Genomic DNA, 288358 nt, shown 5'->3' with positions numbered 1-288358 from the left:
TATTTTTGTTGTTTCACCCATTGCCAGAACTAATTCCTCAGCGCATTGATTTCCCTTTCCATAGCAGCGCACTTGCGACTTCCGGCAACAACTTTGTGTTCCCACTTCCGGATACTAAGGCGTGTGTGTGTGTGTTCTAATCATGGCAGACTCAGTAACAGACAACAAACACGACTATTTTTGGACAAATGAGGATTCACCATCTTATCTTTTTGAAGCTGAATACCGTATTTTTCGGACTATATGCGTGCACAATTTGTTTTGTTTTTAACCCCTTCTTAACCCTGAACGTACATTGAAAATACACGCAACCCTAACTCAAAATGCCGGACATTTGAGGCATTTAAGAAACTCCGCCCTGACAGCTCCGCAAAAGAGGACATGTCTGGTGAAAAGAGGACGTATGGTCAGTCTATCGTAGCCCGTTAGCTGTTAGCATGCCGTGTGTTGTACCTCGGTGTGCATTGTTGACACAACGTGCGTTACGCTACTTAATATGTCCGTGTGGAAACTCGTTCGGTACCCGGCTTTGGTATCTCTATGTCAGGATGGAGCATGGGGCAAGGCGTCAACTCTGTGAGCCACCACAACTCTCGTAGATTATATACCCAGCAGGCACAAGACATTGACACAATGTTAAGAACTTGTTAAATTAGGTTGTGACATTGAGCAACTCAAAAATAACTTTGAAGCAACATGCTTTTTGGCGACGCATGAAGGAAAATCTATTCCCACGCGGACCGAACTGGTAAAACCATGGTATAATAACTTAAAATAAAGACAACTTCAGATTATTTTCTTTGTCTTACATTGGCTGAAAATAGAACAAGCACCGTATTTTTCGGACTATAGTCGCAGTTTTTTTCATAGTTTGGCCGGGGGTGCGACTTATACTCAGGAGCGACTTATGTGTGAAATTATTAACACATTAGCGTAAAATATCAAATAATATTATTTAGCTCATTCACGTAAGAGACTAGACGTATAAGATTTCATGGGATTTAGCGATTAGGAGTGACAGATTGTTTGGTAAACGTATAGCATGTTCTATATGTTATAGTTATTTGAATGACTCTTACCATAATATGTTACGTAAATATTATGTCTCTAATGGCTATACTGATGTTAAATAGCAGACACTGTCAAGAAATGATCTTGGATTGCGCTACGAAGATTTTTTTCGAAGGAAGTACCGTATTTTTCGGAGTATAAGTCTCTCCGCAGTATAAGTCGTACCGGCCGAAAATGCATAATAAAGAAGGGAAAAAACATATATAAGTCGCACTGGAGTATAAGTCGCATTTTTGGGGGAAATGTATTTGATAAAACCCAACACCAAGAATAGACATTTGAAAGGCAATTTAAAATAAAAGAATAGTGAACCACAGGCTGAATAAGTGTATGTTATATGAGGCATAAATAACCAACTGAGAACGTGCCTGGTATGTTAACGTAACATATTATGGTAAGAGTCATTCAAATAACTATAACATATAGAACATGCTATACGTTTACCAAACAATCTGTCACTCCTAATCGCTAAATCCCATGAAATCTTATACGTCTAACGGTAGTCTCTTACGTGAATGAGCTAAATAATGTTTTTTGATATTTTACGGTAATGTGTTAATAATTTCACACATAAGTCGCTCCTGAGTATAAGTCGCACCCCCGGTCAAACTATGAAAAAAACTGCGACTTATAGTCCGAAAAATACGGTAGTAGTCAAACTATCATGCTGGTGGCTATTTATTGCTACCAGGCAAATTTCCGATAGCTAACATTAGCATTAGCATTTTGAGCATTGAAAGTCACTTACTAGTCCAGCAGGAACAGAGCCAAGGCAGCGTCGGTCTGAAATTCCTCGTCTTTGAGCTCACGCCAGCGGGTGAAAGCCGGGGCAATTTTGATCCTGACTGTCCTTTTATCCAGCTAAGCTCCGTTTTACTTTGTTGTCTCTTCAGACAAAACTTTTCCTTTCTTTGGTTGTTTTGGAGCTTCGGCCAAGATAGCAGTAATTGCAGGTAGGCGTTCTTCTTCTTTTTCTTTTAGTTTTCTGGCGGCACGTAGGCGTTCACATTGACCTTCGTCTTTTTAAAGAATAGGGAACGGGGGAGTGACATATGCCTTAAAGCAAGTCAGCACATTTGTCGTTTTTTGTGTGTCAGGGTTCTTGCCACCCTCCTCAATGTCAACAAGTGCCAGTAAAAGCGATACAGACCCATTCAGGCCATGACAGAGGTGTCATTCAAATAGTTGTAACTCCATGTATCGTCCCAAAAGTTATGGAAATATTTTATTACTAAAGTTACTTAGTGCTGCTTCAAAAAAATGAGGCAGGTTATAAGGTTTGTTTGGGTTCTTTTCTTGTGCATGTCCTCCCAGTTTTGGACCGGCTGCAACTTATAGTGAAACCGAACAATTTCATACTTGTTGTTCTGCAAACTAAAAGATGTGCAGCTTTCGCCACTAACACGAGACTGGTTTCTTTTTTTCTTTTATTGGCTTGGACGCTGTGTTGTTTTGTTCTAAGCTTGGACTTTGTGGTCATGCAGTGTTGAGAATGAGGGAAAAAGCATGGATATCCAAGTACTGAATGTCCTTGCATGTTTTCCAGCTGCAAAATAAGATGATTTATTACATCATTGCCACGCTGACAGTTTTGGAATGTACATCTTGAATACATTCCTGCAACAAGCTGCGAGCGCATTTGGGGCTCTTTGATTTAACACCTTCTGTGTTTCTGCATGAGAAAGAATTCCAATTCCTGGTATGAGGTACTTTCCAGGAATATCCCCTTTGGCAGGGTGTTACAAAGTAATATATGGAATGTGTGAAAGGGTGGGCTGGCTTGTAACACGTTTGGGTATTACCTAACAATGACAGCGCTTCACACTTACTGTCTGACTTTGACAGGATGTTGATGAGACAGGATGTGAGGCGGGGGCGGGGTACCGCTGTAGGAGACTTTTTGAGCACGTGAAATAGACTCCATGTGGACTTTGTGTGTCTTGGCAGATTGTGACCATCAGGACCGTGCTACTTTCATCAAAATCACTGATTGGTGAAGATGAATACAAATTAGAGTTATTAACGTTTCGTGTTTCGTGGCGAATTATCAGATCAATGTTTGCTGCCATGCCACGCCCACATCCTGTCATTTGCAAAACATTTTTTGCAATTTATCACCACCCATCAGTTTAGTATCTCTGATCACCTAAAAGGGTGTGGGGCAGTTTCCGCCGCTAAGGCTCCACTCAATACGAGCACTTCAGGGTGTCATCATCATCATTTCTACCAAATAGGATCAAAATCTCAATTTGTGGAGCTAAATTATTCATGTTTTGTGGCGAATCATCAGAGCAATGTTTGGGGCCATACCACGCCCAAATCTTATGGCGTAGGAAAAATATGCAATTTATCATCACCTTTATGTGTAAATTTAAACCACGACTCATTTGGCCAAAGTTCCTAGTAGAAGTTTGTAACAATTTGACCCCATTTTTTGCCAAAAAATGGCCAAAAACTATCAGAGCAAAGTTTGGCACCATACCACGGCCACATCTTTTGGCGTAGGAAAAATTTGTTCGCAATTTGTCGTCACCTTTATGCATACTTGCCAACCCTCCCGGATTTTCCGGGAGACTCCCGAAATTCAGCGCCTCTCCCGAAAACCTCCCGGGACAAATTTTCTCCCGAAAATTTCCCGAAATTCAGGCGGAGCTGGAGGCTACGCCCCCTCCAGCTCCATGCGGACCTGAGTGACGTGTTGACAGCCTGTTCACACGTCCGCTTTCCCACAATATAAACAGCTAATGATCGAGGGCGAGTTCTTGGTTTCTTATGTGGGTTTATTGTTAGGCAGTTTCATTAACGTCCTCCCAGCGCGGTAACAACACACAACAACAGCAGTCAAGTTTTCGTCTGCCGTAAAGCAGTTCGTCTGCCGTAAACAGCAATGTTGTGACACTTTTAAACAGGACAATACTGCCATCTACTGTACATGCATATGTGACCCACCCATAATGTGTCACATTTTTGTGTTGATTTATTTATTTTATTTTGTGGTTTGAATTCGTTTTTGGAGCTGTCATTACACATTTATCAGTATTCACGTTGGTCAGTAGGGGGCAGTAGGGCGTTTCTTCCCAATAGAATACTATCACCTGCAGACCGGAAGTGTCTTGTCATTCTGATGAGCGCGACCAGTCTGTGAACAATTGAAACGTCCTGTGTGCTTTTTCCTCCTGTATAACAGGTTAGTTTTGGTGAATCAACTCACTGAATAATATCCATGTGATCTTTATAAGTTTAAGTACACATTCTGATGGTGGAGCCTAACTCTAAAGTGTTTGTGAGTTGTAGTTTGTATTTGTGAATGAATCCAGTGCACAGCTGCAGTAATCAATACAAAAAGGCGACGTGAGTACGCAATGTTTATATAGGAACTTCTGATCCTAATTCAGACTCCCAAATTAGAGCTCCCGTTTTCTTATTGATTTTATAATGTATATTTGTATAATGTGTGTGTTCTGAAATAGTGACAGAGAATAGAACAAGGATGGACAATTCAACCCTTAACTCAACAATGAGTAGATGAGTGTTATGTGTGTGTATATGTGTAAATAAATGAACACTGAAATTCAAGTATTTCTTTTATTTATTTATATATATACACACATATATATATATATATATATATATATATTATATATATATATATATATATATATATATATATATATATATATATATATATATATATAGCTAGAATTCACTGAAAGTCAAGTATTTCTTATATATATATATATATATATATATATATATCTTAACCGCGTCCCCAACGACGCCCCCCCCCCCCCCCCCCACGCCCCCACCCCCACCTCCCGAAATCGGAGGTCTCATGGTTGGCAAGTATGCCTTTATGTGTAGTATCTGTAATTTTAATTGTGACTCATTTGGTCAAAGTCCCTAGAAGGAGTTTGTTCAAGTACGACCTAGGGCTGGGCGATATTGGCTTTTATTAATATCTCGATATTTTTAGGCCATATCGCGATATACGATATACATCTCGATATTTTGCCTTAGCCTTGAATGAACACTTGATGCATATGATAGGGCGCATTAAAGGAGTCATATTATTATTATTTTTCTAAATGTAAAACACTTCCTTGTGGTCTACATAACATGTAATGGTGGTTCTCTGGTCAAAATGTTGCATAGATGATGTTTATGGGGCCATGTCCTTCACTATGTAATAAGTTACTGCGGACGTTATCTCCTTGTGTTTGTGACTATGTTTTTCATATGGTGTTGATCTGTAAATGGAAGACGTCAGGCTCATTTGTCAGTGCAGGTTGTTTCGGCATTTTTTTGGGTGTGGCACCGGTCGCAGATGTTAACGTGCGGAGTTTCAAGCACTCTTCATTCTCTCGCGGGTGACTTTTTAAATGAAAGAACAAATTAGTAGTGCTGCTACCAATGTTCCCTCTAGTTGTTCATGTATGTGAGCCAACACAAAAACTCCCTGAGCATTCAGGGGAGCACATGTGAGCAACATCACAAGTGGCAATACCAGCAGCACACCTGTCTCAAACCAATCTTTTATAATAACACTCAAATGAGAGGAGTCATTTTCATGAGATTATTTAGTAATATTAGTGATTTGGCCCACTTGTAATGAAAATAAAAGAAATCTTGTTTTTCATAAGCTATGGATTAGTATTGTACAATATGTCTGGGTGGGGGTCCTGCTTTGGAAATCATTTGTACCCCTTTCAGAGATCACATTTAGTTGCCCTTAAACATCCTCATGTTGCACAATGAAATGTAAGCATAGGATGAAGTGTGCATTCCTGTAACTTTCTCTAGTAACAGCATTCCATGATTAATATCAATAAATTAACATTAATAATAAATGACAGTAGAATAAGCTAGGGATGTCCCGATCCGATATTTGGATTGGATCGGCCGCCGATATTTGCAAAAAAATGCGTATCGGCAAGGCATGGGAAAATGCCGATCCAGATCCAGTTTAAAAAAACCTCCAGTCTGTGTTTTCCAACGCACCGATTTAAATAATACATTCCACTTTTCTGCTGCTCCCTAATTTCCGTTTCGCATTTTCCAGCACACCTTCAACACATCCACAGGTCTGTGGATTCTCATGCAGTTGCTTTTAGCTGCGGACATTACACGACAGGCTCTTCTCACTCTTTCCTGTGTCTCCCTCTTACAGACAGCGAGCGCACCTTCTTACACACGTCACATAGTGTCACGTCATACGTCACATACGTATATGTCCTGTCCCAGCAGAGAGCGAGGTAGCAGCATGGCTAACGTTAGCTGTGATGCTAGCGCAGCCGCTAAGGTGCGCGCCTGCTCAAGCGTCCTCTGCGCACGGCAAATCTATGCCACGCACAAAATAAAATAAAAAAATAAGCGCATAACAATTTTCGACACACGGACACGACAGAGAGAACAGTTTTCGTCATCATTGTTCAAATATTGTAACGTCTGTCGAGACGCTTATCTCCATTCGGTGCCACACGCCCACACCATCAAAATGCAGAGGCAAACATTTCCACATCAACACCGTATGAAAAAAATAGTGATTTTTTTTAGTTGTGATTTCCCTCTCTGCATGAAAGTTTAAAAGTAGCATATATTAATGCAGTATGAAGAAGAATGTTTTAATGTAGACACATAGAATCATCATACTGCTGTGATTATATGCATCAAGTGTTCATTCAAGGCTAAGGCAAAATATCGAGATATATATCATGTATCGCAATATGGCCTTAAAATATCGCAATATTAAAAAAAGGCCATATCGCCCAGCCCTAGTTCAATGATGCCATTTTTGTTTGTCATGTATAATTTTGTCTATTTTGTGTTTATCCTTGAATAAACAGGTGAGTTTCTTGTTACCAACCATTGTGTATTATTCAAACTCCCCTAATTCAGCTGGCTAGTTGTTATCAAGAGTACTAAAACCCTTTTCAACATGATTCTGACAACTAAGTAGGCTAAATAACTTTAAACTTTAATACATGCTCGGATAGGCCAGTATCGGTTAGTATCGGTATTGGTCAGTATCGGTATCGGATCGGAAGTGCAAAAACAATATCGATATCGGATCGGAAGTGCAAAAACCTGGATCGGGACATCCCTAGAATAAGCACACGTATGACTGAAGAGTCAAAGTGTAACTTTGTGTGGTGTTTGACTTGTCCGACTTTTTGTGTGGCCATAAACGCACCAGTGGCTTAGTGCTATGCGTGTTGGTGACAGATGACAAGTTGCTTTTGGCCTGGCTTGTACGGCAGAAAATGACTAGTTTTTCCAGATAGAAGTTTTTTAGTCATGTTTTTGGTGTGGTTATGGACCAATATAAACAGTTTTGCTCAATAAAGTGATCGATATAATTCCTGTCCTCGAAGCATCTCTATAGACGTTACAATAATTGAACGGTGTTGACGAACACCGTTAGGGCCGCTTGTTGTCACTGTCACTCAGAGTTGCATTGCAAAATTACACAGAATAAATGTGTTTATTTTGTTTAGAATTCAGATGGGTTTGATTTGGTGCGCGGCATATATTTGCTGTGCGCAGAGGACGCTTGAGCAGTGCGCACCTTAGAGGGAACGTTGGCCACTACCTTTTGTAGCAACGCTACTGCTGCATACTTTGCATATTACTGCTGAATATCTATCCACTTGAAGCCGACTTCCTGTTTGTTTTCAGGTATGGATTCCTGAGACTTTTATGTGCGCCCCGGCATGGACTACAAAGGCGGACCCGTACAAATTTTCAGGACTTATGCAGATCCCAAATACAGATCAGCAGGTACCAGAAGGTAAGAAAAGTTTATTTTGCATAATATTGCGAAGAAACAAAACGCCAGATAATATGTCTTACCTTATACACACACCATAATAATACTCCTATGTTGAAGTAATAATAATAGTAATAATAACTGGGATTTATATAGCGCTTTTCTAAGTACCCAAAGTCGCTTTACATGTAGAACCCATCAATCATTCACACCTGGTGGTGGTAAGCTACTTTCATAGCCACAGCTGCCCTGGGGTAGACTGAAGGAAGCGTGGCTGCAATTTGCGCCAACAGCCCCTCCGACCACCACCTATCATTCATCATTCAATTCACCGGTGTGAGTGGCACCGGGGGCAAAGGGTGAAGTGTCCCGCCCAAGGACACAACGGCAGCGATTTTTGGATGGTAAGAGGCAGGGAGCGAACCTGCAACCCTCAGGTTTCTGGCACGGTTGCTCTACCCACTACGCCATGCCGCCCCCATCAAGCGATGCGGCTCCATAGCTTACCAAAGTCATACTAAAACATTTTGATAGTTTTTTGAGCGCCACTGGACTACAATATCACCGCTATGGAGGTCCTACAAAATGTACCTCAGTCGCTGCAGTACCTCATTTTGCCAGTGGAAATGCGTCAAATGGAGTCCCAAGCAAACCAAAGTACCGTGCAGTGGAAAAGGCGTACAAGTAAGCATCTCGAGGCAGTGCAATTACATAATTAACATTTTTAATGCCATTGTTTTTTCTGTCCATTACTTGTTTTTTAACCTTTTTAATATTTTTTTAGGGATTTGCAAAGACAAATTACTAACTTACACACTGTTAAAAGTTCAGATTGTGGTTGTTATTGTGGAAAAACAACAGTCAAAGCTTGACTGCAAAGCTCAGTTAATAATTTTTGTCACTCTGCTGTACAAAAGAGCACAGAAACTGCTCGTGTCAACCCGTTTAGACGTGCATGCATGCAGGCAGGACCAGGACGTGCAACACGATGCAGGATTTTCCAACACACTGCAAAAACTGAAATGTAAGTCAGATTAAATATCTCAAATAAGGGTGATATTTGATTATTTTCTGTCTGATAAGATAATTATTCTCGCCAAGCAGATTTTATGTTAGAGTGTTTTACTTGTTTTAAAGGGGAACATTATCACAATTTCAAAATGGTTAAAACCATTAAAAATCAGTTCCCAGTGGCTTATTATATTTTTCAAAGTTTTTTTCAAAATTTTACCCATCACACAATATCCCTAAAAAAAGCTTTAAAGTGCCTGATTTTAACCATCGTTATAAACACCCGTCCATTTTCCTGTGACGTCACATAGTGAAGCCAACACAAACAAACATGGCGGAAAGATCAGCAAGCTATAGCGACATTAGCTCAGATTCAGACTCGGATTTCAGCGGCTTAAGCGATTCAACAGATTACGCATGTATTGAAACGGATGGTTGTAGTGTGGAGGCAGGTAGCGAAAACGAAATTGAAGAAGAAACTGAAGCTATTGAGCCATATCGGTTTGAACCGTATGCAAGCAAAACCGACGAAAACGACACGACAGCCAGCGACACGGGAGAGAGCGAGGACGAATTCGGCGATCGCCTTCTAACCAACGATTGGTATGTGTTTGTTTGGCATTAAAGGAAACTCAATCAATCAATCAATCAATGTTTATTTATATAGCCCTAAATCACAAGTGTCTCAAAGGGCTGCACAAGCCACAACGACATCCTCGGTACAAAGCCCACATAAGGGCAAGGAAAAACTCACCCCAGTGGGACGTCGATGTGAATGACTATGAGAAACCTTGGAGAGGACCGCATATGTGGGTAACCCCCCCCCTCTAGGGGAGACCGAAAGCAATGGATGTCGAGTGGGTCTGACATAATATTGTGAGAGTCCAGTCCATAGTGGATCCAACATAATAGTAAGAGTTCAGTCCATAGTGGGGCCAGCAGGACACCATCCCGAGCGGAGACGGGTCAGCAGCGCAGAGATGTTCCCAGCCGATGCACAGGCGAGCAGTCCACCCTGGGTCCCGACTCTGGACAGCCAGCACTTCATCCATGGCCACCGGACCTGTGCCCCCCCCCCACTCCACAAGGAAAAGGGGAGCAGAGGAGAAAAGAAAAGAAACGGCAGATCAACTGGTCTAACAGGGGGGCTATTTAAAGGCTAGAGTATACAAATGAGTTTTAAGATGGGACTTAAATGCTTCTACTGAGGTAGCATCTCTAACTGTTACCGGGAGGGCATTCCATAGTACTGGAGCCCGAATAGAAAACGCTCTATAGCCCGCAGACTTTTTTGGGGCTCTGGGAATCACTAATAAGCCGGAGTTCTTTGAACGCAGATTTCTTGCCGGGACATATGGTACAATGCAATCGACAAGATAGGACGGAGCTAGACCGTGTAGTATTTTATACGTAAGTAGTAAAACCTTAAAGTCACATCTTAAGTGCACAGGAAGCCAGTGCAGGTGAGCCAGTATAGGCGTAATATGATCAAACTTTCTTGTTCTTGTCAAAAGTTTAGCAGCCGCATTTTGTACCAATTGTAGTCTTTTAATGCTAGACATAGGGAGACCCGAAAATAATACGTTACAGTAGTCGAGACGAGACGTAACGAACGCATGAATAATGATCTCAGCGTCGCTAGTGGATAAAATAGAACGAATTTTAGCGATATTACGGAGATGAAAGAAGGCCGTTTTAGTGACACTCTTAATGTGTGACTCAAAGGAGAGAGTTGGGTCGAAGATAATACCCAAATTCTTTACTGATTCGCCTTGTGTAATTGTTTGGTTGTCAAATGTTAAGGTGGTATTATTAAATAAATGTCGGTGTTTAGCAGGACCGATAATCAGCATTTCCGTTTTCTTGGCGTTGAGTTGCAAGAAGTTAGCGGAGTTCCATTGTTTAATTTCATTAAGACACGCCTCCAGCTGACTACAATCCGGCGTGTTGGTCAGCTTTAGGGGCATGTAGAGTTGGGTGTCATCAGCATAACAATGAAAGCTAACACCGTATTTGCGTATGATGTCGCCTAGCGGCAGCATGTAAATGCTAAAGAGTGCAGGGCCAAGAACCGAACCCTGAGGAACTCCGCACGTTACCTTAACATAGTCCGAGGTCACATTATTATGGGAGACGCATTGCATCCTGTCAGTAAGATAAGAGTTAAACTACGACAAAGCTAAGTCTGACATACCAATACGTGTTTTGATACGCTCTAATAAAATATTATGATCGACGGTATCGAAAGCAGCGCTAAGATCAAGAAGCAGCAACATAGATGACGCATCAGAATCCATCGTTAGCAGTAGATCATTAGTCATTTTTGCCAGGGCTGTCTCTGTAGAGTGATTTGCCCTGAAACCGGACTGAAAAGGTTCACAGAGATTGTTAGACACTAATTGTTCATTTAGCTGCTGTGCGACAATTTTTTCGAGGATTTTCGAAATAAAGGGAAGGTGGGATACCGGTCGGTAGTTTACCATGAGGTCAGGATCAAGGTTAGGTCTTTTGAGCAGAGGATGAATAACCGCTTTCTTGAATGCTAGGGGAACAGTGCCAGAGGAAAGTGATACGTTTATAATATTTAGCACTGATGGACCTAATAATACAAAAAGCTCCTTGATAAGTTTCCCAGGAAGTGGGTCAAGTAAACATGTTGTTTGTTTTATCCTACTTACACGCCGTAATAGTTCCTCTAATGTTATTTCATCAAAAAGAGAGAGACTATTTTGTATTGCAGTATCCGTCGTAGATACAGTTGTATCTGTGTTAATAGAACCCAGTTGTAGCTGGGATGCGTTGTCTTTAATCTCCTTTCTAATGAGTTCATTTTCTTATTAAAGAAATTCATAAAGTCATCTGCCGAGTGGGTGGAGCTATTGGGAGGAGTCCCTTGTTGGGTTAGCGATGCTACTGTACTAAACAAAAATTTAGGGTCGTTTTTGTTGAGGCGGATGAGATTTGAGTAATATTTAGCTTTAGCTAAGGTAAGCATGCGTTTATACGATATTAAACTATCACTCCATGCTTGATGGAAAACCTCAAGCTTGGTCGCGCGCCATTTGCGTTCCAACTTTCTACATGATAATTTATGAGCTCTGGTTTCGTCTGTAAACCATGGGGTGTGCCTTTTAGGGGCCCTTTTTTGTTTTAGCGGTGCTATACTATCAATGGTTTTGCGCAGGGCATTGTCAAAGTTGTTAGTTAGGTTATCAATAGAGCCGACATAATTTGGGAATGGTGCCATTACCGAAGGCAGTAGGTCAGCAAGAGTCATCGTTGTGGCAGCATTAATGTTGCGGCTGCTATAGTAGTTATTATTATTAGTTTGTTGACAATGAGTCAGAACTTTGAATTTTATAAGGTAATGATCGGACATTACTTTAGTATACGGGAGTACCATAACTTTGGAGGTGGTGACACCCCTGACCAGCACTAGATCTATCGTATTACCGTTGCGATGCGTAGGTTCATTTATTATTTGTGTAAGACCACAGCTATCAATTATAGTCTGGAGCGCCACGCACTGAGGGTCCGATGGGGTATTCATATGGATATTAAAGTCCCCCATTATGATTATATTGTCTGCGTGCGTCACTAGATCAGCAACGAACTCTGAGAATTCATTGATAAAGTCCGAGTAGGGCCCTGGGGGGCGGTAGATAACAGCCATATCGAGAGGCAGCGGTGCGACAGACCTCATAGTAAGCACCTCAAACGATTTGTATTTATTATTTAGGTTAGGGGTAAGGTTAAAGTTTTCATTGTATATTAGTGCGACCCCCCCACCCCTTTTAAGGGGACGGGCAATATGCGCATTCGTATAGTTAGGAGGAGATGCCTCATTTAGCGCAAAAAAATCGTCTGGTTTGAGCCAGGTTTCGCTAAGACCAATGACGTTAAGATTGTTGTCTCTAATGACCTCATTAACTAATAACGTTTTGGGAGACAATGACCTTATGTTTAAAAAGCCCATATTATAAGTATTGGGCTGTTTTGATGAGTTTTTGTTTAAATTATCCGTAGTAGCAATATTAATAATGTTGCGTTTATTATACGTAGTGCACTTTAAATAGTTTCGACCATATCTAGGAATTGATACAACGGGAATTTTCAGATTGTTTGCTTGATGCTGCGATCGACTGAACGCATCATGATTTGCCACCTCAGTAGAATGCATATCTACCCCGGACACATTCACAACAGAAAACACATTATGTGAGTTGTGTGTTATTCTAAGAAAATTGCTATGCGTACAGGAATTATCCAGCCTGGTGCTGGCTAGTTCTAGCTTAACTGACTCCTCACCCGGACTAGCAGGCTCTGTAATTGCCTGTGACTAAACTAACAACTATGAACTAGGTTTACAGCATATGAAATACATTTGGCAACAACATGCACTTTGAGAGTGCAGACAGCCCAATTTTCATCAATTAATATATTCTGTAGACATACCCTCATCCGCGCTCTTTTCCTGAAAGCTGATCTGTCCAGTTTTGGAGTTGATGTCAGCAGGCCAGGGAAGCTAGGGTCGATATTCTTCTCTTGATCATCTTCGGTGGCATAAGGGACGGTGTGAGCCAAGACATCCAGGGGGTTTAGCTCGCTCGTCTGCGGGAACAAACTGCCACCATTGCTTGCCGTGCTACCGAGCCCCTTTGTCCCTGAATTGCTCACACACTCCGGCAGATTCAATGGGGGTCTGGCGGCAGATTTCTTTGACTTTATCGTTGGAAATGCATCTGCTTTGAGTGTCGCAGGATATCCACACATTCTTGCCATCTCTGCCGTAGCATAGCTTTCGTCGGTAAAGTGTGCGGAACAAACGTCCAATTTCTTGCCACTTTCGCATCTTTGGGCCACTGGTGCAACTTGAAACCGTCCCTGTTCGTGTTGTTACACCCTCCGACAACACACCGACGAGGCATGATGTCTCCAAGGTACGGAAAACAGTCGAAAAAACGGAAAATAACAGAGCTGATTTGACTCGGTGTTTGAGAAAATGGCGGATTGCTTCCCGATGTGACGACACATTGTGACGTCATCGCTCCGAGAGCGAATTTTAGAAAGGCTTTTAATTCGCCAAAATTCACCCATTCAGAGTTCGGAAATTGGTAAAAAAAATATATGGTCTTTTTTCTGCAACATCAAGGTATATATTGACGCTTACATAGGTCTGGTGATAATGTTCCCCTTTAGGTATTTTAATTCATTTTAAAAAATCATGACTTTGACACAATTGTGTCTCATAATTAAAACAGATGACAGCCAAATGGACTTTGCTGTTTTATATTCAATGAAACAATAGAAAATACATACTCATATAGTAGTACAGTTGTTATTAGTGAGAATATACTTATTTTAAGGTATTTTTGGGTTCATTGAGGTTAGCTAATTTTACTTGTTTTGGAAAGTCTTGACAAGACACATTTTCTTGTTCTATTGGCAGATAATTTTGCTTAGTTCAATTAAAATGCCCCTAACTTTTTCTTGTTTTTGAACACTGACTTTTTGCAGTGCCGTCTGCATCTTGTCTTAAACACGGCGATTTCAAACCTAAATCAACTGTGCTCTCATACAAGCTGTCCTCTCGAGACCGTTTCCATGGTGATGTGCCAGTGAGGAACGAGCATCGATTGACAACATTGAGAGAAAGTAGGACATCACCACGAGGGAGAAACTATCACAAGTCATAACATGTATCTACTTACTCCCAACACCAGCACGTGAGTGAAGCAAAAACAAAAGCTTTGCCACTCCTGTTTTTTTTTTTTTTTTTCCGCAGACTCACCTAATCTTTTGTCTTGAGAAAGTCTCATATTAGGGTGTGACTTGTGTTTACACAGTTTGACCTTGGGCCAAAGTGGGTCAGGGTCTTGTTGGTCTTTGACTGACAGGCTTTAGTGCCAATAGCATGGCATTATCTTTCAACACGGCCGTATTTATCCACTTGCAAGGGGCCTTTTTTGGCCATGCTTGTGCAGTTTATGTTGGCACTATGTCACAGGCTCGTGCGCGCTCTCAGCTTTCACCGCACGTGATCCGCTGCTCTTGTATATTGTGAGCGATGCTGTCGGCTTCTGCGCCATTCTAAATGACACCGGTGTGACTTTGACACATTCTAATGGGCTTGAAATGTGCACAGTGGAACCGTCTGTCTTGCAGGAGGTTGTGTTTGCTTAAAGAACTCTGCAGAGCTACAGGAATGCATGTGTGGAATGTGTCAGTGGACTTGAAGAACGTGAACTGAATGTGTGAAACTCGTCAGGTGCTTTTTTAAGTCACCAGCAATACAGCACGTGTTGACAATTCAGTCCTTCTGGATTACGTGGCTTTTTCTGGGGATTAATGCGGCCTAAAAGACAGATTTATTGGCAGATTTTCCACAAAGTGGATGCAAAAGTTACTGTCTCGGGGCTTTTTATTTTCAATAACATTGCATTAGGTTGTGATTTTAAGAAATTGGTTATCAATATTTTTAGTGACTTAACCCCAAAAAACTCAGGATTTATACAAATCCAACAAAATATGCTTTTTTCGCATATTAAACTCAAGTGCAGAGCACTTTTTTTAGACTCGAAGAACAGAAAATCATACACCAGGTGTCTAGAAAGTGTTGAGAAATGTATAGGGCTTGAAAATGTGACGTCAAACGCATTACATTGTGAGTAGGACTGGGCGATTATTGGATCGGGTTCAATCACGCCCAGCAGGCACAAGACATTAGGGGTGTGGGAAAAAATCGATTCGAATTCGAATCGCGATTCTCACGTTGTGCGATTCAGAATCGATTCTCATTTTTACAAAATCTATTTATTTATTTATTTATTTTATTTTTATTTTAAACTAATCTATCCAACAAAACAATACACAGCAATACCATAACAATGCAATCCAATTCCAAACCCAAACCCGACCGAGCAACACTCAGAACTGCAATAAACAGAGCAATTGAGAGGAGACACAAACACGACACAGAACAAACCAAAAGTAGTGAAACAAAAATGAATATTATCAACAACAGTATCAATATTAGTTACAATTTCAACATAGCAGTGATTAAAAATCCCTCATTGACATTATCATTAGACATTTATAAAAACAAAAATAAATGAACAATAGTGTCACAGTGGCTTACACTTGCATCGCATCTCATAAGCTCGACAACACACTGTGTCCAACATTTTCACAAAGATAAAATAAGTCATATTTTTGGTTCATTTAATAGTTAAAACAAATTTACATTATTGCAGTCAGTTGATAAAACATTGTCCTTTACAATTATAAAAGGTTTTTACAAAAATCTACTACTCTGCTTGCATGTCAGCAGACTGGGGTAGATCCTGCTGAAATCCTATGTATTGAATGAATAGAGAATCCTTTTGAATCGGAAAAATATCGTTTTTGAATCGAGAATCGCCTTTAATCGAAAAGAATCGATAGTGACCCCAAGAATCAATGTTGAATCGAATCGTGGGACACCCGAAGATTCGCAGCCCTACAAGACATTGATAGAACATTGATTATAGCAGTATTTTTCAACTTTTTTTGAGCCAAGGCACATTTTTTTCATTGAAAAAATCCTGAGGCACACCACAAGCAGAAATCATAAAACAACGAAACTCAGTAGCCGATATTGACAGTAAAAAGTCGTTCTCGCAATTGTTGGATATGACTTTAAACCATAACCAAGCATGCAGCACTATAGCTCTTGTCTCAAAGTAGGTTTAGTGTCACCACCTGTCACATCACCATGTGAATTATATTGAGTTTTTTGGTGTTTTCCTGTGTGTAGTTTTTTAGTTCTTGTCTTGCACTGTTATTTTGGTGGCCCTTCCTGTTTTGTTGAGGTTTTCCTGTAGCAGTGTCATGTCTTCCTTTGAGCGCTATTCCACGCACCTGCTTTGTGTTAGCAAGCAAGGTTATTTACGTTGTTGCTATCCTTCTTTGTGTGGACATTGTTGATTGTCATGTACAAATGTACTTTAGGACGCCGTACGTTTTCGCAAGTCGTCCAGCATTCGGTTTCTGTTTACTTTGTAGCCAGTTCAGTTGTACTTTTGTTTTGCATAGCCATTGCCTTTTCCTTTCCCTTTCCCTTTTGTTCATTTTTGGTTTAAGCAATACATACCTTTTTACCTGCACGCTGCCTCCCCCTGTGCTCTGCATATTGGGATCACAACAAATCATCCTCGTCTCACCTGACACATTCCGACTTTTACAAACCAATTAACTACCATCTGCCACATGGAGTATTACGCGGTTACCCTGCCGAGTTCTACACCGAGGTGGGTAGAGTAGCCAGAAATTGTACTCAAGTAAGAGTACTATTACTTTACAGATTTATTACTCAAGTAAAAGTAAGGAGTAGTCACCCAAATATTTACTTGAGTAAAAGTAAAAAGCATGTTGTGAAAAAACTACTCAAGTACTGAGTAACTGATGAGTAACCTGTTCGTTTAATGATGACGGCAACAAATAATGCACAAAAACATAAAAATAGCAATGAGCAAATTCAGAGCCAGGAATATCTCTTAAGCAACTAAAACAATAATATATATTAAATAATAATACATTAACATAATAAAATTAAGGCAAATTGAGCCACAATAACTGAACAGCACCATAGGCTCAGTAGGCAGAGATTACAAAGGAAAATAACAAGTTCGCCTTTACGCAAACCATAAACTGACAGGTGTGGGCTGCACGTGTTACATCAACGTGGCTTCATAGTAAAAGGGTGCAGGTACTAGACTGGCCTGCCTGTAGTCCAGACCTGTCTCCCATTGATAATGTGTGGCGCATTATGAAGCCTAAAATACCACAGCGGAGACCCTCGGACTGTTGAACAACTTAAGCTGTACATCAAGCAAGAATGGGAAAGAATTCCACCTGAGAAGCTTAAAAAATGTGTCTCCTCAGTTCCCAAACGTTTACTAAGTGTTGTTAAAAGGAAAGGCCATGTAACACAGTGGTGAACATGCCCTTTCCCAACTACTTTGGCACGTGTTGCAGCCATGAAATTCTAAGTTAACTATTATTTGCAAAAAAAAAATTAAGTTTATGAGTTTGAACATCAAATATGTTGTCTTTGTAGTGCATTCAATTGAATATGGGTTGAAAATGATTTGCAAATCATTGTATTCCGTTTATATTTACATCTAACACAATTTCCCAACTCATATGGAAACAGGGTTTGTACAATCAGAATAAATAAGAATTTCGATTCAGATGGGAATTGTTTTTTATGTGCACCGTTTACAATCAGCACATCAGATAATAAGTCTAGTCTCATGCTGACTAAGTCTCTATGCACGTTTTATGATTCTGAATACTCCCTTATAATAATCCTGTATTTCTTCAGTATATATGGCTTCGAAACACGTTTTACGATGTGTAATATTCACTGTTCAAAACTTCCTTGTTTCTTATCTAGCAAATGACAACAATGTTTTTTAACACACGTGTGCAACTTTATCGTCAAAACATTTAATTTATTCCAAATATCAAGCCTCCACTCGCAGTCTTGTTAGTGACGGAGTGATTGATTTAAAAAGGATCGTGTTTGGTGGCAGCAAAAAACAAGTATTGAAGGCTTGAAAGCGACTGCAGGGTGTGATTAAAAGGTTTTACGATGTTAGCAGAGATATGCCCCCAGACAAGATGGCGCTTTGAATGTATTTTTACTCCTGGCAGTCAGCATCTCGTGATAAGAGGAATCAGACGAGTCTTGTTTCCGTCATAGACAAAAGGAACGAGAGAAGGAATGGTGTTAGGCGAGAGAAAACAAGCTTGTCCTTTGCCTGGCCATTTTTGGACATTAGACATACAGTAGCTGGCATGCTAAGCTGGCAGCTGACTTCCATGGAGGAGGAATATGGACCCGTCCCCTTCCTGTTGTGCGCTCTCACACTCGTCCATGTTTTGCTTGCCCACGTGTCAAGAGAACGAGGGGGAGGGCTTGTGCATCCAAAAGAGAGAAAAAAAGGGATGTCCACAACAAAGCTGCACTGCAAAAAGTCAGTGTTCAAAAACAAGAAAAAACAAAACAAAAATTAGGGGTATTTTATTTGAACGAAGCAAAATTATCTGCCAATAGAACAAGACAATTCGGCTTGTCAAGACTTTCCAAAACAAGTAAAATTAGCTAACCTCAATGAACCCAAAAATACCATAAAGGGGAACATAATCACAATTTCAGAAGGGTTAAAACCATTAAAAATCAGTTCCCAGTGGCTTATTTTATTTTTCGAAGTTTTTTTCAAAATGTTACCCATCACGCAACATCCCTAAAAAAAGCTTCAAATTGCCTGATTTTAACCATCGTTATATACACCCGTCCATTTTCCTGTGACGTCACACAGTGATGCCAACACAAACAAACATGGCGCATAGAAGAGCAAGCTATAGCGACATTAGCTCGGATTCAGACTCGGATTTCAGCGGCTTAAGCGATTCAACAGATTACGCATGTATTGAAACGGATGGTTGTAGTGTGGAGGCAGGTAGCGAAAACGAAATTGAAGAAGAAACTGAAGCTATTGAGCCATATCGGTTTGAACCGTATGCAAGCGAAACCGACGAAATCGACACGACAGCCAGCGACACGGGAGAAAGCGAAGACGAATTCGGCGATCGCCTTCTAACCAACGATTGGTATGTGTTTGTTTGGCATTAAAGGAAACTAACAACTATGAACTAGGTTTACAGCATATTAAATACATTTGGCAACAACATGCACTTTGAGAGTGCAGACAGCCCAATTTTCATCAATTAATATATTCTGTAAACATACCCTCATCCGCTATCTTTTCCTGAAAGCTGATCTGTCCAGTTTTGGAGTTGATGTCAGCAGGCCAGGGAAGCTAGGGTCGATATTCTTCTCTTGATCATCTTCGGTGGCATAAGGGACGGTGTGAGCCAAGACATCCAGGGGGTTTAGCTCGCTCGTCTGCGGGAACAAACTGCCGCCATTGCTTGCCGTGTTACCGAGGTCCTTTGTCCCTGAATTGCTCACACACTCCGGCAGATTCAATGGGGGTCTGGCGGCAGATTTCTTTGACTTTATCGTTGGAAATGCATCTGCTTTGAGTGTCGCAGGATATCCACACATTCTTGCCATCTCTGTCGTAGCATAGCTTTCGTCAGTAAAGTGTACGGAACAAACGTCCAATTTCTTGCCACTTTCGCATCTTTGGGCCACTGGTGCAACTTGAATCCGTCCCTGTTCGTGTTGTTACACCCTCCGACAACACACCGACGAGGCATGATGTCTCCAAGGTACGGAAAACAGTCGAAAAAACGAAAAATAACAGAGCTGATTTGACTCGGTGTTTGAGAAAATGGCGGATTGCTTCCCGATGTGACGTCACAACGTTTAATTCGCCAAAATTCACCCATTTAGAGTTCGGAAATCGGTTAAAAAACTATATATGGTCTTTTTTCTGCAACATCAAGGTATATATTGACGCTTACATAGGTCTGGTGATAATGTTCCCCTTTAAAATAAGTATATTCTCACTAATAACAAGTGCACTTTTCTTGGTAGAAAAAAAAAAGAGACCTTTTTGCTCAATATGTTGAAAAATATTCTTAAATTAAGTAAATGCTAGTGCCATTATCTTGACATAATGATATGCACACATCATGATTTTTTTTCATGCTTGAAGTAAGAAATGATTACTTTAAAAAAGTAGTTTTATACTTGTGAGTGTTGATGACACAGCTTTTTTGCAAGAGTTAATATTCTAGTTTCAAGCATGTTTACTCAATATAGGTCATCAAATCTCAGCAACAAGCTGGAATATCTTACTGAGGTCATTTAGGACCAAAACCCTTAAAACAAGTAAAACACTCAAATAAAATCTGCTTAGTGAGAAGAATTATCTTACCAGACAGAAAATAAGCAAATATCACCCTTATTTGAGGTATTTAATCTTACTTAGATTTCAGTTTTTGCAGTGTGTGAGAGTCTCCCACTCTTGAAATTCCATCCATCCTTTGCGTAACTTCACATGTCTTCACGTTGTGATGCTGCCCCGCAAGCGTTTAATGGAGGACAGAGGGACAGAAACTATAGCGTGAAGATGTTACTGAGATGAAAACCAGTTTGTTTTCACTTAAAGCCCCACTTAAGAACTTTCTGTTTTGGTTGATTTTGGCGGCGCCGGTGGACCAGCACTGCAAAAAATCTAAGTAAGATGAAATATCTCAAATAAGGGTGATATTTGCTTATTTTCTGTCTGATAAGATAATTCTTCTCACTAAGCAGATTTTATGTTAGTGTTTTACTTGTTTTAAGTGTTTTGGTCCTAAATGATCTCAGTAAGATATTATAGCTTGTTGCTGAGATTTGATGACCTATATTGAGTAAAACATGCTTGAAACTAGAATATCAACTGTTGCAAAGCTGTGTCATCAACACTCACAAGTATAAAACTACTTTTTCAAAGTAATAATTTCTTATTTCAAGCATGAAATAAAAAATCATGACTTTGACACAATTGTGTCTCATAATTAAAACAGATGACAGCCAAATGGACTTTGCTGTTTTATTTTCAATGAAACAATAGAAAATAGGTACTCATATAGTAGTACAGTTGGCACAGTACAGTAAACTGACAGTTAATATTTAAACATTTGACATTTGACATTTCAAACAATTTTGAACAGAAATGCACATTCAGATAAATTCAAAAAAAAAATTGCCCGCGGGCCGGGCTGTAAAAATAAAAAATAAAAAATAAAAAATAAAAAATAAAAATATATATATATATATATTTATATATATATATATATATATATATATATATATATATATATATATATATATATATATATCATCAATCAATCAATCAATGTTTATTTATATAGCCCTAAAACACAAGTGTCTCAAAGAGCTGCACAAGCCACAACGACATCCTCGGTACAAAGCCCACTTAAGGGCAAGGAAAAACTCACCCCAGTGGGACGTCGATGTGAATGACTATGAGAAACCTTGGAGAGGACCGCATATGTGGGTAACACCCCCCCCCCCCCCCCTCTAGGGGGGGTGGGGGGTACCCACATATATATATATATATATATATATATATATATATATATATATATACACACAGGTAAAAGCCAGTAAATTAGAATAATTTGAAAAACTTGATTTATTTCAGTAATTGCATTCAAAAGGTGTAACTTGTACATTATATTTATTCATTGCACACAGACTGATGCATTCAAATGTTTATTTCATTTAATTTTGATGATTTGAAGTGGCAACAAATGAAAATCCAAAATTCCGTGTGTCACAAAATTAGAATATTGTGTAAGGGTTAAATTTTGAAGACACCTGGTGCCACAAACTAATCAGCTGATTAACTCAAAACACCTGCAAAGGGCTTTAAATGGTCTCTCAGTCCAGTTCTGAAGCCTACACAAACATGGGGAAGACTTCAGATTTGACAGCTGTCCAAAAGGCAACCATCGACACATTGCACAAGGAGGGAAAGACACAAAAGGTTATTGCTGAAGAGGCTGGCTGTTCTCAGAGCTCTGTGTCCAAACACATTAATGGAGAGGCAAAGGGAAGGAAAAACTGTGGTCAGAAAAAGTGTACAAGCGATAGGGATCACCGCGCCCTGGTCAAGATTGTGAAAAAAAAAACATTCAAAAATGTGGGGGAGATTCAGAAGGAGTGGACAGCTGCTGGAGTCAGTGCTTCAAGATCCACCACCAAGAGACGCTTGAAAGACATGGGTTTCAACTGCCGCATACCTCGTGTCAAGCCACTGTTGACCAAGAAACAGCGCGCAAAGCGTCTCACCTGGGCTAAGGAAAAAAAGAGCTGGACTGCTGCTGAGTGGTCCAAAGTCATGTTTTCTGACGAAAGCAAATTTTGCATTCCCTTTGGAAATCGAGGTCCCAGAGTCTGGAGGAAGACAGGAGAGGCACAGGATCCACGTTGCCTGAAGTCTAGTGTAAAGTTTCCACCATCAGTGATGGTTTGGGGTGCCATGTCATCTGCTGGTGTCGGTCCACTCTGTTTCCTGAGATCCAGGGTCAACGCAGCCGTCTACCAGCAAGTTTTAGAGCACTTCATGCTTCCTGCTGCTGACCTGCTCTATGGAGATGGAGATTTCAAGTTCCAACAGGACTTGGCGCCTGCACACAGCGCAAAATCTACCCGTGCCTGGTTTACGGACCATGGTATTTCTGTTCTAAATTGGCCCGCCAACTCCCCTGACCTTAGCCCCATAGAAAATCTGTGGGGTATTGTGAAAAGGAAGATGCAGAATGCCAGACCCAAAAACGCAAAAGAGTTGAAGGCCACTATCAGAGCAACCTGGGCTCTCATAACACCTGAGCAGTGCCAGAAACTCATCGACTCCATGCCACGCCGCATTAACGCAGTAATTGAGGCAAAAGGAGCTCCAACCAAGTATTGAGTATTGTACATGCTCATATTTTTCATTTTCATACTTTTCAGTTGGCCAACATTTCTAAAAATCCCTTTTTTGTATTAGCCTTAAGTAATATTCTAATTTTGTGACACACGGAATTTTGGATTTTCATTTGTTGCCACTTCAAATCATCAAAATTAAATGAAATAAACATTTGAATGCATCAGTCTGTGTGCAATGAATAAATATAATGTACAAGTTACACCTTTTGAATGCAATTACTGAAATAAATCAAGTTTTTCAAAATATTCTAATTTACTGGCTTTTACCTGTATATATATATATATATATATATATATATGTATATATATATTCCTTGCGCACTAATTGACTGAAAGAGCACGCACTTTGCGCGATGATGTCATGTTATCGATGGGAAAATGCCTTTTTAGTTAATATGATTTGCCTGAGCGGCTAGTAGACCCCGAGAGTAACAAGCGGTTGCCTTGTTGCCTTTCCATTAAGAACAATAAACTAGTTTTTAGTATAAGTTTGCTGGTTTCAAGAAATGTAATGCCGAGCGCATATAATTATGTCAAGATAATGGCACTAGCATTTACTTAATTTAAGAATATTTTTCAACATACTGAGAAAAAAGGTGTCATATTTGTTTTTTCTATCAAGAAAAGTGCACTTGTTATTAGTGCGAATATACTTATTTTGAGGTATTTTGGGGTTAATTGAGGTTAGCTAATTTTACTTTTTTTGGAAAGTCTTGACAAGCCAAATTTTTTGGTAGATAATTTTGCTTAGTTCAAGTAAAATACCCCTCATTTTTGTATTTTTTCCCCTTGTTTTTGAACACTGACTTTTTGCAGTGAGAGCAGTAGTGTTTTGCCTGAAGGAAGGCCGAGTATAGCCGAGTTCAGCCTTCACTAACTGACATTCACGCTTTCCGGCGTACCGTGGCGAGCTGGCCGCTTAGGCTATGTCTACACTAAGCGTATGGTATGGTATTTATTCTATTTTTTTTTTTTTTTTTTTTGTCAAAGAAATACAATCATGTGTGCTTACAGACTGTATCCCTGCTGACTGTATTGATCTATATTGATATATAATGTTGGAACCAGAAATATTAATTGTCACAACGTGTTGGTGACGAACCCCAAGATGCAGAGAAGGCAGGATTGGTGCAGGAAAACATGATTTCCTGAAATTATTTCATGATGTCCATGAAATAAAGAAAACACAAACCAGGAACCAGGAGACAGGAAACAGGATGTCAGGAAATCAGGAACTAGAAGACAGCAAGCTACAAACAGCTACAGAATACAGCTTACCGCTATCGCATACAGCTACACTGACATCGACAAGTCTTAGCGACAATACTCCAGCACTGACTGGAGTGCAAAGCAGGTCTAAATAGCAGCTGGCTGATTGACAGCAGGTGTGGCCAGGGGCCAATCAGCCACAGCTGAGGGGACACAGCACTCAGAGACAAACAGGAAATAAACACAGAGGAAAAACTAAAACTTAACCAAACAGTCAGGGACAAGCCTGACAATTAATAACAGAAAGAAACAACCCTTTTGTGCGAATGAGTGTGAATGAGTAAATAAATGGGGGAGGGAGGTTTTTTGGGTTGGTGCACTTATTGTAAGTGTATCTTGTGTTTTTTATGTTGATTTAATAAAATAAAAATAAAATTATTATTATTTTTTTTTTTTAATTTATTTCTTGTGCGGCCCAGTAGCAATCGATCTACGGCCCGGTGGTTGGGGACCACTGGTCTAAATGACACGACACGACAACGGGTGGGGGACCGGTACTTTTTAGAGGCGGTATAGTACCGAATATGATTCATTAGTATTGCGGTACTATACTAATACCGGTATACCGTACAACCCTAATACCAAGATAATTGTGTCTTGCCTATAACGTCGTGTTCTATGGCTGTATGAGTGCTGCTGGCCTTTGAGAAATACGGTCAATTGAGAGGAAATAGACATTTACTACAAGTAACTGTGGCATTGTGAAGCACTTTGGACATGCTAGGTGTACTCACTTGTGTTTCCTTCTTGAACAATACTGGCTCTGTTGAGTTATTTTCAGAAGACTGTAATAAAGTTAAAGTACCAATGATTGTCACACACACACACACACACACACGAGGTGTGGCGAAATTTGTCCTCTGCATTTGACCCATCCCCTTGTTCACCCCCTGGGAGGTGATACAAGCTACACACTGACTACTCTTAAGTATCCATGTTTAATTTCTACAGCACCATTCCTTAAAACAGGTTTACTCACTTGCTCAAGTTTCAAGTTTCAAGTTTATTCACAATACCATATAACAATTACAATAGTAGTGAATATCATCATTTTAAGATGTTGGTACGTGAAAGGGTCCCCCAAATAAGCTAGAAGAAGCTTTTGACAGGGGGTCCAGAGGACAGTATATACATGGAATGATGAAACATGGTAGCAAGCACAACAACAACAAAAACAACGCTATATGATTAACACAAGATAATAGTACTAAAGCAAGCATACACATACATACATACATTCATTCAACCATGCAAAACCCAACAGTAGTCTACCCCACATGAGGCATTAAAGATAGGTGATTAATAGGTAAGTTTTCAGTTTCTTTTTGAAGTTGGAGATTGAATACAGCATCTTGAGGCTCTCATTAAGCCGGTTCCAAATCTTTGGTCCCCTGCATACAACACTTCGAGCGGTTCAAGCCAGTAAACGATGTTTACCTGATACCAGATCTAAGTTATGAGTGTTGTGGGCATGCTGGGGATGGTAGATAGGAACCAAGCTACAGAGCCTAAGATTCAGTCTGTAAATGACTTGATAGGTTAAACAAGCATTTTGATAAATATTGAACTCTGTCAGTCTTAAGAGATGACAATTATGGAATAGATGTCAAGTGGGGTCATTAAACTTGGACCATGACAGACAACTCAAAAATGTTCATTATGTCTTCTCAATCATATACTTTTTCAAATTTCCTTGTAATCAGACCATGTTTTCGGTATATTAAGATGGATTTTTTTAACTGACATGTTTCGACTTATATCTGCAGTCTTCTTCAGAAGGGTCACCTGACCACAAGAAGACTGCAGATGACAGTCGAAACATGTCTGGTAAAAAAAATAATATACCATAATAATGGTCTGATTACAAGAACATTTGAAAAAGGTTTACTCACTTTTGGGGGAGACTGGGGAGGTTGTTGGATTATTACATCACTGCCCTGAGTCACCACTGGATCGGAGGACCCGATAGGACAATCTATTGTCCACGGGCATGGACCCATGAAATGAGTGGGGACAATGTGCTGCACTAACCAAACACTGTCATGTCAGTGAGGCCAACTATGTCATCTCATGTAGTCCCATTGTCCAATAAGAGTGAATTATGCAGCGTCCTCTTCTTATAATGTACATCCGCAGTTAGTCCCTTCCCAGCAGGCACAAGGCATTAAAACTAAGTTGAGAACTCCTGACGTTGAGCAACTCAAACTTAACATTGGAACAAAATGCTCTTTGACGACGTTTAATCAATATTGGGTTCCGACGTTGATTTGACCATTGAAGTTTGGTCATTTGCCAACCAACAATGTGGATCCAAGGTTAGACATCAACGTTGTCTCAATTTACAAATACGACTATTTGGCTATGTTGTTTTGAAGTCAGTTTTAAAGGACATGTACTGTATTTTTCGGACTATAAAGAGCACTTAAAATCCATTTTCTCAAAAATCGACAGTGTGCCTTATGTACGGAATAATTCTGGTTGTGCTTACCGACCTCGAAGCAATTTTTATTTGGTACATGGTGTAATGATAAGTGTGACCAGTAGATGGTAGTCACACATAAGAGATACGTGTAGACTGCAACATGACGGCAGTAAACAACACCAAAACTTTAAATGTTCCATTGAAAATAAAGAACATTACATACGGCACTCAAGAATCTGTCAAAATGTTTTCGTATGACTTTGAAGCCGCACCGCTTGATGGATTGTTGGCCCATTACGACTACCGTAGTCAGATTGTCACAACTGGGACTGTGGCGTGGTTTGTTCTCCCGAGGTGCAAAAGATTTGGACCATATGTGGCGTGAAGGGGAGTACATGATTTATTTAAACACTATAACTACAAAAAAAAAGGATCAAACAAAAGGCGCACACAGGGGCGGAAGTACAAAACTTGACTATAAACACAAAACTTGCACTAAGGCAGAAACTATGAACAATTAAACAAAACTTGCAAACTATGGCATGAATAAAGAAAACTTACTTGGATGAGAAACCGGCATGAAAAAAGAGCAGCAAGGGTCTTAAGGGTGTGTGGAGAGTGTGCAGAAGCATAAATGCGGGATGTCACCAGCCAGACAAACTGAAAACAATGAACTTAAATACTACAGACATGATTAACGAAAACAGGTGCGTGACTCAAAACGTGAAACAGGTGCGTGACGTGACAGGTGAAAACTAATGGGTTGCTATGGTGACAAACAAGAGTGCACAATGAGTCCAAACGTGGAACAGGTGAAACTAATGGGTAATCATGGAAACAAGACAAGGGAGTGAAAAGCCAGAAACTAAAGAGTCCAATAACTAAACAAAACATGACCAAAACAAAACATGATTACACAGACATGACACAGATACAAGTATTACTATGGTGTGTGTATAAGGACCGCAAAATGGCACCCATTAGCTGGCGTTTTGTTTCACGATATTATACAAAACCAACTTTTCCTACCTTCTGGTAACTGCTGATGTGTATTTGTGATCTGCATAAGTCCTGAAAATGTGCGCACATCCGCCACTGTAGTCTGTGCTGATACCATAGTCAATAAGCTTCTTCTTTTTCACTATCTTCTTGTTATGGGACATTCATCCTCTGCTGTTGCCATTTCTAATATAAAGTAGTGTGAAGTTTTAACTTATATCTCGCTATGGAAGCGCTAAAAACTACCAGTGGGTTTACATAATTCACCCACGGAACTTTAGTTATTAGAGAGTTCCGGTCGGACGGTTTTCACGGGACACATTTCCGGCGTTGTTGTTGCACTAGTGAGCCACGGATGAGGGGACGGTGCTCCGTTATTGATTGAAGTAAAGTCTGAATGTCATTAAAACAGTTAAGTCCATCTTTTGACACTTCTTCCACTCCGATCCTTGTACGCTACACCGCTACAACAAAGATGACGGGGAGAAGACGCTGTCGAAGGTGAGCGACGTAAATAAGACAGCCCACAAAACGGCGCATCCTAAAGCGACTGTCAGAAAGCGACTTGAAAATTATCTGTAAAACATCATCCATGCAACATTTTGACCAAGGAGCCACCATTACATGCTATGTAGACCACAAGGAAGTGTTTTACATTTAGAAAAAAATCCTAATATGACCCCTTTGATGCGCCTTTTATATGAAAAAAGACCTGAAAAGACCCGCTCATCGGCAGTGCGCTTTATAAGCCGGTGCGCCCTATGGTCCAGAAAATATGGTATGTATAATCGACGTTGTGTCAATGTCTTGTGCCTGCTGGGTTAGTTTCTCCACAGTCCTAGCCACAACTCTTTGAGAGTCGTTTGGAGAAGGTCATTTTCTGTTCTGGCATGACTGTGCTGTCACGGTCCATACAAGGTTGACCCCATTAAATACCGACCGTCAAACCAAGAGAAAGAGAAGACTGTGTCCTGTTTAAAGACTGAACATTTAATCCCTTCTATGCCTACTAGGTCTTGGATTCTTTTTCGTCCATTTGTAATCCCAGTGCTGAACTGGAACATCAGAGATTAGCATGTGATTAAACTGTAACCTTGCACTGACCTGGTTTTACATATTGTATGGTACACACACATTAGGTCAACTGTCGCTCTAAAAATCACTACACCAAATTACTACCACTGCCTTTTTTGTCTCATACAATTGAGAGTCAGAATACAATTATATTAATCAGATGTTACATTTTCAGATATATTTAAGCAACTCTATTATGTAACAGTATAGGAAGGAAATGAGTTATCTACCTTTTAAAAGCATGTTATTAGCGCATTGACTCAAAGGTGTCCAATACTAACAGGAACAGGATGACATTAGCAGGTGATCCCCTTCGGAGAATGCAGCCTTTGCAGGGCTCTTCCATCAACCTTAGATAAACGGTACGGTCTCGCCCAGGTCGACACAACTGGCAGCCGTGCAGGCCAAAACTGGCGCATTAAAGGGGAACATTATCACAATTTCAGAAGGGTTAAAACCATTAAAAATCAGTTTTCCCAGTGGCTTATTTTATTTTTCAAAGTTTTTTTCAAAATTTTACCTATCACGCAATATCCCTAAAAAAGCTTCAAAGTGCCTGATTTTAACCATCGTTATATACACCCGTCCATTTTCCTGTGACGTCACATAGTGATGCCAACACAAACAAACATGGCGGAAAGAACAGCAAGGTATAGCGACATTAGCTCGGATTCAGACTCGGATTTCAGCGGCTTAAGCGATTCAACAGATTACGCATGTATTGAAACGGATGGTTGTAGTGTGGAGGCAGGTAGCGAAAACGAAATTGAAGAAGAAACTGAAGCTATTGAGCCATATCGGTTTGAACCGTATGCAAGCAAAACCGACGAAAACGACATGACAGCCAGCGACACGGGAGAAAGCGAGGACGAATTTGGCGATCGCCTTCTAACCAACGATTTGTATGTGTTTGTTTGGCATTAAAGGAAACTAACAACTATGAACTAGGTTTACAGCGTATGAAATACATTTGGCAACAACATGCACTTTTGAGAGTTTATATATTCTGTAGACATACCCTCATCCGCGCTCTTTTCCTGAAAGCTGATCTGTCCAGTCCAGTTGGAAATGCATCTGCTTTGAGTGTCGCAGGATATCCACACATTCTTGCCATCTCTGTCGTAGCATAGCTTTCGTCGGTAAAGTGTGCGGAACAAACGTCCAATTTCTTGCCACTTTCGCATCTTTGGGCCACTGGTGCAACTTGAATCCGTCCCTGTTCGTGTTGTTACACCCTCCGACAACACACCAACGAGGCATGATGTCTCCAAGGTACGGAAAACAGTCGAAAAAACGGAAAATAACAGAGCTGATTTGACCCGGTGTTTGAGAAAATGGCGGATTGCTTCCCGATGTGACGTCGCTCCGAGAGCGAATAATAGAAAGGCGTTTAATTCGCCAAAATTCACCCATTTAGAGTTCGGAAATCGGTTAAAAAAATATATGGTCTTTTTTCTGCAACATCAAGGTATATATTGACGCTTACATAGGTCTGGTGATAATGTTCCCCTTTAACAATATCAAACCGGCCTGAGTTCAGTTGAAAATTTGTGACAACTGACATTTTAGCAGCAAAATCCTAAAGTGTGTCATGTATATGATCTGTGACTCGCATTTTCTGCAATACTGCTTTAAAAGTAGCAGAGCATTCCTGTCACATCGTCGGCGATCACTCGAAACGAGTATCATTGTCCTCCTGTTGGTGGGATTGCCTTCAGGAGAACGCCTGTGCGAAGAATCTTTTAAAGTGGGGATACTTGTGCACAGACAGCCACCACACTGTCCTTGGCAAAGAGAAGGCCAGGGTCCAATGGCATGGAGACCAAGACAATTGGGGGCTTATCTTTGCTGCAGCCTTCTTCCGCCTTTGTGACCGTTGTGGAGCTTCTATGCAACCATCATCCGCCCACTCCGCCATTGAGGTCTTTTTCGACGAGGGAGACGCGCAGGAGGACCGCCTATAGTGCGCCTACCAGCACTTGCTTTTCTCTCAGGGTGTGCTCCCCTAGCCTTTTGTCTTCCCAGACTAACCCACAAGGCAACGGGGCCGTGGTTGGGTGATACCAGGGCGTGTACACAAAGTGGGCCTGCGCATCACGCCTCTGGGGACCACTGAAGCTCCGAGATCCCCTGCCATGTTTGCCTTTCTGTCACATAGTGGACCTGTGACTAGCATTTTTTTTACGGTTGGTCCTTAAAACAGTAGAAAACTCTTCACACAGAGGATCTTTGACTTGCGTTTTTGCAGTAAGCTCCTTAGAATGAGCAGAATGAGAATCAGAATAGTTTTTATTGCCATTTTTTGAGAACGGGTTCACAAACTAGGATTTTTACTTGTCATACGGACTAGGGGTTCTTAACCTTTTTGACCTATGGGTCCAACTTTTCCACTACTCTCAAATATTAAGACTAAATTAGTCATCTTACTCTTGATTATAATGGTATTCAATAATTATATCTAACCTACTTACAGTTTACGACATTGTAAAATGAACATGTGTTGATCACAAAGATTATTATTTATTTAACACAAACTTTAGGTCGAGATCAGGCTGATTAGAAAAGTAAGTTACTAATCAAATATACTGCATAAGCATGGCCCTAATTTCCATTGAGGAAACCGTGGTCATGTCCACGGTATTTTTTTAAGTGACAAAAAGAAGATATGACTGACGCAAAATGTACTTTGTGTAGGACATTATGTGCGCTGTACTGTACAGCACCATGCGATCATCTTCTCACAATATACGATCTTTGGTCATGCGCTGCTAGCTGCAACTCCAGCAACTTAACACAAAGACATCCACTTCTACTTTAAACATTATCCGATCCGAAATGTGTTGTCAACATAACATGAACATGAAATGATACTAACGTTGCTTTCAATGTTGGTTTCATCTGAATGAAATTGATGTGGAATGCTGTCGGGAAAATACCGTTGTCATGTCAACCAGGTTTTGTTCACAGAGATCAAGCCCGCCCACTCTAAACTTAGCTGCGCTTAGGTCATGGGTGTCAAACTCTGGCCCGCGGGCCAAATTTGGCCCGCCGTGTAATTTCACTTGACCCTTGAGGCGATATCAAATTAACACTAAAGCTGGCCCGCCGATCCTCCCGGGAGTCTTCCAAACGCCAGCCAGCCAGCGCTGGCCAAGTCACATAACATGTGCAGCTTCCGCTCGCACGCACGCACGCAATAGAATGCAACGCATACTTCATCAAGAGCAATACAGGTTTCACTGAGGGTAACCGAATAAAAAACTTTAACACTGTTAGAAATATACGCCACACTGTGAATCCACATCAAACTATAACCCTTTGCAGCACTAACTCTTCCGGGACGCTACAAGGTGTGTGTGTGTGTGGGAGGGGAGGTTTGGTGATAGCGGGGGTGTATTTTGTAGCGTCCCGGAAGAGTTATAGCTGCAAAGGATTCTGGGTATTTGTTCTGTTGTGTTTGTGTTGTGTTACGGTGCGGATGTTCTCCCGAAATGTGTTTGTCATCCTTGTTTGGTGTGGATTCACAGTGTGGCGTATATTTCTAACAGTGTTAAAGTTTTTTATACTGGCACCCTCAGTGTAACCTGTATGGCTGTTGATGAAGTATGCGTTGCATTCGCTCGTGTGTGTGTACAGAAGCCGCACATTTCTTGTGACTGGGTCTGAACGATGTTAGAATGGATGAAAAGCGGACGTGACGATAGCTCGTAGAGTACGTTAAAGGTTAATTTGTTCAACCTTGGCCCGCGGCTTTGTTCAGTTTTAAATTTTGGCCCACTCTGTATTTGAGTTTGACACCCCTGGCTTAGGTCTTCGTGATCCGTGTGTGGGGGGGGGCATTGTGCGTAAAGAAGCACAGCATATGTTAATTATTGAATGACAATGTCCTTCATATAAAATTATACCCCAAATGTACTATTGGCCACGTCATTCTGTCACTGACAATATGAGAACATGTGGCGCCTGTTATTAATACTCAGTTGCTAAACAGAAAGTCATGGGTTCGATCCCTGGTCCTAGTTGAAACTATGGAAAGGTTTTAACGACGTTAAAATTGTTTAATACGCAAAACTTCAGCATATTATTAAAAAAAAAAGTGGACCTGTTACAAAAACATGCTGATAGTCAAATATGTTAGATAATATAACACGTGGTAGTTCTACCTCAACTGAAAGCTTTTGTTATCCTGGAAATTCCTTGTGTTGCTCAAGGTAATATCATTTATATGGTGCTGGGATACACATGATTTCAGCCTTTTAAAGCTCCTCTTAAGCCACCCAGTTTTGACCTCGGTCAAATCCTACTTACGGCTCTGTGCATAAGAAGAGACTTAGAAATAATGGCTGTAAAATAAATGTACATGGAATTATTTTGCGCTAAAATAAGCTAAATTAATAATGAACGGAAGTTAAAGTGCAAATGAAAATAAAGCTTCACCATTTTAGTCATAATTTCTGCACTCAGGAAACGTCTCGCTTTAGCTCCAGACTTCTTCTATTTGTTTGAGATTGTCATTACTGCGGGCAGCACGGTGGGACAGGGGTTAGTGCATGTTCCTCACAATACGAAGGTCCTGAGTTCAATCCCGGGCTCGGGATCTTTCTGTGTGGAGTTTGCATGTTCTCCCCGTGACTGCGTGGGTTCCCTCCGGGTACTCCGGCTTCCTCCCACCTCCAAAGACATGCACCTGGGGATAGGTTGATTGGCAACACTAAATTGGCCCTAGTGTGTGAATGTGAGTGTGAATGTTGTCTGTCTATCTGTGTTGGCCCTGCGATGAGGTGGCGACTTGTCCAGGGTGTACCCCCGCCTTCCGCCCGAATGCAGCTGAGATAGGCTCCAGCACCCACCGCGACCCCGAAAGGGACAAGCGGTAGAAGATGGATGGATGTCATTACTGCCACAAGAGGTGGAAAGGTATATTACAACTGAGTACCGCCTAACCCTAACCCCAACCCTATCCCTAACCTTAACCCTAACCCCAACCCCAACCCCAGCCCTAACCCTGACCAACTCTTTCTTTATGCCTAACCCCAACCCTAATCCTAACCCCAACCCCAACCCTTACCCTTAACCGTAACCCTAACCCAACTTAATTTATAAATGGAACACAGCTATTAAACACATATTTTATGGCGGCCCTTTAGCCTAACAATGGGCCCCCACCCTATGGTTAAGAAACACTGATATAGAGGTTATTTGACTTGTGTTTTTCCAGAAAGCCCCTAAAAGGAGCAGAAACCCCCTGTCGATTAGAGGATCATTGGTTTGTGTTTTTGCAGTTGGCCCCTAAAACCAGCAGAGTACTGCTCCTGTGCAAATGATTATTTTTAGCATAGCTCATTTCAACAGAGATGTGAAGTGGATCATAACTGTTGTTTTCTAGAATCAGTATCAAGTTGTCATGAAGGTGTTGAAGGCCTATTAAGTTTATGCTCTTGAATGCATTCCATGTAATGTCTGAAGACACAGAACCGGTTATGTTTTCAATGCCACTTGTCCACCCCAAGTCAAGCCACACACCTGCCAGTGTTCAGTAAGTGATCATCCAACCACTTCCACACCCAAATGCCGAAATTCTCTTGCTTGAGAATGATACATGAGAAGTCCCCTTAAATGGGAAACATCTGTTGCCCCGACTTCGCACTGAGGGTGACGTTTACACTCACTGCTTACCAGCAAACAAGCAGAACACCTGACCAGCATGATGACCGGGGGTGAAAGGGTCAAACTACCTTGGTGAGCCACGACTTGGGTATGCTTCACGGGACTTTGAATGGGACATGCAATTCCTGTGACCGTTCGTTAAGAGTGTGTACATGCTCTGCTGGTGACTGCTATGTGTTTGACTAGTGGGCCACAGAGAGGGAGGGGGGCTTAGTCAGGGTGGTGTGTCAGATTTCCTGCTGGGTACTAATGGCATACTCACACAAGGCCATTCGTACCATTGGTTCGTTTATACCAGGCAGTGTCCAAACTTTTTGACTGGGGGGGCGCATTGGGCTAAAAAAATTTGGCCGAAAGCCTTCTGCATGCAATATTATATGTATATGTATTTGTATATGTGTATATATAAAGTACAGGCCAAAAGTTTGGACACACATTCTCATTTCAATGAGTTTTCTTAATTTTCATGACTATTTACATTGTAGATGGTCCTACTCAGTGGCCTAGTGGTTAGAGTGTCCACCCTGAGATCGGTAGGTTGTGAGTTCAAACCCCGGCCGAGTCATACCAAAGGCTATAAAAATGGGAACCCATTACCTCCCTGCTTGGCACTTAGCATCAAGGGTTGGAATTGGGGGTTAAATCAGCAAAAATTATTCCCGGGTGCGGCACCGCTGCTGCTCACTTCTCCCCTCACCTCCCAGGGGGTGATCAAGGGGATGGGTCAAATGCAGAGGACAAATTTCACCACACCTAGTGTGTGTGTGTGACAATCATTGGTACTTTAACTTTAACTTAACACTGAAGGCATCAAACCTATGACACCTGTGACGTGAAAACCATTTCAAGTGACTACCTCTTGAAGCTCATCGAGAGAATGCCAAGAGTGTGCAAAGCAGGCATCAGAGCAAAGGATGGCTATTTTGAAGAAACTAGAATATAAAACATTTTTTCAGTTATTTCACCTTTTTTTGTTAGGTACATAACTCCACATGTGTTCATTCATAGTTTTGATGCCTTCAGTGACAATCTACAATGTAAATAGTCATAAAAATAAAGAAAATCCATTGAATGAGAAGGTGTGTCCAAACTTTTGGCCTGTACTGTATATGTATGTATAGCCTACATATATATGTGTGTGCATGTTATCATTTTTTAATGGATGTATAATAATTAGAATTGAATAATTAGAGTATGTGAAAGTTCAACTCCTACCTTGTTTACCTTTGTGACAGTTTTGTAATCAATCAGGAATACATCAAGCAGCTAAAATGCGCCGAACATGGATAAATGTGGAGAGGATTTTTTTGCATTTTTCCCATCATGCCTTGCATTGGATTTAAATGACTGTAATTTTGATTTGTTTATGGTGGTTGGCTGTTTTTTTTAATAATATCCACAAAGTTCAGTGAGCAGGTTGTGTTTTATGTGTGACATGTTTGTTGACTTTTTGTGCTGGTTGATTTTTATTTTTTTTTTCTGCGCCATGACTAGGAAGGTTGTTTGGATTGGATTACATAAGTAAATTCTGTGCATGTCACACTTAGAAACCACATTTTAAGGTCACTGGCCTGAGTCACTCACGTTGTTCAGATGATGGTAACAATTAAGTACCTATGGGACCGCCAGATTTTAAATTTAATGTGTAAACACCCTGGCTGGCCAGGTTGTTTGTTGAACTTGGGGCGTCTCGCAGGCCATAGTTTGGATACCCCTGGTTTAGATGATAGATATTCTATCAATATGGCCGATCATAGAGCTTTTAATACTATCATTGCATCGTGATGATGCACGTTAATGACATTCTAGCTATGTCCTGCAAATTTGACAGGGACAAGCGGACGACCGCGTCCTTAATGCGATGTAGCGTCCTTGCTAGCGGCTCATGGCCGTGTACAGTGTGAAGGCTCTTCTAACTCAGCAATCTTCGCCTCCATAGTGGCAAATAAATTATGTTTCTATAGGTAGCATTGTAATTGGAGGACAAGTAATAGCTAACTATGCTACAATAACAATACACTCCGCCAAGCTAGAGCTCTTGAATGTAAATAGGGGAGGGCGGCGCGATACAAGTATCGACAATAACGATACCAAGAATAATATCAATATATAGTTGTGACAGACTCCCGCTGTTGTCCGGGTTCTCAGGACATTGCTTCGAGCATGGTTGACTTTATTTTATTTTTGCAAATAAAACCTCAGTCTCAGGTCGGGTGGCTTTCCAGCTCCTTCCTCTTCCACTGCTCGCTCTTCCGGTCGCTTTTCAGCCGGCCGCGTCTTCTGTGTCTCGCTCTCGGTCGCTTTCGCTCTGCATCCACTGGCTCTCCACCTCCTTCTGCCCCGTCGTTCTCAGCTGTCGCCCTTTTACACACTAAGAGGGGATTACTTAATTGTGCCCAGCCGGCCGATTCCCGCACCTGAGGTTCGCGGCGTCGAACCCGGCGCGCCCCGCCTCGCTGCTCGCTCCCCGTCCACGCCTCCTCTCCGCCATCTTGGAGCGGGCTCTGGTGTGCCCTGCCTCGCTGTCGGACTGCAGGCCACGCCTCCTTGCCGCCTTCTCGGAGTCGGCCCCGGCGGGGCACGCCTCGCTGTCCATCTGCCGGCCCTGCCCCTAAACAATAGTCTATAATCGTATCTATCAGAAGATTTAAATATTGTCATTTTTGCTTATGTTTAGTTATTTTGCGCCATTGACTTTATTTTGCTCAATATTTTTCATTTAATAAATGTGAATAAGGAAATCATTAAAATATTTAATTGATATTGTTACACCATGTTTTTTTCTGATTATAATTGGCTTCGAAAATGTAATCATTCAATGATCTTGAAAATTCAAGGGATCAACATCAGTATTGGTACTGATACTGCCCCTGTAACTACTTGGTATTGGATCCACACTTAAATTTGCCAAAATTGCCAAAAAGGAATGTAAAGTATCCAAACAACAGAAGAATAAGTGCTTCTTAGTTTTTAATATAATAAACCTGTATTATAAACACCAAATGTTGATGATCTATGAACTCGTATACATCAAGTGTTGTAAAAGTTTTGGATACCGTTGCTTTTACCGTTGCACCTACTCAGTAGATCGGTAGGTTGTGAGTTCAAACCCTGGCCGAGTCATACCAAAGACATTAAAAATGGGACCCATTACCTCACTGCACTCAGCATCAAAGGTTGGAATTGGGGGTTAAATCACCAAAAAGTATTCCTGGGCGTGGCCACCGCTGCTGCCCACTACTCCCCTCACCTCCCAGGGGGTGAGCAAGGGTGATGGGTCAAATGCAGAGAATAATTTCGCCACACCTAGTGTGTGAGACAATCATTGGAACTTTAACGTTTCTGTCAAGGTTGGAATGGTTGAAAGTAGGCAAAAATGGAAAATGACTCGGTCTGGGCACAGAAAAGGGAGTGCCGCATGGCCGAACGGAATGAATGTGCTCATCCAGACTGCGTAAACAATTATTTATCTGAAATCATCACAAACTCGAATAACAACCCTCGTGCGTTGTTTGCTTTGGTAACAAACCCTCCAGTTTCACAACTCATTTCTACATCAAAGTGCAATGAGTTTGCAATATTATTTCATGATAAAGTTCAAGGCATTAAAAATACAATAATTTACAGAAAACAAATAGCTACTCTGCAGCCAACTAGACAAATAAGTCAAAGAGATCATCCCCAGTCTGAGTCCATCAACATGCAGCTTTGATGAGTTACCCACTAGTTTTCTAAAGTCACCACAATTACTACAATTCACACATCTAGTTAACATCTCATTCAGAGTGGAACATTTCCAAAAGACTTAAAAACTGCTGTCATTAAGCTCTCTTAAAGAAGAGTACAGTACTTTCCGGACCATAGGGCACAATGGATTATAAGGCACATTGCCGATAAATGGTCTATTTTCGATCTTTTTTCTTATATAAGGCGCATTAAAGGAGTCTTTTTTTTTCTTTTCTAAATGGAAAACCCTTCCGTGTGGTCTACATAACATGTAATGGTGGTTCTTTGGTCAAAATGTTGCATAGATTATGTTTTACAGATCATCTTCAAGTCGCTTTCTGAACGCCATTTCAGGATGCGCTGTTTTGTGGACGGTCTTATTTACGTGGCTCACCTTCGACAGCGTCTTCTCCCCGTCATCTTTGTTGTAGCGGTGTAGCGTGCAAGGACGGGAGTGGAAGAAGTGTCAAAAGATGGAGCTAACTGTTTTAATGACATTCAGACTTTACTTCAATCAATAACGGAGCAGCATCTCCTCATCCAGAAACAACAACAAATGTGTCCCGTAAAAAATCGTCCGACCGGAACTCTCTAATACCTAAAGTTCCTTGGGTGAGTAATGTAAACTCACTATACCGGTATGTTTTAGCACGTTCATGTCGAGTTTACTGACAGATATAAGTAAGAACTTTACACTACTTTATATTAGAAATGGCAACAACGGAGAACAAGAAGATGAAAAAGAAGCTTATCGACTACGGTGTCGACACAGACTACAAAGGCGGACGCAGGCTATTTTTCAGGATTCATGCAGATCTCAAATCCAGATCAGCAGGTACCAGAAGGTAAGAAAAGTTGCTATTGCATTATATTGTGAAACAAAACGCCAGATAATATGTCTTACCTTATACACACACCATAATAATACTTGTATGTTTAATGCACCGACAATCCATCAAGCGGTGCGGCTTCATAGCTTACCAAAGTCGTACTAAAACATTTTTGATAGATTTTTGAGCGCCGTGTGTAATGTTCTATATTTTCAATGGAACATATAAAATGTTGGTGTTGTTTACTTGAGTCATACTGCCATCATAATGCAGTCTACACATATCTCTTATGTTTGACTGCCTTTTACTGGTCACACTTATCATTACGCCATGTACCAAATAAAATTGCTTCGAGGTCGGTAAGCAAAACCAGAATTATTCCGTACATTAGGCGCACCGGGTTATAAAGCGCACTGTCGAGTTTTGAGGGTGAAAAAATAATTTTAAGTGCGCCTTCTAGTCCGGAAAATACGCTAGTCGAGATGCCACAGCCCATATCAAACCTGCCATTCTTGGGCAAAGTCTTAAAAAAATTGTTATAGCAACAGCTGAGTGACTTTCTTCTGTGTAACAATGTGTTTGACACTTTCCAATCAGGCTTTAGACCCCAACAAAGCACTGGAACAGCTCGGATCAAGCTGATTAACGATATCCGCCTGAAGACAGACGCAGGAAAAAGTATTTTCATGGTCTTGTGCCAAAGTATATCTCTGACATGTTAAGAACCTTATGAACCATCTCGAGCTCTGAGAACCTCAGGGAGTGGTTTCCTGCTGGTGCCCAGAGTCAGGACCAAACATGATGAGGCTGCGTTTCAGTTTAATGCTGCTAAAATCTGGAAGTCTTTCAGAAGACTTAAGACAGGCCTCTATATTGGCAATGTTTAAACCCAGGCTGAAAACAATTGTATTCACTTCTGCATATGACAACTGAAAGTATTTTATTTACTCTTTGATTTTAATGTGAATTAAGATAATTGTATTTAATACATTTTAATTCATTCTTATTTTCGCCTTTTTGTAATTTTCTGTAAAGCACTTTGAATTGCCTTGTGTGTAAATTGTGCTCTGTAAATAAGCCTTAAGTTAGCAAGAACATACAACCGAAAATGACGAAATATGTTACGGCATACGTCAGCAGCTAAATTAGGTGTCTTTGTAACCCGTTTTGAAATGATTCTGTCAGAGTTTGTAGGACACGAACCCCAAGATGCAGAGAAGGTGGAAGGCATTGTGCGGGAAAACAAGATTTAATGTTCATAAAATAAAGGAAAAAACACAAACCAGGAACTAGGAACAGGAAACAGGATGCCAGGAAAACAGGAACTGAAGACGAGGAACAAAAAGACAGCAAGCTACAAAACATCTACAATAAATAGCTTACCGCTACCGCTTACAGCTACACTGGCATCGACAAGTAGGAAAGACAATAATCCAGCACTGACTGGGGGAGAAGGCAGGTTTAAATATCAGCTGGCTGATTGACACCAGGTGTGGCCAGGTGCCAATCAGCCACAGCTGAGGGGAAGCAGCACTCAGGGAGACAATCAGGAAATGAAGACAAAATAAAAGCGCTGACAGAAAACTAAGACAAACGCAGAGAAAAAACTAACACAGTCAAACTGTCAGGGACAAACCTGACAGATTCTATTATCATTTATATGTCGGATAGTATATGGTGATATAAATCGTCATTGCTGGAGGCTGCAATATATATCGCAATACAGATTTTAGGCCATATCGCTTATCCCTATTCAAAACAGTGTCTGATGTAACTGAACTAATAATATGGTCACTAAAAATTATAATTGTTAAAATTGTATTTTAGTATTCATTCATAACATACTAGGGTTGTACGGTATACCAGTATTGGTATAGTACTGCTATACTAATGAATCATATTCAGTACTATACCGTCTCTAAAACAAATGCCATGGGTGGATCTACATCTAAAATCCACTGTAATGATACCAAGTACAGGAGCGTATCTAGTCAATACTACTATGATTACATCGATGTTTTTTAGCATCACAAAATCTTTTTTATTTTTTTATTATGTTTATAAACTCAGGAAATATGTCCCTGGACACATGAGGACTTTGAATATGACCGATGTATGATCCTGTAACGACTTGGTATCGGATTAATACCTAAATTTGCGGTATCATCCAAAACTACGACGGTTTGGCTTGACCATTTATTTTTTCAGTTTTTCACTGTCTTGTCTATGAAGAAATGTCAAAAGTAAATGGTCAAGCTTACAACAACGTTCTCTTCATTGACTCCGGTTTGGCTTGGTGTTGAGTCGGCGTTTCTACGCGTCTCACGAGAGCACTAAAGTGAAAAAGTCATTGCTTCTTCGCTGCTTTGTGTAGGATGGCAACAGAGATTATTACATAAGACCGCAACATGTACGACTTGCTTTCAGATGTATACTGGAAGTCCACCAACAGGAAGTAATTTAGCGGAAGTGACATCATCCAACTGCTGTTTACCGATTATAGCATACAAGAAATAAAAACAACTTTAGCTCCAAATTAAAGCATTGCAATCACTATATATGTCTTTGCACAATGTAGAAACAATACAAAAGTATTATCAAGTAATTATGTAAAGAATATTAACAATTGACTTCAGGACAACACATATTGTCCCGTCTTGTAATGTCCAGTATTATGTATTTTACTATGTACCGTATTTTTCGGAGTATAAGTTGCTCCGGAGTATAAGTCGCACCGGCCGAAAATGCATAACAAAGAAGGGAAAAACAGATATAAGTCGCACTGGAGTATAAGTCGCATTTTGGGGGGAAATTTATTTGATAAAACCCAACACAAAGAATAGACATTTGAAAGGCAATTTAAAATAAATAAAAAATAGTGAACAACAGGCTGAATAAGTGTACGTTATATGAGGCATAAATAACCAACTGAGAAGGTGTCTGGTATGTTAACGTAACATATTATGGTAAGAGTCATTCAAATAACTATAACATATAGAACATGCTATACGTTTACCAAACAATCTGTCACTCCTAATCGCTAAATCCCATGAAATCTTATACGTCTCGTCTCTTACGTGAATGAGTTAAATAATATTATTTGATATTTTACGGTAATGTGTTAATCATTTCACACATAAGTCGCTCCTGAGTATAAGTCGCACCCCCGGCCAAACTATGAAAAAAACTGCGACTTATAGTCCGAAAAATACGGTACTGCTTTTATATTTCCTGTATTATTATATTATTACTTTGAACTGTTTTATATTTACATTTTTATCCTGTAAAGCGTCTTTGAGTACACTTAAAAGCGCTATACCAAATAAAATGTATTATTATTATTAATATATGTTTAATGTACCGTAAGATTTTTTGTTAAAATAGAGCCAATAGTGCCATTTTTTTGGTCCCCTTTATTTAGTACCGAAAAGTAGCAAAATACATTTTGGTACTGGTACCGGTACCAAAGTATTGGTACTGGGACAACACTATAACATACAGGTGCTGATAAATGTAGCATTCTGTCAGTGCCAAACCTGTAGAGCAGTGGTTCTCAACCTGGGTTCAATCGAACCCTAGGGGTTCGGTGAGTCGCCCTCAGGGGTTCGGCGGAGGTCAAGACACACCTGACTCATCGTGTAAATAAAAACTTGTCCCTATCGGCGTATTATGGATACGGCAACAGCAGAAGTCACACTGATTTGCAGGTGTGTAATTTGTTGTGAGTCCATGCACTGTGTTGGTTGTGTTCTTTGAACAAGGTGATGTTCATGCACAGTTCATTTTGTGCACCAGTAAAAAAAAAACATGTAACTTTGTCTTGAATTTTATTTTTCGCTAAAGAAGGATTCGGTGAATATGAAACTGGTGGGGTTCGGTACCTCCAACAAGGTTAAGAACCACTGCTGTAGAAGAATGTAAATGTCATTTTCCACTGTTGTTTTTAACATGATGTACTTGTTGACTTTTCAGCACCAGATGCAAACCTTATTTACAAGCTGGCGGTTGTCTCCGCGGCAACGACAGCAAAGAAGCTGCAACCTGAGCAAAGAAACAAACAAACAAAAAAAAGGCCTTCAGTGTTTTTGTGTCGAGTATTTTTCCTGTCCTCCCCTCCCCCTGTTTTCTCTCTCCCCCTTTTGTTTGTCTGATCTCCTTCAGCTGGCTCCTCCCAGCGACAAGCGCGCCTCTCTGATTGGCTGATTCCCCCGACGGGGGCGGCGCTTGTGGGTCGGACTGCTGTTTTTTTAGCAGGGACTTTAGCTAATGCGTCAGTTGAGCTCCAGCTCTCGGCGGGTGGACGTCCACGTCAGGCGGAAACGTTTTTAGCTGCCGTTAGTGTCGCGTACCGAGCGTTTTATGACACGAAATTCAAAGCCGAGGCTATATTGTTCAAAAGAGGAGTACTTTACAGTGTCCGCGGGCCGCTGACGCCAAGGGAATAAAGGATTTACTTGGCTCTATCCTTCCTGTTCAGCCTTTTGTTTTGCGGTAGCAGGCTAGCGAGCAGCGCCCCCTGCGGCCGCGTCGGGAGCAGCACCACCATAGGGAGCCAGGGCAGAGTCTCTCGCCTCCGTCCGCGCGACGTGGGTCCTCCACGCTTAGCTGTCCGATGCGGAGTGAGGATGAGTCCCGCTCTAGAAGCCCTCATGCAGGCGGACGGGACTCCCTATTCCGGCAAAGGGGTGATGCTGGAGCCTTTCGTGCACCAGGTGGGGGGCCACTCCTGCGTCCTGCGCTTCGGCGAGCAGACCATCTGCAAGCCCCTCATTCCCCGGGAGCACCAGTTCTACAAGAGCCTCCCCGCGGAAATGAGGAAGTTCACCCCTCAGTATAAAGGTAAGATTGTCGCCAACATGAGGCCAGCACGCTGGCGTCCATCTTTTAATGCTAGCATTACGTCACACTGTGTGCTGCACTTGCATGTGGATGGATGGTTGGATGCTTTGCTGTAGGGTTGTTGCAAGGTCCCGAGAACAAAATGTACACAAAAGCACTACCAGAGTACATGTATTTATAGATGGAAGGTACCCCGATCAGAGTCATGGAAAAAAACGGGCCTTGAAGTAGCGTTGAACGTGAAGGCCTCATACATGATAATGTATGCTATTCTACATAAGATGCGTTCATTGGCATGTAAACTGTAGGAAATATCAGTATTTAGTCATTGGTACAAACCAGAACAATGTAGCCACTAGGGGTGTGGGAAAAAATCGGTTCGAATTCAAATCGCGATTCTCACGTTGTACGATTCAGTCTCGATTCTCATTTTTCTAAAAATTTGTTTTATTTTTTATTGATCAAACAAACAAAAGCAATACCATAACAATGCAATTCCAAAACCAAACCCGACCCAGCAGCACTCAGAACTGCAATAAACAGAGCAATTGACACAAACACGACACAGAACAATCCAAAAGTAGTGAAACAAAAATGAATATTGTCAACAACAGTATCAATATTAGTTACAATTTCAACATAGCAGTGATTAAAATTCCCTCATTGACATTATCATTAGACATTTATAAAAAAAAAAAAAAGTGTCACAGTGGCTTACACTTGCATCCCATTTGACAACACACTGTGTCCAACATTTTCACAAAGATAAAATAAGTCATATTTTTGGTTCATTTAATAGTTAAAACAAATTTACATTATTGCAATCAGTTGATAAAACATTGTCCTTTACAAATATAAAAGCTTTTTACAAAAATCTACTACTCTGCTTGCATGTCAGCAGACTGGGGTAGATCCTGCTGAAATCCTATGTATTGAATGTATATAGAGAATCCTTTTGAATCGGAAAAATATTGATTTTGAATTGAGAATCGCGTCGAATCGATTTATAATCGAATCGTGACCCCAAGAATCGATATTTAATCGAATCGTGGGACACCCAAAGATTCACAGCCCTAGTAGCCACATCAGTTTGATAAAATAAAGAAGAAAATATATTTAATCTGTAATGCTAAAGACAATATGAGCTGATTTCCCCCTCCTACAGTTAATCTGAGGAATAAAATCTAAATGTACTCCTTAAAATGTTTTTGGAGGTAGAATAAAGACTTGGCTAATGTATTCCTGGATGGTAGACTTGGAAGACATGCCATTTTAAATAATCACTCCTGGTGTTTAGGAACACCAAGGGGTCAAACTTATTTTCATTGAGGGCCACATCGCAGTAATGGCTGCTTTCAGAGGGCCGCTTTTTAAAAATGAATTTACACTAAGCATGCGGGTAATAACCTGTGAATAATCACGATTAATCAAAATGCATATGCATTTGATTATTAGATTTTATTATGTATAACTTGCTTTAAAATCATAAATAAAGGTGACAAGCAGATATTTAACTATTTGTTTGTATCTCACAAAATAGTTTTGCAATGCAGTATATAATAATATAATTGGCATGATCAGATACTAAAGTTTAAAATCTACATTTTTTTTTCAGTTGAAATTGAAAGAATGAATGCATTTAGCAAAAAAAAAAAATTATTGAAACCCATTTTTCCCAGGCTTTCGTGGGCCACATAAAATGATATAGCGGGCCAGAACTTGCCCACGGGCCTTGAGTTTGACACCTGTGCTAAACACCATTAGATGCATCTCACCCGTGATGGTTTCCGAATCAAGCATATAGACCAGGGATGTCAAACAGGTTTTATCCGGCCCGCGGGGATGAGTTTGCCAAGTATAAAAATTACCCTGAAATTTTTTGAAAGAAAAAAACAGCTGTTCTAAATGTGTCCGCTAGATGTCACAGCTGCAATTATTTGTATCTTTGTAGATGATACTACATATGTAAAAAATAATAATAAACCACATGTTAGTGCACCAGTCCAGGAAAATAAGCAAACTACACAAATAACATCCTGTAATTTGATTTTGATATTTTTTTTATCTTGATTGAAAATTAACACAGATGAATTAACTGATGAACATTATCACATCATTTATTCAGAAAGTATAAATAACAACAAATAAAGGTAGAATACTTTTAACCACAACATGTAAGTGTGGGGAAAAAAACTTTATGACTCGTACATTGCAGAATGTGCTTGTTCTGTTTTTAAACAAAAAGAACAATCTGAAGTTGTCTTTATTTTTAAGTTATCGTGCCGTGGTTTTACCAGGCCGGCCCATTAGGGAGTAGATTTTTCTCCATGTGGCCTACGACCTAAAATGAGTTTAACACCCCCGCCTTAAAATGTTTTTGGAGGTAGAACAAAGACTTGACTAATATATTTCCGGATGGTAGACTCGGAAGCCGTGCCACCTTACATACGATAACTTAAAAATAAAGGCAACTTCAGATTGTTTTCTTCGGTTAAAAATCAAACAAGCACATTCTGAAATTGTACAAATGATAATGTTGTTAAGTTTTTTTTACACTTGCATGTTGCGGTTAATAGTAATCTACCTTTATTTGTTGATATTTATATTTTCTGAATAAATGATGTGATAATGTTCATCAGTAAACTCATTGGTGTTAACTTTCAATCTGTCAAGATAAAACAATTATATCAAAAATCAAATTACAGGATGTTATTTATGTAGTTTGATCATTTTCCTCGACTGATGTACTTGCATCATGTGGTTTATTTTGTAGCATCATCTACAAAGATACAAAGAATTGCTATTGCGACATCCAGTGAAAACAGCAGTATCTTTCATTCAAACATTTCCGGTTATTTTTTGTACTCAGCAAACTCATCCCGCGGGCCGGATAAAAGCTGTTTGCGGGCCTGATATAGACCATTGATTATCAAACCGTAGTAGTGGTATGCCAAATAATCAGCTTGATTAAAGTACAGTGTTTTATTTTCCTGTGTTCAAACACAGTTTGAGAATCACTGCTATAGACTTAGTTTTTTTAAGACCATAATGTCCCTGGGTCACCCAGGGCCACATAACTCCTCAAACAATAAATGGCAAGTAGTACATGCAGATCTGCACCGTGAGACGCCTCTGTGTGACGGAGATAAGACGTCTCTGGTATCTGACCCCTCAGACATGCAGTGTGGGACTAAAAAAAGACCCCAGTATGAGGAGTCAGACAACTTAGAGAGAGTAAATTCCTAGAACCGGCAGGTATTTGAAACCACAGCGTCTTGTCTTTTGAAGGAATTTGACACATTAGCTTGCAAGTAACACGCCGTGTGTACATTGCAGCCTAAAGAGGACTCCTCGAGGGTATTGAGTTTGGATAATGAGCGCCTCTCAGGATCTGAGTCACAAGTTCCCACACTGGGCGGTTGTAGCGGTGTGATGACGGTGCAGGTCTCCATCAGGCCACACTGGAGAGGGGGAGGTTTGAGGGATTCAGGATGCAGATGTCAGCACAGATGACGTCAACCTTTTTGAAGGCCCTTTAACGCTGCGGACATTCACGACCGCGGCTGCACAATACGAGGCGTCATCCAGATTTGCAACATGCCTGTAAATGTGATAGTGTCCTAACTTCCGCCATTTTGTTTCAGTAAAACCCTTACGTCCTTTTAATCAATGTTTATTCTGTGTGCGACACCCCCTCCTCTCACAGGCCCTTTTATGAGCAAACTGTCGTAAAGGGTATGCATCACAAAGCCGTCTACCAGGCTTGTGTTGGTCTAACTGAACTACGTCTATATATAATTTACGATTGCTCAAACATGCCACACCTTTAAGTAACTGCTTAGCAACAATGGAGACTTTTTTTTAATTACTTGTTAGTTAAAAGGGCTGTTTGCATCATTCACATAGATGCCTAGAGGGCGCCAACGTTCCAAAGTATTTTACTCAGTATATCACGCCCTCTTGCGGCTTCTCTTACATAATGACATAATTACATACGTAACACATTACCGTATTTTTCGGAGTATAAGTCGCACCAACCAAAAATGCATAATAAAGAAGGAAAAAAATATATATAAGTCGCATTTTTGGGGGAAATCTATTTGATAAAAGCCAACACCAAGAATAGACATTTGAAAGGCAATTTAAAATAAATAAAAAATAGTGAACAACAGGCTGAATAAGTGTACGTTATATGAGGCATAAATAACCAACTGGTATGTTAACGTAACATATTATGGTAAGTGTCATTCAAATAACTGTAACATATAGAACATGCTATATACGTTTACCAAACAATCTGTCACTCCTAATCGCTAAATCCCATGAAATCTTATACGTCTAGTCTCTTACGTCAATGAGCTAAATAATATTATTTGATATTTTACGCTAATGTGTTAATAATTTCACACATAAGTCGCTCCTGAGTATAAGTCGCACCCACGGCCAAATTATGAAAAAAAAAACTGCGACTTATAGTCCGAAAAATACGGTAATAGCGATTTGGATAGCTAGCGTTAGCTGTCATTGAAAGTATATTCTATCATAACAACAACATGACTACAAATTGTTGGTTGCTTCTATTGGACTGCTTTTGTATGTGTGGACACGCAACCTGCACGTACGTGTTGACGAGACCGGGTAAAGGACCGTTGTAAACGTCAGTTTTATTTGGGCCGTAAATGTATTTTATTACATAATCTTTGTAATTGTGAAAAATATAGACACTTTTAAAAAAAAATTTGTTCTATTGAACCAGTAATGGTAACATAATCTAGCCAATGGTGTTCTTGTTATATTTTTTTATTTTGAAAAATGTTACTGTGAGGAAGTTGCAAAACGCACCTTTAATGCGCTGCAATGTGTGCATGAGTTGTATTCATTTTTGTTATAGTCTGCTTTTTCCTACTAACCAATCCTGTGTTTGTATTGTCACATTTTTAGCGTTTGTTCAAATGGTTACGTTTGTATTCTGCCTTATTGTTCATCCCAGTTAGGTTGTGTGCAGTCTTGTTGTCACTTGCAGATTTGTTTGTATATAGCAGCAGTTTAAATATTCTTCATTTTTTAAATTATGACAATCCTGTCAGTTTGGGTTTGAAGAATCTGAGCAACGTCCACCGTTTTGCTTGCATCACATCTGGTTTCAGCAGTGCTCATTTGGTGTTGTCTTTTATTTATATATATATATATATATATATATATATATATATATTATTATGATAGTCGACTGATCAGATAATGAAGCGTGCACATATTGTATGGCTCGACTTCTAAGTGCAGCTTGTTATTTTAGGCATGTGCTTAAGAACTAAAAAGACGACCAATTCATTCATTTATATTTATTTATACTCCAACTATGCTGCTCATTCAGCTGTTACAGAAATTAAAATGACTAATAAAATGTCAATTTAAAAGAAAGAAAAGGCAAAGTGCTAAAAAAAACTTTTAACCTTGTTGCTCATTCAGCTGTTACAGAAATTAAAATGACTAATAAAATTTCCATTTAAAAGAAAGGCAAAGTGCTAAAAAAAACTTTTAACCTTGCTGCTCATTCAGCTGTTACAGAAATTAAAATGACTAATAAAATGTCCATTTAAAAGAAAGGAAAGGCAAAGTGCTAAAAAAAAAACTTTTAACCTTGTTGCTCATTCAGCTTTTACAGAAATTAAAATGACTAATAAAATGTCCATTTAAAAGAAAGGAAAGGCAAAGTGCTAAAAAAAAAAAACTTTTAACCTTGTTTATGTATTTAAAAAACAGTTAAAAAGCAGCAACGAAAACAAACAACAAAACACATAATCTTACTTCCTCCAAAAGAATAGCATTTTGTGATGTTTAAAAAGCTGCACACTGTTATATTGACTATTGATTACCTCTTGGCAGTTTTAGCACTCTAATAGACTCAATGTGTAGACTTCTATCTTTGATTAATTGTTATAATGTTGGCTATTTAATAGATTGTATGTGTAATCTTATGATACCTGCACACTGGTGCCTGTCAGTCTCTCTGTGTGTGTGGGCCAGGTTTGCGTTTGTTAAAGTGCCTTTTTTGGGCATAGCAAACTGACGCTGCTTTAAAACGTACTTGAATTGATGTACACAAAGTTTAGCAAGCTCTGTTTTGGCTAAAATGATTGCTATCACTCTTACCAAGGTTGAGACCGCATCCTCCCTCCAAATGTCCGACATCATGTCTCCGCTTGAAATGCTCGCTTATCACAGATATACTGCCATAAAAACCAGATCCGCTTTGCAAAATTAGCAAGGTATTCATGTTTTTAACAAGAATGAAAGGAAATATCCTCAAAGTTTACATGTTATCTCTGGCCTTGTTTTTGCGAGTGACCCACTTCCGCCCAGAAAAAACCTGAGTGATGACGTCACAACTATTGTCGACAAATATAATTGTCGTCGACAATGTCGACTATAATCATTGCATATTTGTGTGTATATGTATTTTGCTGTGGCAAGCCGCCACAATCAAATGCATGTAGGAGTAACTATGCACTGGATCGGGCATTTCTACTATTCGTCTAATGCAATAGTTGTCAAACTTTACACCAAGTACCATTGCACAAATACTTTACAAGAACCGTCAGCGATGTGTTTAAATTCATTTTAGCTACCATTTGCACAATAATTCCTATTTTTTTATGTAATTGTATTTAAAAGTGGTCCCAAGTATGACTAAATGGAGCCCATCACTGGTACTTGTACCACACAAAGGTGTTTGGTTGTACATTGTGGTCATCTAAGATCATTTCTTTTTGGTTGCTTTGAATTGGGCGTTAAAACTGCTCTTCCTTTTAACAGGCGTCGTGTCCGTCAGCTTCGAAGAAGACGAGGGAGGGAACCTGTGCCTTGTCGCTTACCCTCTCCACAGTGAATCGGGCGACCTGGAAAATAAGGACCCCTCCACCGACTGTGAGCCCAGGAGCAAGATGCTGAAGTGGAGCAACAAAAAGCAGTCCCCTCTGCACCTGGAGAACGACAATTACAGCAAAGATCGGGCTCGACAGATCCGCAAAGACGACAAAAAAATGAGGTAGCGTTTCCCCCGGGGGCATGCTGAAACCGATGCGAGGCGAGCGCGGACTGACCCTTTCTCTGTCGGCTTTGCAGTTACCGGGACGACGTGCAGGTGCAGCAGCAGGCGGAGGTTCTGTACTTAAGCCTGGAGAAGGGAAACATGGTGCAGCAGATCAAACACAACCCCTGGAGCCTCAAATGTCACCAGCAGCACTTGCAGAGGATGAAGGAGAACGCAAAGCACCGGAACCAATACAGTATCCTTTCATGCTACAGAACACTTGCTTTAGGGCGGGACTGTCCCAGCTGTGGTCCAGCAGCTCAATTATTGTAAAAATGATTACCGTATTTTTCGGAGTATAAGTCAGTTTTTTTTCATAGTTTGGCCGGGGGTGCGACTTATGTGTGAAATTATTAACACATTAGCGTAAAATATCAAATAATATTATTTATCTCATTCACGTAAGAGACTAGACGTATAAGATTTCATGGGATTTAGCGATTAGGAGTGACCGATTGTTTGGTAAACGTATAGCATGTTCTATATGTTATAGTTATTTGAATGACTCTTACCATAATATGTTACGTTAACATACCAGTTGGTTATTTATGCCTCATGTGTACGGCGTGTGTACGGGACGGCGTGGCGCAGTGGAAGAATGGCCGTGCGCGACCCGAGGGTCCCTGGTTCAATCCCCACCTAGTACCAACCTCATCATGTCCGTTGTGTACTGAGCAAGACACTTCACCCTTGCTCCTGATGGGTGCTGGTTAGCGCCTTGCATGGCAGCTCCCTCCATCAGTGTGTGAATGTGTGTGTGAATGGGTAAATGTGGAAGTAGTGTCAAAGCGCTTTGAGTACCTTGAAGGTAGAAAAGCGCTATACAAGTACAACCCATTTATTTATGTAACGTACACTTATTCAGCCTGTTGTTCACTATTCTTTATTTATTTTAAATTGCCTTTCAAATGTCTATTCTTGGTGTTGGCTTTTATCAAATACATTTCCCCAAAAAATGCGACTTATACTCCAGTGCGACTTATGTTTTTTTCCTTCTTTATTATGCATTTTCGGCCGGTGCGACTTATACTCCGAAAAATACGGTAATATATAATGCATAACAACATGCATGCACACAATGACTAATGCGACTCTGAATGACAACCGACAAAATTCATGACAGAAATCCAATATATTGACTCAAAATGATCCAAATGTCAACCTTATAGCAGCACATCTGCTACATTTGTGTACCGGTATACAGTAAGGGCGTGGCATTTAATTCATGCGGTCACTGATCTCGTAAAAATTCACAACAGCCACAATAAATAACAATAAATAAATTTGACCTGCTCAGTGGCCTTGTGGTTAGTGTCTGCCCTGAGACTGGAAGGTCACACCAAAGACTATAAAAATGGGACCCATTGCTTCCCTGCTTGGCACTCAGCATCAAGGGTTAGAATTGGGGGTTAAATCACCAAAAATAATGGGTGAAATGCGGAGGATAATTTCAACGTGTGTGCGTGTGCGTGTGCGTGTGCGTGTGCGTGTGCGTGTGAGAGACTCCAAATACGAATGGAAATAGTCCGCAAAGTTGTACAAATTGCAATCGACATCACATAGAATATAATGGACTTTATTGTCATTATATTTGCATATAATGAGATTAAGGACTCCAATTTAAGGTGCGGTAGTGGGAACAAATATGGGGTAAAAATAAATTACACAAGAGGTAAAGAAAAAAAATAAGAATTGAAATAAACAGACTACTATCCAATAAAAATAATAAGCAATCCTGTACAATATACAAATACAAAATACTGTACAGTATACAGAACAAGACTAGAGTACCAGAGTAATAAATAACAATCAGTGTCGGCTGTATTGCACTCGAAGGGTAATATTGCACAGTAGGGTATTAGGGTAGGATATTGTATATGGGTGAATTATTATTATAAGTTAGAGTTCAAGATGGTGACAGCTCTGGGAAAGAAGCTGTCTCTGAGCCTGTTTGTTCTGGCTCTGATGCACCTGTAGCGCCTGCCCGATGGTAGCAGGTCGAACAGGTGGAAGCCAGGGTGTGTGCTGTCCTTGGTGATGCTTTTTGCTCTGTTGAGGCAATGGAGTTGTGTAATTGTCATTCAATTGTCAACATGTCATTTAACTGGTGCTGTTGTCCCCATTGCAAGTAATTAATGACAGCCAAAAATAATGAGTACAAGTCTGACATGGTGCTTTAAAAGAAAACTGGTTTAATTTGATAAAACTCTACCCAAACATTTACTAAAGTAGCTGGACAGGACAGATTTTGGGGAGGAAAAAAATAATTTAGATTTTTTTTAAATCGATTTAAGAATCGTTACAAATAAGAATTCAAAAATCTATTTTTTTGTGACACCCCTAGTAGTTGATCATAGAACTGGCACACAATGTTATGAAAAAAGTATAGATTTTGAATCGAATCGTTACTCCCAAGAATCGACGCATGAAGAGCCCAAAGATTCCAAACTTGATCAATTTGTATTAGTTACACTCATTAAATGTTTACTCAAAGCGACATAACCTAAATCAAAGCTATTTTCCAACCAATGAACCCTAAATAGCAGTGAGAATTGTTTGTTCTGTTGTGCGTTCCTTGACCCACCTCCACAGAGTTCATCCTCCTGGAGAACCTAACATGGCGCTACACAGTACCGTGTGTCTTGGACTTGAAGATGGGGACCCGCCAGCACGGCGATGACGCGTCGGAGGAGAAGAAGGCCAATCAGATCCGCAAGTGTCAGCAAAGCACGTCGTCCTCCATCGGAGTGCGGATATGTGGCATGCAGGTAAAGTCCTCTGCCGTATGAAGTTCTACCAGGAGTGTCCAGACTTTAAACCAAGATCCTTTTCTTTATATTGGAGTTTTTCAACCACTGAGATTGTCATTTCACCTAATTGGGTTAAAAATATTTTTTGCAAACCAGTAATTGTAATCCGTAAATATGTCGTTGAGTGTCGGTGCTGTCTAGAGCTCGGCAGAGTAACCATGTAATACTCTTCCATATCAGTAGGTGGCAGCAGGTAGCTAATTGCTTTGTAGATGTCGGGAACATGGTTTGTCGTGATCACGGTTTGTCGTGATCACAAAATGCGGGAGGCAGCGTGCAGGTAAAAAGATGTCTAACACTTAAACCAAAAATAAACAAAAGGTGAGTGCCCCTATAGGCATTGAAGCTTAGGCATGGCTGTGCAAAACGAAACTAAAACTAAACCGGCTGCAAAGTAAACAAAAACAGAATGCTGGACGACAGCAAAGACTTACCGTATTTTTCGGACTATAAGTCGCAGTTTTTTCCAATAGTTTGGCCGGGGGTGCGACTTATACTCAGGAGCGACTTATGTGTGAAATTATTAACACATTAGCATAAAATATCAAATAATATTATTTATCTCATTCACGTAAGAGACTAGACGTATAAGATTTCATGGGATTTAGCGATTAGGAGTGACAGATTGTTTGGTAAACGTATAGCATGTTCTATATGTTATAGTTATTTGAATGACTCTAACCATAATATGTTACGTTAACATACCAGTTGGTTATTTATGTCTCATATAACGTACACTTATTCAGCCTGTTGTTCACTATTCTTTATTTTAAATTGCCTTTCAAATGTCTATTCTTGGTGTTGGCTTTTATCAATTAAATTTCCCCCAAAAATGCGACTTATACTCCAGTGCGACTTATATAAGTTTTTTTCCTTCTTTATTATGCATTTTCGGCCGGTGCGACTTATACTCCAAAATATACGGTACAGCGTGTGGAGCAGACGGCGTCCACAAAGTACACCCGTACATAACATGACAATCAACAATGCCCCCACAAAGAAGGATATCAATCAATCAATCAATGTTTATTTATGTAGCCCTAAATCACAAGTGTCTCAAAGGGCTGCACAAGCCACAACGACATCGTCGGTACAGAGGGGTACATAAGGGCAAGGAAAAACTCCCCCCAAGGATAGTGTTCGCACAACTCAAATAGTCTTGATTGCTAAAACAAAACAGGTGCGGGGAATAGCGTTCAAGGAAGACATGAAACCGCTACAGGAAAATACCAAAAAAAGAGAAAAAGCCACCAAAATAGAAGCACAAGAATTAAAACACTACACACAGGAAAACAGCAAACAAGTCCAAATAAGTCAGGGTGTGATGTGACAGGTGGTGACAGTACACCTACTTTGAGACCAGAGCTATATTGATGCATGCTTGGTTATGATTTAAACCAGGCCTGGGCAATTATTTTGACTCGGGGGGCCCAAATTTAGAGAAAAACATGTGTCTGGGGGCCGGTATATCTGATTTTTAGGAACACTAATATAAAACTTAACAATAATGCCTGATTGAATGCTAAAAACGTTATGACAGACCGCCTTAAAAACAGAATTGAATTTTACAAGTTTTTACTAAATGAGAATAAAGAATGTGGGATTTGCAATATTAACTATGACTGAATATTGACAACATGAATGTCACACCCCCTCTCGATCGAAATATTTTACAATCAAGCAAAACACAAATAAAATGCCACAAACACAGCAAAATATGAACGTGAATGGAGGTGTTTTTTTTTTGTTTTTTTTTAAACCATTCACGTTCATATTTTGCTGTGTTTGTTGCATTTTATAAAGCTTAGTGATATATCAGATTGGAGGTGTTTTTTTTGTTTGTTTTTTAAACCAATCTGATATATCACTAAGCTTTAGAACTTTGTTGTAAAAATCTCCTTCCGCGTCTGTCCCTGACACCCGCATTTCAGGCTGGCCGCTCTGGAAACACTCCCCGCCCACACTGCTTGGTGCATCGTCTGAGCTGCTGTGACTTAGATTACCATAGTAACTAATTAGATTACCATAGTAACTAATTATATTACCATAGTAACTAATTAGATTACCATAGTAACTAGTATATATAATGCAAAAGCGCAGATTACAACCACTGAAATACTTTGTTTAGTTCAAGATTAGAAAACATGACTGCACATCATAATGGCAGCTATAACATCTTAAAGATCAAAAAAGATTGGGAATGTCCGGTGGGCCAGATTAAAAAGCGTAACAGGCCGCATGTGGCCCCCGGGCCTTAATTTGCACAGGTCTGGTTTAAAGTCATATCCAATACTTGCGAGAACGACTTTTTACTGTCAATACCGGCTGCTGAGTTTCATTTTTGAATGTTTTCAGCTGGTGGTGTTCCTCAGGATTTTTTCAATGAAAAAAATGTGCCTTGGCTCAGAAAAGGATGAAAAACACTGCTTTTGTATAACGTTGATCTCTCCTCGCCACAGGTCTACCAGTCAGATTCCGGCCAGCTCATGTTCATGAATAAATACCACGGCCGCAAGTTGAACCTCACCGGCTTCAAGGAGGCCCTCTACCAGTTTTTCCACGACGGGCGTCGTCTGCGCCGCGAGCTGCTGTGCCCGGTGCTGCGACGTCTGCGGGAAATGCAAGCCGCCCTGGAGGCCTGCGAGTCCTACCGGTTCTACTCCAGCTCCCTGCTCATTATCTACGACGGAGATCTTCCCAGAACCCCCTCACGACCCAGACACCGCGGCGGAGAGGAGGGCGATGAGGACGAGCTGTCGGACGAAGAAGAGGAGGAGGAGGAGGAGGAAGGGGCCTTTGGATTCCCGCGCTCGTCCTCCGCCGGCTGCAGCTCTGGGGGGCCCGGAGGCAGCGGCAGCAGCCGCTCCGCCCACAGCACAGCGGAGGCCAGCAGCCCGGCAGTGGACGTGCGCATGATTGACTTTGCGCACACGACTTGCCGCCACTACGGCGAGGACAGCGTTGTGCACGAGGGCCAGGACAGCGGGTTCATCTTTGGACTGCAGAACCTGATCACCATCATCTCCCAGCTGGAGGATCACAGCACTGACTGAGGCAGCACCCGAGAGCCCGCACGGTCTCCGTTTCAAGCACGGGCAGAGGAGCTCCATGAGCCCACGCGCCCCCCGCTTCTGTGAGGCGTACCCCCGTCCCGCCCGCATGGAGGTCTGACCCCCGCTTGGAGGGCACCTCCATGACCTCAGGGTCCCGGGGAGGAGAATGCGCTCTCCCTTGCCTGCTAGAGGACAGGCCCTCGGTCGCGCCTTCACTTCTTTCTGAGACTCCTCCTTTTCTTTAGTGCACACGCGAGGAGGAGAGTCTCTGGACAGACACGTAGACCTCTGTAGCATCCGGGGACGCCAAACACAGGTTTCTTTATTGTACATTCTCTCTGAGAGAGAACGCGTGAGGTAGAGATCATTGAAATTCAACTGTCTGGACATGGTGCTTGACCTGTGGCGTTGTTTATTTGGTGTTTTTTGGGGGCGCCGCCTGTCCCCAAACGGTATAGCACATTAGTACCGGGGCGAGGGGCGCTGTAAGGGCTGACCTCGGCTGGCTTGGTCAGCAGCCTTGTAGCAATTTGTGTTTATATTGTAATGTGCTCTCTGTGTCCAAGGTGCCACTTGGAAGAACTCTTTAACGGAGAACAAACAACGTTGTTTAAAGACCCAAGAAGGGATTTGCCTTCCCCAAACAGTTCCTGTCTACTTTGTTGCCTGTAAACAAAACGGCAGACTTGCAAGAAGACTTTGTTTTATCACTAATGTGATTTTTGTTAGATGTTTTATTCATTCCTTGTAAAGGTGGATGTCGAAGAGAATTTACCGATTAAAATCATTTGCTACAAAGAGACTATTTATTTGAAAGGTTTGTTGTAAATGGAAACAAAAACAAAAAAATTCACATTCCATATAACCACTCTCAAATGTGCTCTTCTGATACTGAATTTATTTTGTTACCGCAAGAGCCGATAACCTCTCGTATACGTGTGCGCGCGCGTGTGTGTGTGTGTGTGTGTGTGTGTGTGTGGGCGGGCGGGGTCTTGCAAAATAAAGGCATTCATTTGTGGTAAGATGGTGTTTTGAAGTGTTGTTATTGTTACAGTGCAGGTGTGTGCAAAGTTTTTTTTAACGGCCTTTGGCAGGTTCCAAAAATACCATTTATAAAAATTACTTAAAGTAAACCGGTGAAATGTAATGAGAAAAAGTTGGCTCTAATAACACTAAGCTGCCAATGCCATGCAGGTGTCACTGCTCGGAAAAAAAAAAAATAAAATAGTGAACATACGAGACAACTTGTCTTTTAGTAGTACCGTATTTTCCGCACCATAAGGCGCCCTGGGTTATAAGCCGCGCCTTCAATGAACGGCATATTTCAAAACTTTGTCCACCTATAAGCCGCCCCGTGTTGTAAGCCGCATCTAACTGCGCTAAAGGAATGTCAAAAAAACAGTCAAATAGGTCAGTCAAACTTTAATAATATATTAAAACCAGCGTGATGTGGGCGCGCATGGAATCGTATATCAACATGGACGGAGCTGCGTAAAAAAAGCCACCCGGCCTCTTTGCGTAAACTTAAACTTACCTTAACCACTCGCTCATCTTTTCTTCATCCATCCCTTCGAGTTAGCTTTTATGATGACGCCGGCTGGAAAGGTCTCTTTTGGCAAGGTCTTCCTTTTGAATATCACCATGGGTGGAAGTTTCTGGCCATTAGCATGGCAAGCTAGAACCACAGTGAAGGATGACTTCTCATTCCCTGTGGTGCGAATATTCACTGTACGTGTATACAAAAATGTATGAAAAATGGATAAAGTTGAGGGGGAAAAAAATGTTTTTTGTTTTAATATGGTTTCTGTAGGAGGACAAACAAGACACAAACCTCCCTAATTGTTATAAATCACACTGTTTATATTAAACATGCTTCACTGATTCGAGTATTTGGTGAGCGCCGTTTTGTCCTACTAATTTTGGCGGTCCTTGAACTCACCATAGTTTACATGTATAACTTTCTCCGACTTTCTAGGACGTGTTTTATGCCACTTCTTTTTCTGTCTCATTTTGTCCACCAAACTTTCCACAGAGGTGAGTTTTGTTGATGTTATTGACTTGTGTGGAGTGCTAATCAGACATATTTGGTCACTGCATGACTGCAAGCTAATCGATGCTAACATGCTATTTAGGCTAGCTATATATGTACATATTGCATCATTATGCCTCATTTGTAGGTATATTTGAACTCATTTAGTTTCCTTTAAGTCCTTTTTAATTCAATTTATATCTCATGACACACTATCTGTATGTAATATGGCTTTTAATTTTTTGCGGCTCCAGACATTTGTTTTTGTATTTTTGGTCCAATATGGCTCTTTCAACATTTTGGGTTGCCGACCCCTGATCTAGAAACTTAAAGTGTTGAAAGTTAAAATAAAAAAGGTATGACATATTTTTCACACGAGGGGGGCCCTTTTTGATCACAAATCATTTTTTTGGATTTTTTTTTTTTTACTTTTTAAACTCACTACTCAAAAAGTAATTAATTAAAATCTATGTTATGAATGATTTACCAATTACTTCACATCAAATATTCCACTTTGAAATGTTTTTGGGAGAAAAGCAAAAACATTTTTTTTCTTTGACAAAGTCTTTGATTTTGGGTAAGCAATCCATTTATGTCAAAATAGCTTGTCTCCAAGTTCCACATGTATAGCGTCAAAATTGCTTTCATCTCCCTCTCCCGGCTTTAGTCTGCTCCAACGTCTCACTCTTCCTTCGTGCACACTTCTATAAGCAGCAGTTCGTCCTCAGTACATTCAGCTTCAAAAGTATAGGGTTATGAAGCCTCATTTGTCCAAAAATAGTCGTCTTCGGTGTCTGTTACCAAGTGTGCAATGGTTGGAACACACACCTTTTTTTTTTTTTACTGAAGTAGGAACACATTTGTTGTCAAAAACAAATAAATGCGCTGAGCAAAGAAGTTCTTGAAATGTTTAAAATGACCAAAAAACGGTAAATATTGTACATAGTACATATTGTTATGAAGGTGTGTTACTTTTTTGCCCCACTGTATGTAATGTATCTAGTCAGTCACCAATTGTGCAAGTTCTCCCACTTAAAAAGATGATAGAGGCCTGTAATTTTCATCATAGGTACACTTTAACTATGAGATACAGAATGAGGGGTTAGTAATCCAGGAAATCACATTGTAGGATTTTTTTAAATTAATTAATTGGTAAATTCTTCTGTAAAATAAGTATTTGGTCACCTACAAACAAGCAAGATTTCTGGCTTTCACAGATCTGTAACTTCTTCGTTAAGAGGCTCCTCTGTCCTCCACTCATTACTTGCATTAATGCCACCTGTTTGGCCTGGTTATCAGTATAAAAGACACTTTTTGACAACGTTTAAGCAATGTTGGCTTCTGATGTTTTGATCATTGAATTTTGGTAATTTCCCAACCAATATTCTACAACACAAATACAACGTTGAAACAACATGCTGTTTGACAACGTTTAATCAATGTTGGCTTCTGATGTTTTGATCATTGAATTTTGGTAATTTCCCAACCAATATTCTACAACACAAATACAACGTTGAAACATGCTGTTTGACAACGTTTAATCAATGTTGGCTTCTGATGTTTTGATCATTGAATTTTGGTAATTTCCCAACCAATATTCTACAACACAAACACAACGTTGAAACAACAACGTTTAATCAATGTTGGCTTCTGATGTTAATTTGACCATTGAATTTTGGTCATTTCCCAACCAATATTCTACAACACAAATACAACGTTGAAACAACATGCTTTTTGACGACGTTTAATCAATGTCAGGTTCTAATGTTGATTCGACCATTGAATTTTGGTCATTTCCCAACCAATATTCTACACCACAAATACAACGTTGAAACATGCTTTTTGACAATGTTTAATGAATGTTGGCTTCTGATGTTGATTCGACCATTGAATTTTGGTCACTTCCCAACCAATATTATACAACACAAATACAACGTTGAAACAACATGCTGTTTGACAACGTTTAATCAATGTTGAGTTCTGATGTTTTGATCATTGAATTTTGGTCATTTCCCAACCAATATTCTACACCACAAATAAAACGTTGAAACAACATGCTTTTTGACAATGTTTAATGAATGTTGGCTTCTGATGTTGATTCGACCATTGAATTTTGGTCACTTCCCAACCAATATTCTACAACACAAATACAACGTTGAAACAACATGCTGTTTGACAACGTTTAATCAATGTTGGGTTCTGACGTTTTGATCATAGAATTTTGGTAATTTCCCAACCAATATTCTACAACACAAATACAACGTTGAAACATGCTGTTTGACAACGTTTAATCAATGTTGGGTTCTGATGTTTTGATCATTGAATTTTGGTAATTTCCCAACCAATATTCTACAATACAAATACAATGTTGAAACATGCTGTTTGACAACGTTTAATCAATGTTGGCTTCTGATGTTTTGACCATGGAATTTTGGTAATTTCCCAACCAATATTCTACACCACAAATACAACGTTGAAACAACATGCTTTTTGACAATGTTTAATGAATGTTGGCTTCTGATGTTGATTCGACCATTGAATTTTGGTCACTTCCCAACCAATATTATACAACACAAATACAACGTTGAAACAACATGCTGTTTGACAACGTTTAATCAATGTTGGGTTCTGACGTTTTGATCATTGAATTTTGGTAATTTCCCAACCAATATTCTACAACACAAATACAACGTTGAAACATGCTGTTTGACAACGTTTAATCAATGTTGGGTTCTGATGTTTTGATCATTGAATTTTGGTAATTTCCCAACCAATATTCTACAATACAAATACAATGTTGAAACATGCTGTTTGACAACGTTTAATCAATGTTGGCTTCTGATGTTTTGACCATGGAATTTTGGTAATTTCCCAACCAATATTCTACAACACAAATACAACGTTGAAACAACATGCTTTTTGACGATGTTTAATCAATGTTGGCTTCTAATGTTAATTTGACCATTGAATTTTGGTCATTTCCCAACCAATATTCTACAACACAAACACAACGTTGAAACAACAACGTTTAATCAATGTTGGCTTCTGATGTTAATTTGACCATTGAATTTTGGTCATTTCCCAACCAATATTCTACACCACAAATACAACGTTGAAACAACATGCTTTTTGACAATGTTTAATGAATGTTGGCTTCTGATGTTGATTCGACCATTGAATTTTGGTCACTTCCCAACCAATATTCTACAACACAAATACAACGTTGAAACAACATGCTGTTTGACAACGTTTAATCAATGTTGGGTTCTGACGTTTTGATCATAGAATTTTGGTAATTTCCCAACCAATATTCTACAACACAAATACAACGTTGAAACATGCTGTTTGACAACGTTTAATCAATGTTGGGTTCTGATGTTTTGATCATTGAATTTTGGTAATTTCCCAACCAATATTCTACAATACAAATACAATGTTGAAACATGCTGTTTGACAACGTTTAATCAATGTTGGCTTCTGATGTTTTGACCATGGAATTTTGGTAATTTCCCAACCAATATTCTACACCACAAATACAACGTTGAAACAACATGCTTTTTGACAATGTTTAATGAATGTTGGCTTCTGATGTTGATTCGACCATTGAATTTTGGTCACTTCCCAACCAATATTATACAACACAAATACAACGTTGAAACAACATGCTGTTTGACAACGTTTAATCAATGTTGGGTTCTGACGTTTTGATCATTGAATTTTGGTAATTTCCCAACCAATATTCTACAACACAAATACAACGTTGAAACATGCTGTTTGACAACGTTTAATCAATGTTGGGTTCTGATGTTTTGATCATTGAATTTTGGTAATTTCCCAACCAATATTCTACAATACAAATACAATGTTGAAACATGCTGTTTGACAACGTTTAATCAATGTTGGCTTCTGATGTTTTGACCATGGAATTTTGGTAATTTCCCAACCAATATTCTACAACACAAATACAACGTTGAAACAACATGCTTTTTGACGATGTTTAATCAATGTTGGCTTCTAATGTTAATTTGACCATTGAATTTTGGTCATTTCCCAACCAATATTCTACAACACAAACACAACGTTGAAACAACAACGTTTAATCAATGTTGGCTTCTGATGTTAATTTGACCATTGAATTTTGGTCATTTCCCAACCAATATTCTACACCACAAATACAACGTTGAAACAACATGCTTTTTGACAATGTTTAATGAATGTTGGCTTCTGATGTTGATTCGACCATTGAATTTTGGTCACTTCCCAACCAATATTCTACAACACAAATACAACGTTGAAACAACATGCTGTTTGACAACGTTTAATCAATGTTGGGTTCTGACGTTTTGATCATAGAATTTTGGTAATTTCCCAACCAATATTCTACAACACAAATACAACGTTGAAACATGCTGTTTGACAACGTTTAATCAATGTTGGGTTCTGATGTTTTGATCATTGAATTTTGGTAATTTCCCAACCAATATTCTACAATACAAATACAATGTTGAAACATGCTGTTTGACAACGTTTAATCAATGTTGGCTTCTGATGTTTTGACCATGGAATTTTGGTAATTTCCCAACCAATATTCTACACCACAAATACAACGTTGAAACAACATGCTTTTTGACAATGTTTAATGAATGTTGGCTTCTGATGTTGATTCGACCATTGAATTTTGGTCACTTCCCAACCAATATTATACAACACAAATACAACGTTGAAACAACATGCTGTTTGACAACGTTTAATCAATGTTGGGTTCTGACGTTTTGATCATTGAATTTTGGTAATTTCCCAACCAATATTCTACAACACAAATACAACGTTGAAACATGCTGTTTGACAACGTTTAATCAATGTTGGGTTCTGATGTTTTGATCATTGAATTTTGGTAATTTCCCAACCAATATTCTACAATACAAATACAATGTTGAAACATGCTGTTTGACAACGTTTAATCAATGTTGGCTTCTGATGTTTTGACCATGGAATTTTGGTAATTTCCCAACCAATATTCTACAACACAAATACAACGTTGAAACAACATGCTTTTTGACGATGTTTAATCAATGTTGGCTTCTAATGTTAATTTGACCATTGAATTTTGGTCATTTCCCAACCAATATTCTACAACACAAACACAACGTTGAAACAACAACGTTTAATCAATGTTGGCTTCTGATGTTAATTTGACCATTGAATTTTGGTCATTTCCCAACCAATATTCTACACCACAAATACAACGTTGAAACAACATGCTTTTTGACAATGTTTAATGAATGTTGGCTTCTGATGTTGATTCGACCATTGAATTTTGGTCACTTCCCAACCAATATTCTACAACACAAATACAACGTTGAAACAACATGCTGTTTGACAACGTTTAATCAATGTTGGGTTCTGACGTTTTGATCATAGAATTTTGGTAATTTCCCAACCAATATTCTACAACACAAATACAACGTTGAAACATGCTGTTTGACAACGTTTAATCAATGTTGGGTTCTGATGTTTTGATCATTGAATTTTGGTAATTTCCCAACCAATATTCTACAATACAAATACAATGTTGAAACATGCTGTTTGACAACGTTTAATCAATGTTGGCTTCTGATGTTTTGACCATGGAATTTTGGTAATTTCCCAACCAATATTCTACACCACAAATACAACGTTGAAACAACATGCTTTTTGACAATGTTTAATGAATGTTGGCTTCTGATGTTGATTCGACCATTGAATTTTGGTCACTTCCCAACCAATATTATACAACACAAATACAACGTTGAAACAACATGCTGTTTGACAACGTTTAATCAATGTTGGGTTCTGACGTTTTGATCATTGAATTTTGGTAATTTCCCAACCAATATTCTACAACACAAATACAACGTTGAAACATGCTGTTTGACAACGTTTAATCAATGTTGGGTTCTGATGTTTTGATCATTGAATTTTGGTAATTTCCCAACCAATATTCTACAATACAAATACAATGTTGAAACATGCTGTTTGACAACGTTTAATCAATGTTGGCTTCTGATGTTTTGACCATGGAATTTTGGTAATTTCCCAACCAATATTCTACAACACAAATACAACGTTGAAACAACATGCTTTTTGACGATGTTTAATCAATGTTGGCTTCTAATGTTAATTTGACCATTGAATTTTGGTCATTTCCCAACCAATATTCTACAACACAAACACAACGTTGAAACAACAACGTTTAATCAATGTTGGCTTCTGATGTTAATTTGACCATTGAATTTTGGTCATTTCCCAACCAATATTCTACACCACAAATACAACGTTGAAACAACATGCTTTTTGACAATGTTTAATGAATGTTGGCTTCTGATGTTGATTCGACCATTGAATTTTGGTCACTTCCCAACCAATATTTTACAACACAAATACAACGTTGAAACAACATGCTGTTTGACAACGTTTAATCAATGTTGAGTTCTGATGTTTTGATCATTGAATTTTGGTCATTTCCCAACCAATATTCTACACCACAAATACAACGTTGAAACAACATGCTTTTTGACAATGTTTAATGAATGTTGGCTTCTGATGTTGATTCGACCATTGAATTTTGGTCACTTCCCAACCAATATTATACAACACAAATACAACGTTGAAACAACATGCTGTTTGACAACGTTTAATCAATGTTGGGTTCTGATGTTTTGATCATTGAATTTTGGTAATTTCCCAACCAATATTCTACAATACAAATACAACGTTGAAACATGCTGTTTGACAACGTTTAATCAATGTTGGCTTCTGATGTTTTGATCATTGAATTTTGGTAATTTCCCAACCAATATTCTACAACACAAATACAACGTTGAAACAACATGCTGTTTGACAACGTTTAATCAATGTTGGCTTCTGATGTTTTGATCATTGAATTTTGGTAATTTCCCAACCAATATTCTACAACACAAATACAACGTTGAAACATGCTGTTTGACAACGTTTAATCAATGTTGGCTTCTGATGTTTTGATCATTGAATTTTGGTAATTTCCCAACCAATATTCTACAACACAAACACAACGTTGAAACAACAACGTTTAATCAATGTTGGCTTCTGATGTTAATTTGACCATTGAATTTTGGTCATTTCCCAACCAATATTCTACAACACAAATACAACGTTGAAACAACATGCTTTTTGACGACGTTTAATCAATGTCAGGTTCTAATGTTGATTCGACCATTGAATTTTGGTCATTTCCCAACCAATATTCTACACCACAAATACAACGTTGAAACATGCTTTTTGACAATGTTTAATGAATGTTGGCTTCTGATGTTGATTCGACCATTGAATTTTGGTCACTTCCCAACCAATATTATACAACACAAATACAACGTTGAAACAACATGCTGTTTGACAACGTTTAATCAATGTTGAGTTCTAATGTTTTGATCATTGAATTTTGGTCATTTCCCAACCAATATTCTACACCACAAATACAACGTTGAAACAACATGCTTTTTGACAATGTTTAATGAATGTTGGCTTCTGATGTTGATTCGACCATTGAATTTTGGTCACTTCCCAACCAATATTCTACAACACAAATACAACGTTGAAACAACATGCTGTTTGACAACGTTTAATCAATGTTGGGTTCTGACGTTTTGATCATAGAATTTTGGTAATTTCCCAACCAATATTCTACAACACAAATACAACGTTGAAACATGCTGTTTGACAACGTTTAATCAATGTTGGGTTCTGATGTTTTGATCATTGAATTTTGGTAATTTCCCAACCAATATTCTACAATACAAATACAATGTTGAAACATGCTGTTTGACAACGTTTAATCAATGTTGGCTTCTGATGTTTTGACCATGGAATTTTGGTAATTTCCCAACCAATATTCTACACCACAAATACAACGTTGAAACAACATGCTTTTTGACAATGTTTAATGAATGTTGGCTTCTGATGTTTTGACCATGGAATTTTGGTAATTTCCCAACCAATATTCTACACCACAAATACAACGTTGAAACAACATGCTTTTTGACAATGTTTAATGAATGTTGGCTTCTGATGTTGATTCGACCATTGAATTTTGGTCACTTCCCAACCAATATTATACAACACAAATACAACGTTGAAACAACATGCTGTTTGACAACGTTTAATCAATGTTGGGTTCTGACGTTTTGATCATTGAATTTTGGTAATTTCCCAACCAATATTCTACAACACAAATACAACGTTGAAACAACATGCTGTTTGACAACGTTTAATCAATGTTGGGTTCTGATGTTTTGATCATTGAATTTTGGTAATTTCCCAACCAATATTCTACAATACAAATACAATGTTGAAACATGCTGTTTGACAACGTTTAATCAATGTTGGCTTCTGATGTTTTGACCATGGAATTTTGGTAATTTCCCAACCAATATTCTACACCACAAATACAACGTTGAAACAACATGCTTTTTGACAATGTTTAATGAATGTTGGCTTCTGATGTTGATTCGACCATTGAATTTTGGTCACTTCCCAACCAATATTATACAACACAAATACAACGTTGAAACAACATGCTGTTTGACAACGTTTAATCAATGTTGGGTTCTGACGTTTTGATCATTGAATTTTGGTAATTTCCCAACCAATATTCTACAACACAAATACAACGTTGAAACATGCTGTTTGACAACGTTTAATCAATGTTGGGTTCTGATGTTTTGATCATTGAATTTTGGTAATTTCCCAACCAATATTCTACAATACAAATACAATGTTGAAACATGCTGTTTGACAACGTTTAATCAATGTTGGCTTCTGATGTTTTGACCATGGAATTTTGGTAATTTCCCAACCAATATTCTACAACACAAATACAACGTTGAAACAACATGCTTTTTGACGATGTTTAATCAATGTTGGCTTCTAATGTTAATTTGACCATTGAATTTTGGTCATTTCCCAACCAATATTCTACAACACAAACACAACGTTGAAACAACAACGTTTAATCAATGTTGGCTTCTGATGTTAATTTGACCATTGAATTTTGGTCATTTCCCAACCAATATTCTACACCACAAATACAACGTTGAAACAACATGCTTTTTGACAATGTTTAATGAATGTTGGCTTCTGATGTTGATTCGACCATTGAATTTTGGTCACTTCCCAACCAATATTCTACAACACAAATACAACGTTGAAACAACATGCTGTTTGACAACGTTTAATCAATGTTGGGTTCTGACGTTTTGATCATAGAATTTTGGTAATTTCCCAACCAATATTCTACAACACAAATACAACGTTGAAACATGCTGTTTGACAACGTTTAATCAATGTTGGGTTCTGATGTTTTGATCATTGAATTTTGGTAATTTCCCAACCAATATTCTACAATACAAATACAATGTTGAAACATGCTGTTTGACAACGTTTAATCAATGTTGGCTTCTGATGTTTTGACCATGGAATTTTGGTAATTTCCCAACCAATATTCTACACCACAAATACAACGTTGAAACAACATGCTTTTTGACAATGTTTAATGAATGTTGGCTTCTGATGTTGATTCGACCATTGAATTTTGGTCACTTCCCAACCAATATTATACAACACAAATACAACGTTGAAACAACATGCTGTTTGACAACGTTTAATCAATGTTGGGTTCTGACGTTTTGATCATTGAATTTTGGTAATTTCCCAACCAATATTCTACAACACAAATACAACGTTGAAACATGCTGTTTGACAACGTTTAATCAATGTTGGGTTCTGATGTTTTGATCATTGAATTTTGGTAATTTCCCAACCAATATTCTACAATACAAATACAATGTTGAAACATGCTGTTTGACAACGTTTAATCAATGTTGGCTTCTGATGTTTTGACCATGGAATTTTGGTAATTTCCCAACCAATATTCTACAACACAAATACAACGTTGAAACAACATGCTTTTTGACGATGTTTAATCAATGTTGGCTTCTAATGTTAATTTGACCATTGAATTTTGGTCATTTCCCAACCAATATTCTACAACACAAACACAACGTTGAAACAACAACGTTTAATCAATGTTGGCTTCTGATGTTAATTTGACCATTGAATTTTGGTCATTTCCCAACCAATATTCTACACCACAAATACAACGTTGAAACAACATGCTTTTTGACAATGTTTAATGAATGTTGGCTTCTGATGTTGATTCGACCATTGAATTTTGGTCACTTCCCAACCAATATTTTACAACACAAATACAACGTTGAAACAACATGCTGTTTGACAACGTTTAATCAATGTTGAGTTCTGATGTTTTGATCATTGAATTTTGGTCATTTCCCAACCAATATTCTACACCACAAATACAACGTTGAAACAACATGCTTTTTGACAATGTTTAATGAATGTTGGCTTCTGATGTTGATTCGACCATTGAATTTTGGTCACTTCCCAACCAATATTATACAACACAAATACAACGTTGAAACAACATGCTGTTTGACAACGTTTAATCAATGTTGGGTTCTGATGTTTTGATCATTGAATTTTGGTAATTTCCCAACCAATATTCTACAATACAAATACAACGTTGAAACATGCTGTTTGACAACGTTTAATCAATGTTGGCTTCTGATGTTTTGATCATTGAATTTTGGTAATTTCCCAACCAATATTCTACAACACAAATACAACGTTGAAACAACATGCTGTTTGACAACGTTTAATCAATGTTGGCTTCTGATGTTTTGATCATTGAATTTTGGTAATTTCCCAACCAATATTCTACAACACAAATACAACGTTGAAACATGCTGTTTGACAACGTTTAATCAATGTTGGCTTCTGATGTTTTGATCATTGAATTTTGGTAATTTCCCAACCAATATTCTACAACACAAACACAACGTTGAAACAACAACGTTTAATCAATGTTGGCTTCTGATGTTAATTTGACCATTGAATTTTGGTCATTTCCCAACCAATATTCTACAACACAAATACAACGTTGAAACAACATGCTTTTTGACGACGTTTAATCAATGTCAGGTTCTAATGTTGATTCGACCATTGAATTTTGGTCATTTCCCAACCAATATTCTACACCACAAATACAACGTTGAAACATGCTTTTTGACAATGTTTAATGAATGTTGGCTTCTGATGTTGATTCGACCATTGAATTTTGGTCACTTCCCAACCAATATTATACAACACAAATACAACGTTGAAACAACATGCTGTTTGACAACGTTTAATCAATGTTGAGTTCTAATGTTTTGATCATTGAATTTTGGTCATTTCCCAACCAATATTCTACACCACAAATACAACGTTGAAACAACATGCTTTTTGACAATGTTTAATGAATGTTGGCTTCTGATGTTGATTCGACCATTGAATTTTGGTCACTTCCCAACCAATATTCTACAACACAAATACAACGTTGAAACAACATGCTGTTTGACAACGTTTAATCAATGTTGGGTTCTGACGTTTTGATCATAGAATTTTGGTAATTTCCCAACCAATATTCTACAACACAAATACAACGTTGAAACATGCTGTTTGACAACGTTTAATCAATGTTGGGTTCTGATGTTTTGATCATTGAATTTTGGTAATTTCCCAACCAATATTCTACAATACAAATACAATGTTGAAACATGCTGTTTGACAACGTTTAATCAATGTTGGCTTCTGATGTTTTGACCATGGAATTTTGGTAATTTCCCAACCAATATTCTACACCACAAATACAACGTTGAAACAACATGCTTTTTGACAATGTTTAATGAATGTTGGCTTCTGATGTTTTGACCATGGAATTTTGGTAATTTCCCAACCAATATTCTACACCACAAATACAACGTTGAAACAACATGCTTTTTGACAATGTTTAATGAATGTTGGCTTCTGATGTTGATTCGACCATTGAATTTTGGTCACTTCCCAACCAATATTATACAACACAAATACAACGTTGAAACAACATGCTGTTTGACAACGTTTAATCAATGTTGGGTTCTGACGTTTTGATCATTGAATTTTGGTAATTTCCCAACCAATATTCTACAACACAAATACAACGTTGAAACAACATGCTGTTTGACAACGTTTAATCAATGTTGGGTTCTGATGTTTTGATCATTGAATTTTGGTAATTTCCCAACCAATATTCTACAATACAAATACAATGTTGAAACATGCTGTTTGACAACGTTTAATCAATGTTGGCTTCTGATGTTTTGACCATGGAATTTTGGTAATTTCCCAACCAATATTCTACACCACAAATACAACGTTGAAACAACATGCTTTTTGACAATGTTTAATGAATGTTGGCTTCTGATGTTGATTCGACCATTGAATTTTGGTCATTTCCCAACCAATATTATACAACACAAATACAACGTTGAAACAACATGCTGTTTGACAACGTTTAATCAATGTTGGGTTCTGACGTTTTGATCATTGAATTTTGGTAATTTCCCAACCAATATTCTACAACACAAATACAACGTTGAAACATGCTGTTTGACAACGTTTAATCAATGTTGGGTTCTGATGTTTTGATCATTGAATTTTGGTAATTTCCCAACCAATATTCTACAATACAAATACAATGTTGAAACATGCTGTTTGACAACGTTTAATCAATGTTGGCTTCTGATGTTTTGACCATGGAATTTTGGTAATTTCCCAACCAATATTCTACAACACAAATACAACGTTGAAACAACATGCTTTTTGACGATGTTTAATCAATGTTGGCTTCTAATGTTAATTTGACCATTGAATTTTGGTCATTTCCCAACCAATATTCTACAACACAAACACAACGTTGAAACAACAACGTTTAATCAATGTTGGCTTCTGATGTTAATTTGACCATTGAATTTTGGTCATTTCCCAACCAATATTCTACACCGTGGACCCGTTCGAGTGGGAATGAGTGGAAGTTGAGCGGGTGCAGAATGTTGAGAATTGAGCTGCAAACTACGCACGCGGCAACAATAAGCTTGCATCCTGCAGCGACGTCGCTAAGAAGGTCTGAGATGATGTAACACAAAAGCAGCGGGATTGTGTCCAGCTCAAGCAGGAAGTGTTAGCGACCATAATCTTTAACACAAATGACAGTTCTTTGTTCAACTTGCCCTCCTGAGCTGCTTGTTTTGGAAAACTGCAATCATGTTTTGAGAACAGAAGTGGAATGCATTGTCACTTCTGTTCTCTGGCACACCTGTGTCACATTAGCCAGGTGCTCCTTGGAACATGATGTGCTTCTCTGCACGTACACCTGCTTTGTAATGTATGACACAACATGGAATATGAAGGTCATTCACAGCAAATGTGTGCTTTGTTTTGAAGATGTGATATTTGGTTTTACACTATATGAACAAAAATTTGAATAGGAATTTTACCTTTGCAACCTCATGCTATTGGCTAAGTTTTATATTCATAAATGTAAGTTTCTCAATACCCGACCTGTCTTTTGTGCCTTTAAAAAAGAATTAGAACTCTACATTAAAACACTCTCTTCCTCTGTAAACCAAAAAGCTGTAAAAACGATGATGCTGTGTTCCAAATTTAAGTTATTTACTGAAATTGAGTGAGCCTATGGCTTTGCACTTTGTTTATTTTATATATATATATTTTTGCATTCTATTTTAGTTACTTTGAATTTATAACCCCCTGGCGCTGCTTTGTACTCTTTTTGTACTGTTTTGTACTGTTTTTGTATTTATTTTGATTGCATACTTGCCAACCTTGAGACCTCCGATTTCGGCAGGTGGGGGGGGCGGGGCGTGGTCGGGGTCGGGGGGGCGTGGTTAAGAGGGGAGGAGTATATTGACAGCTAGAATTCACCAAGTCAAGTATTTCATATATATATATATATATATATATATATATATATATATATATATATATATATATATATATATATATATATATATATATATCTCTACATCCTGAAAATATGCAAACAAAACTGTGTTTGGATAATTGATACTTCAAACTTGCATAAATAAATATTAAGGATTATAACATAACTTGGCTTCTGAGAGCTTCAAAATGTAATGAATAAAATGCTAAAGTTGTTGATAAACAAGCAATTATTTTAATAATTAAATATGGTCATTTTAAATGAATTATTATGATAATTTAAAATTAATTATTTCAAATATGTTTATTTTAATGTAAAATTCTATGGCTGGATGTAATAAGGAGTCAGAAAAAATAAAAATAAAAATACAATTAATTTTGATGTTTTTAGCAAAATATAGTAAAAATGTATTTAGTTTTTTTTTGTTTTTTTTAATTAATAAATACCTACTTATTTTTAGGTAAGATAAACATAATAATACAATGTATCTCTAGTCTGGATGATTTAGTTCTTGTCACCCTGTTGTCCTCCCGTAGTGAAAAAAGGCTGTCCTCACTCAGGTCCGGCTGAAAATCGGGAGATTTTCGGGAGAATATTTGTCCCGGGAGGTTTTCGGGAGAGGCGCTGAATTTCGGGAGTCTCCCGGAAAATTCGGGAGGGTTGGCAAGTATGTTTGATTGTTTCTTGTCTGTTGAAATTTATAAATAATATATTAAAAAAAAAGGGTCATTCACAGTCACAGAAGGGAGCTAGAACGTTTACGGTGCGATCTATAGAAGTTTATTCACAAAAGAGTCTTTTTTTTTTGGCCGGTCAACACAACTCATTTTAAACAACAACTCCCAGAATGCATTGCGACGGTGCGCGCCAGTGACACCCAATGTACCGACTCGCCTATTTTGTCGGGATCGGGTTTAAAAGGGTAATTTAAGGACACCAAACAATAGTGAATTATGTCGGTTTTAAAAAACATATTTTTATTATTTTTTTATAAATAGACGATAGCTACGTTAGCTAATTTGCTTGAGCTAGCTCGAGGTAGCCCTGCTAGCTCGCACGCTAGCTTGTACACGCGGATCATTCTCACAGCAGGTTACAAGCTTCTCTCTTATAGGTACGCTTTTCTGCTAACTTTTTTAGTGAAGTTTAAATGTAAAGATTGATTTAGTGTTTCGCCATAAAATGTAAGCAGTATGATATTCCCTTGCAACATAGCTAATATGTTTGGACTGTATGTCTCAATGAAACCAAAACAAAAAAGGTAAGACAAATTAACTCCTTTTTAGACTTTTTCATAAATTAATTTTCTTACATGGAATTGTTTATTACGTAAAGCCTATAAATAGTGTCTAAGTCAAAATCCGAGGGCCATATCATTTGATGTGGCCAACTAAAACCACATATCAGGCTATGTCTACACTAAGCCGGATAACCCCTTAAACGGATAATTATTTAATAATTATTGTTTACATCCGGTTTCAGTAGCGCACTTTTTGGTGAGCAAAGTCTTTTTTCTGTAGTCAAGTTCTTGGTACATCACTTGTCAACAGTGTTGGGTTAGTTAATGAAAACCAGTAGCTAGTTACAGTTAGGGATGTCCGATAATGGCTTTTTGCCAATATCCGATATTCCGATATTGTCCAACTCTTAATTACCGATACCGATATCAACCAATACCGATATACACAGTCGTAGAATTAACACATTATTATGCCTAATTTAGACAACCAGGTATGGTGAAGATAAGGTCCTTTTTTTTTTAAATTAATAAAATAAGATACATAAATTAAAAACATTTTCTTGAATAATAAAGAAAGTAAAAAAATATAAAAACAGTTACATAGAAACTAGTAATTAATGAAAATGAGTAAATTTAACTGTTGAAGGTTAGTACTATTAGTGGACCAGCAGCACGCACAATCATGTGTGCTTACGGACTGTATCCCTTGCAGACTGTATTGATATATATTGATATATAATGTAGGAACCAGAATATTAATAACAGAAATAAACAACCCTTTTGTGTGAATGAGTGTGAATGGGGGAGGGAGGTTTTTTGGGTTGGTGTTAGGGGTATGGGAAAAAATCGATTCGAATTAGAATCACGATTCTCACGTTGTGCGATTCAGAATCGATTCTCATTTTTAAAAAATCGATTTTTTTTATTATTTATTTATTTTTAATTTTTTTAAATTAATCAATCCAACAAAACAATACACAGCAATACCATAACAAAGCAATCAAATTCCAAAACCAAACCCGACCCAGCAACACTTAGACCTGCAATAAACAGAGCAATTGAGAGGAGAGGAGAACAAACCAAAAGTAGTGAAACAAAAATGAATATTATCAACAGTATCAATATTAGTTACAATTTCAATATAGCAGGTGATTAACAATTCCTCATTGACATTATCATTATACATTTATAAAAAAAATAAAAAAAGAACAATAGTGTCACAGTGGCTTACACTTGCATCGCATCTCATAAGCTTGACAACACACTGTGTCCAATATTTTCACGAAGATAAAATAAGTCATATTTTTGGTTCATTTAATAGTTAAAACAGATTTACATTATTGCAATCAGTTGATAAAACATTGTCCTTTACAATTATACTTTTTTTTTTTACAAAAATCTACTACTCTGCTTGCATGTCAGCAGACTGGGGTAGATCCTGCTGAAATCCTATGTATTGAATGAATAGAGAATCCTTTTGAATCGGGAAAAAAATCGTTTTTGAATCGAGAATCGAGTTGAATTGGGAAAAAAAAAAACGATTTTGAATCGAATCGTGGGACACCCAAAGATTCACAGCCCTAGTTGGTGTACTAATTGTAAGTGTATCTTGTGTTTTTTATGTTGATTTAATAAAAACAAAAAATTAAAAAAAAACGATACCGAAAATTTCCGATATTACATTTTAAAGCATTTATCGGCCGATAATATCGGCAGGTCGATATTATCGGACATCTCTAGTTACAATTACTAGTTACTTTATTTCAAAAGTAACTCAGTTACTAACTCAGTTACTTACACCAAAAAGTAATGCGCTACTGTGAAAAGTAACTATTTAGTTTCTTATATATATTTTTATATATTTTTTTAAGGCCCCCTTTAATGCCCTTTTAGCCTTCATTTCAGTACTGTTATTGCACTGGAGAATAATACAATCTGTTGATCAACTTGACATGCATTTGCATCACTGAACTCTGCAAAGCAATGTGGTCTACATACAACACACCAAGACAAAGATATGTTTCAAAGGGCCAATTTGTTTCAGGCCAGAACAAATTGACATAACTATTTTAAATAGCTGCAACATAACATACATAAGTAACAAACAGCATAATAAAAACATAGCTGTAAACCAAAGAAGGCACACACTACATACACAAAGTCTAACCAGGCGTTTTTTTGTCTCAAGAAATTCTGAAATAAAATCATGTCTGAAGCCCAGAACACTCTACATATTCCCCCAGTTTTAGTTTAGAGATAAGGAAAGATTGGCCTGGCCCACTAGCATCCCTCTTTATGTATGTGAACTTTGTAGTCTATACATTTAGAGTGATGTGATAATCAAACATTCTAGACGTCTAGAATGAAAGAGTATATAAGAGAATTGACAGTGTGTGTAGTTTCAGTGCGCAGTGCCTCGTTAAAATCCAGCTGCTGTTGGAGGTGGAGGTGAAGTGTGTCTCTCTTTACTAGCTTTGTCGAAGCATGTTGCTTTTGTAGCTGTTTCAGCAGATTTGTTTTGCTAGGATAGGATCTTTGATCCAAGACACGACTTACATTTAACTAAAATGTTCTTTTCTTTGTGGTCGACAAAAGAAATGTAGTGAGAATATCTCCATGTTAAGAAACTCGACTTCTGGCTGCGCCATGATGTAAACACAGACACGCCCCCTCCCACACACACATACACACGTACACGGCGCGCGCCTCTTTTCCGGTCGCCTCTTCTGCAGCGCTCCAATAAAACACACTCAGATCTTCTCAGTTTCTAGCCGATACTACATAAAAAATAACGTAAAAATAATGCATCATGTAGTAACGGTAACTGAGTTCCTGAATATAAAAAATAACGCGTTAGATTACTATTTACCGCCGAAAGTAAAGTAACATTTTAGTCCCAACACTGCTTGTAAATAGTGTGTAAATGGACTATATTTATATCAATTCACACTGTAACGACCAGCTAATGTTAACGTTTCATGTTTGTGTGGTTTGGATTTGCTGTCAGTTTTTCCCTTGGTCACAAACACACCGTCTGTGCCTGAAAGGTGATTGGCGGATAATGAAGAAGTTTTGTTGTGTGTCCGGGGAAGGCGCGGACTCATGAGACGAAAGTGCTTGTACGGTAGGTGAAACCTGTTGGAATTGTGCCGTTGTTTGTTATCATCCATCCATCCATTTTGTACCGCTTGTCCCGTTCGGGATCGCGGAGGGGGCTGGAGCCTATCCCAGCTGCATTTGGGCGGTAGGCGGGGTACACCCTGGACAAGTCGCCACCTCATCGCAGTGTTTGTTATCATAAGATTGGTAATAAAAGTAAAAAAAATAGCGTCAGACTTTGTGATTTTTTCTGGGGGCAAAAATACATTTTATTACTTTAAAGGGGAACATTATCACCAGACCTATGTAAGCGTCAGTATATACCTTGATGTTGCAGAAAAAAAGACCATATATTTTTTTAACCGATTTCCGAACTCTAAATGGGTGAATTTTGGCGAATCAAACGCCTTTCTAATATTCGCTCTCGGAGCGATGACGTCACAACGTGGCGTCACATCGGGAAGCAATCCGCCATTTTCTCAAACACCGGGTCAAATCAGCTCTGTTATTTTCCGTTTTTTCGACTGTTTTCCGTACCTTGGAGACATCATGCCTCGTCGGTGTGTTGTCGGAGGGTGTAACAATACGAACAGGGACGGATTCAAGTTGCACCAGTGGCCCAAAGATGCGAAAGTGGCAAGAAATTGGACGTTTGTTCCGCACACTTTACCGACGAAAGCTATGCTACGACAGAGATGGCAAGAATGTGTGGATATCCTGCGACACTCAAAGCAGATGCATTTCCAACGATAAAGTCAAAGAAACCTGCCGCCAGACCCCCATTGAATCTGCCGGAGTGTGTGAGCAATTCAGGGACAAAGGACCTCGCTAGCACGGCAAGCAATGGCGGCAGTTTGTTCCCGCAGACGAGCGAGCTAAACCCCCTATCGACCCTAGCTTCCCTGGCCTGCTGACATCAACTCCAAAACTGGACAGATCAGCTTTCAGGAAAAGAGCGCGGATGAGGGTATGTCTACAGAATATATTAATTGATGAAAATTTGGCTGTCTGCACTCTCAAAGTGCATGTTGTTGCCAAATGTATGTCATATGCTGTAAACCTAGTTCATAGTTGTTAGTTTCCTTTAAAGCCAAACAAACACATACCAATCGTTGGTTAGAAGGCGATCGCCGAATTCGTCCTCGCTTTCTCCCGTGTCGCTGGCTGTCGTGTCGTTTTCGTCGGTTTCGCTTGCATACGGTTCAAACCGATATGGCTCAATAGCTTCAGTTTCTTCTTCAATTTCGTTTTCGCTACCTGCCTCCACACTACAACCATCCGTTTCAATACATGCGTAATCTGTTGAATCGCTTAAGCCGCTGAAACCCGAGTCTGAATCCGAGCTAAAGTCGCTATAGCTTGCTGTTCTTTCCGCCATGTTTGTTTGTGTTGGCTTCACTATGTGACGTCACAGATAAATGGACGGGTGTTTATAACGATGGTTAAAATCAGGCACTTTGAAGCTTTTTTTAGGGATATTGCGTGATGGGTAAAATTTGGAAAAAAACTTCGAAAATTATAATAAGCCACTAGGAACTAATTTTTAATGGTTTTAACAATTCTGAAATTGTGATAATGTTCCCCTTTAATTTGTTTTCAAGTAATAAAAAACAACAACATATTTTCAAGTTATAGTGTATATTGTGGTGGCGCACCACATTACATTACATTAAGGGGAAACCCTGCCTGGTATATACCAAAATGCCCACATTCAAATGTCTTTGAACTCGAAAGTTGCTGCGAACTACTGTGTGCCAGTATGTTTTTGCATTATCTTGACTTCTTTGTGTGTGTCGGAGGCAAAATGTGATGATTACCACAGAGCCAGAAATGGAAGGTCTCACCTGGCACAAGCTGCATCTTCACACGGACCGTGAGTACAAAGTTGTGTCCTTTTCATGTCATAAGAACCTAACTTTCTGTTACACTTTTCACAGTTAAGATGGTTGTCCGCACCCCTAGGTGCTGTCAAAGGGTGAGTTTTTACAAGGCATGTTAAACTGTTACTCATGTGCGGTTAAAAAAGGTTTTATGATGGACACAGTTGAACCCTTTCCCATTTGTTCTTCTTCGGGGTGAACGCGATTATTTTTACCAGCACAGTAGCTTGGTGTCACTGCCTTAAAAAAGATTGGTATTTTGAGATCAAGTCACAGCCAGTTCATGAATTCAGCATTGTAAATCTCCAAAAACGTGATTACGTACATAAAATACTTGTTTTGTTGCGTGATTTAAGAATGTTGCTTAATTCTACTAAAACCATGCCAGCTGACAGATTTCCTCGAGTGTGCGTAGGGCTGATGCCTGTGGATCTTGGCCGTTATGCAACAAGCTGGAGGAGCGAGTGAACTGGGGCTGACCTCAATAACGCACTGGAAGGTGTGAACTATGACGCAAGTGATTACACTATCTTTAATTTAACCCCTTGGAGTCCAGGATAGGATTTTCTGTGTTTACCTACTTTGCGTTGCACTGTTTCGTCAGCATTCTTGGTGCGGTCTATTCAGGTGTACTGGAGAAGAGGCTACGCCGGGTAGTGGACCCTCGGATTCAGGAGGAGCAGTGTGGTTTTTGTCCTGGTCGTGGAACTGTGGACCAGCTCTATCCTATTGGCAGGATCCTCTTGGGAGTTTGCCCATGACCGCTTCCCCTATGATCGTGCCAGAGCTTGGTCCGTATTGGCGGCAATAATTTGGGCACTTTTCCTATGAGGGTCTGACTCCGCCAGGGCTGCCCTTTGTCACCAAGTCTGTTCATAACTTTTATGGACAGAATTTCGAGGCACAGTCAGGGCGCTGAGGGGATCCGGTTTGGTTGTAGGATTAGGTCTGTGCTTTTTGCAGATGATGTGGTCCTGCTGGCTTCATCTGACCAGGATCTTCAGGTCTCACTGGATCGGTTTTGCAGCTGAGTGTGCACTTCCAAGTCAGAGTCCATGGTTCTCGCCTTGAAAAGGGTAGACTGCCATCACCGGGTTGGGGAGGAGACCCTGCCCCAAGTGTTGGAGTTCAAACACCTCGGATTCTTGTTCACGAGTGAGGGAAGAGTGGATCGTGAGATCGACAGGCGGATCAGTGCGGCGTCTGCAGTGATGCGTACCCTGTATCGGCCCGTCGTGGTGAAGAAGAAGCTGAGCCAGAAGGCGAAGCTCTGAATTTACCGGTCGATCTACGTTCTCATCCTCACCTTTGGTCATGAGCTGTGGGTCATGACCGAAAGGACAAGATCACGGGTACAAGCGGCCGAAATGAGTTTCCTCTGTCAGGTGGTGGGGCTCTCCCTTACAGATAGGGTGAGAAAATCTGTCATTCGGGAGGATCTCAGAGTAAAGCCGCCGCTCCTCCACATCGGATGGGGTAGTTCTGGCATCTGGTCAGGATGCCCCCCGAACGGAGGTGTTAAAGTCCGACCGGTAGGGAGCCACGGGGAAGACCCAGTACATGTTGGGGGGGACTATTTATCCCAGCTGGCCTGGGAATGCGTCGGGATTTCCCCGGGAGGAGCTGGACAAATTGGTGGGGGAAATGGGAAGTCTGGGTTTCTCTGCTCAGGCTGCTGCCCCTGTGACCCGATCTCGGATAAGCGGTAGAAGATGAAGCAAAGGAAAACTTGACACATTTGTAATCATCTTTAGAAGAATAGTGACAGATGATTTAAACTCATATTCTGGCCACTTTATATTGAAATTGCTGGCACTTTTTTGTAAGAAAAAAGAACTTTTGTTTTAAACAGAACCAAATTATTTATGGGGGGTTTATTAGTGGGGCTCAAATAACACAACTCGCATCCAAATCGCGATTCTTATTTAGTCCGATTCTAAGTCGATTCATAATTTTCTAAAATCTTATTTTAAAGTTTTTGTGTATTTTTCGCTTTTTAAAAAGACGTTTTTGTCATGACGCGGGTTTTTTCGCAGTTTACTGCGAGATTTGTTCTCCCGGGATGCAATCCGACTATACCGGACAAGGCTTGAAGGTAGGAACATTATTTAATCTTGACTTTCAAAGAGGGACAAACAAAAGGCGTAAAAGGCGAAGGCACAACTTAGCGAAGGAAACAAAAACTAACACTTAGCGTGAACTAACTGTGGCATGAATAAACAAAACTTACTTGGCAAGGCATGGAACGAGCAGTATGAACCAAGCAAACGCATGAATACAAGCATGAAACTATCATTGTCGCAAGGCAGACTAACTGACAAAGACAGGCGTAAATAATAATCTCATGATTAGCGATAGGTGTGATCTGAACAAATGAGGCAGGTGAAACTAATGAGTCGCCATGGTGACAAAACAAACAAGGAAGCTCAAACAGGAACTATGGAGTCCAAAACTAACAGAACATAACTAAACAAAACATGATCGGGACCACGGATCATGACAGTTTTTAGGCAATTTCAATGCTTACTAGCTGTGCGTATAAGTCATACGTCAACCTGTAAGCTGTTTTTGAAAAAGTTTCCATATAATTCCTATACCAAAAAATACATTGCTAAAATTGGTTTGACTAGAGAATCGTGTTGAATTGAGAATCGATTCTGAATCAAATCGTCACCTCAAGGATCGGCTGGATTCCCACCGCTAGGGTTTATCTCGGTACCGTATGTTCTAGATATGTTCATCCCATTGTTAAAAAATTTTTTTTAAATCTGATTTGATCCAAATCCATGCAATCGTTAGTTTTTAGTGCAGGTAAACAAACCAAGTGTGTGTAGGGTGGGAATGGCATGGGGGCCCTATAGGATATGGTGCAACGTCCCTGCGTACATGACAGGCGTCAGTGCAGTGTTTCAGATTAGATTGTGCAAATGAACGCCAGGTTTAATTGAAGTGTATCTTTGTTCTCTCTGCAGATGCCGCTTTTGCATATTTCGCTGCCACTCCCAAGTTGTCAAACCAGCAGGTGTGTTTTCTTTTTTCCCTAAAGCAAACACAGGCGGACATTTTCTGCGATTGAAAGCCTTTTAACAGCAAAACCCATTTTTTAAAGTTACTCAATTTTTACTCACAGTATGTGACAGCTGGCTTTCTATCTGAATTTCACAATATCATGCCAACGCCTTGGCAAGGATCAAAGTACACAAAATATCTACAGTATTACACGTGGCTCTGTGCGTAATTGCTGCGTTTCATTACCATGCGGCTTTTAAGGAGTATGTATGTATACAGTATTATGGTGTATTATCATTTAATATAGTCATATAGTATACAGATAAACGTTTTGGCCATCATCCCCTTAGGGCAAGGGTGTCAAACTCAAATACAGAGTGGGCCAAAATTTAAAACTGAACAAAGCCGCGGGCCAAGGTTGAACAAGTTAACCTTTTAATAAGGACCCAAACAAGTTTTGCATTGAATATTGAACAAGCAAGGCTTATATAACTTTATAGTGACATGCAAAATCGAGTTTCAAATAATAATTAAAGCTGCAAGCAGCGTTGGACGGGCCCGCGTATTTGGCAGGTGCTAGTCCTAAGTGTCCCAATACTTTTGTCTACTTTTAGTCTGAAGTGTCCCAAGACTTTTGTGTAGTGTACCTACCTTGTCTGCATTGTGTGGGCACGTTGGTGCTTCCTGCTTTTGAGCAGCCATATTAAAAAAACAGCAGTGCAGCAGCATCAGCGCAGCGGGTCTTTGAAGGGTCATAAAATCAAAACCGGAGCAGGTATTACGAATCCCATCTATACTTTTAATCACAAGGGTTGTATCTCTCAACTGTGTTAATTTGAAGGCAAAACGACAAACGCGCTCAGAGGAGATAGATTTTGAAGGAAGGTGACCGGTTTTTACAAAAATGTTGTTTTGAAGGGGGAATAGCAAACTTCCTGTTGATTTTTGGTGGGGGTTGTCAATTTATGAAATGTAGGTCTAAGTGAGACCTACATAGAGGTTTTTGTTTCATGTCTCTCCGACCTTCCCAGTGGGAGTTACAGGCAGTTTTGTCTTTTTTTTCTTCCAAGAAGCAGTTTTTTGTCGGTTTGATTAAAAAATTGCTGTAGAGCACAATTTTTGGATTTGGGGTTAGGTTTTTTCATTAGATCACAGTTTTAGCCAGTCCTGATGTGTGTGTTCAGTTTGGTGAGTTTTGAAGCATGTTAAGGGGGTCAAATAACAGCTCAAAGATGCAAAAGTGACTGTTTTTAGTACTTTTTTGTCTTGAAGGGGGAATTGCCAACTTCCTGTTGATTTTAGCCCAAGAATGTACCATTATGAAAGTTAGGTCTGAGTCAGACCTACATAGAGAATTTTGTTTCATGTTTTTCCGACCTTCGTAGTGGGAGTTACAGGCAGTCTAGTTTTTTTTTTTCCTAGGGGGCGCTAGAGCGCAATCTTGAGTTTTGAGGTTTGGTTTTTTGATAAAAAGTTTTGCCAAGAATTACTGATGTGTGTGTAAAATTTGGTGAGTTTTGAAGCATGTTAAGGGGGTCAAAGTAGTGCGCAAAGCTGCGGAAGAATAATAATAATAATAATAATAATAATTAAAGCTGCAAGCAGCGTTGTTCGGGCCCGCGGATTTGGCAGGTGCTAGTCCTAAGTGTCCCAATACTTTTGTCTACTTTTAGTCTGAAGTGTCCCAAGACTTTTGTCTAGTGTACCTGCCTTGTCTGCATTGTGTGGGCACGTTGGTGCTTCCTGCTTTTAAGCAGCCATCTTGAAAAAACAGCATTGCAGCAGCATCAGCGCAGCGGGTCTTTGAAGGGTCATAAAATCAAAACCGGAGCAGGTATTACGAATCCCATCTATACTTTTAATCACAAGGGTTGTATCTCTCACCTGTGTAAGTTTGAAGGCGAAACGACAAACGCTGTCAGAGGAGATAGATTTTGAAGGAAGGTGACCGGTTTTTCCAAAAAAATTGTTTTGAAGGGGGAATAGCAAACTTCCTGTTGATTTTTGCTGGGGGTTGTCAATTTATGAAATGTAGGTCTAAGTGAGACCTACATAGAGGTTTTTGTTTCATGTCTCTCCGACCTTCCCAGTGGGAGTAACAGGCAGTTTTGTAATTTTTATCTTCCGAGGAGCAGTTTTTTATCAGTTTGATTAAAAAATTGCTGTAGAGCACAATTTTTGGATTTGGGGTTAGGTTTTTTCATTAGATCACAGTTTTAGCCAGTCCTGATGTGTGTGTTCAGTTTGGTGAGTTTTGAAGCATGTTAAGGGGGTCAAATTACAGCGCAAAGATGCAAAAGTGACTGTTTTTAGTACTTTTTTGTATTGAAGGGGGAATTGCCAACTTCCTGTTGATTTTAGCCCGAAGACATACAATTATGAGAACTAGGTCTAAGTCAGACCTACATAGAGGTTTTTGTTTCATGTCTCTCCGACCTTCCTAGTGGGAGTTACAGGCAGTCTGTTTTTTTTTTTTCCTAGGGGGCGCTAGAGCGCAATTTTGATTTTTGGGGTTCGGTTTTTTTATCAAAAGACAATTTTCGCAGGTCCTGATGAGTGTGTCAAATTTGGTGAGTTTTGAAGCATGTTGAGTGGGTCAAATTAGTGTTCAAAGCGGCGGCGGAATAATAATAATAATTAAAGCTGCAAGCAGCGTTGGTCGGGCCCGCGTATTTGGCAGGTGCTAGTCCTAAGTGTCCCAATACTTTTGGCTACTTGTAGTCTGAAGTGTCCCAAGACTTTAGTCTAGTGTACCTACCTTGTCTGCATTGTGTGGGCACGTTGGTGCTTCCTGCTTTCAAGCAGCCATGTTAAAAAAACAGCATTGCAGCAGCATCAGCGCAGCGGGTCTTTGAAGGCTCATAAAATCAAAACCGGAGCAGTTATAAAAAAACTGTTCTGTTAATCTATGCACAAGGGTTTAATCTCTCTCCTGTGTTAGTTTGAAGCCGAAACGACAAACGCGCTCAGAGGAGATAGTTTTTGAAGGAAGGTGACGGGTTTTTACAAAATAATTGTTTTGAAGGGGGAATAGCAAACTTGCTGTTGATTTTATCTGGGGGTTGTCAATTTATGAAATGTAGGTCTAAGTGAGACCTACGGAGAGGTATTTGTTTCATGTCTCTCCGACCTTCCCAGTGGGAGTAACAGGCAGTTTAGTAACTTTTTTCTTCCGAGGAGCAGTTTTTTATCAGTTTTATTCAAAAATTGCTGTAGAGCACAATTTTTAGATTTTGGGTTAGGTTTTTTCATTAGATCACAGTTTTAGCCAGTCCGGATGTGTGTGTTCAGTTTGGTGAGTTTTGAAGCATGTTAAGGGGGTGAAATTACAGCGCAAAGATGCAAAAGTGACTGTTTTTAGTACTTTTTTGTATTGAAGGGGGAATTGCCAACTTCCTGTTGATTTTAGCCCGAAGACATACAATTATGAGAACTAGGTCTAAGTCAGACCTACATTGAGGTTTTTGTTTCATGTCTCTCCGACCTTCCTAGTGGGAGTTACAGGCAGTCTGTTTTTTTTTTTTCCTAGGGGGCGCTAGAGCGCAATTTTGATTTTTGGGGTTCGGTTTTTTTATCAAAAGACAATTTTCGCAGGTCCTGATGAGTGTGTCAAATTTGGTGAGTTTTGAAGCATGTTAAGTGGGTCAAATTAGTGCTCGAAGAGGCGGCGGAATAATAATAATAATAATAATAATAATAAAGAATAATAAAACGTTACAAATTCAATAGGTCCTTATGTCCCATTGCATAAGGACTCCCTGTGGGAGTCCTTTTGCAATGGGCCGTGCGGGCCCTAATTAAAGCTGCAAGCAGCGTTGTTCGGGCCCGCGTATTTGGCAGGTGCTAGTCCTAAGTGTCCCAATACTTTTGTCTACTTTTAGTCTGAAGTGTCCCAAGACTTTTGTCTACTTGTAGTCTGAAGTGTCCCAAGACTTTTGTGTAGTGTACCTACCTAGTCTGCATTGTGTGGGCACGTTGGTGCTTCCTGCTTTTGAGCAGCCATCTTAGAAAAACAGCACCGCAGGAGCATCAGTGCAGCGGGTCTTTGAAGGGTCATAAAATCAAAACCGGAGCAGGTATTAAAAATCCCATCTATACTTTTAATCACAAGGGGTTTATCTCTCACCTGTGTTATTTTGAAGGCGAAACGACAAACGCTCTCAGAGGAGATAGATTTTGAAGGAAGGTGACCGGTTTTTCCAAAAAAATTGTTTTGAAGGGGGAATAGCAAACTTCCTGTAGATTTTTGCTGGGGGTTGTCAATTTATGAAATGTAGGTCTAAGTGAGACCTACATAGAAGTTTTTGTTTCATGTCTCTCCGACCTTCCCAGTGGGAGTTACAGGCAGTTTAGTACTATTTTTCCTCCGAGGAGCAGTTATTTGTGCGTTTTATAAAAAAATTGCTGTAGAGCACAATTTTTGGATTTGGGGTTAGGTTTTTTCATGACATCACAGTTTTAGCCAGTCCTGATGTGTGTGTTAAGTTTGGTGAGTTTTGAAGCATGTTAAGGGGGCCAAATTACAGCTGAAAGAGGCAAAAGTGACTTTTTTTAGTACTTTTTTGTCTTGAAGGGGGAATTGCCAACTTCCTGTTGATTTTAGCCCGAAGATGTACAATTATAAAATGTAGGTGTAAGTCAGACCTACATAGAAGTATTTTTTTCATGTCTCTCCGACCTTCCTAGTGGGAGTTACAGGCAGTGTACTTTTTGTGTTGTTATAGGGGGCGCTAGAGCGCAATTTTAAAATTTGAGGTTCGTTTTCTTTAAAAAAGGCAATTTTCGCAGGTCCTGATGTTTGGGTCAAATTTGGTGAGTTTTGAAGCATGTTAAGTGGGTCAAATTAGTGTTCGAAGAGGCGGCGGAAGAATAAAGAAAGAATAATAATAATTAAAGCTGCAAGCAGCGTTGGTCGGGCCCGCGTCTTTGGCAGGTGCTAGTCCTAAGTGTCCCAATACTTTTGTCTACTTTTAGTCTGAAGTGTCCCAAGACTTTTGTCTAGTGTACCTACCTTGTCTGCATTGTGTGGGCACGTTGGTGCTTCCTGCTTTTAAGCAGCCATCTTAAAAAAACAGCACCGCAGGAGCATCAGCGCAGCGGGTCTTTGAAGGGTCATAAAATCAAAACCGGAGCAGGTATCACAAAACGCTTCTGTTATTCTATGCACAAGGGTTCAATGTCTCTCCTGTGTTATTTTGAAGCCGAAAGGACAAACGCCCTCAGAGGAGATAGTTTTTGAAGGAAGGTGACCGGTTTTTACAAAAAATTTGTTTTGAAGGGGGAATAGCAAACTTCCTGTGAATTTTTGCTGGGGGTTGTCAATTTATGAAATGTAGGTCTAAGTGAGACCTACATAGAAGTTTTTGTTTCATGTCTCTCCGACCTTCCCAGTGGGAGTTACAGGCAGTTTTGTAGTTATTTTCTTCCGAGGAGCATATTTTTGTCCGTTTTATAAAAAAATTGCTGTAGAGCACAATTTTTAGATTTGGGGTTAGGTTTTTTCATGACATCACAGTTTTAGCCAGTCCTGATGTGTGTGTTAAGTTTGGTGAGTTTTGAAGCATTTTAAGGGGGTCAAATTACAGGTCAAAGAGGCAAAAGTGACTGTTTTTAGTACTTTTTTGTCTTGAAGGGGGAATTGCCAACTTCCTGTAGATTTTAGCCCGACAATGTACAATTATGAAAGCTAGGTCTAAGTCAGACCTACATAGAGGTTTTTGTTTCATGTTATTCCGACCTTCCTAGTGGGAGTTACAGGCAGTGTACTTTTTTTGTTTTTATAGGGGGCGCTAGAGCGCAAATTTAAATTTTGAGGTTCCTTTTTAATAAAAAAGGAAATTTTCGCAGGTCCTGATGTGTGGGTCAAATTTGGTGAGTTTTGAAGCATGTAAAGTGGGTCAAATTAGTGCTCAAAGAGGCGGCGGAAGAATAAATATAAAGAACAAGACCAATTAAAGCTGCAAGCAGCGTTGTTCGGGCCCGCGTCTTTGGCAGGTGCTAGTCGTAAGTGTCCCAATACTTTTGTCTACTTTTAGTCTGAAGTGTCCCAAGACTTTAGTCTAGTGTACCTACCTTGTCTGCATTGTGTGGGCACGTTGGTGCTTCCTGCTTTTGAGCAGCCATCTTAGAAAAACAGCACCGCAGGAGCATCAGTGCAGCGGGTCTTTGAAGGGTCATAAAATCAAAACCGGAGCAGGTATCACAAAACGCTTCTGTTAATCTATGCACAAGGGTTTAATCTCTCTCCTGTGTTAGTTTGAAGCCGAAAGGACAAACGCGCTCAGAGGAGATAGTTTTTGAAGGAAGGTGACCGGTTTAGAGCAAAAAATTGTTTTGAAGGGGGAATAGCAAACATCCTGTTGATTTTTGCTGGGGGTAGTGAATTTATGAAATGTAGGTCTAAGTGAGACCTACGGAGAGGTTTTTGTTTCATGTCTCTCCGACCTTCCCAGTGGGAGTTACAGGCAGTTTTGTAATTTTTTTCTTCCGAGGAGCAGTTTTTTATCAGTTTTATTCAAAAATTGCTGTAGAGCGCAATTTTTGGATTTGGGGTTCGGTTTCTTTATTAGATGGCAATTTTTGCCAGTCCTGATGTGTGCGTTCAGTTCGGTGAGTTTTGAAGCATGTTAAGGGGGTCAAAATAGAGCTCAAAGAGGCAAAAGTGACTGTTTTTAGTACTTTTTTGTCTTGAAGGGGGAATTGCCAACTTCCTGTAGATTTTAGCCCGAAGACATACAATTATGAGAACTAGGTCTAAGTCAGACCTACATAGAGGTTTTTGTTTCATATTTTTCCGACCTTCCTAGTGGGAGTTACAGGCAGTCTGTTTTTTTTTTTTCCTAGGGGGCGCTAGAGCGCAATTTTGAGTTTAATGTTTCGGTTTTATTAAAAACATGCAATTTTCGCAGGTCCTGATGTGTGGGTAAAATATGGTGAGTTTTGAAGCATGTTAAGTGGGTCAAATTACAGTTTGTTGTGGCGGCGGAAGAATAAAGAATAATAATAATAAAACGGACGAAAAACAATAGGTCCTTATGTCCCATTGCATAAGGACTCCCTGTGGGAGTCCTTTTGCAATGGGCCACTGCGGGCCCTAATTAAAGCTGCAAGCAGCGTTGTTCGGGCCCGCGTATTTGGCAGGTGCTAGTCCTAAGTGTCCCAATACTTTTGTCTACTTGTAGTCTGAAGTGTCCCAATACTTTTGTCTACTTGTAGTCTGAAGTGTCCCAAGACTTTTGTCTAGTGTACCTACCTTGTCTGCATTGTGTGGGCACGTTGGTGCTTCCTGCTTTTGAGCAGCCATCTTAGAAAAACAGCACCGCAGGAGCATCAGTGCAGCGGGTCTTTGAAGGGTCATAAAATCAAAACCGGAGCAGGTATCACAAAACGCTTCTGTTAATCTATGCACAAGGGTTTAATCTCTCTCCTGTGTTAGTTTGAAGCCGAAAGGACAAACGCGCTCAGAGGAGATAGTTTTTGAAGGAAGGTGACCGGTTTTGACCAAAAAATTGTTTTGAAGGGGGAATAGCAAACATCCTGTAGATTTTTGCTGGGGGTTGTCAATTTATGAAATGTAGGTCTAAGTGAGACCTACGGAGAGGTTTTTGTTTCATGTCTGTCGGACCTTCCCAGTGGGAGTTACAGGCAGTTTTGTCTTTTTTTTCTTCCGAGGAGCAGTTTTTTGTCCGTTTTATAAAAAAATTGCTGTAGAGCACAATTTTTAGATTTGGGGTTAGGTTTTTTCATTAGATCACAGTTTTAGCCAGTCCTGATGTGTGTGTTCAGTTCGGTGAGTTTTGAAGCATGTTAAGGGGGTCAAATTACAGCTCAAAGATGCAAAAGTGACTGTTTTTAGTACTTTTTTGTCTTGAAGGGGGAATTGCCAACTTCCTGTTGATTTTAGCCCGAAGACATACAATTATGAGAACTAGGTCTAAGGCAGACCTACATAGAGGTTTTTGTTTCATGTCTCTCCGACCTTCCTAGTGGGAGTTACAGGCAGTCTGTTTTTTTTTTTTCCTAGGGGGCGCTAGAGCGCAATCTTGAGTTTTGAGGTTTGGTTTTTTGATAAAAAGTTTTGCCGCAAATTACTGATGTGTGTGTAAAATTTGGTGAGTTTTGAAGCATGTTAAGGGGGTCAAAGTAGTGCGCAAAGCTGCGGAAGAATAATAATAATTAAAGCTGCAAGCAGCATTGGTCGGGCCCGCGTTTTTGGCAGGTGCTAGTCCTAACTGTCCCAATACTTTTGTCCAGTGATAGTCATAAGTGTCCCAATACTTTTGTCTACTTTTGTCTACTTTTAGTCTGAAGTGTCCCAAGACTTTTGTCTAGTGTACCTACCTTGTCTGCATTGTGTGGGCACGTTGGTGCTTCCTGCTTTTAAGCAGCCATCTTAAAAATACAGCAGCGCAGCAGCATCAGCGCAGCGGGTCTTTGAAGGGTCATAAAATCAAAACCGGAGCAGTTAGAAAAAAAAGCGCTTCTGTCATTGTAATCACAAGGGTTCAATCTCTCTCCTGTGTTAGTTTGAAGGCGAAACGACAAACGCGCTCAGAGGAGATCGTTTTTGAAGGAAGGTGACCGGTTTTTACAAAAAATTTGTTTTGAAGGGGGAATAGCAAACTTCCTGTTGATTTTTGCTGGGGGTTGTCAATTTATGAAATGTAGGTCTAAGTGAGACCTAAATAGAGGTTTTTGTTTCATGTCTCTCCGGCCTTCCCAGTGGGAGTTACAGGCAGTTTTGTCATTTTTTTCTTCCGAGGAGCAGTTTTTTCTCCGTTTTATTCAAAAATTGCTGTAGAGCGCAATTTTTAAATTTGGGGTTAGGTTTTTTTTATTAGATCGCAATTGTTGCCAGTCCTGATTTGTGCGTTCAGTTCGGTGAGTTTTGAAGCATGTTAAGGGGGTCAAATGACAGCTCAAAGAGGCAAAAGTGACTGTTTTTAGTACTTTTTTGTCCTGAAGGGGGAATTGCCAACTTCCTGTTGATTTCTGCCCGATGATATACAATTATGAAAACTAGGTCTAAGTCAGACCTACATAGAGGTTTTTGTTTCATGTCTCTCCGACCTTCCTAGTGGGAGTTACAGGCAGTCTAGTTTTTTTTCTCCTAGGGGGCGCTAGAGCGCAATTTTGAGTTTTGGGGTTCGGTTTTTTTATTAAAAGACAATTTTCGCAGGGCCTGATGCGTGGGTCAAATATGGTGAGTTTTGAAGCATGTTAAGTGGGTCAAATTAGTGCTCAAAGAGGCGGCGGAAGAATAATAATAATTAAAGCTGCAAGCAGCGTTGTTCGGGCCCGCGTATTTGGCAGGTGCTAGTCCTAAGTGTCCCAATACTTTTGTCTACTTTTAGTCTGAAGTGTCCCAAGACTTTTGTCTAGTGTACCTACCTTGTCTGCATTGTGTGGGCACGTTGGTGCTTCCTGCTTTTGAGCAGCCATCTTACAGAAACAGCACCGCAGCAGCATGAGTGCAGCGGGTCTTTGAAGGGTCATAAAATCAAAACCGGAGCACTTAATTAAAAAAGGCTTCTGTTGTTGTATTCACAAGGGTTCAATGTCTCTCCTGTGTTATTTTGAAGGCGAAACGACAAACGCACTCAGAGGAGTTCGTTTTTGAAGGAAGGTGACCGGTTGTTACAAAAAAATTTTTTTGAAGGGGGAATAGCAAACATCCAGTAGATTTTTGCGGGGGGTTGTCAATTAATGAAATGTAGGTCTAAGTGAGACCTACATAGAGGTTTTTGTTTCATGTCTCTCCGACCTTCCCAGTGGGAGTTACAGGCAGTTTAGTAGTTTTTTTCTTCCGAGGAGCAGTTTTTTGTCAGTTTTAGTAAAAAATTGCTGTAGAGCACAATTTTTAGATTTGGGGTTAGGTTTTTTCATTAGATCACAGTTTTAGCCAGTCCTGATGTGTGTGTAAAGTTTGGAGAGTTTTGAAGCATGTTAAAGGGGTGAAATTACAGCTCAAAGAGGCAAAAGTGACAGTTTTTAGTACTTTTTTGTCTTGAAGGGGGAATTGCCAACTTCCTGTTGATTTTAGCCCGAAGACATACAATTATGAGAACTAGGTCTAAGTCAGACCTACATAGAGGTTTTTGTTTCATATTTTTCCGACCTTCCTAGTGGGAGTTACAGGCAGTCTGTTTTTTTTTTTTCCTAGGGGGCGCTAGAGCGCAATTTTGATTTTTGGGGTTCGGTTTTTTTATCAAAAGACAATTTTCGCAGGTCCTGATGAGTGTGTCAAATATGGTGAGTTTTGAAGCATGTTGAGTGGGTCAAATTAGTGTTCAAAGAGGCGGCGGAAGAATAATAATAATAAGAAAGAATAATAAAACGAACGAAAAACAATAGGTCCTTATGTCCCATTGCATAAGGACTCCCTGTGGGAGTCCTTTTGCAATGGGCCGTGCGGGCCCTAATAATAATAATAAAACCTTAGAATAACAATAGGTCCTTATGTCCCATTGCATAAGGACTCCCTGTGGGAGTCCTTTTGCAATGGGCCACTGCGGGCCCTAATTAAAGCTGCAAGCAGCGTTGGTCGGGCCCGCGTATTTGGCAGGTGCTAGTCCTAAGTGTCCCAATACTTTTGTCTACTTGTAGTCTGAAGTGTCCCAAGACTTTTGTGTAGTGTACCTACCTTGTCTGCATTGTGTGGGCACGTTGGTGCTTCCTGCTTTTAAGCAGCCATCTTGAAAAAACAGCATTGCAGCAGCATCAGCGCAGCGGGTCTTTGAAGGCTCATAAAATCAAAACCGGAGCAGTTATAAAAAAACTGTTCTGTTAATCTATGCACAAGGGTTTAATCTCTCTCCTGTGTTAGTTTGAAGCCGAAACGACAAACGCGCTCAGAGGAGATAGTTTTTGAAGGAAGGTGACCGGTTTTTACAAAATAATTGTTTTGAAGGGGGAATAGCAAACTTGCTGTTGATTTTTTCTGGGGGTTGTCAATGTATGAAATGTAGGTCTAAGTGAGACCTACGGAGAGGTTTTTGTTTCATGTCTCTCCGACCTTCCCAGTGGGAGTTACAGGCAGTTTTGTAATTTTTTTCTTCCGAGGAGCAGTTTTTTGTCAGTTTTATTCAAAAATTGCTGTAGAGCACAATTTTTAGATTTTGGGTTAGGTTTTTTCATTAGATCACAGTTTTAGCCAGTCCTGATATGTGTGTTCAGTTTGGTGAGTTTTGAAGCATGTTAAGGGGGTCAAATAGCAGCTCAAAGAGGCAAAAGTGACTGTTTTTAGTACTTTTTTGTCTTGAAGGGGGAATTGCCAACGTCCTGTAGATTTTAGCCCGAAGACATACAATTATGAGAACTAGGTCTAAGTCAGACCTACATAGAGGATTTTGTTGCATATTTTTCCGACCTTCCTAGTGGGAGTTACAGGCAGTCTAGTTTTTTTTTTTCCTAGGGGGCGCTAGAGCGCAATTTTGAGTTTTATGTTTCGGTTTTTTAAAAAACATGCAATTTTCGCAGGTCCTGATGTGTGGGTAAAATATGGTGAGTTTTGAAGCATGTTAAGTGGGTCAAATTACAGTTTCTTGTGGGTGCGGAAGAATAATAAAGAATAATAAAACGGACGAAAAACAATAGGTCCTTATGTCCCATTGCATAAGGACTCCCTGTGGGAGTCCTTTTGCAATGGGCCATGGCGGGCCCTAATTAAAGCTGCAAGCAGCGTTGGACGGGCCCGCGTCTTTGGCAGGTGCTAGTCCTAAGTGTCCCAATACTTTTGTCTACTTTTAGTCTGAAGTGTCCCAATACTTTTGTCTACTTTTAGTCTGAAGTGTCCCAAGACTTTTGTCTAGTGTACCTACCTTGTCTGCATTGTGTGGGCACGTTAGTGCTTCCTGCTTTTAAGCAGCCATCTTAAAAAAACAGCACCGCAGGAGCATCAGTGCAGCGGGTCTTAGAAGGGTCATAAAATCAAAACCGGAGCAGGTATCACAAAACGGTTCTGTTATTCTATGCACAAGGGTTTAATCTCTCTCCTGTGTTATTTTGAAGCCGAAAGGACAAACGCGCTCAGAGGAGATAGTTTTTGAAGGAAGGTGACCGGTTTTTCCAAAATAATTTTTTTGAAGGGGGAATAGCAAACATCCTGTTGATTTTTGCTGGAGGTTGTCAATTTATGAAATGTAGGTCTAAGTGAGACCTACATAGAGGTTTTTGTTTCATGTCTCTCTGACCTTCCCAGTGGGAGTTACAGGCAGTTTTGTAGTTTTTTTCTTCCGAGGAGCAGTTTTTTGTCCGTTTTATTAAAAAATTGCTGTAGAGCACAATTTTTGGATTTGGGATTAGGTTTTTTCATTAGATGACAGTTTTAGCCAGTCCTGATGTGTGTTTTAAGTTTGGTGAGTTTTGAAGCATGTTAAGGGGGTCAAATTACAGGTCAAAGAGGCAAAAGTGACTGTTTGTAGTACTTTTTTGTCTTGAAGGGGGAATTGCCAACTTCCTGTAGATTTTAGCCCGACAATGTACAATTATGAAAGCTAGGTCTAAGTCAGACCTACATAGAGGTTTTTGTTTCATGTTTTTCCGACCTTCCTAGTGGGAGTTACAGGCAGTGTACTTTTTTTGTTTTTATAGGGGGCGCTAGAGCGAAAATTTAATTTTTGAGGTTCCTTTTTTATAAAAAAGGCAATTTTCGCAGGTCCTGATGTGTGGGTCAAATTTGGTGAGTTTTGAAGCATGTTAAGTGGGTCAAATTAGTGCTCAAAGAGGCGGCGGAAGAATAAATATAAAGAACAAGACCAAAAAGCTGCAAGCAGCGTTGGTCGGGCCCGCGTATTTGGCAGGTGCTAGTCCTAAGTGTCCCAATACTTTTGTCTACTTGTAGTCTGAAGTGTCCCAATACTTTTGTCTACTTGTAGTCTGAAGTGTCCCAATACTTTTGTCTAGTGTACCTACCTTGTCTGCATTGTGTGGGCACGTTAGTGCTTCCTGCTTTTAAGCAGCCATGTTAAAAAAACAGCATTGCAGCAGCATCAGCGCAGCGGGTCTTTGAAGGGTCATAAAATCAAAACCGGAGAAGTTAATTAAAAAGCGCTTCTGTTGTTGTAAGCACAAGGGTTCAATGTCTCTCCTGTGTTATTTTGAAGGCGAAACGACAAACGTGCTCAGAGGAGTTCGTTTTTGAAGGAAGGTGACAGGTTTTGACCAAAAATGTGTTTTGAAGGGGGAATAGCAAACTTCCTGTTGATTTTTGCTGGGGGTAGTCAATTTATGAAATGTAGGTCTAAGTGAGACCTACGGAGAGGTTTTTGTTTCATGTCTCTCCGACCTTCCCAGTGGGAGTTACAGGCAGTTTTGTAGTTTTTTCCTTCCGAGGAGCAGTTTTTTATCAGTTTTATTCAAAAATTGCTGTAGAGCGCAATTTTTGAAATTGGGGTTAGGTTTTTTTATTACAGCACAGTTTTTGCTAGTCCTGATGTGTGTGTTCATTTCGGTGAGTTTTGAAGCATGTTAAGGGGGTCAAATTACAGCGCAAAGAGGCAAAAGTGACTGTTTTTAGTACTTTTTTGTCTTGAAGGGGGAATTGCCAACTTCCTGTTGATTTTAGCCCGAAGACATACAATTATGAGAACTAGGTCTAAGTCAGACCTACATAGAGGTTTTTGTTTCATGTCTCTCCGACCTTCCTAGTGGGAGTTACAGGCAGTCTGTTTTTTTTTTTTCCTAGGGGGCGCTAGAGCGCAATTTAGATTTTTGGGGTTCGGTTTTTTTATCAAAAGACAATTTTCGCAGGTCCTGATAAGTGTGTCAAATATGGTGAGTTTTGAAGCATGTTAAGTGGGTCAAATTAGTGTTCGAAGAGGCGGCGGAATAATAATAATAATAATAATAATAATAAAACCTTAGAATAACAATAGGTCCTTATGTCCCATTGCATAAGGACTCCCGGTGGGAGTCCTTTTGCAATGGGCCGTGCGGGCCCTAATAATAATAATAATAAAGAATAATAAAACGTTACAAATTCAATAGGTCCTTATGTCCCATTGCATAAGGACTCCCTGTGGGAGTCCTTTTGCAATGGGCCGTGCGGGCCCTAATTAAAGCTGCAAGCAGCGTTGTTCGGGCCCGCGTATTTGGCAGGTGCTAGTCCTAAGTGTCCCAATACTTTTGTCTACTTTTAGTCTGAAGTGTCCCAAGACTTTTGTCTACTTGTAGTCTGAAGTGTCCCAAGACTTTTGTGTAGTGTACCTACCTAGTCTGCATTGTGTGGGCACGTTGGTGCTTCCTGCTTTTGAGCAGCCATCTTAGAAAAACAGCACCGCAGGAGCATCAGTGCAGCGGGTCTTTGAAGGGTCATAAAATCAAAACCGGAGCAGGTATTAAAAATCCCATCTATACTTTTAATCACAAGGGGTTTATCTCTCACCTGTGTTATTTTGAAGGCGAAACGACAAACGCTCTCAGAGGAGATAGATTTTGAAGGAAGGTGACCGGTTTTTCCAAAAAAATTGTTTTGAAGGGGGAATAGCAAACTTCCTGTAGATTTTTGCTGGGGGTTGTCAATTTATGAAATGTAGGTCTAAGTGAGACCTACATAGAAGTTTTTGTTTCATGTCTCTCCGACCTTCCCAGTGGGAGTTACAGGCAGTTTAGTACTATTTTTCCTCCGAGGAGCAGTTATTTGTGCGTTTTATAAAAAAATTGCTGTAGAGCACAATTTTTGGATTTGGGGTTAGGTTTTTTCATGACATCACAGTTTTAGCCAGTCCTGATGTGTGTGTTAAGTTTGGTGAGTTTTGAAGCATGTTAAGGGGGCCAAATTACAGCTGAAAGAGGCAAAAGTGACTTTTTTTAGTACTTTTTTGTCTTGAAGGGGGAATTGCCAACTTCCTGTTGATTTTAGCCCGAAGATGTACAATTATAAAATGTAGGTGTAAGTCAGACCTACATAGAAGTATTTTTTTCATGTCTCTCCGACCTTCCTAGTGGGAGTTACAGGCAGTGTACTTTTTGTGTTGTTATAGGGGGCGCTAGAGCGCAATTTTAAAATTTGAGGTTCGTTTTCTTTAAAAAAGGCAATTTTCGCAGGTCCTGATGTTTGGGTCAAATTTGGTGAGTTTTGAAGCATGTTAAGTGGGTCAAATTAGTGTTCGAAGAGGCGGCGGAAGAATAAAGAAAGAATAATAATAATTAAAGCTGCAAGCAGCGTTGGTCGGGCCCGCGTCTTTGGCAGGTGCTAGTCCTAAGTGTCCCAATACTTTTGTCTACTTTTAGTCTGAAGTGTCCCAAGACTTTTGTCTAGTGTACCTACCTTGTCTGCATTGTGTGGGCACGTTGGTGCTTCCTGCTTTTAAGCAGCCATCTTAAAAAAACAGCACCGCAGGAGCATCAGCGCAGCGGGTCTTTGAAGGGTCATAAAATCAAAACCGGAGCAGGTATCACAAAACGCTTCTGTTATTCTATGCACAAGGGTTCAATGTCTCTCCTGTGTTATTTTGAAGCCGAAAGGACAAACGCCCTCAGAGGAGATAGTTTTTGAAGGAAGGTGACCGGTTTTTACAAAAAATTTGTTTTGAAGGGGGAATAGCAAACTTCCTGTGAATTTTTGCTGGGGGTTGTCAATTTATGAAATGTAGGTCTAAGTGAGACCTACATAGAAGTTTTTGTTTCATGTCTCTCCGACCTTCCCAGTGGGAGTTACAGGCAGTTTTGTAGTTATTTTCTTCCGAGGAGCATATTTTTGTCCGTTTTATAAAAAAATTGCTGTAGAGCACAATTTTTAGATTTGGGGTTAGGTTTTTTCATGACATCACAGTTTTAGCCAGTCCTGATGTGTGTGTTAAGTTTGGTGAGTTTTGAAGCATTTTAAGGGGGTCAAATTACAGGTCAAAGAGGCAAAAGTGACTGTTTTTAGTACTTTTTTGTCTTGAAGGGGGAATTGCCAACTTCCTGTAGATTTTAGCCCGACAATGTACAATTATGAAAGCTAGGTCTAAGTCAGACCTACATAGAGGTTTTTGTTTCATGTTATTCCGACCTTCCTAGTGGGAGTTACAGGCAGTGTACTTTTTTTGTTTTTATAGGGGGCGCTAGAGCGCAAATTTAAATTTTGAGGTTCCTTTTTAATAAAAAAGGAAATTTTCGCAGGTCCTGATGTGTGGGTCAAATTTGGTGAGTTTTGAAGCATGTAAAGTGGGTCAAATTAGTGCTCAAAGAGGCGGCGGAAGAATAAATATAAAGAACAAGACCAATTAAAGCTGCAAGCAGCGTTGGACGGGCCCGCGTATTTGGCAGGTGCTAGTCCTAAGTGTCCCAATACTTTTGGCTACTTGTAGTCTGAAGTGTCCCAAGACTTTTGTCTAGTGTACCTACCTTGTCTGCATTGTGTGGGCACGTTGGTGCTTCCTGCTTTTGAGCAGCCATCTTAAAAAAACAGCACCGCAGCAGCATGAGTGCAGCGGGTCTTTGAAGGGTCATAAAATCAAAACCGGAGCACTTAATTAAAAAAGGCTTCTGTTGTTGTATTCACAAGGGTTCAATGTCTCTCCTGTGTTAATTTGAAGGCGAAACGACAAACGCGCTCAGAGGAGTACGATTTTGAAGGAAGGTGACCGATTTTGACCAAAAAATTGTTTTGAAGGGGGAATAGCAAACTTCCTGTTGATATTTGCTGGGGGTTGTCAATTTATGAAATGTAGGTCTAAGTGAGACCCACATAGAAGTTTTTGTTTCATGTCTCTCCGACCTTCCCAGTGGGAGTTACAGGCAGTTTTGTAATTTTTTCCTTCCCAGGAGCAGTTTTTTATCAGTTTTATTCAAAAATTGCTGTAGAGCGCAATTTTTGAATGTGGGGTTAGGTTTTTTCATTAGATCACAGTTTTAGCCAGTCCTGATGTGTGTGTTCAGTTTGGTGAGTTTTGAAGCATGTTAAGGGGGTCAAATTACAGGTCAAAGAGGCAAAAGTGACTGTTTTTAGTACTTTTTTGTCTTGAAGGGGGAATTGCCAACTTCCTGTAGATTTTAGCCCGACAATGTACAATTATGAAAGGTAGGTGTAAGTCAGACCTACATAGAGGTTTTTGTGTCATGTTTTTCCGACCTTCCTAGTGGGAGTTACAGGCAGTGTACTTTTTTTGTTTTTATAGGGGGCGCTAGAGCGCAAATTTAATTTTTGAGGTTCCTTTTTTATAAAAAAGGCAATTTTTGCAGGTCCTGATGTGTGGGTCAAATTTGGTGAGTTTTGAAGCATGTTAAGTGGGTCAAATTAGTGCTCAAAGAGGCGGCGGAAGAATAAATATAAAGAACAAGACCAATTAAAGCTGCAAGCAGCGTTGGTCGGGCCCGCGTCTTTGGCAGGTGCTAGTCCTAACTGTCCCAAGACTTTTGTCAAGTTTTAGTCCCAAGTGTCCCAATACATGTGGCCACTGTAGGTGTCCCAATACTTTTGTCCAGTGTTAGTAATAAGTTTCCCAATACTGTTGTCTACTTGTAGTCGTAAGTGTCCCAATACTTTTGTGAAGTTGTAGTCCCAAGTGTCCCAATACTTTTGTCCATTTTTCGGCTGAAGTGTCCCAAGACTTTTGTCTAGTGTACCTACCTAGTCTGCATTGTGTGGGCACGTTGGTGCTTCCTGCTTTTAAGCAGCCATCTTAGAAAAACAGCACCGCAGGAGCATCAGTGCAGCGGGTCTTTGAAGGGTCATAAAATCAAAACCGGAGCAGGTATCACAAAACGGTTCTGTTATTCTATGCACAAGGGTTTAATCTCTCTCCTGTGTTATTTTGAAGGCGAAAAAACAAACGCCCTCAGAGGAGATAGTTTTTGAAGGAAGGTGACCGGTTTTAACAAAAAAATTGTTTAGAAGGGGGAATAGCAAACATCCTGTTGATTTTTGCTGGGGATTGTCAATTTATGAAATGTAGGTCTAAGTGAGACCTACATCGAGGTTTTTGTTTCATGTCTCTCCGACCTTCCCAGTGGGAGTTACAGGCAGTTTTGTAGTTAGTTTCTTCCGAGGAGCAGTTTTTTGTCCGTTTTATTAAAAAATTGCTGTAGAGCACAATTTTTAGATTTGGGGTTAGGTTTTTTCATTAGATCACAGTTTTAGCCAGTCCTGATGTGTGTGTTAAGTTTGGTGAGTTTTGAAGCATGTTAAGGGGGTCAAATTACAGCTCAAAGAGGCAAAAGTGACTGTTTTTAGTACTTTTTAGTCTTGAAGGGGGAATTGCCAACTTCCTGTAGATTTTAGCCCGACAATGTACAATTATGAAAGCTAGGTGTAAGTCAGACCTACATAGAGGTTTTTGTTTCATGTTTTTCCGACCTTCCTAGTGGGAGTTACAGGCAGTCTACTTTTTTTGTTTTTATAGGGGGCGCTAGAGCGCAATATTAATTTTTTAGGTTCGTTTGTTATAAAAAAGGCAATTTTCGCAGGTCCTGATGTGTGGGTCAAATTTGGTGAGTTTTGAAGCATGTTAAGTGGGTCAAATTAGTGCTCAAAGAGGCGGCGGAAGAATAAATATAAAGAACAAGACCAATTAAAGCTGCAAGCAGCGTTGTTCGGGCCCGCGTATTTGGCAGGTGCTAGTCCTAAGTGTCCCAATACTTTTGTCTACTTGTAGTCTGAAGTGTCCCAAGACTTTTGTCTAGTGTACCTACCTTGTCTGCATTGTGTGGGCACGTTGGTGCTTCCTGCTTTTGAGCAGCCATCTTACAGAAACAGCACCGCAGCAGCATGAGTGCAGCGGGTCTTTGAAGGGTCATAAAATCAAAACCGGAGCACTTAATTAAAAAAGGCTTCTGTTGTTGTATTCACAAGGGTTCAATGTCTGTCCTGTGTTATTTTGAAGGCGAAACGACAAACGCGCTCAGAGGAGTTCGTTTTTGAAGGAAGGTGACCGGTTGTTACAAAAATTATTTTTTGAAGGGGGAATAGCAAACATCCTGTAGATTTTTGCGGGGGGTTGTCAATTTATGAAATGTAGGTCTAAGTGAGACCTACATAGAGGTTTTTGTTTCATGTCTCTCCGACCTTCCCAGTGGGAGTTACAGGCAGTTTAGTAGTTTTTTTCTGCCGAGGATCAGTTTTTTGTCAGTTTTAGTAAAAAATTGCTGTAGAGCACAATTTTTAGATTTGGGGTTAGGTTTTTTCATTAGATCACAGTTTTAGCCAGTCCTGATGTGTGTGTAAAGTTTGGAGAGTTTTGAAGCATGTTAAGGGGGTGAAATTACAGCTCAAAGAGGCAAAAGTGACAGTTTTTAGTACTTTTTTGTCTTGAAGGGGGAATTGCCAACTTCCTGTTGATTTTAGCCCGAAGACATACAATTATGAGAACTAGGTCTAAGTCAGACCTACATAGAGGTTTTTGTTTCATATTTTTCCGACCTTCCTAGTGGGAGTTACAGGCAGTCTGTTTTTTTTTTTTCCTAGGGGGCGCTAGAGCGCAATTTTGATTTTTGGGGTTCGGTTTTTTTATCAAAAGACAATTTTCGCAGGTCCTGATGAGTGTGTCAAATATGGTGAGTTTTGAAGCATGTTGAGTGGGTCAAATTAGTGTTCAAAGAGGCGGCGGAAGAATAATAATAATAAGAAAGAATAATAAAACGAACGAATAACAATAGGTCCTTATGTCCCATTGCATAAGGACTCCCTGTGGGAGTCCTTTTGCAATGGGCCATGGCGGGCCCTAATTAAAGCTGCAAGCAGCGTTGGTCGGGCCCGCGTATTTGGCAGGTGCTAGTCCTAAGTGTCCCAATACTTTTGTCTACTTGTAGTCTGAAGTGTCCCAAGACTTTTGTGTAGTGTACCTACCTTGTCTGCATTGTGTGGGCACGTTGGTGCTTCCTGCTTTTAAGCAGCCATCTTGAAAAAACAGCATTGCAGCAGCATCAGCGCAGCGGGTCTTTGAAGGCTCATAAAATCAAAACCGGAGCAGTTATAAAAAAACTGTTCTGTTAATCTATGCACAAGGGTTTAATCTCTCTCCTGTGTTAGTTTGAAGCCGAAACGACAAACGCGCTCAGAGGAGATAGTTTTTGAAGGAAGGTGACCGGTTTTTACAAAATAATTGTTTTGAAGGGGGAATAGCAAACTTGCTGTTGATTTTTTCTGGGGGTTGTCAATGTATGAAATGTAGGTCTAAGTGAGACCTACGGAGAGGTTTTTGTTTCATGTCTCTCCGACCTTCCCAGTGGGAGTTACAGGCAGTTTTGTAATTTTTTTCTTCCGAGGAGCAGTTTTTTGTCAGTTTTATTCAAAAATTGCTGTAGAGCACAATTTTTAGATTTTGGGTTAGGTTTTTTCATTAGATCACAGTTTTAGCCAGTCCTGATATGTGTGTTCAGTTTGGTGAGTTTTGAAGCATGTTAAGGGGGTCAAATAGCAGCTCAAAGAGGCAAAAGTGACTGTTTTTAGTACTTTTTTGTCTTGAAGGGGGAATTGCCAACGTCCTGTAGATTTTAGCCCGAAGACATACAATTATGAGAACTAGGTCTAAGTCAGACCTACATAGAGGATTTTGTTGCATATTTTTCCGACCTTCCTAGTGGGAGTTACAGGCAGTCTAGTTTTTTTTTTTCCTAGGGGGCGCTAGAGCGCAATTTTGAGTTTTATGTTTCGGTTTTTTAAAAAACATGCAATTTTCGCAGGTCCTGATGTGTGGGTAAAATATGGTGAGTTTTGAAGCATGTTAAGTGGGTCAAATTACAGTTTCTTGTGGGTGCGGAAGAATAATAAAGAATAATAAAACGGACGAAAAACAATAGGTCCTTATGTCCCATTGCATAAGGACTCCCTGTGGGAGTCCTTTTGCAATGGGCCATGGCGGGCCCTAATAATAATAAAGAATAATAAAACGTTACAAATTCAATAGGTCCTTATGTCCCATTGCATAAGGACTCCCTGTGGGAGTCCTTTTGCAATGGGCCGTGCGGGCCCTAATTAAAGCTGCAAGCAGCGTTGTTCGGGCCCGCGTATTTGGCAGGTGCTAGTCCTAAGTGTCCCAATACTTTTGTCTACTTGTAGTCTGAAGTGTCCCAAGACTTTTGTCTAGTGTACCTACCTTGTCTGCATTGTGTGGGCACGTTGGTGCTTCCTGCTTTTAAGCAGCCATCTTTAAAAAACAGCACCGCAGGAGCATCAGCGCAGAGGGTCTTTGAAGGGTCATAAAATCAAAACCGGAGCAGGTATTACAAATCCCATCTATACTTTTAATCACAAGGATTGTATCTCTCACCTGTGTTAATTTGAAGGCGAAACGACAAACGCGCTCAGAGGAGATAGATTTTGAAGGAAGGTGACCGGTTTTTACAAAAATGTTGTTTTGAAGGGGGAATAGCAAACTTCCTGTTGATTTTTGGTGGGGGTTGTCAATTTATGAAATGTAGGTCTAAGTGAGACCTACATAGAGGTTTTTGTTTCATGTCTCTCCGACCTTCCCAGTGGGAGTTACAGGCAGTTTTGTAGTTATTTTCTTCCGAGGAGCAGTTTTTTGTCCGTTTTATTAAAAAATTGCTGTAGAGCACAATTTTTAGATTTGGGGTTAGGTTTTTTCATTAGATCACAGTTTTAGCCAGTCCTGATGTGTGTGTTCAGTTTGGTGAGTTTTGAAGCATGTTAAGGGGGTCAAATTACAGCTCAAAGAGGCAAAAGTGACTTTTTTTAGTACTTTTTTGTCTTGAAGGGGGAATTGCCAACTTCCTGTTGATTTTCGCCCGAGAATGTACCATTATGAAAGTTAGGTCTGAGTCAGACCTACATAGAGGATTTTGTTTCATGTTTTTCCGACCTTCCTAGTGGGAGTTACAGGCAGTCTAGTTTTTTTTTTTCCTAGGGGGCGCTAGAGCGCAATTTTGATTTTTGCGGTTAGGTTTTTTTATTAAAAGACAATTTTCGCAGGTCCTGATGAGTGGGTCAAATATGGTGAGTTTTGAAGCATGTTAAGTGGGTCAAATTAGTGTTCGAAGAGGCGGCGGAAGAATAATAAAGAATAATTAAAGCTGCAAGCAGCGTTGTTCGGGCCCGCGTATTTGGCAGGTGCTAGTCCTAAGTGTCCCAATACTTTTGTCTACTTTTAGTCTGAAGTGTCCCAAGACTTTTGTCTACTTGTAGTCTGAAGTGTCCCAAGACTTTTGTGTAGTGTACCTACCTAGTCTGCATTGTGTGGGCACGTTGGTGCTTCCTGCTTTTGAGCAGCCATCTTAGAAAAACAGCACCGCAGGAGCATCAGTGCAGCGGGTCTTTGAAGGGTCATAAAATCAAAACCGGAGCAGGTATTAAAAATCCCATCTATACTTTTAATCACAAGGGGTTTATCTCTCACCTGTGTTATTTTGAAGGCGAAACGACAAACGCTCTCAGAGGAGATAGATTTTGAAGGAAGGTGACCGGTTTTTCCAAAAAAATTGTTTTGAAGGGGGAATAGCAAACTTCCTGTAGATTTTTGCTGGGGGTTGTCAATTTATGAAATGTAGGTCTAAGTGAGACCTACATAGAAGTTTTTGTTTCATGTCTCTCCGACCTTCCCAGTGGGAGTTACAGGCAGTTTAGTACTATTTTTCCTCCGAGGAGCAGTTATTTGTGCGTTTTATAAAAAAATTGCTGTAGAGCACAATTTTTGGATTTGGGGTTAGGTTTTTTCATGACATCACAGTTTTAGCCAGTCCTGATGTGTGTGTTAAGTTTGGTGAGTTTTGAAGCATGTTAAGGGGGCCAAATTACAGCTGAAAGAGGCAAAAGTGACTTTTTTTAGTACTTTTTTGTCTTGAAGGGGGAATTGCCAACTTCCTGTTGATTTTAGCCCGAAGATGTACAATTATAAAATGTAGGTGTAAGTCAGACCTACATAGAAGTATTTTTTTCATGTCTCTCCGACCTTCCTAGTGGGAGTTACAGGCAGTGTACTTTTTGTGTTGTTATAGGGGGCGCTAGAGCGCAATTTTAAAATTTGAGGTTCGTTTTCTTTAAAAAAGGCAATTTTCGCAGGTCCTGATGTTTGGGTCAAATTTGGTGAGTTTTGAAGCATGTTAAGTGGGTCAAATTAGTGTTCGAAGAGGCGGCGGAAGAATAAAGAAAGAATAATAATAATTAAAGCTGCAAGCAGCGTTGGTCGGGCCCGCGTCTTTGGCAGGTGCTAGTCCTAAGTGTCCCAATACTTTTGTCTACTTTTAGTCTGAAGTGTCCCAAGACTTTTGTCTAGTGTACCTACCTTGTCTGCATTGTGTGGGCACGTTGGTGCTTCCTGCTTTTAAGCAGCCATCTTAAAAAAACAGCACCGCAGGAGCATCAGCGCAGCGGGTCTTTGAAGGGTCATAAAATCAAAACCGGAGCAGGTATCACAAAACGCTTCTGTTATTCTATGCACAAGGGTTCAATGTCTCTCCTGTGTTATTTTGAAGCCGAAAGGACAAACGCCCTCAGAGGAGATAGTTTTTGAAGGAAGGTGACCGGTTTTTACAAAAAATTTGTTTTGAAGGGGGAATAGCAAACTTCCTGTGAATTTTTGCTGGGGGTTGTCAATTTATGAAATGTAGGTCTAAGTGAGACCTACATAGAAGTTTTTGTTTCATGTCTCTCCGACCTTCCCAGTGGGAGTTACAGGCAGTTTTGTAGTTATTTTCTTCCGAGGAGCATATTTTTGTCCGTTTTATAAAAAAATTGCTGTAGAGCACAATTTTTAGATTTGGGGTTAGGTTTTTTCATGACATCACAGTTTTAGCCAGTCCTGATGTGTGTGTTAAGTTTGGTGAGTTTTGAAGCATTTTAAGGGGGTCAAATTACAGGTCAAAGAGGCAAAAGTGACTGTTTTTAGTACTTTTTTGTCTTGAAGGGGGAATTGCCAACTTCCTGTAGATTTTAGCCCGACAATGTACAATTATGAAAGCTAGGTCTAAGTCAGACCTACATAGAGGTTTTTGTTTCATGTTATTCCGACCTTCCTAGTGGGAGTTACAGGCAGTGTACTTTTTTTGTTTTTATAGGGGGCGCTAGAGCGCAAATTTAAATTTTGAGGTTCCTTTTTAATAAAAAAGGAAATTTTCGCAGGTCCTGATGTGTGGGTCAAATTTGGTGAGTTTTGAAGCATGTAAAGTGGGTCAAATTAGTGCTCAAAGAGGCGGCGGAAGAATAAATATAAAGAACAAGACCAATTAAAGCTGCAAGCAGCGTTGGTCGGGCCCGCGTATTTGGCAGGTGCTAGTCCTAAGTGTCCCAATACTTTTGTCTACTTGTAGTCTGAAGTGTCCCAAGACTTTTGTGTAGTGTACCTACCTTGTCTGCATTGTGTGGGCACGTTGGTGCTTCCTGCTTTTAAGCAGCCATCTTGAAAAAACAGCATTGCAGCAGCATCAGCGCAGCGGGTCTTTGAAGGCTCATAAAATCAAAACCGGAGCAGTTATAAAAAAACTGTTCTGTTAATCTATGCACAAGGGTTTAATCTCTCTCCTGTGTTAGTTTGAAGCCGAAACGACAAACGCGCTCAGAGGAGATAGTTTTTGAAGGAAGGTGACCGGTTTTTACAAAATAATTGTTTTGAAGGGGGAATAGCAAACTTGCTGTTGATTTTTTCTGGGGGTTGTCAATGTATGAAATGTAGGTCTAAGTGAGACCTACGGAGAGGTTTTTGTTTCATGTCTCTCCGACCTTCCCAGTGGGAGTTACAGGCAGTTTTGTAATTTTTTTCTTCCGAGGAGCAGTTTTTTGTCAGTTTTATTCAAAAATTGCTGTAGAGCACAATTTTTAGATTTTGGGTTAGGTTTTTTCATTAGATCACAGTTTTAGCCAGTCCTGATATGTGTGTTCAGTTTGGTGAGTTTTGAAGCATGTTAAGGGGGTCAAATAGCAGCTCAAAGAGGCAAAAGTGACTGTTTTTAGTACTTTTTTGTCTTGAAGGGGGAATTGCCAACGTCCTGTAGATTTTAGCCCGAAGACATACAATTATGAGAACTAGGTCTAAGTCAGACCTACATAGAGGATTTTGTTGCATATTTTTCCGACCTTCCTAGTGGGAGTTACAGGCAGTCTAGTTTTTTTTTTTCCTAGGGGGCGCTAGAGCGCAATTTTGAGTTTTATGTTTCGGTTTTTTAAAAAACATGCAATTTTCGCAGGTCCTGATGTGTGGGTAAAATATGGTGAGTTTTGAAGCATGTTAAGTGGGTCAAATTACAGTTTCTTGTGGGTGCGGAAGAATAATAAAGAATAATAAAACGGACGAAAAACAATAGGTCCTTATGTCCCATTGCATAAGGACTCCCTGTGGGAGTCCTTTTGCAATGGGCCATGGCGGGCCCTAATTAAAGCTGCAAGCAGCGTTGGTCGGGCCCGCGTCTTTGGCAGGTGGTAGTCCTAAGTGTCCCAAGAGTTTTGTCAAGTTTAAGTCCCAAGTGTCCCAATACTTTTGTCCATTTTTCGGCTGAAGTGTCCCAAGACTTTTGTCTAGTGTACCTACCTTGTCTGCATTGTGTGGGCACGTAGGTGCTTCCTGCTTTTGAGCAGCCATCTTAAAAAAACAGCACCGCAGGAGCATCAGTGCAGCGGGTCTTTGAAGGGTCATAAAATAAAAACCGGAGCAGGTATCACAAAACGGTTCTGTTAATTTATGCACAAGGGTTTAATCTCTCTCCTGTGTTATTTTGAAGCCGAAAGGACAAACGCGCTCAGAGGAGATAGTTTTTGAAGGAAGGTGACCGGTTTTTATAAAAAAATTGTTTTGAAGGGGGAATAGCAAACTTCCTGTTGATTTTTGCTGGGGGTTGTCAATTTATGAAATGTAGGTCTAAGTGAGACCTACATAGAGGTTTTTGTTTCATGTCTCTCTGACCTTCCCAGTGGCAGTTACAGGCAGTTTTGTAGTTATTTTCTTGCGAGGAGCAGTTTTTTGTCCGTTTTATTAAAAAATTGCTGTAGAGCACAATTTTTAGATTTGGGGTTAGGTTTTTTCATTAGATCACAGTTTTAGCCAGTCCTGATGTGTGTGTAAAGTTTGGTGAGTTTTGAAGCATGTTAAGGGGGTCAATTTACAGCTCAAAGAGGCAAAAGTGACTGTTTTTAGTACTTTTTTGTCTTGAAGGGGGAATTGCCAACTTCCTGTAGATTTTAGCCCGAGAATGTACCATTATGAAAGTTAGGTCTGAGTCAGACCTACATAGAGGATTTTGTTTCATGTTTTTCCGACCTTTCTAGTGGGAGTTACAGGCAGTGTACTTTTTTTGTTTTTATAGGGGGCGCTAGAGCGCAATATTAATTTTTGAGGTTCGTTTGTTATAAAAAAGGCAATTTTCGCAGGTCCTGATGTGTGGGTCAAATTTGGTGAGTTTTGAAGCATGATAAGTGGGTCAAATTAGTGCTCAAAGAGGCGGCGGAAGAATAAATATAAAGAACAAGAACAAGACAGGCATCTATTTGTGGTGGTTTTGTCCCAATACTGTTGTCCAGTGATGGTCATAAGTGTCCCAATACTTTTGTCTACTTTTAGTCTGAAGTGTCCCAAGACTTTTGTGTAGTGTACCTACCTTGTCTGCACTGTGTGGGCACGTTAGTGCTTCCTGCTTTTAAGCAGCCATCTTTAAAAAACAGCACCGCAGGAGCATCAGCGCAGCGGGTCTTTGAAGGGTCATAAAATCAAAACCGGAGCAGGTATTACAAATCCCATCTATACTTTTAATCACAAGGGTTGTAGCTCTCACCTGTGTTAATTTGAAGGCGAAACGACAAACGCGCTCAGAGGAGATAGATTTTGAAGGAAGGTGACCGATTTGTACAAAAATGTTGTTTTGAAGGGGGAATAGCAAACTTCCTGTTGATTTTTGGTGGGGGTTGTCAATTTATGAAATGTAGGTCTAAATGAGACCTACATAGAGGTTTTTGTTTCATGTCTCTCCGACCTTCCCAGTGGGAGTTACAGGCAGTTTTGTCTTTTTTTTCTTCCGAGGAGCAGTTTTTTGTCGGTTAGATTAAAAAATTGCTGTAGAGCACAATTTTTGGATTTGGGGTTAGGTTTTTTCATTAGATCACAGTTTTAGCCAGTCCTGATGTGTGTGTTCAGTTTGGTGAGTTTTGAAGCATGTTAAGGGGGTCAAAATACAGCTGAAAGAGAAAAAAGTGACTGTTTTTAGTACTTTTTTGTATTGAAGGGGGAATTGCCAACTTCCTGTTGATTTTAGCCCGAAGACATACAATTATGAGAACTAGGTCTAAGTCAGACCTACATAGAGGTTTTTGTTTCATGTCTCTCCGAGCTTCCTAGTGGGAGTTACAGGCAGTCTGTTATTTTTTTTTCCTAGGGGGCGCTAGAGCGCAATTTTGATTTTTGGGGTTCGGTTTTTTTAAAAAAAGGTAATTTTCGCAGGTCCTGATGTGTGGGTCAAATTTGGTGAGTTTTGAAGCATGTTAAGTGGGTCAAATTACAGTTTGTTGTGGCGGCGGAAGAATAAAGAATAATAATAATAAAACGGACGAATAACAATAGGTCCTTATGTCCCATTGCATAAGGACTCCCTGTGGGAGTCCTTTTGCAATGGGCCATGGCGGGCCCTAATTAAAGCTGCAAGCAGCGTTGGTCGGGCCCGCGTCTTTGGCAGGTGCTAGTCCTAAGTGTCCCAATACTTTTGTCTACTTTTAGTCTGAAGTGTCCCAAGACTTTTGTCTAGTGTACCTACCTTGGCTGCATTGTGTGGGCACGTTAGTGCTTCCTGCTTTTGAGCAGCCATCTTAGAAAAACAGCACTGCAGGAGCATCAGTGCAGCGGGTCTTTGAAGGGTCATAAAATCAAAACCGGAGCAGGTATTACAAATCCCATCTATACTTTTAATCACAAGGGTTTTATCTCTCACCTGTGTTAATTTGAAGGCGAAACGACAAACGCTGTCAGAGGAGATAGATTTTGAAGGAAGGTGACGGGTTTTTACAAAAATGTTGTGTTGAAGGGGGAATAGCAAACATCCTGTTGATTTTTGCTGGGGGTTGTCAATTTATGAAATGTAGGTCTAAGTGAGACCTACATAGAGGTTTTTGTTTCATGTCTCTCCGACCTTCCCAGTGGGAGTTACAGGCAGTTTTGTAATGTTTTTCTTCCGAGGAGCAGTTTTTTATCAGTTTTATTCAAAAATTGCTGTAGAGCACAATTTTTGAATTTGGGGTTAGGTTTTTTTATTACAGCACAGTTTTTGCCAGTCCTGATGTGTGTGTTCAGTTCGGTGAGTTTTGAAGCATGTTAAGGGGGTCAAATTACAGCGCAAAGAGGCAAAAGTGACTGTTTTTAGTACTTTTTTGTCTTGAAGGGGGAATTGCCAACTTCCTGGTGATTTTAGCCCGAAGACATACAATTATTTTGAACTAGGTCTAAGTCAGACCTACATAGAGGTTTTGGTTTCATGTCTCTCCGACCTTCCTAGTGGGAGTTACAGGCAGTCTGTTTTTTTTTTTTCCTAGGGGGCGCTAGAGCGCAATTTTGATTTTTGGGGTTCGGTTTTTTTATCAAAAGACAATTTTCGCAGGTCCTGATAAGTGTGTCAAATATGGTGAGTTTTGAAGCATGTTAAGTGGGTCAAATTAGTGTTCGAAGAGGCGGCGGAATAATAATAATAATAATAATAATAATAATAATAAAACCTTAGAAAAACAATAGGTCCTTATGTCCCATTGCATAAGGACTCCCTGTGGGAGTCCTTTTGCAATGGGCCGTGCGGGCCCTAATAAAACCTTAGAATAACAATAGGTCCTTATGTCCCATTGCATAAGGACTCCCGGTGGGAGTCCTTTTGCAATGGGCCGTGCGGGCCCTAATTAAAGCTGCAAGCAGCGTTGGTCGGGCCCGCGTCTTTGGCAGGTGCTAGTCCTAAGTGTCCCAATACTTTTGTCTACTTGTAGTCTGAAGTGTCCCAAGACTTTTGTCTAGTGTACGTACCTTGGCTGCATTGTGTGGGCACGTTAGTGCTTCCTGCTTTTGAGCAGCCATCTTAGAAAAACAGCACTGCAGGAGCATCAGTGCAGCGGGTCTTTGAAGGGTCATAAAATCAAAACCGGAGCAGGTATTACAAATCCCATCTATACTTTTAATCACAAGGGTTTTATCTCTCACCTGTGTTAATTTGAAGGCGAAACGACAAACGCTGTCAGAGGAGATAGATTTTGAAGGAAGGTGACGGGTTTTTACAAAAATGTTGTGTTGAAGGGGGAATAGCAAACATCCTGTTGATTTTTGCTGGGGGTTGTCAATTTATGAAATGTAGGTCTAAGTGAGACCTACATAGAGGTTTTTGTTTCATGTCTCTCCGACCTTCCCAGTGGGAGTTACAGGCAGTTTTGTAATGTTTTTCTTCCGAGGAGCAGTTTTTTATCAGTTTTATTCAAAAATTGCTGTAGAGCACAATTTTTGAATTTGGGGTTAGGTTTTTTTATTACAGCACAGTTTTTGCCAGTCCTGATGTGTGTGTTCAGTTCGGTGAGTTTTGAAGCATGTTAAGGGGGTCAAATTACAGCGCAAAGAGGCAAAAGTGACTGTTTTTAGTACTTTTTTGTCTTGAAGGGGGAATTGCCAACTTCCTGGTGATTTTAGCCCGAAGACATACAATTATTTTGAACTAGGTCTAAGTCAGACCTACATAGAGGTTTTGGTTTCATGTCTCTCCGACCTTCCTAGTGGGAGTTACAGGCAGTCTGTTTTTTTTTTTTCCTAGGGGGCGCTAGAGCGCAATTTTGATTTTTGGGGTTCGGTTTTTTTATCAAAAGACAATTTTCGCAGGTCCTGATAAGTGTGTCAAATATGGTGAGTTTTGAAGCATGTTAAGTGGGTCAAATTAGTGTTCGAAGAGGCGGCGGAATAATAATAATAATAATAATAATAATAATAATAAAACCTTAGAAAAACAATAGGTCCTTATGTCCCATTGCATAAGGACTCCCTGTGGGAGTCCTTTTGCAATGGGCCGTGCGGGCCCTAATAATTAAAGCTGCAAGCAGCGTTGGACGGGCCCGCGTATTTGGCAGGTGCTAGTCCTAAGTGTCCCAATACTTTTGTCTACTTTTAGTCTGAAGTGTCCCAAGACTTTTGTCTAGTGTACCTACCTTGTCTGCATTGTGTGGGCACGTTAGTGCTTCCTGCTTTTGAGCAGCCATCTTGAAAAAACAGCACCGCAGGAGCATCAGCGCAGCGGGTCTTTGAAGGGTCATAAAATCAAAACCGGAGCAGGTATTACAAATCCCATCTATACTTTTAATCACAAGGGTTGTATCTCTCACCTGTGTTAATTTGAAGGCGAAACGACAAACGCGCTCAGAGGAGATAGATTTTGAAGGAAGGTGACCGGTTTGTACAAAAATGTTGATTTGAAGGGGGAATAGCAAACTTCCTGTTGATATTTGGTGGGGGTTGTCAATTAATGAAATGTAGGTCTAAGTGAGACCTACATAGAGGTTTTTGTTTCATGTCTCTCTGACCTTCCCAGTGGGAGTTACAGGCAGTTTTGTCTATTTTTTCTTCCGAGGAGCAGTTTTTTGTCGGTTTGATTAAAAAATTGCTGTAGAGCACAATTTTTGGATTTGGGGTTAGGTTTTTTCATTAGATCACAGTTTTAGCCAGTCCTGATGTGTGTGTTCAGTTTGGTGAGTTTTGAAGCATTTTAAGGGGGTCAAATGACAGCTCAAAGAGGCAAAAGTGACTGTTTTTAGTACTTTTTTGTATTGAAGGGGGAATAGCCAACTTCCTGTTGATTTTAGCCCGAAGACATACAATTATGAGAAGTAGGTCTAAGTCAGACCTACATAGAGGTTTTTGTTTCATGTCTCTGCGACCTTCCTAGTGGGAGTTACAGGCAGTCTGTTTTTTTTTTTTCCTAGGGGGCGCTAGAGCGCAATTTTGATATTTGGGGTTTGGTTTTTTTATCAAAAGACAATTTTCGCAGGTCCTGATGTGTGTGTCAAATTTGGTGAGTTTTGAAGCATGTTGAGTGGGTCAAATTAGTGTTCAAAGAGGCGGCGGAAGAATAATAATAATAAAGAATAATAATAAAACGGACGAAAAACAATAGGTCCTTATGTCCCATTGCATAAGGACTCCCTGTGGGAGTCCTTTTGCAATGGGCCGTGCGGGCCCTAATAAAGAATAATAAAACGGACGAAATACAATAGGTCCTTATGTCCCATTGCATAAGGACTCCCTGTGGGAGTCCTTTTGCAATGGGCCATGGCGGGCCCTAATTAAAGCTGCAAGCAGCGTTGGACGGGCCCGCGTCTTTGGCAGGTGCTAGTCCTAAGTGTCCCAATACTTTTGTCTACTTGTAGTCTGAAGTGTCCCAAGACTTTTGTCTAGTGTACCTACCTTGTCTGCATTGTGTGGGCACGTTGGTGCTTCCTGCTTTTAAGCAGCCATCTTAAAAAAACAGCACCGCAGGAGCATCAGTGCAGCGGGTCTTTGAAGGGTCATAAAATCAAAACCGGAGCAGGTATTACAAATCCCATCTATACTTTTAATCACAAGGGTTTTATCTCTCACCTGTGTTATTTTGAAGGCGAAACGACAAACGCTGTCAGAGGAGATAGATTTTGAAGGAAGGTGACGGGTTTTTACAAAAATGTAGTGTTGAAGGGGGAATAGCAAAAATCCTGTAGATTTTTGCTGGGGGTTGTCAATTTATGAAATGTAGGTCTAAGTGAGACCTACATAGAGGTTTTTGTTTCATGTCTCTCCGACCTTCCCAGTGGTAGTTACAGGCAGTTTTGTAATGTTTTTCTTCCGAGGAGCAGGTTTTTATCAGTTTTATTCAAAAATTGCTGTAGAGCACAATTTTTGGATTTGGGGTTCGGTTTCTTCATTAGATCACAGTTTAAGCCCGTCCTGATGTGTGTGTTTAGTTTGGTGAGTTTTGAAGCATGTTAAAAGGGTGAAAATACAGCTGAAAGAGGCAAAAGTCACAGTTTTTCGTACTTTTTTGTCTTGAAGGGGGAATTGCCAACTTCCTGTAGATTTTAGCCCGACAATGTACAATTATGAAAGGTAGGTCTAAGTCAGACCTACATAGAGGTTTTTGTTTCATGTTTTTCCGACCTTCCTAGTGGGAGTTACAGGCAGTGTACTTTTTTAGTTTTTATAGGGGGCGCTAGAGCGCAAATTTAATTTTTGAGGTTCCTTTTTTATAAAAAAGGCAATTTTCGCAGGTCCTGATGTGTGGGTCAAATTTGGTGAGTTTTGAAGCATGTTAAGTGGGTCAAATTAGTGCTCGAAGAGGCGGCGGAAGAATAAATATAAAGAACAAGACCAATTAAAGCTGCAAGCAGCGTTGGTCGGGCCCGCGTCTTTGGCAGGTGCTAGTCCTAAGTGTCCCAATACTTTTGTCTACTTTTAGTCTGAAGTGTCCCAAGACTTTTGTCTAGTGTACCTACCTTGGCTGCATTGTGTGGGCACGTTAGTGCTTCCTGCTTTTGAGCAGCCATCTTAGAAAAACAGCACTGCAGGAGCATCAGTGCAGCGGGTCTTTGAAGGGTCATAAAATCAAAACCGGAGCAGGTATTACAAATCCCATCTATACTTTTAATCACAAGGGTTTTATCTCTCACCTGTGTTAATTTGAAGGCGAAACGACAAACGCTGTCAGAGGAGATAGATTTTGAAGGAAGGTGACGGGTTTTTACAAAAATGTTGTGTTGAAGGGGGAATAGCAAACTTCCTGTTGATTTTTGCTGGGGGTTGTCAATTAATGAAATGTAGGTCTAAGTGAGACCTACATAGAGGTTTTTGTTTCATGTCTCTCCGACCTTCCCAGTGGGAGTTACAGGCAGTTTTGTAATGGTTTTCTTCCGAGGAGCAGTTTTTTATCAGTTTTATTCAAAAATTGCTGTAGAGCACAATTTTTGAATTTGGGGTTAGGTTTTTTTATTACAGCACAGTTTTTGCCAGTCCTGATGTGTGTGTTCAGTTCGGTGAGTTTTGAAGCATGTTAAGGGGGTCAAATTACAGCGCAAAGAGGCAAAAGTGACTGTTTTTAGTACTTTTTTGTCTTGAAGGGGGAATTGCCAACTTCCTGGTGATTTTAGCCCGAAGACATACAATTATTTTGAACTAGGTCTAAGTCAGACCTACATAGAGGTTTTGGTTTCATGTCTCTCCGACCTTCCTAGTGGGAGTTACAGGCAGTCTGTTTTTTTTTTTTCCTAGGGGGCGCTAGAGCGCAATTTTGATTTTTGGGGTTCGGTTTTTTTATCAAAAGACAATTTTCGCAGGTCCTGATAAGTGTGTCAAATATGGTGAGTTTTGAAGCATGTTAAGTGGGTCAAATTAGTGTTCGAAGAGGCGGCGGAATAATAATAATAATAATAATAATAATAATAATAAAACCTTAGAAAAACAATAGGTCCTTATGTCCCATTGCATAAGGACTCCCTGTGGGAGTCCTTTTGCAATGGGCCGTGCGGGCCCTAATAATAATAAAACCTTAGAAAAACAATAGGTCCTTATGTCCCATTGCATAAGGACTCCCTGTGGGAGTCCTTTTGCAATGGGCCGTGCGGGCCCTAATAATAAAACGTTAGAAATTCAATAGGTCCTTATGTCCCATTGCATAAGGACTCCCTGTGGGAGTCCTTTTGCAATGGGCCGTGCGGGCCCTAATAATAAAGAATAATAAAACGGACGAAATACAATAGGTCCTTATGTCCCATTGCATAAGGACTCCCTGTGGGAGTCCTTTTGCAATGGGCCATGGCGGGCCCTAATTAAAGCTGCAAGCAGCGTTGGACGGGCCCGCGTCTTTGGCAGGTGCTAGTCCTAAGTGTCCCAATACTTTTGTCTACTTGTAGTCTGAAGTGTCCCAAGACTTTTGTCTAGTGTACCTACCTTGTCTGCATTGTGTGGGCACGTTGGTGCTTCCTGCTTTTAAGCAGCCATCTTAAAAAAACAGCACCGCAGGAGCATCAGTGCAGCGGGTCTTTGAAGGGTCATAAAATCAAAACCGGAGCAGGTATTACAAATCCCATCTATACTTTTAATCACAAGGGTTTTATCTCTCACCTGTGTTATTTTGAAGGCGAAACGACAAACGCTGTCAGAGGAGATAGATTTTGAAGGAAGGTGACGGGTTTTTACAAAAATGTAGTGTTGAAGGGGGAATAGCAAAAATCCTGTAGATTTTTGCTGGGGGTTGTCAATTTATGAAATGTAGGTCTAAGTGAGACCTACATAGAGGTTTTTGTTTCATGTCTCTCCGACCTTCCCAGTGGTAGTTACAGGCAGTTTTGTAATGTTTTTCTTCCGAGGAGCAGGTTTTTATCAGTTTTATTCAAAAATTGCTGTAGAGCACAATTTTTGGATTTGGGGTTCGGTTTCTTCATTAGATCACAGTTTAAGCCCGTCCTGATGTGTGTGTTTAGTTTGGTGAGTTTTGAAGCATGTTAAAAGGGTGAAAATACAGCTGAAAGAGGCAAAAGTCACAGTTTTTCGTACTTTTTTGTCTTGAAGGGGGAATTGCCAACTTCCTGTAGATTTTAGCCCGACAATGTACAATTATGAAAGGTAGGTCTAAGTCAGACCTACATAGAGGTTTTTGTTTCATGTTTTTCCGACCTTCCTAGTGGGAGTTACAGGCAGTGTACTTTTTTAGTTTTTATAGGGGGCGCTAGAGCGCAAATTTAATTTTTGAGGTTCCTTTTTTATAAAAAAGGCAATTTTCGCAGGTCCTGATGTGTGGGTCAAATTTGGTGAGTTTTGAAGCATGTTAAGTGGGTCAAATTAGTGCTCGAAGAGGCGGCGGAAGAATAAATATAAAGAACAAGACCAATTAAAGCTGCAAGCAGCGTTGGACGGGCCCGCGTATTTGGCAGGTGCTAGTCCTAAGTGTCCCAATACTTTTGTCTACTTTTAGTCTGAAGTGTCCCAAGACTTTTGTCTAGTGTACCTACCTTGTCTGCATTGTGTGGGCACGTTAGTGCTTCCTGCTTTTGAGCAGCCATCTTAGAAAAACAGCACCGCAGGAGCATCAGTGCAGCGGTTCTTTGAAGGGTCATAAAATCAAAACCGGAGCAGGTATTACAAATCCCATCTATACTTTTAATCACAAGGGTTGTATCTCTCACCTGTGTTAATTTGAAGGCAAAACGACAAACGCGCTCAGAGGAGATAGATTTTGAAGGAAGGTGACGGGTTTTTACAAAAATGTTGTTTTGAAGGGGGAATAGCAAACTTCCTGTTTATTTTTGGTGGGGGTTGTCAATTTATGAAATGTAGGTGTAAGTGAGACCTACAAAGAGGTTTTTGTTTCATGTCTCTCCGACCTTCCCAGTGTGAGTTACAGGCAGTTTTGTCTTTTTTTTCTTCCGAGGAGCAGTTTTTTGTCGGTTTGATAAAAAAATTGCTGTAGAGCACAATTTTTGGATTTGGGGTTAGGTTTTTTCATTAGATCACAGTTTTAGCCAGTCCTGATGTGTGTGTTAAGTTTGGTGAGTTTTGAAGCATGTTAAGGGGGTCAAATTACAGCTCAAAGAGGCAAAATTGACTGTTTTTAGTACTTTTTTGTCTTGAAGGGGGAATTGCCAACTTGCTGTTGATTTTCGCCCGAGAATGTACCATTATGAAAGTTAGGTCTGAGTCAGACCTACATAGAGGATTTTGTTTCATGTTTTTCCGACCTTCCTAGTGGGAGTTACAGGCAGTGAACTTTTTTTGTTTTTATAGGGGGCGCTAGAGCGCAATATTAATTTTTTAGGTTTGTTTGTTATAAAAAAGGCAATTTTTGCAGGTCCTGATGTGTGGGTCAAATTTGGTGAGTTTTGAAGCATGTTAAGTGGGTCAAATTAGTGCTCAAAGAGGCGGCGGAAGAATAAATATAAAGAACAAGACCAATTAAAGCTGCAAGCAGCGTTGGACGGGCCCGCGTATTTGGCAGGTGCTAGTCCTAAGTGTCCCAATACTTTTGTCTACTTTTAGTCTGAAGTGTCCCAAGACTTTTGTGTAGTGTACGTACCTTGTCTGCATTGTGTGGGCACGTTAGTGCTTCCTGCTTTTAAGCAGCCATCTTGAAAAAACAGCACCGCAGGAGCATCAGTGCAGCGGGTCTTTGAAGGGTCATAAAATCAAAACCGGAGCAGGTATTACGAATCCCATCTATACTTTTAATCACAAGGGTTTAATCTCTCACCTGTGTTAGTTTGAAGGCAAAACGACAAACGCACTCAGAGGAGATAGATTTTGAAGGAAGGTGACCGGTTTTAACATAAATGTTGTATTGAAGGGGGAATAGAAAATTTCCAGTTGATTTTTGCTGGGGGTTGTCAATTTATGAAATGTAGGTCTAAGTGAGACCTACATAGAGATTTTTGTTTCATGTCTCTCCGACCTTCCCAGTGTGAGTTACAGGCAGTTTTGTAGTTTTTTCCTTCCGAGGAGCAGTTTTTTGTGCGTTTTATGAAAAAATTGCTGTAGAGCACAATTTTTGGATTTGGGGTTAGGTTTTTTCATTAGATCACAGTTTTAGCCAGTCGTGATGTGTGTGTTAAGTTTGGTGAGTTTTGAAGCATGTCAAGGGGGTCAAATAATAGCTCAAAGAGGCAAAAGTGACTGTTTTTGGTACTTTTTTGTCTTGAAGGGGGAATTGCCAACTTCCTGTAGATTTTAGCCCGACAATGTACAATTATGAAAGCTAGGTCTAAGTCAGACCTACATAGAGGATTTTGATTCATGTCTCTCCGACCTTCCTAGTGGGAGTTACAGGCAGTGTACTTTTTTTGTTTTTATAGGGGGCGCTAGAGCGCAATTTTAATTTTTGAGGTTCGTTTATTAAAAAAAAGGCAATTTTCGCAGGTCCTGATGTGTGGGTCAAATTTGGTGAGTTTGGAAGCATGTTAAGTGGGTCAAATTAGTGCTCAAAGAGGCGGCGGAAGAATAATTATAAAGAACAAGTCCAACAAGACAGGCATCTATTTGTGGTGGTTTTGTCCCAATACTGTTGTCCAGTGATGGTCATAAGTGTCCCAATACTTTTGTCTACTTTTAGTCTGAAGTGTCCCAAGACTTTTGTCTAGTGTACCTACCTTGTCTGCATTGTGTGGGCACGTTAGTGCTTCCTGCTTTTAAGCAGCCATCTTGAAAAAACAGCACCGCAGGAGCATCAGTGCAGCGGGTCTTTGAAGGGTCATAAAATCAAAACCGGAGCAGGTATTACGAATCCCATCTATACTTTTAATCACAAGGGTTTAATCTCTCACCTGTGTTAGTTTGAAGGCGAAACGACAAACGCACTCAGAGGAGATAGATTTTGAAGGAAGGTGACCGGTTTTAACATAAATGTTGTATTGAAGGGGGAATAGAAAATTTCCAGTTGATTTTTGCTGGGGGTTGTCAATTTATGAAATGTAGGTCTAAGTGAGACCTACATAGAGATTTTTGTTTCATGTCTCTCCGACCTTCCCAGTGGGAGTTACAGGCAGGTTTGTAGTTTTTTCCTTGTTAGGAGCAGTTTTTTGTGCGTTTTATGAAAAAATTGCTGTAGAGCACAATTTTTGGATTTGGGGTTAGGTTTTTTCATTAGATCACAGTTTTAGCCAGTCCTGATGTGTGTGTTCAGTTTGGTGAGTTTTGAAGCATGTTAAGGGGGTCAAATTACAGCGCAAAGATGCAAAAGTGACTGTTTTTAGTACTTTTTTGTCTTGAAGGGGGAATTGCCAACTTCCTGGTGATTTTAGCCCGAAGACATACAATTATTTTGAACTAGGTCTAAGTCAGACCTACATAGAGGTTTTGGTTTCATGTCTCTCCGACCTTCCTAGTGGGAGTTACAGGCAGTCTGTTTTTTTTTTTTCCTAGGGGGCGCTAGAGCGCAATTTTGATTTTTGGGGTTCGGTTTTTTTATCAAAAGACAATTTTCGCAGGTCCTGATAAGTGTGTCAAATATGGTGAGTTTTGAAGCATGTTAAGTGGGTCAAATTAGTGTTCGAAGAGGCGGCGGAATAATAATAATAATAATAATAATAATAATAATAAAACCTTAGAAAAACAATAGGTCCTTATGTCCCATTGCATAAGGACTCCCTGTGGGAGTCCTTTTGCAATGGGCCGTGCGGGCCCTAATAAAGAATAATAATAAAACGGACGAAAAACAATAGGTCCTTATGTCCCATTGCATAAGGACTCCCTGTGGGAGTCCTTTTGCAATGGGCCGTGCGGGCCCTAATAAAGAATAATAAAACGGACGAAATACAATAGGTCCTTATGTCCCATTGCATAAGGACTCCCTGTGGGAGTCCTTTTGCAATGGGCCATGGCGGGCCCTAATTAAAGCTGCAAGCAGCGTTGGACGGGCCCGCGTCTTTGGCAGGTGCTAGTCCTAAGTGTCCCAATACTTTTGTCTACTTGTAGTCTGAAGTGTCCCAAGACTTTTGTCTAGTGTACCTACCTTGTCTGCATTGTGTGGGCACGTTGGTGCTTCCTGCTTTTAAGCAGCCATCTTAAAAAAACAGCACCGCAGGAGCATCAGTGCAGCGGGTCTTTGAAGGGTCATAAAATCAAAACCGGAGCAGGTATTACAAATCCCATCTATACTTTTAATCACAAGGGTTTTATCTCTCACCTGTGTTATTTTGAAGGCGAAACGACAAACGCTGTCAGAGGAGATAGATTTTGAAGGAAGGTGACGGGTTTTTACAAAAATGTAGTGTTGAAGGGGGAATAGCAAAAATCCTGTAGATTTTTGCTGGGGGTTGTCAATTTATGAAATGTAGGTCTAAGTGAGACCTACATAGAGGTTTTTGTTTCATGTCTCTCCGACCTTCCCAGTGGTAGTTACAGGCAGTTTTGTAATGTTTTTCTTCCGAGGAGCAGGTTTTTATCAGTTTTATTCAAAAATTGCTGTAGAGCACAATTTTTGGATTTGGGGTTCGGTTTCTTCATTAGATCACAGTTTAAGCCCGTCCTGATGTGTGTGTTTAGTTTGGTGAGTTTTGAAGCATGTTAAAAGGGTGAAAATACAGCTGAAAGAGGCAAAAGTCACAGTTTTTCGTACTTTTTTGTCTTGAAGGGGGAATTGCCAACTTCCTGTAGATTTTAGCCCGACAATGTACAATTATGAAAGGTAGGTCTAAGTCAGACCTACATAGAGGTTTTTGTTTCATGTTTTTCCGACCTTCCTAGTGGGAGTTACAGGCAGTGTACTTTTTTAGTTTTTATAGGGGGCGCTAGAGCGCAAATTTAATTTTTGAGGTTCCTTTTTTATAAAAAAGGCAATTTTCGCAGGTCCTGATGTGTGGGTCAAATTTGGTGAGTTTTGAAGCATGTTAAGTGGGTCAAATTAGTGCTCGAAGAGGCGGCGGAAGAATAAATATAAAGAACAAGACCAATTAAAGCTGCAAGCAGCGTTGGTCGGGCCCGCGTCTTTGGCAGGTGCTAGTCCTAAGTGTCCCAATACTTTTGTCTACTTGTAGTCTGAAGTGTCCCAAGACTTTTGTCTAGTGTACGTACCTTGGCTGCATTGTGTGGGCACGTTAGTGCTTCCTGCTTTTGAGCAGCCATCTTAGAAAAACAGCACTGCAGGAGCATCAGTGCAGCGGGTCTTTGAAGGGTCATAAAATCAAAACCGGAGCAGGTATTACAAATCCCATCTATACTTTTAATCACAAGGGTTTTATCTCTCACCTGTGTTAATTTGAAGGCGAAACGACAAACGCTGTCAGAGGAGATAGATTTTGAAGGAAGGTGACGGGTTTTTACAAAAATGTTGTGTTGAAGGGGGAATAGCAAACATCCTGTTGATTTTTGCTGGGGGTTGTCAATTTATGAAATGTAGGTCTAAGTGAGACCTACATAGAGGTTTTTGTTTCATGTCTCTCCGACCTTCCCAGTGGGAGTTACAGGCAGTTTTGTAATGTTTTTCTTCCGAGGAGCAGTTTTTTATCAGTTTTATTCAAAAATTGCTGTAGAGCACAATTTTTGAATTTGGGGTTAGGTTTTTTTATTACAGCACAGTTTTTGCCAGTCCTGATGTGTGTGTTCAGTTCGGTGAGTTTTGAAGCATGTTAAGGGGGTCAAATTACAGCGCAAAGAGGCAAAAGTGACTGTTTTTAGTACTTTTTTGTCTTGAAGGGGGAATTGCCAACTTCCTGGTGATTTTAGCCCGAAGACATACAATTATTTTGAACTAGGTCTAAGTCAGACCTACATAGAGGTTTTGGTTTCATGTCTCTCCGACCTTCCTAGTGGGAGTTACAGGCAGTCTGTTTTTTTTTTTTCCTAGGGGGCGCTAGAGCGCAATTTTGATTTTTGGGGTTCGGTTTTTTTATCAAAAGACAATTTTCGCAGGTCCTGATAAGTGTGTCAAATATGGTGAGTTTTGAAGCATGTTAAGTGGGTCAAATTAGTGTTCGAAGAGGCGGCGGAATAATAATAATAATAATAATAATAATAATAATAAAACCTTAGAAAAACAATAGGTCCTTATGTCCCATTGCATAAGGACTCCCTGTGGGAGTCCTTTTGCAATGGGCCATGGCGGGCCCTAATTAAAGCTGCAAGCAGCGTTGGACGGGCCCGCGTCTTTGGCAGGTGCTAGTCCTAAGTGTCCCAATACTTTTGTCTACTTGTAGTCTGAAGTGTCCCAAGACTTTTGTCTAGTGTACCTACCTTGTCTGCATTGTGTGGGCACGTTGGTGCTTCCTGCTTTTAAGCAGCCATCTTAAAAAAACAGCACCGCAGGAGCATCAGTGCAGCGGGTCTTTGAAGGGTCATAAAATCAAAACCGGAGCAGGTATTACAAATCCCATCTATACTTTTAATCACAAGGGTTTTATCTCTCACCTGTGTTATTTTGAAGGCGAAACGACAAACGCTGTCAGAGGAGATAGATTTTGAAGGAAGGTGACGGGTTTTTACAAAAATGTAGTGTTGAAGGGGGAATAGCAAAAATCCTGTAGATTTTTGCTGGGGGTTGTCAATTTATGAAATGTAGGTCTAAGTGAGACCTACATAGAGGTTTTTGTTTCATGTCTCTCCGACCTTCCCAGTGGTAGTTACAGGCAGTTTTGTAATGTTTTTCTTCCGAGGAGCAGGTTTTTATCAGTTTTATTCAAAAATTGCTGTAGAGCACAATTTTTGGATTTGGGGTTCGGTTTCTTCATTAGATCACAGTTTAAGCCCGTCCTGATGTGTGTGTTTAGTTTGGTGAGTTTTGAAGCATGTTAAAAGGGTGAAAATACAGCTGAAAGAGGCAAAAGTCACAGTTTTTCGTACTTTTTTGTCTTGAAGGGGGAATTGCCAACTTCCTGTAGATTTTAGCCCGACAATGTACAATTATGAAAGGTAGGTCTAAGTCAGACCTACATAGAGGTTTTTGTTTCATGTTTTTCCGACCTTCCTAGTGGGAGTTACAGGCAGTGTACTTTTTTAGTTTTTATAGGGGGCGCTAGAGCGCAAATTTAATTTTTGAGGTTCCTTTTTTATAAAAAAGGCAATTTTCGCAGGTCCTGATGTGTGGGTCAAATTTGGTGAGTTTTGAAGCATGTTAAGTGGGTCAAATTAGTGCTCGAAGAGGCGGCGGAAGAATAAATATAAAGAACAAGACCAATTAAAGCTGCAAGCAGCGTTGGACGGGCCCGCGTATTTGGCAGGTGCTAGTCCTAAGTGTCCCAATACTTTTGTCTACTTTTAGTCTGAAGTGTCCCAAGACTTTTGTCTAGTGTACCTACCTTGTCTGCATTGTGTGGGCACGTTAGTGCTTCCTGCTTTTGAGCAGCCATCTTAGAAAAACAGCACCGCAGGAGCATCAGTGCAGCGGTTCTTTGAAGGGTCATAAAATCAAAACCGGAGCAGGTATTACAAATCCCATCTATACTTTTAATCACAAGGGTTGTATCTCTCACCTGTGTTAATTTGAAGGCAAAACGACAAACGCGCTCAGAGGAGATAGATTTTGAAGGAAGGTGACGGGTTTTTACAAAAATGTTGTTTTGAAGGGGGAATAGCAAACTTCCTGTTTATTTTTGGTGGGGGTTGTCAATTTATGAAATGTAGGTGTAAGTGAGACCTACAAAGAGGTTTTTGTTTCATGTCTCTCCGACCTTCCCAGTGTGAGTTACAGGCAGTTTTGTCTTTTTTTTCTTCCGAGGAGCAGTTTTTTGTCGGTTTGATAAAAAAATTGCTGTAGAGCACAATTTTTGGATTTGGGGTTAGGTTTTTTCATTAGATCACAGTTTTAGCCAGTCCTGATGTGTGTGTTAAGTTTGGTGAGTTTTGAAGCATGTTAAGGGGGTCAAATTACAGCTCAAAGAGGCAAAATTGACTGTTTTTAGTACTTTTTTGTCTTGAAGGGGGAATTGCCAACTTGCTGTTGATTTTCGCCCGAGAATGTACCATTATGAAAGTTAGGTCTGAGTCAGACCTACATAGAGGATTTTGTTTCATGTTTTTCCGACCTTCCTAGTGGGAGTTACAGGCAGTGAACTTTTTTTGTTTTTATAGGGGGCGCTAGAGCGCAATATTAATTTTTTAGGTTTGTTTGTTATAAAAAAGGCAATTTTTGCAGGTCCTGATGTGTGGGTCAAATTTGGTGAGTTTTGAAGCATGTTAAGTGGGTCAAATTAGTGCTCAAAGAGGCGGCGGAAGAATAAATATAAAGAACAAGACCAATTAAAGCTGCAAGCAGCGTTGGACGGGCCCGCGTATTTGGCAGGTGCTAGTCCTAAGTGTCCCAATACTTTTGTCTACTTTTAGTCTGAAGTGTCCCAAGACTTTTGTGTAGTGTACGTACCTTGTCTGCATTGTGTGGGCACGTTAGTGCTTCCTGCTTTTAAGCAGCCATCTTGAAAAAACAGCACCGCAGGAGCATCAGTGCAGCGGGTCTTTGAAGGGTCATAAAATCAAAACCGGAGCAGGTATTACGAATCCCATCTATACTTTTAATCACAAGGGTTTAATCTCTCACCTGTGTTAGTTTGAAGGCAAAACGACAAACGCACTCAGAGGAGATAGATTTTGAAGGAAGGTGACCGGTTTTAACATAAATGTTGTATTGAAGGGGGAATAGAAAATTTCCAGTTGATTTTTGCTGGGGGTTGTCAATTTATGAAATGTAGGTCTAAGTGAGACCTACATAGAGATTTTTGTTTCATGTCTCTCCGACCTTCCCAGTGTGAGTTACAGGCAGTTTTGTAGTTTTTTCCTTCCGAGGAGCAGTTTTTTGTGCGTTTTATGAAAAAATTGCTGTAGAGCACAATTTTTGGATTTGGGGTTAGGTTTTTTCATTAGATCACAGTTTTAGCCAGTCGTGATGTGTGTGTTAAGTTTGGTGAGTTTTGAAGCATGTCAAGGGGGTCAAATAATAGCTCAAAGAGGCAAAAGTGACTGTTTTTGGTACTTTTTTGTCTTGAAGGGGGAATTGCCAACTTCCTGTAGATTTTAGCCCGACAATGTACAATTATGAAAGCTAGGTCTAAGTCAGACCTACATAGAGGATTTTGATTCATGTCTCTCCGACCTTCCTAGTGGGAGTTACAGGCAGTGTACTTTTTTTGTTTTTATAGGGGGCGCTAGAGCGCAATTTTAATTTTTGAGGTTCGTTTATTAAAAAAAAGGCAATTTTCGCAGGTCCTGATGTGTGGGTCAAATTTGGTGAGTTTGGAAGCATGTTAAGTGGGTCAAATTAGTGCTCAAAGAGGCGGCGGAAGAATAATTATAAAGAACAAGTCCAACAAGACAGGCATCTATTTGTGGTGGTTTTGTCCCAATACTGTTGTCCAGTGATGGTCATAAGTGTCCCAATACTTTTGTCTACTTTTAGTCTGAAGTGTCCCAAGACTTTTGTCTAGTGTACCTACCTTGTCTGCATTGTGTGGGCACGTTAGTGCTTCCTGCTTTTAAGCAGCCATCTTGAAAAAACAGCACCGCAGGAGCATCAGTGCAGCGGGTCTTTGAAGGGTCATAAAATCAAAACCGGAGCAGGTATTACGAATCCCATCTATACTTTTAATCACAAGGGTTTAATCTCTCACCTGTGTTAGTTTGAAGGCGAAACGACAAACGCACTCAGAGGAGATAGATTTTGAAGGAAGGTGACCGGTTTTAACATAAATGTTGTATTGAAGGGGGAATAGAAAATTTCCAGTTGATTTTTGCTGGGGGTTGTCAATTTATGAAATGTAGGTCTAAGTGAGACCTACATAGAGATTTTTGTTTCATGTCTCTCCGACCTTCCCAGTGGGAGTTACAGGCAGGTTTGTAGTTTTTTCCTTGTTAGGAGCAGTTTTTTGTGCGTTTTATGAAAAAATTGCTGTAGAGCACAATTTTTGGATTTGGGGTTAGGTTTTTTCATTAGATCACAGTTTTAGCCAGTCCTGATGTGTGTGTTCAGTTTGGTGAGTTTTGAAGCATGTTAAGGGGGTCAAATTACAGCGCAAAGATGCAAAAGTGACTGTTTTTAGTACTTTTTTGTCTTGAAGGGGGAATTGCCAACTTCCTGGTGATTTTAGCCCGAAGACATACAATTATTTTGAACTAGGTCTAAGTCAGACCTACATAGAGGTTTTGGTTTCATGTCTCTCCGACCTTCCTAGTGGGAGTTACAGGCAGTCTGTTTTTTTTTTTTCCTAGGGGGCGCTAGAGCGCAATTTTGATTTTTGGGGTTCGGTTTTTTTATCAAAAGACAATTTTCGCAGGTCCTGATAAGTGTGTCAAATATGGTGAGTTTTGAAGCATGTTAAGTGGGTCAAATTAGTGTTCGAAGAGGCGGCGGAATAATAATAATAATAATAATAATAATAATAATAAAACCTTAGAAAAACAATAGGTCCTTATGTCCCATTGCATAAGGACTCCCTGTGGGAGTCCTTTTGCAATGGGCCGTGCGGGCCCTAATAAAGAATAATAATAAAACGGACGAAAAACAATAGGTCCTTATGTCCCATTGCATAAGGACTCCCTGTGGGAGTCCTTTTGCAATGGGCCGTGCGGGCCCTAATAAAGAATAATAAAACGGACGAAATACAATAGGTCCTTATGTCCCATTGCATAAGGACTCCCTGTGGGAGTCCTTTTGCAATGGGCCATGGCGGGCCCTAATTAAAGCTGCAAGCAGCGTTGGACGGGCCCGCGTCTTTGGCAGGTGCTAGTCCTAAGTGTCCCAATACTTTTGTCTACTTGTAGTCTGAAGTGTCCCAAGACTTTTGTCTAGTGTACCTACCTTGTCTGCATTGTGTGGGCACGTTGGTGCTTCCTGCTTTTAAGCAGCCATCTTAAAAAAACAGCACCGCAGGAGCATCAGTGCAGCGGGTCTTTGAAGGGTCATAAAATCAAAACCGGAGCAGGTATTACAAATCCCATCTATACTTTTAATCACAAGGGTTTTATCTCTCACCTGTGTTATTTTGAAGGCGAAACGACAAACGCTGTCAGAGGAGATAGATTTTGAAGGAAGGTGACGGGTTTTTACAAAAATGTAGTGTTGAAGGGGGAATAGCAAAAATCCTGTAGATTTTTGCTGGGGGTTGTCAATTTATGAAATGTAGGTCTAAGTGAGACCTACATAGAGGTTTTTGTTTCATGTCTCTCCGACCTTCCCAGTGGTAGTTACAGGCAGTTTTGTAATGTTTTTCTTCCGAGGAGCAGGTTTTTATCAGTTTTATTCAAAAATTGCTGTAGAGCACAATTTTTGGATTTGGGGTTCGGTTTCTTCATTAGATCACAGTTTAAGCCCGTCCTGATGTGTGTGTTTAGTTTGGTGAGTTTTGAAGCATGTTAAAAGGGTGAAAATACAGCTGAAAGAGGCAAAAGTCACAGTTTTTCGTACTTTTTTGTCTTGAAGGGGGAATTGCCAACTTCCTGTAGATTTTAGCCCGACAATGTACAATTATGAAAGGTAGGTCTAAGTCAGACCTACATAGAGGTTTTTGTTTCATGTTTTTCCGACCTTCCTAGTGGGAGTTACAGGCAGTGTACTTTTTTAGTTTTTATAGGGGGCGCTAGAGCGCAAATTTAATTTTTGAGGTTCCTTTTTTATAAAAAAGGCAATTTTCGCAGGTCCTGATGTGTGGGTCAAATTTGGTGAGTTTTGAAGCATGTTAAGTGGGTCAAATTAGTGCTCGAAGAGGCGGCGGAAGAATAAATATAAAGAACAAGACCAATTAAAGCTGCAAGCAGCGTTGGTCGGGCCCGCGTCTTTGGCAGGTGCTAGTCCTAAGTGTCCCAATACTTTTGTCTACTTGTAGTCTGAAGTGTCCCAAGACTTTTGTCTAGTGTACGTACCTTGGCTGCATTGTGTGGGCACGTTAGTGCTTCCTGCTTTTGAGCAGCCATCTTAGAAAAACAGCACTGCAGGAGCATCAGTGCAGCGGGTCTTTGAAGGGTCATAAAATCAAAACCGGAGCAGGTATTACAAATCCCATCTATACTTTTAATCACAAGGGTTTTATCTCTCACCTGTGTTAATTTGAAGGCGAAACGACAAACGCTGTCAGAGGAGATAGATTTTGAAGGAAGGTGACGGGTTTTTACAAAAATGTTGTGTTGAAGGGGGAATAGCAAACATCCTGTTGATTTTTGCTGGGGGTTGTCAATTTATGAAATGTAGGTCTAAGTGAGACCTACATAGAGGTTTTTGTTTCATGTCTCTCCGACCTTCCCAGTGGGAGTTACAGGCAGTTTTGTAATGTTTTTCTTCCGAGGAGCAGTTTTTTATCAGTTTTATTCAAAAATTGCTGTAGAGCACAATTTTTGAATTTGGGGTTAGGTTTTTTTATTACAGCACAGTTTTTGCCAGTCCTGATGTGTGTGTTCAGTTCGGTGAGTTTTGAAGCATGTTAAGGGGGTCAAATTACAGCGCAAAGAGGCAAAAGTGACTGTTTTTAGTACTTTTTTGTCTTGAAGGGGGAATTGCCAACTTCCTGGTGATTTTAGCCCGAAGACATACAATTATTTTGAACTAGGTCTAAGTCAGACCTACATAGAGGTTTTGGTTTCATGTCTCTCCGACCTTCCTAGTGGGAGTTACAGGCAGTCTGTTTTTTTTTTTTCCTAGGGGGCGCTAGAGCGCAATTTTGATTTTTGGGGTTCGGTTTTTTTATCAAAAGACAATTTTCGCAGGTCCTGATAAGTGTGTCAAATATGGTGAGTTTTGAAGCATGTTAAGTGGGTCAAATTAGTGTTCGAAGAGGCGGCGGAATAATAATAATAATAATAATAATAATAATAATAAAACCTTAGAAAAACAATAGGTCCTTATGTCCCATTGCATAAGGACTCCCTGTGGGAGTCCTTTTGCAATGGGCCGTGCGGGCCCTAATTAAAGCTGCAAGCAGCGTTGTTCGGGCCCGCGTATTTGGCAGGTGCTAGTCCTAAGTGTCCCAATACTTTTGTCTACTTTTAGTCTGAAGTGTCCCAAGACTTTTGTCTAGTGTACCTACCTTGTCTGCATTGTGTGGGCACGTTGGTGCTTCCTGCTTTTGAGCAGCCATCTTAAAAAAACAGCACCGCAGGAGCATCAGTGCAGCGGGTCTTTGAAGGGTCATAAAATCAAAACCGGAGCAGGTATTACAAATCCCATCTATACTTTTAATCACAAGGGTTGTATCTGTCACCTGTGTTATTTTGAAGGCGAAACGACAAACGCGCTCAGAGGAGATAGATTTTGAAGGAAGGTGACCGGTTTTAACAAAAATGTAGTTTTGAAGGGGGAATAGAAAACGTCCTGTTGATTTTTGCTGGGGGTTGTCAATTTATGAAATGTAGGTCTAAGTGAGACCTACATAGCGGTTTTTGTTTCATGTCTCTCCGACCTTCCCAGTGGGAGTTACAGGCAGTTTAGTAATATTTTTCATCCGAAGAGCAGTTTTTTGTGCGTTTTATTAAAAAAATTCTGTAGAGCGCAATTTTTAAATTTGGGGTTAGGTTATTTTATTAGATCACAGTTTTTGCCACTCCTGATGTGTGCGTTCAGTTTGGTGAGTTTTGAAGCATGTTAAGGGGGTCAAATTACAGCTGAAAGAGGCAAAAGTGACTGATTTTATTAAAATTGAGTGTTGAAGGGGGAATAGCAAACTTCCTGTAGATTTTTGCCCGAGAAAATAAATTAATAAAATTTAAGTCTAAGTGAGACCTACATAGAGGTTTTTGTTTCATGTCTCTACGACATTCGTACGGGGAGTTAGAACAAGTTGGCTTGGTAGGGGGCGCTAGAGCGCAATTTTGTGTTTTGGCGTTAGGTATTTTTACCAAAGAGTTTTGTTCGCGTTTTTTTATGTGTGCGTCAAATTTGGTGAGTTTTGAAGCATGTTAAGGGGGTGAAAGTAGTGCGCAAAGCTGCGGAAGAATAAAGAAAGAATAAAGAATAATAATAAAACCTTACAATTTCAATAGGTCCTTATGTCCCATTGCATAAGGACTCCCTGTGGGAGTCCTTTTGCAATGGGCCACTGCGGGCCCTAATTAAAGCTGCAAGCAGCATTGGTCGGGCCCGCGTATTTGGCAGGTGCTAGTCCTAAGTGTCCCAATACTTTTGTCTACTTTTAGTCTGAAGTGTCCCAAGACTTTTGTCTAGTGTACCTACCTTGTCTGCATTGTGTGGGCACGTTAGTGCAGCCTGCTTTTAAGCAGCCATCTTGAAAAAACAGCACCGCAGGAGCATCAGCGCAGCGGGTCTTTGAAGGGTCATAAAATCAAAACCGGAGCAGGTATTACAAATCCCATCTATACTTTTAATCACAAGGGTTGTATCTCTCACCTGTGTTAATTTGAAGGCAAAACGACAAACGCGCTCAGAGGAGATAGATTTTGAAGGAAGGTGACCGGTTTTTACAAAAATGTTGTTTTGAAGGGGGAATAGCAAACTTCCTGTAGATTTTTGGTGGGGGTTGTCAATTTATGAAATGTAGGTCTAAGTGAGACCTACATAGAGGTTTTTGTTTCATGTCTCTCCGACCTTCCCAGTGGGAGTTACAGGCAGTTTTGTCTTTTTTTTCTTCCGAGTAGCAGTTTTTTGTCGGTTTGATTAAAAAATTGCTGTAGAGCACAATTTTTGGATTTGGGGTTAGGTTTTTTCATTAGATCACAGTTTTAGCCAGTCCTGATGTGTGTGTTCAGTTTGGTGAGTTTTGAAGCATGTTAAGGGGGTCAAATAACAGCTCAAAGATGCAAAAGTGACTGTTTTTAGTACTTTTTTGTCTTGAAGGGGGAATTGCCAACTTCCTGTTGATTTTAGCCCAAGAATGTACCATTATGAAAGTTAGGTCTGAGTCCGACCTACATAGAGAATTTTGTTTCATGTTTTTCCGACCTTCGTAGTGGGAGTTACAGGCAGTCTAGTTTTTTTTTTCTCCTAGGGGGCGCTAGAGCGCAATCTTGAGTTTTGAGGTTTGGTTTTTTGATAAAAAGTTTTGCCAAGAATTACTGATGTGTGTGTAAAATTTGGTGAGTTTTGAAGCATGTTAAGGGGGTCAAAGTAGTGCGCAAAGCTGCGGAAGAATAATAATAATAATAATAATAATAAAACCTTAGAAATTCAATAGGTCCTTATGTCCCATTGCATAAGGACTCCCTGTGGGAGTCCTTTTGCAATGGGCCGTGCGGGCCCTAATAAAGAATAATAAAACGTTACAAATTCAATAGGTCCTTATGTCCCATTGCATAAGGACTCCCTGTGGGAGTCCTTTTGCAATGGGCCGTGCGGGCCCTAATAAAACCTTAGAAATTCAATAGGTCCTTATGTCCCATTGCATAAGGACTCCCTGTGGGAGTCCTTTTGCAATGGGCCGTGCGGGCCCTAATAATAATAATTCAAAAATATTAATGGCATATCAATTAAAATGTAAATAAAAATTGAATGCCTCTTTTCTATTTGCAGCCTTCTGAGGTAAATATCAAAATGAACTTTTTCCACAGGCTAATAATAAATTTGAAAATAAAATAACAATAATGAATGAATCAAACATTCAAGCCTTGAAGTAGCAAGAGAAAGTGCATGAATAAAACGTTAATTATTGCTCAGTTTGCTACACTGATTTGCTTTAACACTGAATATGGAACAAGCAACGCTTATATAACTTAATAGTGCAAAATCAACTTTCAAAAAACAAACAAAAAAACATCAATGGTATATTAAATGACATTTAAATAAAAAATTGAATGCCTCTTTTCTATTTGCAGCCTTCTGAGGTAAATATCAACATTAACTTTTTCCACAGGCTAATAAATTTGAAAATAAAATAACAATGACTAAACCAACCATTCAGGCCTTTTTACTGCTCAGTTTGCGACACACTGATCTAATCTGATGTGCCCAAGCCAGAGACCTGGCATCTTTTTTGGGATGCTAGTTCATTAATGTCGGGCCTCAGGTGGGCGGGGTTGGCGGGGCGGGGTTTGGTGGTAGCGGGGGGTGTATATTGTAGCGTCTCGGAAGAGTTAGTGCTGCAAGGGGTTCTGGGTATATGTTCTGTTGTGTTTATGTTGTGTTACGGTGCGGATGTTCTCCCGAAATGTGTTTGTCATTCTTGTTTGGTGTGGTTTCACAGTGTGGCGCATATTTGTAACAGTGTTAAAGTTGTTTATGCGGCCACCCTCAGTGTGACCTGTATGGCTGTTGATCAAGTATGGATTGCATTCACTTATGTGTGTGTAGAAGCCGCATATATCATGTGACAGGGGCCGGCACGCTGTTTGTATGGAGGAAAAGCAGACGTGACGACAGGTTGTAGAGGACGCTAAAGGCAGTGCCTTTAAGGCACGCCCCCAATATTGTTGTCCGGGTGGAAATCGGGACAAATTCGGGAGAATGGTTGCCCCGGGAGACTTTCGAGAGGGGCACTGAAAATCGGGAGGGTTGGCAAGTATGACTATTAGCGGTGAATGCGGTGTTACAGTGGCACCGCCGCTGTATAATACCGGCGGGCCAGCTCTAATGTTAATTTGATATTGCCTCAAGGGCCAAATTAAATTACACGGGGCCCGCGGGCCAGAGTTTGACACCCATGCCTTAGGGAGTTTAAAAATGGAAGTACAATGTGGAATAACTGCTGACATTGGAGTGTGTGTGAGCATCAGAACCTCTCATGTAGGGCGTCTAAAAATGTGATACTTTATGAACGCATGGCAACAGATGAATCCGATATCAGCGCCAACAGACGATTGGAGCCAACCTGAGAATTCTCTACATGCCTTGAAGCTGTTGGCTCTTTTTCCAGACAGACCGGTTAATAGTGATGTGCGGATCGATACTGAAAAATCGATACCGCCGATAATAGATCTTTAGGCTCTAATATCGATTCTCAAATCAAAATATCGATACTTTTGATACTTATCATTTGAGATAATGTGTATAATTACCAAGGAACAGTGTAAAGTAACTAAATCGTTGAAATCTTGTTTAAATAAAACACGATTCGATCGCAGGAACTACTTTTTCTTCCGCCTCGGTAAGTACGTAATATGCAAGTGCTGCGGCATACTGCTGTGCTCAGTCATTCAGTCTTGTCATTTGTTTATTAGAAAAAAATACTGTCAATAAAAATAAGTCGCTTACTATTATAAACAACAAGTGGATGTAGCCTTTTATTATCGGCTACTTGGAGAAACTATATACAGAATTGAATATGAATACGCAGTGGTTCTCAAACTTTTCTTCACCAAGTACCACTTCAGAAAACACTTGGCTCCGCAAGTACCAGCATAATGACCAACATAAAAATACAGTATCGTAGTAGGCCTAAGTATTCATTAAAATATATATAAAGAATGTTGTAACACAACACACAGTTTGAACAGTAACACTGTGTTTGAATATAAGAAAATAAAAGAGTTGTATTATAACATTTAATCAAGTTATTCTTTGGCCTACCAATAGATAGAGCCGGCTAGGGTTGAACGGTATATCGGTACTAATTAAGTACCGCGGTACTAATGAATCATAAACGGTTGTATACTGCATCCAAAAATTACAGTTTCCCTATTTTTTTTAACGGGCGTGACGGTCCTCCGTTGTCAGGTTGTGACATTGCTGGTTTTAAAAGCAGTGGACCATGTTCGGCAACACACACGCACGGAGTACTTAAAAGCAGACACAGTGTGCAGACAGAAAAGGGAGAATGGACGCATTTTGGCTTAAAAACTGAAGATAAAGGTGAAGTTATAACACTGAAACACCCTCAGTAAGAGGTGCTTTAAAACATTGTTTTTCAACCACTGTGCCGTGGGAGATTATCTAATTTCACCTATTTGGGTTAAAATATTTTTTGCAAACCAGTAATTATAGTCTGCAAATGATGTGTTGTTGTTGAGTGTCGGTGCTGTCTAGAGCTCGGCAGAGTAACTTTGTAATACTCTTCCATATCAGTAAATGGCAGCCGGTAAATGCTTTGTAGATGTCGGGAACAGCGGGAGGCAGTGTGCAGGTAAAAAGGTGTCTAATGCTTAAACCAAAAATAAACAAAAGGTGAGTGCCCCTAAGAAAAGGCATTGAAGTTTAGGGCAGGCTATGCAGAACGAAACTAAAACTGAACTGGCTACAAAGTAAAGAAAAACAGAATGCTGGACGACAGCAAAGACTTACTGTGGAGCAAAGACGGTGTCCACAATGTACATCCGAACATGACATGACAATCGACAATGTCCCCACAAAGAAGGATAAAAACAACTGAAATATTCTTGATTGCTAAAACAAAGTAGATGCGGGAAATATCGCTCAAAGGAAGACATGAAACTGCTACAGGAAAATACCAAAAAAAAAAGAAAAAGCCACCGAAATAGGAGTGCAAGACAAGAACTAAAACACTACACACAGGAAAACTGCAAAAAACTCAAAATAAGTCACGGTGTGATGTGACAGGTGGTGACAGTACACCTACTTTGAGACAAGAGCTATATTGATGCATGCTTGGTTATGGTTTAAAGTCATATGAATGAAATAAGTTTATTTCGGTCATATAATCAACCATCAACCATTTTGTGTGACCAGTTTTTTAACAGTACAGATTATAAATATTTAACAATCATACACATTTACACACAAAAAGAAAAGAAAAAGAATGACCGAAAAAGGAATAGGCTGAAGCCAAAGCTTATATTTGCCAATCCTATACATTCACTGAAAATTAGATTTCCTGGAACATCAACGGATTGACAGATTGATGTCTCTTTCTCGATTCTCGATATCCTTTCCGTATCCAACAATTGCGACAGCTACTTCTAAATCACTAATCCTCGCCTTTATGGGGACAAATAAAGTAAGTTTCTTACAAGTATCATCCCTGCAGAACGAGGAATAGCTAAACATGCTTCACTACACACCGTAGGAGGATACACTAGCTCACCGCCAACAAGCCGACGCTCCTCAATGTAAACAAATGGCTTGGGTGGATCTACACCTGACAGCCACTGTAATGATACCAAGTACAAGAGCACATCTAGTCGATACTACTATGATTACATGGATATTTTAATTGTCACAAAATCTTTTTTCCTTTTTTAGAAAGGACTTTAATTATGACCAATGTATGATCCTGTAACTACTTGGTATTGGATTGATACTTAAATTTTTGGTATCATCCAAAACGTATGTAAAGCATCCAAACAACAGAAGAAAAAGTGATTATTGCATTTTAACAGAAGTGTAGATAGAACATGTTAAAACAGAAAGTTAGCAGATATTAACAGTAAATGAATAAGTAGATTAATAATCCATTTTCTACCGCGTGTCCCTCATAATGTTGACAAGCCAATAGAATGGGAAAAAACACAATATGTTACTGCATATGTCAGCAGACTAATTAGGAGCCTTTGTTTGCTTACTACTAAAAGACAAGTTCACTATTATATTTAATGCTAAAATTGTTCTTCGATTGCAATAAGAAACATATGTTTAATGTACCGGAAGATTAAAAAAAAAAGAAAAAAAGAAGCCAATAATGCCATTTTTAGTGGGGTTTTTGAAGAAAAGTATCAAAATATATGCTGGTACCCGCGTACCACAGTTGAGAATCGCTGCAATAACGCATTGAGTGCAGATAAAACCACACTTGGTTTTGTTTGAAGATGATTCCCCAAGAGAAGCAACACTGGAAATACACTACTTTTTAAATTTTACCAGACACCTTAGGTATATTTGCACAAAGTATCAGATCTGTATCGCCGATACCAGCCTGAATTAACTCGGAATCAGATCGTCACTGCTGGGTAACTGCTATATTCTCAGGCAATATTTCAGCACACACACACACACTTTTTTCTGTTTGTAATCCTTTTTGAGTCAGTCTATGACTCTGCTATTTATTCTAAACATGTCATATATTTTTTGTTCTATCGCATCTTTATTCTTTATTTGTCCTCACAACATCGATCTATTCTTACACATTCTCTATTTTTTTTGCTCCCAATTAGAGAATGGTGACAATCAGGCAGGCAGGAAGTGAACAAACTGTCAGCAAATGCTGGAAATACATGGAAATAAAAAAAGGTAGGAATAAATCAGTTCTGCTTCTTCCTTCTTCTTTTCAGACATGTTGCATTGCACAAGTAGAAATAGGTGATTCAAGATTCAAGATTGTTTATTGTCATATGCACAGTTAAACAGACAGTTTGCCGTACAATTAAAATCTTACTTTGCTAGTCCACCCTTCAACAAGTCACACGGTACTTAGCTAAAATAAAAATAAAAATAAAAATGTATATACAAGGCACAATAAGTAACATTACATTATTGCACATTCTGATTGACAGTCAACAGTATAAATATGGAGGTGACATTGGGTCACAGCAGCAGTTAAATAGGTGATGGTCCTCAATTGAACTCGTTAAGCATTTTTAAAACAGAACCATTACTACTTATTAATATACACGTTAGACAACATAACATCAATTCATGTAGTGCAAAAGGGAATGTACAGTATGTAAACATGATGATCCAGTTTTGCCTGAAAGGGAGTGGGAAGAAAATAATTTATTTAACCCCACGCCCCGTTCTCCATTCAGTGATTAATACATTGACCTTCACTGTTATTTTGTTCAAGGATTAATAAATAAATGTCATACCATAGTGGCGTTACAACAGGTAACAAATAATTTATTGAAACAATTTGTAGCAACAATGTAAGAAGAATACACAGTACTAACAATGTTAATAGACAAAAATACCACCAATGGTAATAGACAATATACCAACGATGGTAAGAAAATATTGAGCACATGTTAACTCTATGAGATGGAGTACAACAGCAATTCACATTAAAGACCCTCATCTCTATATTTGAACCAGGCCTGATGTTTATATGACAGTTTAAAGCGATGAATAGTTTGGCATTGCTTGTGTTGTAAGTCCAGTTTGTTATAGAGTTTACAGACAGACAAAAACGTTCATGAGTGGTTTGTGCTGTTGTTAATGAAAAATATCTAAAACTTCTCAAGTTATGAGCCCGCACTGTTTTGAAAAAGAAAATGTAGGTTAGGTGGTAATAATTTATTAAATGCTTTTTATAAGATTATTGATGTACAGTAGGAAAGGGATTCGAATGGCCCCATTCCTGGGTGGGTCTCGCGTGAGAGGAATAGGGGGGTTAGTCCTTTTGTTATGCAGTCTGCTGAAAATGTTGGAAAGCGCCACTATACAAAGCAACTGAGGCTGTGGTCGAAGTTGGAATAGCCACAAAACTAATTTTAAGATATTTTACACTCCTCTGCTATTTGGCGGCTAAAGGGGATAGTGCAGCCCACCAATTTGTCACGATTCATGTGTCAGATAAACTGTGACGAATGAGGCCATATTAATTATTTTTCTACTGTATTGTATTTAACAAGATCATCAAATTTGAGCAACTTAGATTGCATTAACAGATTATGAGTATGTTCTATAAAATGTTTATATATATATATATATATATATATATATATATATATATATATATATATTTTGTGTGTGTGTGTGTGTGTGTGTGTGTGTGTGTGTGTGTGTGTGTGTGTGTGTGTGTGTGTGTGTGTATACACTGCATTTTTCGGAGTATAAGTCGCACCGGCCGAAAACGCATAACAAAGAAGGGAAAAACATATATAAGTCGCACTGGAGTATAAGTCGCATTTTTTGGGGAAATTTATTTGATAAAACCCAACACCAAGAATAGATATTTGAAAGGCAATTTAAAATAAATAAAGAATAGTGAACAACAGGCTGAATAAGTGTACGTTATATGAGGCATAAATAACCAACTGAACGTGCCTGGTATGTTAACGTAACATATTATGGTAAGAGTCATTCAAATAACTATAACATATAGAACATGCTATACGTTTACCAAACATTCTGTCACTCCTAATCGCTAAATCCCATGAAATCTTATACGTCAAGTCTCTTACGTGAATGAGATAAGTAATATTATTTTATATTTTACGCTAATGTGTTAATAATTTCACACATGGATCTCAGGAAACAGAGTGGACCGACACCAGCAGATGACATGGCACCCCAAACCATCACTGATGGTGGAAACTTTACACTAGACTTCAGGCAACGTGGATCCTGTGCCTCTCCTGTCTTCCTCCAGACTCTGGGACCTCGATTTCCAAAGGAAATGCAAAATTTGCTTTCGTCAGAAAACATGACTTTGGACCACTCAGCAGCAGTCCAGCTGGTGTCGGTCCACTCTGTTTCCTGAGATCCAGGGTCAACGCAGCCGTCTACCAGCAAGTTTTAGAGCACTTCATGCTTCCTGCTGCTGACCTGCTCTATGGAGATGGAGATTTCAAGTTCCAACAGGACTTGGCGCCTGCACACAGCGCAAAATCTACCCGTGCCTGGTTTACGGACCATGGTATTTCTGTTCTAAATTGGCCCGCCAACTCCCCTGACCTTAGCCCCATAGAAAATCTGTGGGGTATTGTGAAAAGGAAGATGCAGAATGCCAGACCCAAAAACGCAGAAGAGTTGAAGGCCACTATCAGAGCAACCTGGGCTCTCATAACACCTGAGCAGTGCCAGAAACTCATCGACTCCATGCCACGCCGCATTAACGCAGTAATTGAGGCAAAAGGAGCTCCAACCAAGTATTGAGTATTGCACATGCTCATATTTTTCATTTTCATACTTTTCAGTTGGCCAACATTTCTAAAAATCCCTTTTTTGTAATAGCCTTAAGTAATATTCTAATTTTGTGACACACGGAATTTTGGATTTTCATTTGTTGCCACTTCAAATCATCAAAATTAAATGAAATAAACATTTGAATGCATCAGTCTGTGTGCAATGAATAAATATAATGTACAAGTTACACCTTTTGAATGCAATTACTGAAATAAATCAAATTTTTCAAAATATTCTAATTTACTGGCTTTTACCTGTATTTTTTTCAAGTAACATTATGATTTTATTCTTTTAAAAGTAGGACTATTATCAGGTATAATTAAGACTAGATTGTTGTGAAATTCAAACGTTTGTCTCATTAATTTTACTTAATTCTATTAAAAAACTAAATTTTCTGATAATTTGACTATCCTTGTATAATTTTCTCTCTTTTTTATTGTATATGGCCTTATTCTCGTAAATACAGTACATTACTTTTTTTCCATTTTATTTTGAATGTATTGTAAAGAACATGCAGTGTATCATAATTGCATTTGGGTCACCGTCAAAGGAGCATGAACACAAAAGTTTAACTTCACTTTGACATGTAAATGTGTTTCGCCTTAACATCTTGACAGAATATACACGCAAACTAAGGAGTGATAATAAAATATGCCGTGGGGGGCATTTCCAACTTGTTGACCTAATTTATCAGGTGTGTGACAGCTACAAATGTGCACCGACAAAGGTGATTGGGCGTGTGAAGGCTTGACGTGATGATGTGTCATGTTATTAAACACAAACCGCAGACAAATACAATACGGATCACATGGCTGCACATGCAGACTTATTTGTCCTGCAGGCGCATCCACAGTAAGAGCTAAAAATAACCCCGACAGGCCGAAAAGATCATGGGTGTAGCCTTTGTAGTCTGAAATGATCCGGATTCCTTGGCAACTTTCCCGATAAGGAGAGTTAATGGACAGGTTATGTTATGGATTAGTGTATTACATAGACTGACAATGGTTATCTTTGTGAAGGTGTGATGGGTGTCGTCTCACCTTCCCTGTTCACAACTTCGCGTTTCATGTTATTGAATGGTCACACCTCCTTCCACGGGTCATGTGACCGTGCATCCATGTCAGCCGACCTTTACACGTTACATAAGGATGTTGTTGTGAGGCCGTACAGCTGTTGTGGCACATACGCATGCATACCCTGAACCTGTAGGAGCTGTACTGTACGTTTAGCTGTAGCATTATTGCCAAGTGAGACGACGCCTGGACAGGATTGCATTATGCATAGACATGCATGACATTCCTTCAAGCATTATCCGTGTTTAATTGGTTAGCACATTGCGTGCATGCAGAGTGTTGTTGAACATCACACATTAATGATCAACAATCAATGTTGGTAAAAAGTGATTAGTTGTTGTGACTTGTTACTTTCAGTTCAGTTCAGTTTCAGTTTATTTCCAACATGCATACGATACAATGTAATGTATCACACAATTCCAGTTGTTTCATTACAGCACGTCCGAAAAGGAGTAGGAAGAAGCAGAGCTTATTTAATCCTACCCCTTTTCATACCAAAGCAATTGTATCCAATTTCCTTGTTCTCTGTAACAGAACAGTGAACAAATAAATAATAATACACATATTAAATACATAAATAATCTTTGTCTGAATAAAAAAAAAAGGGTTCAAGATGTTCATCATAATTCTTGTTCTGTCTACTTTGTGAACACTTGTACTTTGAACAGTCTCTTAAACTGAATCATATTGGTGCTTTGTTTGATTTCTTTGCTTAATCCGTTCCATAATTTAATTCCACATACAGATATGCTAAAGGTTTTAAGTGTTGTACGTGCATACAAATGTTTTAAATTACATTTTCCTTTATGGTTATATTTCTTTTGTTGTACATTCTTGGGTAACAGGTTATAGTTTGCTTTGTACATAATTGTAACTGTTTGCAAATGCACCAAATCGTTGAATTTCAGTAATTGTGATTTAATAAATAAAGGGTTTGTATGTTTTCTATATCCAACATTATGTATTATTCTAATTGATCTTTTTTGTTACACAGTTAGTGAATGAAGCACACATTTGTAGTTGTTTCTCCATATTTCTACACAATAACTCAGATATGGTAACACGAGTGAGCAGTAAAGAATATGAAGTGATTTTTGGTCTAGAACATGTTTTGCTTTATTCATTATTGACGTGTTTGTTGCTACTTTAATTTTTACATAAGATTTCCAATTCATTTTATCATCTATTATTACACTCAAAAATGTGTTTTCTTTCACCCTTTCACTATATACTTTCCCCCAAAAAGTCATGGAATTACTCTTTAATTAATGTAATCATTGCCTTGACTTTTTTTTTTTTTAAACCTTTGAATACATGGCGACTGGTCTTGTGCAATTATGTGAATGTTTTCACGAGATTAGAGTGTCTGTTAAAGTAAAGTTAAAGTGCCAATGATTGTCACACACACACACTAGGTGCGGTGAAATTATTCTCTGCATTTGACCCATCCCCACAGGGGAGCAGTGAGCAGCAGCGGTGGCCGCGCCCGGGAATCATTTGGTAATATAACCCCCAATTCCAACGCTTGATGCTGAGTGCCAAGCAGGGAGGTAATGGCTCCCATTTTTATAGTCTTTGGTGTGACTCGGCCGGGGTTTGAACTCAGGACCTACCGATCTCAGGGCAGACACTCTAACCACAAGGCCACTGAGGGTGGCAATGGTTTGCCAACTCCCTGAAAAAAGCAAGGACCAACCCGCCTACTAATAGTACACACTATTTTATAGACTGCACACGCTGTTTAGCACAAGGTATTTAGATCTTAGTAAATCAGTCCCAGAGTTTGATAGTTAGGAGATCAGACACGCTGGCATCGAACTGGTTAGGTCGGGGGTCAGCAACCCGCGGCTCTTTAGTTCCGCCTTAGTGGCTCCCTAGAGCATTTTTAAAAAAGGGGGGAAAAAAATTGTTTTAGTATGTATTTTGTTTGAGGACAAACATGACACAAAGCTTCCCAATTGTTAGAAAGCCCACTGTTTAATATATTTGTGTGTATGCTTCACTGATGAGACTATTTGGTGAACATCGTTTTGTCCTACTAATTTCGGTGGTTCTTGAACTGACCACAGTGTGGACTGTGACGCAACAGTTTGTTTACATGTAAAATCTTCCACTCCTTCTTTGTCTCATTTTGTCCACCAAAAGTTTCATGCTGTGCGCTTTGTTGATGTTATTGACTTGTTGGAGTGCTAATCAGTCGTATTTGGTCAGTGCATGAATGCAAGCTAATCAATGCTAACATGCTATTTAGGCTAGCTGTATGTACATATTGCATCATTATGCCTCGTTTGTAGGTATATTTGAGCTCATTTAATATCATTTACTTTTATCCTCTTTGTATATAATTTAGTTTTGCATGTCTCATGACACATTATCTGTATGTAACATTGGCTGCATTTCAGATAGTTGTTTGTGTGCCATGTTGTTCCAGACCACAGCAAATTTTACCCAGCTTGCAAAGATTGTTTTAAATCCATTGGAAGAAGGCAGCCTGCCGTTTCCTTTAACTTGGACACACACATCTATACCTTCTGGCCATTCTAAAACAGTAATTTCCAGAAGTTATCTCACCTTCTGAGTAGCCTCCATTTTACTAATGATTTCCAATGTTGCAAAAATGTGTAGAATAAAAATTAAAATACAACATTTCTGTCAACGAAGATTTGCGTCAGCCTTTGATAGTAGGCTTTGATAGCTAATATAGACATCATGTGTTGTCTTCATTATAACACTTATATAAGGTTTTTTATTTTTTGCGGATCCAGACAGATTTGTTTTTGTATTTTTGGTCCAATATGGATCTTTCAACATTTTTGGTTGCCGACCCCTGCCCTAAAAGATCTTATACTGTATATCCTGGTTACCTACCGTATTCATGCACACTTCCTTATACTTCCCGGTCATCCTGTTAATTATTTTGAGCACTGCTGCCACCTAGCTAGAGGCTTGTGTACCGTTCAAACGTGAATAAAGACGCTAATACTTGAAGTGCCCCTGGCTCTCACGGCCCCCCCGACCCCTGACACATCTGTTTGAGAAACACTGACCTAGTGTGGGTATGCTGTAAAAAGTCATCTTCTTATATTGTGAAGTGCTAAGCTTTTCTAAGCCTGGATTGTGTGGTGAGAAGGATTTAGGTGCTCTTTGATCCTCGAGAATGAGGTTGAGGACAAAATGTTCCTACTAGATTACACGCGCCATTGACTACATTGACATGCACAAAATATTCCTATATTAACCAATACATTACAGTGGTGTGGCCTTCAGGGCCAGCAGGGCCTTCTCTGTTGGCCTAACATAACCAGAAATCATGATCATAATTAAATTAATTTACTTTCCCTAAATATCTAAAAGCATTCATATTCTCTTCATGCCATATTATGCTCCAAAGTGCGCAGTACTTTGTGTTTTCCATACATTCAATTTGTCGTATTCTTTAGGACCGCCACAAATAGATTTGGCTCTACCTGTTTGCCATCACTCATAAACAGAATATGACCCATCTACTTGTTCCACCCCCTGGGGGGTGAGGGGAGCAGTGAGCAACAACGGTGGCCGCGCTCGGGAATCATTTTGGAGTTTTAACGCCCAATTCCAACCCTTGATGCTGAATTCCAAGCAGGGAGGTAATGGGTCCCGTTTTTCTAGTCTTTGGTATGACTCGGTCGGTTTGACTTTAACTTTAATGGGACTGTGAAAGTAGTTTGTCGAATTCCGTACAGTAGGTGGCAGTATGCATTGTAACTTGCTTCTTAACAAACATTATAAGCTTACATTTGTCTTCCAGACAGTAACCAAAAAGACGTGGCAGTAAGGATCAGTGTTGCCATTTTAGAAATGTGTTGCTGTGTTTGGCCAGTATTCAGACCTCTTTACCGCTCGGTACTTTTCTTTTTCTTCAAATCTTACGAATTGTTTAGGTGTTATTGGGGAATTTTGGAGACTGACATAAAAGCATGTGTTGCCTTTGTCCTTTCACTAAATAAGCGTTTATCCCTCGCAACTTTTAAAACATGAAAACATGTTTTGTATTCTAGTTTCTTCAAAATAGCCACCCTTTGCTCTGATTGCTGCTTTGCACACTCTTGGCATTCTCTCGATGAGCTTCAAGCGCACCTGTGAAGTGAAAACCATTTCAGGTGACTACCTCTTGAAGCTCATTGAGAGAATGCCAAGAGAGTGCAAAAAAGTAATCAGATTAAAGGGTGGCTATTTTGAAGGAACTAGAATATAAAACATGTTTTTTTTAGTTATTTGACCTTCTTTTTGTTAAATACATAACTCCACATGTGTTCATTCATAGTTGTGATGCCTTCAGTGACAATCTACAATGTCATGAAAATAAAGGAAAGCCATTAAATGAGAAGGTGTGTCCAAACTTCTGGTCGCGATCACAAGTTGACATACACTTGTAAAGAACATAATGTCATGGCTGTCTTGAGTTTCCAATAATTTCTACAACTCTTATATTTTTGTGATAGAGTGATTGGAGCACATACTAAAAAAAACATGAAGTTTGGTTCCTTTATGAATTTATTATGGGTCTACTGAAAATGTGACCAAATCTGCTGGGTCAAAAGTATACATACAGCAATGTTAATATTTGGTTACATGTCCCTTGGCAAGTTTCACTGCAATAAGGCGCTTTTGGTAGCCATCCACAAGCTTCTGCTTGAATTTTTGACCACTCGTCTTGACAAAATTGGTGCAGTTCAGCTTAATGTGTTGGTTTTCTGACATGGACTTGTTTCTTCAGCATTGTCCACGTTTAAGTCAGGACTTTGGGAAGGTAATTCTAAAACCTTCATTCTAGCCTGATTTAGCCATTCCTTTACCTCTTTTGACATGTGTTTGGGGTCATTGTCCTGTTGGAGCACCCAACTGCGCCCAAGACCCAACCTCCGGGCTGATGATTTTAGGTTGTCCTGAAGAATTTGGAGGTAATCCTCCTTTTTCATTGTCTCATTTCCTCTCTGTAAAGCACCAGTTCCATTGGCAGCAAAACAGGCCCAGAGCACAATACTATCACCACTATGCTTGACTGTAGGAGTGGTGTTCCTGGGATTAAAGGCCTCACCTTTTCTCCTACAAACATATTGCTGGGTATTGTGGCCAAACAGCTCAATTTCCTTCAAAGATATGTTCACACACCAGTTAAGTTCCCTAGAAGACAAAGTACCGGCACACTGTCGTCGTATATCTGAACTCTGAGACGCGCTCCACTGGCTGTTGGCCTGATAGGTTTCACTGTTAAGAAAGCAAGAAATGTTCCGTTTCAGTTCATCTGAAGTCACCTGAGGTGATGTCATTTTGGCATTACATGAACTCATCCCTGTTTTGACAAGTGTATGAGAATCTGCAAGTCATGTGTGGTGTGTGTTGTGTGAACATGTCCTGCTTGTGGCTCACTCTCAGCTGACTGGGGGGGGGGTATTTTAATAAGCATGATTTAAATACCGATATTGTTGATATCAAGTGTATGTTTTTTTGTGCTGTTGTTCAAATATATTGTTAACAAACAGGGAATTTCCCCATTGTGGCGTAAATAAAAAATAGTCTATCCTGAATACAGGAGGGCTTAGTGGGATAAACGGCAAAGGACTTAAATGAGAGCCAATAGTAGTTTTTTGCTATGGTTTACTTATGTAGTATTGTTGACTTTATTTTGCTCAAACATTTGTTTGTCATTAAAGGGAATCATGTTGTAAATATTGTGAAAAAGTCCAAGTAAAATGTGTCGGTATTGTTACAGTATCAATGATACTGGCCTTGTATTTACTTGGTCATTTAAGCTATCACCACCTCTTCTGTGTCGTTTTCTGTTTTAACATTTAATACTTACGTATTTTGCTCATTTTAAGCATACGCATCACAACGTTCCCTTTTTTTTTATTTTTACCAAGAACACTGATTATTACTCACTGCAGACTTCATGAGAACCAACAAACATAATAAAACATCACTTACTGTACAAGGTCTGCTGTCATTAGGATGCAGACTGATAGAATCTTGTTATATTCCCGTTTAAATGAAGAATGATTCAGAATCTTCGTGAGGAAAAGTTGGGTGGAACAAAGTGTCTTTATGTCGTTCTCGACATTACTGGGTCTAATTTGGCTGTCAAATGGTTTTAACTTGTCGGAATACGTCCTCATCTTTCTCCTACAAAAATGAGAGGCATTATTTATGATCGAGAAAGGATGTGAGGAAGCAGCACACCAGTCGATCATGTCAACATAAGCACACAAGCTAGTGATCACGGCGCTGCTATAAATAGTTTGTCTGCGTTAGCACTTAAAATAACAATATCACTAATACTTGGTTAATATTCAAGTCACAAAATGTAAATGGAGTATTGTTGGCTCTTCTTTGGATGGTTATTTATTGGGTTTTATGGGCTGAATAGAGGATCTCCCATGGGCTCCGTTGTAAGCAGACTTTTATTTAAGTTGATTTACAAGTTAGAATGTATTAAAAAAATACATCCTTCGTCATGCCTTTCATAATGATTGTAAACTACAAAAAAGTGCAATTTCCCTTTAATTCAGTGGTTCTCCAACTTTTTTCACCAAATACCAACTCAGTAAATACTTGGCTTTCCAACTATCACCGTAATGACCAACATTAAAATACAGTAGCCTAGTGGGCCTAAATATTTATTAAAAACAAGGCGGAGGTGTTATTTACCGTATTTTTCAGACTATAAGTCGCTCCGGAGTATAAGTCGCACCGGCCAAAAATGCATAATAAAGAAGGAAAAAAACATATATAAGTCGCACTGGAGTATAAGTCGCATTTTTTGGGGAAATGTATTTGATAAAAGCCAACACCAAGAATAGACATTTGAAAGGCAATTTAAAACACATGAAGAATAGTGAACAACAGGCTGAATAAGTGTACGTTATATGACTCATAAATAACCAACTGAGAACGTGCCTGGTATGTTAACGTAACATATTATGGTAAGAGTCATTCAAATAACTATAACATATAGAACATGCTATACGTTTACCAAACAATCTGTCACTCCGAATCGCTAAATCCCATGAAATCTTATACGTTTAGTCTCTTACGTGAATGAGATAAATAATATTATTTGATATTTTACGGCTAATTTTTTTGAAGCAAAGTCAAAATTACACAGTGTGTACCAACACAAAGCAAGTGTCATGAGCATTTCAGGAACAACACGTTTAAATATGATTTAAATAAAACATTTAAAGGTTTTTAGTCGGATGCATTGTACTGTATATCTGCGGAGTTGAACTGGACTTTGACCCAAAGGAGAGGTGAAAACATCCAGCGGGCCAAATCCGGCCCGCGGGCCTTGACTTTGACACCCCTGCCTTACAGTAATACACGGTTACAGACTCATAAAACCTCCTGAGAACAGTAGACATTTGTGTTTTGCATAACAAGTCTATATTTTCCTAGAATATGTCACCGACAAAAACAAATGTTTTTGGGATTATTAAAAAAAGAAAAAAAAAACCTACAAAGACTTTGATTTGACTGATTCCGCTGCAGTCAGCACAATTGACAATAATATACTTCCTGGAAAACTAAGAGTGGAACTGGCACTATATGCTTCATTCTTTGAAAGGCATTTACAGTATTGTAATGCAGGAAATGATTATTTGTTAAATAATAATCAGCGTACCCTTACAAGTGGACCCCTCCTTAAAGGCTTCTTTTCTTCTGGCCACATGTTAATGATAATAAGCGGGGAGAACTGAGTCATCTGGAACAGGATTACTCAGTTGTCGCAGGATCACAACCAAACAAGTTACAGCAGCCTTTTGTTTCGGCAACACTCCATTAAGCTTCCTGAATACCTTAGGTTTAACATTTACCCTACGCGCCTGGAAACCATTTGTATTACAATATATCTTCCCAAGTGACAATACTACAGACTAGGGTTGTACGGTATACCGTTATTAGTATAGTACCGCGATACTAATGAATCATAATCGGTACTATACCGCCTCTGAAAAGTACCGTTCCGCTATACATGCTTCACTACACACCGTAGCTCACCGGTGTCAAAATGTAAACAAACGCCATTGGTGGATCTACACCTAACATCCACTGTAATGATACCAAATACAGGAGCGTATCTAGTCGATACTACTATGATTACGTCAATATTTTTTGCCATCACAACATCTTCTTTCGTTTTTTTAAAATGTGTATTATGTTTATAAACTCAGGAAATATGTCCCTGGACACATGAGGACTTTGAATATAACCAATATATGATCAATATGACCAATATGATCCTGTAACTACTTGGTATCGGATTCATACCTAAATTTGTGGTATCATCCAAAACTAATGTAAAGTATTAAACAACAGAAGAATAAGTGATTATTACATTTTAACAGAAGTGTAGATAGAACATGTTAAAAGAGAAAGTAAGCAGATACTAACAGTAAATTAACAAGTAGATTAATAATTAATTTTCTACCGCTCATCCTTAATAATTTTGACAAAATAATAGAATGGAAAATGACACGATATGTTACTGCATATGTCAGCAGACTAAATTAGGAGCCTTTGTTTGTTTACTTGCTACTAAAAGACAAGTTGTCTTGTATGTTCACTATTTTATTTAAATTAAGGCCCAAGCTGTTTGTTTACATGCTTTTTTTTAATTTATCTTTGCTATTTGGGCTTATTGGACCCTAATTGGAATAAAAACTAAGAATCATCTTTTGATATGATGTACTTAGTCCATAAGTAACAAACGTGTACTTCATGTTTAGTGACATGCTAATTCTTATTTTTACACTTTTTCCCCCCCAAAATTCCATTGTATGTAATACTCTTCTGACACCACCAGATGGCAGTATAAGTGTCCACTTAAGCAGCCATAAGACCCCAATTCAGTAGTGTACACAATTTTGAAAATAAGAGCTAAAAGGTGCTGTCCCCGCATGTGGCCACTAAGGCCTTTAGAGGTTTTTAAGGACGAACTTGCAATAAGAAACATATGTTTAATGTACCCTAATATTGTTTGTAAAAATAAAGTTCATAATGCAATTTTGTAGTGGTCCCCTTTTTTTAGAAAAGTACCGAAATGTATCGAAATAATACCGGTACCAAAATATTGGTATCGGGACAACACTACTACAGCCATGATAACTGGATACAGTTAAAGTTAAAGTAGCAATGATTGTCACACACACACTAGGTGTGGTGAAATTTGTCCTCTGCATTTGACCCATCACCCTTGATCATCCCTTGGGAGGTGAGGGGAGCAGTTCATCGAGTGAAAAGATGAATTCCAAGAAGTGACATTGTGAAGTAGATTTCCGACATTATGAGGATCCTAAAAACATGTGTCTTGCTGATGGACTGGCATCCTCAAGCAGAAGGAAGGAAATAAAGAAAGTACATCAGGGCCTCTTGAATTATATCCAAGTGTTTCTTATAGTACTGGCCTTTGCCTTTGAGAAGATTCTTGTTTTGGTTTGCATAGCCTCGTGAAGTTCAACCCAATATCCATGGGAGTCAACTATAAACAATAACATGCTGGCTATGCCATTGAGATGGATTTAGTCCTCTGCTGCCCTCTACTGGCTTTTCTGGTTATGTGGGGTGTAAAAATAAATAAATAGGATATAAGGTACAATGGATAGTAAGTCCAAGTAAATTAATTTTGATTTTGTTTGAGATTCATAGATGAGCTGACTCTGTGTCATTATTTTGTATTTTTAATTTATTTACCAGACTGAGGCTCGCCGTTGATACATGTTGCATGGCATTAACTGTATTTACAAAACCCAAAACCAGTGAAGTAGGCACGTTGTGTAAATAGTAAATAAAAACAATACAATGATTGGCAAATTATTTTCAACTTATATTCAATTGAATAGACTGCAAAGACAAGATATTTAATGTTCGAACTGAGAAACTTTATTATTTTTTTTGCAAATAATCATTAACTTAGAATTTAATGGCAACAACACATTGCAAACAAGTTGTCACAGGGGCATTTTTACCACTGTGTTACATGGCTTTTCCTTTTAACAACACTCAGTAAACGTTTGGGAACTGAGGAGACACATTTTTGAAGCTTTTCAGGTGGAATTATTTCCCATTCTTGCTTGATGTACAGCTTAAGTTGTTCAACAGTCCGGGGGTCTCCGTTGTGGTATTTTAGGCTTCATAATGCGCCACACATTTTCAATGGTAGACAGGTCTGGACTACAGGCCGGCCAGTCTAGTACCTGCACTCTTTTACTATGAAGCCACGCTGTTGTAACACGTGGCTTGGCATTATCTTGCTGCAATAAGCAAATGCTGGCTTTTGAACTTTGCGCTTATAACAATCCGGATGGTTCTTTTCCTCTTTGGTCCGGAGGACACGACGTCCACAGTTTCCAAAAACAACTTAAAATGTGGACTCGTCAGACCACAGAACCCTTTTACACTTCGCATCTTAGATGAGCTCGGGCCCAGCGAAGCCGGCGGCGTTTTATGGGTGTTGTTGATAAATGGCTTTCGCTTTGCACAGTAGAATTTTAACTTGCACTTACAGATGTAGCGACCAACTGTAGTTACTGACAGTGGTTTTCTGACGTGCTCTTGAGCCCATGTGGTGATATCCTTTACACACAGATGTCGCTTTTTGATGCAGTACCGCCTGAGGGTTCCAAGGTCACGGGCATTTAATGTTACGTGAAGTGATTTTTCCAGATTTTCTGAACCTTTTGATGATATTACAGACCATAGATGGTGAAATCCCTAAATTTCTTGCGAGAGCTCGTTGAGAAATGTTGTTCTTAAACTGTTCGACAATTTGCCCACGCATTTGTTAAATAAAGTTGATTTGATTTGATTTGATTTGTTCACAAAGTGGTGACCCTCGCCCCATCCTTGTTTGTGAATGACTGAGCATTTCATGGAAGCTGCTTTTATACCCAATCATGGCACCCACCTGTTCCCAATTAGCCTGTTCACCTGTGGGGTGTTCCAAATAAGTGTTGGATGATCATTCCTCAACTTTCTCAGTCTTTTTTGCCACTTGTGCCAGTTGCAGGCATCAAATTCCAAATGAGCTAATATTTGCAAAAAAATAACGTTTTCCAGTTCGAACATTAAATATCTTGTCTTTGCAGTCTATTCAATTAAATATAAGTTGAAAAGGATTTGCAAATCATTGTATTCTGTTTGTATTTTAGAATTACACAACGTGACAACTTCGCTGGTTTTGGGTTTTGTACTTTTGTAGTGTATCTTATGAATGTACAATAATTATATGCGATAAAAGAATAGATCTTTATTGTCTTTGTACATTGTACAACGAAATTGCAAGCAAACTCATTTAGTGCAAATTCATAGATGACACATAAAATCATAAGAATATTGGTACTAAGATAAATGGATACAAATTAATACATAAAAAACCCATAACATTTGCACTAAATGAGTTTGCTTGCAATTTGGTTGTACAATGTACAATGACAATAACAATATTCTATTCTATTATACACTAGCTTGCTGAGCAGGAGAAATGTAATGGCCCTTTAAGAGGCTTGTGTCACGTGGGTAATGGTGACGCGTCTGTTCGGCTGCGCGTTGCCAGGCGTACGATAAACATTAAAATTTGTGATATAATTTCACCCTCCATACGATTTATGATTTTTTTTTTTTAAAGCACATAAAGCGTGCGAACATGGTTATTAGCGAACACAAACAGGATGCATGCTACACTGCGCCTGACGGCGTGTAATGTCTCAGATGCCACTTTACAGCCAAACGAATGCGCTCTTATGCCAGTGGCGGCTTCTTAACACCAGTTATGTTAGTTAATTTGATTACTAAACGAGGTTTGTTGTAATGTTTTTAATGTTTCCAGATGTTCATGAAAATTACCGTTATGTTCCTCAAAATGCGATCATTTTAAGCGTCTGGTACGATAATTGGTCATTTTCCATCTGGCAACACGGTCTCCTACCTGACCCCGGGCGTCTACAGCTTATCCGCACATTGATCGAGCGTCGGGTTGTTTCAGCACAAGAGAGCTCTGGTGGACATTTAGCACATCATCATGGGCAGTGAGTATATTCTCTTTGGTTAAAATAAAATAACTACATTCGTGTTTTTGTTTACATAACCTGGGGCGCTCTTAACGTAGCATTGCTACATCGTTAGCACGTTAGCTTCCGTTGTAAGCTAGCAGCTTCTCGTCTTTTTTTAAATATTTGCCATAAGATGTCGTTATATGGTGGTTATTTTCAACCGTTTCACCAAACAATTGTATAATGGTGATATTTAGTCCTAAATGTTGTCATTTTGCTTTAGGAGAACATTGTAGCTAACTTGTTAGCCACTCATTGAAATACACTTGAGAGTGAAGTGATGACGACGCTTAACACCCAGAGAGGTTATCTTCTTATTCAGGCTTGTTCGCTAATCGCTGGAAGCACACACATCATAAATGTGTTATAAACCATGTCAAGGTGCAGCTATCAAATGAATTGTGGAAAATAATACATTTTGTAAATTGTATTTTAATTGTTTATTATTATTACAACTACAACCCTAAACTAACACCCTCCCGTCCACATAATACCTCTTCGGATTGTAAATAATCAAATGTAGACACTTTTTCTTATACTTTCTGATCTCTCTATGTCCACTACTTGCTGTACATATCCTACAAAGTCAGTCCTACACTGTTTCAATGTCCATTTCTCTGATGATGCAATTGTTGATGCTGATTGTTGATGACTGAAGTGTTGATACCAACCAAACCTAACCCCCCGCCCCTCCATATCCCACACCCCGGATTGTAAATAATTCAATGTATATACTCTGATGATTATCTTGTGTGATGACTGCATTATGATGTTAATATATATTGGATAGTATATATCTGTATCATGAATCAATTTAAGTGGACCCCGACTTAAACAAGTTGAAAAACTTATTCGGGTGTTACCATTTAGTGGTCAATTGTACGGAATATGTACTTAACTGTGCAATCTACTAATACAAGTTTCAATCAATCAATTAGAATTAGAATCAGAATCAGAATATTTTTTCATTGCCATTGTTTGAGAACGGGTTCACAAACTAGGAATTTTTCTTGGTGCAATTGTGCAACATAAAACACATAAAACAGAATAGATTTAGAGAAATGTAAATATAATCTGAGGGGTACACCAAAACAATTTGACTTGACCTGGGGCTGCATAATTATTTACATAAATGTGACACTCACTGTTGACAGTGAACCTTTTCACTTACCCCAACTCTGTTTTTTGTTGTTGTTTTTTATTCAGTGACACTTCTCTGTATGTTTGTGATTTTTATTTTTGTTGTTACCTTTTTTTTCTTCTTTCCTTTTACTCAGTTATTGTGATTTTCTATATGCTTGTGGTGAAGAGGAAGGCAGTACATTGCTACCCACTGTGACTGAAATGTAGGACGGGAGGTGGGAGGGGGTGTTATTATTTTACTTTTATTATTTTTCTGCTGGTTTTTTGGATTTCTTTTTTTTGTGTGAGGGACAAAAAAAGTGTCTGTTTTACCTATCAAATTAATAAATAAGTACTATTTAAAAAAAAAAAAAAAAAAAAAAAAAAAAGAACCCTTTAAACAATATAATTTCATTGACAACCTGGTCTGGTGAAGATAATGCCTTTGTATTTAAAAAATAACCCTTACACTCATTCTCACTCATTCAACCAAAAGGGTTGTTTCCTTGTTATTAATATTCTGGTTCCTACAATATATATCAATACAGTCTGCAAGGGATACAGTCCGGGAAGCACACAGGATTTTGTGTGCTGCTGGTCCACTAATAGTACTAACCTTTACCAGTTAATTTGACTAATTTTCATTAATTACAAATTTCTATGTAACTGTTTTTATTTTATTTTAATTTTCCATCCATCCATCCATCTTCTACCGCTTGTCCCCTTTATGGGGTCGCGGGGGGTGCTGGAGCCTATTTCAGCTGCATTCGGGCGGAAGGCGGTGTACACCCTGGACAAGTTGCCCCTCATCGCAGGGCCAAATATTAACATTTAATTTAAATAATTAATAATTAATTAATTTTATTTTAGTTTATTTTTTGTTCAAGACAATGTTTATTTATTTATTTTTTAAATAAAGGGCATTTTCTTCACCAGACCATGTTGTCAATGAAATTAGATCAGTGGTTCTTAACCTTGTTGGAGGTAGCGAACCCCACCAGTTTCATATGCACATTCACCGAACTCTTCTTTAGTAAAAAATAAAATGTTTTTTTTTTTTCAAATTCAAGACAAATTTATGTTTTTGGTAACACTTTAGTATGGGGAACATATTCTAAGTAACAAAGACTTAATTTAGAGTTATTTGGTTAGGGTTACGGTTAGTTAACTAGTTAAGAGCCAATATGTTACTAATTTGCATGTTAATAAGCAACTAATTAATGGTGAATATGTTCCCCATACTAAAGTGTTACCATGTTTTATTACTGGTGCACAAAATGAACCGTGCATGAACATCACCTTGTTCAAAGAACAAAACCAACACAGTGCATAAACTCACAACAAATTACACACCTGCAAATCAGTCAGCTGTTGCCGTATCTGTAATACGCCGATAGGGAGAAGTTTTTATTGACACGATGAGTCGGGTGTGTCTTGACCTCCGCCGAACCCCTGAGCCCGACTGACCGAACCCCTAGGGTTCGAACGAACCCAGGTTAAGAACCACTGAATAAGATTGTTTAAAGGGTTCTTTTTTTAATAGTATTTGTTTATTAATTTGATAGATAAAACAGACACTTTTTTGTCCCTCCCCCCAAAAAAAGAAATACAAAAAAAACCCCAGAAAAATAATACAAGTCAAATAATAACACCCCCTCCCACCTCCCGTCCTACATTTCAGTCACAGTGGGTAGCAATGTACTGCCTTCCTCTTCACCACAAGCATATAAAGAATCACAGTAACTGAGTAAAAGGGAAAAAAAAAAGGTAACAACAAAAATAAAAATCACAAACATACAGAGAAGTGTCACTGAATAAAAACAACAACAAAAAACAAAATTGAGGTAAGTGAAAAGGTTCATTGTCAACAGTGAGTGTCACATTTATCCTGTAGTGTCTTTAATTTAGCTATGTAAATAATTATGCAGCCCCAGGTCAAGTCAAATTGTTTTGGTGTACCCCTCAGATTATATTTAATTTTCTCTAAATCTAACAAAAATATGAGGTCCTTAAGCCATAGGGAGACCTTGGGGGCAAACTGTGATTTCCACTCCAATAAGATCCTTCTTTGAGCAATTAATGATGCAAACGCGATACTATCCCTAAAAGTCTGCTTAATTTTTTGATAGTTTGGTGGAATTCCAAAAATAGTAAATTCTGCACAAGGCGTCAATTTAAAATTTAGTGCATATGAAGATGTTTAAAAGTATTAGTCCAGTAGGCTTTCAGACAGGGACAAGACCAGAACATGTGTGTCATGTTTGCAGGAATCAATTGACAGCGATAACATGTATCTGCAATATTGGCATACATTTTGGAGAGTTTAGCGGTAGTAGAATATATGCGATGGACAACCAAAACTGTAGAAGATTAAGCTGTTTAAAGGGTTCTCAAAACCAGGTCCAGTCCACATTATGTCCAGGTCAGGCTCAGCAACACACACCTTCATTTATGTACACTTAAATTAGGGAACACAACAACAGATTGCATATAATCTATAAACAAAATTACATTTTCAAAATAAGCATTTGAGAACTTCCCATCTACTTATGTTTTTTGGCATCATTATGGGTTTCAACCATATAACTTTCTAAAGTTAAAAAATGCTGAATAAATGTTTTAAAGAAAGTAATACTAAGTGAATATCTATTTTTGGCTTTAAAAATAAACCTTTTACTGAGTACTATAATTAAATTGACTAAATCATGACTGTCAATGAACTCTCCCTAAGTAACAGAAACCACATCAAGCTTCATAAACAAACCAATCCTTAAACACATTTTTTCAACTTCCACCCAAAATGAAGATACAATATGACAATACCAAAACAAATGCAGGGTGGATTCAGACTCCTGACAACAAAAACGGCAATCATCTGACTCTGTCATATTCCATAGTTTTAACTTTCTTTTTTTTTACACATTGTATCTTTTGACATCCATGTGTGGCGGTCAGAGTCCGCCCTTCAGTCCATTGCCCCGTCTCACGGATTCTTCAAATCATTTGTGAAAAGCACTGAAATGTTCTACTTTGCTTCATTTCAGTCAAATTCTTGGAAGTGATAAAGCCATTCTGTGCAGTTTTGCCAGAAATCCAAAAACCTGAAAGAAAGGTATGTGTGAATTTACTGGAGTAATCAACAAGTCTTCTAACGACACGCTGTTCAACCTGTCATGATGATTTCGGTTTCAGATCCAGTTCAGAGAAAAGGTTCTATGGACAGCCATCACTCTCTTCATCTTCTTGGTTTGCTGCCAGGTGAGTTGTTGGGACTTGTTGGTGCGATACAGCAAGGTCCACAAAATGCCGAATAGTAAGGCCCCGTTTACACTAAGGTTATCCAGGGTAAATCCCACCTAACCTTATCCTTGTCCACACACACACAATGGTCGTTTAAGACACGGCCCTCAAATCTTTATTAGACATGTAAACAATGTGGTAAAGAACAGTTTACATCAATAAAACTAGTAATTTAGATATCTGGTCAGGACACTCCTCACCTTTTTGCCTTCACCTTCATTGTCCATTCCTTCTTGGTGACTTTATTTACTCCGGACCTAGACGTTGAGTCCGTGACATACATGGCGGACAATAACTGATACAGTCTGCTTTGCCAGTCCAAAAGCATTCAATGTTTTCCGTAGTCTTCCCTCGACGGCCAGGTAATACAAAGCACATGCTATCTTTTTTATCACATCCACGGGATCCCACATTTTCGTTGTCTCTCCTTCAACAAATGGATAAAGTTTTTCGGTAAGTAGAATCACAGCTGACCTGGACATCCGAAAGTTCTCTTGCCGTCTGAGAAGTGTTGTATCCAAAATAGCTGCAATCACGCGTTTTCTTCTCTAAAGGTATTCATGTGTGATTTCCACAAGCGTCTGTACATGTAGAAGAATGAGAAACACGGGCATGTCTGGATGACTCGCCTCCATCTTTCCAGTGGTTAGCTCCGGTTGTTATGAAGCTGGCTGTGGGGTGTTCTTTCTGATGTCACTTCCTGTGTGGGGCACGGTTTTTCTGACTTCACTTCCTCTCCGAACTCAGTTTGTAAACGATCAATGAGTCCATACAAAGCTAAGAGCCGGAGATTCAAGAAATACACAGCACACTTACCCGTGTAAAAAAATTCTCCAAGGAAGGTTACCTTAAACGATGGTTTAGTGTGGCTGAAACAGGGCTTAGGCTAAAAAATTATTTGTGTAAGGGGTTATCCGCCTTAGTGTAGACATAGCCATATAAATAAAAATAAATGGAGACCCATAGAAAACAGTAGGTAGCTTCATGACCTCAGCTCAGGACATATCTTAGAGCAGTGGTTCTCAACCTTTTTTCAGTGATGTACCCCCTGTGAACATTTTTTTAATTCAAGTACCCCCTATTCAGAGCAAAGCATTTTTGGTTGAAAAAAGGAGATAAAGAAGTAAAATACAGCACTATGTCATCAGTTTCTGATTTATTAAATTGTATAACAGTGCAAAATATTGCTCATTTGTAGTGGTCTTTCTTGAACTATTTGGGGAAAAAATAACTAAAAATAACTAAAAACTTGTTGTAAAATAAACAAGTGATTCAATTATAAATAAAGATTTCTACACATAGAAGTAATCAGCAACATAAAGTGCCTTCTTTGGGGATTGTAATAGAGATCCATCTGGATTCATGAACTTAATTCTAAACATTTATTTTGTTGAAGTATTATTCAATAAATATATTTATGAAGGATTTTTGAATTGTTGCTATTTTTAGAACATTTAAAAAAAATCTCACGTACCCCTTGGCATACCTTCAAGTACCCCCAGGGGTACGCGTACCCCCATTTGAGAACCACTGCCTTAGAGAGACAGACTTCCTTTATTGTCATTCAAATTTGAACTTTACAGTACAGATAAGAACAAAATTTAGTTGCATTAGCTTGTGGTAGTGAAGGATAAAAGAGCAATAAGGTGCAGAGTGTTTGCATTTACAAAAGAAGGTGCAGATATAGATTACTGTACAGATAAATATATTGCACTTTTGCAAAAGCGTTTATGGATGTATGTTATATTGTCTTTATAGTCCAGCAAGTTAATCCGTTTATTTGGGGGGAATTGAGGGGAATGCAACTAAGATAGGCTCCAGAACCCCCCGCGACCCCGAAAGGGACAAGTGGTAGAAAATGGATGTATGAACAATAACAATGTGTTTGGATAGTTATTATTTGTTGTGCCACAAGATGGAGCTTTGTACACATACCACAGTTTGAGAATCACTGCAATATGTGAATTAGTCTTGAGTGGTCTCATTACAGAATTGTGTGTTGAAGTTAATACCAATTCATGCGTAACAGAAATGCATGATGCTGTTCTTCTAGATCCCCCTCTTTGGCATCATGTCCTCAGACTCTGCAGATCCCTTCTACTGGATGAGAGTGATTCTGGCCTCAAATCGAGGTAGATGTCGAACATACTGTACCTCTAGTTTGTTTGCATTTGAATGCACAACAGTATCAGCTTGGACACGCCCTCCTCTAATGTAAGTGTTTACTTCCAGGCACGTTGATGGAGCTGGGCATCTCTCCGATTGTCACCTCTGGCCTCATCATGCAGCTTCTTGCTGGAGCTAAAATTATCGAAGTTGGGGACACGCCCAAAGATCGAGCCCTCTTCAACGGAGCACAGAAATGTACGGACACTGCTATTATATTTTGCTGACTTGTAACACGGGTAATGTGGTGAGTCTCACGCCTGTTGACGTATTTCAGTGTTTGGAATGATCATCACCATTGGGCAAGCTATTGTTTACGTGATGACCGGCATGTATGGTGACCCCTCAGAGATGGGAGCTGGCATCTGTCTGCTCATCATCATCCAGGTACACACACACAGACTGTGGATAGAGACACACTCATACTATTCTTTTGCTTAAATACTTTAAATCTCATACACTTACATTTGCTTACATGACTGCCTTTCAATGTAAGAACAGGCCTTCTCGCTGTGACTTAAGTTAAAGTTAAAGTACCAATGATTGTCACACACACACGAGGTGTGGCGAAATTATTCTCTGCATTTGACCCATCACCCTTGATCACCCCCCTGGGAGATGAGGGGAACCGTGAGCAGCAGCGGTGGCCGCGCCCAGGAATAATTTTTGGTGATTTAACTTAAAGGGGAACTGCACTTTTTTTTTAGTTTTGCCCATCGTTCACCATCATTATGAAAAACATGACAATGGATGTATTTTTGTTTAATGCATTCTGCATTCAGACTGTAGGTTTATTCTTTTATGATATCGGCACCAAGGTGCCTAATTTTTGCGTGTTGACGTTTATTGTGCCAACGCTGCTTCACACCTGATGTTCCTGACAAATAAAAAGTACCGTATTTTTCGGAGTATAAGTCGCTCCGGAGTATAAGTCGCACCGGCCGAAAATGCATAATAAAGAAGGGAAAAAAAACATATAATTTGCACTGGAGTATAAGTCGCATTTTTTGGGGGAAATTTATTTGATAAAACCCAACACCAAGAATAGACATTTAAAAGGCAATTTAAAATAAATAAAGAATAGTGAACAACAGACTGAATAAGTGTACGTTATATGAGGCATAAATAACCAACTGAGAACGTGCCTGGTATGTTAACGTAACATATTATGGTAAGAGTCATTCAAATAACTATAACATATAGAACATGCTATACGTTTACCAAACAATCTGTCACTCCTAATCGCTAAATCCCATGAAGTCTCTTACGTGAATGAGCTAAATAATATTATTTGATATTTTACGCTAATGTGTTAATAATTTCACACATAAGTCGCTCCCGAGTATAAGTCGCACCCCCGGCCAAACTATGAAAAAAAACTGCGACTTATAGTCCGAAAAATACGGTACTTGAATTGATTTAGACAAAGTTTAGCTGGCAGACTTTGGCTGAAATGATAGTTAAATCTATTTTTCACACAACTTGCTTTAACACTTGTTAGCTAACTACTGAAACAAGGAAACAAGCTAACTATCTCACCGAGTTGAGATCGCATTCCCCAGATGCCCGACATTCCCCCGCTTTAAATGCTCCCGTATCATAGAAGTCGTGCCATAAAAAAACAAAATCTGCTTTGCGAAATGAGCAAGGTATTTATGTCTTTAAGAAAACTATGGCAAAATGTTTCCACACTTGACATGTTTTCACCTGCCATGTTGTTGGAAGTACTCGCTTCCGTCTGGATGACCTCACCGACTATTGTTGACAAATGGATTTGTCAGCGACAGATTTTATGGTCAATATTTGTAGACGAATTGTTGCACCCCTAACTGCAACACATATTTACGCTACCAAACATATTATTGAAGAAATGGCTGCTCTACGACAGTATTCGCAACATTGAGAATCTTGTTGACACTGCTCTTATATTTGGGTGTCTTTAAAATAAGGCTGACCAATCACATTTCTCTTCGAACCAGCTGTTTGTGGCCGGTCTCATTGTGCTGCTTCTGGATGAATTGCTCCAAAAAGGCTATGGCCTCGGCTCGGGTATTTCGCTTTTCATTGCGACCAACATTTGTGAGACCATCGTCTGGAAGGCTTTCAGCCCAACCACTGTAAACACTGGCAGAGGTAAGTGTCTACACAGGAACAAATGGTTTTCTTCTGTATTGCAAAAGTATTATTTCCTGTGTTGTTTTACAGGCACAGAGTTTGAGGGAGCTATTATTGCCCTTTTCCATCTGCTGGCTACAAGGACGGACAAAGTGCGTGCTCTAAGAGAGGCCTTCTACAGACAAAACCTGCCCAACCTCATGAACCTAATTGCCACAGTCTTTGTTTTTGCTGTAGTCATATACTTTCAGGTGAGTTATTTTGTGTTTAAGTTGACCCCAAGCAGGCAGCGTGATGAAATATGCATTATAAGTAGAGATGTGCCGAACCATCAGCCACCTATCAGTATCAGACAATTTTCTTGAATAATTATGTGATCACCTTTGTACATTAATGCTTTCAATGCTATTTATAAATGGTTGATTCATATATGCTAGTAAGGTAAAGTTTTGTACCTGACAAGTTTCGGCTACCTTGCTTCTGCAGCCTTCATCAGAGGTGTCATATGATGTTAGCGTGACGTCGTCTGTGACATGTTGTATGGATTTTTCCATCCCACCTGAGGTGGTGGGATGGCAGTGCCCCCTGGCGTGCGTCGGGGGTAGGGCGAAGCTTGTCAGGTACAAAACTTTACCTTACTAGCCTATATAAATCAACCATTTATAAATGCACACCAGTAGGCTAAATGAACCCATTCAACATGCTTTCAATGTTAATCACATAGGCCAGTTTTTCTGGCTACAAATTTTATTTTTTGAGTTCCCCGGCTGAAAAGCTAGCAGTTAATTGCCTATCTCCATACACAGTGTGGAGAAGTGGTAATTTTGTTATCGTCAACGACCTTTTTTCCCTTGATGAAATTAGGCCCGTAACGAATGAAAACAAAAGTATGTTAATTAAAATAATGACAATAGTATGTAAATGTAAATAGCACTCACTAGAGATGGGCGATATGGCCTAAAATCCATATTGCAATATGTATTGCAGCTTCCTGCGATAACGATATACACTACAATATATTATCTGGTATATAAATGATAATGGAACCATTTCAAAACAGGTTACAAAGGCTCCTTTTTTGGCTGCTGACATATGCAGTAACATATATCATTTTCCAGTTGTATTATTTGCTCAAAATTATTATTATTAATCCACTTCCTAAATTACTAGTGATATCTGGCTACTTTATAATGTAACTATACTTCTGTTAAATTGTAATAAGCACTTGTTATTCAGTTTTTTGAACATTATATTTGTGTGACACTACAAATTTGGGTATAGAAACAATCCAATACCAAGTAGTTACAGGGGCAGTATTGATTATACCATTGCTGATACGGATACTTCACATTACAATATCATTGGATGATTACGGTACATTTTTCACAATTAATCACAATTATCAGACCAAAACACAGTATGGCGGTTTACAATATCAATTACATTTCTAAATTATGACCTACTATTGTCTCTTGATTTAAATCATTTGGTTTTTGCTTTTTAAAGTCCTCCTGCGTCGCTTTCAAATTTGTAGACACAGCTAGAATGTGTCATCAACATGCATTATCACGATATAACAATATTAAAAGCTCTATTGTCAGACAAACTTATATCATTTATATTGTATATTGTCCAGGGTTTCCCCTAGATTGCCAAGATACCTGTGGCGGCAGGGGCGTGGTCATGGGTGTGGTCAATATGACATCATCATATAATTAGATGATTCATGTATTTTCTTTAAGAAGGCAACAAAATGTATACATACATTTTGTTTTTAAATAACCCTAACCCTATCAAAGGTCACTATTAACATATATTTTTTCTTACATAGCATCGTTTTGCTGTACTTTTCAATTGTTGCTGCTTATTGTAAATTGTTGAGAATGTATTTTCTAGAGATTTTTATTATTTTATTAGGCAAACAACTGGCAACAAATTTAGCATCTATTTCTGGTACTATTGTTGACTTTACTTGTATTTAGAGACTCTTTACTTCTGTTGCTCTATGTCCGCGCCGAAAAGCCAGCTGCACAGAGCCTGACGTCACACACTGCGAGCCTTGCTCTCCTTACAAGCCGCTACTGGTATGTTAAATTTTGAAGATCGCTGTCCGCAGCTATATTTTGGATACTAAAAGTATGCCCGCAGCGCGGACATGCTGCCTCTGCTCCAGACAACCCCGTGCAAATGACTTGCGTCATCACAACATTCGGTTTCGGCAACGCTGTTCCGGTGATCAAAGTACGGTACATCTTCTTTCGGTGGTCAAATTTTCTGTGCATCACTAGTCAATAGTGCGAAAATAATAAACTATATATATACATTCATACTGTAACTACCTGCTGGTGTTAGTGTATTTTAGTGTGTTATAATGTTAATTTTACCCATGGTCTGTGAACACACAGTGTTGGCGAAGAATGAAGAAGGGCTGTGTGTTTGGGAATGAAACACGGAGGTGGACGTGTGTGCACGGGAGGAAATACTTGTTGGAATTGGGCCCAATGTTAGCATAAAATTGGCAATAAAAGCTAAAAAGACCGCCAGACTTTGTGTGTCTGGACGCTACATTTTATATTACTTTTTTTTGTTTTCACGTAAAAACTCCCTACTGTATTAATTGTTGCCGTAGATCACCGCCACATTCAAATACATTAAGGGAAAACCCTGTTGTCTATATCGCGCAACCCCACCATAAATATTTTGAAAAATGTACAGTTAATACGTGTGATCAGTAAGGGCCGGTCTCACCCATGAAAGATCGAAATCAGCAGCGTAAATCCCTAATCGTGACATCCCTAATTAAAAGTCTTATTACCGTATTTTCCGCACTATAAGGCGCACCGGATTATTAGCCGCACCTTCTATGAATTACATATTTCATAATTTTGTCCACCAATAAGCCGCCCCGGACTATAAGCCGCGCCTACGCTGCGCTAAAGTGAATGTCAAAAAAACGCTGCGCTAAAGTGAATGTCAAAAAAACAGTCAGATAGTTCAGTCAAACTTTAATAATATATTGAAAACCAGCGTTCTAACAACTCTGTCCCAAAATGTACGCAAATGTGCAATCACAAACATAGTAAAATTCAAAATGGTGTAGAGCAATAGTAACATAATGTTGCTCGAACGTTAATGTCACAACACACAAAATAAACATAGCGCTCACCTTCTGAAGTTATTCTTCATTCGTAAATCCTTCGAATTCTTCGTCTTCGGTGTCCGAATTGAAAAGTTGCGCAAGCGTGGGATCCAAAATGGCCGGTTCCGTCTCGTAGAAGTCATCGGGAGTCAGTGTCGCTGTTGTTCTGTGAATCCTGCCTTCCGGAAAGCTCGGACCACAGTTGTGACCGAAATATCTGCCCAGGCATTTACGATCCACTGGCAAATGTTGGCGTATGTCGTCCGAGGCTGTCTGCCCGTCTTAGTGAAGGTGTGTTCGCCTTCGGAGCTGTGTGAAAAAAGCCACCCGGCCTCTTCGCGTAAACTTCCCTTAACCACTCGCTCATCTTTTCTTCATCCATCCATCCCTTCGAGTTAGCTTTTATGATGACGCCGGCTGGAAAGGTCTCTTTTGGCAAGGTCTTCCTTTTGAATATCACCATGAGTGGAAGTTAGCATGGCAAGCTAGAACCACAGTGAAGGATGACTTCTCATTCCGTGGTGCGAATATTCACCGTACGTGCTCCCGTTCCACAGTGCGGTTCAGTTGCTGTGAAATACGGTAGTAATCCGTGTGCGGATGGAGAGATTGCGTCTTTTTATGAACCGGATCGCTTAGTAGGAGCCATTTTGTGGTCTTTACAGATGTAAACAGGAAATGAAACGTACGGTGATATCCGCGCGTTTTTTCTTCTTCTTCCGGGGGCGGGTGAAGCGCTTCCTGTTCTATGGGGGCGGGTGAAGCGCTTCCTGTTTTATGGGGGCGGGTGCTTTCCTTGGCGGTTGCTTGCGTAGAAGAAGAAGCGCTTCCTGTTCTACCGGGAAAAAAGATGGCGGCTGTTTACCGAAGTTGCGAGATCGAAACTTTATGAAAATTAATCGTAATAAAGCGCACCGGGTTATAAGGCGCACTGTTAGCTTTTGAGAAAATTTGTGGTTTTTAGGTGCGCCTTATAGTGCGGAAAATACGGTAAGATGTCATCACCTCTTGTTGCCCCTCACAGGGATTCAGAGTGGATCTGCCAATCAAGTCCGCTCGCTACCGCGGCCAGTACAACACCTACCCCATTAAACTCTTTTACACCTCCAACATTCCCATCATCCTGCAGTCTGCCTTGGTTTCCAATTTGTACGTCATCTCCCAGATGCTTTCCACGCGCTTTAGCGGGAACTTCCTGGTCAATCTGCTCGGAACTTGGTCTGTAAGTATACGTTTAACTTTTATATCTTCCAACAACAATTGAATCATTTTGCCAGGTTTTACACAACCAGAATGCTTGTATCTGTAGGATGCTTCAACCGGTGGTCCGGCCCGGGCGTATCCTGTCGGTGGGCTCTGTTACTTCCTCTCCCCACCTGAGTCATTTGGTTCAGTTCTAGATGATCCAGTCCACGCATTCATCTATATTGCCTTCATGCTTGGATCGTGTGCCTTTTTCTCCAAAACCTGGATTGAAGTCTCTGGCTCCTCCGCAAAAGATGTAAGACCAAACAGTTGTTTTGTATCAGTCTCCCTTAAAGCCTTTTGCTCGTGGGCCATCTACTATTTTTATGCAAAACCCAATGTCAGGATACAATCTGTAAACTCAAATAGTCAACTAGTGGCAAACAAACATGAATGAAACTCATCTTTAAAGGCTCACTGTGTGCTGCAAACTTTCTTTATTTTTGTCAGATGCATATAGTTTCCATATTACTCATTGTAAATTTGGTTAGCTGAAAGCAGTAACCACACCGTGCTACCGAATGAACGCGGAACTTTTAAGTGACACCTCACTCAACCCAGTAGAAAAGTGATGCCCTTGTCTGCTGTGGCAGAATAGCCAATGAACTTCTGTGTATCAGTCACCCCCTCTTGTAACCTAACTAACCTATGTAAATTACATCAAAGGTTAATGATGACTGACGCGCTAAATAGCCAATGAGATTGTGTCGTACAAAGCAAGGAACTCATGCGTAACGGAGCAGCGGAGTTGTGCGATATGGACGAATAAATTTGGTCGACGATAGAGCTTTTAATAGTTTTAAAATATTATATCGTGATAATGCATGTTGATAACAGCTGTAGCTAATAGCACTGACCTGTAAATTTGACCGCGACAAACAAACAAATGGGTCCTCAACCCAATCTAGCGTCCTCGCTGGCAGCGAATGTCCCTCCAGAGTGCATCAAGGCCACCTATAAATCAGCAATCCTCGCCTTCAAGGTGACAAATTATTACTTTTTTTTTACAAGTAGCGATGAGGACCGAATCCAGTCCTTTTTTTTTGGCATCAACCAAATCCCGCTGGTCCTACCGGGCACCTGTTAATGAAAATTCAACATATATGCAGTCACGATCAAAAGTTTGCATACACTTGTAAAGAACATAATGTCATGGCTGTCTTGAGTTTCCAATAATTTCTACAACTCTTATTTTTTGTGATAGAGTGATTGGAGCACATACTTGTTGGTCACAAAAAACATTCATGAAGTTTGGTTCTTTTATTAATTTATTATGGGTCTACTGAAAATGTGACCAAATCTGCTGGGTCAAAAGTATACATACAGCAATGTACTGTAAATATTTGCTTACATGTCCCTTGGCAAGTTTCACTGCAAAAAGGCGCTTTTGGTAGCCATCCACAAGCTTCTGCTTGAATTTTTGACCACTCTTCTTGACAAAATTGGTGCAGTTCATTTAAATTTGTTGGTTTTCTGACATGGACTTGTTTCTTCAGCATTGTTCACATGTTTAAGTCAGGACTTTGGGAAGGCCATTCTAAAACCTTAATTTTAGCCTGATTTAGCCATTCCTTTACCATTTTTGACATGTGTTTGGGGTCATTGTCCTGTTGGAATGCCCAAGACCCAACCTCCAGGCTGATGATTTTAGGTTGTCCTGAAGAATTTTTCATTGTCCCATTTAAAGCACCAGTTCCATTGGCAGAAAAACAGGTCCAGAGCATAATACTACCACCACCATGCTTGACGGTTGGTTGGCATGGTGTTCCTGGGATTAAAGGCCTCACCTTTTCTCCTCCAAACACTTTGCTGGGTATTGTGGCCAAACAGCTCAATTTTCACATGGACAAAGATAAGACCTTCTGGAGGAAAGTTCTGTGGTCAGATGAAACAAAAATTTAGCTATTTGGCCACAATACCCAGCAATATGTTTGGTGGAGAAAAGGTGAAGCCTTTAATCCCAGGAACACCATACCTACCTTCAAGCATGATGGTGGTAGTATTATGCTCTGGGCCTGTTTTGCTGCCAATGGAACTGGTGCTTTACAGCGAGTAAATGGGACAATGAAAAAGGAAGATTACCTCCAAATTCTTCAGGACAACCTAAAATCATCAGCCTAGGGGTTGGGTCTTTGGCGCAGTTCGGTGTTCCAACAGGACGATCACCCCAAACACACGTCAAAAGTGGTAAAGGAATGGCTAAAGAACCAGTAATAGGAAATGATTGAAATATTTAACTGATGTCGTTACAGTGACATCCTATGTGTCACTATGTAAAGCGCTTTGAGTCACTAGAGAAAAGCGCTATATAAATATAAATCACTTCACTTTGTTTAATAAGAATTATAATACACATTTAATCATTAAATGATTTTTAAAAATTTTAAATATCAGCATTGGTATTGTCAATACTGCCACTGTAACTACTTGGTATTGAATTGATAACCAAATTTGCAGTATCACCTAATACTAATGTAAAGTATCCAAACGTCAAAAGAATAAGTGTTTATCACGTTGTAACAGAAGTGCAGATAAAAACATGTTACAACATGAAGTAACCAGATATTAGCACAAGTAGATTAATAATAGTTTGGACAAAATAATACAACCGGAAATTACGTAATATGTTACAGCTTATGTCAGCAGCCAAATTAGGAGCTTCTGTAACCTATTTTGAAATTGTTCTATATACTAAATAATAAATTGTGATTAAATATCAATATCGCTGGAGGCAGCAATATATACTGTATATATTGATATAGATTTATGGCCCAATAACCCATTTCTAGGCAAGAATTATAGGAGAACCTAAATGATGTTTACATCTCACTGTATTCAAACTTCTATTAGTTGCTTTCAGTCACATTTTGACTACTGGGGAGGACTATTCACCGTATTATCTTTGAAAAGATTCCAAAGCCATGCCTCTACTCTAAATGGTTGAATAACAGATTTACATTTGCTTTGGGTATGAATTCTTTTAGATGTTTTAGCCAAAAAATCCCAGAATGCAAAGATGTCGATAACTTCATTACTGTTAATCATCCAGGTGGCAAAACAGCTGAAAGAGCAGCAGATGGTGATGAGAGGACACAGAGAGACATCAATGGTCCATGAACTCAACAGGTAAAAATCACTTATACATCCTCAGTGTTGTAGTCGTTATACTGTGTATTGTACTTGTGTTGCTAGTGTCTTCCTGTGCATGCTTAATTTTATTCAAATGTCCTTATTAAGGACTTCATACCCGTTTCAATCTTCAGGTACATTCCCACTGCGGCCGCTTTTGGCGGGCTGTGTATCGGTGGTCTGTCTGTGATGGCCGACTTCCTGGGGGCGATTGGCTCTGGCACAGGGATCCTGCTCGCCGTCACCATCATCTATCAGTACTTTGAGATCTTTGTCAAAGAGCAGAGTGAAGTAGGCAGCTTAGGAGGATTCTTCTAGGAATGTTCCTATTCCAGCAACTTGTACTACCGCCGCCATTTTGAGTATTCTTCTCACCTTTTGTGAGGCGCTCACGTCATCAGCCGGGCTCAGGACCGTTTTGCCCCCCCAGGATTGTCACATGAGATGACGTGTGAACTTCCCGTCATCTTCTGCTTTCTTCATATTTCATAATTGACTCAGTATTGAAGCTCTCTTATATTGACATAAAAGCTGCCTTTGTGAGGTGCATTCGGTCTTTTTTCCGCCCTCTGACCGACATGGTAGAGCTTCAGTGTGCGGGCATACTTGGCTGCTTGGACGGTCAAACACATTTTTTTTACATTTGTCCACTTTTTTTGTTGTTGTTCTTGTGCTGCCACTCCAGTGAAGGTGAAAAATAGCTGTTTGACATCATGGAGTCAAGTGCTGTCTTGTTCCCTGTCAGTGACCCTGTGGAGGGTTTGAATCTGACCGTTTGGATGCGGTGCAGCGGACAAGAAATAATTCAACTGTCAGCTGACAAGCCATTTGAACAACAGGTCCTGCTAGTCTTGTAACAGAGATCTTTCCCACAGACCTCCAGTATTAACTCACTGGTCATGTTCATATTCATATCATTAGTTTCCCTTTATTTTCTTTGTCTGTTTTGAGAAACTGTCTGCTTTTGTGATTTTTAATTGTTGGTTTTTTGACAGATAATTTATATATTTTCTGTACTTATGCCATGTGTTGGAGACAGTCTTTGGAATATGTAAAAACAAAACTAAATGCATTTCAGAACAAACTTAAAGAAAATCTTGGCAATAAAATATCTTTAATTTTTTTCCCTCCCTTCTTGATCATCTTTTCACTGGCAAACAGACCTCGCTACAAGTTTAAACATGCCAATGTTTATTCTAGGAGAAGGGAGCCAGAAAATAACACTTTTTTTTTTAATGTGAAAAAAGGTTTAAAAAAAAAATTTTTTTTAAAGGACAAATCTGTGTGTTAGTATAGTGGCATCAACATTTAAGTTCTTTATCTTTACATTGTGCCTTTTTGCTCTCTGGGGATTATTATTTTCAAAGCAACGGGACACAGAAGTTCTGAAGTTTTTGAAGGCCATAAAAACATTTTTGCATTCTTTTTTGTTTAGATTTCTCAAACTTTAGTTCTAAACCAGGGATCCCCAAACTTTTTGACTTGGGGGCCGCATTGGGTTGAAAAAATCTGGCCGGGGGCCGGGCTGTGTGTGTGTGTGTGTGTGTGTGTGTGTGTGTGTGTGTGTGTGTGTGTGTGTGTGTGTGTGTGTATATATATATATTTTTTAATATATATTATATATATTATATGAATATATATATTATATATTATATATATAATATATATATTATATATTGCATTTTTTTAGACAATATGATTTGCCTGAGCAGCTAGGAGACACCGAGAGTAACATGCGATACAAAATAGATTAGAAAGGACAGATTTAAAATAAAATTAAAAAAAATATATATATAAAAATATATATATTTATTTATTACCGGTAGATTTTTTTTTTAACTTGGGTCTTCCCGCGGGCCGGATTTTGGACGCTGGCGGGCCGGATCTGTAGTTTGGGGACCCCTGTTCTAAACACACTTCTCAAAACATGTTATTTGAAAACATATTTGCCCTCTTTTGAAGGCCTTTTAATCAAAAAAATTCACAGGTTTAAATTACGGTAGTTAAATATCCAATGTTATGCAAATGTGTACTAATCGAAAAATGTGACATAATTTGATCAAAAGGCCTTCATAAGTTGATTGTAATTTGAGTAAATAAAGTTAAAAAAATATATATATATATATTTCTATTTCCTTTGAAAAATTAAGGACTTTTACGTCCCGTCTGGCTTTGCAGTGTTGAATAACTGCCAGTGTATTGTACACCTGTAAAATAATTGGAGACTGAAATGTTAAAATTTAACATGAAAAATCACAAATTATGGCCAAAATTTCAGCAAACATCTGCTGAGGGCAAACAAATCATTTTCGCTGAGAGCAGCCCAAGTGTGTTACAAATCTTCCCTATTTGTAAGAAAAAGAAAAAAAAATAGTTAAGAATTTTTTTTAAACCTGCATAACTACCTGAAGTTTTATGTCCAGCAAATTATAGAACTAATAAGATGTTCAACTTTACCATATAAGGCACATGACGAATTTAGACGTCATACGCCAATGTGATTGGCCCACTCATGTACACGTGACCTTCCGGACGCGGTTCGACGTCATACGCCAATGTGATTGGTTCACCCATATGCACGTGACCCGTGCTAAAGCCAGTTAGCCGTCTAGTCACCTTACCGTCAATGGCTACTCATGACTTACCAGCTAGAACAACACATAGAATAAACTCCGGGTTTTTAACATTGTCGTATCATTTGTGACATGTTCCAATGACAGCAATTTCCCCTCTCCACGGGCAGTAAATGAGGTTTAACCTCTTTATTTGTGAAGACATGACTACTGTCAAACAAGAAGGTAAGCAAACTGTGCTAACTCTGCTAAGTCATTCAAAAAGCTAGCATGGAAGTTAATGTTGGTCCGTTATTAAAATGTGTATTAGTGTTTTTTTTATATATATGTGAATTGAAACCATGCCGCATGTATTTTGTATCAGCCGTGATAATCTATTTGGTGAGCATTTCAGTAAAGTGCAGAGGGTCATACTTAGTTGTAGTTATATTACAAATGACATGTCGCCCACAGGTAAAGACACCATTATCTTTGTTACCAAAGAGGATCATGCAACGCCCAGCAATGCTGAGCTTGTAGAAGAAGACCCCAACGATCCTTATGAGGAGCGAGGTAAACACAAACAGAGGGTCTTAATAAAGAACGTTGCTTGTAACAGTGTTGGTGCTAGGAATTTTCAAAATGGGGTCCCAGGCAGAGGTGGGTAGAGTAGCCAGAAATCGTACTCAAGTAAGAGTACTGTTACTTTAGAGATTTATTACTCAAGTAAAAGTAAGGAGTAGTCACCCAAATATTTACTTGAGTAAAAGTAAAAAGTATGTTGTGAAAAAACTACTCAAGTACTGAGTAACTGATGAGTAACCCGTTCGTTTAATGAGGACGGCAACAAATAATGCACAAAAACATAAAAATAGCAATGAGCAAATTCAGAGCCAGGAATATCTCTTAAGCAACTAAAACAATAATATATATTAAATAATAATACATTAACATAAAAAAAATTAAGGCAAATTGAGCCACAATAACTTAACAGCACCATAGGCTCAGTAGGTAGAGATTACGAAGGAAAATAACAAGTTAGCCTTTACGCAAACCATAAACAGAGGTGTGGGCTGCACCTGGGAACACACTGCACTTCTGATTGGTGTTTCTATGCATGTGCGTGTGTGTGTCTTTGTCTGTCTCTTTATGAGGCTGCAATGCCTTAATAAATGTCCCCACACGATGTACATTTGACAGTGATTCATAGCAGGGAAGCTAACATCAGCCTACGATGACAGCCAAAATATCTACTAATGTTACTTACCGCCATGTGCTTCCTCAAATTTGACGTTGAGTTCATGTAAACTTAAGCTTGTAGTTTGCCGCTGAAACTTTATGTGCAGTTGATCATGTGACCGCCTGGCTCTGTTTGATTGGTGAAACGGAGTCAAACGTCACCAGTGACTGCATTTAATTGGTGAAACGGAGTCAAACGTCACTAGTGACTGCATTTGATTGGTGAAACGCAGGCATGAGATAGATCCTACTTTGAAGGTCTGTCTGACAAACCAAAACAAACAAAGCGTGCATTAACAGATCGATAAAAATCAGTAGCGAGTAGCGAGCTGAATGTAGATAAATGGAGCGGAGTAAAAGTAGCGTTTCTTCTCTAAAAATATACTCAAGTAAAAGTTAAAGTATGTTGCATTAAAACTACTCTTAGAAGTACAATTTATCCCAAAAGTTACTCAAGTAGATGTAATGGAGTAAATGTAGCGCGTTACTACCCACCTCTGGTCCCAGGGACCCCATCAAGTCAAAATGGGGTCCCACTAGGGCTGGGTGATATGGCCTTTTATTAATATCTCAATATTTTTAGGCCATGTCACGATACACGATATATATCTCGATATTTTTGCCTTAGCCTTGAATGAACACTTGATGCTTATAATCACAGCAGTATGATGATTCTATGTGTCTACATTAAAACATTCTTGTTCATACTGCATTAATATATGCTCATTTTAAACTTTCATGCAGAGAGGGAAATCCCAACTAAGTCAATTTACTAAAAGTGTATTTATTAAACAGTTATTAAGCAGTGGCACAAACATTCATGTCATTTCAAAACAGAAAGTGCAAGATTGTCAGAGACATTTTAAAACAAGCTATGAGTGCACTTTTGTGCATGATGTCACTAAGATGACATATCAAAACAACACTAAATTAAAGTGCAATTTTTGTACAGAACGCCACTACGATAGTTTAAAACAAATAAAGTGCTTTTTTGTGCATAATGTCACACAAGATATGTCAATAACTGTCAAATAAAAATGAGCTGCATAATAGGAAATCAAATAGTGTATGTCCTTCGCTATGTTGTAGGTTCCTGCGGACGTTATCTCCTTCGGTTTTTGACTATTTTTTTAATACAGTGTTGATCTGGAAATTGTTGCTTCGGCATTTCGTTGGTGTGGCACCGAACGGAGATGTTGACATGTGGAGTTTCAAGCACTCTTCATTCTCTAGCGGGTGACTTTTCCAAATGATGCTACAAATTAGCAGTAATGCTACTTTTTGTAGCAACGCTTTTGCCGCACACTTTACATATTATGGTTGTCTGTTTAACATCTTCCCGCTTGAAGCCAAACCACCGCCAGACAATGGACCCCGTGCTGTTTTTCTTGGGAATTAATTCTTCCCTCATTTGTTACTAGATTGGCACCTTCTTTCTCTCGTATTACCACTCGCACCGCTCCGCTACCATCAAAGCTAACGTTACCCATGCTGCTACCTGTCTGCTCCGCGAGGGCGTAAGACGTTGCACGCGCGACAGTATGTGTCGTATGTAAGAAGGTGCGTTTGTTTTATGTCTCTGTGAGAAGGAGAGACTAGAAAGAGTGAAGAGAGCCTGTAGTGTAATGCCCGCAGCTAAAAGCAACTGCGTGAGGACGTATACTCGAATATCACAATATAGTCATTTTCTATATCGCACATAGACAAACCCGCGATATATCGAGTATATTCGATATATCGCCCAGCCCTAGGTCCCACAGTACATTTTTGGGGTCCCACTTTTTTGTAAGCGTTTTGAAAACAAATAATAAATGTATGCATTATCCTGTTATATCTCACATTCTATATTGTGTTTTAGAAAAAGGTTGTCATAAACATTACTTCATTCATTAAAAAAATAACACAAAAGAAAACAAATGCAGTATTTGTGATCGATAAAACTTTCGGCGAATCAAAATTTAAGAAAGTGTACCGGTACAGTGCATAACTTTGAAGTCGACCAATAATATAAATAAAGTTCCTTGGGTACATACATCCATCGCCACCTCATCACAGGGCCAACACAGATAGACAGACAACATTCACACTCACATTCACACACTCGTTTGATCCTGCGCTCGGGATCTTTCTGTGTGGAGTTTGCATGTTCTCCCCGTGACTGCGTGGGTTCCCTCCGGGTACTCCGGCTTCCTCCCACCTCTAAAGTTCCTTGGGTGAATAATGTAAACTCACTACACTGGTACGTTTTATCGCTTTCATGGCGAGTTTACTGACAGATATAAGTAATAACTTTACACTACTTTATACTCGAAATGGCACTAAAACCCCTGTGCCACCGTGGCAGCGCTTTGGCACAGGGGTTAGTGCATGTGCCTCACAATACGAAGGTCCTGAGTAGTCCTGCGTTCAATCCCGGGCTCGGGATCTTTCTGTGTGGAGTTTGCATGTTCTCCCCGTGACTGCGTGGGTTCCCTCTGGGTACTCCGGCTTCCTCCCACCTCCAAAGACATGCACCTGGGGATAGGTTGATTGGCAACACTAAATTGGCCCTAGTGTGTGAATGTGAGTGTGAATGTTGGCTGTCTATCTGTGTTGGCCCTGCGATGAGGTGGCGACTTGTCCAGGTTGTACCCCGCCTTCCACCCGAATGCAGCTGAGATAGGCTCCAGCACCCCCCGCAATCCCAAAAGGGACAAGCGGTAGAAAATGGATGGATGGATGGCACTTAACATTTACTACTAAAACATTTTGACAAGATTTTTGAGTGTCTAATGTTCTATATTTTCAATGGAACAGTTAAAATGTTGAGTTAAAGTTAAAGTACCAATGATTGTCACACACACACTAGGTGTGGTGAAATTATTCTCTGCATTTGACCCTTCACCCTTGATCACCCCCTGGGAGGTGAGGGGAGCAGTGAGCAGCAGCGGTGGCCGTGTCCGGGAATCATTTTTGGTGATTTAACCCCCAATTCCAACCTTTGATGCTGAGTGCCAAGCAGGGAGGTAATGGGTCCCATTTTTATAGTCTTTGGTATGACTCGGCCGGGGTTTGAACTCACAACCTATCGATCTCAGGGCGGACACTAACCACAAAGCCACTTTGTTGTTGTTTATTTGAGACTTGTCTCTTATGTTTGACTGCCATCTAATGGTCACACTTACAATTACACCCTGTACCAAATAAAATAGTGTAGCGTCCCGGAAGTGTTGGTATTGCAGGGAATTCTGGGTATTTGTTATGTTGCGTTTATGTTGTGTTGCGGTGCAAATATTCTCCCGAAATGTGTCTGTCATTGTTGTTTAGTGTGGTTTCACAATATGGCACATGTTTATAACAGTTGTTTATAAGGGCACCCTTGGTGTGACATGCATGGCTGTTGAGTAAGAATGCCCTTCTTTCAGTTACACATGGGATGTTTCAAATCAATATGATCATTAAAATAGGCTGTGATAATACAGAATGACAGTTTTTCTTGACATCTTCAATTTAAGACCATGTTCACCTTTTCCAACTCTTCAAAGGCATTGAGATGGTTAAGTTCAACCTTATAGTCTGGAAGATATGGTAAACAAAACGCGCCGCGTAATTCCGCATCCTTTCTGAATTCACTGCGTAAAAAGACACAAAGTGCGTTAACGCCAACACTGCTTGTAACCTCTTCTCTCCTGCTAGGTTTGATTCTTCCCAGTGGTGACATTAACTGGAACTGCCCTTGCCTGGGCGGGATGGCCAGTGGTCCCTGCGGGGTCGACTTTAAGGAGGCCTTCTCGTGTTTCCACTACAGTAAAGAGGAAGTGAAAGGCTCCGAGTGCCTGGATCAGTTCACGGCCATGCAGGAGTGCATGCAGCGCTACCCGGAACTCTACCCTCAAGAAGACGACAAGGTCCCGGATGGAGAGCAGCGCTCGGAAGAAACGCCCGGTGACTCTAAGTCCACATCTGACACTGTGCAGGACTGTGACGGCACAAAGCCCAGTAGTGCCCTAGAAAGCTAACAACATGTTTGCAAACACATGTTCATGTGTGAGACTTGGTCAAGATGTGCTTTACTGATGCAAATCTTAAGGGCGTACTTACACGACGATGCCGTGCAGTCCATGCCTGGGCCCCTCTCGTGAAAATCAATGACCGCTACAACAAGATATACAATCACGACTCCAGATAATAATCAATGAAGTAATAACAATGGCTCTATTAAAGTTAAAGTCAGTTAAAGTCCCAACTATAGTCACACACACACACTAGGTGTGGTGAAATTACCCTCTGCATTTGACCCATTTTCTTTTTTCCTGAAAGAATCAATAAAGTACCGTATTTTTCGAAGTATAAGTCGCACCGGAGTATAAGTCGCACCGGAGTATAAGTCGCACCGGCCTAAAATGCATAATAAAGAAGGAAAAAAACATATATAAGTCGCACTGGAGTATAAGTCGCATTTTTTGGGGGACATTTATTTGATAAAATCCAACACCAAGAATAGACATTTGAAAGGCAATTTAAAATAAATAAAGAATAGTGAACAACAGGCTGAATAAGTGTACGTTATATGAGGCATAAATAACCAACTGGTATGTTAACGTAGCATATTATGGTAAGAGTCATTCAAATAACTATAACATATAGAACATGCTATACGTTTTCCAAACAATCTGTCACTCCTAATCGCTAAATCCCATGAAATCTTATACGTCTAGTCTCTTACGTGAATGAGCTAAATAATATTGATATTTTACGCTAATGTGTTAATAATTTCACACAAGTCGCTCCTCAGTATAAGTCGCACCCCCGGCCAAACTATGAAAAAAACTGCGACTTATAGTCCAAAAAATACGGTATTTAATTTGCTTCTCATCTCTCTTGCAGAGTCCATCAAAATCGCACGCTCCATGGCCAATTGTGCTAAATAGAGCTCACACACACACACACGACTCCAAATAAGAGATCAAGCAGTCCAGTACGGAAGAATTCTAGAGACATTTCCGTAAAATTGAGAAAAGAAGTGATTGCCGCGTGTGAGTACGCCCTCAAAGACTCGTGAGATGACCGAACAAGATGTTGCTTTACAGTTAGTTGTGCTAAATGCATTTCATGTACACTGTTAGTCACCTTTTTATACTGTTCAAAGTACTGCACTACAAAGTATTTCTACTGATTCTATTTCTCCTCACTTTTATTTGTCATCGTAACCACACACAAAGCATTTATACCTCAATTACGTCCAAGTTACTCAAATAAATATTGTTGGGCATTTTGTAACCGTATGATTACTACCTAAAGGCAGTAATTGTGATATTTCATGCTGTATGTTGTCTGTCGCTTCCTGAAGGATGAACGGGTGGCGCCTATTTTTGTCCTAACCGCCAATCCCAATGTTTGCTTTGGGAAAAATCTGTATTTTTGCAGCCACTGTTGGGGTAAGTAGCCCTTTTTATCCTCTATTCATATCAATGAGCCTGGAAACAATATTTGTATGCCTGGTTAGCTGAATTGTGGTATAGCACGTTTAAAACAAGTACATAACATCAAGAATAATACATATTTGTTCCCTTGTCCAAAGGTTTCGTCATGGGTCAGAGGTCAGAATGTCCACTTGTCAAACTCGCTCAGCAGTCAATAATTACCTCGCTGTCATTGGTGGCTTGCGACGATGACCTCCCGGTGAAGTGGCTTTAAATGCGTTGCAGCGCTCCTGCAACAATCTTTCCACTAACAAGCAACATCATGTCCACCTTGAAGGAGATCTGCCGCGCTTTGCCTCTGGACCCATTGCCCCCTCGCCGTGGACGAGACCCCGATGTGCCCCATGCGCCCGTTCGGACGCCAAACCTCACAGCCGAAGATGAGCGGGTGAGTGGAAATAAAGACAGTTTGAACTGTTTATATGTTTAATCTCATAACCAGGTTTTTTTTTGTGGCCCGAAATAATAATGCTAACATGTGAGTATTGTAATGTGTGTGTTATTTCATGTCTAAAAGGTTTCTTGATGTTTAAAAACTGTATGTAGAAAATGTTATGGACTCTGGCTGTAAAATGTTAAATTTATAATGAATAACTCCTACTTTACTTAAATTAAAAAAAAATTTTTTTTCATTTTTATTATTTTTGTTTTTATTTTGTCCTGTCCAGCTACTCAGGCAAATCATATAGTTGATGTAGATGCCCATATCGGCTGTACAGATTTACTTTACAAAAGAGAAGTGTGGGATACTTCTCTTGTTGCCTTATTTTTACTTGACTTTATTAAATGGATTTATATTATTTGGTGCAGCCGGCCCGGAGTAGGAGGGGATAGAAAGAGAAAAAAAGGAAGGCAGAGGGGGAAATTGTGGGTACAAGAGGGGAATAAGACAAAGAGACAACAACAAACACAACAACAGAACAGCATCAGCGAATAGGATATGTACAAATATAATAGTAAAAGTGATAGCAAAGAAGCAGTGAGTGAAATAAATATTAATAACACAGAAATGACAATGAACATTATTACACTACAAATGGAGCAATACAAATACCAATAGAAATAGCACTATTGATAATGAATAATAACAATAATTACCTCTTTTCAACAATACAGTTGTTTCAAATGCAACAATACATATATGTAATGATAACTTGAAATACAAAAGAAAGCGGATAAATGGAGGGGGAAGAAAGAGAAGCGAACCGTATTAACCTTTTAGATTGTTATAGTATCAATAGGTTAAGCTTTGTCAGTGTGCCATGTGTTACCCAGTTTCCCCTAGGGCAACAATGTTAACGCTTTTCTTTCAATTTTAAAACTTTACATTTTTTTAACCACGGCTAGGCCGGGAACCAATAAACAGTGATAAATGAGGGTTTACTGTATTAGTCTTGGCAACCAGAAGTAGATTTGGCTGGAAATACAGTTCAATCCATCCATCCATTTTCTGTTCAAATGTGTTTATAATTAGAAATTAAGAAATATTGTAGTACTATATTACAAGTTATGTAAGTATTTGAATTTACAGTAATTAATCACATATAAACAAAAACACTACATTGACTACAAAGCAGTATGTTCAATAGCCATGTGTTTACACTCCAGCTAACGCCCAAAGTTTATATGAAAAAATGATTGATGTGTTCAATGGAAAAGTGTTTGGTATTGCCTATTCAAAACTGCAATGACGCTTCGGCAATAATTGAAAAAGTAAACAAAACGCAATAAATGGGCAAAATCTATGAAAAGACGAATATTTTTTAGACACTATATTTGAAAGAAACTGTTCGGCTACAATATAAACTTAAACAGTGTGGCCGATTTAGAAATGCGGTCGTAATCTGTCACGATAACTGCGTTTGAAGTGATGCTAAATTGGCAGTTATCTCTATGGGCTTTTGAATAGATGCTGCTAAACCCAACTAAAGCAAACAAATGACATGTTGACTCACAGCCACCAGAAACAAAGTATAATTTAATTTATGAGGTTATTCAGTTTATTATAAAGTAGAACAAGGACACACCTGCAGAGCACGACCACGTTGCTGATCAGTTCCCAAAGTGACCGGTCGCCATAATCATGTGGCTCCCCCCTTAGTGATTGTGGCCCTAAACAATGACAATGACAGTGTTCATAACCATCTGACAGTGACTGTCAACTTGGCCAACCTTGTTGTGTATCTATTGCGACATCACTGTTTGCCGCGCTGAAATATTGATTCTTCTCCACAGTCCTTCACTGTCGTCAATAATTAAAGCACAGACTTGGGGATGTGCAACATGCACTCATAAATACTTCATGGACCGATAGATTGATACTTTACTTATTCCGAGGGACACCCTAACATCCAGTAGCTGACATTGAAGTAGAAGGAAACCCATGATTTACAGCGAATAAAGTATCTCATAAATTATCTAAATGTAAATATTGTCACTTCTTGACTTCACTTCTTCACTTTGCCTTTAATTGATCTTTGATTTATTGACATGTACCTTCACTGTAAGTCCATATTTGTATACGTTTCTTCTACAGCTGGCATTGAGAAATGCCCTGCGCTACTTCCCCCCGGCCCATCATGCAACACTGGCACCAGAATTTGCTCAAGAGCTGCGGCAGTACGGGCACATCTACATGTACCGCTTCTGCCCCGCGCTACGAATGAGGTGAGTATGGTGGTTTTATTTTCCTATATTCCTGTACTCAAACGCAGTGTTACTGTTCAAGTGTAATATTACAGTGGCCAACAATATTAAATATACTTGTTAAATAAAACTTCTGCCTTGTTTTTAATGGATACTTAGGCTTCTGCACTACTGTATTTTTAAAAAATGTTGGTCATTATAGTGGTACTTGAAGAGCAAAGTTTTATTTTCCTATATTCCTATATTCAAACACAGTGTTACTGTTCAAGTGTAATGTTACAGTGGCCGAAAATATTAAATATACTTGTTAAACAAAACTTCTGCCTTGTTTTTAATGGATACTTAGGCCTTCTGCGCTACTGTATATTTTTTTAAATGTTGGTCATTATAGTGGTACTTGAAGAGCAAAGTTTTATATTCCTATATTCAAACACAGTGTTACTGTTCAAGTGTAATGTTACAGTGGCCAAAAATATAAAATATACTTGTTAAATAAAACTTCTGCTTTGTTTTTAATGGATACTTGGGCCTTCTGCGCTACTGTAGTTTTTTTAAAATGTTGGTCTATATAGTGGTACTTGAAGAGCAAAGTTTTATTTTCCTATATTCAAACAGTGTTACGGTTCAAGTGTAATGTTACAGTGGCCAAAAATATTAAATATACTTGTTGAGTAAAACTTCTGCCTTGTTTTGAATGGATACTTAGGCCTTCTGTGCTACTGTATTTTTTTTTAAATGTTGGTCATTATAGTGGTACTTGAAGAGCAAAGTTTTATTTTCCTATATTCAAACACGGTGTTACTGTTCAAGTGTAATGTTACAGTGGCCAAAAATATTAAATATACTTGTTAAATAAAACTTCTGCCTTGTTTTGAATGGATACTTAGGCCTTCTGCGCTACTGGATTTTTTAAATATTGGTCAGTATGGAAGAGCAAAGTTTTTCTGAGGTTGTACTTTAAAGTTTGGGAATCACTGCTCATGCTTGTTGGAAAAAGGCTTGCTGGTTTTTTTTAAAGGAGAGAACAAGTGCAGCATGTGAAGCTAGTCCTAGTTTTGTTTTTTATTACATCATGCATGACTAAAGCAATCCTTTTTCAAGAAAACGTGTGTGCAATTCCAATGGTGTGACTTTAGTGGTGTTCCACTTTAGAGTTTTTCGTTGTGCTGCCACTTGCATGAAAGAGCTATAATGAGAGTGGGGGTGTTCCTAATATATCGTGCTTCTTCAGGGCATACCCTTTACACGAGTACCCGTGTCGCACACGCCAAGCCGCCTCCATCATGCTGATGATCATGAACAACCTGGACCCAGCTGTGGCCCAGGTGAGCTCTACTGATAACCATATGACATTTCACCTGTACAGTATTGTATAAGCATATGTGCAGTATATACTTTAAATGATACAGACTAATTGGCTTTTGTGTCTGTTAGTTCCCCCAGGAGCTGGTCACCTACGGAGGAAATGGACAAGTGTTCAGTAACTGGGCCCAGGTAACACCTTTTATTGTTTTTGACAGTGGTGATGATGATGATATACTGTACCTTGGCGGGTCGCAACATTAGGTACAGCCACACTCTCCAATAAGATTCAAGAGCTTTAATACAGTTTTTCTTTCTGTTGGAAGTAATAATGCAAATGGTAATAATCTGTTCCAGAGTCAAGCTGACCAGTAGCCATAAATCTTAGTTAATATTCTGAATATATGTATTTTATCAGTAGTTCTATGTATTTGTGTACTGTACGAGTTACATTTGTGGCAGTGAGAGTATTACAACAGCACCTTTGATGCTTTACATTTGAAACATTTGTTTGTAATCTTTTTTTTAACGTCTATTTTCTAAGGGTTGACAATTGGCAGTTGACTATAATCTCACATATTTACATGTCAAATGTCAATTATATATATTTGTCTTTTTAATATAAACATGGAAAAATTTAACTTTCATAACAAGTGGTCAGCGTTGTGTTGACGCTTGGCATAAGTAATGGGACACCACTGGTAATAATAATGGAAAATGGTAATATTCTGAAGAGCAAAAGAAGTTAACCACAATAAATAATCAGTTGTACATTTAATTTATTTTATTAATTGCCTTTATTAATACAAATATGCAATGTCTCTGCCAATTCTTCATCTTTAATTTAATTAATTTAAAGTTATAAATTATACAATATTGTATTATTAATTATATGTAATTATAATGTATGATATACCATATATTATAATTATATTAATATATTGTTGATTTGTATTAATCTATTTAATTATAATTCAATATTAATTTGTAATTATTATTAAATACTTATCTTGTCATAAGTTAGCTGTCTATTGTCACCCATTCATTTCACTCTCTAATTAGAAACACTGAATTAGTAATCTCATTCCTGATTTTAATTGTATTCAATAATTATAAAAAATTACATGAAACCATGTGTTTATCACAAAGATTATTATTTATTTAATGCATACAGTCAACCTTATGCTTAACTGAAGAAAATACATGTACATACAATTATATTGTGCTTAAATAAACTAAATAAATAGTGATTGTGTTTCTTAACTAAACGGTCAATAAAATTAAAGTGCAAATGAAAATACAGCTTCACCTCTTTAGTCATATTTTTTGCGCTTAAGAAACTTCTCAATGATTTTATCTCCAGACTTCTTCTGTTCGTTTGATATTGTCATTACCGCCACAAGTGGTGGAAAAGTGTATTACAACTGAGCGCCTCTGCGTCCCATATGGACCAAACCGATCTTTTGGGGGTGCTTGCGACCCAACGATGGGCATGCCTTTTTTATGAAGCACTGACTTAGAGTAACTTGGCAGATTTTCGTATTGTCATTTTAATCTTGCTAGCAAACTTAATTGAGGCGTTCCTCAAGGCACCCCTTTGTCCTCTCCTTTTTGGCAGGTTTTTTTTTTATGTGATCTTTGTAACGAAGGTGTTGCTGGTCACACCCTTGTCACACACTGTTCAAACTCCTCCCCTTCGGCAGGCATTACAAATCACTGTACGCCAAAATAACCCGTCCTAAAAACAATTTCTTCCCACAGGCTATTTGATGAACTCTGTCAAATAATGTGAAACTAATCTGTCACTGTGAATGTACTCACTCATTTTCACGTCATCATCGTTTTGCATTTGCTCTATTCACCACTGCACTATTATTTATTAGCCTTGCGCTTATTATATAATTAAGTACTTGTTTATATTTTTAGTTAATTGTTAATAGTTATTGTTTGCATTAACCAAGAGAGCAAAGCCTACCAAGTCAATTACATTGTATGTTAAACACACTTGGCCAATGAATCTGATTCTGTAGCTTGTTTATTTCCAAAGCAGTCAGTAGTCATTTGTTCAACTTCTTTAGTTATAATAGTGGTGTTCCTCAAGGCTCCATTTTAGGTCCTCTGTTTTTCATATACTGGTGGCTCGGAAGTTCAGTTAAAAAAACTTGTGAGAGACTCAGATTTTTGCAGCAGATTCTTAAACATATTAGAGTGCTGTCATAGAGATAGCTTTTTTGCAAAAGGTCCTTAAAAACAGCAGAGCGCTCCTGTAACTCTGACAAAATAAATAGACCAAAATCAAATGTCTACTGTAGAAAGCGTTGTTACTCAAGAATATACAAAATAAGACTAATAGTGAAGGGAGAAGTCCGCTCCCCACCCCGGTCTTTAGCTTTCTGGAGATGTGGCCCCCAAAACAATTTCGTCAAACAGCCTCCAATGTGTAAACAACTTGTGTTTGCGCAGTTCCGCCTTGTGATGCATTATCTGAGTGAGATGACGGAGGAGCAGACGTTGGTCATGTACAGTGGTCACCCCATGGGTCTCTTCCCCAGCCTGCCTTCCTCACCTCGCGCCATCATCACCAACGGCATGGTAACGCAGCAAATACCCACCTTTTCCGTACTTGCCATAATATTGTCACGTGACGACTGTTTGCTGCACCCCAGGTCATTCCAAACTACTCATCCAGGGAGCAATATGAACGGATGTTTGCTCTTGGCGTATCAATGTAAGTATGTTCGTTTGTAAAATGTGGGTTTATCAGAATCACAATCACAATAGTTTTTATTGCCATTGTTTGATAATGGGTTCACAAACTAGGAATTTTACTTGGCGCAATCGTGCAACATAAAACACATATAACACAGAATAGAATAACATGAGCTGTAACTGAGCTATCAGATCTTGTTATTGTTCATGTGCCTGATGGCTGAGGGGAAAGTTGTCTATAGTTATGAATGCTTGTTAGTCTGTACATGTCATGTCGCAGCTGGGATAGACTCCAGCTCACCCTTCCCCAACAAGCAATACGCTAAATTGTATGAATAAATGTTGCCTTGATTGTTTGTAAAGTGTCATCATTGGGCATATTTTCAGGTACGGGCAAATGACCGCCGGCAGCTACTGCTACATTGGACCTCAAGGCATTGTTCATGGCACTATGGTATGAAGTCTGATCATAACAATAATTAAGTTTATGCATCCTGTCAAATGGAAAACAGCATCATTTCACATATAATATATACAGAGAAACCCACTTAAGTTGGACCCGTTTATGTTGAACAACTCAAGTCTTCTTGTTTTGGTTAAGCCGACAACCGCTTATGTTGACGTGATTCAGTCATTCTGAGGGGCCATTGACCTAAACAGGTAGTAGATAATTAAAATTTCAAATAGTTGAGTAAACTGTCCATTAATTAATATGAAAAGTCATTATAATGAGCCTGTTTATGAATTTCGTATTTCATGACCAAATGTATTTATAGCAACCAATCAGATAATCATGCCCCTAAATAAATGAATAGTGAAATAAATAATAGGTTCAATGTATTTATTAAACATTTTATTCTTTATATGGTACATTTTAAGATAGTTCTAAAACAATTAATGCAACCGATGTGCTTTACAGTTTAGATATAAATAAAATACTAAACTATATAATGTTTTAGATTTATTTAACAATTTCACTTTAAAAGAATGCATTCATAATTAAATAATTTATTCAATTGACTTTATATTATATTTATTTTTTATAATATATTTATTTTAAGGGCAAAAATAGTCATGAAGTTGCTATTATTACTATCATTAATCTTGCTGTCTTCCGCACCATTTTTGTGTGCTGTCCCCCTTTTTATATTATGGTAATTAAAACAATTTTTTTTTTCATTTAGTTTTGTATATTGTTTGGTATATTGTTTTTAGACGACTTGTCCAGGGTGTACCCTGCTTTCCGCCCGAGTGCAGATGGGATAGGTTACAGCACCCCCTGTCACCCCGGAAGGGACAAGCAGTAGAAAATGGATGGATGAATGGATGGATTGTTTTTAGAATTACGTCAATTTTAGGTATTCTGTTGGCGTTTTCTTTAACCTCGGTGTCGTGCGTGCGTATGCATTTTCCCTTTTTTCAGTTTAAAAAGTGTAAAGCACGTACACCATGTTACCTGTCTATGGGAAATGATGTATAAATAAAGGTTTGACTGATTGTTGGAAGCCAACAAGAAGAGATTTTTTTTTTTTAATTATTTAATAATCATAACATTTTCCATCAACAGTCTTTGCACACAAGCAGCCCAAAAATCTCCTGCAAAAATCCAATAAACAAAATAAATTTATGAATTCATGATTCAGTACATTTTGTTAATAACTTTTATATATAAATATTATTTTTTCAACTGCATTTCTCAGTGGTGATAGCTGCAAAACTAAATGTTGTTTCTAATAAAATATTATAGACCCTTATTGCACCAGGATAATTAAATAAAGGAAGAATGATTGTATTGTAGGACGTTATACTGCTGAGTCCTGTCTTATACACGCTCTCATTTACTGTGCAGCTGACCGTGCTGAATGCTGGTCGAAGGTACCTAGGCTCCGGTGACCTGAGGGGGCGTGTCTTTGTGACATCTGGCCTGGGAGGTATGAGCGGCGCCCAGGCTAAAGCTGCTGTCATTGCGGGGTGCATTGGCGTGATTGCTGAGGTGAGTTGCTGTCCTTTCATTGGCGTGGAAGCGACAATGGATAAAGTGTGTAACTAAGTGATGTGTGTGTGGTAGGTGGATGAGACTCCTCTCAGAAAGAGACACGAGCAAGGCTGGTTGATGGAGGTGAGCGACGATATGGATCACTGCATTAAACGCATCAGGTAACACACATTAGTCATCGTTACTTTTAAAAATGGCGTCTTATTTCTGCATCATATTGCATTTCAGTAAGAACGTGTCTTGTTAGTTCTTCGTTTCAGGTGTTAGTATTCCGCGTGTTACTTGAGCACTCTATTTAATGGCTTTACAGTGGGGGAAATACCTGTTTGATCCCGGGCTGTATATTAAGAAATATGTGATGTGAATAACAGAAACAAACTAACAATCGAAACAAATGTCGTAGACCTGCACAAGACTGGAGCAGACTCAAAGACGAAGCTTGATGAGAAACAAACCACTATTGACGCAATCATTTACTTATTTCATGAAAATAATTCTCCCTTTTGAGTGCATTTTTGTGTTTTACAGGGAATGTAGAAGCGCAAAGACTCCCCTCAGTTTGGGTTACCATGGCAACATTGTGGACTTGTGGTAGGTGACTGTCGCTTCTTGCTAAAAAATTTTAGCACATCAGAATGTTGAGTAAAATTATAGAAACTGGGAAAAGAAACCATAAAAGCAGAGAAGAGTTCAATATATTTTATATTGTTTGTAGTGACTTTCATTCATCTATTATTACTAACGCATTGCTTCATCTACATCAAAGACTTTTCTTAATAAATTATACAATGTTGATTTATTTTAATGTGTAATCCATCCATCCATTTCTACAGCTTTTCACTCTCGGGGTATTCATTTGTCTCTAATTTTCCTATTTATTTTCCACTTTATAATAGGATTAAAATAATCTTTGCTTCTTCCTACTTCTTTTCGCACGTGTTGAATTGTGCAAGTGTAATCATGAAATGTTTCCTATTGTAACTTTGTTAAGCATGTTCCAAACAGATGAAGCATTACACTGTTTTTGACAGGACAGCAATCTATTTGTGGAGGTAGGTGGGGGGAAAGCACATCAAATATGCGTAGAACTACAACTTAACGTTCCTATTTTTGTTAGGTTTTTTGAAGTTAGAAAAACATAAAATATATTTAAAAAAATTTAAATTAAAACTAAATGTAATACTAATAATAAAAAAATACAAACAAACCCAAACAATAAATACAAAACATTTTAAAAAGTCAGAAACATTGTGACAAATCGAAGACTTATCTTTACTCAAAGAAGCATAGGACGTTGCTCACACTTTGTCACATGACATGAGCATGTGCCAAAATGTCTCAAACATAAGTGCTATGAAGGAGCTCAGAATTATTTATTTTAATTTTCGCAGTATTGCAGGGGGTCCTCACTAGAAAGCCTTATATTTAGCCTGCTCTCTGCTGTAAATGTGCTTCAGAGTTGGTTAGTGACACTTTAGTGATAGTGATTAACCCTGGTGAGGGACTATACTTGTTTTATTGATATAATGGTGATTTGTGATGAAAATGAAAATCTTTTATTTTCCTTATTTTACTGAGATATTTCCCATTTTCAAATGCAAATGATGAGTTATGCAGTAGATTAGTCGCTTTTTTCTAAATACAATCTAGATGAGACTGAATGCTCGCCAAATACAGCGACAAAATCACAACGTTGGTAGCACCTGTCCCTCCTGCTATGTCTTCTTATTCTCTGGCAGACCAGTGCGTTATAATGGGTTTATAGGCAAGGGCGAACCTGCAATTTGCACAATTGAATATGCGGGAAAACACTGCTTTAGCATCAACATTTGTCCCTCATTCCTGTCACACTTACTGAATTGAATCAGGGAGAGGCTGCTTCAAGAGCACCAGAGGACCGGTGATCTGCTGGTGGATTTGGGCTCAGACCAGACCTCCCTTCACAACCCCTTCAATGGAGGCTACTACCCAGTCCAGCTCAGCTTCCGTCAGGCCAACCAGCTCATGTCCACGGATCCCAGTCGATTCCGCAGCATGGTGGAAGAAAGGTGGCATCAGTCCTGCTTGGTTTATGTCGCAACACGCTTTGACGCTAACACACACACTCTCCCACAGCCTGCGAAGACACGTGAACGCCATCAATAAACTGTCGGAAGCCGGCATGTTCTTTTGGGATTATGGAAACGCATTTCTACTGGAAGCCCAAAGAGCTGGTACATAACAAATTCATCCTGAGTAATAATGAGTTGTATATGATGTAACGTGCACCACATCACACTTTTTTTTTTCTTTTTTCATTTATTTATTTATTTCAGGCAATGACATAAAAAAGTACAAAGTTGACAACACACAATAATATAAATAATATAGTGCAAAAGGTAATGTATAGTATGTAATGCATGATTGACCAGTTTTGCCTGAAAGGGAGTGGGAAGAAGATAATTTATTTAATCCCACCCCCAGTTCTCCATTCAGTGATTATTCACATGAGTTTCACTCTTACTTTGTTCAAGGATTATAATACAGATGTTGTATCATAGTGGCATTACCACAGGTAACAATAATTATTACACTGTAACAATAATTTGTATCAACAATGTAGAAATGAATATACCAACAATAGTTATAGACAAAATGCCAACAATGGTAATAGACAACATAGCAATAATGGTAAGGAAACATTTAGCACTTTGAGACAGAGTATAGCAGCAGGTCAATTTAAAGACCCTCATCTCTATATTTGAACCAGACCCCATGTTTGTATAATAGTTTAAATCGATTAATAGTTTGGTATTGCTTGTGTTGTAAGTTCAGTTTGTTCCATAGTTTTACTCCGCATACAGACAGACAAAAATGTTTACGAGTGGTTTGAGCTCTCGGCAATAAGAAATATCCAAAGCCTCTCAAGTTATGAGCCGGCACTCGTCTTATAAAAAAACGTAGATTAGGCGGCAATAATTTGTGAAATGCTTTATATAAGATTATTAATGTATTATGTTTAACAAGGTCATCAAATTTGAGCAATTTTGATTGCATAAACAGATTATGAGTATGTTCTAAATAACCAACGTTGTGAATGATCCGCACTGCTCTTTTCTGTAATATGATCAGAGGATGAATTGTGTTGTGGTAAATATTCCCCCCTACTTCAACACAGTATGTAAGGTATGGGAGTACCAAGGTGCAGTATAGAGTACGGAGTGCATTTTCATTGAGGTATAGTTTTGCTTTGTTTATAATTGAGAGGCTTTTGGAGATTCAAATATTGCGTCTTCACCAACGTTTCCTCTAAAATGTGCGCCTGCACAATTGTGCATTGTTTACATGTCCTCGGCGCACAGCAAATCTATGACGCGCACAAAATCAAATTCCATCTGAACTCTAAACAAAATAAACACACAACAATTTATTCTGCATGATTTTGCAATGCAACTGTGAGTACCACAACAGATAAAACAATGTTGTTCGTCAACACCGTTCAATTAGTGTAACTTCTATCTAGCAAAACTGGTTAACACATGCACATATGGCACTTAGCCAGAGATGCGTTTACGCCACACAAAAAGTAGCAGATGTGTGCTTATTCTACTGTCATTTTTTTAAGAATGGGAATTTATGGATATTAATCATGAAATAGATTACTAATAAAAATATGAATTTTACAGACAAAGTTACAGGAATGTACACTTTATCCCATGCTTACATCTCATTGTGCAACATGTGAATGTTTTAAATGGAACTAAATGTGATCTCTGAAAGGGCTACACATTGTTTCCAAAGCAGGACCTCCACCCAGACATACAATAGTAGTACATAGCTCATGAAAAACAAGATTTTTTGTTATTTTCATTGTAAGTAGGCCAAATCACTTATTACAAAATAAAATCCTGGAAATGACTGCTGTCATTTGATTGTAATAATAGGACATTTAAACTGTTATGTCAGGTTTGGGACAGGTGTGACGGCCGTATGGCCACAGTGTGCACGTCTGATGTTGCACACGTGCTCCACTGAATGTTTAGGGAATTTTTGCGTTTGCTCACACGTGCAAAATTAGAGGGAACGTTGGTCTTCACCACATGCATATTGCACAACATTTGTATTAATTAAGCATTCTCAAGCATAAAAATGGCTAAACAAACTACAAATATCAATACTTGCGTTGTTGACCTATCTGAACGCTGTTTAGTTTCGTGGCCACTGACACAACCAGGCTCAGCCTCAGCATCACTATATCAGATTAAAAAGGTGACTAATGTGTGTTATTATATGTGTCAATGGCTCTCACAATTTGGAAAATGTATTCGGAAGGTCATAGACAATTTATGCTCTAGCTATGAAAATATTTGACTCACAATTTATAATTCCTACTTTGTGGTATTGCGGTATTGTCCGAAGCCAATTAACAGCGATAAAGAAGAAATGACTGTATATATGGAACATGCATGTACTTGCATGTACAGGTGAAACTCAAAACATGTGAATGTACATACCAGCAATTAGATTTACATGGCAAAGCTAAAATATGACACAGGCTCATAACATGAAAACATAATTTTGATGACTATGGCTTACATCTTATGCAAACATCGAATTGAACATTTCAGGAAAATTTGGATTTTCAAAAACTGTTAACCATGGTCATCAAAATTATAACTATAGCTTGACATATTTCACTGTGTATCTGAGTTTATATAACATTTTAGTTTCACATTTAAAGTTGGACTCACACGATATTCTAAGTTTCATCTGTATATATGGAACATGCATGTACGTATGCAACATGCATGCATGTTACATGCACCTGTGTATCATGCATGTTACATACGTACATGCTTGCATGCACCTGTGTATCATGCATGTTACATACGTACATGCTTGCATGCACCTGTGTATCATGCATGTTACATATGCACATGCATGTATGTAACACTGTATTGTTTTTAATAGGGGCTGAGGTAGAAAAGGTTGGTGGAGGAGCCACAGAATTCCGGTACCCGTCCTATGTTCAACACATCATGGGGTGAGTTGGTCCCGTGCTTATTTACTTAGGGAGCAGTCCCGGCATCATGAGCGGGTTGTGCCCGTCCACAGAGGCAGCCGTGCCCGCCCTGGGTTGGAAGCTTTTGGTTTTATTTGATTTATTTTTTTACATTAGAGCAACTAAAAATAAGACAATATTTATTTACCGGTACGTTGACTTGGACGATAACATAGTTAACTGACATGTTAGTTAACGTATAAAAACGAGAAGATAATGTTGACAGAAATGAAATCATATCATATTTAATTTTGTTTTATATATCTGATTATATCCAGTCACATCTCTTTAACGGGGTGGAGGTTAGTTATGAATGACAGCCAATAAGATGCTTTTCCTTGTCAGATGAGAAGGTCACCGCGAAAAACAAAATGTGTGAATTCCTCATCGCAATATGTGCACAGCTCGAATAAACTGAAGAGGACACTTTTAATTTTTACTGCTATGATGCCACAGCAGGCAAGTCATCGATCGTGACATCGACATAACTAAGATAAATCTATTATTTGCTGCTTCCATTGTTGTGCCAGAAGCTGATTCTCTGCCAAAAATGGATTCCCGCCGAATGACTGCAGTGCTGAGGCTTCGCCTGTCAACAACTAATTACTACATGAAGTAAGACAAACACTTTATATTTGTGGTTATTGTTAAGATATGTGTTTGAAATTATTTAAACTGTATTATCTCCAAAAAAATAAAAGAGTTGGCCATTTTTATGGTATCAATGAGATTGTAAAGGACTGTTGTTGATGTGCTAATATCTCTTTCTTGTTTAAAAGCTACTTACAATATTAACTGGTATTTGTTCATGCACATAAAACATATTTATAAAAGGTTTGGATGTATTCATTAAATCAATGTATTCCTGGTTGTCAAAAAGTGACTAAACGTAATTTTTTGCTATTGACACATGTCATCTACATAAATTATTAGATTACCCTTCAGAGAGTTACATGTATGATAATAAAGTACTTTCTGTATTGTTTACGTGTTGAAGAACCTTTTTAAAAGTTTAAAAGACAACTTATCGCTGCCAATGTGATTCAAAAACAATATTTGGATATTGACACATCTCATCTGTGCATAAATTATAAGATTACCCTAAAGAAAGTTACATATATGATAATAAAATACACATCATATGGTTTACATGTTGAAGTACCCTTTTTTAAATTATTATTGACAGATTATTTACACTGCATCTCCTAAAGGTAATCTAGTAATGTATGCACTGATGAGAAGTGTCAATATCAAAATACTACGTTTTACTTTTGGACAACCAAGAATACATCCAAATATTTTATTAATGTTTATTATGTGCATGAACATATAACAGTTAATATTGTATGTAGCTTTCTAACAACATTGAGGTTTACAATTGATACCATAGAAATAGCCAACTATTTAATTTTTTGGATACGATAAAGGCTTAAATAATTTCAAACACATATCCTTATAATAACCACGAATATGAAGTGTTTGTCTTACATGTAGTAATCAGTTGTGGACAGATGAAGCCGATGCAGTGCAGCTTTACAAAGCATGTACGCTCATGTGGTGGGAATCATTTTTGGCAGGGGCCAAAAATGTAATTTTTTTCTGCAGCCGAGTCTGTTGGGGAGGGGAGTCTCCCACAGGGCGCCATTGAAGCTAGAACTGCCTTTGACATGTACATGTAATAAGAAAAGAAATACAAGCCAACTCATATCATACATGTTTTATTACGATTTATTTCAGTTGTTACAAAGATATCTCAGGATTTTGTTTCAAGAGAACAATATGTTTTCTTCCATGCAGGGACATTTTCTCTTTGGGCTTCGGTCCGTTTCGCTGGGTGTGCACATCCGGCGACCCCCAGGATCTGGTGCTAACCGACAACCTCGCCGCCTCGGTCCTGGAGGACATCAGCGCCAACGTGACGGATCGAATCAGGCAGCAGTATGACGACAACATCCTCTGGATCAGGGAGGCTGCAAAGCACAAAATGGTGGAAGTCTACTGCACACCATGTGGCTCACAAGTCTGCTGTGATGATGATGATGATGATGATGAGCAAGTTGGTTTTTGTTTATGCGCGCAGGTTGTGGGATCACAGGCCAGAATTCTCTACTCGGACCAGAAAGGAAGAGTCGCCATTGCTTTGGCCATCAACCGAGCTGTTGCTGATGGAAGAGTTTCAGTAAGAAACACAGAGACCTCCTCTTTCATCATCACACATACTGCAAACGCCATTAACCCCTTTTTTGTGTGTGTGTGTGTGTGTGTGTGTGTGTGTGTGTGTGTCAGGGCCCTGTGGTCATCAGCAGAGACCACCACGATGTTAGTGGTACCGACAGCCCCTTCAGAGAGACTTCCAATGTCTATGATGGCTCTGCCTTCTGTGCAGGTATGCACATATTTCATCTAATCCAAATGATGGACGTTGATATCACGTATTGCTTGTATACTTTTAAACACGTGACTAAATGTGTAAAATATTTCAGCAGTTATAGTGACCCTGAGCGATTGTAGGCCATAAATCATTATAAAGGTCAAATTAATTGTGTATTGTTGAGTTGAAGGAGATGGTCAGAGACAGTCCCACTTGCTTACAGGATTATTTTTGTTGTGTTGCCTATTTTGTTTATTAGATTAGAACAGTCCGTAAAGGGGAACTGCACTTTTTTTTGGAATTTTGCCTATCATTCACAATTATTATTAAAGACATGACAACGGATGTATTTTTTTAATGCATTCTAAATATTAAGTAAATGCGATCAACAATCTGCTTACAATGGAGCCTATAGTAGCCGCTCTATTCTTTCTTCAAATTCTTTAACAAAACATCCAAACACCTCCATTAAGGTTTTATATATTGTACATGATGTAAGTATATATGTAATGTAGTAACGGGCACATTTATCATATAATAACATTTAATATTTGCATATTTTGATCATTTTAAGCATGTACCACACATTAATTTCAAAAAAGCATCACGATGTTCAAGTCACGAAATGTAAATGGAATATGGTTGCCGTTTTTTGGATATTTTTTATGGGAGAATAGACGATCTCCCATTGGCTGTGCTGTAAGCGGATTTTAACTTACATTTATTTACGAGTTAAAATGCATTTTGTAAAAGTTAATTCGTTATCCTGTCTTTCATAATGATTGGAAACTTCTAAAAAAGTACAATTCCCCATTAGAGATTTTTTTTTTTATCAGTGTAATGCTTCAAGCTGTGCACTGCAAAACATGCTCATTGTAGCCATTATTACTGACTTCCTCAATTTTCATTTATAAATAAAAATCTTGTTTTATTTGTTTATTATTGTAGGTATTTTATATATTGTGTTCTTGAGTTAATGTTGCTGATCATTATGAATTCATTATTTATTGAGTTTATGTAATTTTATTTTTCAGTATCAAATGGTTCAAGTCAGTCAAAAAATGTTTTGTTTAAATAAGAATTCAATATTTTTTTTATTTTTGGCACACTGATGCACTTTAAATATTTTCTGTTATAGACTAAAAAACAATGTTAATGAATGTATTCTTTGTTGTAAGTTGATCTATGTTTTTTCACCATTATTGTCTTTAAATGTAATAAGGATACAATTTTGTGCAGAGGTGTACTTATAACAATTTAATAGAAATAATATTCTATCTATTAAGGCTGTGACTCACGATTCGATTCAATTCTCAATTTAAACAGATTCTTGATTTAAAATCCACACTTTTTAATAACATTGGGTGCCAGTTCTATGATTAACTACATTCCCCTATAAAATAGATAAACAGCTGTGATACATTTCTATATTACTTAAAAGAAAACTGGTTTTGTTTAATAAAACTCTACCCCAGAATGTAATAAAGTCAAATGCAAATAAGGCAACAAATAGAAGTATCTTCTCCTTTCTAAAGTAATTCTGCACAGCACACATGGGCATCTACATCAACTATACGATTTGCCTGAGTGCATGACAGGACAGATATATATATATGTATATATATATATATATATATGAAAATAAAAATCGATTTTCGAATGAATCGCAATTTTTTATTTGTAACAATTGTGAATCAATTCAAAAAAACGATTTCATAAAAAATAAAATAAAAATGTATATATATACTTTTTTAATTTTATTTTAATTTTTATTTTTTTAATTAAAAAATAAATAAATAAATAAAAATATACATATATAATTTTTTTTAAATTATTTATTTATTTATTTATTAGATCGTTTTTTTAATTGATTAACAATTCTTACAAATAAAAAATTGCGATTCATTCGAAAATCTATTTTTATTTTCACACCCCTGCTATTTATTGTTACGGCGGGGGGTCGGGGTGTAAAATATTTTCTTCTTCTTAGCAGGGTGGAGGGGGGTAACAGAAAATAATTGAGAAGCACTGGATTAGATTGTCATTGTAAAAAATATATAAAAAACATTTTCCAACCCTCTGTTGGCATCATTCATCATTCACGACACATGTACAAAATAAAGAAATAACTAAACGAGTAATAATGAATTATTCATAACATAAATTAATAGTGAATAATACTCCAGAGGGACAAGCGGTAGAAAATGGATGGATGGATGGATTTATCCACTACTAGAGTTACATGAAAGTTCATGATGTTATGTATTGATATCTTACAGACATGGCAGTTCAGAACTTTGTCGGCGACGCGTTCAGGGGCGCCACCTGGGTTGCCCTGCACAACGGCGGAGGCGTCGGCTGGTAAGGGCTGACATGTCCCCATGTTCTTCACCATCTGGCACGCCGCCGTTATTGACACCGTCCACCCGCAGGGGCGAGGTAATGAACGGAGGATTCGGCCTGCTATTGGACGGCTCCGAGGAGGCGGCAAAGCGGGCCTCGCTCATGCTCAACTGGGACGTCTCCAACGGGGTGAGAGGACGGAGAAGAATTGAGGGAGGGTTTACCTGCGTGTGACGCCCATACCCGTGTGTGCTGCAGGTGGCTCGTCGCTGCTGGTGCGGAAACGACAACGCCTACCGGACCATCCAGCGCACCATGGAGGAGGACCGGACGCTGCGGGTCACCATGCCTTTTCCTGTACAGGACGAACACGTACTGGAGCGTGCCCTGCAGGGATAGCTGACATGTTAGCGTACTCAAAAAGGGAACAAGTAAGCACTGGGTGAGGCCGTTCAGTACGCATGTTATGAAATCTCACATCATACTGAGATTTGTCTTAATATTTGTTCCTTCTCATGCAGCTAAACAACCTGTCAATATTAAATACACCTCTCAGTATGATTATAGGCTATTGTACACCACAATAATACATTCTTGTTATATAACATGTTGACGCCATCTGTCGGTTGTGGTCAAAATGTGCTGGAAGATGCCATACTGTACGTGTAAAAATAACCATTTGCACCTGTTTCAGTCCCCTAAAAGTGTATTGTACCAAATTTGGACAATTTAAAGTCAATTTGAATTATTGGGTTTAGTAACTGCATAAAAATCATATTTTCCAGAAGAATAATAGCACAGGCAACACATGTGCAGCGGTTGAGGAGTCGAAGATTTCCAACTGCTTCCCAAATGGTGTCAATCAGATTTATATTAACCAATTTTTATTAAAGTATGCAAACTACTGTGCTTATGTTTCCATCGAAAGGCTACTGACAAATTAAAGCATATGCTTGCACTGTATATATTTAATGTGTTCTATTCATTATCTATCAATAATTGTAACTACGTGTCCTTAAAGTCTGGACGTATAATATTGTACAAAAAAAGTTTCATTCAGTTCATTAAAAAGTAAAAAAAATGTATTAACATTTTAGAATGTAATAATATAATGAATACAGTACAAACTGTATAATGGGGAATGAAATACAACTAATAAATACACTGAGGTAATAATACCATCTGGAATTTTTTATTTTTTATTTTATTTTTATTTTTTTATAACTGTACTACTGATATTATAATAATATTGTATAAGAAGACTAAGTTAATTGTGAACTTCTCCACAATTTTAGTTTTTTTTTTTTCCGATGCTTTAGCACGTTTGTATGAAAGGCTTCTTATATTTCACATGCACAACATGGCATAGAAATAACCTACTTTTCGTGATGTGTGCAATACACTGCAAGTACTTAATGCCATCTTTTCACACTGAATAAATGACACTTTGTAGTCAGTGTATATATTGCAAAACTGTGTAAATGTGTCTCAACCACTGCCACTCCTAAGTGAAAGTGTGTCCAATTATCCATTTTCCCTCCCTGATCATGTGACACGTGAGTGTTATAAGGTGTTACATTTCCACTCAGAGGTCTACAGTTGCATTTTGTATAATTTTGTTTCTGACAAAGATTCTTTGCCAAAATTTTGCCTCGCTTTTGGTATGCCAACACCGTTATCGTACAACCAAACATTGCTCGTAAAAACTAGTCTGTTTGCCCGCGTGTCCAAACAGTCTCACGCGTTGGTGCCTCACTTTTTTTTTAATATTGCGTACAACTGCAAAATAGACCACCATGGAAAGTTGCGAGTGCCAGCGCTTTGATAAAGATGGTGAGAAACACTATTAAACCTCTTAAGGCTTGGTGGCCACATACGTTGACAGCACCTTTTAGCTCTTATTTCCAAAATTGTGTACACTACGGAATTGGGGTCTTATGGCCGCTTATGTGGACACTTATACTGCCATCTGGTGGTGTCAGAAGAGTATAACATACAATGGAATTTGGAAGAAAAAAAAGTGTAAAAATAAGAATTAACTTGTCACTAAACATTAAGTACAGGTTTGTTACTTATGGACTAAGTACATCACATCAAAAGATGATTCTTAGTTTTTATTCTAATTAGGGTGCAATAAGCCCAAATAGCACAGAGAAATATAAAAAGTATGTAAACAAACAGCTTGGGCCTTAAGAGGTTAAGAAGTCAGAAGGTGTGGCTCTCTCCTCTTCTCCCTCTCCACTCATCGCCGTCTTTGCCAACACGTCTTCAATAAAGTTAGAAGTGATACTGAAGGTTCCTTTATCCATTTCATTGGTCATGTATTTCACTTCTTCTGCGCAGAAAAATATAATTCTGTATAAAACATGTTATGTTCATATTATTGGCTGTCTGAAACAAACGGGTTGGATTTAAATCCGTTTTCATCCGATTCTGTCTTTTGGTTACAAAAACCACTGAACTACCTTTTCAAATCAAATCAAGCTTTATTTATAAAGCCCTTTTCATACATAAAATAAATGCAACGCAAAGTGCTTTACAAAGTTAAAAACAATACCCTGGGGACCCATATACCCCCTTATCACATACATACGCACGGATACAGATACCAAACACAAACACACACACAACATACCAGTGACGTGCAGTCAGGGGAGGCAGGTGAGGCCCCGCCTCACCTGCCATCATGGAAAGAAAAAAAATGTAAAAAGAAAAAAAAATAATGAAATTATGTATCCAGTGATTATACTATAAAGTTATTTTCCATTTAATTTCACCAGTTTTAGATTATTTTTATTCAAAATCGCTGAATTTTCACATTTGCCGAGAAGAGACTTGCGGTGAGTCACCAGCCAGTTGAGCCTCGCCATAGATTGCGCAATGACTCTAACTGCTGGCATGCTGTGCAGTGAAACCGTATTGCTATATGAATTATATTATACATTTCCATAGTTTAGTTAGCTGAGGTATATAATGTACAGTGTATTTTGTCAACAACTGTATGTGTGTAACGTATTTCTTGTGCTGAGCAATCATAAAACTGCTGCGAAGACGCACTGTGTGAGGCTCGCAGTAATCCCCCCCCTGGTGGTAGAGGGCGGTAGTGATCCCAGAGATCATTTTTGCGACTACTCGGCTGCAGAAGAAGTGACAACAAGCAGCAACAGTTAGCAGCGATCGTTTATTTTTTCCTCGCCTGGACTATTAACATGGAGGATTACATATCTAAAATAAAACAGTTTTCTAAACTGGACTTTCAATCGAAGCAGGAGGTGATACTTGAAGGAAGATCTCCATCGAGACAGAGAGACTTTTAAAACTGAAGAAAGATAAGGAAGACTTCTATAAACAAGTTATCGATGCTTTTGTTCAAAGGGAGCGGCGCATGGACTTCATTTATAAGTAAAGGTAAGACCATAACGTTTTTTTAATTAAATGTGCTTTTTTTGTGTGCTACAGTTTGTATGTGTAAAGTTAAAGTTAAGTTAAAGTACCAATGATTGTCAAACACACTAGGTGTGGTGAAATTTGTCCTCTGCATTTGACCTATCCCCTTGATCACCCCCTGGGAGGTGAGGGGAGCAGTGGGCAGCAGCGGCGCTGCGCCCGGGAATCATTTTTGGTGATTTAACCCCCAATTCCAACCCTTGACGCTAAGTGCCAAGCAGGGAAGAATGCTGGTATGAGCTTTTAAACATAACCTGTTAACTGCTGCCAATCAAATGGTGAATAAGATACTCTTTAGGGTTCATATGTTTGTAAATCTGACTGTGATGAAGTCAGTGCCTCACCAGCCATCAACCTCACCGCACGTCACTGCAACATACACACATATGCAACTATATGGGCCAATGATTGCATGGCTGAGTACAGAGGAGACATGTGGGTAAACACTATCACAGGCGCCATCTGCACCAGGAGGTCATTAGACCATAGCCACCAGGATGCTGACACAAAAGCACGGCCGATAACCCCTGAGGCAGAGGGTTCATCTGAGGAACATTGGAAAATAAAAATATTAAAACTTAAAAATAGTAAGAACGATGTGTAGAGATAAAGAATAAAATACAAGTAAGACATATGAAGATTAATAGTAAAAAAAAAAAATAATTATAATATATATATATATATAATATATGAATGAATATAATTAAATAAAATATTGCATAACTAATAGGATAAAAAGTAAAATACTGGCGGTTTAGACAAAATATTTGCAGATAAAACACTTCATAGGTCTATAAATATGACAAAGCGGAATAGCTCGGTTGGTAGAGTGGCTGTGCCAGCAACTTGAGAGTTCCAGGTTCGATTACTGCTTCTGCCATCCTAGTCACTGCCGTTGTGTCCTTGGGCAAGACACTTCACCCACCTGCTCCCAGTGCCACCCACACAGGTTTAAATGTAACTTAGATATTGGGTTTCACTATGTAAAGTGCTTTGAGTCACTAGAGAAAAGCGCTATATAAATACAATTCTCTTCACTCACACTTGACAAATGTCACTTATTTAAACAGGGCATCTATTTCTGCCATGTAAATTCTATATATAAATTATATTTGGGGGATTTTAACCTCCTGTTTTTCAATTAAACAAAAAACATTTGAACCTTACAAAAAGCTAAAAAAAAAAAAGACTAAAATAACTTCTATAAATTATTTTCATTGTGGGCCACTTGAAATGTTAAATCATTATTTACATTAAGATAAAAGTGGGTTAAAAACGTTATTGTCCTGAAGAACAAATAATGTAGCATTTATTTTTATTTTTATTTTTCAACACGAGATTCTTATTTTATTTTATGTTATACTTTTTTTTTTAAACTTTTATTTATATACAAGCAAAAAAATAATAATCAAAACAAGTACAAAAACAGTACAACACAGCGCCAGGGGGTTGTAAACTCAATAAAGCAACTAAAGAAGAATGAAAAAAAATAAAGAAATAAATGTGTGTGTGTGTGTGTGTATATATATATATATATATATATATATATATATATATATATATATATATATATATATATACAGATACATATACACACACACACACACATATATATATATATATATACATACATACATATACAGATACATATACACACACACACACATGTATATATATATATATATATATATACACATACACACACACACACACACACACATATATATATATATATACACATACATGTACACACACACATGTATATATATATGTGTATATGTATGTATATACATATACATACACACATATATATACACATATATTATATATGTGTGTATATATGTAATATGTATATATATATACATATACACATATACTGTATGTATATGTATATATATATATATATATATATATATATATATATACATACACACATATATATACACACACACATATATATATATACATACATACACACACACATATATATATATATACACACATATATATATATACATACACACATATATACAAACATATATATATATATTATATGTGTGTATATATATGTGTATGTATATATGTGTAATATGTATATATATATATATACATATACATATACACATACACTGTATATATATATATATATATATATATATATATATATATACAGTATATATACAGTGCATATGTATGTGTATATGTATATATATATATATATATATATATATATATATATATATATAAAAGTTCTAAATAATATAGCATATTCATTGGCATAATACAGTACTAACATAAGGGGGCAGACCCGGAAGTAGGAGGACACGTGCGCAGCAAAACAATAATAACGTGGAGGACGTGCGCGCGGGCACGCGAGGAGGCGTGAGTCGGGGGAGCGCGCACTTCATTCATTTCAGTCTGACAAGATCTCATCAATCCTCTCGTCATCCCCACGCGTGGAACCACAGCACCTCAGCGGGGACCATGAGGGGCTCCTGCCACCCGACCACCCCGCGGAGCAGAGCAGGTAGACTGCTTTTGTTGTTCTTTCTGGCTTGAAATGTCTTCTTTTATCCGCCCTTTCTGTGACGCGCGGCTGGAGCAGCAGCTGTGCTAGCACATCCACTAGTAAACACGCGTCGTGGAAGGCTGGGCTCGGGAAAAAAACACTTCGAGGAAGTATAATGTTGGTTAAAAAAATGTTTTCTACGGTCATTTGAAGTAATAAAGTATGTACTTCGGTGTATTCCACGTCACTATGACGTATTTCAACGCCTGTACACCGCAGCTGGCATTAGCTAGCCAAATGAAGCTAGCCCACACCTGGCTGGTAAACAATGTCGCTTTATAAATGTCACTTTATGCTTTTTTTTTATTGTTTGGAAGGCAACTACGACTCCAAGTCTGCGTGTAGTTTGTGGCGTTTGTAAAAGTACAGTCAACTTTGTATGCGACTTGAAATATGTGATTTAAAAACATTTGTACGCACGTACAACACTTAAGACCTCCAGTATATCAGTATGTGGAATTAAATGATGGAATGGATTATGCAAAGAAATCAAACAATGTATTAATATGATCCACTTCATGAAACTCTTCAAACTTAAAGTGTTTACAAAGTACCAAGAAGAAGAAACATGGTAAACATTCTGAATTTATTTAATCCATCCATTCATTTTCAAGATTGATTGATTGAAACTTGTATTCGTAGATTGCACAGTACAGTACATATTCCGTACGATTGACCAGTAAATGGTAACACTAGAATAAGTTTTTCAACTTGTTTAAGTCAGGGTCCACTAGTGGTGTAACGGTACACAAAAATTTCGGTTCGGTACGTACCTCGGTTTAGAGGTCACGGTTCGGTTCATTTTCGGTACAGTAAGAAAACAACACAATATACATTTTTGGGTTATTTATTTACCAAATTTGCAAACCTCTTATGGTTGAGGAATTCACATTTGTCGCATAATTTTGGTCTTGACCTCTGTATGTGTGATGAGATTATTGCACGTCTTCAAGATGCAACATTTTAATCAAATTTTAATAATAGGATATTGAGACTGATTTGGTGGATTTAAAGATTCCTTTTTTATTGATAAATGAAATTGTAAATGGGTATTGGGAGGGTAGATTCTGAAATGTATTGTATGATGATGTATATTTTAACTGTGGGTCCCTGTCCATAAGCTGTGTATTTGTATTAGGGGTGTAACGGTACACAAAAATTTCGGTCCGGTAAATACCTCGGTTTAGAGGTCACAGTTCGATTCATTTTCGGAACAGTAAGAAAACAACAAAATGTACATTTTTGGTTTATTTATTTACCAAATTTGCAAAATCTTCCACCAAAAATATTTTTCTTAGTGGAATATTTGATGTGAAGTAATGGGAACCTTGGATAGGTCAATAATTCATAATAACATTGATTTTGATTCAATATTATGTTTTGAGCAATGACAGTTTGAAAGAAAAAAAAACAGCTTTGTTTTATTAGTCAACATTGCAACTTTTTCTAAATTACATTTCACCTTTAAGCTTTTTTATTTCACTTTTGTTATGTTTTTGTTTATTATAATAGTATTTTTAGAATGTGCCGTGGGCCTTTAAAACATTAGCTGTGGGCCGCAAATGGCCTCCGGGGCACACTTTTGACACCCCTGCTATAGATGATAAAAAATTAAATGTGATAAATCTATGGATAAAAAGCAGAGCCTGGCGACGCATGCGCGTTTATCATAACTCTCTCGCTCTCTCTCTCTTTGTCCCTCCCTCACGAATGATGCTGCGCGCACAATTTTTGTTTTTAACCCCTTCTTAACCCTGAACGTACATTGAAAATACAACTCAAAATGCCGGACATTTGAGGCATTTAAGAAACTCCGCCCTGACAGCTCCGCAAAAGAGGACATGTCCGGTGAAAAGAGGACGTATGGTCAGTCTATCCTAGCCCGTTAGCTGCTAGCATGCCGTGTGTTGTGCCTCGGTGTGCATTGTTTACACAACGTGCATTACGCTACTTAGTCATACCAAAGACTATAAAAATGGGACCCATTACCTCCCTGCTTGGCACTCAGCATCAAGGGTTGGAATTGGGGGTTAAATCACCAAAATGATTCCCGGGCGCAGCCACCGCTGCTGCCCACTGCTCCCCTCACCTCCCAGGGGGTGATCAAGGGTGATGGGTCAAATGCAGAGAATAATTTCGCCACACCTAGTGTGTGTGTGACAATCATTGGTACTTTAACTTTAACTTTAACTTTAATATGTCCGTGTGGAAACTCGTTCGGTACACCTCCGAACCGAACCAGAACCCCCGTACCGAAACAGTTCAATACAAATACACGTACCGTTACACTCCTAGGGACCACGTTAATCAATTCATGGTACAAATATATACTATCATCATAATACAGTCATCACACAAGTTAATCATCAGAGTATATACATTGAATTATTTACAATCCGGGGGTTGGGTTGGGTTGCTATCAGCATACGTCAGTCATCAACAATTATATCATCTGAGAAATGGACATTGTAACAGTGTTGGTAATCTTACTCATCTCACCATATGAAATGTAACTTACTTCATCAATTATTTATTTATTTTTTATTGTTATTACTTATGGAGTATATTGTGAATAAATTGAGAACAGGAAGTGAACAAAAAGTTTTAGCAACTGCTATGTAAAGGAAAAAGGGGTAGGATTAAATAAGCTCTGCTTCTTCCTACTCCTTTTCGAACATGTTGAATAGAGAAACTGGAAATTGTGATGCATCATGTTGCACGCATGCATGCTCCAAATAGACTCAAACTCAACTTATTTAAAGTTCCCCAATATATTGAATGAAGCATGATCACCATACTTCCTTGTTATGCCCATAATTATTAACTTCACAGCTTGTCTTTAAGAGATTTGTGGCGTTTTATCAGTACGTTTTTTGCTTTAAAAAAACATTCCACGGAAGGTCAAACACTTGCAAACATGTCAGTGTATGAAAATATTTAAAAAAATCTGCTGATAATATCTAAAACATCAAATAAAGATAATAATCCTCCGTCCATTTTCTAGAGCTCTTGTCCTAATGAGCTGGAGCCTATCCCAGCTAACGTTTGGTACACCAGAGAGTAAAGATTATTTTTGTATTTATTTGTTTACTTACTATGGTATTTATTTATTATTTATTTGTTCACTAGTATGCTACAGAGAACAAGGAAATAGGATAAAACTGCTATGGTATGAAAAGGGGTAGGATTAAATAAACTCAGCTTCTTCCGACTCCTTTTCGGACGTGCTGTGATGAAACAACTGGAAATATGTGATGAATTATGTTGTATCGTATGCATGTTGGAAATAAACTGAAACTGAACTGAACGCAGGAGATGGTATGCATGTTTTGAATAAATTGTGCATCCAAAGGATAAACACTTGCAATTCTTGTCTATCTGGTCCTGTTAGTGTGTTAATGAGTGGAAGTTGCCTTATTAAAACTGTGTGTGCTCTCATACTGTGTCCTATATAACCCAGTGACTCAGTCATAACACAAATGGGCTATTATGTAATTTATGTTCCCTGCAAGGGCTGTTTTTTCTATAAAGTCATGTGATTTTTAACAGTGTGTGTGACATCTGTACTGTCAAACTGTGTGTGTGTGTGTGTGTGTGTGTGTGTGTGTGTGTGTGTGTGTGTGTGTGTGTGTGTGTGTGTGTGTGTGTGTGTGTGTGTGTGTGTGTGTGTGTGTGTGTGTGTGTACACCTTAATCAGGCCCTATGGCCCTTGCAGGTTTTGTATGTGCAGGCAGGCTGTCGAAGCATCCTGACACATGTGCTAAATCAGGGAGGGGTGTATGCAACATGGTGGTGTGTATGTCAACTGCAGTAATCTTCCAACATCCATCTTGTATTTCCGCCTTAAGTGTGCAGTGTTTGTGGTTTGCTTCTCCTGTTGTGTATCACTGCTTCGGTGAATAATCATAACAAATAAATCAGGATGTTTTTCCTCGCCGCCGCCGCCCCTCCCTTGCTCGCTGAGTAGAGCAAGATCTAGGGGAAAGTTCACCCTCTCGCTCTGAATCTCTTTACATGCTGCAGGCGGGGCTGGTGTGTGTGTGTGTGTGTGTGTGTGTGTGTGTGTGTGTGTGTGTGTGTGTGTTCTGGCAATGCTTACTTAATGGGGACATCGCTCTGTTTACACAGTCACCTTTAGGGAACCTCTGACGGTATGGGGACAAAAAAACAGGTCCCCTAAAGCAGTGGTCCCCAACCTTTTTGTAACTGCGGATCGGTCAACGCTTGAAAATTTGGTGGGGGGGGATTTTTATTTTTATTTATTTTTTTGTCATAAAAAAATACAATCATGTGTGCTTATGGACTGTATCCCTGCTGACTGTATTGATATATAATGTAGGAACCAGAAATATTAATAACAGAAAGAAACAACCCTTTTGTGTGAATGAGTGTAAATGGGGGAGGGAGGTTTTTTGGGTTGGTGCACTAATTGTAAGTGTATCTTGTGTTTTTTATGTTGATTTAATAAAAAAAAAAACATTTTTTTATTTTTATTTCTTGTGCGGCCCGGTACCAATCGATCCACGAAAAGGTACCGGGCCGCAGCCCGGTGGTTGGAGACCACTGCCCTAAAGGGAAACCATTTTAAATGATAGTCAGATCCATTCTGAAGATGCCTAAGTGGTTTTTAAGCTTTGGCCCATAAAACATGTTTACTGGTTAGTTTTTGAGTGTGAGACATTTGCACAGCAGCCCAAATTGCATTCGTACAAATTTGTGTGAATTATGCAAAATTATTTAAATTTGGTCCCCATGAACCATATTAACTCTTTTTTTCCCCCAGGGTCCCCAGTAAGTATGATCAGCACATTACTTCATCAATCCAGAGATTTAAAGACATGTATGCGCTAACTGGGCAGTGGCCATTTTACCTCATTTTTTTTATGCCTCCACAACCTGTAGAAAGGGTGGTCCCCACAAGTCACGATCAAAAACTTGGTCCCCATTCCAAATGATTGTGTGTGTGTGTGTGTGTGTGTGTGTGTGTGTGTGTGTGTGTGTGTGTGTGTGTGTGTGTGTGTGTGTGTGTGTGTGTGTGATTGAGAGAGACGTATAACTGGCTGCAAGGGTGTTGTGTTGTTGTGTTTAAATGATTTGGAGGCGGTAGTGGTGCTGTTTCCTGGTTGTGTGCTCATAAAACACGAATGGTGGACGTCCCTGCCTTGTTGTTGTTGTCTCCAATATGCTACTAGCTAGTACCAGCTCGGGGTGCGACGGTATATTTATTCCCTAAACGGTACGAGTTAAAAGCGAGTGTCAGGGACAGGAAGTGGACAATGAACTTTGCGATGCACCTAAAGTTAAAAGTTAAAGTTTAAAGTACCAGTGATTGTCACACACACACACTAGGTGTGGTGAAATTTGTCCTCTCCATTTGACCCATCTCCTTGATCACCCCCTGGGAGGTGAGGGGAGCAGTGAGCAGCAGCGGTGGCCGTGCTCGGGAATCATTTTTGTTGATTTAACCCCCAATTCCAACCCTTGATGCTGAGTGCCAGGCAGGGAGGTAATGGGTCCCATTAGTCTTTGGTATGACTCGGCTGGGGTTTGAACTCACGACCTACCACTCTAACCACAAGGCCACTGAGCACCTCACAAAAAAGGCCCCTCTTCCAATAAACCTTTAATAGACAACCAAATATGGTCAACACAATCACAGACCTGACAACACGCTTTTTTTTTTTTTTTTTTACCTTGTATGCTTTTTCCACGCTTTGCTGCTCTCCGGGTACTCATTTTGTTGCATTTCACAAAAGAGTAGCTTTTATTGTCATTGTGCATCGCAACAACAAAACAGGTGTGGCGCTCAGTACCCACTGTGCAAAAAAAGGCAAACAGTGCAAAATGCAAAACAAACAGCGACAATGGGCAACAATAAGACCGTTAAAATGCATGAATACAAAACTGCCAAACCATGAAATATCAGGTTGACCTCGCTACTAGGAGTGGGTATTGTTTACACCAGGGGTCCCCAAACTACGGCCCACGGCAAGTCCAAAGTTTATAAAAATAACAATAAAATAAAATAATTTTTAATTATTATTATTTTTTAAATCTGTCCTTTCTAATCCATTTTCTACCACTAGTTACTCTCGGTGTCTCCTAGCTGTTCAAGCAAATCACATTGTCTAAAAATGCATTGGGGGTTAGCGGGGGTGTATATTGTAGCGTCCCGGAAGAGTTAGTGCTGCAAGGGGTTCTGGGTATTTGTTCTGTTGTGTTTATGTTGTGTTACGGTGCGGATGTTCTCCCGAAATGTGTTTGTCATTCTTGTTTGGTGTGGGTTCACAGTGTGGCGCATATTTGTAACAGTGTTAAAGTTGTTTATACGGCCACCCTCAGTGTGACCTGTATGATTGGCATTCACTTATGTGTGTGAAAAGCCGTAGATATTATGTGATTGGGCCGGCACGCTCTGTACTACGTCCGTGTACACAGCGGCGTTTTAAAAAGTCATAAATTTTACTTTTTGAAACCGATACCGATAATTTCCGATATTACATTTTAAAGCATTTATCGGCCGATAATATCGGCAGTCCGATATGATCGGACATCCCTAATGTGTGTGTGTGTGTGTGTGTGTGTGTGTGTGTGTGTGTGTATATATGTGTATGTGTATATATGTATATGTATATATATATATATATATATATATATATATATATATGTGTGTATATATGTGTATATATTTATTTATTTTTTATTTTTTTATTTTACAGCCCGGTCACATTGTTTTAACCCAATGCGGCCCCCGAGTCAAAAAGTTTAGGGCTGCAACTAACAACTAATTTGATAATCGATTAATCTGTCGATTATTACTTCGATTAATCGATTACTAATCGGATAAAAGAGACAAACTACATTTCTATCCTTTCCAGTATTTTATTGAAGAAGAAAAAACAGCACACTGGCACCATACTTATTTCGATTATTGTTTCTCAGCTGTTTGTAAATGTTGCAGTTTATAAATAAAGGTTTATTAAAAAAAGAAAAGAAAAGAAAAGTAGCCCCTGCGCATGCCAATAGCATAGATCCAATGAATCGAGGACTAAATTAATCGGCAACTATTTTTATAATCTATTTTAATCGATTCAAACGATTATTTGTTGCAGCCCTAAAAAAGTTTGTAGACCCCTGGTTTACACCATGGATCTTCAACGTTCTCCATCCCAAGGACCCCCACACTGATGGTTTATGTTAGTATGTATTCACATTGTGTTGGGCTCAATGTCCATGTGTATTTAAGACATTTACATTTGTGGGAAATATACCAAAAATTTCACGGCCCCCCCTGAAGTACGTCTGCGGACCCCTGCTCTACACTTTACACCATACTAGTACCAAATTGGTACTTGTAAAACGGTGCCCGAGCTAGTACTCAAATAAATGAAAAAGTTGAACTGACAAATAATGTAAATACTTTAATGATAACTAAGTAGTACATTCAAAAATAAGAAATACAATCTACAATAAACTGTCATACTCACAGCAGCAATACAGAACATAGAGAATGTGTGAACAACGTCTTGCTTGTTTTGTAATGTTTGACGCTCATAAATCCGGGAGATTGTGAATGCACCTTGCTCATCGTAACTCGTTAGTGCAAGATAAGGAAGTGTTATTGTTATTGCCCAATTTTCTGCCCAAATGTCAACTACTTTTCTTCCATACATGTACAAAATATACATTATTTTTTGGACTATAAATCACAGTTTTTTTTCATAGTTTGGCCGGGGGTGCGACTTATACTCAGGACGACTTATGTGTGAAATTATTAACACATTAGCGTAAAATATCAAATAATATTATTTAGCTCATTCACGTAAGAGACTAGACGTATAAGATTTCATGGGATTTAGCGATTAGGAGTGACAGATTGTTTGGTAAACGTATAGCATGTTCTATATGTTATAGTTATTTGAATGACTCTTACCATAATATGTTACGTTAACATACCAGGCACGTTCTCAGTTGGTTATTTATGCCTCATATAACGTACACTTATTCAGCCTGTTGTTCACTATTCTTTATTTATTTTAAATTGCCTTTCAAATGTCTATTCTTGGTGTTGGCTTTTATCAAATACATTTCCCCAAAAAATGCGACTTATACTGCAGTGCGACTGATATGTTTTTTTCCTTCTTTATTATGCATTTTCGGCCGGTGCGACTTATTCTCCGGAGCGACTTATAGTCCGAAAAATACGGTAAGTATTTTACTTTTTTTTGCCAAAGTATCTCCTATTAACCTGAAATAATAGAAAACAAGACTTGACAGGAGAAAATAACTTTTTTATATTTATCCATGTTTATTATTGAAATTTGGAGCTGTAGTTTCCATCTTAACTTTGAATCCAGATGACATATTTGTTAGTTATATTGCCGTAACTAAATACTACACACTCATAATTGAAGTACTCCACTCTGAATGCACATATGTTGTTTATTTTGTAATATGTTTTACCACTCAAAGTTACAAAGGTGTTATTTCATTTATTTTTCAGTAAGCTCACACCGTGGTTCACAGACAAACCTGTTTTGGATTTCCCTGTATGTCCAGCACATGTTGAAAAATCGACAATGAAGAGAGCTTTGACTTGTCTTGTGACAAAGAAGCTAACAAGAAATTAAACAAAAAGAACCCAGCAAAAATGGGAAGAAGGCACAATGCAACGAGAAGAAACTGAAATGTTGATGCTATTTAACTAAGAACCCAAGCGTTGTCTTTTATGTATGCATTTTTAAAGCCTTTAAACAATATTAAAAATATACCAAAGTGGCTTTTGTTTGATGGAAGTGGTACTTATTTAATGTAATAATATTTCAGTTTTTTTCAAGTTTGGTAGGTGTCAGTGAAAAATGGACAGTGTCATAAATAGTGTTGCTCCTGCTAAGAACAGCTTTAACGGAATGTCAAAAAATAAGGACATGTCCATCAACATAGTTGGTTGGAAAATGTTCAGTCATTTTAAACACAACCACTGTCTTCTGTATGATTTATGAAAAGTCATTGTAATTAACATATAGGAGATGGCGCTTTCCTTTGTTTTTGCTGCTTTTTTAATGGTTGTACCCCACCTCAAAATAATCTGGATCCACTCCTGGGGGGTTGTCAATCATTTAAAGGGGAACTGCACCTTTTTTTAATTCTGTATATCATTCACAATCCATATGTAAGACAAGCACACCGGCTTTTCTTTTTTTTTAGGCATTCTAACTCGTAAATAAAAGCTAGCAAAAGTCAGCTAGCAATGTAACCAATGTGATTCGCTCTATTTCGCCTAGAAAGTGCTCTAAAAAACCAACAACGTTTAAGGAATTAAGTAATGTAACAGGCATATTCATAACATGTAATATTTATATATTTTGGTCATTTTAAACATACCAAAGTGCGTTCATTTCAGACGCATCACAGCATTTGCTTTTTCCGTCAACAACAATCATGACAGACTTCATGAGCGACGACTTCTTTGGAACAAATGCTCATCCAGAACCTTTTTTGAGCCTGAATATAAGGAGGATGTGCTACATGTTTTAGAAGCTGAGTCATATGCACATTCAACAAGTAGCACTATTGCTAAGTGCTAAACAAGAAATACAAACTACCAATCACTTACTATACAATGTCTGCTCTCAATTTTTTAGATGAAGAATTAATCATAATCCAGCTTCAGGTAAAATAAAAAAGTGACACAAACAAGCGTCTCTTTGTGTCTTTTATTTTTTTATTTAACTTTAATTTAACCAGGTAAAAATCCCATTGAGATTAAGAACCTCTTTTCCAATGGAGTCCTGGCTAATTTACAGTTACACATTAATTCACATTATACATTAAAATGACAGGATTGACAGGATGACATTCTATGTTGAATGTCAATGTTGACAAATTCTTGGTTTATGGCCACAACCTTCTACTATCCAAATCCGAGGCATGGTTTATAATGTAGAATTAACTTTTACCAACACAGAGGCGATGCAGCTGCTCAGTATTTCAATAGCTGCACAAGCTAGTTGGCTCTCTGTGACCATGGCGCCGCTAAAAATAGTTTGTCTGCCTTGGCGCTTATAATAACAATGTTTCTAATACTTGGTTAATATTCAGGTCAGGAGATGTAAAAGCAGTATTGTTGGCGGTTTTTGGATGTTTTTTTAGAGGTCTTTGTGGGCAGATTAGATCCCACCAGTTGCATGGTTAGCCACCTCGTACTTTAGAATGCATACAAAAAGATAGGGATTGTGAATGATAGGTACAATTCCAGAAAAGTACAGTTCTGATTTAAAGCCATCTTATTTACTAAACATAAGTAGACTGACCATACGTCTTCTTTTCCCCGGACATGTCCTCTGTTGCGGGGCTGTCCGGGCGGAGTTTCTTAAATGCCTCAAATGTCCGGCATTTGAAGTTAAGGTTGCGTGTATTTTCAATGTACGTTCAGGGTTAAGAAGGGGTTAAAAACAAAACAAATTGTGAAGGTGTGCGCACGCAGCAGCATTCGGGAGAGAGTTATCCATAGATTTATCAGATTTAATTTTTTATTATCTATAGCAGGGGTGTCAAAAGTGTGCCCCCGAAGCCATTTGCGGCCCACAGCTAATGTTTTAAAGGCCCATGGCACATTCTAAAAATACTATTAAAATAAACAAAAACATAACAAAAGTGAAATAAAAAAGCTTGAAGGTGAAATGTAATTTAGAAAAAGTTGCAATGTTGACTAATAAAACAAAGCTGTTTTTTTTTCTTTCAAACTGTCATTGCTCAAAACATAATATTGAATCAAAATCAATGTTATTATGAATTATTGACCTATCCAAGGTTCCCATTACTTCACATCAAATATTCCACTAAGAAAAATGTTTTTGGTGGAAGATTTTGCATATTTTGTGTATTTGCCATTAAAAACATAGTTTTGTTTGACAAAAAAGGGCGGAAAAAAAACAAACAAAAAAACAACATTAAAAAAAACTAAAACATTTTGAAATGAGGGATAGATCTGAAGTTCATGTAGACTCCAGAGATTTAAGCGTTAAATATCAAATGTATGTCTGCCCTGGCACACCATTATCATCATTTCATGACCCAAGCAAAACACTTTTTACACTTTTATACTGAAATAAATACACCTACAACTTATTAAACAAAAACATAGAAAAAACTACCAGCAGCGGTAAAGTTCAGATCCATGAAGGAAAGAAGAAAGTGAATGAATGTACATATGTATAAAAAAAAAATTAAATTTTTTTTTTTATTAATTATTTTTTAATGAATTAACGTTTATGACTACTTTTTTCCAAAACACAATATAGAAAGTTAGATATAACAGGATAATGCATACGTTTATCTTTTTTTTTCAAAACGCTTACAAAAATGTGGGACCCCAAAAATTTACTTTGGGACCCCATTTTGAAAGTTCCTAGCGCCAACACTGCTGTCAACAGAGGAGAAAACATGCTTTATTTAAATAAATATATTATTTATAAAGCAAGTTCGAGTATCGCTGGCAAATTTCCACCTCGTCCCGGTCTTGGCGTGCTGCCCGCCTTGGCACGCATATATGTGTCCTCTTCTTGGGATTTCAGAATATGGTCAGCCTAAACATAATGCATGCACCAAAAGACAATTACAAATGTTGCTTTATTGGCTATAAATCACACGTCACACGTACAGGATTGACAGGTCTGTGCAAGCATTAGCCTTGACAAACATCTCACACCCATAAACATCTGTGTTTGTATCTTTAAAACAATTACATAGTGGTATTGACATGGAAAAACTATATATATATATATTTTTTTTAGTTATGCAGTTTTTTCATCTATTGCGTGTCTCAACCTTGAAACCTGGTTATCTTGAACATTGATAGTTGTGCAGATGATTTATTGTCCGTTGCCTCACTGCATGGTTCCACAGCTCCACCTGCTGGTCACTTTGTGTCATTACATGTGATTTTTATTTTTTATTTTTTTTATTTTTTATTATTAGTATTTTTTTAGTCTGCTCAAATAAGCGTTTGGATAGATATTTGTTGTCTTCAAAAGTCAAACAATAATGCTTGGTAATCCTTGAAGTACTTTTTTTTAGTTTAATGATTTTATTTGTAATTGTGTACAATACGGCAACCTATGGTTTTCTTCATATTTCATAATGTTCTTTGATAAGATCCTGACACTGTGCAAGGAGAATTAAGTGCAGTTTAGGACCGATTGTGAGGTAAAAACCATGACTTCTGCCACCAGCTGTTATCGCAAAAGCAGCGCAGCACGTTTGTTGTTGTGGTGAGCGACCTTTCTCATTGGCTGCCGGGCTTCCGGTCTGCTCTCTGATTGGCTGGGGTCACTGCTCCACGCGCTGTACACGCGCCTTGCATGGCAGGAGTGCGTTTTTTTTCTCTTGCGTTTCTCGCTCACTACCCCTGGTTTTACGGTAATGCCCTCTTGCTTGCTTTTGTGCATAAATAAATCGATTTGTTTATTTGAAAAGGACCCCCATTAGCAGTCAGCTAGTCTTACATTACATAATACAAATCAATTTAAAACATTGCAAGACTGTACATGAGTTCATAGTATAATTCATTAATATATGTATTATATGTTTAAAAGATTCAATTCCATCAACATGAAAAATAAACACTAGTATGAAATAACACAAATTAATTTAGTTTAAGGTTATTCCCTCAGCTATAGTCATTGCTATTCCAGTAAATACCTTTGCACTCTTTTTTTTTTTTTAAAGGCTGATTTAATAATCAGACAAATATCGAGTGGTAAATTATTTTAATAAGCAATGGCTCTATAAATTAAATTATTTTTCATTGAGTTTGCCTTTGAACTAGGTCTGTCAACATGAGCGTTAACAGCATATCTTGTAATAATGTGTGTCAATAAAATAGTCAATCTGGTTTGATTGATTGATTGAAACTTTTATTAGTAGATTGCACAGTTCAGTACATATTCCGTACAATTGACCACTAAATGGTAACACCCGAATAAGTTTTTCAACTTGTTTAAGTCCACGTAAATCAATTCATGGTACAAATATATACTATCATCATAATACAGTCATCACACAAGTTAATCATCAGAGTATATACATTGAATTATTTACATTGTTTACAATCCGCGGGGTGGGATGAGGAGGGTTTGGTTGATATCAGCACTATTGTCATCAACAATTGCATCATTGAAACAGTGTAGGTCTGACTTGGTAGGATATGTACAGCGAGCAGAGAACATAGTGAGTTCAGATAGCATAAGAACAAGTATATACATTAGAAATACATTTGATTATTTACATTTGTTATTTACAATCCGGGGAGGTGGGATGTGGAGGGGGGAGGGTGTTAGTCAAGGGTTGAAGTTGCCTGGAGGTGTTGTTTTAGTGCAGGTTTGAAGCAGGATAGAGATGCACATGGTCAAACAAACATTTTTGAGTTTGTCACACAGAAAAAAGAAATATTTTGATTGAATTAAAAGGTAAAACAAGTTTGAATGTAGTTGTAAAAAAGTAATAAGTTGTTTATAGACCACATGTATTCAAATACTTGTATGAATACGCTTGTTTATTTACTGGTACTTCAATATAAATGGGTAAAAATGCATTTAAAAATGGAAGTTGAAACAGAGACGTGTATTTTGTTGTTGCACACAAGGTGGCGATGTTTGGTAGGACAGAAGAAGCCTTTAAACTGGACATGAGCTCATGTTTGTTTTGCCCCCTGATTCTTGCTGCGCACTCTTGCTGCCATTACGGTAGCGTCCATCTGCTGTTCCTCAGCTGATATGAGACTGCAGACCCCACTGCGGGAGCAACCTTCTCCACCACAGTCAGGCAGCGTAAAAAGGATGTTAGACAAAGAGGAGTTTTTGCCGGACACTTCCCCGCAGGAGCTGACTCAGACTCCCATGAGGAAGATCTGGTTGCCTGGCAAAAGCGGCCACATAGTGCAGAGACGCGGTAAGATGCAGCAGATGGATGTGCAGCATCACTTTTGTCTTCTTTGCTTGTCTTGCTCAAACTGTAACCTTCTTCAGGCAGGAAGTGATGGAACTTACTTTGGCCCTCATGTGACCTGCTGCACATAGTACTAACATGCATTATGTGCGTGTGTGTGTGTGTGTGTTTGGCTGTTTCGACGCCACTCCTGCCAACTGCTGCCAGAGCGGATGGCTCTCTGCAGGTGGCCGTGTTTCTGCTGAGTCAAGCTTCTGCCTGTTTTGCAGCGAGGTCACGCCAATCCATTGAAACGAGTCTAGCACTCTTTTTTTTTTCTTTTTTTTTTTAAATGAGAAGAAGCTGACAGGACCCACGTACATGGCTGTCAAGCACTTTGGGATATTGAAATGTCAGGATGAAGCTAAAATGACCTTTGCTTTTACTCCTAACTTTAAAAAAAAGCTGCTGCCCACTGCTCCCCTCACATCCCAGGGGGTGATCAAGGGTGATGGGTCAAATGCAGAGAACAAATTTCACCACACCTTGTGTGTGTGTGACAATCATTGGTACTTTAACTTTAACTTTAAAAATGGCCAACGTTGTTACACAACCTGCTCTCTAAGTTCCCTCTGAGAACTTCTTGATTGGAGCCTGGTCTTTGCTCTCATGTCAAAATGTGACCGGTATGTTTAAACGCCAATGTGGACAATTATTGATCCATTCCTTCTAAATTTGTATTAATCCCAGTATTTTACGTGCTATAGTTCAGTGGTCCCCAACCATTGGTCCATCCATTTTCTACCGCTTGTCCCGTTCGGGGTCGCGAGCATACTTGCCAACCTTGAGACCTCCGAATTCGGGAGATGGGGGGGGGGGGCACATGTTTCAAAACAGAACCACCCTCATTCCACATCTTATGTGGGTTTTAAAAGTAGGGGAAAAAATACTGAAAAGACCCTTTTTAAAGGTTGTAGTCCAGATTTACCCTGCTTTTGGTGTCTTCATGTTCAAGACTGAGACACACGCATGCAGCGTAGTCAACTCTGTTGCAATCACTCTTCCGCAATAACAATCTCTTTCTCTTATCCTTTATTTTGATCACAAACCAAAAAATACACTCCATCTATACCATTTAAACTAAATAAATCATTCACAATCTGCACATTTTCAAAGCAGGAAGCCACAAAAAAAGTCTGTTTTTATTAATCCTAAATAATCAAATTTATTCATGTAGCTTAAAAGGGAACTGCATTTTTTTTGGGGTGGGGGGGGATTTCGCCTATCCTTCACAATCCCTATGGGAGACAAGAAGACATGTTTTTCTTTTTTTATGCATAAATAAACACTAGCAAAAGTCAGCTAACAATTAAGTTAATGAGATGAATTCTGCTTTTAAAGGGCTCTAAAAACCTCCAACAATGTTTTGTACACATGCTTACAAGTGTATGTAATGTAGTAACTGCCACATTCATAATAACATGTAATATTTACTGTACGTATTTTGGCAATTTTACACAGTACTGTAACATTTTTGGGCGCGCGCATTGATTACACAGAGTGCATTGCAATGTTAACTAGTGCCTTCAACTACAACTACTAATCATGGCAGCCTTAGAACAACTTAGTCATTGGGAATGACAGGCAAAATTCCCCAAAAATGGCAAAACGTTTTTGAGTGCCAGGAGATGGCGCCGACTTTCCGCCTGTGTGCTAGTTGTGATATCTGAAATTAGTTTGTTGTTGGACCAAAAAAATTAAACTGTTTAATTATTCTCATTTGTTTAAAACTTTTCCAGTGTTTTTTGTTGTTGTTATTCTAGTTCGGTGGTTCTTAACCTGGGTCCGATCAAACCCTAGGCTAGGGGTTCGGTGAGTCGGCCTCAGGGGTTCGGCAGAGGTCAAAACACACCCGACTCATCGTGTAAATACAAACTTCTCCCTATCGGCGTATTACAGATATGGCAACAGCTGACTGATTAGCAGGTGTGTAATTTGTTGTGAGTTTATGCACTGTGTTGGTTTTGTTGTTTGAACAAGGTGATGTTCATGCACGGTTCATTTTGTGCACCAGTATAAAAACATGGTAACACTTTAGTATGGGGAACATATTCACCATTAATTAGTTGCTTATTAACATGCAAATTAGTAACATATTGGCTCTTAACTAGTCATTATTAAGTACTTATTAATGCCTTATTCGGCATGGCCTTATTATAACCCTAACCCTCTAACCCTGACCCTAACCCTAACCGAATAACTCTAAATTAAGTCTTTGTTACTTAGAATATGTTACCCTAGTGTCCAAATAACTCTAAATTAAGTCTTTGTTACTTGAATATGTTCCCCTAGTGTCCAAATAACTCTAAATTAAGTATTTACTTAGAATATGTTCCCCATACTAAAGTGTTACCATAAACATATAACTTTGTCTTGAATTTGAAAAAAAAAAAAAAAACATTACATTTTTCACTAAAGAAGGGTTGGGTGAATGCGCATATGAAACTGGTGGGGTTCGCTACCTCCAACAAGGTTACGAACCCCTGTTATAGTTGCCATGTCCACCGTGGCATTTCTTCTTTTCCTCTTCTTTGTTCCACGTAAGATAACATTGTGAAGACTCTCCATGTGTGTCTTTTCCCCACAGTTTGTATGACCAACTGTCCCACCCTCATCGTGACGGTGGGACTTCCAGCCAGAGGGAAGACGTACATCTCCAAGAAGCTGACACGCTACTTAAACTGGATAGGAGTGCCCACCAAAGGTATCCCACCTCACTAATGTCTGACACTCAATATTTCATATTTACTACCCTTGACAGTGAAAATACGAATATCACGTGATTACGAAGGGATTCCATATTAGCAAAAAAAAAAAGTATGGGATGGTATCAAATGTGCGATACAAGCAGTCCTTTCACGTGTTTACTTGTGCAAAGCTGGACAGCCAGTTAACATCTAAATGTCCTTCATTTAGCACACAGAGTTGGTGTTTTTTTCAAGTCACTTACAAAAGGCATACTTGCCAACCCTGCCGAATTTTCTGGGAGACTCCCGAAATTCAGCGCCTCTCCCAAAAACCTCCCGGGACAAATACTCTCCCGAAAATCTCCCAATTTTCAGCCGGAGCTGGAGGCCACGCCCCCTCCAGCTCCATGCGGACCTGAGTGAGGACAGCCTTTTTTCACGACGGGAGGACAACAGGGTGACAAGAAATACATTATCCAGACTAGAGATAAATTGTATTATTATGTTTATCTTACCTAAAAATAAATATAATTATTAATTTAAAAAAACAAACAAAAACAAAAAAAATTTTTTACTATATTTTGCTAAAAACATCAAAATCAATTGTATTTTTATTTGTATTTTTTCTGACTCCTTATTACATCCAGGCATTAGAATTATACATTAAAATAAACATATTTGAAATAATTAATTTTAAATTAATTCATTTAAAATGACCATATTTAATTATTAAAATAATTGCTTGTTTATCAACAACTTTAGCATTTTATTCATTGCTTTTTGAAACTCTCAGAAGCCAAGTTATGTTATATTCCTTAAGATTTATTTATGCAAGTTTGAATTATCAATGATCTAAACACAGTTTTGTTTGCATATTTTCAGGATGTAGATATATATATATATATATATGTATATATATGTATGAAATACTTGACTTGGTGAATTCTAGCTGTCAATATACTCCTCCCCTCTTAACCACGCCCTGCCCCACCCCCCACCACGCCCCCACCTCCCGAAATCGGAGGTGTCAAGGTTGGCAAGTATGAAAAGGTAAACATGGTAGGCTCTAGGCTATTAGGGCCTAGCGGCTCCACAGCAGCTAAGCACACAATAGCACACAAGGAAGACATACATAATAAAAATTGAACAATATTGCAGTTTAAAATAGCGTATTTGTCAATATAAACAAGTATCAAATAATTATAGTTGCATATTATAAGTCTCCAAAGCAGAAGCGTATTAGAAAGTATCCAGTAACAAACGGGTCCGCATCATTCAACTTACTGCGTCATGAGCTTAACTTAATGAATGATTGTGACCACTTGGTGTTGCCAAAAAAACAATTACCTATCCACCTAAATTTAAATAGGACCTAAAATCTTCATCCCAAGTGCAGGACTAATAGACTCAAAAACTCCTTTGTCCCACACGCCATCAGACTGTACAACTCCTTTCTTGGGGGGGGGTACTACGATGACAGGGGATGCAAAACAATAACATATACTCCCATTATTTATTATCTACTTTTGAAATTATATCTCAATTCTGTGCACTGCTGCTGGAATTTTAATTTTCCTGAGGGAACTCTCCTGAAGGAATCAATAAAGTTCTATCTATCCATCTATCCATCCATCCATCCATCCATCTTTAAAAAAATCATAATATGACCCCTTTTAAAGACAGCATAAGTCCATTCTCGATGGTTATTAATAAATAAGTTAGTGTTTTTCATACCTACCCTTGTTCTGTTTGACTTATTTCACTTCATCAAACCTCTTTTACCATTCCTCACTACTACTAATAAAATTATGCATATTTCCTGCTGATACCTCATTGGATTAGTATCGATATCAGCCAATACTCACAGCTTCAATACCTGTATCATTTTGTAAGGTAAAAGGTTGTATGGGACAGCCTGAATGGTTCCACCTGCACCATTCAACATGTCTGAAAAGGATTAGGAAGAAGCAGAGTTGATTTAACTCTAACCCTTGTCCATGTCTCAGCAAATATTGATCTTTTCTTCACTTCCTTTGTTCAAATGTTGTACAATGTGTAGAAATGAATATATAGTGAAAAGTCAATAATAAGAATGAATGAAATTGTTGAAATACATAATTTCATCATAAATAACAGCTAAATAGCATAATTGCTTTAATAGGATTAGAAAAATGAGAGAATAAAGCTTGTGCAGAGATAGGGAAGGTAATAGAGAGGAAAAAATAAAGTAATTACAGATTTCAACTAAAATAAAAAGATGAATAAACAAAAATGCATTAGTATAGAACTTGTATGTTGCATGAATAAATACAGGATGAAACAATATCTTTATGATCAGTGAATTAAATCGAATATTTCTGGATTTGGTTGAAATGGAAATAGTCGTCCCTCACAGTTTATTGCACTATCGCTGTTTTGCAAAGCATAGTCTACTTGTTTTATTGGCATACAGCTTAAAAATATTGTGTAATAATTCAAAATATGAATACTACAGTAGTGTTGGCCTCCAGATGAGACCAAAGCAATGTTCAGTATCGTGGCCACTGATAGGCTGATCTTCAGGCCGATTACTGTAATGTATCAAAGGAGAGTAAATGTGACTAAAATGTGTTATTTCATGTCTAGGTGGTTCTCACAATGTTAAAAACTACATGTAGAAAGATTTGATGCTCTATTTATGAACATTTTATGATGAATAATTCCTTCTTCACCACAGTCAGGCCCAGAACCAATCAACAGTGATAAACAAGAGTGAATCATTTGTGTCTTCAATGTGTCCCAGAGTTCAACGTGGGTCAGTACCGCCGAGAGCGCGTGAAGATCTACAAGTCCTTCGAGTTTTTCAGTCCCGATAATGAAGAAGGCGTCAAAATCAGACGGTGAGCGCGTTGCACCAACAACACCCGTCACATACAACAACGTAACGTTGAGCAATTAGCAACACTAGCATTGCTGTGTGTGCTAAAGTGCTATCATTAGTCACATTTTAACTGCAGCATCATGCTAGCTTAGCATTTTCACTGAAGAATATAATGACAGCGCCCACATCTGGAGCTGACATACGGATGGTTGCCAGAGCTTTGTTTTAAGGTGTGCAGTGAAGCCTGCTTTTAACAAAGCCGCTGGCATAAATGCAAATCTCCTGTTCATACATCTTGCAATAAAGGAGCTCTTATGGAATCTCAATACGTTTAATCGATCACAACTGGACTGTTTGGTTTGTCTTGGAGGACGTTTCGCCGCTTTTTTTGGAGTATAAATATTTGGGGTTTTGGCACCAACCGCTTGGACTAGATCTGACCAATCTAAGTCTATGAGCGGGAACTGATGGAGTCTCCTCAGATGAGCAGCAAAACGTCTTCTAAGACAAACCAAACAGTCCAGTTGTGATTGATTGAACGCCCTGAGATGACTATGACCTGATGAATGAGATCATTCATAGACACGGCTCTTATGGAAGTGTTATTGTAGCAAACTTATTTGCCAACGTGTATCTCAATCTGTGTGTGCAGAATCCAATTTGTGTGTGTGTGTGTGTGTGTGTGTGTGTGTGTGTGTGTGTGTGTGTGTGTGTGTGTGTGTCTTTTAAGTTGTCTGTCCGTATTATGATTTGAGTGCGTAAAAATAAAATAAATAAAAAATATATATATATTAGAGATGCGCGGTTTGCGGGCACAACCGCGGAGTCCGCGGATTATCCGCGGATCGGGCGGATGAAATAAAAAAAAAAAAGATTTTATCCGCGCGCGGGTCCGGTCGGGCGGATTAATTAGATATATATATTTTTTTTTTTTTTTTTTGCGGGTGGCAGTTAAACCAATTCGGAAATATATATACATAGTTAAATGTTGTTACCCACATATGAAAAACGAGCAGGCACCTGCTGCATATGCCACAACAGAAGAAAAAAAAAGAAAAGAGATGGACACTTTTACGGAGCGGAGAAGGGACGCCTCGCCGGGGTCCGGGACCGAGGCCCCTTCCCCTGAGAGGGCCCCACCGGGAGCCGTAGCTGAGGCGATCCGCGAGAAGGGCCCGACGCATGTCCAGGGTCACTACCGCGCCCACCGCACCGACACCCCGCCTCGTCCGCCTTCGCCGCGGCCGGCGTCACGCGCAGCAGGTAAGCAGCTTACCTGCCCGCCACCCCCGTGGCCGGGGGCTCGTAACATGGGTCACTCCGCGCGCTCCGCCCGCGCAGCTTACCTGCCCGCCACCCCTGTTGCCGGGGGCGCGTAACAGGGGTCACTCCGCGCGCAGTGCGCTCACGAAAGGGGTGGGGCTCACCCTGGTTTATATAGAGAGCAGGACGGTGGCCATGGAAGTCGGAACCCGCTAAGGAGTGTGTAACAACCCACCTGCCGAATCAACTAGCCCTGAAAATGGATGGCGCTGGAGCGTGGGCCCATACCTGGCCGTCGCCGGCAGCGAGACGCGCTTGGAGGTGCGCTCAGCGCGGCTCCCATATGATTGCGCACTGGTGTGCGTCTGGGTCGTGACAGCGTGGCACGCGAAAGTCTGTGCTGCATTGGATCAGTCTCCTTTCTTTAACAGGCAAAAGCTTTATAACCTCACCATACCTGCCAACTTTTGAAATCAGAAAAACCTAGTAGCCAGGGTCCAAGGGCCGCAGGCCCCGGTAGGTCCAGGACAAAGTCCTGGTGGAGGGTTCAGGGCTTCGCCCCCCGACGCAAAATGATTATTAGCATTCAGACAGGTTAAAATGTTGCTAAAAACAGCACTTTTCTATCAGTCACAGTGACTTTTCAAAACAAAAATATTACAGCAAAAATCATATGGGTTGATTGGCATGTTTATTCTGTAAGCTAACTTCAATAGTTTGAAATTATTTTGACAGTTAATGCCAGTTATCCTGTCAACCTTTCACAAGACTTCAATTTGTTAATTGAAAGTATAAACAGTATACACACTTTTTACAGTAAACAAATGGTAAAACAGTACTAAACAATTCCATTAAAAAAAAATTGGTGTCATTATTAACTTTCTGTCCAAGCTTGTATAATCTACTGCCTTGTTCAATTGTAAAAAATATTCTGTGCCTAAAATTCACATTTCTATCACAATTATCATACTGTAAACATGGTAAGCTAACTTCATTAAAATTAATAGTCCTGTCAATAGCATGGAATTACAATTCAAATGTAGTTTTTTTGTAAGCCTTTCAAAAGAATTCAAAATATGAAAAATTAATGAAAATTAATTGAAGCCATCAGACACTTGAAAAGTGGCACATCACATCTCTAATGTAATCATTTGAACTTTTCAACAGAAATAGCACTGCAAAAATATTAAGGACATACTTCTGTATTTTGGTAGTTATGCTGTCAACATTTAACAAGATTTCTTCAATTAATAAATAGTATAAACACTTTTAACAGTATGTCGTGCTGTGAAATACAGCCGACAGGATTGTGCACCAAACACGAAGCAAGGCCAAAGCGCATGCGGTGCAGGAGAACAAAGGACTTCTTTCATTTAAGGTTTGTGATAAACCATCAAACTCATTCGTTAAAAGGACTCTATAGTAATATAAAGCGAATTTTTCTGGACATTATCATGCAAGAAAAGTTTATTTTTGGGACCGCGATCACCGCGTAATGATTTTTAAAGGTTGCATTACAAACATTTAACGGTCCCATGTGATCAGCCAGTGCGATTGGAAGTCCATGCTCAATTATTGCCTCCGTAAATAAAACTTCGGCATTTATCACATCCAAAGAATCTGTTTGGGCGACGAAAAACGTTGAAAGTTTTCCACTTGTATCGCTAGCAACGGCATTAGACTTGTGTTTTTTTGTCCCAAAGTGGTCTTTTACATCGCTAATTCCTCCGTGTCCGATCGAAAAATCTTATCTGCACAAGGTGCAATTCGCGTAGTTTTCACCCTTTTTTTTTTTTTAATTAATGAAAAACCGTATTTTTTATCACTGCACCCGTAACCCGGAATAGGTTGATGAAAACCGTACGAATTACGGGAAAACCGGAGTAGTTGGCAGGTGCCTCACTAATGCCTTGCATCGTCTATATTAGATATAACGGGCGGGTGCGGGCGGATGGCGGGCGGGTGCAGTTCTGATCAAACGTTACATCGGGTGGATGGCGGATGGTTGACGACTTTCTGATGCGGTTGCGGATGAAATATTTGCCTATCCGCGCATCTCTAATATATATATATATATATATATATCTTTGTCTGTATGAAATAAATATCTGTCTGTCCTTGTTATGATTGGTCTGTGTAAAAAAAAAAAATCTCTCTCTATATACAGGTAAAAGCCAGTAAATTAGAATATTTTGAAAAACTTGATTTATTTCAGTAATTGCATTCAAAAGGTGTAACTTGTACATTATATTTATTCATTGCACACAGACTGATGCATTCAAATGTTTATTTCATTTAATTTTGATGATTTGAAGTGGCAACAAATGAAAATCCAAAATTCCGTGTGTCACAAAATTAGAATATTACTTAAGGCTAATACAAAAAAGGGATTTTTAGAAATGTTGGCCAACTGAAAAGTATGAAAATGAAAAATATGAGCATGTACAATACTCAATACTTGGTTGGAGCTCCTTTTGCCTCAATTACTGCGTTAATGCGGCGTGGCATGGAGTCTATGAGTTTCTGGCACTGCTCAGGTGTTATGAGAGCCCAGGTTGCTCTGATAGTGGCCTTCAACTCTTCTGCGTTTTTGGGTCTGGCATTCTGCATCTTCCTTAACACAATACCCCACAGATTTTCTATGGGGCTAAGGTCAGGGGAGTTGGCGGGCCAATTTAGAACAGAAATACTGGTATTTCTGTTCTAAATTGGCCCGCCAACTCCCCTGACCTTAGCCCCATAGAAAATCTGTGGGGTATTGTGAAAAGGAAGATGCAGAATGCCAGACCCAAAAACGCAGAAGAGTTGAAGGCCACTATCAGAGCAACCTGGGCTCTCATAACACCTGAGCAGTGCCAGAAACTCATCGACTCCATGCCACGCCGCATTAACGCAGTAATTGAGGCAAAAGGAGCTCCAACCAAGTATTGAGTATTGTACATGCTCATATTTTTCATTTTCATACTTTTCAGTTGGCCAACATTTCTAAAAATCCCTTTTTTGTATTAGCCTTAAGTAATATTCTAATTTTGTGACACACGGAATTTTGGATTTTCATTTGTTGCCACTTCAAATCATCAAAACTAAATGAAATAAACATTTGAATGCATCAGTCTGTGTGCAATGAATAAATATAATGTACAAGTTACACCTTTTGAATGCAATTACTGAAATAAATCAAGTTTTTCAAAATATTCTAATTTACTGGCTTTTACCTGTATATATCTGTTCAAATTATATTTGTCTGTGTAAAAAAACAAAAACAAATATCTGTCTGTATTATAAATTGTCGGTGTAAAAGTCTCCGTACGTATTATGATTTGTCTATGTAAAAAAAATAAAAAATGTCTGTTCAAATTATGATTTTTCTGTGTAAAAAAATACATTAAAAAAATCTCTGTCTGTATTATAAATTTTGTGTAAAAAAAAAAAAAAAAAATCGTGTGTCCGTGTTATTTGTCTATGTAAAAAAAAAATTTAAAAAATTGGTCTGTCCGTATTATGATTTGACTGCGTAAAAAAAAAAAAAAAAAAAAAAAAATATTATTTATATATATATATATATATATATATATATATATATATATATATATATATATATATATATATATATGGGCTCACCACCCATAGCAGGGGTCATAGAGGTCGGGTGCGATGTGAGCTGGGCGGAAGCCGAAGGCAGGGCACTTGGCGGTCCGATCCTCGGCTACAGAAGCTAGCTCTTGGGACGTGGAACGTCACCTCGCTGGGGGGGAAGGAGCCTGAGCTAGTGCGCGAGATGGAGAAGTTCCGGCTAGATATAGTCGGACTCACTTCGACGCACAGCAAGGGCTCTGGAACCAGTTCTCTCGAGAGGGGCTGGACTCTCTTCCACTCTAGCGTTGCCGGCAGTGAGAGGCGACGGGCTGGGGTGGCAATTCTTGTTTCCCCCCGGCTCAGAGCCTGGCAGGCCCAAACGCATTGTGAGGGTTTGCTGGGAACGTCTAGCAGAGTCTCCTGTCAGAGAGAGTTTCAATTCCCACCTCCGGAAGAACTTTGAACATGTCACGAGGGAGGTGCTGGACATTGAGTCCGAATGGACCATGTTCCGCGCCTCTATTGTCGAGGCGGCTGATTGGAGCTGTGGCCGCAAGGTAGTTGGTGCTTGTCGTGGCGGTAATCCTAGAACCCGTTGGTGGACACCGGCGGTGAGGGATGCCGTCAAGCTGAAGAAGGAGTCCTATCGGGTTCTTTTGGCTCATAGGACTCCTGAAGCAGTGGACAAGTACCGACAGGCCAAGCGGTGTGCGGCTTCAGCGGTCGCAGAGGCAAAAACTCGGACATGGGAGGAGTTCGGTGAGGCCATGGAAAACGACTTCCGGACGGCTTCGAAGCAATTCTGGACCACCATCCGCCGCCTCAGGAAGGGGAAGCAGTGCACTATCAACACCGTGTATGGCGAGGATGGTGTTCTGCTGACCTCGACTGCGTATGTTGTGGATCGGTGGAGGGAATACTTCGAAGACCTCCTCAATCCCACCAACACGTCTTCCTATGAGGAAGCAGTGCTTGGGGAGTCTGTGGTGGGCTCTCCTATTTCTGGGGCTGAGGTTGCTGAGGTAGTTAAAAAGCTCCTCGGTGGCAAGGCCCCGGGGGTGGATGAGATCCGCCCAGAGTTCCTTAAGGCTCTGGATCCTGTGGGGCTGTCTTGGTTGACAAGACTCTGCAGCATCGCGTGGACATCGGGGGCGGTACCACTGGATTGGCAGACCGGGGTGGTGGTTCCTCTCTTTAAGAAGGGGAACCGGAGGGTGTGTTCTAACTATCGTGGGATCACACTCCTCAGCCTTCCCGGTAAGGTCTATTCAGGTGTACTGGAGAGGAGGCTACGCCGGATAGTCGAACCTCGGATTCAGGAGGAACAGTGTGGTTTTCGTCCTGGTCGTGGAACTGTGGACCAGCTCTATACTCTCGGCAGGGTCCTTGAGGGTGCATGGGAGTTTGCCCAACCAGTCTACATGTGTTTTGTGGACTTGGAGAAGGCATTCGACCGTGTCCCTCGGGAAGTCCTGTGGGGAGTGCTCAGGGAGTATGGGGTATCGGACTGTCTGATTGTGGCAGTCCGCTCCCTGTATGCTCAGTGCCAGAGCTTGGTCCGCATTGCCGGTAGTAAGTCGGACACGTTTCCAGTGAGGGTTGGACTCCGCCAAGGCTGCCCTTTGTCACCGATTCTGTTCATAACTTTTATGGACAGAATTTCTAGGCGGAGTCAAGGCGTTGAGGGGATCTGGTTTGGTGGCTGCAGGATTAGGTCTCTGCTTTTTGCAGATGATGTGGTCCTGATGGCTTCATCTGGCCAGGATCTTCAGCTCTCGCTGGATCGGTTTGCAGCCGAGTGTGAAGCGACTGGGATGAGAATCAGCACCTCCAAGTCAGAGTCCATGGTTCTCGCCCGGAAAAGGGTGGAGTGCCATCTCCGGGTTGGGGAGGAGATCTTGCCCCAAGTGGAGGAGTTCAAGTACCTCGGAGTCTTGTTCACGAGTGAGGGAAGAGTGGATCGTGAGATCGACAGGCGGATCGGTGCGGCGTCTTCAGTAATGCGGACGCTGTATCGATCTGTTGTGGTGAAGAAGGAGCTGAGCCGGAAGGCAAAGCTCTCAATTTACCGGTTGATCTACGTTCCCATCCTCACCTATGGTCATGAGCTTTGGGTTATGACCGAAAGGACAAGATCACGGGTACAAGCGGCTGAAATGAGTTTCCTCCGCCGGGTGGCGGGGCTCTCCCTTAGAGATAGGGTGAGAAGCTCTGCCATCCGGGAGGAGCTCAAAGTAAAGCCGCTGCTCCTCCACATCGAGAGGAGCCAGATGAGGTGGTTCGGGCATCTGGTCAGGATGCCACCCGAACGCCTCCCTAGGGAGGTGTTTAGGGCACGTCCGACCGGTAGGAGGCCGCGAGGAAGACCCAGGACACGTTGGGAAGACTATGTCTCCCGGCTGGCCACAGGAAGAGCTGGACGAAGTGGCTGGGGAGAGGGAAGTCTGGGCTTCCCTGCTTAGGCTGCTGCCCCCGCGACCCGACCTCGGATAAGCGGAAGAAGATGGATGGATGGATGGATGGATATATATATATATATATATATATATATATATATATATATATATATATATATATATATATATATATGTATGTCCGTATGAAATAAATATCTGTCTGTCCTTGTTATGATTGGTCTGTGTAAAAAAAAAAAAAATATATATATATATCTGTTCAAATTATATTTGTCTGTGTAAAATAACAAAACAAATCTCTGTCCGTATTATAAATTGTCGGTGTAAAAAAAAGTCTCCGTACGTATTTGTCTATGTAAAATAAAAAATAAAATGTCTGTTCAAATTATGATTTTTCTGTGTCCGTGTTATTTGTCTATGTAAAAAAAAAAAAAAAATCGGTCTGTCCATATTATGTCTGTTAAAAAAAAAAAAAAAAAAAAAAAAAAAAAAAAATCTGTCTGTCCACATTACAAATTGTCTGTGTAAAAAAAAAAAAAAAAAAAAAAAAAAAAGTCTGTTCAAATTATGATTTGTCTGTGTAAAAAAATATATCGGTCTGTCCGTATTATTAATTGTGTGTGTAAAAAAATAAAAAAATAAAACAAAACAAAACAAAATACGTTCTGCCGGTATTATAAATTGTCTATGTAAAAAAAAAAATCTGTCCACATTTCAAATTGTCAGTGTAAAAAAAAAAAAAAAAAGTTTCTATTATGATTTGTCTGTGTAAAAAAAAATAAAAAAAATGTCTGTCCATATTATGATTTGTCTGTGTAAAAAAATATATCGGTCTGTCCGTATTATAAATTGTCTGTGTAAAAAAAACAAAAAACAAAACAAAAACGTTCTGTAGGTATTACAAATTGTCAGTGTAAAAAAAATATATCTGACAAATTGTCAGTGTAAAAAAAAATGTCTGTCCGTATAATGATTTGTCTGTGTAAAAAATGTATGTCCGTAAAAAAAGTGTGTGTATTCAGATTTCTTTTTACACGAGACTTTTGTGACACTTGGCCGTGTAGGACTTGTCTGTGTGTACAGTGATTAGAAGTGTGAAAGGATGTGTGTAACTCCCCTTTTGCTTTTCCTTATACTCACCACTAGTTGGCACTACACACTACACGCACAGACTGAGATATTATGATGTTACAATAAAACTTCCATAGGCTCCATCAGTAAAACAAAGTAAGAGTTTAGTATTTTTGGCGTAGAAGTTTAGTCATGTAAATGTTTGTGTCCCACAGCCACTGTGCCATGGCAGCTCTGAACGATGTGCGACACTACCTGAGTGTGGAAGGAGGACAAGTGGCGGTGAGTCCACTTCGGAGGATAAATTAAGTGTCAGGTGAGAGTAAATTTCTTCAATGTCCTCTCAGGTCTTCGATGCCACGAACACAACCAGAGAACGAAGAGCAGCCATTGTCAAGTTTGCAGAGCAGAACATGTTCAAGGTAAGGCAACAATGGAGTCACCTGCGGAGTCTTGGCTAACTGCTCCTGTGCTCCACCAGGTGTTCTTTGTGGAGTCTGTGTGTGAAGACCCAGACATCATCGCACAGAACATAGTGGTGAGTGTCCTTGTGAGGCAGAGACAGCAGCTACACTGCGAAAAGTCAGTGTTCAAAAACAAGAAAAAAACAAAACAAAAATTTGGGGTATTTTATTTGAACTAAGCAAAATTATCTGCCAATAGAACAAGAAAATTTGGCTTGTCAAGACTTTCCAAAACAAGTAAAATAAGCTAACTTCAATGAATCCAAAAATATCTTAAAATAAGTATATTCTCACTAATAACAAGTAGAGATGTCCGATAATATCGGCCTGCCGATATTATCGGCCGGTAAATGCTTTAAAATGTCATATCGGAAATTATCGGTATCGTTTTTTTATTATCGGTATCGTTTTTTTTATTATCGGTATCGGGTTTTTAAAAAAAATAAAATTATTAAATCAACATAAAAAACACAAGATACACTTACTAAAATTAGTGCACCAACCCAAAAAACCTCCCTCCCCCATTCACACTCATTCACACAAAAGGGTTGTTTCTTTCTGTTATTAATATTCTGGTTCCTACATTATATATCAATATATATCAATACAGTCTGCAAGGGATACAGTCCGTAAGCACACATGATTGTGTGTGCTGCTGGTCCACTAATAGTACTAACCTTTTAACAGTTAATTTTACTCATTTTCATTAATTACTAGTTTCTATGTAACTGTTTTTGTATTGTTTCACTTTCTTTTTTATTCAAGAAAATGTTTTGAATTTATTTATCTTATTTTATTTTATTAATTTTTAAAAAAAGGACCTTATCTTCACCATACCTGGTTGTCCAAATTAGGCATAATAATGTGTTAATTCCCCGACTGTATATATCGGTATCGTTAATTAAAGAGTTGGACAATATCGGAATATTGGATACCAACAAAAAGCCATTATCCCTAATAACAAGTGCACTTTTCTTGGAAAAAAATACCTTTTTGCTCAATGTGTTGAAAAATATTTTTCAATTAAGTAAATGCTAGTGCCATTATCTTGACATAATGATATGCGCTCTGCATTACATTTCTTGAAACCAGCAAACTTACACTAAAAACTAATTTATTGTTCTTAAATGGAAAGGCAACAAGACAACCGCTTGTTACTCTCGGGGTCTCAGGCAAATCATATGGTCTAAAATGCATTTTTTTCCATTGATAACATGACATCATCGTGCCAAGTGCGTGCTCTTTCAGTCAATTAGTGCGCATATTTACAGCCCGGACCCCGGCCAAAAATGTTTTCATTGTAATTCTGAAGAATTCATCTGAATGTGCATAAACTATTTCTGTTGAAAATGTCACATGTTAAATGTTTAAATATTAACTGTCAGTTTACTGTACTGTGCCAACTGTACTACTATATGAGTACGTATTTTCTATTGTTTCATTGAAAATAAAACAGCAAAGTCCATTTGGCTGTCATCTGTTTTAATTATGAGACAAAATTGTGTCAGTCATGATTTTTTTTTCATGCTTAATACATGCTTGCCAACCCTCCCGGATTTTCCGGGAGACTCCCGAAATTCAGCGCCTCTCCCGAAAACCTCCCGGGACAAATTTTCTCCCGAAAATCTCCCGAAATTCAGGCACACAATATAAACAGGTGCCTGCCCAATCACGTTATAACTGTAGAATGATCGAGGGCGAGTTCTTGGTTTCTTATGTGGGTTTATTGTTAGGCAGTTTCATTAACGTCCTCCCAGCGCGGTAACAACACACAACAACAGCATTTCGTCTACCGTAAAGCAGTTCGTCTGCCGTAAACAGCAATGTTGTGACACTCTTAAACAGGACAATACTGCCATCTAGTGCATTTGATGAAAGCACTTTTGTGCGTGCCACACATCAATGCATCATTAGGGCGTTCAGCGTGGTTAGAAAAATAGTGACAAATAGAACAAGGATGGACAATTCAACCCTTAACTCAACAATGAGTAGATGAGTGTTATGTGTGTATATGTGTAAATAAATGAACACTGAAATTCAAGTATTTCTTTTTTATATATATATATATATATATGAAATACTTGACTTGGTGAATCCTAGCTGTAAATATACTCCTCCCCTCTTAACCACGCCCCCAACCACGCCCCGCCCCCCACCTCCCGAAATCGGAGGTCTCAAGGTTGGCAAGTATGGCTTAATATAAGAAATTATTACTTTAAAAAAGTAGTTTTATACTTGTGAGTGTTGATGACACAGCTTTGCAACAGTTGATATTCTACTTTCAAACATGTTTTACTCAGTATAGGTCATCAAATGTCAGCAACAAGATGTAATATCTTACTGAGATCATTTAGGACCAAAACCCTTAAAACAAGTAAAACACTAACATAAAATCTGCTTAGTGAGAAGAAAATAAGCAAATGTCACCCTTATTTGAGATATTTCATCTTACTTAGATTTCAGTTTTTGCAGTGTAACTAAGTCCTTGTGTCTGCAGCAAGTCAAGCTGGACAGTCCAGACTACATCCACTGTGACACCCAGGAGGCCATTGAAGACTTCATGAAGAGGATCAAGTGTTACGAGTCCTCCTACCAGCCCCTGGATGACCTGCTGGACAGGTCAGCGTGAGACACATCAAGTATACTATACAACACCGCAGCCGCTGCTACAATATGACAACATTGTACAGTTCGTTTAAAATAACATCTTACATATGTGGGTTTCCTACAGCCACAGCTGTGAAGGCTAAATATGTTATTTGCTTTTGTAGACCACGCACACGACACCACAATAAGGATTTTAAAGATATATAAGCTACTGACGCTAACAAAGCTACTATTAAAGCTACTAATGCTAATTAAATTATTAACTTTAATAAATCTACTAAAACTAATAAAGCTACTAACGCTAACAAAGCTACTAATACTACTACTATTAAAACTACTAATGCTAATAAGGATTTTAAAGATATTCAAGCTACTGACGCTAACAAAGCTACTAAAGCTATGCAAGTTAATAAAGCTATTAACGCTAATAAAGTTACTAAAGCTAATAAAACTAACGCTAATAAAGATAATAAAGCTACTAATGCTAAAAAAGCTACCAATACTAATAAAGCTACATAAGCTATTAATGCTAATAAAGCTATTAACTTAAAAAAAAAAAACTACTAAAGTTTATAAAGCTAATATAGTAAAGCTACTAACGCTAACAAAGTTACTAATACTACTACTATTAAAGCTAATAATGATTTTAAAGATATTTAAGCTACTAATGCTAGCAAAGCTACTATTAAAGCTACTAATGCTAATTCAATTATTAACTTTAATACAACTACTAGTTTCTAAAGATGCTAAATCTATTACTATTAAAGCTAACAAAGCTACTAATGCTCATAAGGATTTTAAAGATATTTAAGCTACTGACGCTAACAAAGCTATTATTAAAGCTACTAATGCTAATTCAATTATTAACTAATAAATCTATTAAAACTAATAAAGCTACTAACGCTAACAAAGCTACTAATGCTCATAAGGATTCTAAAGACATTTAAGCTACTGACGCTAACAAAGCTACTATTAAAGCTACTAATGCTAATTCAATTATTAACTTTAATAAGTCTACTAAAACTAATGAAGCTACTAATACTACTACTAATAAAGCTATTAATGCTAATAAGGATTTTAAAGATATTTAAGCTACTAATGCTATTTAAGATAATAAATCTACTAATTCTAAAAAAGCTACCAATACTAATAAAGCTACATAAGCTATTAATAAAAATAAAAAAAACTACTAAAGTTTATAAAGCTAATATAGTAAAGCTACTAACGCTAACAAAGCTACTAATACTACTACTATTAAAGCTACTAATGCTAATAATGATTTTAAAGATATTTAAGCTACTAATGCTAACAAAGCTACTATTAAAGCTACTAATGCTAATTCAAATATTAACTTTAATACAACTACTAAAGTTTCTAAAGATGGTAAATCTATTAAAACTATTAAAGCTAATAAGGATTTTAAAGATATTTAAGCTACTGATGCTAACAAAGCTATTAAAGCTACTAATGCTAATTAAATTAACTTTAATAAATCTACTAAAATAATAAAGCTATTAATACTACTACTATTAAAGCTACTAATGCTAACAAATCTACTATTTAAGCTACTAATGATAATTCAATTATTAACTTTAATACAACTACTAAAGTTTCTAAAGATGGTAAATCTATTAACGCTACTAACACTAACAAAGTTATTAATGCTCATAAGGATTTTAAAGATATTTAAGCTACTGACGCTAACAAAGCTACTATTAAAGCTACTAATGCTAATTCAATTATGAACTTTAATAAAACTAAAACTAATAAAGCTACTAATACTACTACTATTAAAGCTACTAATGCTAATAGTTATTAACTTTAAAAAAAAACTACTAAAGTTTATAAAGATAGTAAAGCTGCTAATTATGATTATAAAGATGTTTAAGCTACTAACGCTAACAGAGATACTATTAAAGCTACTAAGACTAATTAAATTATTAACTTTAATAAAACGACTAGTTTCTAAAGATAGTAAACCAACAAACTAATAAAGCTACTAAAGGCGATAATAAAGCTAATAATGCTAACAAAGCTATTAAAACTACTTAAGGTTATAATGCTAATAAAGCTATGAACTTAAAAAAAACTACTTAAGATTATTAAGCAAAAAAGATAGTAAAGTTATTAATGCTCATAAAGTTACTAATGCTAATAAAGATAAAGCTACTAATACTGATAAGGCCATTAAAGCATACTAAAGATAATACAACTATTAACTTTAATGAAAATTACTCAAGTTTTATAAAGATAGCTAACCTACGAAAATGAATAAAGATAATAAAGCTACAAACGCTAAAAAAGTTACTAATGCTAATAATAGTAATCAATATAATAAAGCCACTAACGCTAACAAAGCTACTAATACTGATAAAGCCATTAAAGCTACTAATGGTAATAAAACTACTAGTGTATAAAGATAGCAAAGCTACTAAAACTAATCAAGATAATAAAGCTACTGTTAACAAAACTACTGAAGTTAACAAAGCTACTAATGACTATAATACAGCTGCTAAAGCTAATAAGACTATTAGCTACTGAAGACAATACCACTTATTAGCTATTATCTGTAGTAGCTTTATTCGACTTAACGCTAATAAAGCTTCTATATAACGCTAATAAAGCTTCTAAATAATGCTAATAAAACTTCTATATAACGCTAATAAAGCTTCTATATAATGCTAATAAAGCTTCTAAATAACGCTAATAAAACTTCTATATAATGCTAATAAAGCGTCTAAATAATGCTAATAAAACTTCTATATAACGCTAATAAAGCTTCTATATAATGCTCTATATGACGCTCCTAAAGACAATATTGCTATTAAAAGTAATGAAGTTATGTCCTGCCCACAGGGAGCTGTCCTACATTAAGATCATGGACGTGGGTCGTCGGTACCTGGTGAACCGCGTGCAGGACCACATCCAGAGCAGAATCGTCTACTACCTGATGAACATCCACATCACGCCACGCTCCATCTACCTCAGTCGCCACGGCGAAAGCGACCTCAACATCAAAGGACGCATCGGAGGCGACTCGGGCTTGACAGCGCGAGGCAAAGAGGTGCTCATGATCTACCTTGGTCAACTTCTATCTCTTCTTACTGCTCTGCTTCCTCTTTGCCAGTATGCCAAATGTCTGATGAAGTACATTCAGGACCAGAACATCCAGGACTTGAAGGTGTGGACCAGCCAGATGAAGAGGACCATCCAGACCGCAGAGTGTTTACAAGTTCCTTATGAGCAGTGGAAGTCTCTCAATGAAATCGATGCTGTGAGTCCACATGTCGCATACATGAATAGTGTCCCTGAACGATTGATTGAGACTTTTATTAGTAGGTTGCACAGTGAAGTACATATTCCATACAATTGACCACTAAATGGTAACACCACTTAAATTGATTCATGATACAGATATATACTATCACTAACGCACCACGCTGCTAATGCAAGTCGAGCCAAACAATCTTGGCAATATGTCGACACCATATTAGCCCCAAGTATTTTGCCACCTGCCTTGACTCACATATGAACTTAAAGTGCCATCCCATTCCTAACCCATAGGGTTCAATATGATGTCAGTCCAGCTTTTGCAGCTATTACAGCTTCAACTCTTCTGGGAAGGCTGTATGTTTATAGGAATTTTCCACTATTCTTCCAAAAGCGCATTGGTGAGGTCACACACTGATGTTGGTGGAGAAGGCCTGGCTCTCAGCCTCCGTTCTAATTCATCCCAAAGGTGTTCTATCGGGTTCAGGTCAGGACTCTGTGCAGGCCAGTCAAGTTCATCCACACTAGACTCTTGTCATCCATGTCTTTATGGACCTTACTTTGTGCACTGGTGCACAGTCATGTTGGAAGAGGAAGGGGCCCGCTCCAGGAGTTAGGGTTAGCCCCTTAGTTCCTGTGAAAGGAACTTTGAATGCTCTAGGATACCAAAACATTTTGGACAATTCCATGCTCCCAACCTGTACAGTTTGGAGCGGGCCCCTTCCTCTTCCAACATGATAGTGCACCAGTGCACAAAGTAAGGTCCATAAAGACATGGATGACAGATTCTGGTGTGGATGAACTTGACTGGCCTGCACAGAGTCCTGACCTGAACCCAATAGAACACCTTTGGGATGAATTAGAACGGAGACTGGGAGCCAGGCCTTCTGTGTGACCTCACCAATGTGCTTTTGGAAGAATGGTGAAAAATTCCTCTAAACACTCCGCAACCTTGTGGACAGCCTTCCCAGAAGAGTTGAAGCTGTAATAGCTGCAAAAGATGGACTGACATCATATTGAACCCTATGGGTTAGGAATGGGTTCATATGTGAGTCAAGGCAGGTGGCCAAATACTTTTGACAATATAGTGCAGTTCTGTATTCTAGTCTTGATGACTTTCATCTTGAGTATCAGAAACACGTAGAAGCGCGCGTGTTTAGTACATGTGTGTGACGGCATCAGTAGATGTAAACAAAGTCATGTGGTGTACTTTAATAAAGAAGGTGAGAAGCACAATTGAAGGGAGGAAGTGAGTGTACTAACAAGTGTTGTGTTGCTGCCAGGGTGTGTGTGAGGAGATGATGTATGAGGAGATCCAGGAACATTATCCTTTGGAGTTTGCCCTCAGAGACCAAGACAAGTACCGCTATCGCTATCCCAAAGGAGAGGTAGGACTCCATGTTCACCTTTTATGACCTACTTGTGTTGATTGTTGTTTACATGGTGTCTTCTTCAGTCGTACGAAGACCTGGTGCAGAGACTAGAACCTGTCATCATGGAGCTGGAAAGGCAGGAGAATGTTCTGGTGGTTTGTCACCAGGCTGTGATGAGATGTCTGCTCGCTTATTTCCTCGACAAGACTGCAGGTACTCTACCACATGTGCCTTACTTAGCAATTACTTAACTTAAGGAATGTTTAGAGAATACTTGATCAAACTTAAAGAATACTTAGGGGAGACTTACATACTTGGGGATACTTAGATAATACTTAGGAATAGTTAGGGAATTCTTAGATAATACCTCAAGATACTTAGGAATAGTTAAGGAATACTTGGGGATACTTAGATAATACTTGGGAATAGTTTGTGAATACTAAGATGATATTTAGGGGAAACTTAGATAATAGGTAGGAATAGCTAGATCATACTTAAGGAACACTTACATAATAACTAAAAATACTTAGGAATAGTTGGGGATAATTATATAATAGTTAGGATACTTAGATAATACTTATGAATCCTTAGATAATACTTAAGAATACTTGAACAATTAAGATAGCTTAAGGGATACTTGGGGAATAGTTAGGGAATATTTAGTACAGTACTTGGGGGATACTTACTACTTAGATAATATTTAGGAGAAACTTAGATAATAGTTAGGAATTTATAGGAATAGCTAGATAATACTTAAGGAATATTTAAATAATACCTAAATATACTTAGGAATAGTTAGAGGATACTTAAAGATACTTAAATAATACTTGAACACTTAAGATAGCTTTAGGGATACTTGGGGAATAGTTAGATAACACAGTACTTGGGGGATACTTACTACTTAGGGAATGGGTATGGAATACTTAGATAATATTTAGGGGAAACTTAGATAATACTTAGGAATACTTTGATAATAGGTAGATAATACCTAAAAATACTTAAGGATACTTATAGTTAAAGGGTACTTAAAGATACTTAGATAATACTTGAACAATTAAGATAGCTTAAGGGATACTTAGATAACACAGTACTTAGGGGATACTTACTACTTAGGGAATAGGTATGGAATACTTAGATAATATTTAGGGGAAACTTTAGATAATACTTAGAATTTATAGGAATAGCTAGATAATACTTAAGGAATATTTAAATAATACCTAAAGTTACTTAGGAATAGTTAAATAATACTTATGAATCCTTAAATTCTTAAGAACACGAATAATTAAGATAGCTTAAAGGATACTTAGGGAATACTTAGATAATATTTAGGGGAAACTTAGATAATACTCAAGGAATATTTAAATAATACCTAAAGATACTTAGGAATAGTTAGATAATACTTAGGGATACTTAAATACTTAAGAACACAAATAATTAAGATAGCTTAAGGAATACTTAGGGAATACTTACATAATAGTTAGAGAATACTTAGATAACACAGTACTTACATAATAGTTAGATATTATAGCATTTAGGGGATCCTTTGATAATACTTTGGGGATTTTTAAGAATACTTAAGAATTTGAAATTAATATTTTAAAGGCGATGAGGATTGTAAATGTGTTTGTGTTGCATTATATGTGGTGTGAATGTAAAGCTTTGCTCCACAGATGAATTGCCTTACCTCAAGTGTCCTCTGCACACCGTGTTGAAACTCACCCCTCTGGCTTACGGTAACCATGAACATCCTTCTGACACGCTCGCTAATTAAAGGAAGCGTTGAAAATTCCTGACAAGACTTTGTTTGTTTGGTAGGATGCAAAGTGGAGTCCATCTATTTGGGTGTGGACGCAGTGAACACACACCGAGAGCGACCGCAGGTACGTCACACACACGCAACACCCGAGCGCACGCCTTGAGTCCGCTCGGGTGTTGCGTCATTTTTTACCAAGGACGACGCCTCGCTCTTGACTCGCCGACACCAGCAGATAAACACTTTTGAAAACAACGCTCGCACTTTTCCTTTGACTCCTGCCACGCCACATGTTTGTTCCTGTGTGAAGAATGTTCTTGTCTTACCTCATCGCCATTCAAGTATTGTTGTTTCTTTTGTCTTTGTAAACATTTCCATGTCAATATGCAACTTTACAAATAAATTCTCTTGTTTTCATGTGGAGCTTGGTTTGCATTTCTTTTTCCACAAAAGACATTCAAGTGGTGGTTTTGCTGAGCAACTCTGACGGTGGTGTGTGTGCTGTCACCTTTCAGAACATCAACGCGCAGCGCAGCACGGAAGACGCTCTGCAGACCATCCCGGCGCACTTCTGATCCTTCGCTTGAAGCCGTGAACTTCTCTCGCCAACATGAAGACGTTAGCCACCTGATTGGGGGCCAAAAAAAAAGTCACGTTTGTGCTTTGAAGTGGATGGACTGTGAAGTTTGCAGCACTCGTGCATTTGAGTCATCACCAAACTGTACAGCTTGTTGCAATTTTACAAAGATGTTATTAGAAAAAGCTTGGAATATTTCTATTTTTTACATGTGGTCGTCTATAAGCTGTGCAGTCGTCACGCAGAAGGAGAATTCAGTGACCTGTCCTTCCTCAACACTACACTTCTACTCATTTGGGATGACTGTGGTTGTCAGGGTGATTACACTTAATGGTCAACTTTGAAGGTGTAAAATAGGGGTGTCCAATGTGCTTAAATTTTCGGAAAATGATGTACCGTATTTTTCGGCGTATAAGTCACACCGGCTGAAAATGCATAACAAAGAAGGAAAAAAACATAAGTCGCATATTTTGGGGAAATGTATTTAATAAAAGCCAACACCAAGAATAGACATTTAGAAGGCAATTTAAAATAAATAAAGAATAGTGAACAACAGGCTGAATAAGTGTACGTTATATGAGGCATAAATAACCAACTGAGAACGTGCCTGGTATGTTAACGTAACATTATGGTAAGAGTCATTCAAATAACTATAACATATAGAACATGCTATACGTTTACCAAACAATCTGTCACTCCTAATCGCTAAATCCCATGAAATCTTATACGTCTAGTCTCTTACGTGAATGAGCTAAATAATATTATTTGATATTTTACGCTAATGTGTAAATCATTTCACACATAAGTCGCTCCTGAGTATAAGTCGCACCCGCGGCCAAACTATGAAAAAAACTGCGATTTATAGTCTGAAAAATACGGTAAGTTATTACACTAATTGACACAATTGCAATATTACTTTGGACTATTTTTAGCATCTTCACTGTACAAAAACGGTCAAAATATCTCTGCCTCTTTAATATGTGACCTGTAGTGCAAGATGTTTGGACAGCTGACCTATCATTTTCTAAATACGTTTGTGTGTTGAATATTTTACAGTGAATTTTTATATCATTAAAAAGTTGTACAAATGTCAAAGCTGCTTCAGTTATTTAAGTTCAGGGTTTCTGGTTTGGTTTTCAAATTGGGCTTTTTTTTATCCTTGTTTCAAACTAGGCTTGGGGTCGGTTCATATTAGGGTTTTGAGCTAGGATTAGGGTTTATGAAAACTATTTCAGACCATGTTAGTTACATTCGCCATTTTGTCTTTTTTTCTTACATTTTTTTGTTGTCAATATGATGTGGGACAACAAAACTTGAGATGCGGGACAACAAAGCTGGAGATACGGGACAACAAAACTTGAGATGCGGGACAACAAAACTTTAGATGCCGGACAACAAAACTTGAGATGCGGGAGGACAACAAAGCTTGAGATACGGGACAACAAAACTTGAGATTCTGGACAATAAAACTTGAGATACGGGACAACAAAGCTTTAGATGCTGGACAACAAATCTTGAGATACAGGACAACGAAACCTGAGATGCGGCACAACAAAACCTGAGATGCGGCACAACAAAACTTGAGATGCTGATAAACAAAGCTTGAGATACAGAACAACAAAACTTGAGATGCTGGACAACAAAACTTGAGATGCTGATAAACAAAGCTTGAGATGCTGGACAACAAAACTTGAGATGCTGGACAACAAAGTTTAAGATGCTGGACAACGAAACGAGATGCAGCACAACGAAACCTGAGATGCGGCACAACAAAACCTGAGATGCGGCACAACAAAACCTAAGATGCGGCACAACAAAACCTAAGATGCGGCACAACAAAACTTGAGATGCTGATAAACAAAGCTTGAGATACAGAACAACAAAACTTGAGATGCTGGACAACAAAACTTGAGATGCTGGACAACAAAACTTGAGATGCTGGACAACAAAACTTGAGATGCTGGACAACAAAACTTGAGATGCTGGATAACAAAACTTGAGATGCTGGACAACAAAGTTTAAGATGCTGGACAACGAAACATGAGATGCAGCACAACGAAACCTGAGATGCGGCACAACAAAACCTGAGATGCGGCACAACAAAACTTGAGATGCTGATAAACAAAGCTTGAGACACAGAACAACAAAACTTGAGATGCTGGACAACAAAACGTGAGATGCTGATAAACACAGCTTGAGATACAGAACAACAAAACCTGAGATGCGGCACAACAAAACTTGAGAAGCTGATAAACAAAGCTTGAGATACAGAACAACAAAACTTGAGATGCTGGACAACAAAACTTGAGATGCTGGACAACAAAGTTCAAGATGCTGGACAACGAAACATGAGATGCAGCACAACGAAACCTGAGATGCGGCACAACAAAACCTGAGATGCGGCACAACAAAACCTAAGATGCGGCACAACAAAACTTGAGATGCTGATAAACAAAGCTTGAGATACAGAACAACAAAACTTGAGATGCTGATAAACAAAGCTTGAGATACAGAACAACAAAACCTGAGATGCGGCACAACAAAACTTGAGAAGCTGATAAACAAAGCTTGAGATACAGATCAACAAAAGTTGAGATGCTGGACAACAAAACTTGAGATACGGGACAACAAAACTTGAGATGCGGGACAACAAAAGGCCCCAACCCCCACTTTGGACGCCCCTGCAATAGAGTGTGTTTTATCTGACTAATCAAACAAAAGAATAGATAGATGTGTGTTATTGCTCACAGACAGTCAACATTACATTGCACTTCTGAGCCGCTGTGCTCCTCGCCGCCTCTTCAACATCATTTGGACGTTATTAACGTTGTGAAATATGAATATTAATGAAGTCTTACCTTCCTCAATAAAGCGTGTAGACAAAAAGACAGGAAGTTACTATTCATCTTCACTACCATCAAGTGTTTATTTCATCATCTGGGTAATAAATGGGTTGGCTCCTGGTCCTAACAGAACAATAAAATAAACATCATTAGACAGAATGATCAGGGGAAGAAATGAAAGTACCCTGTGCTCACCACCATGGTAAGAAATGTATGAAAATAATATTTGTACATATTTATATTGATCAAGGTGTGTCTTGGCTGCTGACATCTTGGTGACGGTGGAGGCCAAGAGTGGAATGTTGTCCACTGGGAAATCTCACTTAGAACTGCAAAACAAGAAATAGCACTTAGTATATGTTTACTGTAGCTTGGATTGAAGTGTGTATTAATGATGAATGCCGTCAAATAAGGTGAACTGAAACAATAAATGGAGGTGAAAAGGTGGACACTGACATTTTTGAGGAACTCCTCAGCGACGATGCGAGCTCTGGCGTTGACGGACAGTTTCATCTCGCTGATCTCCTTGTCGATCTCCTCCATGAAGTGAATGACAAAGTCCACCAGCTTGTGTTTGTACATCTGCTCCGTGTGGAAGTTGGTGATCAGGAAGCTGATGTCGTAGCCCTGCACACGCACGCGCACGCGCACGCACACACACACACACACACACACACACACACACACACACACACACACACACACACACACACACACACACACACACACACACACACACACACACACACACACACAACAAACATACACACACAATGTAACCTACAACTTTATGCGTTGTTATCAATTACACTCTCCATTTTTTCAGTCATAGCCAGCTTTACAGATGCCACGTCTGCCTGTGTGTGTGTTGTAGTAATCTCATTCTGATCATAGTGTTCAAGTGATACAGGTGTGTATGATTTGTGCTGATATCAAGGCTGCAATATCAGCATCGTTGGAGCTGTCACGCCAAATTTCTTCCCCCCCCATTTACTTCCGGGGTCATTTCCTCTTACGTCATTGACAGCTATTGATAACACTTCGGCTTTGACACAGGACAGCAGCACACACAATATTGTAGTGAAATGGTTTCAACAATAATGTTGATTTAAAGTACAGACATTTAACAGTATTATATATTAATTAATATTTTTTGCACGTTACCACGAAGACAGAAGTTCCCAGCAGCGGCCCTAACCTTAAATTTTCCCTAACACTCCGCCTGGAATTTTTCGAAGCCTGCTGGTGTTTGACATAAGTCCCCTGGGAAAGATGAAGACAAATGTCATTCAGTGACACCACCATTTTCAGGAGATTTGGATTCTATCGATCGCTGTCAATGACGTAAGAGGATATGACCCCGGAAGTAAATGGGGGGGAAGGTTTTTGTAGGGGGAAGAAATTTGGCGTTACAGAGCCAAGGCCACTACTGCCGTCCCTCGCCGCGTCACGCTGCATAGATACCGTAATTTTCGGAGTATAAGTTGCACCGGAGTATAAATCGCACCAGCCGAAAAGGCATAATAAAGAAGGGAAAAAACATATATAAGTCGCACTGGAGTATAAGTCGCATTTTTTGGGGAAATGTATTTGATAAAAGCCAACACCAAGAATAGACATTTGAAAGGCAGTTTAAAATAAATAAAGAATAGTGAACAAGAGGCTGAATAAGTGTACGTTATCCATCCATCCATTTTCTACCGCTTATTCCCTTTGGGGTTGCGGGGGGCGCTGGAGCCTATCTCAGCTACAATCGGGCGGAAGGCGGGGTACACCCTGGACAAGTCGCCACCTCATCGCAGGGCCAACACAGATAGATAGACAACATTCACACTCACATTCACACACTAGGGCCAATTTAGTGTTGCCAATATGAGGCATAAATAACCAACTGAGAAGGTGCCTGGTATGTTAACGTAACATATTATGGTAAGAGTCATTCAAATAACTATAACATATAGAACATGCTATACGTTTACCAAACAATCTGTCACTCCTAATCGCTAAATCCCATGAAATCTTATACGTCTAGTCTCTTACGTGAATGAGATCAATAATATTATTTGATATTTTACGCTAATGTGTTAATAATTTCACACATAAGTCGCTCCTGAGTATAAGTCGCACCCCCGGCCAAACTATGAAAAAAACTGCGACTTATAGTCCGAAAAATACGGTTATATCATGATAATACATGTCTGCTGTGGTGTGTCCCTCTACAGCAAGGGTGTCCAAACGTTTTTGTACATTCAAGTTGCTAAAACCTGTCATGATCTCACATGACAGTCATTGTTAGTTTCTTGTATTTTGTATCATTTCCTGTCCAGCGCGGTTATTTTACGTTCCACATCCTGTTTGCCTCCATTTTCTATCACTTTACTGGTCAGAGTGTTGGCTCAATCACCTGTCCCTTATTTGGCAATTAGGGAACACCTGGTTGCCAATCAGAATATTTTTCCGGACTGGATTATTTTATTTTGCTCGATGTTGTACCTTTGCGTGCTTTGCGCTTTATTCGCCCGTTTCCATTTGTGCGCTTTCCAGCTCTTTGTTTTTTTGTTACGTGCCTTTCCCTAATAAAGAGGGCTACTTTTCTGCACTTGCCGACTGTCTCTGCACGGAAACTCAACAAAAGCCAATACAATGTAGTTTAATCAATTCTTCTTCTTGTAATTCTTTATCATTATTATACTTTAGCACACTCAGAATCTTACATATCTTGCAAAATGTGAACATACGTTCATCAAACATCATGTAAAAGATGCACAGGCCATTTTGGTTTTCAGATCTCATTTTGGGGGAGAATTGGGCTGGTTCCATTTTGCCTTTGTATTTTTGTTTGTTTCTTTTCTAATCAAAAATGTGTTGATCTAGTGACCAGGGGTCGGCAACCCAAAATGTTGAAAGAGCCATATTGGACCAAAACTACAAAAACAAATCTGTCTGGAGCCACAAAAAATGAAAAGCCGTATTACATACAGATGGTCTGTCATGAGATATACATTGAATTAAGAGGACTTAAAGGAAACTAAATGAGCTCAAATATACCTACAAATGAGGCATGATGATGCAATATGTACATATCGTTCGCCTAAATAGCATGTTAGCATCGATTAGCTTGCAGTCATGCAGTGACCAAATATGTCTAATTAGCACTCCACACAAGTAAATAACATCAACAAAACTCACCTTTGTGCATTCATGCACAACGGTAAAAGTTTGGTGGACAAAATGAGACAGAAAAAGAAGTGGCATAAAACACGTCTTAGAAAGTCGGAGAAAGTTATAGATGTAAACAAACTACGGTGAGTTCAAGAACCGCCAAAATTAGTAGGACAAAACGGCGCTCGCCAAATACTCGAATCAGTGAAGCATGTTTAATATAAACAGTGTGATTTATAACAATTAGGGAGGTTTGTGTTATGTTTGTCCTCCTACAGAAACCATATTAACACAAAAAATATAATTTTTTCCCCTCATCTTTTTCTATTTTTCATACATTTTTGAAAAAGCTCAAGAGAGCCACTAGGGCGGCGCTAAAGAGTCGCATGCGGCTCTAGAGCCCTGATCTAGTCTGTAGAAGGTGTCAAGGGCCAATAAAAAACTTTGGACGCCACTGTTCTACAGTGTAAAGCCACTCCTAAATCCGTAATCCTCACCCCCAAACAAACTACATTTCTTACAAGTATCATTATCAACGGAGGAAAAAGAATAGCTAAACATGATACTGTCAATACTAAAGTGATTAGAGTTATATAGTATTTATTATCAAATAATGTTTTGTTGTTTTTGTCATTGTTTACAAACTCAGGAAATAAGTCCCTGGACACGGGAGGGTTTTAAGGGCAAAGGGTTCAATCAGAACCAATAGTAGGAAATAAATTAAATATTTAATTGATATTGTTACACCACCATCCTGTGTTTTTGTCTTGCTCATAATTGTGATCAAAAATGTAATCAGCATTGGCACGACCAATACTTGGTATTGGACCGATACCCAAATTTGTAGTATCGCCCAAAACTAATGAAATGTGTTTTGTTACATTTTACAACAGAATGTAAGCAGATATTAACAGTAAATTAGCAAGTATATTAATAATATTTTAAATAATACAACTGAAAATGTTGTTTTATATGCAGTAAATATGTTACTGCATATGACAGCAGCTTGGTTCTATTATCATTTATAAATCTAATGACACATGGTGATATAATATCATGATATAGATTTCAGGCTGTATCGTACATCTCTATTTGGAGGTTTGTGGCTTCACTCTATCATAGGTTTTATTCCCCCAGCTTATTTTACGTATTTTTGGTCCGAATGAAGCATTTTCAAGAATAAAATGTGTAAATGAAGTAAAAATATGAATACTACAGTAGTATTGGCTACTTATCTTGTCTGGAGGGAGGTTTTTAGTCCATAGAGGCAAAACAAAATGGTACAGATATAGTTTTGTCCCAGCTGACATCACAAAACTAAAACTGTAGTACCTATTTTTACCTATATTTATTTTTGTGCAATTTATTATTTTTTATATATAAATATATAAACTATTGCAGTGTCGTATGGTGTAACACGTATCCCAGTTATCTTAAAAAACTGGAGATTCTTCAGAAGAAAGCCATACGTGTTATATCATGGGCAAACTTTAATGCTCCCTCAAATCCTCTTTTTATACTCTGAAGCTTACGGAGTGCAACAGATTGCACAGTGCTTGTATTATGTATAAGCTAGTATATGGATTATATTCTAGACTCTGCCAGCTCATTCCAGTGACCGCTACTTCTCATAGACATAACACTAGAAGTAAACCTTCATTAAGAGGGAAAAATCGTCATCTCAAGTGTACAAGCTTTAGTATAGCCTGTAGAGGCCCGATGAGATTGGAATGAGATTGATAGCTCTATAAAAGAATCAAATTATTTAAACATTTTTAAAAAGCGTTTTAAGCTAAATTTATTGCGACGTTATGCTTAGTACATTTAGCACACCTCTTATGGTTGAGGAATTCACATTCGTCACATAATTTTGGTCTTGACCTCTGTATGTGTGATTAGATTATCGCACGTCTTCAAGATGCAACATTTTAATCAAATTTGAATAATAGGATATTGAGACTGATTTGGTGGATTTAAAGATTCCTTTTTTATTGATAAATGAAATTGTAAATGGGTATTTGGTGGGTAGATTCTGAAATGTATTGTATGATGAGGTATATTTTAACTGTGGGTCCCTGTCCATAAGCTGTGTGCTTCTAGTAGGGGTGTAACGGTACACAATAATTTCGGTTCGGTACGTACCTCGGTTTAGAGGTCACGGTTCGATTCATTTTCGGAACAGTAAGAAAACAACAAAATGTAAATTTTTGGGTTATTTATTTACCAAATTTGCAAAATCTTCCACCAAAAATATTTTTCTTAGTGGAATATTTGATGTGAAGTAATGGGAACCTTAGATAGGTCAATAATTCATAATAACATTGATTTTGATTCAATATTATGTTTTGAGCAATGACAGTTTGAAAAAAACAGCTTTGTTTTATTAGTCAACATTGCAACTTTTTCTAAATTACATTTAACCTTTAAGCTTTTTTATTTCACTTTTGTTATGTTTTTGTTTATTTTAATAGTATTTTTAGAATGTGCCGTGGGCCTTTAAAACATTAGCTGTGGGCAGAGGTGGGTAGAGTAGCCAGAAATTGTACTCAAGTAAGAGTACTGTTACTTTAGAGATTTATTACTCAAGTAAAAGTAAGGAGTAGTCACCCAAATATTTACTTGAATAAAAGTAAAAAGTATGTTGTGAAAAAACTACTCAAGTACTGAGTAACTGATGAGTAACATACACACACATATCATATATATATATATATATATATATATATATATATATATATATATATATATACACACACACTAGAGATGCGCGGATAGGCAATTATTTCATCCGCAACCGCGTCAGAAAGTCGTCAACCATCCGCCATCCACCCGATGTAACGTTTGATCAGAACTGCACCCGCCCGCCATCCGCCCGTTGTTATATATCTAATATTAATAAAAAAAAAAAAAAAAGGGTGAAAACTACGCGAATTGCACCTTGTGCAGACAAGATTTTTCGATCGGACACGGAGGAATTAGCGATGTAAAAGACCACGTTGGGACAAAAAAACACAAGTCTAATGCCGTTGCTAGCGATACAAGTGGAAAACTTTCAACGTTTTTCGTCGCCCAAACAGATTCTTTGGATGTGATAAATGCCGAAGTTTTATTTACGGAGGCAATAATTGAGCATGGACTTCCAATCGCACTGGCTGATCACATGGGACAGTTACATGTTTGTAATGCAACCTTTAAAAATCATTACGCGGTGATCGCGATCCCAAAAATAAACTTTTCTTGCATGATAATGTCCAGAAAAATTCGCTTTATATTACTATAAAGTCCTTTTAACGAATGAGTTTGATGGTTTATCACAAACCTTAAATGAAAGAAGTCCTTTGTTCTCCTGCACCTGCATGCGCAATCCTGTCGGCTGTATTTCACAGCACGACATACCAGAGGTGTGGACTCGAGTCACATGACTTGGACTCGAGTCAGACTCGAGTCATGAATTTGATGACTTTAGACTCGACTTGACAAAATGTAAAAAGACTTGCAACTCGACTTAGACTTTAACATCAATGACTTGTGACTTCACTTGGACTTGAGCCTTTTGAATTGACATGACTTGACATGACTTGCTACTTTCCCCAAAACCCAAAGATGAAAAAGTTATTCGGGAGCGCTCCGTATTTTTCATTGTGTACTTGTCTATCAGCGTTGCGTGTGTCAGCTGGTGTGGTCTCAGTACAACAGCCAATCAAATTAGATCTACCGTACTTTGTTTTCATCACACAGCATTCATCCAATCAAATTGCAGGACAACCAACGAAGAAGACATGTCCAAACCACACGCCAGTGAACAAAAAATGATACCTAAAATAATTTTGTTTGGGTATAAAAATTACGAGGTGGTCAACACAAAACGGTTTGCAGTATGCAACACATGCGGTTCGAAAATTACTGATGGAGAGGAAACAACTTCCAACTTCGTCCGGCATTTGAAGTTGCACAAAGAAGGGTAAGTTTTGAATGTAAGATAACGTTTATTGGCTAAGTAACGTGACTTTTATTTGCTGTGTAGTTAAATCAGTGAGGCTGTAAACTCACTGCTAACGTTATAACGTTATTGCAAACACGGGAATCTGTTGCAGTTCACTACCTTATTCATACTTTTTGTTCAGTGATTTTTTTTAAGCAGGGTTACGTTAGTCAATATATCACACGTAACGTTAGACGGCGGTCAGCAGCACCGCGTATTTTAGCCACCTAAAAAAAGACAAAAATAGTAAAATAAAGGTCAGTTAAAATGTATACTATATTATGAATATGTGTACCGTTTTAGCTAGCTTTCTGACATACTGTTGGTTGTTTACCTCAGTGGTCCCCAACCACCGGGCCGCGGCCCGGTACTGGTCCGTGGATCGATTGGTATCGGGCCGCACAAGAAATAATTTTTTTTTCTTCTTTTTTTAATTAAATCAACATAAAAAACACAAGATACACTTACAAGTAGTGCACCAACCCAAAACAACTCTCTCCCCCCTTTTGTTCTGGGCATTGAACATGAAGACTCTTCCTTCACTGTTCCGAGCGGCCATGAGAGTCTTGGCAGTGCCTGCCTCCAGTGCTCCAGTGGAGCGAGTTTTCAGCCATGGTGGCATCATACTACGCCCCCATCGTGCACAAATGACTGACAGACTCTTGGCTAATTTGGTCTTTTGCAAATGCAATGCAGCATAGGGCCCTGACATATAAAAAGTACAACTTTTTTGTTATGTTCACGTATATGTCATGTTTTTTCAATGTTAACACTTTTGTACAAATAAGTACATTTGCACTTTATTTTTCAATGTGTTTGTTCTGTAAAGGAATGAGTTAATGTTTTAAATGACTGGTGAATAGTGCTATTATAAAGTGCAATGTCAGCACAATTTTCTTTCCTGCAATTTAAAATGCACTTGTTTTAATAAATAAATACAGCGTTTGAAAAGCATACACAATCTGTGTTAATATATTAGTCTGTGGTTAAAAGGACTTGAAAGGACTCGAAACTCAAAATGCAGGACTTAGGATTTGACTTGAGACTTTCCAGTCTTGACTTTGGACTTGACTCTGGGCTTGCCTGTCTTGACTCGGGACTTGACTCGGACATGAGGGCAAAGACTTGAGACTTACTTGTGACTTGCAAAACAATGACTTGGTCCCACCTCTGCGACATACTGTTAAAAGTGTTTATACTATTTATACTTTCAATTAACAAATTGAAGTCTTGTGAAAGGTTGACAGGATAACTGGCATTAACTGTCAAAATAATTTCAAACTATTGAAGTTAGCTTACAGAATAAACATGTCAATCAACCCATATGATTTTTGCTGTAATATTTTTGTTTTGAAAAGTCACTGTGACTAATAGAAAAGTGATGGTTTTAGCAACATTTTAACCTGTCTGAATGCTAATAATCATTTTGCGTCGGGGGGCGAAGCCCTGAACCCTCCACCAGGACTTTGTCCTGGACCTACCGGGGCCTGCGGCCCTTGGACCCTGGCTACTAGGTTTTTCTGATTTAAAAGTTGGCAGGTATGGTGAGGTTATAAAGCTTTTGCCTGTTAAAGAAAGGAGACTGATCCAATGCACAGACATTCGCGTGCCACGCTGTCACGACAGGGGTGGCAAGCAGGTAAGCTGCGCGGGCGGAGCGCGTGGAGTGACCCATGTTACGAGCCCCCGGCCACGGGGGTGGCGGGCAGGTAAGCTGCTTACCTGCTGCGCGTGACGCCGGCCGAGGCGAAAGCGGACGAGGCGGGGTGTCGGTGCGGTGGGCGCGGTAGTGACCCTGGACGTGCGTCGGGCCCTTCTCGCGGATCGCCTCAACTACGGCTCCCGGTGGGGCCCTCTCGGGGGAAGGGGCCTCGGTCCCGGACCCCGGCGAGGCGTCCCTTCTCCGCTCCGTAAAAGTGTCCATCTCTTTTCTTTTTTCTTCTTCTGTTGTGGCATATGCTGCAGGTGCCTGCTCGTTTTTCGTATGTGGGTAACAACATTTAACTATGTATATATATTTCCGAATTGGTTTAACTGCCACCCGCAAAAAAAATAAAAAAAATAAAATAAAAAAATATTTTTAATTAATCCGCCCGACCCGACCCGCGAGCGGATAAAATCTTATTTTTTTTAATTTCATCCGCCCGATCCGCGGATAATCCGCGGACTCCGCGGTTGTGTCCGCAAACCGCGCATCTCTAATACACACACACACACACACACACACACACACACACACACACACACACACACATATACATATATATATATATATATATATATATATATATAAATACATTGATATATACAGTATATAATTTATATTTATTTATTTTGCCGTTTTTGTTTACATGTTAAAGGTGTTTTAATGAATATACATGCATGTTTAACACATATAGATTCCTTTCTTTCATGAAGACAAGAATATAAGTTGGTGTATTACCTGATTCTGATGACTTGCATTGATTGTAATCAGACAGTAGTGATGATAACGGCCACGTTTTCAAATGGAGGAGAAAAAAAGTTCCTCCTTTCTGTCTAATACCACATGAAAGTGTTTGGTTTTTGGCATCTAATTTGTCCAGCTTTCATATTCGTTTTTATACACTTTACAAGAAATACATTGGCGGCAAACTCCGTAGCTTGCTAGCTTGTTTGCGCTGGCTTTCAGAGACTCTTATTTTGAAAGCGCATGCGCGATGGAGCGGCACTTTTATTGTGAAGACAGGAACTGTGTAGTCAGTCTTTAGGCTTTTGACGGGATGTACGGTTGAAATAAAAAAAGGGTCTTTTTTCCTTCACAATTTTGATTGATTGATTGGAACTTTTATTAGTAGATTGCACAGTACAGTATATATTCCGTACAATTGACCACTAAATGGTAACACCCCAATAAGTTTTTCAACTTGTTTAAGTCGGGTCATGTGACCGCCTGGCTCTGTTTGATTGGTTCAACGTCACCAGTGACTGCATCTGATTGGTGGAACGGAGTGAACGTCACCAGTGACTGTATTTGTTGAAACGCAGGCACTATGACAGACCAAAACAAACAAAGCGTGCATTAACAGATCGATAAAAATTAGTAGCGAGTAGCGAGCTGAATGTAGATAAAAGTAGCGGAGTAAAAGTAGCGTTTCTTCTCTATAAATATACTCAAGTAAAAGTAAAAGTAAGTTGCATTAAAACTACTCTTAGAAGTACAGTTTATCCCAAAAGTTACTCAAGTAGATGTAACGGAGTAAATGTAGCGCGTTACTACCCACCTCTGGCTGTGGGCCGCAAATGGCCTCCGGGGCACACTTTTGACACCCCTGCTATAGATGATAAAAAATGTAATGTGATAAATCTATGGATAAAAAACAGAGCCTGGCGACGCATGCGCGTTTATCATAACTCTCTCTCTGTCTCTGCCCCTCCCTCACCAATGCTGCTGCTCGCACAATTTGTTTTGTTTTTAACCCCTTCTTAACCCTGAACGTACATTGAAAATACACGCAATCCTAACTCAAAATGCCGGACATTTGAGGCATTTAAGAAATTCCGCCCTGACAGCTCCGCAAAAGAGGACATGTCCGGTGAAAAGAGGACGTATGGTCAGTCTATCGTAGGCCGTTAGCAGCTAGCATGCCGTGTGTTGTGCCTCGGTGTGCATTGTTTACACAACGTGCGTTACGCTACTTAATATGTCCGTGTGGAAACTCGTTCGGTACACCTCCGAACCGAACCGAAACCCCCGTACCGAAACGGTTTAATACAAATACACGTACCGTTACACCCCTAGCTTCTAGGAATGACCTTTTTGCAGAACGGACTCTGATATTAACAAAAGAAACAATAATGAAATACAAAACTATGTTTGTCTGTAAATAAAAAAATAAATAAAAATGGTGTTTTATTCTAGCTTGTCCCAAATCTTATCTGAGTGGGATTTTATATGTTGTATTCCTTTTTATGGGGAACTTTGAGTACCGTACATGTACTATGTTGTGATCTTGGCAATGTTTGTGATGCTTGTTATGTGGTTGGTCTTTGTATTGCATATCTAAGATGTTACTTTCTCTGTATGTTAAAATGGATGGCCTGATCTTGCTGGTTGCAAAACAAGTTTACCTTCGGCTACTAATAAAGTAACCTAACTTAACCTAACGCGTCTTCTGTCTATGTTACTATACTGGATTAAAGGGGTATAAAGGTGACATGTGGGTGTTATTTCTCGTCTAGAGGGCTTTTATAATGTTAAAATCTATTTGGGGAGTCGTAAACAATTTTTTATGACAATATTTGATTTATAATGACTAATTCCTACTTCACGAAAATTAATTTACCACGGTCAGGCTGGAAACCAATTAAGAGCGATAAACAAGGTGTTGACTGTTGTAAAGATAAGTTGAGATCTCCTCACCTCCACTGGTTTCCTCCTGAGGATAAAGAAGTTCTCGGCTCTCATCATCATGAAGCGCATGAATTTGTGGCACAGAATCTTCTCAATCTCGTCTGCCTGGTTGTGTCGTGGAGACACTTGTTGTCATGGTGACACACGTACCGGTACACGTTTTTTTTAAAGCTGTTTGGGTTGATGCTCACCTGCTTGACGGCGATGCTGACTCGGACCGAGTTGATGGAGCCCTCGATCAGAACTTTCTCCTTGTCGTTGCGGCTGATGACGACAGGCTGCAGGAGGAGTTCTTTACTACTCCTGAAGGAAGACATCAGGGAGGGTTGAATGTTGTGTTGTTTGTTCATGGCATCTCCCAGAAGCATGGGACTCACCGCACTTCCACCTCAGGCTTGTTGTGTCTCTCCACCACCTGGGAGGAGAAGTTCTCCAGGCACAAGGCGGCCTGCAGGGTGGCCCGCACAGCGTTCAGATAGGGTCGCAAAGTGGCCGTCTGAGGGAGGACAGATAACACTGATGAGTCCAATTAGGTTCATTAGGTCTTCAACTAATTATGAAGTGAAGTGAATTATATTTATATAGCGCTTTTCTCTAGTGACTCAAAGCGCTTTACATTGTGAAACCCAATATCTAAGTTACATTTAAACCAGTGTGGGTGGCACTGGGAGCAGGTGGGTAATGTGTCTTGCCCAAGGACACAACGGCAGTGACTAGGTTGGCAGAAGCGGGGATCGAACCTGGAACCCTCAAGTTGCTGGCACGGCCACTCTACCAACCGGGCCACTCTACCAACCGAGCTATACCGCTATATGCAATTCTTTATTCTTGTGTGTTTATTTCCGTACCTGACAGTTTCGGCTATAAATATATACAAATAAACACACAGGTCTGGCTATAAGAATAAAACAATGGAACAACACTGATGACCAGACAATGCTCATGATAACCATACAACTTTTCATAATTTCTTTCAGATCTTTAATAGACTGCATTACTTGGCAACAGCCAGCAGAGGGCGCTGTTAATTCCTTCTCAACCAAAGCATGAATGACCTTACACTTATTAATCTTTTTTTTTCTTCTTTTTTTTAAGTATGATTGTGTGTGTGCGTGTGTGTGTGTGTGTGTGCGTGTGTGTGTGTGTGTGTGTGGGGGGGAGGGATTGTAATTTCTAAAACAAAATGCTTTTTAAAAAAAATTATATTTAATAGCATTAGACATAATAATATACACTTGTATATAATTAATAATAATATAGATTTATAAAAATACATAATACTTAACAGACCACCACATATATTAAAAAATCGGCTAATATTATGTTTTTAATTGTTGGGTTTGATTTTCTTTTTTAGTTTTTTAAAAACTGAAATTTTCAGGATTTTTAAAATCTGTTTATATATATATATATATATATATATATATATATATATATATATATATATATATATATATATATATATATACATATACACATACTTTTTTTTTTTTTTTAAATTAGTTTTTATTTTACACAAGTTTTCCAAAAAAAAAAAAATACCTTTTATAAAAATGTATTAATATACTATGATAGATAAACACCAGAAATGCATACATAACACCAGGAAACGTTTGGTAGTTTTACTTAAATAAATGGATATACAGTGTATGATTAATTATAATAGCAAATACATTCAACTCTAATGTATTTGCTATTAGGTTTTCTAAATTATTTATTATTATTTCAACAGTAAACAACTATTTTTATGTTTATGTATTTATTTTGTAGATGTGATATATTCTGTACTTTGTATTGTAAAATACATGCACTTTCTGAAAATGTGATACTATATATAAACAAGACAATAGAAACTGCATTTTTTTTTTGGCTTTGAAAATGTCAATATTGTTTTAATGGTTTTGTCTGTCTATCTGTGTTGGCCCTGCGATGAGGTGGCGCCTTGTCCAGGGTGCACACCGCCTTCCGCCCGAATGCAGCGGAGATAGGCTCCAGCGACCCCCCGTGACTCCGAAAGGGACAAGCGGTAGAAAATGGATGGATGGATGGTTGAGACTTTGATTTGATGTTTATTCTTTTTTTTAACTATTAGCTAAAATTTACAGAATTATTCTTTTGAATAGTTTTTTCTCTGTTCTATTTTTGTTCTTTTGTTGTTGTGATCTAGAAATATAAGACAAAACAATGTGTTACAAGGTTGTGCATACTTGCATAAGAACAGCAAACGTTTGGCTTTTTTTTTTACATGTATATTGTTAATTTCACATTTTTAATCGTTAGTTTTAAAGTAATTGCACTTATAATTCAAGTCATTTTAGTAATAGCCATAACATTGAAGTAAGACCGACATCTGACGACTTTCTAAAAATGTACTATGATAGATAAACACCAGAAATGCATACATTACACCAGGAAATGTTTGGTAGTTTTACTTAAATAAATGGATATACAGTGTATGATTAATATTGTGTCGAGTTTAATATATTTGCTATTAGGTTTTCTAAATTATTTATTATTTCAACAGTAAATAACTATTTTTATGTTGTTGTTTTTTTGTATGTATTGTTTCATGTATATTCATATATTTATTTTGTAGATGTAATATATTCTGTTTATGTATTGTAAAATACATACACTTTCTGAAAATGTGATACGATATATTAAGACAATAGAAACTGTATTTTTTTGCTTTGAAAATGTCAATATTGTTTTAATGGTTGAGACTTTGATTTGATGTTCTTTTAAAAAAAAAAAACTATTATCTACAATTTACAGAATTATTATTTTGAATTGTTTCTTCTCCTTTTCTATATTTTTTACATACTTGCATAAGAACAGCAAACGTTTGACAGTTGTTTTTTTACATGTATATTGTTAATCACATTTTTAATCGTTAGTTTTAAAGTAATTGCACTGATAATTCAAGTCATTTTAGTAATAGCCATAACATTGAAGTAAGACCGACATCTGACTACTTTCTAAATATGTATTAATATACTATGATAGATAAACACCAGAAATACAAACATAACACCAGGAAACGTTTGGTAGTTTTACTTAAATACATGAATATACAGTGTATGATTAATTATGTGTTGAGTTTAATGTATTTGCTATTAGGTTTTCTAAATTATTTATTTATATATATATACTATTTATATGTTTATGTATTTAATTTGTAGATGTGATATATTCTGTACTTTGTATTCTAAAATACATACACTTTTTGAAAATGTGATACTATATATTGACAAGACAATAGAAACTATTTTCTTTGCTTTGAAAATGTCAATATTGTTTTAATGGTTGAGATTTTGATTTAATGTTTATTCTTTTTTTTTTTTTAACTATCATCTACAATTTACAGAAATATTATTTTGAATTGTTTCTTCTCATTTCTATATTTTTTATTTTGTCGTTGTGATCTAGAAATATAAGACAAAACAATGTGAAACAAGGCTGTGCATACTTGCATAAGAACAGCAAACGTTTGGCAGTTTTTTTTACATGTATATTGTTAATATAATGTTTCTAATTGTTAGTTTTAAAGTAATTGCACTGATAATTCAAGTCATTTTAGTAATAGCCATAAGATTGAAGTAAGACCGACATCTGACTACTTTCTAAAAATGTATTAATATACTATGATAGATGAACACCAGAAATACAAACATAACACCATGAAACGTTTGGTAGTTTTACTTAAATAAATGAATATACAGTGTATGATTAATTATGTGATGAGTTTAATGTATTTGCTATTAGGTTTTCTAAATTGTTTATTATTTCAACAGTAAATAACTATTTATATGTTTATGTATTTAATTTGTAGATGTGATATATTCTGTACTTTGTATTCTAAAATACATACACTTTTTGAAAATGTGATACTATATATTGACAAGACAATAGAAACTGTATTTTCTTTGCTTTGAAAACATCAAAATTGTTTTAATGGTTGAGATTTTGATTTAATGTTTATTCTTTTTTTTTTTAATATACTATGATAGATAAACACCAGAAATACAAACATAACACCAGGAAGAGTATTTAAATACTAATGTATTTAATGTATATTTATATATTTATTTTGTAGATGTGATATATTCTGTATTTGTATTCCAAAATGCATACACTTTCTGAAAAAGTGATACTATTTATTAACAAGACAACAGAAACTGTATAATTTTTGGCTTTGAAAATGACAATATTGTTTCATTGGTTGAGACTTTGATTTGATGTTTTTTTTAACTATTATCTAACATTTACAAAATTATTTTGAATTGTTTCTTCTACGTTACTGTTGTTGTGATCTAGAAATATAAGACAAAACATTGTGAAACAAGGCTGTACATACTTGCATAAGAACAGCAAACGTTTGGCAGGTGTTTTTTACATGTATATTGTTTATATCAGGGTATTTTTTGTTAGTTATAAAGTAATTGCAGTTATAATTTAGGTCATTTTAGTAATAGCCATAATATTGAAGTAAGACCGACATCTGATGACAGTGGCTCAATAAAAAGTGCAACAACAAGCGCTTATGATCATGTCTAACTTGTAATTGTCCTTTCACCTATAGACAAATAGACGGAATAGAAATTGAAAGAGTAAATGAAACCACATTTCTAGGTATAATAATTGATGATAAATTGAACTGGAAATCTCATGTAAAAAATATACAACATAAAGTAGCAAGAAACACGTCAATAATGAATAAAGCAAAACATGTTCTAGACCAAAAATAATTCCATATTCTCTACTGCTCGCTAGTGCTAGTGTTACTTTATACGAGTTATTGTGTAGAAATACAGGGAAATAACTACAAAAAAGATCAGTTAGAATATTACATAATGTTGGATATTGAGAACATACATCAACAATCAATCAAAGTTTACTTATAGAGCCCTAAATCACGAGTGTCTCAAAGGGCTGCACAAGCCACAACGACATCCTCAGCTCAGATCCCACATCAGGGCAAGAAAAATCTCAACCCAATGGGATGACAATGACAAACCTTGGAGGGGACCGCAGATGTGGACTTCGAATGGATCTAGCATAATATTGTGAGTCCAGTCCATAGTGGATCGAACATAATATTGTGAGAGTCCAGTCCATAGTGGATCTAACAGAATAGTGTGAAAATCCAGTCCGTAGTGGATCGAACATAATAGTGTGAGAGTCCAGTCCATAGTGGATGTAACATAATAGTGTGAGAGTCCAGTCCATAGTGGATGTAACATAATAGTGTGAGAGTCCAGTCCATAGTGGATCGAACATAATAGTGTGAGAGTCCAGTCCATAGTGGATCTAACATAATAGTGTGAGAGTCCAGTCCATAGTGGATCGAACATAATAGTGTGAGAGTCCAGTCCATAGTGGATCTAACATAATAGTGTGAGAGTCCAGTCCATAGTGGATCTAACATAATAGTGTGAGAGTCCAGTCCATAGTGTGGCCAGCATCATACAAACCCTTTATTTCAGTGGTTCTTAACCTTGTTGGAGGTACCGAACCCCACCAGTTTCATATGCGTATTCACCGAACCCTTCTTTAGTGAAAAATAAAATGTTGGTTTTTTTCAAATTCAAGACAAAGTTATATGTTTTTGGTAACACTTTATTATGGGGAACATATTCTAAGTAACAAAGACTTAATTTAGAGTTTTTTGGACACTAGGGGAACATATTCTAAGTAACAAAGACTTAATTTAGAGTTATTTGGTTAGGGTTAGGGTCTGGGTTAGGGTTATAATAAGGCCATGCCGAATAAAGCATTAATAAGTACTTAATAATGACTACTTGAGAGCCAATATGTTACTAATTTGCATGTTAATAAGCAACTAATTAATGGTGAATATGTTTCCCATACTAAAGTGTTACCATGTTTTTATACTGGTACACAAAATGAACCGTGCATGAACATCACCTTGTTCAAACAACAAAACCAACACAGTGCATAAACTCACAACAAATTACACACCTGCAAATCAGTCTGACTTCTGCTGTTGCCGTATCCTTAATACGCCGATAGGGAGAAATTTTTATTTACACGATGAGTCGAGTGTGTCTTGACCTCCGCCGAACCCCTGAGGTCGACTCACCGAACCCCTAGCGTTCGATCGAACCCAGGTTAAGAACCACTGCTTTATTTATTGAATCAAACATACTGAAATTCCACGACATAGTGAATTTGCAAACAGCTAAAATTATACACAAAGCAAACTATAATCTGCTACCAAAGAATATACAACAATTATTCTCAACAAAAGGAGAAATATAATCTTAGAGAAAAATTTAATTTAAAACATTTGTACGCACGTACAACACTTAAGACCTTCAGTATATCTGTACGTGGAATTAAATTATGGAATTGATTAAGCAAAGAAACAAACAATGTACTAATATGATCCACTCCAAGAAACTCTTCAAATTTAAAGTGTTTACAAAGTACAAGTGTACAGCTCCACTAATGGACATTGGAGTGTTACTTTCAAAGGCAAAATTAAAGTATTGCGAGAAACATAATTGTATATGGGACTTTATTGCATTATATGTATAGTACATGTTCCAAAAAGAAAAAAGCATAAAACACCACCAGAATTACAGATATTACAAGTCAAAGTGATGAAGCTTAGTGTTACGCTCATGCCTTGGTGTAACTAAACAATAAAGTTAAAGTACCGGTACCAATGATTGTCTCACACACACACTAGGTGTGGTGAAATTATTACCCTTAATACCCTATAACAGTGGTTCTCAACCTTTTTTCAGTGATGTACCCCCTGTGAAATTTTTTTTAAATTCAAGTACCCCCTAATCAGAGCAAAGCATTTTTGGTTGAAAAAAAGAGATAAATAAGTAAAATACAGCACTGTTATCAGTTTCTGATTTATTAAATTGTATAACAGTGCAAAATATTGCTCATTTGTAGTGGTCTTTCTTGAACTATTTGGAAAAAAAGATAGGTTTTTATTTATATTTATAAAGGATTTTTGAATATTTAAAAAAAATCTCACGTACCCCTTGGCATACCTTCAAGTACCCCCAGAGGTACGCGTACCCCCATTTGAGAACCACTGCCCTATAAGATGAAGGCAATTGCATTTTATTGATATTTGAAATGTATTCAATGTTTATAAATTAATATTTAAAAATACTAAATGTAAAAAAAGGGAATAAATATTCAAAATAAGATCATTAAATGAAATCTAGTTTGGTTACGCCATCATGAGCGCAACACAAGGTTGTAAAAGTTTCAACTACAATTCTAAATAAGATGTCAAAAGCAAACTGAAATCAAATACACACAGCTTAAAGATTGATCAATACCTATTTAAATTTAGTAATACATAAATATGATGACTATCAAAATATAAAATAAATATACCTGAACAGAACGCTCATGATAGTTACACCAAAAAGTAACGCTATGAATCACGTTTTTCCAAGTTTTTGGGGCATTTTTATGCTATTTCCAAGCATCTTCTTTTTGTTATCGTTGATTTTAAATGGTCAAACTAATGCATATTATATATGCATTCCCTAGTAAACAAAAAAAAGTAATATTTATTTTGATTGTTACATTTTGAAGTACATTTGTGCAGGTGGGTGCGAATGTACCCATTACCAGAGATGTACATACAAAGAAGAACCACGATAAACACTCTGAATTTATTTCATCCATCCATCCATTCATTTTCTAGATAATCTTACTCATCTCACCAAATGAAATATAACTCACTTCACCATTTATTTATTTTTTATTGTTACTACTTATGAAGTATATTGTGAATAAATTGAGAACAGGAAGTGAACAAAAGTTTTAGCAACTGCTATGTAAAGGAAAAAAGGGGGTAGGATTAAATAAGCTCTGCTTCTTCCTACTCCTTTTCGAACATGTTGAATAGAGAAACTGGAAATTGTGATGCATCATGTTGTATGCATGCATGTTCCAAATAAACTCAACTTATTTATTAAGATAAGAGGTAAATGTAGTTTGATGAACATTAATCAGAGGTGTTGCAATCAAAGCAGCAAACTGACAGCTGGCTACTAAAGCAGCTGTTAGCTTTAGCTTCCGACTCTTCCTCTTTCCCGGCAGCAAACGGACCACGACGTTATCAAACTATACTGTATAGAACATTATAACCCACGAAAGGCAATTATAGACCATTTGTGAATGTACAGTATTTTGACTAATGAATGAATGAATGAATGAATGAATGTGACTATAGAGGGCCGTCTAGCTAAAGTGTTAGCTTGCTACCTTACCAGCATGTTTTAATAAAACCAGTGGATAAATTCACTTTAATGTCCATCAAAACACACATTTAATTACTAATAAACTACCAAACAGTCACTAAATAGTAATACATGTCGAACTTAGCTTACCATTTTTGTGTGAGGAGAGGTAGCTACAGGCGGAAGTAGCTTCTTCTTCTTCTTCTTTTTCTTCTTCGTGGTTGTTCACGGCGGTTGCACTAAGATAGTGCATTACCGCCACCCTCCGCATATGAATGATATGTTTTTATTTTCATATATAAAAACAAATAGTGTCTAGTCCAGGCCTGGGCAATTATTTTGACTCGGGGGCCACATTTAGAGAAAAAAAATGCGTCTGGGGGCCGGTATATCTATTTTTAGGGACACTAATACAAAACTTCACAATAATGTCTGATTGAATGCTAAAAACGTTATGACAGACCGCCTTAAAAAACGTAATGGAATTTTAAATTTTTCTATGAAGGATAAAACACTTAATATTGACCAAATATGAACGTCACACCCCCTTTCGATCGACATATTTTACAATCAAGTGAAACGCAACAAAAATGCAACAAACAGTGAAATATGAACGCGAAGGGTACAAAATAAACCCACCTACAATCTGACATATCTGATACATCACTAAGCTTTAGAACTTTGTTGTGAAAATCTCCTTCCGCGTCTGTGGAAACGCTTCCCGCCCATGTTACACCCCTGTAGAGGGGGGAATATTGAACAGAAACATGGACACGATGCTCACTCATTCAGGTCCAGTCTGTAATGGACGAATGAAAGAACTTGTCTCCCTCTAATGGGTAAGCCAGGCAAAAGTAGTTGAAACCCGATCAGTGACAAAAACAACAAATAAGCATTTTTAAAACGCAGGTACTAAAGAAAAACAACATAAAACCAGGAAGTATTTTCCAAACAAACATTAGAATGTTTTTAACACAGATTACTATTTTTTGCATTTGTCTTTTTAGACTCTTCTGCACCAGGCAACAGTAATCGATGGCAGATCACCTTATCACAGTTTCTTTTCCTTCATACCCTTTTTTAAACTTTGTAAAGTAATTAGTTATGATGTTTTTTCTCCCTTTTTTTCTTACTTTTACCAGATACTATAATGAATTAAAGCTTTGTTTTTCTTCCTTCCTGTTTACTGTCTGCATGTTCACATTTACAGCAATTTTATAACTACTACACACTCCCCCTCAATATAGATGTCGTCCTCGACATTCATCGAATAAGGCAGTCACATAGTATACAATTCAGATTCTCAACAGTTCGTGCATGGACACTCGGCCCACCCAAAGTCCTTGCGCTTAACCGGTAAAGTCTATTCTAAATCGCAGCTGTTTCAACAGTCCAGGACGAGTGTGCGTGTGTATTAACACTGCTTTCGCAAAAGTCCATGAGTGTAGCAGGATGTGTGTGTTTGTGTGCACTCTGCTTTCGCAAAAGTCCATGAGTGTAGTGGGATGTGTGTGTTTGTGTGCACTCTGCTTTCGCAAAAGTCCATGAGTGTAGTGGGATGTGTGTATGTTTGTGAGCACTCCGCTTTCGCAAAAGTCCATGAGTGTAGTGGGATGTGTGTATGTTTGTGAGCACTCTGCTTTTGCAAAATTCCATGTGAGTGTGAATGTGCGTGTCAAAGAGTCCATGAATGTATGTGTATGTATATGGGTGTGATGTGTTCAGTTTCACAAGAGTCCATGTGAGTGGTTACCCGTACAGAAGCACTGGTTGGTAGGTGGGGGCCTGAACAGAATCTGGCCACCGGGTCCCTGGTTGATAGGCTCCGTAATGTTGCATTGGGTACATGAATCTGGCTGGGACATCCATATTGTAGCAGGCTGGATTACCAAACTCATCATAGGTGAATAACTTTGGTGGTCGTCGTTCCCTCCTTGACCGCTCTTGTGCTTGTCTGTTGTCACTGTGGCTTTCATGTGCAGGGAGTGACAGAGGTGGCAGCACAGAGTCATTTCCAAGAATTCCAAGTCCCTCAGATGCCTCATCGCTGTCCAGCAAATCAATCCTGCTGTGATCCTCCTCCGGCTGTAGCAGTCTTTCCTGTTCCTCTCCTTGTTTGTCATGAGTCCTTGTAGGTTCAGTGCCTGCCGACTGGCCAGTATGCTCCTCTTCATTACATGCCTGCGGTTGTGCATCTTGAGGAGGCTGTAGAGGTAGGTAATAAAACCAGTCATCCTCTGAGTCCTCATCACTGTCATCCTCTTGCTGAGTATTGATCGTCCCCTCATTTGTCGGTTTTCTTCTCTGCGGTCTGGCAACTTTTAGGGGAACTTCCAAGGGCAGGTGATCGCATGGTAGCAAGAGATTGCGGTGTAGTATCCTGTTATCTCTCCCTTTTCCTTGTTCCGGTACAACTTCGTAAACTGGAGCATCCTTATTCACCCTACGGACAACCTTGTGGATAATTTCCTCCCAATGGCTGCGTAGCTTGCCAGTTCCTCCTCTTGGGGTCAAGTTCCTGACCAGAACACGGTCTCCTGGTTCCAACTCTGAGCTCCTCACTTTGCGATCATGGTTTCTTTTTCCTCTTTCAGCTGACTTTCTTGCATTGTTCTTTGTAATTTCATAGGCTTCCTGCATCCCTTTTCGCCACTTTCGCATGTACTCTCTGTGGTCAGGTGTACCTGTTGCTGGTCTCAGGCGGAAGAGTATGTCGACAGGTAGTCTTGGCGTCCTCCCAAAAAGAAGATAAAAAGGAGAAAAGCCAGTGACTTCACATCTTGTACTATTATATGCAAAAACCAACTTATTCAATGAGTCTTTCCAGCTTGATTTCTCTTTTTCTGTCAGTGTTCTCAGCATCTGTATGAGTGTACGATTAAAACGTTCGACTTGTCCATTTCCTTCAGGGTGGTAGGGCGTTGTTCGTGAACCTAACACTCCAGAGGTCTTTTTCAGCTGTGCTATGAGCTGGTTTTGGAATTCACCACCTTGATCATGATGGATACGTTGAGGGAATCCAAATTTCAGTGCATAATCATTGAAAAGTTTATCTGCCACTGTTTTTGCTGACTTGTTGGTTGTAGCGTACGCTTGGGCAAATCTTGAGAAATGGTCAATAATTACCAAAATGTACTCATACCCGCCTGCACTCTGGTCAACATGTAGAAAATCAATGGAGACTAACTCAAAGGGCTGAGTTGTGACAATGTTGGTTATGGGTGCCTTAATCTCTCGACTGGGCTTCTTATTTTTCAAACATGAACAGCTTCGAGCCACATAGTGTTGAATGTCCTGTTGCATATAAGGCCAAAAGAAGCGTTCTCTTACCAGCGAGGTGGTTCGGTCAATCCCTTGGTGCCCCATATCATCATGCAGCTCCTTCAGAACAGTTGCTATGTACTTTTCTGGCAAAACGAGCTGTGTTCGTGTAGCTGTTTTTCGACGCAGGATGCCGACATCATCCAAGGTAAGTTTTTCCCATTCACTCATCAGTCTTTTACTCTGCACACTGAATGATTTTAACTGTTTGTTTTCAGGTCTCTTATTTAACTGACGACACTCCATTACTGGGCCGATATTTTTATCTTCCTTCTGAGCATGACAAATCTTCGCTAGCGAGAGAGGCTGATATTCTGGCTTGTTGATGTCTTTACATAGAGCAGACAGAGCCATGGACCACACTGTGTTAGGATTTGGGTACTCAATTGACTGTACGACTGCTTGTACCGAACGAGATGACATTTCCTCAGTACAATCTTTAAACATTGTCTCAATATCCAATGGCATCCTCGAGAGTGTGTCGGCATCAACGTTTTCCTTTCCTGGCCGGTATCGAATGGTCAGGTGAAAATCCGCTAATTCAGCAACCCACCTGCATCCAGTTGCATTTAGTTTAGCTGTAGACAAGACATATGTGAGCGGATTATTGTCCGTGTACACAGTGCATGATGAGCTGATCAAATAGTCCCTACATTTTTCACACACGGCCCACTTAAGGGCGAGGAACTCTAATTTTCCAGAATGAAAATGGTAGTTCTTCTCGGATGTACAAAACTGCACCCAGGCCCGGGTTGGAAGCGTCTGTGTGTAAAACAAAAGGTTTGTTAAAGTCAGGAAAGGCAAGGATTGGTGGTTCAACTAAGTGGTCCAACAGTTCCTCAAGTAAGTGTTGATGTTTTTCTGTCCATACAATGGGCTGGTTGGATGGCGCGCCATTGTGTTTTCTTTTAATCTGTCTTGATCTTTTAGCACGTTCGTCAGTCTTTTGTACATCAGCAGGGGTTCTCATGAGGTCGTAGAGAGGAGCAGCGATTTGAGAAAAATCACGAATATACTGACGGTAATAACTCAGGAGACCCATGATAGCTCTTAATTCTCCCACATTGGTTGGTGGCTTGTTTTTTAGGGCTCTGACAGCTATGGTGTCAGCAGGGTCCATTTTGCTACCCTCTGCTGAAATGACCCGCCCAAGATAGCGGACCTCTCGTCGAAACATCTCACATTTGGACGGCTTCAACTTTATACCGTTCTCTCTCAGTCGCCTCAGCACAGTTCTGACATTTTCAACATGGCTTTCAAATGACTGACTGAACACAAGGACATCGTCAAGATATGGTACACAAATGTCATCTCGAACCCCCTCAAGACATTCTTCCATGCACCTCTGGAAGGCAGCCGGTGCATTCATTAGGCCAAAAGGGATTCGAATCCATTCGTATAAACCCCAGGGGGTCACAAAAGCAGTGAGGGGGCGACTCTCTTTTGCCATGAACCCCTGGTGGTAGGCTTTCCCCTGGTCTAAGAGTGAAAACCAGGAGTTGCCACCCAGGCCATCCATGATGTCCTGCACCCTGGGGATGGGCTGACGGTCTGGTACAGTCTTACGATTTAACTCAAGGTAGTCTATACACAGTCGTAAGCTCCCATCCTTTTTTCGGACGCACACAATTGGGGACGCGTAGGGGGAGTTTGATTTGCGCACCCAACCTTGTGTGATGAGATCACGTAGGTAGCTTTTCATTTCCTGATACAGTGGTTTTGGTACAGAGAGGTAGGTCTTGGCCACTGGCTCTGTGTCTTTCAGTGAGATGGTGAGCTGCAGATTCTCAATACAGCCGATGTCGTCATCAGAGTTTGAGAAAGAGCCTGACTCTTCTTTCAACATTTGTTCCACTATTTCTTTTTCAGGTGAGCTGAGATGATCCAAGTTGACTGGGGGATCCCATTCACCACCAGAAACTTTTTCATTCCTTACTCCCACATTACTCACTGTTACTGGAGGGGTGGTGCAGGGCCGTTCAAAGACTGTCGCTGGATAAACTGCTTGAACTTGCTGTACCGTCCCAATAACAGTTCTGCCAGTGAGCACGATGTCATGATCTGTTGGATTTTGCACGTCGACAAGTATGAATGGTTTTGCAGCCTTCCTCAACATCACAACAGTGTCAGTAAACTCAAGGCCCTCTGGCCATTGTGGATTAACACTAGGCTCAAAGATCAGCGTTGTCTCCTCTTGTAAAGGTGCAGTCAAAACTCGACACTCTACTTTTACAGAGGTGTGTCTGGGGATGTGCACTCGCTCTCTGGTCGTCTTAGCTACATACTCATGAGGTTGCTGCTCAGCAGTAATTTGCTCCAAAAAAACTTCAGCCTGATCCATCCCAAAGCCAGGAAAAGCTGCTTGGACAGTTTTGATTAGCTGCTGTTTATTGGTGGCATTATCCTGCTGCAGTTCAGTAGCGACTATCAGTCCAATCACATTTGAGCCAATGATAGGTTGAGAAAGATTGTTGCCTTTAATGATCAGGGTGGGAACAATGACCTCTGCTGTAGGGACTCCATCTGAAGCTAATTTAAATCTCACCTCTATCCATCCTGTGTATGGCATGTCTCCCCCATTAGCTGCAATGAGGTTTAAAGTTTCATCAGCTTCAAGAAGTTCAGAAATGTCCCTTAATGTTACATGTGGTAAGTGCTTTGTTTTCCATTGTTCACTCACTACAGTCACTTGTGAGCCAGAGTCCCACAGAGCTCTAACCTGCTGACCTTGAATATGGCAGTCAATTAAATATCTCCTTCCAACTAGTGGAGCGACTTTGACCTGTTTTCTCTTTTGTGGTGTAGTTCGGACTGTATTGCATGAGGTTGTTGTACATTGATTCCTGTGGACTTCCCAATGTTCATTTTGACATGTTTTTGAACAGTATAACACACCTTTACATGTTGCACATTGTCTCAGCCTCACATTTCTTCCATGTACACCACACTTTGCACAAACTTGGGGCACGATTGATGAGACGGTCACTCCCTGCCCCGCTGGGGTGACCCTTGCCCGTTTAAACCACTCCCTCTGAATGGACCTAATCTTCCCATTCTGCAACCAGCTGCGAAGTGTTCACTACTGCCACACTTGAAGCAGTGAATGCAGTCTTCAGTGTTTGTCTGCTGGCAAGCATAACATCTTGCTCTACGGCGTGGTGCAGGTGTGGGCGGAGTATATTGCTTGCCAAACCTTTGGTTGAGTTGAGGATAGCAGTGTTGTGCTGCGGGGGCAGGAGTGGCCCAGTGTCTCTGTGGTGGGTGATAGTGAACTGGTGCTGACTGATGTGGAGGGCAGTCTGGTGCAGCTGATGGATCTGGGTGCTGTCTGGGGAAGTAAGAGGGCTGCTGCATAGACTCTTTAATGGAAGCCACTTCAGCTTTAAGATCTTTTAAGAGGGACATGTTAACTTTCATCTCCTGCAGTTCTGTGAGAATATCAGTTTGATTCTTATTGTGACATGACTGGCTTGTTTTCTCCTTCTTTTCAGCCGGAGTGTGGTCAGACTGAGCAGAGTGAACAGCTACAGGTCGCTGTGGTGTTGTCATTTTTTTCTTGTCTTGCCTCTCACTTTCGTAGGCACATGCAATATTCAGTTTCTCAAACAGGAGTTCATCAGAAACACGAGCTTGCTCTAGATATGGCTGGAGATCCCGTTTGATATTATCATTCTGCAAGCCAGTCATAACTGAGTGAAGGAACATGTTCTGTACTAGCACTGGGTCGTATCTTAAGCCTGACTCCGCCTCCTGTGAGGCAAACAGAATCTTCTGTCTTAGATCGAGAGCACGGATGAGGAAGTTTTGAGAAGTCTCTTTTGTGCTTTGGACTTCAGATGACAGCTGCTTATATAATTCTGTGGCACTCTTTTCTTGGTAATGACAGCGGAGTATTCTTCTCAAAGTCGGTAACGTGAGGTCACTTTTCCCCTCTAAGTAGCTGCGTAGCTGCATTCCTGGAACAATTGCTCTTATGACAGCATCAACAATTTCAGTCTCTGGGAAACCTTTGAGGAGGCCATGCTCAATCTGTCGGGCTAAACTGGAAAATGTGAGGCGGTCTTTTTGTCCTGGTTCTCCAATTTGTCCAGCTATTTTAAATTCTTTGTGCCAGGAGATAGGGGTTTGACCTGGAACTGGTCCTTTTGGCTCTCCTTTTGGTGCTACCTTATTACAGATCTTGTCTACTTTGTCTTTGAAGGAGAGGAGCTCTGCCATTCCCATATCCTCGAGTTGCTCTAACTCCTCTCTCTGCAGGTGGTTACTTATCATTGTAATTAACGATGCTCTATTTTTTCCTTCCACATGTTTAAGAGCATCTCCAGCAATAGCAAGAGAGACACATAGTTCTTTTAGATTGTCTGCTGACAGTTTACATAAAAGTCCAATTATTTCCAACTGCAATGTCTCTGTCTCGGTTGACTCCATTATTGCTGTGGCAACGACTCAGTGTACTGTTGCAGTGGTAGTTTGTGTGCTAAACCTTGGCAATGGCGCTCCTGGTGCCTTAAGTTCACCTCAGATTGCTTGTGCTGTGTTGTAGACACTCCAACCGTCACCGTTTCAGTCACTGGATGCTGCCTCTCTGGGTAAGTTGAACGGGACTGAATGAGAGCTGGGGACGTCTGTCGCTGGCAGAAGTCGAACCTCGTCTCACCCAATCCCAGCGGTGCCTCCAAAATGTTACACCCCTGTAGAGGGGGGAATATTGAACAGAAACACAGACACGATGTTCACTCATTCAGGTCCAGTCTGTAATGGACGAATGAAAGAACGTGTCTCCCTCTAATGGGTAAGCCAGGCAAAAGTAGTTGAAACCCGATCAGTGACTAAAACAACAAATAAGCATTTTTAAAACGCAGGTACTAAAGAAAAACAACATAAAACCAGGAAGTATTTTCCAAACAAACATTAGAATGTTTTTAACACAGATTACTATTTTTTGCATTTGTCTTTTTAGACTCTTCTGCACCAGGCAACAGTAATCGATGGCAGATCACCTTATCACAGTTTCTTTTCCTTCATACCCTTTTTTAAACTTTGTAAAGTAATTAGTTATGATGTTTTTTCTCCCTTTTTTTCTTACTTTTACCAGATACTATAATGAATTAAAGCTTTGTTTTTCTTCCTTCCTGTTTACTGTCTGCATGTTCACATTTACAGCAATTTTATAACTACTACACGCCCACACTGCTTGGTGCCTCGTCTGAGCTGCTGTGACGTAGATTACCATAGTAACTAATTACATGACCACAGTAACTAATTAGATTACCATCCATCCATCCATCCATTTTCTTCCGCTTATCCGAGGTGGGGTCGCGGGGGCAGCAGCCTAAGCAGAGAAGCCCAGACTTCTCTCTCCCCAGCCACTTCGTCCAGCTCCTCCCGGGGGATCCCGAGGCGTCCCCAGACCAGCCGGGAGAGATAGTCTTCCCAACAGGTCCTGGGTCTTTCCCGTGGCCTCCTGCCGGTCGGAAGTGCCCTAAACACCTCCCTAGGGAGGCATTCGGGTGGTAATAACTAATTAGATCACCATAGTAACTAGTATATCATCCAAAAGCGCAGATTCCAACCATTGGAATACTTTATATAGTTCAAGACTTACAGTCATGTGTAAACATCATAATGGCAGCTACACTTTCCATCTTTAAGATCTAAAAAAAATTATTTGGGAATGTCTGGTGGGCCAGATTGAAAAGCTTAACGGGCCGCAGGTGGCCCTCCGGGGCCTTAATTTGCGCAGGTCTGGTCTAGTCAGTCGTCTTCCGCCTTGTGCCTGCCCTATTGTAATTTTTTTGGTGGGGTGTGTTTTCTATATTGGAGCAGGTAAAAACAAGACTAGTCAAAACAAAGGCACGTTGACGAAGACGATAACACGATTAACTGACATGTTAGTCAACCTATAAAAACGAGACAAAAATATTGACAGAAACGAAATCCAATCATATTTGAACTTGTCTTGTCGATGGGTGGGACAAGCTCGGAATATGTCCAATCACGGCTCTTTAATAGCATACATTGAACGAGGGCCGGGGGTTAGATATTGAAGGACAGCCAATCAGATGCGTTTCTTTGCGAGATCAGGAAGTCACCGCCAGGAACACAACCAACAAGTTTTTTTATTTTATTTTTTTTAACTTTTATTTAAAAATTTCAACATTTACAAACAGACGAAAAACAATAATCAAAATAAGTACAAAAACAGTACAAAACAGTACAAAAAGAGTACAAAACAGCGCCAGGAGGTTGTAAGTTCAAAGTAACTAAAATAGAATGCTATATATATATATATATATATATATATATATATATATATATATATATATATATATATATATATATATATATATATATAAAATAGACAAAGTGCAAAGCCATAGACTCACTCAATTTCAGTAAATAACTTAAATTTGGAACACAGCATCATCGTTTTCTCAGCTTTTTGGTTGTTAGAGGTAGAGAGTGTTTTAATGTAGAGTTCTAAATCTTTTTTAAAAGCACAATAGACAGGTCGGGTATTGAGAAACTTATATTTATGAATATAAAATTTAGCCAATAGTATAATGAGGTTGCAAAGGTAAAATTCACACAACCAACACGTGTGGCTTTAAAGAGGAACTACCCTTTTTTTTTTTTTTTTTTTTAAATTTGACCATCATTCACATAAAGGTACATGGGGGAAATTTTTTTTAAATAATTTTTATTTTTTTATTATTATTATTATTATTTTTAGACATGTATCTCGTGCGCACGAGAAACTTTTTATAAAGTTATAAAAAAAATAAAAAAATAAAATTTTTAAATTATAATTTTTGTATTATTTTTTTTAGACATGTATCTCGTGCGCACGAGAAAGATGTCTAAAAAAAATTAATAAATGTATTATTTTTTTAATTATTTTTTTTAGACATGTATCTCGTGCGCACGAGATACATGTCTAAAAAAAATAACAACAAAAAAATAAGATTTTTTTTTTTTTTTAATAAAATGTTTCTCGTGCGCACAAATACATGTTAAAAAAAAAATATATATATATATAAAAAATAAAAATTCCCCCATGTCCCTTTAAGGGCTCCGTACAATCCTTATGTAAGACAAAAACACATTGTTTTTCTTTATTCTTATATATTCTAAATATTAAATAAATGCGATCAAAAGTCTGTACCTATTCTGCCTATAAAACCCCTTAACAACATCCAAACACTTCCATTAAGGTTTTATAGACATGATGTAAGTATATATGTAACAAAGTAAGGTGCACATTTATTGCAGCATTTAATATTTACGTATTTTGATTATTTTAAGCATACGCATCAACACGTTAGCTTTTTTTGTCTTCATCACTGCAGACTTCATGAGAGCCAACAAACATAATACAACATCACTTACTGTGCAATGTCTGCTGTCATTAGGACGCCGACGGATAGAATTTTGTTATATTCCCATTTTAGATGAAAACTGACTCATAATCCTCGGAAAGAAAAATCTATTATGTATCTAATATTTATCTATTATAAATCTATTATTGAATAAGGTGTATAAATCTATTATTATATAAATCTAAACCTTCCCGGCTGGGGCTTTGTCTGTCCGCAACTGATTACTACATGATGTAAGACAAAGACTTATATTCGTGGTTATTGTAACGATATGTGTTTGACATTATTTAAGCCTTTTTCTTGTCCAAAAAATAAAAAAATTGGCCATTTAATGAGATCGCAAAGCACTGTGGTCGATTCGATGTTGATATGCTAAACTAAAACTCTTTTTTTGTTTAGCAACTCTGTATAATATTAACTTTTCTTTGTTCATGCACATTATAAATAATATTAAAGTGTTTGGCTGTATTCATTAAATCAATATATACTTGGTTGCCAAAAAGTGTTTCAACATAATATTTTGATATTGACACATGTCATCTGTGCACAAATGATTAGATTATCCTTCAGAGAGTTACATATATGATAATAAAGTACATATTGTATGGTTTACGTGTTGAAGTACTCTTTAAAATAATAAAATATACCCCAAAAGACAACGTATGGTTGCCAGAGTGATTTAAAGTAATATTTTGATATTGACAAATCTCATCTTTGCATCTCCTAAAGTTAGTCTAGTAATTTATGCACAGATGAGATGTGTCAATATCAAAATTGTACTTTACTTTGGGAACCAAAAATACATTGATTTATTGAATACATCCACTTTATAACAAAACCCAACACCAGTGAAGTTGGCACGTTGTGTAAATCGTAAATAAAAACAGAATACAATGATATGCAGTTCATTTTTAGCCTGTATTCAGTTGAATAGACTGCAAAGATAAGATGTTTAACTAGTAATCTTTGTTATTATTTGCAAATATTAGCTCATTTGGAATTTGATGCCTGTGACATGTTGCTGACACAAGTGGCAAAAGAGACTGATAAAGTTGAAGAATGCTCATCAAACACTTATTTGGAACATCCCACAGGTGAACAGGCTAATTGGGAACAGGTGGGTGCCATGATTGGGTATAAAAGCAGTTTCCATGAAATCAATCAATCACTCAATGTTTATTTGTATAGCCCTAAATCACAAGTGTCTCAAAGGGCTGCACAAGCCATGACGACAACCTCAGTTCTGAGCCCACAAAAATGCTCATTCATTCACAAAAAAAGACGTCTTTTTCATGGACGCCCCTGCTTATTTCAACAAGACAATGCCAAGCCACGTGTTACATCAACGTGGCTTCATAGTAAAAGAGTGCGGGTACTAGACTGGCCTGCCTGTAGTCCAGACCTGTCTCCCATTGAAAATGTGTGGCGCATTATGAAGCCTAAAATACCACAACGGAGACCCCCGGACTTTTGAACAACTTCAAGCAAGAATGGGAAAGAATTCCACCTGAGAAGCTTAAAAAATGTGTCTCCTCAGTTCCCAAACGTTTACTGAGTGTTGTTAAAAGGAAAGGCCATGTAACACAGTGGTGAACATGCCCTTTCCCAACTACTTTGGCACGTGTTGCAGCCGTGAAATACTAAGTTAATTATTATTTGCAAAAAAAAAAATAAAGTTTATGAGTTTGAACATCAAATATCTTGTCTTTGTAGTGCATTCAATTGAATATGGGTTGAAAATGATTTGCAAATCATTGTATTCCGTTTATATTTACATGTAACACAATTTCCCAACTCATATGGAAACGGGGTTTGTACAAATAAGGCAACAAGAGAAGTATCCCACACTTCTCTTTTGTAAAGTACATTTGTACAGCTGATATGGGCATCTATATCAACTATATGATTTGCCTGAGAAGGTGGACAGGCCCAAAAAAAAAAAAAAAAAAAAAAAAAGGGTATGAAAACATTAAATAGGCAATATGTTTTTGTCTAATAGAGAATTAAAGATTATTTTTATGCCATTTTGTTAACGGTAACATCTGTCAACATGCTGCACTCTAAATATTTTTTCCACCACAAAGGTTGAATATTATGTGACAACAAGTGGAAAAACTGAGTCAGCTTTTCGATAAATGAATCCGCATGTCCCGCTTGCGGAGCGATAAGTGTGAGATACACACAGGTGGTGTTTGGACAGGACGTCCTGTGAGTATAAAAGAGCGCAGGACCAAAAATGAGAAGTGTAGATTGTTTTTTGGGGACTGCAGACATGCTGAGGTTTCTGTTGCTGACGTCGCTCGCCGCCCTTGGTAAGATTCGTCCGCTTCTTCCTGTCTTAACCTCATTTGAATACATGATGGCTGACTTACGGCTTGGTGTTCCTTTGCTGGGATTAGTGCTGGCTGAGTTGGAGCCCCAGCCCAGGTTCTTGGAGGAAGACGAAGCCGAGGAGAGAGTTGTTGGAGGAGAAGTGGCCAGACCTAACTCTTGGCCCTGGCAGGTAAGCTTTTTTTTATTTTTTTAGGACAAAATAAAACAGTACGTAGAACAATATTACTGTCAGTTTAAATGGCTCCATTTGGATTGAATTTGTGGTGTCCCACTAGGTTCAGTCATGGGGCCACTAATTTGTTTGTTTACGTTTTAGGATTTGGGTCCCATTACACATTTTTAAGACTCCATTTTTGAAAATAGCCTCTTCCTCACCTTGTTTTTGTTGTTGTTAAAGATAAAAAACGACGTTATTCAAACTAAAACTAATATTCGGTAGTATCAGTGCCACAAAGGAAAATCAAATTAATTAATTAAATTAATTTTTTTTTTATTAATTTGTGTTTTTATTTCAAAAGCTTTTTTTTGGACACTGAATGTACATTACTGAACTGAATTTTTTTTTGCATCAAATTATACTAAAAAATTAATTGAAAAAAAAATTGCTTGCAAAATGCATGTGTTTCAAAATTCGGCGTTTTAAAATTCAGTGTAAAAAAAATCAGTGTTTCACAAATGAGTGTATAAAAATTCAGTGTAAAAAAAATCAGTGATTAAAAAAATCAGTGATTAAAAAAATCAGTGTAAAAAAATCAGCCTAAAAAATTCAGTGTTTAAAAAAAATCAGTGTAAAAAAATTCAGTGTTTAAAAATTCACAGTATAAAATTTCACTGCTTCATGTTTTCACTGCTGGACTCTAGAAAGAGGTTCCGCAGCCTCCGTAGCAGAACCTCCAGGTTCTGTAACAGCTTCTTCCCTCAGGCCGTTTAAAATGTTTATAAACTTGACACCTCATTGGCTGGTTCTGAGACAGGATCGATTGCCTCAGTTTTAATTTAACAGAAGTGAGTCTTTCTTTTGGAAGCAGCAAATTTTTAAACACTGAATTTTTCAGCGCCGAATTTTTAAACACTGATTTTTCATACATAAAATTTTAAACATTGAATTTTAAAACACACATTTTTTAAACAGTGATTTTTTTTACACAGAAATTTAAATTTTAAAAACTGAATTATAAACCCTGAATTCTTAAAAAAATGATTTTTTAAACGTTAACATTTTCACACTGAATTCCTTTACAACATTTTAAAAACTGAATTTTAAGCATTGAATTAAAAAAAAAGAAGAATTTTCAAACAATGAATTTTTATACACTGATTTTCTACACACATAATTTTTAAACACATGCATGTTGCTAACAATTTATTTTCAATTCAATTGTCAGCATAATTTGTTGTAAAAAAAAAAATTCAGTTCACAAAATTCAAACGCAAAAAATTCAGTTAAATAAATTCAGTGTAAAAAAAAAAAAAAAAAGCTTTCGCAATAAAGACACCAATTAACCCCCATAGAAATCCACCGGCCTCAGCTTTGGTTCCTTTAATAATTAGCATCCTGGATCTGCTCCTGCAAAGCACTCTGTAACCCAAATCTATCACTGTTTCATCAGATCTCTCTTCAGTACAAATCTGGCAGCAGCTTCTACCACACCTGCGGAGGAACTCTCATCAAAAGTGGATGGGTCATGACCGCCGCTCACTGTGTCGACCGGTGAGAGCTCCGCGCATCATCATCATCATCATCATCATCATCTTAAAATCGTAAACTAGGGATCTAATTGGGCATTGGAAAAAAACAAAAACTCTAATTCCGATCCAATAACCCAAACTATCACGTAGTTACTTATCTAAAAAATATCTAAAAGATAAAGCCAAAAAGTAATGTATTTAATGCCACTCACAACAATACTGCCATTGTTGCTCCGTGTCAGGTACCAAAGATGAGTGTGACATGTTTTTGCGTGTCAGCCAAGATGGGACACAAAAGTACTGACTTTAAAGACAAGTCCAGTGTCTTAAAATTTACTAATGGTTTGCATGTACTAAAACAAATTTGATAGCACGTGCAAAGCTGAGCTACTAAACGAGTGCAAAGTGGATTGCGTCTGTTATGTTAGCACAGGGGTCGGCAACCCAAAATGTTGAAAGAGCCATATTGGACCAACAATACAAAACCAAAATCTGTCTGGAGCCGCAAAAAATTTAAAAGCCTAATATAATGAAGGCAACACATGACGTAAGTGTCTATATTAGCTATATTACCCTACTATCAAAGGCTGACGCAAATCTTCGTTGACAGAAATGTTGTATTTAAATTTTTATTCTACACATTTTTACAACATTGGAAAACATTAGGCTTCTCACAGGATGAGATAACTTCTGGAAATTACTGGCTCAGAAAGACCAAAGGTATAGATTTGGGTTTCCAAGTTTAAGAAAGCGGCAGGCTGTCTTCTTCTAATGGATTTATTACAATCTTTACAAGCTGGGTAATATTTACTGTGGTCTGGAACAACATGGCACACAAACAACTATGAGGAATGCAGCCAATATTACATACAGATAACGTGTCATGAGACATGCATAAATAAATTAAATACACAGAGGACATAAGCAAAAGAAATTAAATGAGCTCAAATATACCTACAAACGAGACATAATGATGCAATATGTACATATAGCTAGCCTAAATAGCATGTTAGCATTGATTAGCTTGCAGTCATGGATTGACCAAATATGCCTGATAAGCACTCCAGCAAATCAATAACATCAACAAAGCTCACGTTTGTGCATTCACGCACAGTATAAAATGTTTGGTGGAGCAAATGAGACAAAGAAGGGGTGTCATAAAACACGTCTTTCTGTGGCAGAAAAGTTGTACATGCAAACAAACTATGGTGAGGTCAAGGATCGCTGAAATTAGTAGGACAAAACGGTGCTTGCCAAATACTCTCCTCAGAGAGTGCTTGTAAGTACTCCGTGCGTGTGCGTTGCCTAACATACGTCTCTTGTTCGTTTCACTAGCAATGTCGTGACGACGGCGCGCCGACATGTATACCGTACAACCCTACTGCAGTATTGCATAACTTAAAGGGTTGTTTAATATAATAATAATTATATAATTCAATTTCTTCATTCAGCGGATCAGAATTTTACAGTTTAAACATGTTTTTGTATCTCGAAAAGTACATGCATACAAATTACAGTGACAAGGAAAGGAGAAAACAAGGTTGGTGTCAATGTCAAACCAACAGTTGAGCAGTATCAGTCTAAAATGGTAAATGGTGTTGCATCGACCAGCTCTCCCTCCCAGGGAATCTAAGTTACTGGTCAATCCCAAATTCTTTCAATGACATATATGCTGAGAAAGAAGGACCATCAAGACAGAATAGGAATATTTTCAAGTTTTACTAAAGCTTTAGGAGATCAACCTAACCAATACATTCATATCGGCTACTCTAGTTGATCTGGCATTCCAACGGAAAAGCCAACTCCTTTGCACACAAAGAAAATCCCCATCTCTCCCCCTCGCAACACTGATAAGGAAAGAGTGGGTGTTGTATTTCACATTCCAAGAGTTAAGACACTAAACAGACAATCTGAAGACAAAGAGAGACTGGTAGAATATACAAAAGAAAAGTACTAGATGGTCAAACATGGCTATGAATACAGAAATAACTCTTAAACATATATGCATTCTCCACAATGGGTTATACTTGTATAGCGCTTTTCTACCTTCAAGGTACTCTAAGCGCTTTGACACTGTTTCCACATTCACCCATTCACACACACATTCACACACTGATGGCGGGAGCTGCCACGCAAGGCCCTAACCACGACTCATCAGGAGCAAGGGTGACATGTCTCGCTCAAGGACACAACGGACGTGACGAGGTTGGTAGAAGGTGGGGATCGAACCAGGGAACCCTCAGGTTGCTGGCACGGCCGCTCTCCCGACCGCGCCTAAAACATGAAAAACTGGTTTGGGCAATCCCTAAACTATTGTTTTGTATCTGCTCTGCCCCAGCTCCAGGACTTGGCGTGTGGTTCTGGGAGATCACAACATCAACAGCCAGGAGGGCAGAGAGCAGTACATGAGCGTGAGTCGCGTCCACCTGCACCCCAGGTGGAACCCAAGCAATGTTGCTGGAGGGTCAGTAGGCTGATTTTTAGGAAGTCCCTTGAACGCACCATCCCAATGCTTTCTGTTTACGTGACACATTTGTTTCGCTGGGTAATGTGGGGATCTCCGTTAGGTGGGACATCGCTCTCCTGCGCCTGTCCTCTGATGCGTCCCTCAACAGCTACGTCCAGCTGGGTGCCCTCCCACCCTCTGGCCAGGTCCTGCCCCACAACAACCCCTGTTACATCACCGGATGGGGACGCACACAGAGTGAGTCAGCTTTGGGGTTTTTTTTAGTTAACCATAATTTTTTAAAAATACAATAAAGATAAATGAAAAATTACCCTTTTATTGTGATCAATATGGTTGATTTATTAAGATTTTTTTTTTTTTTTTTTTGAATATGAAAAAAATATTTTTAACCCAAATAAGTGAAATTAGATCATCTCCCATGGCACACCAGATTGGATCTCACGGCACAGTGGTTGAAAAACACTGTTCTAATGAACAATCTGCTGTACAGACAAGTGATGTGCGGGTCGATACTGAAATATATACTATAATACTCAGTGGCCTAGTGGTTAGAGTGTCCGCCCTGAGATCGGTAGGTTGTGAGTTCAAACCCCGGCCGAGTCATACCAAAGACTATAAAAAAATGGGACCCATTACCTCCCTGCTTGGCACTCAGCATCAAGGGTTGGAATTGGGGGTTAAATCACCAAAATGATTCCCGGGCGTGGCCACCGCTGCTGCCCACTGCTCCCCTCACCTCCCAGGGGGTGATCAAGGGTGATGGGTCAAATGCAGAGAATAATCTCGCCACACCTAGTGTGTGTGTGACAATCATTGGTACTTTAACTTTACTTTAACTTTAACTTTTTTAAATATCGATACCAGATCTTTATGCTCTAATATCGATTCTCAAATCAAAATGTTTCAACTTTTGATACTTTAGTTGAGGGGTGTCTAAACTTTTTCCACCAATGGCCGCATACTGAAAAGTCAAAGTATACAGGGGCCATATAGACATTATTTTATTGTGTCAGCTTTGTATTATAGGTGACTAGGTATATTATTATTAATTATTAGTAAGGAAATGTCAGCTTTTTTTCATTACATAGCATTTTTTTGGTCATTTTTTCCTACCTTTTTACTGATGTTTTTTTTCTCTCATTTAAGAATAGAATAAACATATTAATAATACAATTGTGTAGTTGCATAAGCTAGTGTGTCAGAAATTCTGCCTGTATGAAAAATAATAATTTTCAGTTGTTCATTTAACAGTGTTTATTATGGTTGTTGTCATTTTCAAACTAATTCATCAGTTAGTATTATTTTATATTTTAATTAACTAACTAACAAAACTTTGTTTATAGTTTAAGTACATTTAATTTTCATATTGAGAGCTTCTAATATTTTAGAAAAGGGGTGTTTTTCCACCAAAGGGGACATACTTTGACATTTTTTTATTTAAAAAAAAAAATGCTAAAACAGATATACACACATACATATACTGTATATATATATATACTGTATACTGTATGTACATATATACACATATACATATATACATATACATACATACATAAACATATATATATATATATATATATACACATAAATGTGTGTGTGTGTGTGTGTGTGTGTGTGTGTGTGCGTGTGTGTATTTAAAGACACAACTTTGTGTTTTTTCGCTTCTTTTTTCATACATTTATACTGATGTTTTTTTTTTTAAATGTATATGTTATTATTTAAAAATACACAACTTTTTACTAGGGATGTCCGATAATGGCTTTTTTGCCGATATCCGATATTGTCCAACTCTTAATTACCGATACCGATAACCTACTCAGTGGCCTAGTGGTTAGAGTGTCCGCCCTGAGATCGGTAGGTTGTGAGTTCAAACCCCGGCCGTAAACCAGGCACGGGTAGATTTTGCGCTGTGTGCAGGCGCCAAGTCCTGTTGGAACTTGAAATCTCCATCTCCATAGAGCAGGTCAGCAGCAGGAAGCATGAAGTGCTCTAAAACTTGCTGGTAGACGGCTGCGTTGACCCTGGATCTCAGGAAACAGAGTGGACCGACACCAGCAGATGACATGGCACCCCAAACCATCACTGATGGTGGAAACTTTACACTAGACTTCAGGCAACGTGGATCCTGTGCCTCTCCTGTCTTCCTCCAGACTCTGGGACCTCGATTTCCAAAGGAAATGCAAAATTTGCATGGTTGGGTGATGGTTTGGGGTGCCATGTCATCTGCTGGTGTCGGTCCACTCTGTTTCCTGAGATCCAGGGTCAACGCAGCCGTCTACCAGCAAGTTTTAGAGCACTTCATGCTTCCTGCTGCTGACCTGCTCTATGGAGATGGAGATTTCAAGTTCCAACAGGACTTGGCGCCTGCACACAGCGCAAAATCTACCCGTGCCTGGTTTACGGACCATGGTATTTCTGTTCTAAATTGGCCCGCCAACTCCCCTGACCTTAGCCCCATAGAAAATCTGTGGGGTATTGTGAAAAGGAAGATGCAGAATGCCAGACCCAAAAACGCAGAAGAGTTGAAGGCCACTATCAGAGCAACCTGGGCTCTCATAACACCTGAGCAGTGCCAGAAACTCATCGACTCCATGCCACGCCGCATTAACGCAGTAATTGAGGCAAAAGGAGCTCCAACCAAGTATTGAGTATTGCACATGCTCATATTTTTCATTTTCATACTTTTCAGTTGGCCAACATTTCTAAAAATCCCTTTTTTGTAATAGCCTTAAGTAATATTCTAATTTTGTGACACACGGAATTTTGGATTTTCATTTGTTGCCACTTCAAATCATCAAAATTAAATGAAATAAACATTTGAATGCATCAGTCTGTGTGCAATGAATAAATATAATGTACAAGTTACACCTTTTGAATGCAATTACTGAAATAAATCAAGTTTTTCAAAATATTCTAATTTACTGGCTTTTACCTGTATAATGTAGGAACCAGAATATTAATAACAGAAAGAAACAACCCTTTTGTGTGAATGAGTGTAAATGGGGGAGGGAGGTTTTTGGGTTGGTGCACTAATTGTAAGTGTATCTTGTGTTTTTTATGTTGATTTAATTTAAAAAAAACAAAAACAAAACAAAAAAAACAACCCAAAAACGATACCGATAAAAAAATAACCGATGCCGATAATTTCCGATATTATATTTTAAAGCATTAATCGGCCGATATTATTGGACATGTCTTCTTTTTACATTTTAACAGATACGTTAGGTATATTTGCACTAAGTATCCAATCGGTATCACCCATACCAGCTTAAATTTTACTTGGCATGGGATCTGTAAGAAAATCAGTGGTATCGCACATTACTCGTCCGCATGTTAGTGTGGTATGTTGCATCAGATTGAGATTTTTTTTTTCAAGTGTCTTGTTGCTGGTTTGTAATACAGCGTTAACATTTTCCTATGATTTCCTTTTAAATTAATTATGCATTTCTTTTTCTACTGTGTTGTCCAGCGGGCGGACAGATATCTGCCCAGCTGAAGCAGGCCTCCCTGCCAGTGGTGGACCACAGGACGTGCTCCAGCTATGGATGGTGGGGTAGCACGGTGAAGACCTCCATGGTGTGTGCCGGAGGCGGCAGCGAATCCGGTTGCCAGGTGACGGACTCAGCATGTTTCAACCAAGTCCCCCCCGATTTGAAGTTTATCCATGTTGTCGCCCCCTACAAGTCATCCACAGTGTTCCCAACTTGTTCATAAACAGCACAGGGACTTGCACAGACTTGCTCTATGTGGGAACTGGGAGGTTTTGCATCAAACTGCAAAGAAAAGAGAAGTTATGAGTGATCTTTTGTGTGATTCTACAGGGCGACTCCGGCGGCCCCCTGAACTGCAGCGTCAACGGCAAGTGGGTCGTGCACGGCGTGACCAGCTTTGTGTCGTCCTCTGGCTGCAACGCCTACAGGAAGCCCACCGTCTTTACTCGCGTCTCTGATTACATCAGCTGGATGAACAGCGTCAGTATTTAACGAGACTTAATTAAGTTTCAATTCTTGTTTTCACTTTGTCATGACATGCAGTGAAGGGTACATTGCATACACAATTTTCGGCATTTTAACTCAAACATACATTTGTGTAATGTTGTATCACAATGATTCATTTCTCTTCTCTTTTTGCAGATAATGGGTTGAAAAGCATCTTCACAAACCATCAGAATAAAATGTTCTACAACATCCATTTGCCTTTACTCCTCATTTGCCTCCATGTTAGTCCACTTTGCTTGCTGCCTCTCCAAATGTTTATGGGTTTATAACCAGTGAAAAATAGTAGCTACGTAAGCCATTATATATAACATATGTATATATATATATATATATATATATATATATATATATATATATATATATATATATATATATATAGTCGAGGTTTCTGTGGTTTATTCGTTATACAGTGCTCAATATCGGGGTAGAGCGAAATATACGTTAGGTCAGGAAAAAACACAGAGGCTATTTCATCCCTACAAGCCTGTTTTGCAGGTTTCCCTGCTCTTCAAGGGATATACTATTTACTATAAAATCCCCTGAAGAGCAGAAAAACAAGCCAGTTTCGCAGGTTTCCCTGCTCTTCAGGGGATTTACTATTTACTATAAAATCTCTTGAAGAGCAGAGAAACCTGCGAAACAGGCTTGTAGGGATGAAATAGCTTCTGTGTTTTTTCCTGACCTAACGTGTATGTATATATATATATATATATATATATATATATATATATATATATATATATATATATATATATATATGTATATATTAGTATATATACATAAAAATATATATATATGTATATGTATAAATATTTATATATATGTATACATATATATGTGTATGTATATATATATATATATATATATATATATATATATATATATATATATATATATATATATATATATATATATATATATATACATATATATGTATGTGCATATATATATATATATATATATATATATACATATATGTATGTGCATATATATATATATATATAGATATGTATATGTAAATATATGTATGTATATATATATATATATATATATATATATATATATATATATATAGATATGTATATGTAAATATATGTATGTATATATATATCCATCCATCCATTTTCTACCGCTTATTCCCTTTGGGGTCGCGGGGGGCGCTGGAGCCTATCTCAGCTACAATCGGGCGGAAGGCGGGGTACACCCTGGACAAGTCGCCATCTCATCACAGGGCCAACACAGATAGACAGACAACATTCACACTCACATCCACACCCTAGGGCCAATTTAGTGTTGCCAATCAACTTATCCCCAGGTGCATGTCTTTGGAAGTGGGAGGAAGCCGGAGTACCCGGAGAGAACCCACGCAGTCACGGGGAGAACATGCAAACTCCACACAGAAAGATCCCGAGCCCGGGATTGAACCCAAGACTACTCAGGACCTTCGTATTGTGAGGCAGATGCACTAACCCCTCTGCCACCGTGAAGTATGTATATATATATATATATATATATATATATATATATATATATATATATATATATATATATATATATATATATATTAGGGCTGTCAAACGATTAAAATATTGAAATATAAAATATATAATTAAGATATTTAATCGCCATAATCACATTTTGTTCATAGTTAACTAAAAAATAATAGCGATTAATTGCATATAGATATAATTTTCGTCTTCAATAAGTGTACCCTATACCGATAATTTTCTAGTTTTAACCACTTGAATGGACAATTAATTTCTCTTTAATGAAATGTGTTTATGAAATTATGCTCTTTTAAAAAGGTCAACACAAAAGGGACAAACGCACTTTTAATGAAATTAAAAAATGTTTTAACCTTCTCTATTTATTATTAAAATGTAATATTCAGCCTGCTAATCATTCTGTAATTTAGGACTCGACCAGAACATGATATAAAATAATTTACACAATATTTCAGCCATCCAGGAAACATGACAGAAATAATGGAAAACCACTGCCGAAACTGCCGATTTCGCTTAAGGCTAAAAATAAAGTGTTAAAAAAAATACCTTTATTTTTCTGATTTTGACTAAGCTCATTCCTCAAGCTGAAGGAGCATAAATAGGCCGAGTATGGCAAAAAAGGCACATCACAGTCAAAATGAACAGTAAATTGCACCTTTATTTTTTAAACTAAATGAATTAAGGAAATATATTTTTAGAAGGAAGGTTACACACACCTAACTTATGAATACATCAGTAATTATTATAAGTAACCACAACTAACTCTCTCCCATGAATGGAGGGGGAGTCACACACTTTTGGACGGACGGGGCAGAACCAGCTTGAGCCCGATGTCGACCACGCAGGACGGCATGTACGAGAGCGGGATCCAGAGCAGCTTGGCGTCCCAGCCGGCGCTGTAGCGTGTGCGCGGGTACACGGCGGTCAGGGCGTGCTCCATGCAGGTGGTCACCTTGGTGAGGTCGGCGTCGCAGATGGCGTTCATGATGAACCGCTGGATCTTGATGTCTGCAACATCAAAACGTCATCGTTCGATTACACACGTGGAACATTCTCGCACCGGGGTCCTCAATTTAGACTTTTAGTTAGATTGCACAGTTGTTGTTACCTTCTCTAGCTCAGGGGTTCTTAACCTTTTTGACCCCGGGGCCCAACTTTTCTACTACAGAGGCCCACACCAAGTATCTTACTCCTTAATCATATTTAATAATGATATCTAATTTACTTTGTCAAATGGTCAGGCTGATTACAAAAATAAACCCCAATCAAATATACAGCAAAAGAAGTGATTCATAAAAACTAATGGACATTTTTTTACAAACAATTACACAGTGCTTAAATAGATAAATTATATATGAATTAATAATAAATAATAATATATAAGTTTCTTAAATAAACATTATCATTTAGACTCATTAAAGCTGATGAAAAAAAATTACATATCTATTCAAATGTAATACAATTATTACAATTTACAAATTAAGTTGCACTAAAATCAATAAATTCTAACGAAATTAATAACAGATAATAATGATAATCATGATATATGTTTCTTAAATAAACATCATCATGGAGACTCATTCAAACTGATGAAAAAAAATTACATATCTGTTAAAATGTAATACAATTATTACAATTTACAAATTATGTTGTGCTAAAATCAATAAACTCTAACTAAATTAATAATAGATAATAATGATTTCGTGATGTATGTTTCTTAAACAAACACCATCATATAAACTCATTGAAACTGATGAAAAATAAATTTTGTCATGATCCGTGGTCTGGATCATGTTTTGTTTAGTTATGTTCTGTTAGTTTTGGACTTCTTTAGTTCCCGTTTAGGCCTCCTTGTTTGCTTTTGTCACCATGGCGACTTATTGTGTTCACCTGTCTCTGATTAGTGCTCGCCCGCTCACCTGCTTCCCAAGCACTAATCAGAGGCATTATTTAAGTTGCCTTTGCCAGTCAGTCGGCCTGGCTTCATTGTTTACGTCACGTTCTGACCAAGTAAGTGTTCATGTTCTATGCCATAGCTTCTGCTAACTAGTAGTTTCATGTGTTTTAGGCACGCTTGCCTTTTTTTTGTTGTGTTGTTTGTGTTTTTGGTAGTTGAGTGATTTATGTTAATAAATCCAATCCTACCTTTACGCCTTCATCCGGAGCCGTCTTTGCATCTTGAAAGAACAACCGCGCAGCAAGCTGCGACCCCCCCACCCCCCATCGTGACAAATTTACATATCTATCAAAATGTAATACACTTATTATAATTCACAAATTATGTTGTGCTAAAATCAATAAATTCCAACAAAATTAATAATAGATAATAATAATCATCATGATAAATGTTTCTTAAAAAAACTGTCAACAAAATAAATAAATAAATAAAACTGATGAAAATCAGATTAAACCATTTAATCTAATACAATTATTTATTAGCATATAGACAAGTGCCCAATAATATATAATTATTGTAATTCCCCATTAATTCCCATATATTCCCATTAATTCCCATGGACGGTGTCCAACTTTGAACAATCAAAAAAATGGTCAATATTTCCAAACGTCACGAGCTTAACTTCCTGTGGGAAATTTACCGGAAACCTTCCACCCCTTTGCAACCCTAGTCTGGAGGCCGGTATATCTGATTTTTAGGAACACTAATACAAAACCTCACAACAATGTCTGATTGAATGCTAAAAACGTTATGACAGACCGCCTGAAAAAACGGAATGGAATTTAAATTTTTTTTACTGAATGAGACACCAGAATGTACATGAAAATAAAGAATGTGGGATTTACAATATTAACTATGAACGATAAAACACTGAATATTGACAACATATGAACGTCACACCCCCTCTCGATCGACAT

At 38.7% G+C, this 288358-nt stretch overlaps 8 protein-coding genes across 14 annotated transcripts in view; 6 read left to right on the top strand and 2 right to left on the bottom strand.

The window, feature by feature from the left end:
* The first annotated feature begins 43555 nt into the window (after positions 1–43555).
* Positions 43556–57880, top strand: ip6k2b (inositol hexakisphosphate kinase 2b). The gene is made up of 5 exons (XM_061939925.2): positions 43556–44129; positions 50943–51174; positions 51252–51415; positions 53812–53987; positions 56489–57880. Exons 1-5 carry the CDS (start codon positions 43916–43918, stop codon positions 57080–57082), a joined length of 1380 nt encoding a protein of 459 aa, XP_061795909.1. The 5' UTR covers positions 43556–43915; the 3' UTR covers positions 57083–57880.
* A 21273-nt stretch (positions 57881–79153) lies between these two features.
* Positions 79154–169713, top strand: sec61a1a (SEC61 translocon subunit alpha 1a). Of its 3 annotated transcripts, XM_061939909.2 has the most exons (15): positions 79154–79232; positions 79297–79334; positions 82212–82261; positions 136527–136602; positions 156541–156608; positions 156689–156754; positions 158850–158928; positions 159029–159160; positions 159240–159349; positions 160942–161095; positions 161168–161328; positions 165241–165438; positions 165526–165717; positions 168511–168587; positions 168725–169713. In XM_061939909.2, the coding sequence occupies exons 4-15, from the start codon at positions 136530–136532 to the stop codon at positions 168906–168908; spliced, it is 1494 nt and encodes a 497-aa protein (XP_061795893.1). In that variant the 5' UTR covers positions 79154–79232; positions 79297–79334; positions 82212–82261; positions 136527–136529; the 3' UTR covers positions 168909–169713. The 3 variants fall into 3 exon arrangements, with proteins under 3 accessions (XP_061795893.1, XP_061795898.1, XP_061795899.1); XM_061939914.1 differs by lacking the exons at positions 79154–79232; positions 79297–79334; positions 82212–82261 and having other exon boundaries at positions 136515–136602; XM_061939915.2 differs by lacking the exons at positions 79154–79232; positions 79297–79334; positions 82212–82261; positions 136527–136602 and adding an exon at positions 152172–152350.
* Positions 169714–171162: 1449 nt separating this feature from the next.
* chchd4b (coiled-coil-helix-coiled-coil-helix domain containing 4b) lies at positions 171163–177632 on the top strand. Its single transcript, XM_061939889.2, has 3 exons — positions 171163–171388; positions 171617–171715; positions 176057–177632. Exons 1-3 carry the CDS (start codon positions 171337–171339, stop codon positions 176377–176379), a joined length of 474 nt encoding a protein of 157 aa, XP_061795873.2. The 5' UTR covers positions 171163–171336; the 3' UTR covers positions 176380–177632.
* A 24-nt stretch (positions 177633–177656) lies between these two features.
* uroc1 (urocanate hydratase 1) lies at positions 177657–197214 on the top strand. 2 transcript variants are annotated; one of them, XM_072912853.1, is made up of 21 exons: positions 177657–177798; positions 177942–178042; positions 178121–178231; positions 180380–180510; positions 181721–181814; positions 181924–181983; positions 184255–184383; positions 184458–184519; positions 184888–184954; positions 186350–186493; positions 186569–186657; positions 187025–187087; positions 188365–188544; positions 188612–188709; positions 191447–191519; positions 193335–193524; positions 193618–193716; positions 193824–193923; positions 196188–196269; positions 196341–196440; positions 196510–197214. In XM_072912853.1, exons 1-21 carry the CDS (start codon positions 177681–177683, stop codon positions 196648–196650), a joined length of 2232 nt encoding a protein of 743 aa, XP_072768954.1. In that variant the 5' UTR covers positions 177657–177680; the 3' UTR covers positions 196651–197214. The 2 variants fall into 2 exon arrangements, with proteins under 2 accessions (XP_072768954.1, XP_061795843.2); XM_061939859.2 differs by lacking the exons at positions 177657–177798; positions 177942–178042 and having other exon boundaries at positions 178056–178231.
* A 4844-nt stretch (positions 197215–202058) lies between these two features.
* Positions 202059–241272, top strand: LOC133587287 (6-phosphofructo-2-kinase/fructose-2,6-bisphosphatase 4-like). 2 transcript variants are annotated; one of them, XM_061939828.2, is made up of 14 exons: positions 202059–202225; positions 218841–218957; positions 221723–221819; positions 230340–230406; positions 230472–230546; positions 230606–230662; positions 233086–233207; positions 236052–236259; positions 236323–236469; positions 237749–237853; positions 237922–238051; positions 239509–239571; positions 239654–239718; positions 240107–241271. In XM_061939828.2, exons 1-14 carry the CDS (start codon positions 202183–202185, stop codon positions 240164–240166), a joined length of 1356 nt encoding a protein of 451 aa, XP_061795812.1. In that variant the 5' UTR covers positions 202059–202182; the 3' UTR covers positions 240167–241271. The 2 variants fall into 2 exon arrangements, with proteins under 2 accessions (XP_061795812.1, XP_061795804.1); XM_061939820.2 differs by lacking the exon at positions 202059–202225 and adding an exon at positions 214981–216217 and having other exon boundaries at positions 240107–241272.
* A 1797-nt stretch (positions 241273–243069) lies between these two features.
* Positions 243070–263043, bottom strand: LOC133587304 (actin-related protein 2/3 complex subunit 4). 2 transcript variants are annotated; one of them, XM_061939839.1, is made up of 6 exons: positions 262942–263043; positions 254926–255044; positions 254740–254851; positions 254558–254653; positions 243468–243638; positions 243070–243340 (listed from the first exon to the last, which is right to left on the bottom strand). In XM_061939839.1, the coding sequence occupies exons 1-6, from the start codon at positions 262942–262944 to the stop codon at positions 243335–243337; spliced, it is 507 nt and encodes a 168-aa protein (XP_061795823.1). In that variant the 5' UTR covers positions 262945–263043; the 3' UTR covers positions 243070–243334. The 2 variants fall into 2 exon arrangements, with proteins under 2 accessions (XP_061795823.1, XP_061795831.1); XM_061939847.1 differs by lacking the exon at positions 254558–254653.
* Positions 263044–275649: 12606 nt separating this feature from the next.
* Positions 275650–284168, top strand: LOC133576382 (elastase-1-like). The gene is made up of 8 exons (XM_061929560.2): positions 275650–275803; positions 275891–275994; positions 277436–277536; positions 279853–279978; positions 280082–280218; positions 283451–283593; positions 283803–283952; positions 284115–284168. Exons 1-8 carry the CDS (start codon positions 275728–275730, stop codon positions 284124–284126), a joined length of 849 nt encoding a protein of 282 aa, XP_061785544.1. The 5' UTR covers positions 275650–275727; the 3' UTR covers positions 284127–284168.
* A 1964-nt stretch (positions 284169–286132) lies between these two features.
* The window catches only part of rdh5 (retinol dehydrogenase 5 (11-cis/9-cis)), a 17047-nt gene continuing 14821 nt past the window's right edge, over positions 286133–288358 (bottom strand). The window contains exon 6 of one of the 2 annotated variants that reach the window (XM_061939787.1): positions 286133–286492. In XM_061939787.1, the coding sequence (XP_061795771.1) occupies positions 286272–286492 (221 nt within the window). In that variant the 3' untranslated portion in view covers positions 286133–286271. The remainder of the gene's footprint in view (positions 286493–288358) is intronic. The other variant, XM_061939796.2, reaches the window with a different exon arrangement.

The sequence above is a fragment of the Nerophis lumbriciformis genome, linkage group LG03 (genome assembly GCF_033978685.3).
Source record: "Nerophis lumbriciformis linkage group LG03, RoL_Nlum_v2.1, whole genome shotgun sequence".
NCBI lineage: Eukaryota > Metazoa > Chordata > Actinopteri > Syngnathiformes > Syngnathidae > Nerophis > Nerophis lumbriciformis.
This window is presented reverse-complemented; position numbering and strand designations above follow the sequence as displayed.

Excerpts from the sequence above, each read along its gene's own strand:
- sec61a1a (XM_061939909.2), top strand. The coding sequence starts at position 136,530 with ATGGTGACAATCAGGCAGGCAGGAAGTGAACAAACTGTCAGCAAATGC. Across the intron at positions 136,603-156,540 it reads ATACATGGAAATAAAAAAAG|TCAAATTCTTGGAAGTGATA; the intron begins GTAGGAATAAAT and ends GCTTCATTTCAG. Across the intron at positions 165,439-165,525 it reads ATCTGCTCGGAACTTGGTCT|GATGCTTCAACCGGTGGTCC; the intron begins GTAAGTATACGT and ends TTGTATCTGTAG.
- LOC133576382 (XM_061929560.2), top strand. The coding sequence starts at position 275,728 with ATGAGAAGTGTAGATTGTTTTTTGGGGACTGCAGACATGCTGAGGTTT. Across the intron at positions 275,995-277,435 it reads CTAACTCTTGGCCCTGGCAG|ATCTCTCTTCAGTACAAATC; the intron begins GTAAGCTTTTTT and ends CTGTTTCATCAG. Across the intron at positions 283,594-283,802 it reads GCAGCGAATCCGGTTGCCAG|GGCGACTCCGGCGGCCCCCT; the intron begins GTGACGGACTCA and ends GTGATTCTACAG.
- LOC133587304 (XM_061939839.1), bottom strand. Across the intron at positions 254,852-254,925 it reads AAGCCTGAGGTGGAAGTGCG|GAGTAGTAAAGAACTCCTCC; the intron begins GTGAGTCCCATG and ends GTCTTCCTTCAG. Across the intron at positions 254,654-254,739 it reads TCAGCATCGCCGTCAAGCAG|GCAGACGAGATTGAGAAGAT; the intron begins GTGAGCATCAAC and ends CGACACAACCAG.
- uroc1 (XM_072912853.1), top strand. The coding sequence starts at position 177,681 with ATGCTGTATGTTGTCTGTCGCTTCCTGAAGGATGAACGGGTGGCGCCT. Across the intron at positions 181,984-184,254 it reads TGTTCAGTAACTGGGCCCAG|TTCCGCCTTGTGATGCATTA; the intron begins GTAACACCTTTT and ends GTGTTTGCGCAG. Across the intron at positions 184,955-186,349 it reads GCATTGTTCATGGCACTATG|CTGACCGTGCTGAATGCTGG; the intron begins GTATGAAGTCTG and ends TTTACTGTGCAG.
- chchd4b (XM_061939889.2), top strand. The coding sequence starts at position 171,337 with ATGAGGTTTAACCTCTTTATTTGTGAAGACATGACTACTGTCAAACAA. Across the intron at positions 171,389-171,616 it reads GACTACTGTCAAACAAGAAG|GTAAAGACACCATTATCTTT; the intron begins GTAAGCAAACTG and ends TGTCGCCCACAG. Across the intron at positions 171,716-176,056 it reads CGATCCTTATGAGGAGCGAG|GTTTGATTCTTCCCAGTGGT; the intron begins GTAAACACAAAC and ends CTCTCCTGCTAG.
- LOC133587287 (XM_061939820.2), top strand. The coding sequence starts at position 216,043 with ATGAGACTGCAGACCCCACTGCGGGAGCAACCTTCTCCACCACAGTCA. Across the intron at positions 221,820-230,339 it reads GAAGGCGTCAAAATCAGACG|CCACTGTGCCATGGCAGCTC; the intron begins GTGAGCGCGTTG and ends TGTGTCCCACAG. Across the intron at positions 239,719-240,106 it reads CACACCGAGAGCGACCGCAG|AACATCAACGCGCAGCGCAG; the intron begins GTACGTCACACA and ends GTCACCTTTCAG.
- ip6k2b (XM_061939925.2), top strand. The coding sequence starts at position 43,916 with ATGAGTCCCGCTCTAGAAGCCCTCATGCAGGCGGACGGGACTCCCTAT. Across the intron at positions 44,130-50,942 it reads GTTCACCCCTCAGTATAAAG|GCGTCGTGTCCGTCAGCTTC; the intron begins GTAAGATTGTCG and ends TCCTTTTAACAG. Across the intron at positions 51,175-51,251 it reads AAAGACGACAAAAAAATGAG|TTACCGGGACGACGTGCAGG; the intron begins GTAGCGTTTCCC and ends TCGGCTTTGCAG.